Raw genomic sequence first — 284,249 nt, 5'->3', positions numbered from 1 at the left:
ATTATATACAAACATCCATGTGTAAATCTCTGAAACTGTATTTTTAACACCTCTCTGAATTTGGAACAGAGAAACAATTCTGCAAGTCAAAAATGGTAATAACGTGTGTCGATAAAGTATAACACCATGAACAACTTACAAATAAAACAAGTGCTGTGATTATGAACCAATCAAGTATGAGATGCATGTTCCAATTAAATACACAGCACAGCCGGCCGCCTTTAGAAACGATGTCTACCTTGAGGTTAAAATACATAACACAATTTCATAACAATAATGAACTCAGTATGGGCCAGCACAAATATTTCTTATTTTGTAATGTATCTACTATAGCCCTTCTTTTTATCGGACATATATGCCCTACAAACACAACCAAACAGGCAGATCTGACAGCTGAAGGCCAAGTACGTCTTCTTTTTGAGTCAAGGTCTTAGTATGATTGATGAGCTATTATGTGTACCCAATATTTCCTGCCAAAGATAGAACAGTATTGATTGCTTCCAATCAGTATATTCGTCTATGACACAGACTGTATAAAAAGGATGGCCACACTTGAAATATACTCTTTATGTGCTTTATTATTTATAATCCTCAAAGTGAGATAATAATTTTAAAAAAGGAACATCAAACTGTATAAAATAAGACTTGTGTTTAGAGAATGAGGCCACAAAGTCATCAGGTAAATGTTTCCTGAAGCAGCATTGTCATTTTCACAATCAAACATCTTTTGGAACCAAAGGAGTCGCCCCCTGTTGGCCATTAGAAAGGATGCTGAATTTTAGCTTCACAATTTAGAACAGGAAGCAACGCCCATGTCTGTTCTCTGCGTTTTTACTCACTTGATTAAAGTTTGAGTGTGATGTCAGCGTACAGAAATATCAAAATCAAACCCACACAGACCTGATAAGGCAGACGACGAGAATTTGGGAGGTTGACCGCGTAATAAAAATATTTAAATTAACCAGTACTGTTTGGATAAATTATGAATAGTTCCTGCTAAAAACACAAAGCACATACGTAGATTTGATGGTGATGCAGCGCTCCTGCTCGTCTTTGCGTGTGTCTGTGAAGCGAGTTTCTCCAGCACGGGACGACGCAATGATCCCCGCTTTGGACACCAGCGAGTCGGTCAGCGTGGACTTCCCATGATCCACGTGTGCGATCACGGACATGTTTCTGATGTTGGACTTTTTGTCCATGATGGCACGGATCTGATCCACCGTGAAGTTCACCTGGAGGGAGGGTTGGAGATTTAGAAGGGGAGGGGAGCAGGGGGTTACAGCCATCCATTTCCAACTAGCACAGGCTCATTTTATTCATCATATGCATCTATTTCTGTCCACTACCAGTTCTCCCCAGCCGCTCCGAGAAGAGTTATAAAAAGAAAGACATGTTTGAAACTGAACCCAGGAGGAAGGGGAGTGGACACCGCTTAAAGACTTTACCTCCTGATTTCCAGAATTACTGAGTCACCATTCACCATGTGGCAACTGAGTGAGGGTGAACGCAATGTACCACAATCGCAAGAAACACGGTCTCTTGATTTTAGACCTTAAACTTAATCTACAGAATGAGTGTTAACCACTAAGTTTGTTATTTAATATGTAATATATGAAGAGGGGCAGTCCTCTAAGATGACAAGATGACAGTTTGTCTAGCAGTGGGTTGTTAAGACTATATAAAACCACCACCATAATCCTCTGTTAATAAAAAATATGGAGAAAACAAGATCCAGTGTCCCTCAAAGCTTTCCTAGCAGAACAAATTTATTCATCAATTCAGAAATATCACACTGGATATATAAATTAACACAACCAAAGCCTCTTTTGGTGAAATAATTAATTTTTACATCACCCACTGCTGCAAAACACTCAGATGAAATGCGGTGCAGCTCTCTGAGTGTGACGTAGTGCAGCCTGCCTATATGTAATAACACATTTCCATCGCTTCTTAAATAAAAAGCAATGACGCAATCTCTTCTAATCAAATGAAAATCTACATTTTCCCCCCACACACAAACAGAGCTGATGACTTATACATTAGACATGCCATGGCCATGTGCTTTCCCTCTGCGGGCAGCTGTATTAACATGATATTTCTGCGGTCATGCCAGAGCAGCGTGATATTAAAGGCTTTGCAGTGGACGTCACAGTGAGAGCTGAGCGGCCCGTGCACTGGAGGCCACAGCCCTGCGTTATCGGCCGGCTGTTGCGCATGTTATAACGGCGCACAAACACAGCCCTTATCCGATCACATAACACCACCGGGCATCGGCATCCATTTCACGGACCTGACGGGAGCCGGTGCGGCTGCAGTCGGCGCCTACAGCTCATGACGGTTGTTGGGTGCAGCAGTTGACAGCGTGTTTTCCCTCGTTGCTAAAAATACATTAAAACCATCATCTATACATTTAAGGCTGTAGTTTCACTCACCATGTTGTCTGCAGGTCGTGGGTCTTTATGTGCGACGGGTTATTGCCGTAGTCGCTGCCTCTGAGGACAGGCAGTCCCGGTGGTGACTAAGAGGCGCTGCTGCTGCTGATGCGGCTGCCGTGTAGCGGTGTCCGGTCAGTGACTGCAGCGGCAGGGGGCGCTGCAGCTCAGCAGCCCGTCACATATCACATGTCCGTGGCGCTTTGCCATGTAATCCCAGTACATCCATGCTGTGTGCGTGTGCGCGTGTGAGTGCCCGGGTGTGTTTGTGAGTGCGTGAGAGAAAGAAAGAGCGCGCTTCTGTTGACTTGACCATGTTTGTTTGTGCCTCCAGCTGCAATGAAAGATCTAAAATTTAAGAACAAGTACTTTTGTACAGTTAACATTTACATTGTTAGAAAGTAACATAATCGAACCAAAATGCACCAAAGTCAAAACATAAAGTGGTTTGGCAACAGAGATGACCATTTTCTAAAGGAGTTAATACCAACTGAAGCTTTATTCAGTGATTAGTTTCTATGGCTAAAGCATTTGTAATAGCCTATAACATAAGTCCAGATTTGATAGAATTTATATTAATATTTGCTGTGTTTTGAGTAAATACTAATTATTTTGTGTATGGTTTTGGGATATTGTTGACACATCGATTGCATTTGAAACTTAGCGTACTTTTTTAAAATACACACTACCACACCTATGATATTGTTTTTGGACTTTAAAACTTTTATTTATTTGTTTATTTATGTATGTATTTATTAACAAAAATATATTTATTTCTTGGCACACACACACAAAAACAAAATTAAATTCAATTAAATTTGTTACAGTGTGTACTGGCCTAATTGTAAATGTAAACATATGAAAATTCCGCAGGATTTCACCGTCAGTGCATCTGTTTAACCACACCTTCTGGTTCATTTCTCTTCAGCCCACCTTGGGAGCCAAGGATGCATTTGAAAGCATGTATTACTGTTGGTTGTTTGCTTGTATTTATCCGTATCTTAGCATGCAGCTGCTTCTGGGCGTGTCAGTGAACGACGTTTAGCAGCACTTGGAGAATGCGATGCATGCTAGAGCCAATTTCACAGAAAATCCTGATCCGCAACAAAATTGAATGTTTCCTTCCCTTTTTAATGCTCCGCCTCTTTCCCATGTCCCCCCCCCCCCCTCAAATATTTTGATGTACACCTCCGTCCCAGAAATATTGATCCCCGTGGAATAAAGCAGGCCACTGCTGGACAGGGCGCCGTAGCAGTCCTCCACCAGCTGAGGGCAGAGCAGGACAAAACATGTTTGGGATGTGCCAAGACATGTGGAATGGGACACTGAAATGAAAACTGAGTAATGTAAGGAACACATTTAATCAATGTGTGTGTGTGTGTGTGGGGGGGTCTTCCTCAAAGGTGTAACGATGCTTTGAAGTTGATATGGCAATGGGAGGATTGAGCTGATGGTATTCATTCTTAAAACAATGCAGACTATTGATTGCGCTTATTCTGCTTTTAGACGGGTGTAATAATAAGTAGCTCTGCCACTGAAACAATCCCTCCCCCTGTGATAACAATTGGTGGGGAGGGGGTGTCTTTCTTATAAAACCAGCGGACTGTGCTCTACATGTCCAGAAAGGAAATAACTGAAAAAATACACTATTCGTGGCTTTCCCATAATAAGCACATAATGGGCTCTCACGAGAGCAGATGATTATTATCTCTGAAGAAAGCTTTACACATGAATTTAAGATGAAGATAACACGACAAAGCAAACGATGCTGCAAGACGATTTTGTTTTTCAATGTTTTAGTTTTTAGTTTTGAGCTTGCATTTATAATTTCTGCTCATAATTAGTCTCTAAATGTAGAAAATCTTTTGTTAAAACTCCCTAAAATACATATAATTAGAAAGTTCTACTTTTTTGTCTTCAGAGCACTAAGCAAAACAAATTTAAATTTAGTTAGCAACAATAAAGGATCTGAACAGCTCCAAAGATTATTCGTTGTATAATGCCCTTTTTAACACAAGGGAGTCCAGATATTAAAGTTTGTGGTGACAAACAAGAATCAGTGGTTTCCATGGTCAGTGCAGCTGATGAAGCTGATATTACTGCAATATCACTGCGCAGTGTGTCACGTTTCCTCCAGCAGGGCTGACCTACTAAGACAGCAACGCTTACAGCAGAAAGAGCGTGTTGTCTGCAGTCGCATAGGCAGTGGTGTGCAGATTACTTCATCTGAAAAACAGTGTCTTTTATAACGTGGGGGATCATCTAATCATCAGATTTATGCAAAAGCTACAGAGGTAGTTTTCATGAAACTCGGTGAAGCAGTCTTAAAATTGCAAAACAGTGGTGGACGATATCGTGATTGGCCTTTTAACTGAAGCTTTCGGTGTAGGACGCTGACTGCCACAGTGCAGCTTAAAGTGGAGCATGTCTGGCTTTTTTTTTTTTTGTCAAACTCCAAACGGTGGGAAATGTATTCCTTTTACTAATCACAGAAGGATTTTACATATTCAGGCAACTGATTCCCAAACTTGGCAGTAGAAAAAGGAATAGATAACATTAAATTTAAGAAATACCAAAAACTATCTATGTTATGATATCAGATTTTTAAATGTAATAATAAACTTATAAACTGATAAAATTCACATGATGTGCCCGCGGATACTGAATTTAGATTTAAAATGAACATTTGGGGTTGTTACCTGAAGCTCTTTAGGGAAATCAGAGAGCCAATGAAAAAAAAATCTTACATGATTGAAAACAATTCCCAGTTGTATGCTGGCATTCGCTGCAAGCGTAGTGCTGAAGAAGCCAATTACATGACACTTGTAGCTGTGAGAGTGAGGAGAAACCTGTGGATTATCTCATGCTAGTGGCACACATGATGGGAAATTTAAAAAAGCAGACGCTGAGCTGGTACTCTGTTGTAGCTGTAGCCAAAGGCTGTGTTTAATCTTTGTCTCCTAATTGCAGAGTTTAGGATTTTACCAATAATGGTCGGTCAGCTCCACTAGAGGCAGCGGAGAAGTGTGTTTCTCCTATTTGCACACACTGACAATTTCCCAGCTGCAGGTATAGAACGATTTTGCTCACATTAGAGCAATTACTGAGCTTCAGATAAGAGCTAATGAAAATGCACTTTGTGGGTGGTTAAATGACCATGATGTAAGCTTCAAACATGTTCTCAGCTTGAGACTTCACACCCATGGACCTGAAGAAGGTATTTCTTTGATCACTGCAGTAGCTGTGTGTGTTTTATATGATTCTTTTACTCTCCAAACATCTTATTGCACACTTTCTTGCCAGGGAATAGTGAACTGTGAGACCATTTCTGTGGAGCTGAAATGCAGTCATTAGTACCTGCATGTGCAGGTCATTTCACTGGAAGAGGACTGACCAGCACAAAAGTGATTTCAAGGTATATATTTTATTTTAAAACGTCCAAAGATGTCCAATAGATGTTCTTTTCCTTCACCCTAACCAACCTGGTCTCACATGGAGATATGTGAATATGCATTCACAGTATGCTCTCATAAGCAATAACAGTTATTATGTGTTCTGAGCAGCAACCTATTCCTGGTATCTAGAGATGTGCTCAAAATGCCCCGGTTAGATAATCCCTGCACGTAAAGTACTTTGATACTCTCTAATCTCCAGTTAGAACAACAATAAAGATAGCAGCGCTCTGCTGCCATTTAATTAGGCGTATTCATGGATATGTTGATTTTAAAGCAACTAATATACTTAAGAGGCAAGTCTTTGAAAAACTAAAGTATAGCGGTCATAATGGATTTGTACGGTGGCTTCACTGTGAGCGTTATTTTCTCAAGTAAGAAAGAGTCTAACACAGCAGAATATGCTAATACACCATCATTTCCATTAGTCCCACCAGAATGTATTTAAATAACCTTTTCTGGCCTTATACAACAGGGGCTTTTTGAAACATTTGAAATGTACTTTAGGTCTGGAAATCCAACCTAGCCTGTAAAACAAGCGTCTCCACCAAGCCTGGGAATCAGACACCTCGGAGAATTTGATTTATTCACATTATGTATGCCTGACAAACAAAAGATAAGAAAGATTTGCGTCCTTTCTGCCGTGCCACAGTTTCACTTTCGTTCTTCCCGTAAAATCCCTCTTCACTCTGAAACTTTTGAACGGCTTAGTAAAGGTAACAAAAAAACACAAATTCAGAACCCAAAGAAAATATCTCGCATCTCTGTCTCCTTCGAGCCGTCTGATGAAGGCGAAAATGTCAAATAAAATTATATGAAGAGAAAAGAAAATGGCTTTGAATTATTTGAGCTACCAGGCTGTGTTCCCTCAAAGGTGTAACAATGCTTTGAAGTTGATATGGCAATGGGAGGATTGAGCTGATGGTGTTCATTCTTAAAAGAATGCAGACTATTGATTGGGCTTATTCTGCTTTTAGACTGGTGTAATACTAAGTAGCTCTGCCACTGAAACAATCCCTTCCCCTGTGATAACAATGAGATAATCTCTCAGTGTGCATGTTCTCCTTGTGTAATTGCTGGAAGAACACATTATGTAATATCTTTTGCTTCATGGGGCGTGCTAGCATGAAACAGATGCTCTTAATTATGACAGCAATGATAAGAAACAGATAACGTTGTTTTGCATTAGGAAAGCAAAAAAAAGTCATTGATCAGCTTTCTAAAGAGCTGTAACTTGAGGAGCAAGTGTCTATTTGATAGACACAAAGAAAATAAATACTTCATTTAGAAGGATGCGTGGTTTTTTTCTCATGTCGATCCACCTTGATTGATCCATCCCTTCACAGTAGCTTCAGCTGAACGCTTTGTTCTTGTGAACAGTTTGCTGACAAAAAAAAAAAACATTAAGGTAATTATCAGTGTTTGTTTGCTGCCAGCGACTGAAAGAAACTGTCCAGAATCTGCAGACAATCGCGTTCTCTTTCTTGATGCTTTGACAACAAGCTTCACTGAAAAGTCTTTGCAGCTGTTTGCTGAAATTTTATTTTTCTCAAACCACTGAAAAACTGCAATTGTTGAGCCACTTTTTAAAAAAGAGTAGCTTTGACACATCTGCTGTTATAGACCAAAATAACCTTTGTAGATAAAGAAAATTGCCTACTAGCAATTATATTTAATCTCAGTTTGTTTTTTGTTTTTTTAACCGTCCTACTTAAAGTTCAGTTTGGCAAGATTTTAGCTATAGCCTTAGATCTCAGGGCTCCTTTTGACAGAGGTGAGTGTACAATACCAACAGATAAACTATAAAAGGCCTCATTCATACTGCTGAAGTCATTTGAACCATTCGGTTATGTGAAAGATGTTTTTCAGATGACTCTATCCATTCCTGAAAAACTCAGTAAACCTTTGCTGCTATGCTAATAAAATGCACTTTACTAATTGATTATCAGAAAGTTTGACCACTTCTATGAAAACAGATGATTTTGCAGTTTACGAGTCAGGTGTGTTAAACACAATCTTCCCAGGAGTAGATGTTCCAGCAATTTCAACCCAAGGTGAGATTGTGCAATGCTCCGAAAATTTCAAAAAGCCCAAGAGCTGCATCTTTGCAAGCCTCAGCATGTTAAATGTTAAAGATGATGACAGCATTATTAGAAAAAGACAGAACAACTATTCCTTGTTTGGATGGGATGCCAGGAGAAAGGCTCTTCTTTCTAAAAACATAGCAGCATGCTTATATTTGCAAAGCTGCATCTGTACAAACAATAAGACTTTTGAACCAATGTGCTTTGGATGGATGAGACAAAAAAGGGGGGAGGGTTGGTTATAATGGAGAAAACCAAGCACGGTGGTGGAGGGGTGATGATTTGGGCTTGTTTTAAAGCCACGGGATCTAGGCAGCTTGCAGTCATTGAGTCAACCGCAAACTCCTCTGTGTAATAAAATATTCTAGACTCAAATGTGAAGCCATCTGTCTCAGATAAATATTGGCAAGCACAGCAGCAAATCTACAACAATCTACAATGAAAACAATGAAGTATTGCTATGGCCCAGTCGAAGTCCAGACCTCAACCTGACTGAAACACTACACTCAAGATAGTTGTGCATAAACAAGTGCCCATAAAATCCTCCACAGTGATGTAAGAGACTGATAAAGTCATAAAAAAAAGTTATTGCTGCTACAAGTGGATCTACAAGCTACTGAATCATTGGATCATGTGAAAACTTTTTTTTCATGTCACTGTATCTTCTGGAAACTTGTTTCTATAATTTTGGATCTAAGTGGACCAACATGAATTTGGGGGTTCCCTGCAGCTCACTCATTGTTCTCCTCTATTTGCACATAGAGCCTTTCACTGGGCTTCATTATGTGAAATATTATAAAGACTATCATTAGTAACTCTTGGACTGTCTTAAAATCATTTTAGATGTGCCAGAACTGTCTCCAGCTAAACGGCGGCTAACTGAAAGATAGTTCTCATCTCAGTTTCTGGCTTTGATGACCAAAGATCGAGCCCGAAATCTCAGTGTAATCCTGACTTTTATTGACTTTTACCTTTTAATCAAATTAGTTTAAGTCTTCATTCAGCCTTAAAGCCATAAGAAGAATCAGGGAGAAGTCTCACAGAAGGTGAGCAATTCTTTCTTTTCCTTGGATTTCCATCCAGAAACCTCCCAGACAGTTTCAGCTCTGCTTCAAATCAGATCTCTGCGCTGTCTTTCAGTGTCAGTGAATAGAGTTTGAAGTACAGCTGCCCTTTTTATTAATCCCTCAGTGGCTTAGAAGCACATCCTGACTTTCTTTTACTAACTCTCTCCGCTTTTCAAATAATCAAATAGACAGTTTCTAACCCTTGAATTCAGGTTAAACCCTTTCGTGTGTGTTTCCACTGCCTTGTGGATTCCTTAGCGATGAGCAGAGAGAGGAGTATTGAACTTTTGTTGGGCTTAGTCCAAACTGGTGCAAATTAAATGTCAGTCTTTCCACCTTCTGTGTTTGAAAGCAATAAATTTGGCTTTAAATTTAGCTTGTCCAATTTTTTAATAAAAGCATTTGACAGCATACACCAATTGCTGATTTATGACCTCAAAGGTCACACTTATTTACAGTAATCTCCCTTCTTCTTGTCCTAATTGGCTCTCTCTGCTGTCTGACTAACAGTGGATTGGACAGCGATCAGCTGGGTTGGGGAATGCTGTTGTGTGATATGGCATTTCAACTTTGTCCCTGAAGGCTGACTCAGACGTTTCTCCTTCACGCTAAAGGCACAAGGAACGTACCAATCTGGCCGTGTGTTGCATTTGTATGCCTGAAGGAGACTTTTGCTGAAATTCCACCAGCTGCTTTAATGTCAGAATTATGACACTGACTACAGACAAGGTAAGATCACTGGGTGCAGTTGATGCTTTTTGTGTAAGAGAGTGATTCAGCATGAGTGCGTGTCAAGAAAGCGTCGCTTTAAAAAAGCCGAACATGAATGCAAGTTTGTCAAAGACAAGTGAAGTGTGAGATTGAGCGAGTTTTTGACACCCAGGTGAAATTGGGTAATACTGTGAAAAACATTTTATCGTTTGAAAAACTGAGGAACACTTCAATTTCAGACCCATCACTGTTTGTTTCAGGTGTACGATGGGATGGACATCATTGACCTTCTGCTCAAAAACACAGGTGAATCCACCAGTTGTCACAGCAACCAAACGTGGACTATCTCAACTAATGATGTAAGTGTGCTGCTCATTGTGCACAGTTTGCTCCTAAACCGAATCACTCAGGGGAAAACATAATCACGGCCATAAAAATTCATCTCATTATGAGAACCTGAGTGCTGAGTTTAAACTGTATTCTGGGGTGTGCCTGATTGTATAGCGGCGAGTGTTGCAAATAGCGATGAGGGAAACCAAAGGGAACAGAGAGACAGAGAATTGAAAGCCTGGTGTGTTTATGCTTCTGCGTGTCCTTGTTTGTGTGAATACTATTATCTATGATCTAAATTAATTCTGCCAATCAAGCCATAATGTAATTATGTATGCATACTCTCTTCAGACACTGAGCACTAAGCAAAGCGATCCTGATGATTTCTTGGAGTTCCTGCTGCATGGGAGCGACTCCTCCTCTGTGCCAGCATCACCCCTGTGGTCTCCCTGCACCAGTGACAGTGGCATCAACGAGGACCCCCTGACAGATCCCACAAACAGCCCTCACACAACCTCCTGCACAGCCTTCACTCCCTGTGACATTCAGGCTTTCACGCAGTCTTCATGTCTTGTGAATCAGACAGCGGCAAATGAAAAAAAGCCCGATGTTGTTATCGATCTCGGTAAGACAGCATTTAATTTACAAAGGGTTAACCGGCTTGCTTTTTTATACTGGCCAGAAACGTGTACTGAACTCGAACCTGTAAAGCAGTAGATTGTTTCAACAGTGAGTGCAAATGTGAGGTTGAGACGTGTAAAGAACAAAGTAACCAGGGCACAGGACTGCCAGATGAAAAAGAGGAAGCTTTTGACATTGTGAGATCTCTCATTTTGTGGTTTCTGTAGTGGGATAATGAGGGCTTTTGACTGAGCCTCCGACGGCGGACCTTTCAAAGAGCCACTTGTTTGTTTTTTCCCATTTTTGAACATCTTTAAAGATAAACGGTTGTGATTATCGCCATTCATAAACTGTTTTGTGAGGGCAGCTATTTTGAACATTGGTTCATTTCACTGTGCAGTTTTTTGACCCACCACTAGTGCCAGACATGTCTGAAAATGACTGAGTAAACCTAGACACATACATCTCATTTAAAAAAAATACATGCATCACCTTCTAATTACAACAAAAGGTTTTAAAACACAAGCAAATACATCCACAAGGTCATAATTATGAGGAAAGGAAAGAAATCTTTTCAGGCTGTAATTTCTTTAACTCTTTACATACCTGCTTAATTACACATCAGCCTCACAATTACAGTGGAAAACTGTTTTATTGGTCTGTACTGGACTTCATCAGTGAATGAGTGAATGAATTCATCATTTACTTTGAGATCCAGAGGATTTCTTCATGGAGTTTGTGGTATCATTGAGTAGCTGACTAATATACAGTATATATTGTCTGTTAGGTTAAAGATCAGTGAACAATTGTTGTAACATTGGTCCTGTGCATGTAAGACTATATTACAAAGTCACTTTCAGCAGCTCCTCAAAGCCGTGTAACAGCTATTACCGTGAAGGTTAAATCTATTGTGCACTTGAAAGGTAGCGACAACTACACAAACCACCATAAACTGCAGCCTTTAATTCGCCACAGAACCAGTGTGGGTGTATTTCAAATGTATGAATTTATATCCATGAGGGAAGCGTTACTGGTTTAAATGCTCCTGCCAGAAAAGATCAGCAGATAAGACCAGAGGGTTCCTAATGATTCGAAATGGCTGTTGAGTGTTGACATATCAATATTAATGCAACCCACGCAATTTAACATTGCTGTTTCCCAGTGTTTACAGTTTTCCACATTTGCTTTGACACATTTCTTGAAACTTTCCACACGTCTTTTTTCTAAGCTGTTAGCACAAAACCTAGACACAATACTCAAAGTCAAACTACTATTCATAAAACCTCTGTCTCTTGTAAACAATTGTATCGAAATAGTTTTGACTGTGCTTTCAGGTCACACTCAAATCCTGCAACAATAACAGCACTTATGAGCCTTCATTGAACAATACATCAAAAAAATGGAAAACACAACATCAGGGTGTGGACTTGTTTGAATAATTAGAATAAAATATAACAGAAAATCAAAATGCAGTTAATGTCAAGACAAGATCTGGTTAAAAAACAGAATGAAATAGAATACAGGAAAACAGATCATTACAAAAATAGTTACTGTTAATAAGAATCTTAATGGAAAACAGGCACAGTCAGTGATTTTTTGAGGCTATTTAATAGAAAAAACTTCTGTGCTGTACTCATAGTATCTACCTAATAATACACAGGAGCAGGTCTGCAGTTTATAATCCGCCAAAGGTGGAGAGGCGTAGGCTTTCGAGTGCCATGGAGGGACATTTAACTTTGTGCCTGCACCGTCAGTCTGAAGATATGAAAGATCATACCTATATTTTATCACTGGAGAAGGGGTCCACCTCAACAATAAGCAAAAACATCTGGATAAAATGTCATCCTTTCCTTCTTATCTCAAGCCTCACCTTCTGAACTGAAGTCACACGAAAACATACACACCAAATTATTTACTCCTGATATTGTCACAATTACATATTGTCAGCAGATTAGACATGTGACCCTCCAGTCTGGCACAGCTGACAGAAAACAACAAAAGCTGTTTCTAAATTAACATTACGGCACGTAATGTCTTAAAATTCACCAAAATTCAAATTTTTCCTCTGATAAACAGCTTGATTACATTCTCACATTGTATGTGAGTTTATTCACTAAGCATCAAAGCACAACAAAGTTACATCCGTTTTAAAGAAAGTTTCACTCATGCTGGCAAACAGCAGCTAACAGCAGCAAAAACAGCAGGGTAAGGCTTAAGCATACCCTCAACAAGTCACCTCATCTCATGTCATCCATCAGAACTGACCTTCGCTAACTCATCAACTCATATCGAACTCTCATTAAACACACTCTCTTAGGAGTGTGTTTAATGAGAAGCAGACATAAATTATCTAGAGCCTGTCCATTCAGTGCTCTATAAGTAACTTCAAGAATAAAAACAACACCATAGAATCTACTGAATTTACTATGTAAAACAAATATGTCTGTAAAGCATTTACTTTTAGAAAAAATGGAAAGTTCTGATGCTATTTTCTATTTTTGTTTTTCAAATTGACTTTCTGTGAACAAGAACATGGCCTATCGCAATCATCTGAAATTGCTGTTTTCCTCTTCTTGCAAACGCTTGTACACTTTCGTGCACTATGAACTGGCGTCTGTGTGTTAACAAGAGCAAGCAATTTCAAGTTGTATTTAGGAAACGAAACACAATGTGCTGTAGTTGTGCATTCCAAATGAGCACTAAGAGATATTTGTGTATAACTAGCTGAAAATTAAGAGAATGACTCTTTCAGTAAATGGAGTTGGGACAGTGTGTATTTGTTTTGTGGCATATCAGGTTGGATCAATCGTGAAAAGCTGACAATATAAAAATCACATGTTCTTTAGCCTAGGTTAACTGGCTACCTTAAAACTTTCTCACAATTTTTTAATATAATTATAAGACAATGTCCTGATGTCACTAATAGTAAAGTAAAGATACATACTCCAAATCAAACCAATATTTTGTGTGACCAAGTTTTTAAGGTACTTGGCTGGTTTGTTGTTTCAGGTGTCTTATGTAGATTTTGGCTATCTCAGCATCTTTAGTCTCTCCCACACTGACTCCATGAAACAAGAGCTTGATGGGGACTGTGCCATCTGATCCATAATTGGTGCAGGCATGATCAGTCTCCTCCCTGGTGGTACCACAGGATGGATAGGAATCCAAGTGTCTAAAATGCCTAAAAACTTGCACAGCATTGTGTGTTTGTAAAGTGTTTTTAAAGCACAGAAAGATGCTGCAATGACTGACGTTTTTTGGTGGGTTTTGTTTGAACTGCAAATACAAGCAATTTTGTAAACCATGACATGTGGTGTACTGTTTTTTCCGCTTTAATATGCAGGCTGTGAGTCTGGCAGCTTAGATGAGGATTTCGGAATTTCATACTACCTCACCACAAACCCAAATCCTCTGCTACCATCCAGCCATTCTCTCACCGTGAAGGACCTGCTGTTATCCAACCTGGGACACAAAGTAAGAAGGGTTTAATAATTGTGTTGAAAATTAAAGTTTTTGTGGTGTCCTGTCCTACTCTGACTGAAAGAGAATTTTATTATCTGCCTGTGTCTTCTTGGGGAAAGCTGGAAATAGAGTAACTTTAAGTGAAATGTATTCTGTCCATCTGGTTCACAGGCGCAACGAATCCCCCAGCATTCCTTGCGGGAGCTTGTACTTAATGAGGATGAGAAGAGGCTTCTGGCTAAAGAAGGGGTAAACTTGCCCAGCAGACTGCCTCTGTCCAAGGTACATGAGCGACATACACATGTATGTAGGGCAGACGTCTCTGCACAAGCATGCTCCAAACACATTCACAAACACACACTCATGATCTAAATCTGTATCCCCAGTTACACAAAGTCAGCCAGATATGATGCCCCCCCTACCCCACCCACCCTTCCCCACCACCAACCCACACACACACACACACACACACACACACACACCCCTCTCAACCTAGTTTCATCTCACATACCTTTTTCTTTATTCTCTCTTGTCCTGGTCTCCCATGTGTTTCATCTCCCTGACAAGTTTGAAGAGAGAGTTTTGAAAAAGATCCGCCGGAAAATCCGCAACAAGCGCTCAGCTCAGGAAAGTCGGAAGAAGAAAAGGGAATATGTTGATTGCCTGGAAGAAAGGTATGACATTATCTTTGCACCGACTTAGGAAACATTTTTTTTTAATCATCTGCTTTGGATTTTTAAGGTTTTTCAGTGATTCAGTGAGTGTTTTGTTGTTCATTAAGTAAAGCACAATTCATGATTCCTGGTATTTGTCAAATAGTTCCCTGAAAAAAAATCCTCACAGGAAGGTAAAAAAAAAAAAATTTATATAACAACCTCAAACAACACCAGTGAGTTGTTTTGAATTAAAAAAAAAAGAAGAAGAGCTGTGCAGCAGTAGTTGTCATGGCCTCCAGCAAGACCAATTAATTACAGGAACTTATTCAAGAGAAAAATTATATAGTGCCAAAATTGATAAAAGAAATACAACCCATTAAAATTCAGTTCCAGTGAAGCAGCCCAAAATGAAAGACATAAACCTTGTTATTTCTTTATTTATTCACTAATAAAGATCATTATCTGTATACAGAAAGAAATAACATTTTCAAGAGATTGATGAAAAAGAGAGATTTTTTTCATTTGAGGAATATTTAGATAAAAACAAAAACCAAACCTGTACATAAGCATTACTGTCTATAATGCCAACGGCACTTCAGTAAGAACAAACATACAAAACGATGATGTTTTAATAATGCAGAGAATAATATATATATTCATACTCCTGCTGTGGAAAAAAAGAAAGTGAGCCTTCGCTCAGTTCTAAGGTTTATCACGGTATAATAAAAAAAGATGATCTAGTCTTTATGTGGTTTTAAATTTAGGTAAATTTAATCTGAGAAGGACAACAACATGTGGCACATTAAACGGTGTTGTGACAAAAAACTAAACCAAAATCCAGAAACAGTCCTGTGAGAAACTAAGCACACCCTGTGATTCAGTAGCTTGTAGCAGCAATAATATTGTTTCCTGTATGACTTCATTAGTCTCTGCCATCATTGTGAAGAACTTTACTCCACTCTTCTTTACAGTGTTGCTTCTTAAATTCATCCGCAGATCTTTTAAGGTCTCACCACAACATTTCAACAACAAGGTCTGGACTTTGACTGGACCATTGCAGCACCTTGATTCTTTTCTTCCTTTCTTTTTGGGATCATAGTCCTGTTGTTGGACCCAGTTTCGCCCAAGCTTTAGCTGTCAGACAGATGGCTTCACATTTGGCTCAAGAATACTTTGGTATACAGAGAAGTTCGTGGTCACCTCAATGACTACAAGCTGCCCAGGGCCTGTGGCTGTAAAACAAGCCCAAATCATTACCCCTCCACCTCTGTGCTTGACAGCTGGTGGGGGGTGTTTGTGCTGATACGCTGTGTTTGGTTTTCTCCAAACATGGCACTGTCCATTATGACCAAAACACCTCAATTTTTGTCTCATCTGTTCAAAGGACATTGTTCCAGAAGTTTTGTTCTAGAAGTCTTGTGGTTTGTTTAGATGAAACCCTTCTAAACAAGCCACACTTGTTCAGCCTTTTTCTAATTGTACTGTCATGAGTTTTAACATTTAACACGCTCACTGAGGGCTGTAGAGTCTGAGATGTAGCTTGAAGTTTTTGTAAGGATTGGATGGTCTGACCGGGGTGAATTTTCTGGGATGTCCATTCGTGGGGAGATTGGCATCTGTTGCTTTCCACTTGTGAATAATCTTTTTCACTGTAGAATGAAAAACATTTCTGAATGGCCTGATAACCCACCTAATCTGATGGGCAGCAACAATTGCTTTTCTAAGATCATTGCTGACGTCTTTCCTGCTTGGATTTGGATTAACACATACGCGAATGCTCCAGACCTGCAAACTAGCAAAAAAACTTCTTGACGATCTGTTAATTAAGTGCATTTGATTAGCAGCAGCTAATTTTTCAAACTCTTTTTCTGCACTTTGACTTAGTTTTTATTGAGATGCTATAATATGTCATGGTTTGCAGTTTATCTCAGGTTGTATATACTCATTTTAAGACCTCTTAGGGTTCTGAAGTTTGTTTATGAGAAAAAAAAATCAGTGTTCAGTATAGTCAAAGACCTGAAAGTTTCTGCATTCATTGAACATTTTACAGAAACTCAGAAAACCCACCATACTGTGATAACTGCTCCACTGTGGGGCACCAAAACACTAACGGTCGATCTGGACCACTTTCTCATTGTGCATACATGCAAAGTCACAGACGTAGTCAGGAGAGAGGATGGATTATTCCTAAACATGATGCCACAACTCACAACAGCAAGCAGGTTTTCTCCTTCTCTACCTCGAGGCTGCTCAGAATCAGCCTCACCACACAGCCAGCAAGCCTTTGTCATCAAATTTATTAATCCCACCTGCCTCCCACATGCTGGCGCTTCAACCACATCACACCTCCACAAACAGCGCTGCGTGGTCGAGCATGTAATTTGACTCGCCTCAAAAAACGCAATGCAGCAATGTTCCCCAAATTCCTTTGTTTGTCAAATCCCTCCAGGTTTATCATTCATCAGCTTCTCTTGGGGTATTTTTAGAACTTGTTTCAATCTGATGTGGTTCTTGAGATTGTCTCCCTCGCACTGCTGGACTCTTTTAAAACCTGCCATTACTGATCTGTCTCACAATAAAAGAGTTGATTGAGAATGAACGGAGGTGTTTTGGACCACAGGTGTAGCATGTGGGATAAAGCCAATCCACAGTTTGGGTTTTAAAAATGGCCAAACACAAAATTACTTTCACTTTAGTAAATATTTGAAATGTGAAAACTGTCTGTGTGTTTTGCATACTAATGAAAATGTCTTACTCATGTAACACAGGAGGTTTATATATCTAATTACATGCTATCAACATCTCAATCAAGCTTGAGCTCTGCTGCCTCCCGATAACAAAAGTTTCATGGCAGAGCGAGATTGTCTCTCCCAGAGTCAGCATTCGTTGATAATTAAACCAGATTCAAGTGGAGCGTATCAACAGGGTGTCATTATCAGTCGAAGGCATAATGGACTCACAGTGACTGAACCAAACAAGAGAGACACCAGAAGAAGAAAGGGGGTGGAGTCCCTGGATGACAGAATGGGGTTTGCGATAACAGTCAGCAGGCTGATATTGGCAGAGAGAGAGAAGTGGAGGGCAGGCGAGGCAACATCATAAAACGATATTTTTTTAATACGATTCTGCCCTCATTCTCCTCCTCCTCTTTCTGTAGGATGTCTGCATGTGGTGCTCACAACCTCGAGTTGCAGAGAAAGATCCAGCAGCTGGAGGAGACCAACAAGTGAGTCCTTAACTGAGGCAACAAAAGTTTAACCTGATGATTATTGTCATTAGCTGCCTGGACGACTCAGTGTTTTGTATAATGATGGAGAGCTTAAAGTTCAAAGTCCAGAAAATACAGTAAAGAACATAACACACCTGATTAGCTTCACCTGTGACAACATCCAGGACTTGCTTTTGAACATTGCAATGAAAAGTTACCATGATTACAGCCCAGTGCACTACACTTCAGCATATGGTCTGGAAAAGTCCAAGGCTTGGAAGCTTTGGAAGCTATATCCTGGCCAAGGCACAGTCAGGGCACAGCTTCAGAGCTCTGGCATGATCGAATGGTCACTGTTAGATTTTAGAGAATGGCTATTTTAGCTCTGCAGCAATTGCTCCTGTAAAAATAGCACCACAGATGTCTCAGTTTTTCAGTTTATTTCCCTGTTTCAGCTATTTAGCTACTGTGTTTTCATTAGTAGGATTATGTCTGGTAGTATTTTGTGTTTTGTTGATGGCCTAAACCACTTCATCTCAAGGCTATGACATCATAAGGCCTCTTTCATGAAGCCTAACTCCAGAAATCTAGGATGACAGAAAAATTAAGATTGACCATATATAGTCAGAACATCCGGGTGTTGTACATTTAAGAATGGCCAGGCTGAGGAGGTGCAGCCAGATGAAAACACGGCATAATTGCAAACCCTCACATTTGTTTCCAATCAAAGTCCCTACTGGTTGAACAGATAAGGCAGCAGGATTAATCAAACCTGGACGCGGGGCTTGTACAGAGCTAGCTGCACAAAATAAATCTCCACGACATCTTTTGTGACACCGCTTTCATGAAACCGAGTCACGGCTGAAAATGGCCAAACCGTTCTGCCTGTTAAAGATTCGGGACTGAAGAGCCTGAGAGTAAAATTACCAGAATACAAAGCGCATACAATTCCAAATCTTCAGACAGCTTTTCCGACTTTTCTTTCTTTTCACTCTGCAATTTCACTGTCCTGATTTTTTTATTCTTTTTTCCCTGACGCTGGCAGACTGCTGCTTGTAAAAACAAAATGTGTGAAGGCTCCACACACGCACACACTCTTCCTTCAATTTGTCCTTCTCTCTCTCTCTTTTTTTTTGTGAGAGTGATCACAGATGCTGGAAATGATGAGACCCCTTATGTGAAACTTTTGCACAGCCTCTTTCATCTTTCTGTCTGGATTTGTGTTGCAGTGCTCTGCTGGAGCAGCTAAGCCAGCTACAGGCTCTCCTTCCTAATGGCCCCAGCAAAACAAGACAGAAAGCAACCTGCATCCTGGTGAGATGGAGCATTAGGTATTTTTTCAGGCAGTCATCATAATTGTCACAAAAAAAAAATACAGTAAACATTAAAAGTTCATAAGCACATCAAGGAGCGCGAGTGTTTGTACCGGCAGGACTGCGGCTGTGAATGCTTTGAATATTTAAATGAGTCAGAGAAGCACTCGTTGTGCAAAATGTTATGTAGGTGTGTGTGTAATAACCTACTCAGTTTCTTCATTCTGATCTGTGTTTTCTATGCTTGACCTCTTTTTGTCCATCTGTCTGTATTTACATCCAGGTCTTGCTCCTCTCCTTCTCTCTGCTGATTTCTTCAAATCTTCGACCAGACCCTTACAGCCGGCTCAGTCAGGCAGACTATGCAGAGACCAAAGGTCCGTAGCCATCATGCATGGCCAATCTTGCTTTCTTTTTTTTTTTCGTCCATGCACACTCAGTCATGCACACACACTCACTCCTCTCAACCGTGTCTCTGTCTCTCAGTGCCGTCCCGCTCCCTGCAGTCGATGGATGATCCCCAAGACATCCCTCCTCCTCCTCCTTCTCTTCCTCTTCCTCTCTGCGTTACCAGGGGCTTTGAAGCCCTGCGCAATCTGACAGAGAAGATCAGGCCCTGGACAGATCTCCCCAAAGCAGACGTCCCCTTCTCTCGCCACCAAGATCACAGACACAAGGACCTTCACTGATTTATTCTAACAAGAAAGACGTAGCACAGGGGTGCGAGTTTGGATGCAAGTGCAGCCCCCAACGGGGTAGTCTAAAAGCTTCTCTGCGTCTGCTTTTCACTACAGAGGCTGGGTGAGGTGCTGCTCCAGTACATAAACATCCAGTTGAAAGGTGTTTCAGGAATGCACTTTCTCAAAGGCCAGTAAAGAGGTCATTGATGTGGATGTAATCATTTTTTCATTTTGCTCTGAATAAAAAGCACCTGCTGGATCATGTATGCTGGATCATACCTGTGCTACCTGTTAAATGCCAACATATTAAATACACATGCGCGCTCACTACTGTGATTTATTATTTTCTTTGAATATATACCGTGATTTGTGGTGCATTCAGTAGGAGCTCTGCGCAGTAATTTAATGAGGCATTTGCATTTTTCACTGTGCTGGCAGCGTGTGTGTGTGTGTGTGTGTGTGTGTGTGTGTGTGTGTGTGTGTGTGTGTGTGTGCTGAGGCTTAGATGGTTAAATCTTTGAGACAGGTTGCTACTGGCAGGATCAGCCGGGTGTGAATTCACATTTTCTCCAGTGAATTTTGGACCCGTCTGAAAGTTTTGTTGTTGATTTTGTTTTCTTTCCTCCAGTGATACCATGTGTCCTGTGTCGAGGAAAACCGATTTGCAAAAATAATAAGACAATATTTTGAAAACAAAAATGATTCGGGGTCTTCAAATATGACTCAATGAGCAAATAAAAGCTTCACGTTCACAGCCAGCTGTCAAAACACCAGAGGGAAGTGGGTTTCAGTTTCATATCACAATTTTTGAGAAAGAAAAATATCGCTTACTGTTATTGTGGAAATGTAACTAAAGACTGTTTATAGATCAACGTGAAGTGCCTTTTTCTGGTGAGATGAAATAAGATAAGCAGCTTAAATGTTCTACAGCTGCAAACCTCGAACAATTTAATCTGAAAATACAATAGTAGCAGTAGAGTTTAAGTCAGGAGTAACAACTGGCTGTTGAAAGGAAAAAAGAAACGAATTGTACTGTGATTATTTTTAAATGATGAGTATGTTTGGATTATGTTCACATAAAGATGACACAAGGGATCTGTAAGTGTTGTTGATGTAAAAGTTTCTAACAGATGGATCTGAGAGCAACTTGAGGTGGGATACCTTGGCTACCTGATCTACCCCATTGTACTGTATAGTACTTACACAGTATTGTTCAGTACTGTGTGGGGGATGAGCTGTTTTATAGCCTGGTCCATAGTGCAGTACCTCTATCAGAAATTTTATGACACCGGTGTTCTCTTATTTTTTTTGTTCTTAACTATGAAATCTGTATCTGTAGGTGAGCGTGAAACATCTTGACAAATTTGTAATTAATTATACAATAATTGCAATTTTGAAGCAGAAAAACAACCCTCCAAAATGCATCAATGAAAAACTATAAAGGATTTTTCCATATTCATTTTTATGGATGCTTTTTCCCATATTTTTTAACCAGTCATTGAATTTTACCAATTACAGTTTACAGATATGTCCATAAACTTCCATTTAAAAAAAGAACATATACAAAAAATATATATAATATCACTATAACTTCTCCACAGTACTTTATACTTTCAATCAAATATCTGCAAAATTGATGCCCATCACACTCATCTGCAGTTTTCTGCCTCATATACTTACACAATACTTTTAAAAGAAACACTGTTGGCATTTCCGTCAAAGCACAGCTGTGCATTCAAACCTGTCATTTGAATACTTCTTTTTGGTTTATAGTTTTACACAGTTGATATTTTTTTTTGTCTTTGTCGGTGGGGCTGCGTTGTGGAAATGTGGTCTTATAACCTCGCTGTTTTTTTAATCTCCTGGCAGCTGTGCATCGAGCCTTTCTCTCTGAGAGCTCTCGCTGAGCAGAGAATGTAGAATAACCGAAATAAATAAATAAATATTTCTGCAAACCAAGCTCAAAACTGCGGGTTCGCTATACGCACACACCGGCTAGGAGTCGGAAATGAATTATTGATGAGGCAGGTTAGGCAGTGTGTTGTAATGATAAAGAGTTAAAGATGTAGGTGGAAATTCAATCAGGATCTCAGAGCTGAGCAGAGGTGCTGCTACCCGAGGGAGAAAAGAGGTCGCAGGAGGAGAAGATTGCTCAGATAATTTTAGAAGGTTAGGCTGTCCGCGTGGGGTTTCATGAACATCTGAGCATAGCTGCAGAATAATTAACCTGCACTCACAAACATGGGCACATAATTCTGACTTAATGATGACAAACATGAACGCAGAAGAGGCTGATTTTGCTCAGCAGCCTGAACTCCTTCACCCTTTTCAATGAGTTTGTTCGGTGTCTTTTCTTTCATTCTTATCCCTGTGCAACCTTGCATATATTTACTGTTTAAACTTTAACCGGCTAAATTCTCTGGGCATTTAATATATATTTGATTTTTCTCTCCTTTGAACTAAATTTCATTTAATCTAGAGGTTTATTAGCATTTGTTCAGCCTAGAACTCTTTCACTGCCATTATATTCTTTGCATTGCAGCAGCTCTGAAGAAGGCAGAAATCATCCTTCCACCAAAGAATGACATTGACGAAACGCCCTCGATCAGACCAAGAATTTGTATTTGAATAACCGTATGTATTACTAAAGAAGAGCTCATTCTTATAACCGACACAAATTTACATCGTAACACAGTCAGTGTAAAGTGTTTTCACCTTGATCAGACAGAAATATTCACATCCCTACACACACAAACCAAAGTTTGCCTCAGTTTTACTTGCACTTATTTGGACTATAGTCAAAAAGAGGTCAGAAAAGGCCAACAGTGTCAGAATCTCCCCATCCATTTATTTTTAAATGAAAGCTGAATTTTTAAGCATCTTCGAAAGCCTCAGCAGAATGACAACAAGCGGCTTCACGGGTGAGATTTGGTGGGTCAGACTTCAACCACATCTGCGTTTCTTTCCATGTCAGCACTGTGTACAAAAGAAGATTTATTATCATCTGAATTTGTGATTGACTGCTTGTGAAAACAGGAAAAGAAGAAAAAAGGAAAGCATACACTTTCTTCCAAACGTCCCAGCTGCTCTTATATTTGCCCCCTTTTACTAAGTTTTAGAGGCAAGGATCAATTATTTAATACCACTTGGAGCAAACTGGTTGAGGTTAAGATGTTGAGATCTCTTCTTTTTAAAGTTACAGACTGTTTTAATATGAAGGTGCTGGAGAAAATGTTTGCTGCACTGTCTTTTCTTTCAAACGGACTCAGTTTAGATCTCAGCGACACACTGTGCGAATACAAACAGTGACCTATAAGACATGCAAATCACAAGCGCACGCACGCACGCACGCGCACACAGCTCTTCCTCTAACAGCATCAAAAAGACTGAAAGCTTTCTGATTTTCTAATGTTGAAATGAACACTGAAAAACCCTTGAAGGCAAGAAAATCTATAAAAATATGATCAATTTATCTTTAAAAATTTAAGTTAAATCTGGATTACATCAAAAAGGGGTGGGTGCGGGGGGGGTATGAATGAAGCTCAGCCAAGAGTACTGACATCTGAAACTTGGTTAGTGGGGCATCTGCTTTAATAACGACAATAATATATCAACACTGGGGAGTCCGTGTGTGCACCGACAGAGCGCCATCATGCGGTGAAACGAGAAGCTGGGCGAGTATAAAAGCCTCCAGTGTGAGGATGCTGACAGGAGAGGCAACTGCATCATGTCAGACTTCGAGCTGAACGCGCCAAAGTAGGCGGATGCGGATTAATCAGCTCGTTCTTTTGTTTATTCAGTATCTCAGACATTTCCGACTGGGAAACACAAACAAACAAAAGATTCAAGCAAGAAAAAAAGAAGAAGAAAAGAAGAAGAAAAGCGCATTTTGGAGCTCTGGTCTCTTTTCATGCATCAGGAGAAAGAGATGGGGATTTTTGAAGCCGCACCTGCGCACCTGCGATCTCAAAGTTATCCCGGTGGAAGAAGTGGATAGTTTTGCGAAGTAGCTCGCCCTCTTTTCCCTTCCCCGCCTGCAGCCGAGCCATGCAGGTCAACAACAGCAGCTCCTCTGGAGCTCTGACAGGGCTGTGCGGAGGGGAAGAGGATGAGCGCAAAATCTCCGAACTGGTCAGCCCTACGGGAGCAGCCTCCTCTTTTAACCTCTCGTTAAACTGCTGGCTTCACATACTCTCTCAGGAGTCCTCGTTGGATCTGCACGGAGACAGCGCAAATCTGGCAGTAGGTTTGCTTACCTTCTTGTATTTTTTTTACAAGTCCAGTTGGATCAGATGAATAAAAAATGAAACGGTAATTGTGCATGAATCTTGGAAATAATATTGTTTCTTAATTAAAGGTTATACCATTTTTATATTTTTATACCATTTTTTTTTTAAAAACAAGTCACACATCTTCAGAATGTGTTTCAGCTCAAAATATCTTACCGTTTATTTTTGCAACACTCTATACGCATAAACTGTATATAAAAGATGACATTGCCACCATGCCACGCATTGGTTTGGTAAGCCCAATTTTTGAAGTCTGGAGCCGGATGTTTTCACAAAGTGCCATCTGAGCTTTTTGAAAGCAGGTGTCAGGACACCCACCCTAAAGAATAATCTGCTTTGTCATCCTTTTGGACTCCAGCGGGGAAAATAATTATAAAATAAATATTATTTGCATATTGTGATCTTAAAACTAGCATTTGAGACAAAAAATAGACTCAACAGAAAAGCTTTACTGAGGGTGTGACTTTCCCCCCATAGACCTGGCATTAGAACATTAGAAAGAATGCAGGTTGAATACACTTCCATGTTTTTTACACCCAGAAGCTATCTTTTATATACAGTCTTTGTTTATATTTCTCTTGGTTTTAGTTCTGCTCATATAGGCTCCAACTTTAAATGCAAATATGCTGCAGTGGGCCACACCATCCTTTAATTTATCCCCCCCGCCCCAACAAAATGAAGTTCAGATGTCTTAACAGGAGCGTGCTAAAAAGAATATTTTGGCTAGTGTGATATTTGGGAGCTTTAGCCGGTTCTGACGCCTCAAAAGGTTGCAAACAAAAACAGCTGCTTCTGAGTCACTCGTGTTGATCTATTGAGGAATGGAAGTATTGGAGGAATGGTCTTTTATTTTATGGTTCTGTAGTCATGTTGGAAAAGTCTCAGATTTTTTTTTCACTTATGTCTACTGAAAACACTCTTCAAGCACAAAACATGTTTGTGTGTGTGTGTGTGTGTGTGTCTGACAGGTACGAGTTGTCATTGCCCTGGTTTATCTGGTTGTATGTGTTCTGGGGCTCGTGGGTAACCTCCTGGCACTCTTCTTGCTTCACTCCCGTCGCCGTGGATACCACCACTCGTCCATTGACTGCTTCGTGATGAGCTTGGCTCTCACAGACCTCCAGTTCGTCCTCACCTTGCCCTTTTGGGCCGTGGACACACTGCTGGACTTCCGCTGGCCCTTCGGCAGGGTCATGTGCAAAATCGTGAGCTCGGTCACCACCATGAACATGTACGCCAGTGTCTTCTTTCTCACCGCCATGAGCGTGACACGCTACCGCTCCCTGGTTACCGCTCTGAGGATGGAGAGCCCAAGGAGCGCCACTGCTCGGGCCAAGTGGGCCAGCTCAGCCATTTGGGTGGTGTCTCTGGTGGCCACACTGCCTCATGCTTTCTACTCCACCACTGTCCAGGTTTGTTGAATCAGTACTCAACAACTAGTCTGCCTACACGCATGCTCTGTGTTTTGGATAAGGATCCTCTGATTTCCCCATTTGTGTTTCCAGGTTTCTGCAGATGATGAGCTCTGCTTGGTTCGCTTCTCTGACTCCGACTCTGGTCACTGGGACCCCCAAGTCCTGCTGGGACTCTATCAAACACAGAAGGTCCTTCTGGGTTTTGTGGTTCCCCTGATTATCATCTCTGTGTGCTACCTCCTCCTGCTGAGGTTTATCCTGAGCCGGCGCATTGTGTGCAGCATGGTAACCGGGAGTGGCACCGAGAAATCAGAGTGTGAGAGAGGCCGCCACCGCCGCCGATCCAAAGTGACCCGCTCCGTCACTATCGTAGTTCTGTCCTTTTTCATCTGCTGGCTGCCCAACCAGGCCCTCACCTTGTGGGGGGTGCTGATCAAATTTGACTTGGTGCCCTTCAGCAAAGCCTTCTACAACACCCAGGCCTATGCGTTCCCCCTGACTGTGTGCCTGGCTCATGCTAACAGCTGTCTGAACCCAGTGCTTTACTGCCTGATCAGAAAAGAGTACAGAACTGGCCTAAAGGAGCTTCTCCTGAGAATTTCTCGTGCAGTGCAGCATGTTTTCTCTCTGTCCCTGAGGGGAAGGAGAGTGGAGGAAGCACCACCCAGCATGGTTATGATACACAAAGACATTAATATGTGATTTATTCAGAGCAAGAGAATAGCCTGACATTTTTGGAAACACAGTTATATGTATTTTGATTGTGTGTGCTTCAGGGGTGCTGAAAGGCGAATTTGGTCACTTTCTGTACTAAACCAGGCTAGCTGTTTCCATCTCTCCCCAGTCTTTGTGCTAAGCTAGGCTATCCGCCGCTGATTGTAGTGTCATAAATAGAACGCACATCATCTAAATGTTAGCAAGAAAGCCACTAAGAATATTCTGCCAAATGTTGAATGTTTGCTTTGTAATTCAACTCTGTATGCCATATTTCTTTGGTGCCATGCGTGACATATTAAAACTTAGGCTTTCATAATTTTTCTTTGGATGTTAGCTGCTTCTTACTCATTTTCAGTAGAGTACTTGAACCTGACCATTTTCAGAGGAGTGTTTGTTTTCTTTAAGCCACTTAACACTGACCTGTGAATAACTCGAGCATAAAAACACATCTAACTCAAGGAATAAACCAATGTTGTGTCTATACCTAACAGACAATTAGCAAAGAACTAGTTTAAATTGTATCTTTAGCACTTTGTTACTAGCAGGCTGTTGCAAAAACACATCATGTGTTCCCATTTCTTCAGCTGAAGCAAATAAGACATTCTTAAGAAAGGAATACAGCAAGGGAAGGCTGAGGTATGCCAAATTACACAAGACTGTTAGAAGATAGTGCAACAGGTCTTATGGGGTGATGAATTAATTAATTTAGCCTGGGCTTTATAATAACTCCCCCAGAAGTGTGTCCAGAGGTGGTTCAAGGTTACAGAGTAGTTAGACTTGCTTCTCTGAGAGCTTTGGTTGAAATCTAGTGACTGGAAAATTCACAGTGCATGACTCACATCATTTTCATATTCATCTGCAATTTGGGTGGGGCCTTGTCAACCTTGAAGATAGCATAACCTTGTTTAACAAAAGAATAAAGGTGAATAATCCCTACTGGCTGCAAGTGGGAGCAGTGGTCCTAAAGCATGCCAGCAAATTGCCCCCCATAGCATCACAGAGCCACCAGTTCCTTTTACTGCAGGAGTCAAGGGCTCATGTTTTTCCTCTAATGCAGCACCCGTGTGTATGTTTTATCTTTGTTATGCACTTCTGTGAAAAAACTATTTGCAAAAATACTGTAAGAGACTTTGGGCGTTATGTCCATTGTTAAGCTGTTCAATCAGCCTGTGGCCTGTTTTTTTTTTTCACTGCTGTTTGATGTTTGAATAGATGATCTACAAAATGATTTGTTTGTACTTTGCATCTTAATTCCCCACAGAGACCATTATGAGGACTTGTTACAGTTTCATTAGGATTAACGTGTGAAATATTTCCTTGTGTTATTGCTGCTAATTAATCCACCGCGCAGGAATCTGCCGGAGAAACTCATCTCCAGGACATTTTGGCATTCACACTCAGTGTTTGATGCTCGCCTCTGTGTCCGCCGCCCTGTCCTGCTGTGAATTGTTTTGTGAATACACGTGTGTGCTGTGACATTAAATAAAACAGGAGAACAAGAGTTTGGTGACATCTCGGGAAAGTTAATCTCTCCTTCGGCCACAGCGGCATCATGAAGACAAGGTAAACGAATCAGCCACACAAAGGCTCTTGCACGTTTTTGCCCTTTAGCAACCTTTAAATTTTGAACGGATAACTATCTTCAGCCACTCACAGACAGTTCCTGACATACAAATACCACACACACACATACACACGAGCTCCACCACACCGTTTTCATTGTGCGCCACTCTGGTTGTAATTATTTCCCAGCCCTGCTTCTTACATCAATAATTACTTGCCTGATTCATTCAGCAGGCTCTCTGTGAGCTATGATGTTGCTGGCGGTTCACCAAGGGAACCTGCATCTTCCAGCTGAGAACGGAAACAATCACAAGTGCTATCCAAAAGTCTGGATGGATTTCATTGCTCAGACTATGCACTGTTATTAAGCACAAAGAAGTCTTCTGTTATTTGATGGGCTCCTTTAGAAGAACTCACTTCACAACTCATCGAGTGCAAAACAACGGACACAACAGCTACAGTTCATCCACTCAGACCCTGGTGGGCCTTTCTATTTCAGAGCCAGTTCACAGAAAAACATCTGAAACAAGAGGGTACAAAGCACGCGTGCTCGGCTATTCATCTTCAAGTGCTGTACGGAGAGGAATTTCGCAGTCCCGCTGATGAAAACCACTCGAGGAAGTGTCATCCGTAAGTGTCCACATATGGCCTTCTTGGATTACTGATTTATAACAAGTGACAAGTTTATTTCCCAGGTGGACACAAACATTAACACAGCTTGCGTGCTGCAGAAGAAAGCTACAAGGATCGTAACACCATCAGATATGAAGCGAGCAGCATGCTTAAAAAAATTAGGATTTAGATAATGTCAAAAGAATAATGTGCAAAGTACAAAATAATGGACTCCCTAGCTGGATTCAGTGGTTGTTTGAAATTACAGAGACACAGTTTGAGCTCAGCAGAACCATTATGCTTAAAAAATGCAAGCGTAAGGACAAATATTAATCATAGATTTATATGTGTTGCAGGGGAAACAGATTTCACCATGAATTTTTCAGAGAACTAAAGCTGATGTTAACCTGAAAATGTGCTCATCCACTTTTTATCGTCATCATGATGAAGAATCTGAGCTCCTGCTGAACGCTCCAGTTTCAAGGTCAAGTGCAGCACTATGTAAAAGTCTTGAGCCACCATTTCTTTATATTTTGCTTCCAGACTTAATTATTTAAAGTGGTCTTGAGTAATAATTCTCCAAATTTTCTGAAGGTCTTTCAAAGCTGTTCCCATTTCTTTGCCCTGATGGGCATAAAATAATATTTTTGCCCCAACAAGGTGACTCCCAAAGGACTATGCAGACCATGGCACCATGGTGTGGAGTGTATCCTTAAAACATTGGAGGAAATTGGACAAGAGGAGGACAAAAGAAGAATTGGCAGATAGACTTCATCTACAGCAGATGATCAGTATCTGAAAGTCACCTCCTTAACAAAAAGGGAAAGAAATCCAGCAAAGACCTGACATGGCACTGGAGATCTTGTCAAAATTAATGTAATTATGAATGCAGAAAAGCCTCATCAGATTTTCATCCATCTTGCAATACCATCTGGAAAGCTACTGACTTGCAACAGCTTCAAAAAACACACACAAAAGAGCACCATCAGTTATGGATTGGCTTCCCCAGATCCCGGAGTTCAACGTTAGAACTGTACAAACTCACCCCTGTTCTGTTAACCGTCAGGGCTGGGGGGCTGGGAGGAGGTGCTGGCCGTCGGATTGGGGTCTGGGATGCGGGGCCTCCCTGCTACTGCAGATAAAGAGGCGGTCTGCTTTCCTCCACCCCAGAGAGAAGGGTTACATCTCCTGAGTCTGGGCACGGTTTGCCCTTCTGGTGGCAGGGGTACCCGGACCTGGGATATAGAGTATGTTTGGGGAGTGTGAATGTGTGTACAGTGTCTATTTGTGTCTGTCTCCACGTCGGGTGAGGGCCGAGTATTTGTTTGTGTATATGGGGGTGGGAATGCACGTTTGTGTCTGCGTGCGCCTGTTCGTCTCTGTCTATATGTCAGGTCGGGTCTTAGACTCCACCTCTCTGGGAACATCTCAGGCTCTCCGAGGTATGGAGGCCTATCTCCCCTCACCACACTCCCTGCCAGTGGCAGATGCCCTCAGACGTTGGTGTGTTGGTTGTTCTTGGTGTCTGGGGCTGGGTGCTCAGGTATGTACTGGCTCACTCCTGGTGGCCGATTGGCGGCGCCTGGCACCTGTGGCCCGGCTGGGCCCCTTCCGGGGGTGGGGTGCCCTCAGGCCTCTGGCCTCTGGGCCTGAGGCCCGGTCCTCTCTGGCATAGCTGGCTGCCGGCAGAGCCCAAGGGCACGTCACTGCAACCCCCTCTGACCTCTGCTCCGTGGCTGCTGGGTGACCTCTCGTTTGGGCTCTCCTCAGCTCTTCCCAGGAGGGTGGCACGGTTGCCCCCCTGGTGGTCCTCCTTGGGTCCTCGTATTCTGGGGCCTCTGGATGTCTGGGGCCTGGATCTCGTCCATGCCTGCTTCATGCCCTGGGGGACTGGGCTATGGCTCCCCACACTCCTTAGCAGATTGTTACATGGAGAAACCTTTTAAATACAAGCATGCTGATCCACACAGGTGTGCACACAGGTGTACACACGGGTGTTCACAGACACAAGCTACACCTTTCTTGGCTGCTACCTCAAAGCACACTGCGCGCTGTCGATCTTGCGTACTGCACAATAACATGTAATATTTAGTATCTACCGTTATTTACTGTTAGCTAGTTTATTGTGATGGTGTTGTATTTATTATGTTGCTGTTTCTTGTTTTTTTTCTCTTCTGTTTTTTCTTATCTCCATACAGGTGATCCAATTGTTTTGTTTGTTTTTCTTTTTTTCTTTTTTTTCTTCCCCCCTTTCTCACCATCTCTTCTCCCCTCTATTTTTCTTTCTCTCCCTCTCTTTCTTTCATTTTTTCTCCCTGTCCTATCCCCCAGGCATGTCTGTCCCATCTGTAACAACCGAAAATCAAATCAAATAAATTCATAATTATAATAAAGGTCAATCAAATGGACCAATATGGCAAGACCATGATGATCCAAATGGTAAAGTAAAGCCGCTTGGCGTCTTTCTTGGCCTTCAGACAACAATTCTGATGGCTAAAGATCCAAACGCGACAGGCAAAAACCCCCAAAAAAACCAAAAACAAAACCCCCCAAAAGGACTGTACAAACTCTGTTTTTGCTTTATAAACTGCATTTCCATGCATGTTTGTGCATATTCAAATAAATTGCTGCACCTACTTCTCATGGGTGGCCCAAGACTTTTGCACAGTACCGTATATCTCACACAGTCAACCTCAGGGTGAACGCAGCGGCCTTCTAGAGCTTTCAACCTCATGACACAGCTATCACCATGTTTGTCCAGCCTCTAATCATGGTCCTCATCATGGAGAGATTTCATCACTGAAAGCTTTTGAAACACCACTAAGTGGAAACATTTCTTAAGTATCAGTTGTGGAGCTCATTTTACCCATAAAAATTATAAATTAATAAAGTTATCTGATAATACATTATATCTACATGACCTTCAAAATCCTTGAACTAGAACATTTTATTCTTATCCAGGAATGATTCTCAAAAGAAATGGTGACTAACAGGCCAACAGAAGGCCACAAGCATGGTTGGTTTAAATGTTTCTCTCTTTTTCATGTCAGTTCACCATCTGTTTATTTAGCTCGTGCATATTTTGTGAAACTGACTTCACAAAATTCTGATCAGTCTCACTGTAAAAAAAAAGTTAGTTTTTAAATTGTTACAGTTCGTTGGACAAAGACACATCTGTACATCACCGCAAGCACCTGATTTTAAATCCAGCATGAATATTTAACCTTTCAACTTTAACTCAAGGCGTTTTACAAAGAAAATTGCATTAACGGTTTAGAAATTACAGTTATTTTCATACAGAGCTCTCCATTTTCAGAGTCTTAAACAGTTGGAGAATTGGCTGATGAGCAGTTTCATGGCCAGGTGAAGCCATGACAAAGAATTTGTCCAAAACGCCTGAAGGACCACAGAAGGCAACTAAAGGGCACAATGGAAGAGTTATCGCCAAGGTTTAAAAAACTATTTCACAACATCTAAGCCTCCAATCATGAGACACCTTCATGAATGTAAATACAGAGGGTTTACGAGGATGCAAACTACTGGTTTCACTGTACAAGAATCATGGGAAGAAAAAAGTGTGTAGAACGAGAGAAGGAGAGCTCATGATCCAAAGCATACCATATGATCTGTCTAACATGGTGGGGGTGTTTATTGATGGTGAGACCGCTGATAGATGATAGAAGCAGCAGGATGAACTGTGTACAGGGCCGTTCTCTCTGCTCACATTCAGACAAATGCTAAACAATCAAAGAGTTTCTCAAAGCAAAGCAATGGGATATTTCTCAATGGCCAAGTCAGTCGCGTGATCTCAGTCCAACAGAGAGGTTTTCAGTTACTGAAGAGGCAGAAAGAGACTCACAAACAAGCAAACTGAAAGTCTGGCAGAGCATCTCAAGGGAGGAAACAGAGCATTTGGTGACTTCCATGGATTTTAAATTTCAGAAAGTCATTGACTGCAAAATATTTTTCATCTAAGTATTAAAAACAATCCTTACGTTTAAAATTGTCTTAGTTTATCTAGTTAATTCTGAGCCTCTGAAAATGGAGAACTGCAAATAAAAATGTCTGTAATTCCTGAACATTCAATTCAAAATTTGTGTTAAGCTCCTTGAATTAAAGATGAAAGTCTGCACTTCAATCACATCTTGATTGTTTGATGTAAAACCCACTGCAGTGGTGCAGTCTTCACAAACAGCGTGAGATTATGTTTGCACTGATTATTTAGCAATCTAATCTTCGGTTTTATTCTCTGTCTGCGAAAGCATCATCTGTAATAGCACTTTTAAGACCATAGTTATCCCCACCAATGTGCGGATTTATGGGCCATGAGGGTAAATTAAATTTGCAGTTATCTTTGATATTACGCGAGGAACACTGTGTTCCGGCGCAAGCAGGAAAAAACAAGAACAGCCTTCCTCTCAGGGGAATGTTCTCCTTCAGGAGCTGTAATAACGAATCTGGATGCAGTAGTGAGAGACGTGACTCAGTTATTTTATAATTAACAAGCGACTTCCTAAAATGGTTTGGACAAAGCCCTTTTTCTCTGTCTCCCACACAAGTGTCAGAAATTGTTTATGAAATAATGTCATCAAATAAATCCAATGTGAGGATAAAAGGGTCATCAAGCCTTTAATTGGTGCCAACTGCAACTTCAATCAAGGCATAGAACAAAAAACAAATCTCCACTGATGGACTGAAACATCAATTTAGTGCCTTATAAAACTCCCCATCCTTTTTCAGTTTGGCATAAGATAAATGTTTTTGGGAATTCATGGATAAATGCCTCCAACTATGAAAAAGTTGATTAATTTCTTCATCAGAGAGGATGTCATGATGCAGAAAGAGGGAAGCTGGGACTGAAAATGGATAAAAGGAAGCTTTATTTTCCCCGAAAACTGAGAACATCATAGTGAGAGAAAATATTCTCTCTAACATGACGCATGACGGTACGTTATCAGGCTTTGTCAACAGATAAAGCTTCTGATAAACTCGTGACTGTTGAGGCTCTGATGAAATAACATATTTGCAGTAGTGAAACCTGTCTAAGCACATCCTGCTCAAAGTCAGCGGTACTTCAGGCTTAAAAGAAGTTCCAGTATCTCAGTCACATTTGGTTTCTGTCTTTCTTGATGTCATTCTCAGTAACAATGGTTACAGCTTCTCCGTTCTTCCTCTGAGACTCACCTGAGCTCGGTTATACTGAACGTGGAGCTTCTCTAAAGCAGCTGCAGACTCTGGTTCCACGATTTGCTCGCCTGCTTTTGTGTGACAAGCACAAGAGAGCATGAACTCCCTGACTATATATATATTTTTGAAAGTCTGTAGCAGGGTTTTCTGACTTTTGCTGGCATTATTGGTTGCTCTCACTTTCCTTAAAAGCACTTTCCCAGTAACTACCAGTGAAATGCTTTCTCACAGCATGAAGCTGCCACCCCTGATGGTGTGCCTGCTCTCTTCTAGATGAAGCATTTTGAATTACAATGGAAAAGTGTTCTTCGGACTTCATTTTATCAACATTTTTAATGTGGTGTTCTGTTGCCTTTGCCCTGGGTACAGATATGGTTGCGGTCACTGACTGGCTACTTATTGTCACAACAGGGCTCCGATTGTCTGACCAGCATCCCTGCCGCTGAAATCAAGAGGATGAAAAGCTGCTGAAGCTGCTGCTGAAAAAAACTTTGCACTTCCTACCAAACACCAAGGAAACTCTTCACAAGTTTATTCCTGTTTTGAAGATAACTTCCTGTATCCCTTCTGTCAAGTCTAACACACCTTAGAGAAGTGGTATGATCACAAAGTGCTGGGATCCATAAATCAGCCTCCACCTAGCTGAGCTCATCTAAGCAAGATCTGTTATTCCTGGTTTAGAAACGCAGGTTTTTATTGAACGTTAGATCACTTCAACTTGGGTGAAACAAAATTGTCAAGCAAGGTGTGGCTACAAGGTGGATTTGGGTAAATTTAAGTTTTACTGGATTGTATTACTGCCTCTCAGAATATTCCTATGCAAACCAGTCAAGTTCCTGACAAATTAAAAACGTGTGATTAAATTCAGTCCCTTCAAGGTTTCAGCGTTTTGATTTTTAAGTGGAATCCTGGACCTTTTTGAATGCTTCTCGTTTGCTTTGGTTAAAAATCTTTTTTAAATGTATTTTTTGCTGTTTGAACTATAAAAAATACATTTCACTTTCACAGCAAAAAATCTAAAATATGGGCAGCCTACGTGACATTAAGTTAAAAAAAAAGAGTTAGGGCTCTCGCTCAAGAGTTAGGCCATGAAGTTGTTAGAACGTGGAAGAAAGGTGACTTAAGCGATTTTGAATGTGTTAGTGGCGGACAGGCTGGTCTGAGTATTTCAAAAACTGCTTATCTACTGGGATTTTCTCAGGCAACCATCTCTAAGGCTCACAGAGAATGAAAAAAAAGAAAATATCTCATCAGTTGCAATTCTTTGGGAAAAAACGTCTTCTTGATTTCACAGGTCAGAGGAGAATGGCTAGACCACTTTGAACTGGCAGGAAAGCAACAGAAACTCAAATAACTGCTTGTTATTTGCAGAGATGCTCTTCTGCTAGTCTGCAGAAGAGCATCTCTGAATGCACAACACATCGAACCTTGAAGCAGATGGGCTACAGCAGCAGAAAACCACACCTGGTGCCACTTCTGTCAGCTAAGAGCAAGAAATCGGGGATACAATTTACATGTGCTCACTAAATTGGACAATGGAAAATTGGAAAAATGTTGCCTGTCGCACCGGTCTCTTAAACATGACAGTGAGTTTACTATACTTTGTTGAATCTTAGCCACATGCAGTTCTGAAGGTAAAAGGAGGTCCAAGTCAGTACTAGCAAGATTTACCCTGAACCTAAATTGAAAGGTAATCTGACAGTGGACACATTATATCATGAAACCCCATATGACACACCTCATCACAAGTAAACTGAAAAAGTTCACTTCAAACATAGCGTGTGGACATCTCTCGAGTAGACATAATTAAAACACATTTAAATGGAGGTACAGACAGTAAAGGCATTAGAGGTTTGTCTAATGATCCGTTCACATTCAGGCAGTTTAAGTGTATGCCATTGTGTCTGCAGCTGTTGTGTTTTTTGGCTTTAACATTTGTTGCTTCTGTGTGTGTCAGATCAAAGTGCCTTAATGGGCTGAAACAGCCAAGCAGTCACACGTCTGCTGCAGTAATTATCTACCTTTGCAAACACCTGTGACCCATTACACAAAATGGATATTCTGGCTTCATTAAAAATAGAGAAGGTAAGTGCAATCCAGATGCAGCACCGATTTGACTTACGTGGGGGTAGAAAAAGAAAAACTGATGTTCTTCTCTCCTTTTGTCACTGAGGTCATTTCTGCCATAGACCTTATAACAGCATTCATTCATAAAGCAGCAATACATAATTAGAGAGAATCTGAACATGTTTAAATGTTGACCTCAGAGGTGTAAAATCACACACTAACCCAGCTCAACACAGCTTAGTCCAGGTTCTCTCAAATGCTGATTTGCATTTGCAGCCAGTAAGCAACAGAGTATACAGATTGTTCCACAGATTTTTTTGTGTTTATTGTCAAAACATATACAAACTGTATGAAACAAACAAACAAACTGAGAGTACAGTGCTTTTATCCTGCGTTATAAATATTCTCCTAAAAATATACAGCATGACTATGAATCAAAACTGAAATTTCCCTCAACTCAAAGTAGATACTTGTTATTCATATTTTCTAAATGCTTGCTTGCTTTCTCCTTTTCATTATCTACTGAACTAAAGAGTCTTTAGAGACAAGGTCTTCAGGGATGAGATCTGGAGCACATGGCTATGAATAAAGCTTTAATATGGTGCAGCTATCTTACAAACCTGATTAAAACTGTATTTGTCATGAAGTGCTCCAGATCTCATCTCATTATCCCACCTACAACAGCCCTGCTCTCCAACTAAAACCAAACACCGAGTTGCCCGAGATGCCCCATGCTATGGCAGGAGGAACTTTTACATTCTCTCTCTAACTCAAGAGTTCGTTCAGGCTCGAGCTGCATCAGTTTCACATCGCTGCTTAACATGACAGGAAGGGGAGTCTCAAAAATCTCTGATTAAAAAACCCACTACAGCGCTAGAAAAGTCTTTGTTCCAGATGAGAAGAAGCTCTGACCTCCGTGAACCAGCTCAAATCACCTTTGGCTGTGAGGTTGTGTTTGTGGACGGGTTTGTGGCGTGCTTTTCAGAAAGAGCACCTGAGGCTATTTCTCTTCATTTATCTCCAGCGGGAGGTCCGCTCTCTCCCTCTTTACTGAAACTGTCTCCTCCTTAACGCTTCCATCGTCTGTTAGCTGTGAAGCTCCTCTTTTCCTCTCCTCCTTAACGAAGTTCTTTTCCACCTTTTCCTTCGCAGTAACACCAGGCGGTGGTTTGACATCAGCGGTGGTCTCAGTGGTAGCTGTGGAGCTCTCGCAGACAGTTGGTCCATCCCACTTTGGGATTTCCAGTCCCAGCAGCTCCATCAGCTGTTTCATGACGTCGTCCACATAACCATGCATACGCAGGTGTGCATGCTTGTCCTGCACTCACAGAAAATTGCAGCCATTGAGATAACGGTTGATAATAATCAGTGTTTTTTTCAGCATTTACACACATCATTCAACACTTCAAAGGTAAATAATTACACGTGTATGCGTTTTTGTGTGGTGGTGTTGCATTCATGACACTCACATGTTTGGTCGACTGCAGGTTGACAATAACCAGTTTGCCACCCTTGCGCTTGGTGAGGAGTGGGAGGTCTCCACTGGGTTTGATCTGCAGGGACGTGCCCAGCGTCAGAGCCAGGTCCGCTCGTCTAAAGAGGATGACACCACACACAAACCAGTTCTTCATCATTCGTCTCATTTAGCTGTTATACCCTGACACTGTAATATGTGGTTCCCTGATGTGACATCATTTCTGTTTTACATAATCGATGCAATCTATATATCTAATAGATTATCTTAGAGTGTTAAATTACATTATTCATTTATTTAGGTGCCATTTCTTGCAGTGGCACCACCTGACTTTTGCAACCAATTTCAATTTAAACAGACTTTTACTTTATGCTCTCCTTGTGCCTGGGCCAATTCTCTCCAGCTACTCCAGATTCCTCCCACAGTCCACAGACATGTAGTTAGTGGGGTTAGGTTAATTGGTGATTCTAAACAGGCCATAAGTGTGAATATGAGTGTGAATAGTTGTCTGTATCCCCGTGTCAGCCTTGCAACCTGTCCAGGGTGTACCCCGGCTCGCAGCTGGGATAGGCTCCAGCTGTCCCGCAACCCCGAATTGGATAAGCAGAAGAAGATGGATGGCTGGAAACCGCTCCAGAGTTTTTTACTTTAAATTTATTATCATTTAAACAGCATTTTTAGTCATCCAAGTCTGTTCATTCAACAGGCAGCTAAGGCACCTGACATTCCCACGGTGTGGGACGGAGAGATTTCACAGGTCTTTCCTCCCCACTGCTGTCAGACTCCACAACAAAGACTTTAACTGATCAAACACACACATCCACACATGTGCAATAACACTAATGTGCAATAATCTTTTCTGGCATCGTTGTATTTTTACTCAGTTGTATATAGCATTTGTATTCTATTTTTATCTTATTGTATATTTTATTCTATTTTATCTTATTCTACTGTATATAGTATTTTATTTTATTCTATTCTGTACAGTTGTGTACTGTATTTATTCTTATTTTATTCTAATTTTTGCTTCATAACTTTTGCACTGTCCACTTCCTGCTGTGACAAAACAAATTTCCCACGTGTGGGACTAATAAAGGTTATCTTATCTTATCTTATTTTTGGACTTATATATATATATTTGAATATATATTTGAATGCAATGAAAATGTATTCAAATAAAAAAAGGTTTTATAGAATAAACTCCAGCATGTCATAAAATTAATGAACAGAAACTATGCACCTCGATAAAAACCTCAATGTCACGTCTTTGGCCCGTGTATATATACGTTTGTATCAGTCAGTAAAATGGCAGTTAAAGCTCATTTATCTTGACTGAAACTGAATAAATGGCAAGGTCAGCTTAAAGGCACTTTCTATGTCAGCTGGTCAAGGTACAGCACGTGAGTTACTCTTCAGACTACAGCTTTTGCAATTTGATTCTATGGCATACTTGTGCTGTTTGTTGTTATAAATAGCAAATTAGCTTCTGCGTTATGGTCCAAAAAATGTCTTTTTTTTTTTTAAAGCCACACTGAGGGTTTCCAGTGAGCATTCACTATGAATTCTAATCAGTTTGTTCTAACTTTGAAGAAATCCCCTCAAGGCTGTCAAGAGATATTGTGTTCATAAGTGAGAAGCAGTCCAAACACACAGTCCCTCCCTCTGGCCTCGGCTGTTACAGTCACAAAGGCAAAAATGGCAAACAAATAAATAAAACGGATACTAAAACAGATACTTAGTGTATGCAGCTCCAGTTCTAAACCACAAAGAAAATAAAACAAACACAACTAAAACCAGAAATCAAATTTCAGTATATACAGTCTGATCACACATAATGAACACATGCTGAACTCCTGCACTGTGCCGTCCCCTGCTCGCTTGGGATCAGACACATTTGGTCGTTTTCATCTTCAAAACGGTGCAACGGACGGATTCCCGGGTCTGCGCCCAGACAAATCCACTGCATGAACTGCTGCTAAACCTCGCATTGATTACAGCTCGGTAATTTTTCACCTTTTTCCGCTGCCACGAACACATAATTCACAGTTCAATGGTCGGAGCTCCAAATCTCCTCTTTGTACTTTAGTTAGTAATAATACATCCATTACAAACGGCGCATCAAGGTGACACATGTATACATCCCATTCATCTTCCTGAGTAGCAAACAGGGCAATAAGAGGGGTTTTTGTGGCGGAGGGAAAGAATGCAAATTTTCACACTCCAGAGGAAAATGGGGACATCAAAGCGAACTGCAATGCATATATAATCCCTAAAAAGGTTTTCAAATAAGGTCTTCTTTGCATGTCAGGAGCAATAGCAGGGCCACAGAAGGCTAAAGCAAATCATCAAACAGTTTCCACATTTTTCAGTTCACAGGATGCGTTTGAACTACTGCTTTCGCTTTTTATATTGAGATAAAAAAAACAGACATGTCAGAGGAACTCTGACAGAAAAGAGCATACGCTGTCTGTTTCCGCCTTATCAAAGCAGATGGTTAAACAAAGAACATCTACAATTTAATGTAAAAAAAAAAAAAGAGTTCAAACTACTGCACCTCTCACCTGCTTGCGTCATCTGCTTTGTTCAGGTCTCTGTCAGGAAGAGCATCCTCCCAGTCAAGTATAGTGCTGATCAGCTTCCCTCTTTAGTATGTAAGGAAACACAAAGGAAATAATAAATCAGCAATGACTCACTTTTTGAGTCTTTAAAATGCACAAGCCTACGCATGTGTCACCTGCACGCTCGGAGCCCCCTGGATCGTACCACCTCGCAGTAGCGTCCTGTCGGTTTCAGGCCCATCACACCGATCACCTTTTCTCGGACGTACTGCCTGGAAAACCAACAAGAATTCCTTTTAATTCTCAGTGCGTCCACAGCAGCTTTACATGAATTACAAGAAAGAAGACCAAGCTGCTCCCAAGGCATCAAAGCAAGGTCTAATTTTACACAAAGCCTGACACTCAGTGGCTACTTCAAACCGCACATCTTTTAGACCTAAACGATGGACTTTCTAAAAAGGTCCTCTAAAGATTTCAGGGATTTAACCACATCATGAAACTCTCGCAGACCTGTTTAAACATGCATTAATTCTCAAGCCCCTTTTTTTCCACCTAATCCTGGAGGTAATCCAACAACTTTGAAAGTCACTGGAACAAAGTAAAGTCACTGCAATGTTACTGAGAGCATTTGGAGATAATGAGCTGCTGCAGTCCTGCTCTTTCCAGATTTATTTCACATTAGGATCCTTTACGTGTGCAGGGGGAACCACTCCTTACATTTACGTCTTTGAGTGTTGCCAGTTTTTGGTTTTACCTGCTGGAAGTGGAAACCAGCATGCGTTTTCTACTGCTGCGGGGCATCTGCTTCAGGGCCCTTCTGAGCAACTATCTGTGTACTTATGGAACTCCTCTGAATACATAAAGAGCAATACTACCACGGTATGTTTTGATCAACACATTACTCATGTAGATTGTGTGCAAATTCCAGGAGGGAGATGGTAGAAAGTCCATTGTGACAGTAGGAAATGTAAGGTGCAGGACTCCTTGGATACGTGCATTCTTAAGCAGTAAACATAAACAGATCCTCTTATTTGCATGCTTTACGCACTATGTGGCAGCCTTGTGGTTTGCTGCTGGTACTGCCAAACAAGCGCCTAATGAAATGTGAATTCAATGTAAGACAAGCTGTTTTTATATAACAAAATGTAACTTTTTGTGTTTGTGTGCATGCACATACCTGCCACACTTCTCACACTCCTCCACAAACATGTTCCCATGAAGCTCTGATAACAAATCCCTGACAGAGAGAGGCAGATGATATTCGTGTTATTCACCGTCGCCAACGCAGATATAACTTTTTGGTGCCAGAACCGAAACAAAATAACCACCAATGTAATAAAATACTTTTTAAAGTAGGTTCGTTAACTGGGGTTTCACTGCCTCTACACCCATATGAACTTGAGCGACATCCTGGCTTCAACTCTTCTGGGAAGGCTTTCCATAGGAGTGTTTATGGAAATTTTTTTGGCGTTTTTACCAAAGTGCATTTGTGAGGTCGCACACTGATGTTGGAAGAGAAGGCCTGACTTGGAGCGTCCGCTCTAATTCATCCAACACTGGATGCTGGTTTTTATACACCTGTGGCCATGGAAGTGATTGGCACACCTGAATTAAGTGATTTGAATGGCTGAGTAAATGCTTCTGCCAATATAGTGTAATAAAAATTTGTGAATATTTCAGCCAAATACCATCGATTCATGGCCTGTTACCGTACATAACACCCAACAAAGGCTACTTCGACCCAGGAAAAACCTGTAATGTGAGGACACTACAGCTCAACTTTTTCTTTGTCCTTCTTTTCAACTTGGACTCTTATAAATATTCTGAGCACTCGTATTAATTTCTGAGCATCACCTGGCACCTGTGCCGATTAGGCCCAACTGGTTTCCTTCGCCAGCTTAATGATTTCCTCAGAGAACCACCGCTACGCTGCCTGGTCTCATTTAAAAAACCTGACCGAGGGTGGAGGAAGGCTGAGAAAAAAAAACGGCTTCCAGGGAAAGCAAGCCTTCCAATATGCATAAAGGCTGGATGTATGTGCTGAATTAAAAATTGGACTCCTGGCCTTGGGTTAGTCCAATATGGCTGTGTAACCCAGACTCAGACCAAACATTTTCCATTGCACTGAAAATTATTTCAAGCTATTCACCGCAGCTGTTATCACACAGCAGCAGCTTCAAAATTTACACAATGAGTCACATGTAGCAAGTGGGAATGAATTGATATGATTGGGAAAAACAACAGTAATGTGGTTGCTGCATGCATTTCATAAACAAGTGAGGCTGAAAGCTAAAGAGCTACTTTACACCTCCTCCATTCATTCTGCTTCAGCTCCAAAGCATTCATCATGAAAGTTAGTGATATTCTTAAGGTCTGACATATACTGTGTAGTTGCAGATAGAGAATAGCAATGTCTCTACGATTTAAATTACCTGGGGAAGCCTGATCGCACATGCAGGCCGTCCACATTCTGGCTGATGAGATATTTGAGGTACCCTGCCCTCTGTAGTCCCAGGAGAGCCATGTGAGTCAAGCTTGGGCGAGCATCTTCAAATGTGGTATCAAAATGAGGCGACTCACCCTTTTCTTCAAGAGTCCACACACCCTTGGGACCCCTGAAAGAAAATAAAGATTATAAATACATGGAGTGAGCATAAATGGGACTGGACAGGTTGTAATATAGTGGACTAGAGGCTTTACATCAGGTGTGTGTAACAATAAACCCATGGGAAAGGTTTCTGTAGAGAAGCTCAACAGAATATCTGTATGAAATTGACATTATTGTTAGTCCAAGACCAATAAAACCACTGCAAAATATATATAAAGTAAGAAAAAAAATCATAGCGATCATGTTAAACAACAACAAAAAAATCCTCACAGTCTAATGTGAGAGGAAAACTTTTGTTGACTATGTGGATGATGTTCAATGTGAAATTGCTCCGTTTCTGCTCCTGTGATTATCTGTCAGTTCTGGATGTCTGAATGGTCGGATGAACGCAGTGGTACACTCACTGCTGGAGCTGTCTAACACCGTGACAGTTGCCAAGTTACTGTGAGGGCATGCAACTTATCATTAAGCATCAGACGATGGAGCGCATCCTACAAATCCAAAAATACAACCGCACGTCTCATCTTTTGCTCTCAGCTTGGACTTTAAAAACCCCGTCTTTCAGCCGACCGGCTCAAAGCCTCATCGGCAGTGAGGGAGTGATGCGTGCATCGCATACAACACCCTAGTCACCCTGTGAACGATGCTGCGTGACATTAGAGCCACCGAGTCTGTGAAGCTGTTACATTTACATATTAAGGTGTCAGTAACGGTAACTTAATGAGCTGAATTTCTTCTCATCTGGAGTATGTGTGTTTATGTGTGTCTGAGCAGCAGAGGAAACACAGTTTGCATTAGTGAGCTTTATGTGTATGTTTTAATCTTGGCTCTAATGATAAACCCTCCAAGGTCAACTCCACCTGACTGACAGGTGAGGCAATGAAATATTAATTTGTCTTCACATCCGAGCATCTATGCATTTGTGTGAATTCACATAATCCATAGTACAACTGAATGTCTACAATGAAGACCTCTATCTGCTCCACATCTCTGCATTTGGGAGGCAAAGATTTGTCACAGTACCAAAGACAATCTAAGTAGACAATAGAAGTATTTTCCATTATATTTTCAGTGTGTTTTACACAGTGGTGATGTGAAGTAAGCAAGCACCACCCTCCTCTGCTCAAATCACGGTACTACAAGAGAAACAGCAGAATAAGCCAAGAGGCGCTTGTTACATCTCCCAAAATAATATTTTTTTTTAAATTTTTTTGTTATTTCACTGTGAGCTGAGCTGATAGAAATTATCAGCTCAGCTCACAGTGAATAGATTGATTCTTGTATAGCGCTTACTATTCTCCCATCATGCCTCATTTAAACAAGCACTTCCCCCCCCCCTATGCTTAAGCACCTACTTACATTGGAGACTAATTTGGGGTTAGGATCTTGCCCATGAATATTTGGCATGCAGACTGGAGCGGCCAGTGATCGAGCCACCAACCTTCTAATTGGTAGATGACTTTCTCTACCTCCTGACCTCTCCGACTTTCAAGAACAAGGTTCAAAGACGATCAGATATTGTCGTAGTCGCGGCTTAATTTGACTCAACACGGGAAACCTCACCCGGCCCAGACATGGAAGGGATTGACAGACTGATAGCTGTTTCTCGATCCTGTGGGTGGTGGTGCATGGCTGTTCTTAGCTGGTGGAGCTCATGACCGCACAACACAGCTTTTCTCCACACAGTAATAATTTCTTTAGCTATGATATTTGATGACGCTAATATGTGCAATTCATAAGAGAACAATAAAACAAATAGAAAAAAAACAATCAGAATCATTCATTTGTGCTGCCTATTAAATTTCATGACTTCACTCTTTAAGGTCAATGAAAGTATAAAATTTCCATCTGAAAAATATTCAGTGACAAAACCGTGAAGCAACACTGGCCAACTTCGGGCTCAAAGGATAAAACACACTTGGAAGATTTTATCATCAAGCAACAGTGAGGTTTTACTGCCAGTTTTAATCACTGCTGATCAAAACTCTAAATTAACAGCATTATAATAATCGGAATGAATCGGTAACATTGACTTTTTTTAAACTGATAAAATTTCTTAACTGCAACTCAGATTTCATAAAATCAAAACAATCAAACGCTATATCTATTGTAATTAACAACTAGGCGGCATCTTCTGTGGATACTGCATCTATTACATGCAGATTCACAGTAGAAGAGTCTTGGTGGAAAAACATCTGAAAAACATCAAAGCATCATGCAAACTACGACAAAGTAGAGCGAAGACTGCTGATCCGCTAAATCCTATCAGGCTACTGTTAAAACAGGCAGGGATGCTGCACAGTGGCGCTACATGTGACTCATCCAAATTTTTTGATTTGCGCTGCTGCCATCAAATTCAAAATTAGCTAATATTTTACATGAAGTAGTAAAATGTCTCAGTTTAAACACTTTAACTGTTTCCTGTTCTGTTGTGAAAAAAATGTGGGTTTATGAGATTTGTATATAATTACACTGTGTTTTTATTCACATTTTACTCAGTGTCCCAACTGTATCATCTGCCAAGGTGATGATGGTGATGATTTTGACCTGCTGTAAGAAAAGAACTTTCCAAATCTGAGATAAATTAAGTATATCTTGTGGTTTCTTTTCTTAAGATTTGAGCTCCAGAAAAACAAACATAATATTTGTTTTTGCAGGGATTGTATTTCCTTCTCTGTACTTCTAAAAGAAAATGTAACTTGGCCTAGAGGTGCACAAGCTATGCAAAAAAACTCCACGTCAACATAAATAAAAAAAACAATACACTTTTGTTCTTGTCTCACCTGAAGTCAGGGATACCTGCCGAGGTGCTGATCCCAGCTCCTGAGTGGACAACCAAGTACTGAGATTCTTTAATCAGCTGAGCTAGAGTCTCCACCTTGGCCTTCAGCTCCTCAGGACTATCAAAGTGCTGCAGCAGAAGAGAAAAGATGCGACTTCAAGAGCTGACCGAGATAGCCACATTCAAATCAAATTACAATGAATAAGTCTGTTTGACAAAAGGTACAAGCACACAGCTATAACACAGTTTATTACAGCTCAGCACAGATTTAAAAGAAACACTGACAGTTTTGAAGTGCTGGTACTTGTGACTCCTCTATTCGCCTTCCCCTTTAGCTTTCAGATCTATACGTGTGTGCTGAATATAGTATCAATGTACGATCTGTGGATTGTCTAATAAAATACGTATAACTAATGTGATATCACTCCTGGAGTACTCTCGGATGCTTGGAGACAAACACAAGCTCTTCGTGTTACTCTCGTTTTTAAAGACCAAGCTCTCCAAACAGACTATGCGACAAACGTCCGCGGCTAACCTGCTAGCTACCTGCTTCCAAAGCTTCAGTTACCTCAGGAAGTCCGCAGACACCTTTGTTTGCGTACGGCGTGAGTCCAGCTGCATAATTCACAGACATGGCTGCAGACGGTAGTGTGCTTTTGTTTTGTTTTTTCTTTAATTAAAATTAGTCGTGTTTTATCCGGGTGGCGAAAATTTACCAGGCGAGAGCTACGATGACGACATCAAAAAGCGACCGGGTGATGGACTTTGGGAAATTAACCTCTCTGTTCAGAAGACGTTCCACAATGAACCTCCAAGTAGTACCAACGAATACTAAAGGACTCTTAATAAATAGATAAATTAAAGTAAATAAACAAAATGCTGGATATCTTAAGAAATAAACAATTATTTGTTATAAATTATCTCAAGTTAACGTTATTATTTGAAATTCCTTTTAATAGCACTACATTGTGAATAAAGAATGTTTTATACATAAAATTCCCGGTCACTCTATTAGGCGCACATTACAGCTCCTTAATGGAAAGATCTAAGTAGCCGATCATATGGAAGTAGCTCAGTCCATTTATTTGCGTAGACATGGTCAAGACAACCTCCTGAAGTTCAAACTGAGGATCAGAGTGAGAAAGAAAAGGGATTTAGGGACTCTGAACGTAACATGGTTGTTGGTCCCAGATGAGCTGGTCTACTGGGATTTTCCCATACAATCATCTCCACAGTTTATAGAGTATAGTCAGAAGAAGAGAAAATGGCGAGTGAGGCAACAGTAACTAACTAGAAAAAGCAATGTGAATGCAGAAAATGTGAAGACTTTGCCTGAAATGCTTAAAAATATTTGAAATATTCAAAGCAGTTTGTGATTGGGGTCAGCTTGTGTGCCCGTTTGTTTCTATACCACTCAGTCTGCATCTGTCACTGTCTTTTACAGTCATGTCTAAATCTGCTGAATTTGATTCCCACCAATCAGGTGAATGGATGAAAGTTACAAAAAAAGAAAAGCATAAGCATACATTTCCAGAAAAAGTTGTGATACTAGAACTGTTTCTGTAGCACAAAGTACACAAAATAAGAACATAACAATCATCAAGAAATAAATCAAAATATATATTCACATTCAGAGCTGCTGCACACAGCTGTGAAGAAAAAAGGTGCAGTCTATTGTGAAATCAGTGGATTTCAACACGCAGTGGTAAATAACATGACAGTCAGACCCACATGCTCCAACATGAAACCTGTATTAAGGAATCAAGAAGAAAAAGCAGCCTTTACCTTATAATAACCTTTTTATAAATAACTATGCAGCTTTACTAATAATAAATGCAGACATACAAATCAAGTGAAAAAGAAGCACTGAGTTTTTTTTCTTCCAAATAAATCTTTATTTTTTCAGTTTTTAAATAGCTGAAAAATAAAAAAAAAAAATACACAGGTGAATAAAACAACATGGTGATCATTCATACAGCTATATGTGCATATCTGTCACGGTTCCTGTTAATGATGCAAACCAACACTGAAGACCACCGAAAGAGGAAAATAGTTACTTTTTCTCAATTGTTGTGTCACATGTAATTCATTATCCTGAGAAATTCAGTATGACTTCCCAATTTAATTAAAACAATCAATATTGCTGATGAAAAAGTTCACACAGAGCACACCCACGCACTCTTTAAAAAAAAAAAAAAAAGAAAAAAAAAAAGTCCACTCTCAACTAACACAGAATAGCGATGGAAGAATAAAATGTGATGGTCTTGTTCACTTCCGAGGACTGGTAGGAGAAAAAAAAAAAGAAAGAAAAGAAAGAGCCTTGTTGAGAAGTGTGGGATCATAGATTATGAGACAATACCTACAATTGTTTTTGTCAATCAAACCTAATAATCTCGTCATCACATAACTCATTCTCAAGCAAAAAACAAAACACAGGCATAACATCTATCTGAAGAAAACAGTAAAATAAAAACAAGCTTGCAAGAGAGAACACAAAGAGCAAACAGAGTGCGACAAACAGTTACCAAATGTTTTGGGCTTTCTTTAAAACACACTTCTTTTGGTCTTTGGGTCAAGTGGGGCCCATCAGAGAGTGACCTCCCCCGAGGAGAAATGCAATTGTGATCAATAATTAGCTCCGCCCCAACAACTCCCTCGTGATCATCCTACACAACTCTTAATCTGAACTACTTCAAATAACACAACCCTACACTTAAAATGACAGGAGAAATACATCCAACAGTAACCAGAAGAAAACACGGCAAAGATCAACTTCATGTTAGGAAAAAAAAAAAAAGAAAGAAAAAAAAGTTCACGTGAGGATTTGACCTTCCGATTGAGCCAGCCGGTCCTCCGGGCAGAGAGTCCTTGTTGTTGAAGTCTTTGTCATCACACGGATCATGACGTAGATAAACGGTCCACCAGTAAAAGAGACAAAAAGCTTTGAAAAGAAGTTCCGGCATGCACAGGAACTTTGAAAACATCGTCACGTGACAATTAGTGTCTTGTCCTATCAGAGCGGGACAGACTGTGACACTTGGGAGAGGGGAAAAAAAAAAACAAAACTAACAAACCAAAAAACTGAATATTTGCAGCACACCAAACGTGCTGTTTGAAGTCCTCAATCTTCTGTTCATCACTGTGACCAACTAGCAGTGAGCAATAGCCAGTTACAATTAGGGAAAGAAAGATATGCAAAAGACAGGCTGAGAAATGTTTGGAAGTGTTTGCACCAGTGCAAATGTTGCTATTGTTGACAGTTGGGTTTTTTTGTTTGTTTTTTTAACCCCACAACACCTTACACTATACACGGGACTGAGAAACTCGGCAGGGTATGTGAGAGTTATGGGGTTTTGTTGTGTGTGTTTTTTTCCCCTCAAAGTAAGGATTTAGGTGATGATAAAAACTGAAGAAACTGGTGACTTTTGTGCTGGTGCAAATCTTACCAGGTCAGAGCCTTCCACAGCAAGGCATCAATTTCAACCTCCAAGACGCATTCAGAGGCGAGAGGAAAAAAGCTCTGTGTTGGTTTAGAGGAGGGAAGCTTCCAATCTTTCTTGGTTGTAAACCTAGAATATCTGGCAACCCGGGCAGAGAGAGGAGGGGTAGCACACGTCAGCTAAGATCGGGGTGCCGCAAAAAAGCACGTCAGGACTCCTCATTGCCCGAGTCGTCTTCGTCATAGCAACAGTCGCCATCCTCGCCTTCCACGTCGTCTTCGTCGTAGCAATAGTCATAGAACAGGTCGGAACCTTCATCGGGGGCTGGGGCACGTGTGCGGACGCAGTACTCCGCCAGCGTAGTGGGCACTTTCACGCCATCGCGCTCAGCTTCAGCTTTGGTAGCCAACACTTGTTTTCTGAGGGGAGATCAGAGTGGCGTTATTACAAACAGCTGGAGATTTATTATTTTCTGTCTTTCCATAAAAGATCAACCAAATCTGAAGAAAAGTTCCCACCTTATCCGCCAACAGTCAGCTGATCTTTTGCTAAATGAATGAAGCTGTGCAAAATTTTACCTTCATGCTATGAATGTTTTACAAGTAACATTCAGAGTACAGAGTCCACACACCCACAACAGTCATCTGGTTAGGTCGCCTCCAAGGTACTTAAAAACACCTGCAGTGGATTTGCTAACACTCTTTCACAATTTGGGCAATTTGATTTTGCCAAATGTTTAAGTGAACTCCAGCTTTGATCATTCAGGATTTTTATTTTCTGAACATATTTATTCCCAGAAGAATGGCGGTTCACCAAGTTTTAATAATGCACTGGACAGTTTTAGCTGTTTCAACAATCAATACAGCTGTATTTCTCTGCTTGATGCAGGGCATTAGTTTGACCCTCTGAATCAGTAAAATCTTCTCTACAACTATGAGATACATCTTCTGACATGAAATTACTTTTGTTTTGCGAGTGAGTTTATACCATTTCTTTTAACTGTGAATCATGCAAACTGTTTACCTGATGATCTCCACGTATTCCCGGTCTTTGCCTTTGCTGTCTCTCCATTTGCGGTACATGACAGACGCGTCCACATTGGCAGGAGAAAAGGTGTTGGGTTCATTCAGCAGTGAGATCACACTCAGCAGAATGGTCCTGGAAGCAAACACAAAGGTGGCAGTCAGCGTGGCATCTACTGCAGGACACGAACACACAAGTTATGTGAATTTAAACAAAAAGGAAAAAAAAAGAAAAAAAAAAAAAAAGAAGGAATTTCTACTTTCTCCCTTATGTTAATTTTTTTAAAAATTACATTTTATTTTAGTATTGGGTGAATTTAGAAATATGGATAAAGAGTCTCTCAGTATGGATTTAAATGCTAATTATTCTGGTAGATAATAGATTATTTTAAATTGTTCAAAAATGCTGTAAACGACAGTCAGGTAATTTGCACTGGATAAAACAATGAGCAACTAGAACACTGGACTGTGTTTTGATTAAAACAGACCTCTCTACGCCTTTGTAAATGTTATTTAAACAAGGTTGAGGAGGATTGTTGTCCTAAGACTGTCACTGAATGTTCAGCATGTTCAGAAATGGTGACGTTTGTATTTTTGTGTAATAACTTGTGCTCTGAAAGCAATGCATAATAATGCACTTCTACTATAATAAAACAGTATAAAAGAGGGTATCTTCCTCTTCCTACTGACTGATAATGCCTCCATACTGCAAAAAAACAAGAGGCAACTCAAACTGCTTTAACTAACAAGGTGTATAATACATTGAATGCCCACATATGGATTCAGTTTCTAGATACAAGTAAAAAGAAGCCAATGAAGACGAATGTCATGCGATAAGACTCTGACTCAGGTAAATTATTGAAGTGGCTGAGAAAGGACAAAGAAGGGAGGTACCCAAGAAAGGAGAGACATGAGAGAGATAATGAGGGAGTGCTAACCGGACGTTCTGGGTGGGATTCCATCTCTCTGAAGGGAGCTCTCCGCTCTGTGGGTCGTCCACTGGAGGGTGCAGTATAGAAATACACACATCTCCATTCTAAAAGACACAGGGGAAAAGAAAGCTCCTTCAAATGTGATTCAGTCAAATTTAGTTATAGACTTTTTTAAAAACAAGAATCTGATAAAGTCCTGTATAAAAATACTAAATACACTACACAAAACATAAAAAAAATAAAAAAAATAAAAAAAAAAAGCCAACCTCTCCTAATGGAGAGATTATGAAGCTTGATCGCCTGTGGTTTTCAGCTGGGTTGAACACCTTAAGGTTGCTGGCAGTCAATCAATTAACTGCCAGGCTTCAATAACAAACAAACAAACATTTTTTTTTAAATGGGTCTAATGGGCCCCATGATGCAAGTGGTATTTGATCATATGAATCATGAGCCAAGCCTAGGACAGCTGCTCCCATCACAAACAGCAGTGGGAGGGCATACAAGTATGTCATGTTGTTACCTCATAGATGTTGGGGTGCCACATCTTGGTGAGGAAGCGGAAAGCCGGAGGGGAGTAAGGGTAGTCTAGAGGAAACTTGATCCGAGCCTAGGACAAAAAGAGACCTTTGGGGCTTGAATTGTGTGGCAACCTTTATTCATTCAGTAAAGCCTGTGTATTGTACTACATTGAGTGAAGTAATCACACAACTTTGGCTTTCTTACCTTGAAATATCCCCCTTCATAGTGAGTGTTTGGTGGTCCAAAAATGGCCACTTCCCAGTTGTATAAATCAGCCTCGTCCACCAGTGTTATTTTGAATCCCTCCACGGGCTCCTCCTGAAGGCTCTTCAGTTCCAGCATGAGTGCTTTCTGTGAACTGGCTACATGAGGGGCGTCGGGTTGCGCCATAATGTTGTTGTTGCTGGTGGTCTGGGTGGCTGTCAGGATATTCTGGAGTGAACAGTGGACTGCTTCCTTCTGTTCACGCGAACACGGCAAAGTTAGCCTAATGAGCCAAGCAGCCTACCCCGAAAACAACAACAACAGTACCGAGACAATAAAACAGGCCAAACGTGTCAGGCTGTGCTCGAGCCAAACAAAGGTGGCGTTGATCTGTCCCCGAAACAGAGGAATTATTTACCAATGTCAACACTCAGAGAAATCTGCAACTGACCGACCATTGTGTCAGACCCGCGCCTCCAGCTTTAGCTGATCTACCTGGCAGAACAGCCGCGGATATAAGCCGTAAATCTACTGATAGCTGTAGGCTAATAGGAGCTAGCTAACAAGCCCTACCTCACCGACCAGATCGAGCCGATCTTAGCGCGGCGCGAATACTTCCTAACCGCATACAAGAGCCAGGCTAGGACAGAAAACACACCTATATACCCAAACCCATGAATTCTTTACGGCAACAGCCGGAAAATATAGCTCATACAGCCATAAGAGAAGACAGGATAGAGAAGAATGTTGCTGAAAGGAGTCCCCTTTCCTCTACAAACAGGCAATGGCGCCCTGTGATTGCGGGATTTGTAGTCCAGTTTCCACCTGTCAACATTATTTTTCCCCTTTAGAAAAGCAAAGAAGGCGTACGGTGACGCAGTTAACTATCTTATTACATAAGTTTATATAAAATTAAATTTATCCAGGAAAAAAATAACAGCCTTTAGAGACTATTTCTTTAACATTTTATTTGAGAGGGAATTTAGGGAACTGCATTTGCCACTTTCTGACGTCACAAAAACGCCAAATATTGTTCGTGCTTCTGAGCTGTTTTCACCCTGAAATTATTTCAGTACACTGACGGTTCTCAGTTGTATTCAGATGGTACTCCGAGGAGGGGTGCGGATTTCATATAAACAACGGGGAATTTGTTTCTAGTTTATTTTTCTCAAGGTTCTCGTGACGTAAATAATACGCGCCATTTTACAGAAAGCCCCTTCGAGCGGGGCTTTTTGCTGCCCCGTTATCTAGTTAAAAATATAACGGTTTTATTTTATATTTTATTTTTTAGAATATGACCTGAAAATGTGAAATATTGACATTATTTGCTTTTTAAACGTTCCAATGCAGCTTAACCTGGCGCAAACATAATATGTTTTAGAAAGTCCCCTTTGTTACATCTTATTTATGCGACATACTGGTGTTGGGACCCCCTATTGAGAGAAACTTCGCAATGAGTTCCAAGTCTCGACGTCGGACTCGCTCCAGGTCCAGAAGTCGGAGCCGAGATCGGCCGAACAAGTCAAGAGGAAACAAGTCTAGATCTCCAGATGAGAGGAGAGACCGCAGTCGGTCTGCCGACAGGAAAAGGGCCGCTCGTGGTAGGGGAAGATCCGGCAGTCGGGACTCCAGCGATGGCTCTCCGGCCCGACGTCGGCCTCAGCACAGGGGCCGCTCTGGTTCTAGCAGCGGCTCGGAGAGCGACCGGAGGCGAGAGACTCACCGTCAGAGGAACAGGTCGAAGGGTCGGTCATCAAGGTAATCGCTTTACGAAGCGGAGTTGGCTGCTTACTTGGGATTTTATATATTATGATGGTAGTAGCAGGCCTCATTTGAACACATCGAGTGACTCCGTAAACGTAACGTTTTTCTGTCCGCTTTGCGACAGCGAAAGGACATCAACAAAAACTATTCTTTTTGGGGGGAATTCCAGGAATCAGCATGCATCTATGCTTTTGCATAGGCGCTAAATATAATTTAATGTTGACTTGCAGAACTGAGCAAAGCCTTACTTCAAAAAAGGAAGAAAAAAGATGTGTCTGTTGTTTTATTATTTGAAGAACCACCATTACCACCAGTACCACCAGTGCGTGTGGCGCAGTATTGCTTGCTAGAAGGCAACATGCCAATGAGACCTTCGTAGATATTCTGTCTATCCATCAATCAATCATCCAAAGGTTGTAATGGCAGCAGCCTAAGCAGGGTATTCCAGACATCCTTCTCCCAAGCAACACTTTCCAGTCCTTGCTGGGAGATACTGAGGCGTTTCCAGGCAAAGTGAGATGTATAATCTCTTCAGTGGGTTCTGGGTCTAGCTCGGGGTCTCCTCCCTGAGGAGAAGGCATCTTCTTTGATCACCAGGTTTTTCTATTCCTAGTATCAGCTTTTTAAAAATGTATTGCTGGAATCAAATTTAAATTACCCTTCTTTTTTGAAAAGCAAATTATATTTCTGAATTGAATCTTTTGTTGTTCTGTGTGATTGTTGATTGGATGTAGGGTTTAAATCATTGTACAACATGATGCTTGTTGTCACTTCAGTCATAAAATATTACAAAAGGGATGTGTGCACAGTATATTGCTGTAATGATGTTACAGCACTCAACCCATCCTTGGTTGAGTGCCAGGCTGCTGCACAGTAATCCAATCAACCGATAGCGATGCTGATGTTCAGTGACGTTAGTGTTAGGCTTTATGTGAATGAAAAGAGCTGCTGTAGATATAATCCCTATATCAACTTGTTATGGTAACTCCATTGCATATAAATAAATAAATCGGTTTTTAACTGTATTCAACAGGACTTCACTTTCAGAGATTCCTCTTATGTGGTTCTTCTGTAGTTAATATTGTATTCCTGCAGTCACTGTATTAAATCACACTTTCTGTCTCAGTCCTGATTCAGATAATACCAAAATGAGAAGGAGGAGAAAGGAACAGGAGAGTCGTAGAACAACATCCCAAGAGAGGAGAAAGGGAAGATCCCAGTCCAGTTCTGACTCCCGTGATGGGAGCGGCGACAGAGAAAGGAGAAGAAGAAGGAGTGCCGAGAGAGGGAGTCCACCAAGAGACAGACAGAGGAGGGAGTGGGACAGAGAGAAAGAGAGGCACAAGAACAGCAGCAGAGACAGAGACAAAAGTCGAGAGCGAAGGAAGAAAAGTGAAGACAGGGAGCGCGGGAGGAGTAAGAGAAGCCAAGAGAAGTCTGACTGGGGCAGAGGCAAGCAGCGCTTCAGTTCGAGTGAATCATCTGAGAGCTCAGAGTCTGATTGCGAGACAGGCGCAGTCAAGGAAAAGGAGGAGAGGAAAAAACAGAAGGAGATGATGAAAGCTCTTGAGACACCAGAGGAGAAGAGGGCCAGAAGGTTGGCAAAGAAGGAAGCAAAGGAGAAGAAAAGGAGAGAGAAAATGGGCTGGAGTGAGGAATACCTGGGATACACCAATGCAGACAATCCTTTTGGGGACAACAACTTATTGGGAACATTTAAATGGCAAAAGGTGAGTTCCTGACTGCAAAAGTTTGGATATTTGCCTGTCATAACCTGCCTTTGAGACCTTGTATCCCATCCATGGTTCTTTTTGCTTCCTCAGGCATTAGATAAGAAAGGTATTGGTCATCTCGGAGAGAAAGAGCTCAAAGAAAGGAACAAATGTATTCAGGAAGAGAACCGCAGAGAGCTGCAGAAGGTAAGAACTGTGGGATGAAAATCTTCCACATTAGTGCTCACACAGTACCTGACTTTTTATACAAATGCTTAAAAAAAGGATGGAATTTCAGTTCCCAGGCAAAACATAGAGGATCAGTTTTAAGATTAGAGATTGGGAGCGACATATTTATACACCAACTTTATGTTGATGTAGGTGAAGCAGCTGCGTCTGGAGCGGGAGCGAGAGAAGGCCATGAGAGAGCAGGAGCTGGAAATGCTGCAGAGAGAGAAAGAGGCAGAATATTTCAAGACCTGGGCTGAACAGGAAGACAACTTCCATCTGCATCAAGCCAAACTAAGGTTAGTGTGGCTCTTATATTAACAATCTCCCTTTTCATACCTCTGAGGATTCTTATGTACTCCACTATGATTGGATCAGTTTGTTTAAACTTCCACCTTCTACATCTATTTATCTAATTAACCCTGCTTCACACCCTTGTGCTTTGTCTCTGCAGGTCTAAGATTAGAATTCGTGACGGCCGTGCGAAGCCGATTGACCTCCTGGCGAAGTACATCAGTGCAGAAGATGATGATTTGGCAGTGGAAATGCACGAACCATACACGTTCCTCAATGGGCTCACGGTCACTGACATGGACGACTTGCTAGAGGACATAAAGGTTTGTAGATGTGCTTAAATAAAGTGTAAAAGTTCTGTTTACGAAAGGACCGATTTAAGAGTGTGAACCTGCACTTTTGTTTGTGTGTTTTACCCAGTAACTGTATCATCTTTAAATGTGATTTGTGATTATTAGGGTTAAATAAAAATATGTGAGTATACAGTGTTTCATAATATGCCCATACACAAATACAATATTAAAAACCCAGCTCAATTTGTAGTGTAAAGCTTAGACTTTATGTAAAACATAACATCACCCACTGCGTTATGAGCTACTGTTATGAAGCCTCACGTTATAGCACTGTGCAAAATTCTTAAACTATCCCCTGTTTCTGTATATTTTTCTTTATATTTTGCTTCCAGATGTCAAGTGCTCTTGACATTTTTTAAGTGCTCTTGAGCAATAGTTCTCCAGGTTTCCTGAAGGCCTTTCAGTGCTCTTCCTTGATCACTGGCATCTATTTTGCTTATTTTCAGTCCAGTTCTTGTACCTGACCTTTCTCAGAGGAATCTTTGTTAAGCCACCATGAATCATTCAAGCATAAAAAGAGACCTTGCGCAAGGGATGAATCTGTGCCATGTTTATCATCGGTAGACAACTTGGCAAATAACCAATTTGAAATTGAATCTTCAGGCACTTTGTTACTCCACAGCACATTTCTTTACTTCAGTCAAGAGCTGTCTCAGTGGAAGGGTGGCAGGAAGAAAGTGAAACAGGGAGGAGTGAGTTAGGTATACCAAATTACACAAGAACTGGACGGAATCTGTTCAAAAGGTCTTGTAAAGTAATGAATCCAAATTTGAAGTTTTTCGTTCAAATTGTCATTAACATGTACAGAGGTCGTCTAACACTGAGTGTCTACAACATTCTGCAAAACATGGTGGGCTCTCTGTCATAGTTTGGGGCTGCTTTTCAACCAGTGGTGTTGGACAGGAAGTCAGAATTAATTGAATTATCAACAGGAAAAAAAAAATGCTGGAAGGCATCTGATTGGCAACGGCTTCATGACAGTGATCCCAAACACACTATCGATCGGCCTTCCCAGCTTAACATTATTGAAGCAGTGTGGGATCATCTTGATAGAGAATTGAAATTGAACAAAAGGCAGCAAACATCCAAAGAAGGACTTTGAATTTCCTTCAGGAAGCCTCGAGAATTATTCTACTACTTATTACAAGTCTTATTATTATGTATTACAAGAAAGCTGTCTAAGAGAGTTGGTCATACAAAATACTGACTTTAAAGCTTGTTGGAATTGTACATTTTTGCCTTTTTATATACTGTATTTCTATGTATGTTTGCACTGATCTGTCATGTCTACTAATTTCTAATAATGATATAAAGATAAGGGGTGGCTCAAGACTTCTGCACAGCACTGTAGATAGTATTAGGTCCTAACATGAATATTGACTTTTACTTTGTAAAATACCTGAGCACAGACTAGTGTAAGTATCCACACAGCAGATGGTGTTAATTGGTAATTGCTTTAAATTCTCCAATTGTCAAGAACACCACAAACATGGTGGCAAAGTCCAATTCAGGGACTCAGATTAGCTGACCTCGTGCTTAGCAGGCTACCAGCAGGTATGGCCACCTAGGAAGCGACCATCTCTCACAGTTCAAGCCTTAATTATATAAATGTCACAGAATAAAGGTGCTATTAGGAGGCATTTAGTGTAAATCTATATTTAAATGTTTTAACACATATTTACCCTAAACATGTCAAAAGATGTGTGTTAGCATGTACTGATCTTAAAGTGCAGCATAATTAAAACATTACTGCATGCGAAATGTTCTGCTAGGTGTACATGGAGTTGGAACAGGGCAAGAACGTGGACTTTTGGAGAGACATGACCACCATCACTGAGGATGAGATCAGCAAACTGAGAAAACTGGAGGCCTCTGGAAAAGGGCCTGGTAGGACAACCGTCACATTGTCCCTCTCTAATGGCTTTTATCCTGATAGGATTCTTTTTTTTTTTTAAATTATTAATTTATCCATTTATTTCTCAGGTGATCGTCGTGAGGGCATCAATACAGCTGTGAGCACAGATGTTCAGTCTGTGTTCAAAGGAAAGACATACAGTCAGCTGCAAGCACTGCACCAAAACATTGAGGCAAAGATTCGGGCTGGAGGATCCAATCTTGATATCGGTTATTGGGAGAGTCTGTTGCAGCAGGTCAAAGTCTACATGGCCAGAGCAAGGTATGACAGTGATGTGGCAATGCCCACTGTTTTTGGCTGGCTTAATAAAGTTAAGTCCCATCTTTATGCAACTTAATATTGTACTGCTGTCTTTTCTGGCCAGGGCGCTCTTATAAAAGAGATTTGTAATCTCAAGAGTGTGATTGTTTAAAACTAAATCTAACTTTTTATGCTGTAGGCTGAGAGAACGACACCAGGAGGTGTTGCGTCAGAAGTTGTTCAAGCTGAAACAGGAACAGGGAGTAGAGAGTGAACCTTTGTTTCCCATCATCAAAGAGGAGCCTAGGAGTGAGGAAGATGAGTAAGTCATAATGTACAGACCTGAGATGCAAATTCCTCTTTGCACTATTGCAAGAGGTGCATTGTAAAATCTAAACCAACATTTCCTTATTCCAGTGAGAGAGGAGGGCAAACTAGAGAGAAAAGGAGAAACACTGAAACAGAGCCAGAGGAGGGTCCGTCTACATCTACAGCAGGAAGAGAAGATGAGGAAGCAGGAGAAAAGGGTGACAAGAAGGATGGAGAGGAAAAGGATGAGGTGGTGGAGGCTGTTCTGACAGAGGAGGACCTGATCCAGCAGAGCCAAGCGGAGTACGACTCGGGTCGCTACAGCCCCACGCTGCTCATGCAGTCTGAGCTGCCGCTGGACACCCACACGATCACCCCAGAGGAAGACGCACACCGGCTGCAGTTAGCACGCAGACAGCTCCAAGTCACAGGTATGAGATGACAGCAAAGCATCCTCACTGCAGAAATGTATAACCATGCATATTGGGAACTGTAGCCTCACTGTTTTACCACTTTCTGTGTCAGGTGACGCCAGCGAAAGTGCAGAGGACGCTTTTGTGCGACGGGCCAAGGAAGGCATGGGCAACGATGAGGCCCAGTTCAGCGTCGAGTTTCCGGTCACTGGGAAAATGTACCTGTGGGCAGACAAATACCGCCCCAGGAAACCACGCTTCTTCAACAGGGTCCACACAGGCTTCGAGTGGAACAAGTACAACCAGACACATTACGACTTCGACAACCCTCCCCCTAAGATAGTCCAAGGTTACAAGTTCAACATCTTCTACCCAGACTTGATCGACAAGCGATCCACGCCTCAGTACTTCCTCGAGCCCAGTCCCGACAACAAGGACTTTGGAATTTTAAGGTTCCACGCGGGCCCGCCGTATGAGGACATTGCTTTTAAGATCGTAAACAGGGAGTGGGAGTACTCGCACCGACACGGCTTTCGCTGTCAGTTCGCCAATGGGATCTTCCAGCTTTGGTTCCACTTCAAGAGGTATCGCTACAGGAGATAAATGCCACAGATCAGTACGGACCAAAGCCTCCAGTGACTGGCTTTTACACATGCTGTACAGTAAAGGTGCTTTGTTGTTTTTGTTTTAGCTGCTCTCTTAGAAAAGCAGTGTTAAAGCTTCAAGTCACTGTGTACTGATGTCTAAGAAAGCAAAACTGTAATTTAGTCAAAAAGTTACACATTAAAGATTTTTTTTCCTTCTCCTTTTTACTTTTTGCATTTGGCCACTGGTTAATGGGTTTCAAATTAACTTCACGTTAGAGATAAAACAGTAAGCATTTTAAACTTGCTGAAACAACTTAAAGAACATATAAAAATTGTTTAATTACAATAAGACAGTCTTAGTAGCTAGTGGTGACAAAATAAGTGGCTCAATTTCAATTACTGTACATTCCCTGTAAAAAAAAAAAAATAAATAAAAAAAAATAAAAAAAAATCAAACCAGTCATTGCAACATATTCCAATCTGTGGTACTTAAAACAATTAGTAGAAATTTAAGCACAAACCTGCATATAAAACAAAAAGGCAGGAATTCAAGTACATCATATTTGTACCAAAAATAATTTAGTTTAGTTTTATCAGTTTTGTTTATCAAAACAAGCATTTGGAATGTTTTTACATCCAAGTTTCTATGCAAATATTACCGCTGAACCCCTATTCTCATTAGTTCAGGGCAGAAACGAAGCCGTTTCGGTATCCCCCCATTCATTTGAGTCTAAAGTCTATCTTTGTTAATGTCATGCGCTTCCCGCTTTCTGTTTTTTAGCTCTCAGTGTTGGTTGTTGTTACTGTTGCTGCTGATGACCACGGGCTTTTCCTCTCTGGGTGCAGCTTGGTAACTCACACCGGAGTGTAAAGCCTCCTGGTTCTGGCTCTCCTGAGGTTGCTCTTCACTTTTACTCTTAAAGAAACTCCAAGGCAGACACAGATGGCCTTTGTAAAAGTTCCAGGCCAAAAGGGCAATAAAAGCAAGCCCCAAAAGAGCACATGCAACCTGCAGTCCAGTAACTGATCCACAATCAGTCTGAGCTTTGGGATTCACTGTCCTATCATCTTTGCCAGAGTCTGATAGGTCAATTGTTACCAGATGCTCAATTACAGTTATGCTGTGCATTTTAGTTCTGGAGTGCTCTACAGACAAGCAGCGGTAACGACCGGCATCGCTTAATGAAACATTCTGGATCAGAAGTCCGTCTTGTAGTTGAAGTGCAGCTGAAGGCGTCAGATCGATATTGTTCTTCTGCCATATGATTTTTCCCAAGCTGGAAAGGGGTAGACAACTGAGCTTCAGGTCCTCGCCTTCCCGGATGGACCAATTCAGAGGCTTGATAGGGTCTGACATTTCAAGAGACACCCATAAATTAATTTTCAATTTGACAACTTCAACAGATCACATGCAGAAACGTGCAAACTCCAGAAGATTCAGTTTCATGAATAAACTTACCAGCATCAGGGCAAAGGGAAGCATCTCCAACTTTCACACTTTGGATTATATCACTACAAAAAAAGAGGCAGTAAATGAAAAATTAGTTTGAATAAAGAACATCAATATCACTTGGTCCTTGTCTTTAAAGCGATGCCTACCGTTGTGATTTAGAAATGAAAACACATTTCCCCAGAGCATTGTTCCAGCCACAGTGTGGGTCTCTGGCTAGCACACAGTCCATACAGGATGAGGACCTCTCACAGGTGGCCAGTGGTATCTGGGCTACTCCAGTGTCTGAGCCTGCATAGAGCTGACCATGTACATCTTGGATCTATGACACAAACACAGAGCACCGATGATGCTGATGCACATTGACACCAAACATATTGACCCTGTTTATTCTTTCTGAGAAGACTGTTTATAAATAACTTAAATATGTGTTTTTTCACATTCTTGATAAATCCAGGCTTGCTGAAGGATAAAAATAAATAAATAAAAATGTACTGGACTTCCTGAAACAATATCACTACTGAGGCATCAGCTGTGATAGAAACTGTTTTAAATGAATGGTTATCTCAAATTACCGTGATATTTGAGAATTTAAGAATCCTGATTGGCTGAGGGGGGTGGAAGATTTGTACTTCCTCTATGATGAACATCTCTCCATCGTAGTTCACAGCTTTCAGCACTGTGCCTTTGTCTTTTGTATAAAAAAAGGAAACATATTTACATGCATAAAGTCCAGTATGCTTACCACTGTTAAGTCATCAAAAACGGCAAAATGGACAACAAACAAGAAGTGACAATGATGTACTGATGCAAACCTGTGCCTATAAACATCACGGGGTACTTGTTGCCATCTGCAGCTTTCATTTGGTTTACTATGATTTGTGTGAATGTAGCTCCTCTGCGCACCAGTAGAGGTTTATCTCCTATTGGCTGGATAATCTGGTCCATGAGGGGCTTGTCCTTGACAAACTGAAGGGTTCGGTCTGGTAGATCCAAAGTTTTCTGTATGCCCGCCTTACGAGCCTCATTATTTATACACTGGCAAAGGATCAATGGAAAGGAAAGAGAGAGCAGGGTGCAAAAAGGAATCAGCTTCCTGTTAGGGTTTTCTTTAAAAAAAAAATGCACAAGGGAATTTTGGGAAGACTTACAGCTCCAGGCCGAGGGACGGGCACTTCTCCGCTATACATCACCCACTTAACAAAGGAGGTTTCTACGGGGACTGGGGTCTTGTACTTCCCCTCTGCAAACACTCGGCTTATGTCTGACACGCGGTACGCACACACTGCAGACAAGTCTGATGTGTCTCTTAAATAAGCACACACACACACACATCAAACATGCAGCAGATCTTAGCCAACTGGTGTTCTAAAGACATAAAAGAGGAAGTTAGCCTTTTCCTTCTTACACAAACATCTATGCTGGTCCAAACTTACGACTGTGCTGTGAAGACGGTGTAAAAAATACAGCTCTTCCAATCCTTCTCGGGGTCACACCAGCGGTATGCGTCCCGGATAATGTACGGCAGCTGGGACTCCAGCACCGGACAGTCTATTCTAGCTTTCAAGAAGGTTGTCCACTTTTTCTGCAAAGTCCTTTGACCGCCAAGATCCCCCTGTGAACACAGAAATGCATAACAGGAGGAAAAATACACATAGCAATGAAACAACGGAAAGGGCTGCAGGAGCACAAGGAAGTGCCATTTATGTGCCATTGTCATTGGAAGCGCATGCAATGTAAAACCTTTTATCACCTTGCAGACGCGGGCCACGCGGGACACCACCAGTTTGTTGTAGCAGTCGCATTCCACAGCGGTCTCACTAAAGAACAGGTAAACTTTGTCGTCATCTCCGCTTTCACTTTCCTTGCTCTCTGGCATCTGAGCCATGGAAACAAAGGTGGGCTCTGGCACAAGAAGAAAAGAAAACTTTAACTTTGACTGAACTAATAGGTTTTAAAAAAAATTATTTTATATCTTACCATTAAGCCAGGAGCTTTTAAACTCAGTGCGTATGGTACCAGACGAGCTGCGCATTAGGACGGGTTTAGAGCCGAGGAAGTTCATTGACGTGGCTGAGTAAAGTTCATTACCTAACGAGACCAGAGAGCAAAAGAAAATATGTTTGCTCTGCTAATCTTTTCAACAGATTTCTTAGTGTAGTTGGCAAATTTCTGCCAACCTTCCATGATTGAAGCGTATCTCTGGAAAGGATCAAATGGACACTTCCCTTTACCATCCTCCATATTCTTCTCAAAAGTCAATGCATCATCTGAAAAGGACTGCACCGGCAAACACCGTTTTATCTTTAGGTATTATTCTGCACTTATTGTGAAGCTGATGAAAAACCATAAAAACCATCTATTCAATCAGTTCATGAATTTATCTCACCATGTAGTAGCACTCGGGATCAAAAGCATTGGTTCCACACACATACATTCTGTCATCTCCCACCTTATGCAGGATCCTGATATAGTTCAAGCACTCCGTCTGCAAAAGGAATTCAAGAACCAGTGAGTGCCTCTGCTTAATGTAAATTAACCTTTACAAAACTACAATCAACCAACCTCTGCATTTTTTCCTTTGTTTTTACAATCTGTCTTTTTTCCTGGAGTTGCTTCCCATGCAACCTAAAAGATAAAAAACACAATTTTGGTCACACTTCAAAAAAATAAATAAAAGTTCTGTTGAATAGGGTTAAGTTTGGGCCTGTCATAATAACCGATTGTTGACAAACGTTATGACAAGTCCACGACTCTGACATTGCTTTCATTACTGGTCACACTACTCTGTGTGGTAGGATAACGTGTTTCTCAGGGCTAACAGGTTTTCTGCTGTACAGAACAATACTTTCAACGTTGACATTTTTAAAGGAAGCACAGCTGCTGTTAAGATGGTTAAACTGTGAAGATGTGGCTAAAATTGTGACTGAAGAGGAAGTGTTGCAGCTCAAATTAGATGATCTGTTTTACTATGTCTGCTAGCTTTGTTTTCACTGTGTTATTATCACAAGAATCAATGGTCAAATACGCCATGGTATTTGCCATTTTTTGACTGTAGTTGATAATTAATAAGGTGCAATCTGAGGTGAAAACAGGATAAATTCATGTGAAGGAAGCGTAATTTAAGGACAAAGTTTTAAACAGGTTTTTTTCCATCTTTGAAATAATATGTGTCAGAAAGCTCTGTGGTTATGAGGCTTCCCGTTAAGCTGTACTGCAGTGGTTGTGTCTAAATGATCACATCACGCACAAAAGAATATACATCAAGAATTGGACTGTGCACATTAGAAGAGTTAGATCAGTTCAGACTGTTGTTGAGGAATTAAACAAATGAACCCGTGTCTTTTGTTTGCCTGAAGTTAGGCTCTCAGGAAGCACAGTTTCCGGATCACAGATGGATCAATTCCAGTCCGGCCCCTACTCCCTCCTACTCTGCGACAGAGTGGGACTTTCACAGCTGTGAGGAATAAGTTCTGTCTTGTTGCCTGATTTTTACTCAGGGTCCATGGTAGATAGAGTCTGCGAATTTCTCGCAGAACCACATGAAAACGGCCAATAACATCAGTGGTTCAAGCGATGGGCGAACATTTTTAGCTTTCTTTTCTTTGATAGATGTTGAAACGTTTCTATCAGAATCTGAATCAGAATCAGAAAGACTTCATTTATCCCCAAGGGGCAATTAAGATACAACAGAGCAGCATGACGTTGAAGATAAGGACAGGGCATATACAGGCAATAAGAGTGAGATAATAAATACACAGAATATACAGTATATACACAGTTTTAAAATTAAAGTGTCTGAATAGGTGAAAAAATAACTGTAAGTGACTAAAAGTGAGTAAAGTGTCGGCAGTATAAAAAGAGTGTAGAGTAGTTTATGTTTATGGGTGCGGGAAATGGTCTTATCGGCTATGTTGGGCACTTGCCCTGGATTGGTGAAAGAGATTGTTTTAAAAGGGATAAAGTGGGTGCAGCCTGTTAAAGAAAAACAAACAAACAAAAAAGGGTGTTCTTACTGAAGCACGTTTCTGGGAGATGTTATAGAGGTCAAGTGCGTACACTTTTTCCCTAGCACCAAGCATGAGCATGCCTTTATCTTCTATCAACAGCATGGTGGAGTAGTTATAGACATCATTCTCACTAAAAAAACGAGCATTGTCCCCTAAAGGAAAAAAAAAAGACAGCAGACAAATGATTAACTCAGCAACCACCAGTGATTCAACGGCATTTCCTTTTGAGTCAATCCAAATTATATGAGCCAACACAAGCTGACGCACTGTAAGTCAAGGTTACACAAGACAAAAGAGCAGCACTTACTGTGATAAGGCACAGATCTGCGGGGGATGCAGTTCAGTGGTAAGTTTTCCTTGGCCATCAAGGCCAGAGGCAGCAGGCAGAAGACAGTGAGGGACAGCAGCAGATTCATGGCTCCTTTTGCTCAAGCTCAGAGGACTTTAGGCTTTATTGTTTCCTCAACAGTCAGTCATAGAGCGGTAAAGGCGGCAGGGTGGCATCTATGACGTGATGTGCTCTGTGGTGTTTGAAGGGTAGCAGCCCCTTTACTGGCCCCGCTCTGCAGGCTGTCCATGGGGAGATGGATGGCACGGACCAAAACACAAAGGCGATGGGGGCTGAAAAATACAAGGGTGTACAAGATATTAAAAACTGTTCATGAGTAAAGAAGGAAAAGTATAGAACCTCAATGGATGTACAGCAAAACACCAGGAGAGGACAATAGCTGACAGGGGTAAACATCAAAGGGCATCAAAACAAAGTGTAAAAAACTTAGCCAAAAAATAAGAAAAAAAAGAAAGAAAAGAAAAAGTAAAGGAATCGCCAGAAAGGACAGAGTGAGCTAAAGTCAGCACCACAGTAATTCTGTCAGTGCCATAGTGATGTTAATGCAGGGCCATGAAAAGCATTCAGCGGGGTGCAGGGATGTCAACCTCAGCTCTCCTGCAGCACCAAGCACCGACACAATGAAAGATTCACACAGAGTGCCAAATTCTGGGCTCGATTAGAGACGAGCTCTTGCACAAAGTTGGCTGCAAGTAAGTTAGATGCAAGAGTGGTTTCATTGCACCGAGCAGGAAACTGAGGTAACCTTTAATTACGTCGTTGTTACAAAAGGAGCATCTGTTTTCATTACTCTCACAGTAATGAAATTAGAAGTAATGGAGGTGTGTGTGTGTTACCTGATGAGCCACAACATGTCAGAGAATGCACCCCGATAAGATTATTTAGCCTTGAGGGCCAATCCCAGCTTCACTCTACACCCACATCCACGCGCACGCGCACATGCGCACACACTCACACCACCGTGCCTCTCATATTTACGTTCAACTGAATCTGAACAGTAGAACAAACCTGATAAGCGTGTCAAAATCAGTATGGAAACAAAAACCCATAAAATAAATGAGAATTTACCAGTACGCTACTTGGTTAAATTAGTTATAATAATAGTAATAAAGTACGTTACCCCTTGTAGTGAAGCTTTAACGTGAAATTCACCCTGAAGCTGTTAATAAAGTAGCTCTGGTAGGTTAGCTAAGACTGAGCAAACACTCCAATCACAAGTTAATCTCTTACCTGCGCGCGGGCACGCCCCAATCTCCCGAGGTTTCCTCTAAGAAAAAAAAATAGTCCCAGCACCTGTTTACGACATATTTTACCACCGCTTCACGGACAGTTTGATAGTTTAAAAAACAAAAACAAACAATGCAAAATCAAAAACTCCCACATACCTTTAGTAAACACTCAATAAAAGTGTGAACAACTGAGACTAACGTCTAACGTACCCCAGAGGTGTCAGACGTTGGCCGTAGGCAGCAGCTTCCACTGAGGGTTATTATCTGCAAGCTCGCGTCTAAAAATCAGCGACCGCACAGAAAATTAAAAAGGAAAGGCGCTGGTGCAACGGCTCAGCAGCCCGTCAGCCTCCAGTGAGTGTTTCTAAAGACACAGCGGTGCTTCGTTTCTGTCCACAGCCTCTCTCACCGGTCATATACCGCGGTCGGTGAAAGGATCTGAATGGCCGGGGCTCCTGCTCCGGACAGCCGCGCAGGGTTTTTTTTTCCCTAGTCCCACATACCCCTTCGGAGTGTGGCGGAAGGCGCTGACCTCTGGTCTGATTAAGTGTTCGTTATTCTCTTAGTACTACTACTACTGTCGGTAGAGGGCACAGCTGACTCCTGCTAGGCGGATCAGGTAAACCGTGAAAACACCTGGCAGCGTGTCCAAACAGGAGTGATGAAGAAATGCAACATAGCAAGGCGGCGTGTTGTTATCTGCCCGCCACGTTACGGATGGAAACGATGTATTTACATTAATGCCATCATCATCTCCCTGCATGTGCAACATTCTGCCACTATAATAATCCTGCACATGCACAGACATATGAAAGCGCAGAGAACTGATGCATATTTGTTATGATCTTATAGTTACATTTTATTGAGACGCCACAAATCAAGAGAAAGGTTGTAGAGAAAGGGTTAGCCACTTTGTTATTAAACAAAGAAGCATGTTCGATGGATTTTTCTTCTAACTCAGCAAAACCTCAAACTTTAAAAATATTCTCCTTGCTTCCAATTGAAACCAAATGTCTAGCCGTATTTCTAGCTAGACATTTCTAACCGTTTAAATGTGTAGAAACTGTCGATTACATATTAACATTTCTGATAGTTGTCGAGATCATGGAAGGACTAAAATCGCAATAATCCCCATGTTAATAACTTAAAAAACTCTTTTAGGTTAAAAGTTAAAGGAAAAACAGGGCACTAATAGTCTTTCTAATCATCAACTGATAGTATTGATAAATTCCACTTATATCTCGATAACAAGAGGTCTTAACTCACAACGGATCCATGCAAAAACAAATTTAATTCTTCAGATATTCAACTACCTTTGATAGTAATAAAGTAGACGAGACAATCATGTACCAACATACAAGAAACTGTTCACTGCAAGACATTTAAGAGTCATTTGACACTGATCTGTAAACGTTTTTCACACGTAGAGTTACTGGTCGTTGTTTGAGCACCTTCAGACCTATAATCAGTTAACTGTAGTGCAGCTGGAAAAAACTATAACAAAAGCTTCAGGTTTACTCTGCAAAGTAAAGGGGTTGACCTATTGTAAGTGATTGTGCTCATTAGGGGCCAGTGGAGAGACGTACCACAAGAGGGCGCCCTCACTTATGACTACAGTAGACTGATTGTTTTTCTTTTTCCCTTTTTCTTACAGAGGAACAGAAATCATCTAGAGTTACAGTCTGTGGTTTCCAGGCAGGTCTGGTCAATCATAGCACCATACAATAACACGTACACAAGAGAAGAGAATAAGGAAACACTTCAAAAGTATGCACCCACAACACAGTAAAGTTGAGTTGTAAATGAGCTACATTGTATCAACAACAGTATTAATGGTTGCTTATCAGTCAGATGTAGCACTCGGAGCAGGCAGGTGGAGAGTGTGCAGGTTTTCAGGGGAGCTAAGTTGTATTGTTATGATTCCAGTCTTCTGCATGTAGTGATGAGAATGAGGAGACAAGGAGCTGAGCATGTCTGGATTTGTTGATGAAGTGTCTCAGGTCAGAGTTTGTTGCTTTGGAGTTGATCATGGCAGTCTACATGTTGTTTTTTAAGTGGTTTCCAGTGTTGTAGCAGCAGTTTAGCACCCAGTATTTTTTCATTTATTTGTTTGGTTTTTTTTGGCTCAAACAGGAAAACATGAGGCTCAACTGGAGGTCCGATATGTGTCAGTCCTTCTGTGAGTGATTCATAGTTCTTGTGGACTGTATTTTTGCTCAGAGGCAGCTTGTAAACAATTTTATGCAACTGGACAACGCTCAAATGGGTCATCAGCCAACCAGGGCGGGCAGCATTTTGAGAGATTGCATGAATGTAATCGGTAATAACCAGTCGGTCTTGCTCTTAAGGAGCTAACCAGAGTCAGTTAACTCATGTTAAGTCTAACAACATAAATACTGAAACAAACAAACACAGTTTTTAGGTTCCCCAAGAGAAAGTAGTGGTTCTGTAGTCCCTTGTCTTCCACACTGAAGGCACAGGATGAGCTGCACGTAGCTGCAGTGAGAGTAGGTTTGGCACCGAAGATTGAGCATGCTGTGACAGGAAGTCCCTCCTAATGAGTAAAAGTCACTCCTGACTCGCTCGTCTCTTCTCCAGCTTCATTTTGAGCTCCTCATTGAGCGCTGTGGACAACCAGGGATAAACAATTTGAGCTTAAAGGACTGCAGATAAACTGCCGCAAATGAAATCAGCACATCTTGTACTCACTCTGTGTGAGAGGTGAAGGGGAGAGGATGAGTCGTCTCATCGGGTTGCTGGGCGAGGCCGGGACTGGTGAGGTCAGAATACGACGGTCTGGGGCGGGGGACCTGGACAGGGGGCTGCTGGAGGACCAACGATCTGCACCAGAAGGGGAGCAGTGATCATGATATGCTGTCTGCCTCTCATTGCACATGGTTTATATGACCGGCACAAACCTTGTTTTGGAGGAAGGGCAGGGGCCTTAGGCAGGGGGCTTGAGGGCGCAGTGTGGAGGATCCTCTCTCCGTTCTCATCATTGGCAGAAACATATGCTGATGACATAAACTTAACAAAATTAGTATTAAGAATTTGTTTAAAAAGGCGGGTGAGAAATGTTTAGTAGTGCCTCACTTATATTCTCCTCATAAGGCTCCTCGAGTAGGAAAGGCTGAAGAGTTCCTGCTGTTTTCTCTACTAGGGCATCAATGACCTCATGAAGAGTGGCACAGGGGATCTGTAAGAAGAAACCTCTGTGTTATAATAATAATAATAATAACAATAAAAACAATAACATTAACTTAAAACACACAGCTACAATGTGTTTCATAGTTTGGAAAACAGCTTCACATTAAAAATAAGTATACATGATCTAGCATACAGACAAATAGTCAATCATATGTTATTGACATACAAACCTTCATATACTCATTAGATCTAAACTATGGCTAAAAAATAATGGGAGAAAGATGAAGGGAAAGCTAACCTATAAAAGTCTGTGAAGCTTCTCAGTCATCCAGGTCATCGTAGTCTAAGGAGCTTAGAAAGAAAAGCGTCCAGACTTCTTTAAGTTGCTTGAAGACGTTTCACCTATAATCCTTCAGTTCATGAACTGAAGAAGGTTCTCGGATGAGAGGTGAAACGTCTTCAAGCAACTTAAAGAAGTCCAGACACTTTTCTTTCTAAGCTCCTTAAGACTAACCTATAAAAAATTAGTTTTCAGCAGTTGTTAAAAACAAACCAGAGATTCACCCGACCTGATAGGCTGAGGGAAGCTGTTCCAAATCTCCAACCTCAAAAGCACCTCAATATCACCTCAGGATTAAAAGTAAAAACTTGGAACAGTTAAAAGAACCTGTTCAGATCATCTGACAGGCTGACAGCTGTTGTAAGGTCTCGGTATCGCTGCTAAATAAGCAGGAGCCTGGCATGTAGAGCTTTATATGTTAACAGTAGAATTTTAAAGTGGATTCTGAACATCACTGGAAGCTAGTGAAGAGCAGCAAGAATAGAGGTGACTCATCAGGGCCAGTGACTTTTTAATAGCAGTCTTAAAGTTGTAAATTATTAAATGACAGTGACCAATTTTTGCAGTGTTTTTTAAATGAAAGAAACAAGTCTGGATTCTTTTAGAGGTGTATTTCAAATTTCAGTTGCAGGTCAAAAATAATACCAAGGTTTTTAGCAGATGATCTGAAATCGTCTGCTAAAATCATCTGCTGTAATTGGCTGGCCTCCCTAGAGAAGTTGTCAGGGCTGAACACAAGAGCCTCAGTTTTACCCGTGTTGAGATGGAGAAAATGTAAATACATGCAATTATTAATGGCAGTGAAGCATTCGATGAGGTAGGAGAGGGTCCTGAGGTTGTTGGGCCTAACAGAAAAGTATAGCTGTGTATCATTGGCATAGCGAAGTAAGAAATGCCTTTGAAGCTGTTAAGCAGAAGACCGAGGGGTACTCCATATAAACAAACAAAAACTGTTCCAAAGATTGAGCCTTGGGGGACTCCACATGCAAGAAGCACAAATGAGGACAGATAATTGTTAATATGAAGTATAGCCCCTATTCTGCTGCTTTATTCAATCTCTCTACTCAAATTGATCATTTATGTCTTACAGTTCTATTTTCAAATAATGTTTTTAAGACCTTCTGTGTGCAAAATATCCACAAAAATCCTCAAAACTTGAAAACTCAAAAAGCTTTAAAAGATTAATGTGAGGACAGAGCTATGTTTGATTTTGACAAGCTGTCAGTACAGAGAAAATAACAGCTCTGAAGAGATCTGAAACATCAAGTTCGTATCTGACATCCTGCATAAAAAACTGTTAGATCTTTTTTTTTTTTTTTAAATTATCCAACACAGAGGATCAGTCTGGTTAAGTAGCTGTGATGGGACTGATTCACAATAAAAGAGGTGAACTGAGACCCATGTTTTTAATAATCTCATGCCTCAGTGTGATCAGTTGGATTTAAGCGGTTTGATGTTTCCAAAAATAAACACACACACACACACAACACACATTTCCTCAATAAAAACACAGCCATGGTGTTAGGTTAAAACTCTGAACCTATAACAGTAAGGTCTATGAGTTTTTAATCAGGGCACAATTTTCTGAATTTTGGCTCTGTACACCACCACGCTGGATTTGAAATGATGCAAATAAACTCTTTGACTCTCAGCTTTGATTCAAGAGATTTAACACAAATAAATAGCATTGCCCATATAGAAATTACATCCACTTTTTTATATAAAGGCTTAAACATTGTTTTCAGAGGGATTATTTCCAGTGCTTGGATGCAATCCTTTGCATACAAGGATTCTCTGTTGTCTGGAACTCATGGATATCACCAAACAATGCGGTTCCTTCTCTGTGATGCTCTGCCAGGCCCTTATGTGCAGCTGCTTTTGGTTGCTGCTTGTTAGTGGATTTTTCTGCTTTCATTTTTCCCTGCACAAGTGAAAAGCATGCTCATTTGAGTGGAGATCCTGAGACTCACTCAACCACTTAAGATCATTTCACTTCTCTGGCTTATCAAGCTCCTGGGTTACTTTTGCTATAACCTTTTTAACCTTTTCGAACTGTACCTTTTTTACTCAAAATGTATACATCTATTTCAAAGTTCACCCGCCTACTTCTATGAGCAGTCATATCATCAGTAAACACTGGTGGACTTTGTTCCACTGGCAGCCATACATGCCCATGCTATAATGCTACTTCCGGTGTATTTTACAGCCGATGTGATCTACTTTGGATGTGCTGTTATTTTCCTTCTGCCCACTCTTCCCATTCTTGAAATAAAATAATCTTGGTTTAATTTTAGCAAAGAATCTTATTCCATAATAATATATTGCTTTGTGTTTCCAAGCAAAGTCTAATCTGATCTTATTGTTCTTAAATGTAAACAGTGGTTTTTGTATCTTGCCGTAAACCGTCTGCACATTCATGAAGGCGTCTCTTGATTGCAGGCTTTGACCATGATACACTTACAGTGCCTCCTCGAGTGCTTTTGACTGGGCTAGATGTTGTGAAGGGGTTTTTAATTAGTTAATTCCACAATCATCCACTTTACTTGTCTGTTATGGTCTTGAACATCTTTTAGTGTTGCAGAGCTGGAGAGTAAAAGTATTTTTAGAAGCAGGTTTTGCCATTTGAAAGCCATAGTGATGACACTTGTGGCAGTTATTTTATGTGTCATCTGACCTAACTTTGATTCTAATGGTCACTGAGATATAAAAGAATCAGCAGTCAAATCTGATAAACATTTTAAAAAATGTGTTGACTTTACACCAAAATAAGATTTAAAATCACTGTTTTGTTACCACTTTTACTTGTGGTAGAAGTCTTGTATCTCCTAAATGAAAAAAGGCACCCATGTCCACAATGTGTTATTACTTCTGAGCCTGTGAAAATGCTGTAGTTTTTAAATGGCTGATGCAATAATTGTTAAAATCCTTCCTTTTCTTTGTGTTTACGTCAATCACACCATTCCTGATCCACTGTGGTGTACACTAGAAAAATTAAACCTCTTCTCCTTTTCCAAATACTCATGAATCTGAAAGTAGGTCAGTTATACTAACATGCTTTACATTCCTCTTATGAAATGTTGTAAAACTGTAACTGATAACACTTTTGCACTTACAGGATTTTCAACATCAATGACATAACCACCTTGGTCCCTCTGTGTGACTCTGTAATGTCTGAAAACTGACCTGGAGCCACAAAAAAGAAAAAGACAGCATGTAATGATATTCTAGATAACCTTTGGTGTTTGTGATTTTGTAACTGCGGTATTCAGATATTCAGAATGTGTTTACCCGTTGAGGTCCTGTCGAGTAGTAACGGCCAACGAGCATCCGTCTCTGCCTGGACGAAGCAACATGTTGCCACAATCTGGGTGTCTCTCTAAAAGGACTTCAGCCTCCGTCCGGGAGACGGGCCTAAAACATCTGCAGATGAAACACACAGTATTACAGGTAATGTGGTGATGCACCAAAGCCACTTTAGCTGCAGTGCATCTTCTCTATGCAGCACAGAGGAGCGCTCACGGTGGGATCTCTCCTACTAAAGGAACGGAGAGAGGCGAAGGAGGAGCTCGTGCTGGATTGCGACTTCTCCGCCTGGCTCTTTCCTTGTCCACCACCTCCTGTAGCATTTGTAGCTGCCCCGGCAGCAATGTGAGATAGGATGGTACATTCAGCTGTAATTGGACAGGAAAGAGATGTGAGAGGCACGCTGGTACAGGGATGCAGGGACAGCAGCTGTGTAAAAGATTAATACCTACATCTATTACAGAGTAGAGGAATCCTTTCCACAGCTCCCGTGATTCCAAATTTGGTGCCTGGAAAAGACAGCAGCATTTTCAGTCTCTGCAAAGATTTGTTCATTTTAGCATCTTTGCATCTGAGTGTGTGAGCCAAGTGGCTTACTGTGAGTTTGGTCTCCCCATCCTTCATTTGGAGGATGAGCCTAGCTGCCTCTAGGTTTCTGTCCCGGCTGCAGTCGTCCTTCAGGGACACAAAGCTGCTGAGGTCTAGCTTCTCTACATACTGTTGCACACATAATTATATTTTAGAGCCAGCACATTATTATATGCAAAAATACACACAGAATCTATATAATCTGGAACTTACATGAATGTCCTTGGCGTTGTTGAAGAAATACAAAGAATTCCCACACAGGCACGTCCACAGCCGCCTGGATGCCTGTCACATACAGATGGACACACAGACCTGAACTAAAAATGTTAAACAAAAAAAGGGCCAGTACTGTCTTCCCTGTCAGTGTAATGGATATTTTCCTTTTATCACCCCCACATTTCCTGTCCCTGGAGAGCTGTAGTGAGTGAGCCTCAGCTGTTGTCAATCTGTGGCCATGGATCACTGCGACACCCTGCACCTGAGCCATGCTCACATTACATGTCCACATTGCATTAAAAAGGAGCCTAATCAGAGAGGGGTAGGACACGTGGGAGTGTCTTCTTTATAGTCTTCCCTATAAATAAAGCTAATACGTGAAAGTATCCTTGGGCAAAACTGCCAATTTCTCTGTGTAACTTTATTTGAAATCTAGGATATGTATTTCAGAGATCAGGCTTGCGGATCAATAATTCAAAAGATTGAGTGTCTGTGAGTCAGCTAATGGATTCTGAGTGGAAATGCTTGGCGTGGGTACCGTTTGTGACAGTCAGATGCCCCGTTATCAACAAAATACAGCCCTGTTCGGTTCATGTGGCATAACCGAAATAACATGCAATGTTTGGCAGCAGTCATGATTTCTGTCATTCAGACGCTGTGATTAGATGATACATCGTTGCATGCTCTGCCTCCAATATGCTTCACCGCTGTGTGAATTAAATAAATCCCCCACCAACAGCAGCAGTGCAGTTTCGCCTCACCCATTCTCGCAAAATAAGGAAGTTGACAGCTCTCTGGGAATGGTGGCTCAGCCGGTGTGCGGTCCATACACACACCCACCCACCCCGACTTCCAGCATCTACAGGACGCGCCGAAACCAAAATACGGCAATTGATGTGCACCGGGTGACCCTACCTTTTCTTTCGGTCCTCGCTTCTCCAGGTATCCTTCGTAGTAACAGGGCGGGAGCTGTGCCCGCTGCCCCCCTGGTCCGGAGCGCTGCCTGACGGGTGCAGCCGCCATGAGTGTCGCTGGCTGGCCACCGAACGAGGACAAAGGGGCGCTGAGTAATTCGGGGACTGACACGCCTTCCCCGATGAGATAGTGCTGTGGCAATAATCCAACAGCTGGTTGATGCAGCCTGCTGTGTCTGGGGGTCATGCAGACGCGTGGTTTTAGAGATTAAAAATTGGATGACTGGGGGATGAAGTCCCAAGTATTGAGATGTTTAGTGAGCATGAAAAAAGAGCATTTGTCGAAACGTCAAAATATGTATTGTATGACAATCAACGAAAAAAAAAAAAATCATCACCATACCACTACACATTTTTTCCCTTTTCATTACAAAAAAAAAAAAAAAAAAAAAAATCAAAACAAAAACTGTAGCAGGGGTTTAGTTTTACACAGACACACGGGACAAATTACTTAACATTTATTTTAAGAAGCAAAATGGACAGCATTCATTCATATACCGCATTAATTATACAATACACAAGATTAGCATAGAGGTAATTCATACATCCTAAAGATAATCCAGGATAATCCCACTTTTAGTCTCAACATTTCCCCCCATTGTGTCACAGTTACAAAAACGAGGCATCGCATATGGTAAAAGCTAGAATGAAAAACATACAAAAAGTTAGGCTAATTTCACAGAAAATTCAAAAGAGTGCATGATGGGGGGAAAAAAATAAAAGCTTTAAGGCTTTAATACTTCATCAATATTGCAATGTTCAGATGGCCATTTCCACAGTAAGAGCAGCAGCTGACAAAAGCTGATCTTAGCCCTTTGTTCTTCATGAATATTATACAAGCTACAGAACAGCTCAACCTGAGCCCCTGACCCTCCTAAACTTGGGGAGGGGGGTTTTGATTATGTGTAATGAGGCATGTAAACCCACACCTGAACCACAGTTATTAGTCTGCCATGCCAAACCCCCGGTGCAATACATACCACTAATAACAGAGCACAGATGCAGGCAAAACATTAAGAGATATATACTGTGATAGCAATGATGGTATTATGGACCAGGAGACTGAGCCTCAGAGGCACCATGGGCTTGGGATGGGGTGGATAATGAGAAAGGGGGTAGGGGCACAGGGGCAGGTGGTGAATAAAGCATAGTGGGGGAGGGCATAATCCAGTGCTGTGTGCCCTTGCCTGCTGAAAAGACCTGTCTGTTCCACTCTCAGTTTAAATGGAGATGGGAGAGATGAGTGGGGCAGGGGGCGGTCTAACAAGGGGATCATGACAAGAGGAGAAAGTTGGCATTCTAGTGAACAGCACAGACCATGACAGTTCATAGTTTGCTTGTAATAGGCTTAATTGGAACTGAAACCAGCCATTGTGCAAAGGTCCTTTCTCATTATTTGTAAATTCAGTACACAGTCACTGGAAGATAGTAACCCCCATCAGGTCTGATGCAGTTTCGGCTTGAAAACTGAGGCAGGTACAAAAAACACCAAACACACATCAGATTAAATTCCACGCATCAAATTGGAGGTTAGAATAATAAGGCCAAGCTCACCCGAGCACTGACGTGGAAAATGCACCAGTGACAGAAAGTTCATGAAACAAACAGCTGAATTTAAAAAAACAAAATCCCACAGAAAATTATGAGTGACACTGCCAGCAGTATCAATAGAGCCTGAGAAAACAGAGGAACTAAAAGAACGTGGTTTTGGCTTTGGTGTAACGTTGCACAATATGAACGGTGGGATGCTGCATGTAATCATCTGAAGTATCAACAATATTGTGCACATGAACAGCCCTTTGCATTTTGGAAAATTTCAAAAAAAGAAATTCTTTGGCATCCATGTTGAGTAAAATGAGGGCAGAGAGATCTAGGTTGTAAGTAAATAAATTCACTGATAACTTGATAAGCTGCGTTACATAAATAATGTTAAATTGTGATTTTTAGAGTTTAACTACAATTCTTTTTGTTAATGCTAAAAATACCAATGTTTAGAAGAACTACGACTACATCTATTGACTCACTCACGCTGTTTCAACGTGGATTTCTACAAACTAAAACATAGGACAAACTACCCAACATAGATTTGGTAAGAAACATCCAACAAAAATCACATAATAGTGTTGCTGAATAAGGAGCAAAGAAGAATCCCTGTGACCACCAGAGGGCAGCAGAGACTAAACATTGATAAAGGGTAGCCAGTCCTCCATGTTGACGCACAGTACTAAGGCCTTAAGGTACAGAGGTTAAAAATGGGAGTGTATGAATAGTGTTTAGAGGAACGCATGCATGTGTGTACTACCAATATGAACAATGCACAGAACAAAACATGTAATATTCTGAGTATAAAACAGGATAAGAAAAATAAAGTAGTTGCACTTAGAGTTTGTAGACCATTTTTTCCCCAAACACCATTCTCTCTCAGCATTTCTTAATCAGTCCTGGTGATAGAGGTGTAGTGTAAAAAGTGCACAGGTGCATAGAGAATGGCTATAAAACTCAAGATATGACAGAAACACCCAAATATTACGACATAATTTTGCTCATCGAACATTCCTCTGCCCTTGATGTTTTTACAAATCTGTGTGTACTCTTTAACCTTAAGATATAAAAAATATTGGTCATTGTCTTGATGTTTACTCTTTATGTAATCTTTGTTATTAAGAGAGCTGGTAATCCTTTATCATCCACTTTTCATAAACTTAACCCCTGCTGTTTTCAGTGTGGCAGAGGGACCATCACTTCAACATAGTTGGTGGGGAAGTATCCTGATTTTCCACGGAGGCTTCCTTCATACCAGTTCTCATCGATTTGAGAGACCAATTTAATGATGTCACCCTCCTGGAAGCCCAGCTCTCCGTCGTTCTCTGGCTCAAAGTCATACATGGCCTTACAGCAAGGCTCAGCTGAAGAAAGAGACAGAGGCACAGAGATGGAGAAAGGGAGAAAAACAAAACAAAAGACAAATACAGTTATTCCATGGAAACAATTTCCCTTCAACAAGGTTAGTATATTCTCCTTTGAAAGGTTTTCATTATAGGGAATTTAACACCAATGTTTTCCAGTCCACTCTGTAGCCATGAAGTCCAAGTCATAAAACAGGAAACATAAAGACTTTTAAGTTAGTCACCAGTGTGCTTAAAGAGAATCCTTCTGAACCTCAAGAAATCAACGCAGGAGTATAAATCAGGCTACATATTTTCCCCATTATTTTCTTCTCTTTTGTCTGAGAACTGATTCAGACTTTAATTATATCTGCAAATTAAACCTTTGGGTATATCGTGATTGTTTTTTTTCTTGAGATTCAGAAGATTCAGTCATCAGTGCATAAAGCTGTCAGATACATATAACTTCATACATAATACCATACTCAGTGGTTATTTAAGATGTGTTTTTGTTTGCCAATGAATGAATGTATCTGCAGCCTTGGTTAGTAATTGACCCACCAATCACAGTGTAGCAAAGTTAGTGAGACACTTCACAGTTATGCATAAACTTTTCTGCTACAAAGGTGTGCAACAGGCTGAGTAGTGGTAGTAGTAACATTTTTAAGTTCAGTGCAAGTGACACATTTTCTTCCTCTGTCCACTCACGCCGTCTGTTCTTGATGGAAGGTCTTTGGAAGGATAGCCCTTGAGAGTGTGCTGTGTTTGCTTAATGTTGCAGAAGGAAAGACACATCAGTCATATGAATGAGACACTTCCACAGATGCCTGCTTTCTTAGGACTAGGCCTGCCACGCATACATGAACACACACAACTCTCACAAAATATGAAGGGGGAAAAAAAAAAAAAAAAAGAAGTGTACCAGAAGAGTAAGCTGGAGGGCTTGAAGCGGATGACGAGTATCCTCCGTTTGAGTGTTCTACTTCTCCAAAATCAAAGGCTGGTTTGGGTTTGGGTGTGTACTCTTGTCTTGGGCGAGACTGAGCATCATTTACCCTGCAAACAATCAGAATCACAAACCATTACCTCTTTGAGCTCACAAGTAGAGCATGCGCCAATACAAATACAGACATGCTAACAAAGAGTCGGCCGATCTTATTTTGGGCTTTAATCCAATCACGAAATCTAGACATATTTTATTAAAAGAAAACAAAATGATGTAGAGTTCTAAACTAAGCTGATATTTTGTTTCTCTAATGGAAAAAACCCCCATCTTTTGCAGCTTGGTATTCATTGGATGTAATCAGATGGACAAAAGATACGGCTGAATCATCCTGTCACGAGCCAGAGGACGAAGCCTCAACATACAAAAGGCATGCCACTTTCCAAAAATAGTCTGGTGCTGACCTTTCTCTCAGTTTGTCAGAAAGCTCCTCCATGATCTGTGTGGCCTGTCTGTGATACTGCAGCAGAGACTCCACAAAGGAGGACAGCTGACTCACCTGCTCCACCTACAAAGGCAGAAACATGAGGAGTATTTAAAAAACAGAAAAAAGAAACTGAACATGGTGAGTTCTTTAAGTGTGAGTTGTATTCTCCTCATTTGTTTATCATCGTGACAAAAAAATCACAAAGGCTCCAAGCTTTGAAATGCTTCACTGATGGCATGAAAAACAGCAAATACCACACCAAACAGGTTTGACGGGTTTGCACAGCACAGTGGAAAAAAAACAAGGCAAGTCAGCTGATACATACTGTCCTTAAATACGTGTGTTTTGATGTTGGAGAACCTGTGAGCTGCCAACTACATTTATTTCCAAAACATGTAACAGTGAAACAGTTGGGCAACCTAATTTCACATGTTTCTCATGTTCGCTATGTAGTTTCTTATGTAACTTGCCACGCTTTTCTCAGTTTAGCGCTACTGTATTAATGCACCATTACAGACCTTAACAAGTAATTCATCAGCATACCATTGCATTATAATACATTTCCTCCTAGACCTAGATCTCCAACCACTGATGCACAGATAGCTTGGCAGCCACAAAACTAGGTTAACTAGGTTAACAACTGGTCAAAATTGAAAGCTATTGCAGCTTTTAAACTCATTGTGGATCTCTTGCCACAATACATTTAGTCTCTATCACAGTATTGTTCATTATGCATGATAATGCTTGTGCTGTAGAATAACAAAGAGTGTCTCACTGGCACTCCTGCAAATGCATAATCTATGTTTATACAGTCTTCTTATAGGTTAATCCTTTTGGTCTTATAAAGAGCCACAAATGTGGCATTAATCACATCAATACCTTTGTTACATCAGACTCATTAAACAATGTCAGGTTTACCTACAACGATCTGTTGAAGGAAGTTGGCGCAGCAGTTCTAAAAGCCACATTGTACTACTTAATACTCACATCTGTCTCAAGGAGGTTGTACATTGAGCGCTCAGCCAGTTCTTTGGACTCGTGGAACTTTTCCAGGGCCTGCCTGATCTCTTCATCTTGGATTTTACCTTGACGTTTCTTTTTATAGTCATAGTCTAGACGGCGGCCCTCCAACTTCTTCAGGTGGAACTGCAAAGTGGGGGTGGGAGATTAGCATAACAATCAGGAGGATGAAATTTCACAGAATATATACTATCATACAAACATCAAAGGATTTTCACTTGTTCTTTGTCATTAGTGTAATTCAATATCAGCTTGGATTCTGAATACTTTTTTATAACATTGTAACTCACATGCAGACTGCAGAGCTCATTAGTGAATGCCTAGGCCTGTATGCGCAGATTCTTTTGAGTTTACCTGAATGTCTTTGATGTCCTTTTCAGCGATTCCCTGAAGTGGATCAATAAAGTTCTGCTTCACATCAATATCCAGCGCATCCTTGACCTCAGCCAACCTCTTCATTGACTCTCCTGCGTCTATAAGAGCCCCACCTGTGGAAAACACACACACAATTAGCATGAGCACGCCTGAGATACTAGGAGTCATGTAATTAGCAACAATCAAACACAACAAAGCCCCCAAATTAGCCATATCTGTCAGCACCCCCCCCTCACAAAAATGCACACAACTCCCCTATCATACTGTCCACATTCTTTTGTCTTTTTCTAATTTAAAGCATATGCCATCAAGTATAACATGCCTCTTCTACCTTATATCTTTTCCTGCTATTCTTACCAAAGTTGCTATTCTCGCCCATTTCATGTCCATATTTAGTCATACACTCCCCCAGAAGGCCCTCAGCCTGGGGATAGCCTGGACTGTTCACCTGCCCACGGATTTTGGAAACTGTGGAAAGCATGCTAAGCTTAGCTCTCGTTGCTGGATTAGGCTGGATGTACTCTGATGTTTTATTGAGGACTTCCACTACTGCTTTGCTAGTAATATCAGCTTTCTGGTGGCACACAAGAAATGACAAAAATTAAATGCAAGTTGCCATTAGGGTCATTTATGCAAATCAAAGGAAGCTGGAGGACATCATTTTCAAAAAGATAATACAACTTAAACACATGAGCTGTAAGTATTATGTGGAATGCATTAAGTACCCTTTCAAGGTCCTTGAAGTCTTCATCCAGTTTGGTTCCCTCTGCACCTCCAACCTTCTCACTCATCAACTGTGAACCCAGAGCAAACAGAGAAATGTAACTGACTGAAATTAACATTCTTACTGGCCTTCACGGAGGATAACCAAGACTGAAAAAGAAAAAAAAAATCATATAAAATGTTTCTAAAAGCTGTAGGTCACTTTTTTTTGTTTTGTATTACATAAAGTTGTAAACATTAGACCTTGACAAATTATGGCTAAATAATCTCCAGACAATCTAAAATGCTGGTTATCTGCACCAACACAAAATGCCAAGCCCTTTGCATACAACTCTATCCACTTCCAGATCCAAGGACACCTGTGCTGTTGTTGCTTTTAAAACTTTGTTGTTCATCTCTCATGATTTTGTTTTGATTAACACAGCTCCCAAGTTCCAATACTTGTCCATTTTCCATGGGGGAAGCATCCTCCTCAGCTCTGTGTGGGGGACTGAGTTCTTTCCTCTTTACTTAGAACCATAATTCCATAAGGAATTATGGTTCTTTCCTCTTTACTTAGAACCATAATTCCATAAGGAATTATACTAGAAGTTTTCCTTTTTTCCATCAGGCCAGCACAGACTTCTAGCAGAGTTTCCTACACTACAGCCACATCCATGGATAATTTTAATAATCACAGATGCAGGCTTCATCTTTCTCCCACTAGGTCTCCTGGCAAGCCAAACAGAGGCTCGTTGTGTGTGTGCGCTCTTATTTCAGTTCAGCCCAGTGCAGCTGTCAGCAACACACTACACATAAAACTGTATTAACAGATGGATCGATCAATCTCTCCAGTTTATTGTACACAGCCCTGGCAATGTTTTTTTTCTAACCTTCAATGACTTTGAAACCGCCCTAAGCACCTATCACCAAAGGGTTCATGGGAAATAGATTAGCCCTGGATGTTTCCCTATTTAGAATCTGAAATCAAAGAATCTCTTTGTACCAGATGAGAAGTTGTTATGCACAGTGGGAAGTGAAAACTTAGCTCATTGCAATTCTGTGGGTTTCTGCCCTAACTTATAACAAATCTGATCTGATCTGAAATTTGTGATCTGATACTAATCAAAGGCTTGAGTTAAACATACAACTATTTTTCTGCGCTTTATTGAACACAGAAAACACATTCCCATTGGAGGCGGGAAAAGTGAGTGAACATTCGGCTTTAAAAACTCACCGAACCTCCAGCAATGACCTCAAACAAGCAATTAGGTGCAGATCTGACCTTGCAATGTTAGCTTAGCCATCTTCTATTGAGCACCCCACGAGACAGTGGCAGGTTTAATTCAGCTCAGTCCAAGAAAATGTCTTTGGTCAACAAGAAAAGTAAAACCAATTCAGCTTCTGTGAAAGGGTTTGGCTTCAGTATACTAAGGAGCAGAAATTGCCACTTTAAAATCAAAATAATTTCTAAGTTCAAAATGGGCTAATTATAATGAGTATAATAATATAACGGTTTTAAAATGGCCTATAAACAGCTGAATATCTGGTGATATGAGACAAACATAAATATGTTCAGCTCAAACGGGGCCCAGCAGGGGACCAGGTTTCTGCAAAAATATGTTGGATGATGCATATGACACCATGAGCCTTATGGATGTACAGAAACAAAACACAGTCTGACAAGATGACTTACAGTCTCTGAAAACTGGCAAAAAAGGAATACTGTATGCCAAAACCCTACACACTCGCTCCCTTTCAGGGTCATTTCCCTCCATCTCATCCTATCCCTAACATTCTTGTTTTTCACACCAACACTGAGGATCTCTTCTACCACTAGCTCCATGAATCTCCTCTGTGGTCTTCCTTTGTTCCTCTGGCATGGCAGCTCCACATTATTGGTAAAAACGCAAAACTCTGACCTGGGGCTGCATGTCTGGGGTATTTGTTTGGGATATTTTAATTATATAAAGGGTAAAGCAACACACAGTCCTTCTAATAAGGAGCAAATTGAAAATGGCCTCTGAAGAATGGCAGAAATTTGTGCAACGCTGGTGCCCACATGCTGAGGAAAAATTAGTCTGTCAAACTATCCAGAGTTGGGACCAGGAAGCAGAGTTGCAGTCTTACACGCCTCTCTGCAGCTTCTCTCCTCCTGCTACCCCCCCAAAAACCCATCTCCATTGAGACTGTGTCAGCTCCCAAAAAGACAAAAAACAAACTAAAAACCAGCAATAAACAACTTAAACATAAAAAATCACAAAGAAAGAACAATACAGTATCCACATCTGAACCAAAGAGTAAAACAGTGAAATGTGGATTATTAAATATTAGGTCTCTCTCCTCCAAGTCTCTGTTAGTACATGACTTAATAATTGATCAACAAATCGATTTACTCTGCCTTACAGAAACCTGGTTGCAGCAGGATGATTATGTTAGTTTAAATGAATCAACACCCCTGTGTCATTCTAACTACCAGAAATCCCGAAGCACAGGCCGAGGGGGCGGTGTGGCAGCAATTTTTCACACCAGTCTATTAATTAACGAAAGACCAAGACAGACTTTTAATTCATTTGAAAGCCTGATGCTTAGCCTCGTCCACCCCAGCTGTAAAACTCAGAAACCAGTCTTACTTGTTATCATCTATCGTCCACCTGGGCCTTACACAGAGTTTCTCTCTGATTTCTCAGACTTTTTATCTGATTTAGTGCTCAGCTCAGATAAAATAATTATTGTGGGTGATTTTAACATCCATGTAGATGCTAAAAATGACAGCCTCAACATCGTATTTAATCTCTTATTAGACTCAATTGGCTTCTCTCAAAATGTAAAAGAACCCACCCACCACTTTAATCACACTCTAGATCTTGTTTTAACATATGGCATAGAAACTGGACATGTAACAGTGTTTCCTGAAAACCCTCTGCTGTCTGATCATTTCCTGATAACATTTACATTTACAATAATTGATTACACAGCAGTGGAGAGTAGACTTTATCAAAGTAGATGTCTTTCTGAAAGTGCTGTAACTAAGTTTAAGAATATAATCCACCCACTGTTATCATCTTCAATGCCCTGTACCAACATAGAGCAGAGCAGCTATCTGAACGCTACTCCAACAGAGGTCGATTATCTTGTTAATAATTTTACCTCCTCTCTACGTACGACTCTGGATACTGTAGCTCCTGTGAAAACTAAAGCCTCAAATCCGAAGTACCTGACTCCGTGGTATAATTCTCAAACACGTAGCCTAAAGCAGATAACTCGTAAGCTGGAGAGGAAATGGCGTGTCACAAATTTAGAGGATCATCATTTAGCCTGGAGAAATAGTTTGCTGCTTTATAAGAAAGCCCTCCGCAAAGCCAGAACATCTTACTATTCATCACTGATTGAAGAAAATAAGAACAACCCCAGGTTTCTCTTCAGCACTGTAGCCAGGCTGACAAAAAGTCAGAGCTCTACTGAGCCAACAATCCCTTTAACGTTAACTAGTAATGACTTCATGAACTTCTTCACAAATAAAATTTTTATCATTAGAGAAAAAATTACCAATAATCATCCCACAGATGTAATATTATCTACAGCTACTTTTAGTACCATCGGTGTTAAGTTAGACTCTTTTTCTCCAATTGATCTTTCTGAGTTAACTTCAATAATTAATTCCTCCAAACCATCAACGTGTCTTTTAGACCCCATTCCTACAAAACTGCTCAAAGAAGTCCTGCCATTAATTAATTCTTCGATCTTAAATATGATCAACCTCTCTCTAATAATCGGCTATGTACCACAGGCCTTCAAGGTGGCTGTAGTTAAACCTTTACTTAAAAAGCCATCTCTAGACCCAGCTGTCTTAGCTAATTATAGGCCAATCTCCAACCTTCCTTTCATATCAAAAATCCTTGAAAGAGTAGTTGTCAAACAGCTAACAGATCATCTGCAGAGGAATGGCTTATTTGAAGAGTTTCAGTCAGGTTTCAGAGCTCATCACAGCACAGAAACAGCTTTAGTGAAGGTTACAAATGATCTTCTTATGGCCTCTGACAGTGGACTCATCTCTGTGCTTGTCCTGCTAGACCTCAGTGCTGCGTTTGATACTGTTGACCATAATATCCTATTAGAGCGATTAGAACATGCTGTAGGTATTACAGGTACTGCACTGCAGTGGTTTGTATCATATCTATCTAATAGACTCCAATTTGTTCAAGTAAATGGAGAGTCCTCTTCACACACTAAGGTTAAATATGGTGTTCCACAGGGTTCAGTGCTAGGACCAATTCTATTTACATTATACATGCTTCCCTTAGGCAGCATCATTAGAAGACATAGCATAAATTTTCACTGCTATGCAGATGACACGCAGCTCTATCTGTCCATGAAGCCAGGTAACACACACCAATTAGTGAAACTGCAGGAATGTCTTAAAGACATAAAGACCTGGATGGCCGCTAACTTTCTGCTTCTTAATTCAGATAAAACTGAGGTTATTGTACTCGGCCCTGAAAATCTTAGAACTATGGTATCTAAGCAGATTCTTACTCTGGATGGCATTACCTCGGCCTCCAGTAACACTGTGAGGAACCTTGGAGTCATTTTTGACCAGGACATGTCCTTCAATGCACATATTAAACAAATATGTAAGACTGCTTTCTTCCATTTGCGCAACATCTCTAAAATTAGAAATATCCTGTCTCAGAGTGATGCTGAAAAACTAGTTCATGCATTTATTACTTCCAGGCTGGACTACTGTAATTCTTTATTATCAGGATGTCCTAAAAACTCACTGAAAAGCCTTCAGCTGATCCAAAATGCTGCAGCAAGGGTACTGACAGGGACTAGAAAGAGAGAGCATATTTCTCCTGTTTTGGCTTCCCTTCATTGGCTTCCTGTTAAATCCAGAATTGAATTCAAAATCCTGCTCCTCACATACAAAGTCTTAAATAATCAGGCCCCATCTTATCTTAATGACCTTGTAGTACCATATCACCCCATTAGAGCACTTCGCTCTCGCTCTGCAGGCTTACTTGTTGTTCCTAGAGTATTTAAAAGTAGAATGGGAGGCAGAGCCTTCAGTTTTCAGGCCCCTCTTCTGTGGAACCAGCTTCCAGTTTGGATTCGGGAGACAGACACTATCTCTACTTTCAAGATTAGGCTTAAAACTTTCCTTTTTGCTAAAGCATATAGTTAGGGCTGGACCAGGTGACCCTGAATCCTCCCTTAGTTATGCTGCAATAGACGTAGGCTGCCGGGGATTCCCATGATGCATTGAGTTTTTCCCTTCCACTCACCTTTCTCACTCACTATGTGTTAATAGACCTCTCTGCATCGAATCATATCTGTTATTAATCTCTGTCTCTCTTCCACAGCATGTCTTTATCCTGTTTTCCTTCTTCACCCCAACCGGTCGCAGCAGATGGCCGCCCCTCCCTGAGCCTGGTTCTGCCGGAGGTTTCTTCCTGTTAAAAGGGAGTTTTTCCTTCCCACTGTCGCCAAAGTGCTTGCTCATAGGGGGTCATATGATTGTTGGGCTTTTCTCTGTATTTATTATTGTGCTATCTACTGTACAATATAAAGCGCCTTGAGGCGACTTTTGTTGTGATTTGGCGCTATATAAATAAAATTGAATTGAATTGAATTGAATTGAAACATAAAGGAAATCTTAATAATCTGAGTAATTAAAGGTGCATCGATTTTTTGATACAGTTATGAACCATTCAGCATTTATGTGATATTGCACAGGGATTTGGTACTTCCCTTATAAACTGTAAAACATACTGATGGGCTTGTTTATTTAGTTGTTTCCTGTAACAGTGGCTATAGGAAATAAAAAACATGTTTTTTTGTGTGGGCAGAGTACCAAAAACAGTAATTTGAAAATGCTTTATAAACATCACTCAATTTATTTAAGAAATAACTTTAAAAATTCAAATGTAAAATCTTTATGTAATTAATTTCTAGCCCATATGACGTAAGTCTGTTAGGCAATTACCTTACACAACTAATAATCTCCCCCCCCCATTTTTTTCTTTTTAAAACCTGAATGACAAGATGCTGGGCCAGGTGTATGCAACTCAGATAAAAATACTCAGTATAAATCTTGTGTGTTTGCAGCCATAGCATATTAAGTAATTCTTGATTTTTCTATGACAGGAACTGGACACTGTTCTGTATAGTTAGCAAACCACTTGTGCAGCAAGTTTTGCAATAACTGGTTTATGTGGATTCACCTATCCGTTGTTACAATACTAACATAAAAAAAAATAGATCTGTGTTGTTACTTATGAGTTTGAAGCTGGTTTGGGCAGTATCCACATTACTAGGATTCCATTACTTACAATGGAGGACAGACACACCCACCTAGGTAAGAGCAATCACTTTCATGTCTCATGACGTTCAGCAAAGCTGGTACAGGGACAACGCAGGTCACGGGCAGGCTTTGCATTTGCGTCAAAGGGCAACTAGTTTCTCTGATAACAAGAAGCACTGTCACTGGTTTTCTAAGTTTTCAAATCCCTAAGCTGTCTATGTGTCCTGCTTCAGTTTTTACATGCTTGTTACGTGACATAGGAGATGCTCAGGAATGAGAAAAGCTAATGTTAAAAACACAGCACTGAACTCTGAAACTCAGAGTTTTATACTTCCTTATTGAAGATGTTAAAAAATAAATAAATACACCAGATGACTGATGAACAGAATATCTAAGAAATAATGACAGATCATTTTACACAGCTGGGAAACATATTAAGTTTAATTTTAACTGTGGTTATCATCTTAACAGGACAGCTCATTTGTCTCGAGGTTGTTGCGAAACACCAAGACAGAGATAAGAAACCTTAGTTTTGAACAAGATTGGCTAACTCCCCTGCTATGGAAAAACAACAACAACAACAACAAAACACCGAAGAACGAAACGTAAAAACAACCTAAAAGATATAAAGAAACTCCACCCAATGTACGAGGTCTCTGTTTGGGAGAAGGAAAAGAAACCTCCGATTGTTTGCTGCTCTTTTAACGTCAATTTAATAAGAGCACAAGCCAAGTAGTACAAATCTTTGGTAGAAACTCGGTACAAATACTGTTCCCAGGTCTCACTTTCTTAGGGGAAAAAGTCATTTATCAGAAAACAGTGGGTGCATAAATACAAATCGTTAGACTTGAGGAAAACAAAACTTTTATGGAAAGATTAACAGCTGGGTTAACCAGTGCTGTGTCAATGTTTCGCTAATTAGCATTAGCTAAGATAAAGTCAACTATTAACTTTTACGTTAGCCGTTACGTTACATTAGCAACACATTTGTCATATTCTGAAATGTTTAACAACAACATAGCCTGTGGTATGTGGAGCAAGCTGGAGGTGTTTAATTGTTTATTGTTTATCAAAGCTTTCCGTTCTGCTTAACCAGGTAGCCAGAATGCTACATGGCTAACTAAACGACAGGCTAATGTTTAGTCGTCGCGAGCTTACCTGAGTGGCTTTGTAAATCTGTTTTTTAAATCCTGCGACGGACATCTTTGCAGGTTTCAGCGTTGCCACCTGGACCTCAAAGAAGGGGGAAAACGTATGGAAAGCAGTTGCTGTGAGTTCACAGCACAAACAGCGACTGAGCAACACGTCTCCAAACTTTGGATCGTGGATGAGAAGTTTGCTAAGCAACCAGAGTTTCCTGGCTTCAGGTTCGTGTGGGAGGCTCCATCCGGCTGGATAAAGTAGGTCAAAGCACTTCGTGTAGACTAATAAATAAAAATACTAATAAACTGCCCACCTTCAGGTATCGTTACTCCATATTAAAATTGCAAGTACTGAAGCCTAAAGGTTGTTTCTCTATTCTAATAAGTAACTGGTCATTCGTTTTTCCACACTACTTCCACTACTGATTCACCTATTATATTTTCAAAAAATATTTTATAGCTAAATATAAAAAAATAAATTACATTTTAAAAAGTTACAAAAAAAATCTAAAACTTAATTTGAGGTGTTAAATTAATTTACTGAGGACAAAACGAGTTTGTAGGAAGAAAGTCACAGTCAGCTAAAGTGATTTCCTGAACTAAATAATTAATGCAGATCGATTTTTGTTGTAGATCTATGGTTAGTGGCATGTAGAAACTATAGAGTGTACAGTGTACAAGATCAAATTTGATTAACAATGCTCTTGGCTTTTCACGTTTGGTTTTAGCCCACACCGAACGGTAACCATATGCAAGAACTTTTTTCATGCAGCACTGTGAAATTTTTTTAGGTTCTAGTCAGAATGCATTTATCAATTATAGTGCATCAAATTTAAAAACAACAAAAAACACTTTTTTTATATTCGCAAATTAACCTTACACCAGCACATTCTTGCATCTTGGTGAGCTCACCATGACTCTTCTGTGGATTTAGGCTGTCTGGATTGCTTCTTTACATTCATGTAATCCCAGTCTGTCTCCATTATATGGTGATCAAGGGTCTGTGGGGATCAGACCATCTGCTGCAACACTCCTAACTCTTCCAGCGGCTGAAGATAGCTCTTTATAACTCCCACTGTCTGGTGTTGGGGTCACTGGGGTCAAAGAAGCATGAATTTGGGGCCAGTCTGAAGCCTCCCTGATAATGCTGTACAGTGGAGAACCGCCTATACATTTGCCTAAACGTTTTTGCATTGACCTGTATAAATCCACACAAAAGCAAATAAATTACACAAACACTTCAAAAGAAAAAGAAACCATTTATTACATTCTTAAAACCACATATAATGTATCCCATCGGACAACAATATACTGTATATCGAGCTGTGTGACTCTTGGACTAGTAATATACCTCTTGTACATTTTGTCATACAGGGAAAGAGAAGGGAGACAAACATTTTTTTGTTTGAAGTTTTCCTAATCTTTCTTCAATTAAAAAAAATAGATCACTGACTTTACAAGACGAAAGTGGAGACACATAAAGAAAAAAAAAATGTGGATAAAAGACAAATAAATGAAAATCACAGCAAAAGAAACATTAAACCCCAATAACGAAATTCATCCTGAACTCTAACTTATTTACTTTAATTTTTTTTTGTAATCCTATGCATCTTAAAGTTACAATATTAGGACAAACGGGAAGGGCTTTGACACTTTGTGAGTAACATTCACAAAAATAACTTACGTCCACAGTGATTATGGTTATGCGTTTCATCTTAGGTGCAAAGGTGTGAGGAGTACAAGGCTAAAAGACGACACTGGTAATAAAGGGACAGGAGATCACAGCTAGCTCCCTGAGCAGCAGGCAGCAGGTCCTCGGACTCTGCTCGACAACCATCGCCCATCGTAAGACATTTATCCCCATCTCTATGCTAAAAAAGAACCTTCAGATCGTGTGTTATTTATGTACATGAAAAATGTAAACAGTTATGGGTGACTTTTGTGTGACAGGCTTCTAACAAAAGATACAAATAGCTCAACAGATTAAATGAAGTCTTAACTGGCATTGAAGCCCAACTCAGGGGGGCAGCTGGTAGCTCTGTCTGGCCTTAGACTAGTGTCCAATGAGAACGAGGAAAAGTATAAGTGCTTCGTATTGAGACAAGTGTCGGGTTTGGGACTACAGGAGGAGAGAGGAACAGCAAATGTACAAAATAATACAGTTGCACCAACCAGCAAAGAAGGTTAATGATACATATTATGGACCATCGTTATCCCGGCCTTGAACCGCCTGAAACACTGTGAGTGAAGACAGTTTAGCTGTGTACTGACTGCTGGTTAGAAACAGGTGGGCAGTCCTGGTCTGTCCGCTTGCGTTATGCAGTTCCTGAAGTTGTCAGTTGCCTTTTTGCATTCTTGTTTCCTTACCGTTTATCCTCTTGTCTCTTTAGGCAGAGGGGAGGGCGGAGGGACGGGACGCCACAGTGCAAACCGAAAGCTGACAGTTCAAATTCAAAACAATGTTTGTTTCGCTAAGTTCGAGAACACCGCCTCCCCTGCTGTGTTGCATCTGCAGCAAATGTCCAACCCGTCGCTTGGGGTGACGGCCGGGGGTTGTTGGTTGCCGTGGAAACCTGAGAGTACTGTCAGGAGAGGAAAAATCATCCAGGCAAAAAAAAAAAAAAAAAAATTCCAGTCCAAATATCAGTTCTCCTCACATATCCATCCTTAAAAAAAAAAAAAAAAAAAAATCCTCCTCTCACGTCTTGCTATCCTCTTCTCTCTCCCTCTCGTGCCAAACGGAACTCACACATTCTAACTCTCTCCATACACTTATATACTATTATCTATTTACATTCTTATTTAAAATATTTCTTTTATAAATGTGTATATAAATTAAAGATAATTTCATTATGTCCTGTCACTAAGTGGCATTTACAAGGAAGGGGGTGCGTGGGACTGAGGTTTGTCATTGCATTACAAGAGCCTACAAAAAGGCAGCACCAAACACTGTCTAAATAAGTGAGTGAAACTGGTACTTAGCTTTTTGAGTTCAGCCGAAGTTGTGAGTCATGGAGAAAAAAAACTCACAAATTTTGACTCATGATCTTGGTCCCTAAGTGATGGTCAGTACAAGGATGCTGTCTGTATGAATACGCGGACGTACCATACTGAGATGCATGAATATCGACTAAGAGCTGCAAGAACAGGGAGACTTGTAACTTGACGCAACTTTATACAAACGCTATTTGTAAAACTCTGTCTCGAAAGTGGCAGGGTTGTACATTCTCTGTTGTTTGTTTCTCGCTTGTGCACTGGTGCTTATTGATGAGGTACATTCATAAATGGTTGGGTGATCCGCAGTGGATCACATGCTGAACATGTGTTAGAGCTTGCAGTTGTTACATGCTTAGTGGGCTGCTGTGGTATTATTATCATTATTATTATTATTATTATCATTACTACTACACCCATATGTGTGTTGTTAATGCTACAATATGCAGAGGACCATGAGCATGTGTGGTCTGTAGTGTAAGGTGCTTTTGTCTGCTGGAAAAGTGGAGGACTACTTTGGGATCATGGGAGACGGAGAATTTAAAGTCCTGGATTGTCTCTTAACTGCTGGTTGTGGATCTTTAAAATCCTTACCCTTCTCTGTCTCTTTTTTTTGCTTCCCTACATCTTAATACACTGTCTCTCTCTTTCTCTCTGTCTTTTGCCTAACTGCCTGTCTAGCTGTCGGTGGAGTCCGGCAGAGACATCTCGCTGCCAAACACTTCCCGGTACAGTGGTGGGAAACTGTAGGCAGTCTCTGGGTGGACCAAACGGAAAAACTCCAGTTTATCAATGTGGAGGTTACAGATGGACTTCATTACAGGCAGCCTGGACACCATCTGCGGGGATGAAAAAAAATACAAGGGTAAACATGTGAATACGTAACTGTGCGTGTTTGAAAAGGGCAACGTTTGCTTAACCTTACCTTGTCCAGTTTCTCATCAGATGTGCCACTCTTTTGTAGACTGTGCTGCAGAGCCAGATAGACTTTCTCCTGGAGTTTCTGAACCTTCTGGCCTTCTGTCAGCCAGGGTCGATCTACAGAGATGACATTTAGATATTAGCCACCTACAGTGTAGGTTCTAAAGATGAGATTTTAAACTAAAGCCTTCATAAAGATGTGAGGGCTAGCTGGCACCATCCAATCGAATAGAAACATCAAGTGTCAGGATTTCTACACCTTCTCTCCCAGCCTGATACTGTATATATCCCCATGAAACGATAAATAAGGTAAAGCTTCATTTATGCAATTATGTCATGAAACTGTTCTACGCTTTTGTCATCCGAGCAACCCACAAATGTGATGCTGAAGCTGATACACGGATGCATGAAACCAAATTAAGGTTTTTTTTACTGCAAGTCAGCTTAATAATGTGTATTGCATTTAGAATAAACATCTAAAGGAAAACTAATACATAAATGTAAGTGTAGCCTGTTTTTTTTATTTTTTATTATTATTTATTACATTGGACTGCACTATTATTTTGCAGTCCAATGTGTAGTTCTTTTCAAGCTTGTTTGCTTTCATAAGTGTCTGTGTTAGCAACAAGGAGATGTGCATGAAAGATAATCACCCGGCGTTAGAAGGACAGCGGCGCTAAAGAGAGCCATCTCCTCGTCAGACAGCTGTAGACGGCAGAGTCCTTTCCCCAGGTCAAACACTGCACTGACGAGATCATCACAGCCTGCACACATGCATTGTGTTTGATAAGTTCATTGTCAGAAATAATAATCATGAAGATAGCACTGCTTAGGGAAACAGGACATACATAGAGACTGAAGATCTCTATCTCTCCATGATTTGGAAATTTCATAACAGTTAAATGAGCTGCTTTCTTACTCAGATTACTGTGTATCTGATTTCGTAGTAGTGTTTAAAAAAAGGGAAAATCCTTCCCCACTGACCAATCTGTCTTTTAAAATGAGACCTGAGCAGCATTCCTTTAAATGAGTTTATCAAGCAGCTTATTGCTGTTTTAAAAGCTGATTTTTCTTCTGTTAGAGCGCATCGGTGATACCACAGAGGCAAAAATGAGGCAGAAATTGGAAAATCCATCTGTGGGGTTTCAATTACCCCTAATTAACATTAATATCTGTTCTCTTTGTGACGAACTGCTTCTGATAAGAATAAAAGAGAAATAACTATCTTAGAGAAAAAGCATTACTGTGACAGTTATGACTGTTATGTCATTTATAGTAATGATTTGTGTTGATCAATGTAGAGGTTTAGGTAACAGCTATAGAGGTGTTGGCTGTATTTCTTATAGTGGGATCACTGGCAGTTTTGAATGCAGTAATGGTAGATTTGCATATTGCATTTAGAACAGGTGTTTGATTATAATGCTTGCATAAAGGAAAAGAAATGTGATATTTCTGACATTTATTGTATTGTTTTTAATGCTCTGATACTCACCTAGTGCTTTGAAGAACTGAGCTGGAGCAAATTTTCCATTGAAGAAAATGCTGTTGTTGTTGCTGTTGAACGCTCGGCACATACGTATAAGGAGGACCTCCAGGCAGCCTAAAAACGGAGCCACAGATAGAGCAAAAAAGATGGAGACAGAAGAAAGAAGGAGGGGAGGATAGAAAAAGCCCAAGATACTCCAACACGTACAAAACAAACAACAAGATGTAAGCAATTTTGACCCAGATTGAAGGACGGCATATATAGGACATTTTTGAACAGTTTTAAAGTGTTTTAAAAAGTTCAAAACATTTACAGAAATGCATTGTCAGATATATGCGGGTATTCAGGTAACATAAAATTATGTTTTGGGTTTTTTTCCCCCAGGATTGCGCAATTTGATGTGTTCGGTACAGTGTTCAGATCAGGAGCGTATAGTTTATTCAAACAAACGAACGGGTAGTTAAAACAAAAGGCAAAGGTAGAGTTGGAGACAAAAAAACAAGAAGGAATCAAAGTTAGCAAGTTTCAAGCTTTGTTTACTTACGAAGAAGAGACTCAGTGAAAAGAGTATTTGCGCTTTCATAGACTGTGCACTAACCTGCTTTCAGCAAAATGATCTGATCGTTCTGACACAGATCCATGAAGCCTGCAATACGTTTGGCAAACTCCACAACGTATTGGATCGCGTTGGTAATGTGATGTGCACACTGCTGCCACATCCACTCAGCAGACTGAAAAGCAAAGTGTGCAAGAAAGAGGAGATTTAAGTTCTAGACGCCCATCAATGTTACAGTGTTGATGTGATACACTTCTTTTGGATAATCTGATGTCTAGCCTCCCATTCAGAAGAAATACGATGATTGATGCCCAAATATTAAACTAGATTTAAATAGTTTTGTTTTTCTGTTAAGTACAGAAAAATTACAAATTAAAAATACAGTACATGTTATGGAAAGATATGTCTTTCGAATTTTCTGACTGACTCATAAAACCACAATATGGATGTTCACGGTTAAGAACATGCCAAGCAACAGTGTGGCTTACTGTGAGTTTTAGATGAGGACTGGGGGTGTATGCCACTGAAGAATAAGCTCCATCAGGCTTTTACTATATAACCCATGCTCACTAATAGGATCAGTCTTCTTGGTTTAGGTTTTTTTTTCCTTTTTCTTATGATCTTCAGGAGGGCACGTGTGGATTATTTACCTTGTTCTGAAAAGTACGCGTTTCTTCAGGTGTATATTGTACATAGTTGAATCTCTTCATATCTTCGGCGCTGTACTGACACGTTTCCAAGTGCGACTTAACAATACTCTGAGTGATGTGCTCTGTAAGACAAAACAGGTATATACACACAAAATCAGTGCTGTTTATTTGTGGTAGCACCAATTTTGTGCTTTGGAAAGACAGCACTGAGCTCAGCGGAGTTACAGTGTAACACTGGTTTTGTTTACATATCTACAGACCATGTGTGACCTTGAATTACTAGATGCTTTGCACCACTCTGCTGTTACCGCTGAGTGACCCTGACAAGAGTGTTAATGGCTCATTTTCTCACCTTATTTCCACAGCCGTTTGTCATTTTGCCACCTCGTGCATGTATTATTCACAAGTGGTTTTTTTGGTTGATATAAAAGTTCCCCCAAAACCCCATTCAATTCCTTACAGTCTGTTGTTGCAACATCTGTAAAGTAAAATGTATTAACCCTCAAGGCCTCCAGAGACCCAAAACACACCCATCCTTTCATCTGTTGCTGCATTTGCAGAGATGATGTACTACATGTTTTGACTATTATTTTTTTTTACTGTTCTTTATAACACTTGCCACCATTTTTTGCTTTTAGATTTAGCGTGCATGACTCAGATTCCTTTTATTAGATCAACCTTTTGATGAACCGTGTCCTCGTCCTTGAATTGAATATGATTTTTTTTTTTGCTTTTAACTCTTTTTTCATGTAGGATATTACACTTATTGCTCAACCCTTTTGCTTGTTTTCAAGGAAATACTTTTAGCATTTCACTGTAAATTCTCAAAGCAAAGCCTGCATATTTTACTTGAAATAATGATCTAGACTGCTTCTGCTTTGCTTAAGCAGAATCAGTCATAAGCTTCACGAACCATTAGGAGTGACTGAATGTCAAACGGGTGAAAGAAATATTAACGTTGCATGAAAAGCATGCACTAGGCAAAATACGGACTTCTAAATCACTCTTCTCTTTTATTATATCCTGTCAAATAAAGTCCTGTTATACATCAGCCACCGCTATTTGACATTTAGAGGTACTCTTGTACACACAGGTTTACGGGTGAATAACAAGAACTTTTTTTTGTTGTTTATTATGTTCAGCACTCACCAAGGTCTGTTATTGAGCAGTCATCAGGCAGCTGGTCCAGCAGTGCACGTGTGTTTCCCAGAAGCGAATGTGTGTGAGAGTGCAGGAGCTGGATGTCCGCGCCATCTAGTATGGTCTGCTGTGGGGAATTCTGATTGGACAAAGACGAGGAAGTGGAAGAAGAAGACGATGAGTTGGAGGTGTTCCCGGCACTGGCTCCTCCGCCTCCGAGCAGCTCCAGGCTGCAGTACTCGCTGGCCTCCTCGGGTGTCAATGGCAGGTCAAACAGGTCAGGCAGCGCGGCGATGTCATCCAGGTCGCTGAGGGTGGAGCTGGAGCCGCCGCTGCTGTAGGACCTGCTCAAACCCTCTTCGCCATCTTCCCCACCGCTGCCACAGACTCCATCTTCCCTGGGTAAGGAAAGAGTGGCAGAGCCCCCGCTTCCAGACCCCACACACTCTTGGGACTTCTGGTGCTTCTGAACCTCAGCGTAGAGGCTGTCGCGCTGCTTCTTTGACATGCGGCCGAACTTCACCGCTGCAAAACAGAAATACTTTTATTATAGTAGACAAACAAATACATTTTACAGGTGACTGCTTGCTTTATTGCTTGGTTAACTGTACAGTATGTGATTGACTGTCACGTTTAAGCTAAGATACAGATAAAGATTATCTTTATTTTATGTTGCTGTACAGTGAAAATGGAGCTCAACTCATCATTCATTCCACGGAGTAAAACAAGAATATAATAAAATAGCAAATATAAAAGTTTAAATAAAATTCTGCTAAAAAGGATATTGCACTTTCAAAACAAATGAAAGTGTCAGTGTTATTGAATATTGTGCCATTTATCTTCAACTAAGCAAAATATTGTCCTCACTTCCATTTTTTTTTTTTTTTTAAAAAGATGCATACTGCAATTTTTTTTAGGTTAATTCAAGAGCTTGTGTAAATATTTCTTCCTCAGCCTAATTGTAGGATATCTTACCTCACTTTGAATCCCCTATTTCTATATATGAGCACTGTACTACCCAGCCCTGGGTAGAAGACACATAATATTTGTCTTCTTTCTGCAGCCCGCAGAACAGGCCTATATGTGACCAACCCCATTACAACAGCTGATCTCGATCTTTACTGGTGAGGTCTTCAAATTCCTCGGGCATCAGCTTTGAAACCGATGACACCCACACACGTTACGTGTCACTGAATACACACATATCTCTTTACTTCCCTTATGTAAGCAAGTCTCAGATTAACCAAATAGGTCGTGATGACTGTTAAAAGCTGAGGAAGTTGGTAAGGTGGATAAAGTGCATGGTTTTTGCGTGTATTTTTTTTACCATCTCGGCTCATGCCCAAAGCCAGACATTTCTGTAGGCGGCAGTGCTGGCAGCGGTTACGGTTGGTTCGGTCAATCAGGCAGTTCCTCTGGCGGGAACAAGAGTACATGGCATTGTTCTGCTGGCTGCGACGGAAGAAACCCTAAACACACACAAGAAGACAAAATACAGACACTGCGAATGAGATGCAAACGTTCGACAAAACAGCTCGGTTAAAGTGAGATCTGATACCAAGGCGTTACTCTCGGCTCACCTTGCAGCCTTCACAGGTGATGACTCCATAGTGGATTCCTGAGGACTTGTCCCCGCAGATCTTACAGGGGATGACCTCGATCTGAGCTGCATTGATGAAAAGAAACATGGACGAGAGGTCAGAAAACTGCTCCTTAACGTGTCTCAAACTTAAGAGGAAAGCCGTGCTTCACATTAGGCTTTCAGAGTACATATTCAGTCATACTTTGGCTTTAACATCCAAGCACACAACACAAAAACAGGAAGAAACATATTTAGTAAGACTTACAAAAATAGTTTCATACAAGTCCATATTTGGCAAAGAAATGCTGTTTTGCGCTGGCTTTCCTTTCTCCTCAATAATTTCCTTATTTTTAGGAAACTCGAGTCCGACATCTGTTGTCCACACAGCCCTACAACTGCTCAAAATCTGGAAAAGTTTTAGTTTCACTCTCAAATTCCATCAGCTTAATACAATTAAAGCTACTCCTACATCTCTGTACCCTAAGCCAAGCACAAATTTAGCCATTAGACCGTGCTATCATGATTTCTGTAGCTAATAACCTCGGCCCAAATTAGGTCTTTTGTATCTTCTGTAGACATTAAAAGGTCACCCATGCATGTCCTCTTCTTGCAGTGAAACTGCTACAAACCCCACTTTGTTAGACCATATCCTGGCTCTGGCTGATACAAAATGAAGGCCTTAAACATTTTCTCTTTGTTTAAGTTCTGTTATACTTGTCCTTGCCTTCCATCTCTAGCAGGAATTTAAGAGCTTGTAGGCAATGTTATAAGATTTGGAGCCTGACTGGAGTCTGGAGGGTAAATACTCCTTCTGGTCAAAACATGTCCCATTACCAGGGGTCTGTATGCATTTCTCTCTTAAAATTAAAAAAAAAGTGCACTTCTCATTGATCTGTAACAGTTTGTTGGATTATTTGTGTCCCAAACGCATCACTTTTATGCCTTCTGATCTCTGAACTTCTTTGTGTTGTAAACTGCTTGGTACACCATATGATTAACTGAAAACAATGCACCTCAGGCCTTTTTATTGGTATTGTTAAGAAATTATTACTGTATTTTGACGTTGACCCAGACCACTCAAAAACACATGTTGTAATTAGTCCACTGAGTGATCCCAACTATGTAACACTGGCATCGATTATTTGTTTAATGTCTGCAACAACCCCATAAACAAACCATCCCGCAATTAGCACACACTGTATAGGAGAACTTGCCATAAACTGTGTTTGTCTGCGCCCTATAAATGGCCCCCAGGAGGGAACAGAGTTCACAACCAGATATGAAATCACATGACACTTGCACATATCACACATACACAAAGACTCGTTCTCTTTGGTAAAGACGACAAGTGCTATATCATATGATAGTTACAGCAGAGGTTTTCTGCCTGTACTATCCTAGATTGATTTACAAAATCACCCTTTGTGCCACGAGGATCATGTATGGAAAAGCACTTAGGGATTGAGAAGGAATTGTTGCACTCTTAGGTACTGGAAAACACAACTTTCCACTTCTTTTTCTAACGACACAGTCGGCTGTCTCTTCTCTAAAACTGTTGACTGAAATACTCCAACTGATCAAGGCAGCTGCAGACATGCAATGGAAAAATATCACCCTCCCTCCCTCCCTTCCTTCTTCTCTTTCTCTCAGGTTCTCCTCCACCCCTCCCTCATCTCACGATTATATAACTCCTGTCTGTGAGCATTCCTAACAACACTCATTCAGCACGCTCACTCTAGCAACACTGACAACCCGCCCTGCTCAGACTCTCTTTCTCCCACTGGCTGAGCTGCATTAGCAGCTTCTTGGTATTGGCTGAGTCATACGTCACTCGGGCGATGTAGCCTGTCAGCCCATGTGGACGGTCTGTCCTACTGACACACTTTCCCACTGCGGGGGGAGAGGGAGGCGAGCGCGATCCCGGCGCTGCGGAGCAGTTTTAAGGTGGAGCTGAACAATGCTCAGACTTTACCATAAAACATTTCCCTGAAGGCTTGTGGCTTGCATTAGCAAACTGGCTTGGTTACATAACAGCCAAATTTAACGAGAAAGGCGATGATAGCAGGCCTAGACAAACTGCACATTTACTAATATCCAACACAGGCCTTCACAGTTTTCTCCTACTTCTGTATGGATTAATTAGGGATTCACCTTGCTGTTATATTAAAGATAAACTACATTTGCTAGATCTGTGATTGCCCTCTCTTCCTGTCCCTGGCTGCTGTCCATGCAAACCATACCATTTCTGAACTTGAATGTCAGTTATTCAGCCCCCACTCCTCTCCCAGGTCTTTGACATTGAGCTTCTGCTTCTATTCCTGTCCTGTGCTGAGAGCCAGAATAACACAGATGCCCAGCCATCCACCCCTGTTGCTACAACCACACATACATACTTTCACGGGCCTCTTTTCTGAATCTGTGCAGACATCCAAGAAAAACCAGAGACAGAAACAGATGCATCTACTTTATGTTCCTCTGTTTAAAGTCGCTGGTGAATGAAGAGTCGGTGGAAAAATAGGTTTTCCAAAAGCAGCTATTTTAATTACTGCTTACCTTTCTTCTGATTGGCTGATTAATGTTTGACGTAAAAATATCAGTAGTGATAGGATGGTGAAAAATGCCCCCTCAAATTGACGCATTTAGATTTTGGACCAACACTGTAAAGGTATTATTTTTAACCATGATTAAAGACTATGAAGCCCATGCATGTAGGAGAAGCTGTGCCCATTTTGTCCTAATTTTTGCAGACTTTGGTGCCTTTAGTGATTAAGGGATATTCAGAGTGGTTAATGTTTTGTCAGATATTTGGCTAATCTTTACAGAAATATTGCTGTTAGCTAACTACCTGATAAAAATTCAGCTGCTTGAAATGCTGATAGCGACACAGCAGCAGTAGCCAAACTAAACTGCAAAAAAAACCAAAAACATTTACCTTTAACTCTGAAAACTAGTCTAAAGTATGTAACCTTTAGCACTCTTCAGACAGCCAGCTCTCCAAAAGGATCAATAGTAGTTCTTCTTCTTGCTAACATAGCTCATATATCCTGTAGGTTTATTACTGGGTGACACATTAACTTAGTAACAACTGATGAGAAATGACGCAAATGGCAAACGCAGAGTATTGTTTGAGTACGGCAGGTGTTTCGTCTCTAGGACTTTGGCGCACCCAAACCTTTTGCACAAAATAAACAGGGAACTGACGGTTCAGGCAAACACATTGGCCTCACAGTGTTTATCGGGCAGCTAAATATGTAACCTTGTTATCTCTACAGAGGCTAATTCAGTAGGGGTGGGGTATGGAGAGGCAAAGAGAGAAACAGGAAAAAAAATCACCGATTTTGAGCTTCCAGCAGTTCACTTCTCTGCATCTAACGAGGAACAAACAGTCAGTAATTCACCCAGGAGCCGCCTGCCTTGTGGGTCAAATGGTCAGTATGTCAGTGTGTCAGTAGCTTAATAAAAGAGAAAGCTGAATTTTGACCTTCCACATGTTCCCTGAGACATACGTGCAAGAACACACGCACGTATGCCACTTCTCGATGATATAATCATAAAAAGTAAACTACAAGGAGGATAAACCGACACAATCTACTTGTCGGTTTTTTATAAGGGTTAAAATAACAAGTGATATACTGGAAGATTGACCCTAGTGTGTATAAAAGGCGGCGTGCCTTTAATTCTTTGCTACCTACTCATAATGACTGGCAGAAAATGCATTCAACAAAAGGTGGAGGCCTTGTGCTGGAGCTCTATACTGTACATACTGGAAAACCTGAAGTGCTTGTTGTATCATGCCTCCTAATTGGGTGTAGGCTTACAGTGTTTCACAGAGCTGTGTAACAACAGTCCACTGTGACTGTTCCTTGTTGCATTGGAGCTACATTACATTGGAACTGTCTTAAACATCCTGAGTCCTCAATTATATCTCTGATATATATGTGTGTGTATATATATATATATATATTTTAACTGTCTTAGAATAATACAACTTAAAAATACAAGAACTTGAGACTGCAGCATGCACTAAATTAACATATACAATCTGGCCGCCCGTGCATTTAGCTTACTTTATTTAAAAAGATGCAAAAACAAGCAGAGGCCCAAGTTGAGGCCCACTTGGGAGAGATTAGAACAGAGGTAAGAAAGTCACAGACCTCCTACACTGGCTGTCAGCTTATGACACGAGTCTTGTGATTGTTCACTGTCTGCTAGGTTATAAATAAGTGGAACACATTTTGTAGAAGTGCTGTCTAGTGCAGCAAACGAGAGGAAGTGTCAGAAGTCCAGACATCACAACAGGCCCGAGCCCATCTGCATGCCTAAACATTTAGAATGACTCAACACTCTGAAACCAAAACGATTCAAGATGGGATAAAAAAAGCAAAAAACGCTGATGTGCTTTTCCAGTGAGGACACGACAGGTCGTGTGACTAGACTACATTTTGAGTTCAGCCAACTAAGAAAGGGCTGTGGATTGTTTACATTTGAATATCCTGCCAGAAAGGGAACCTCCCTCCACCAGAGGCCCCCCTTCCCTACCTCCCCACCTCCCTATCTTTTAAGTACAAAAGAGGAAAAAAAACCAAACATCTTTCTTCTCCTGCCAAAAAACCCCCAAACTCCACATGGGCTGCAGGTAATCTCCTTTCCTGTACATGATAGATTGTAATCCTTGCTCTGGCCAAAACTCCCAACTTGCCAAACACAAACAGATCCAACCATCAGAACACTATCAGCCTGTTTAAAACCGCTGTAATTGAAGGGGGTTGTCTTGTATGCTGCCTCTTTCCAGCTAGTAAAAAAAATTCATATCAAAGTGATTTGCATTTTTGCAAATCTGAGGACTAGTTTGATTTCATGTGAAATCGCATCTAACCATCTTTTGTGTTTCACTATAAAAGCAACTTCCCTTTATCACTACGAGCTGCCAGCTTCCCAGGCCAAGTTCAAGTTCAGCCTGTGTCAGGGAGCGACACAGTGAACATCGAGCCTGTAACCGCACATGGTGCCGCAAGTCCGGGAGGCACGACGCTTCCCGGAGCCGCTTCCCCTCCTTCCGCTGTGAGTGCTGTATAACGCTGGGTGACATAACTAGGTCAGTGGAACAGCCAGGTCCGTCTCCCTCTGTACACTCACACAGTCGGCCATGCTGTCACAGCCACCACATCACAACAATAACACAACTACACTAACTGCTGCTCAGATCCGTGTAGTAACATCAGCTGTAAAAAACAAACCACGAAAACACTTTACGCACATTTTAAGGACGCTTTTATTTTTCAAATATATGGAAATATTAACAGAATATATGGTTCTAAATTTACAAATACAAGATTATGGCTTAATTTATTATTATTATAATGATCGATTGCATGATTATTGCTAAATGTGGCCTATTTAAGCTTTAAGTTTAGCCGATTAGACACCCGATAAGGTCAAATAACATCTCGATTACATAATTCTAGTTTTGGCTAACAACATCCTCCTTCCACGCCCCTCCCTCTCCTCATTGCATAACCCCAACATGGACGCCCTGGCAAAATTTACAGGAGTCTCAGGTGAGATCGCGCTCACACTTCTAAGTCGTCTTATTTATTTAGTTATTCATTTATTTATTTAGTTATTTTATTTAAAAAGGTAGGTTTGTAAGGTCTTTCACTGCACAAGTTACAAAGCACAAATGCGCATGTGTACATTTAGGACTTGGTCTGATGTTATCATAATAAGCAGATGCATAGGAAAAAAAGAAAGAAAGAAAAGTAAACATGTATAACATTTAGCATTTGTCACGAGTGAACGCCATGCCTCCAGCGCTGTGTCCTTTAGCGTTTGGCGTGCAGCTCTGTGCGCCTATAATCCAGTCATGAGGGATTAACGCGAATTGAGAGGAAAACAGGCGCACTCCTAACTCCCTGTGCGCACACATGTGGCTGTTCCAACCACAAAATACAAAGTTCACCCCCAAAACACGCACGCATTTATTGTGACATTTAAAAAAAAGTAAACTTACCTCTCATTTTGGTGTTTTCTTATTTCTGGAAAGAACGATGAAGACTGGACTACATGGGTTTACTGTAAGTGACAGTGGGGAGAGAGGGGAATACGGCGCTGGAGCCAGAGTCAACTGACTCTGTAAATATTAACTTCGTCCCAGCTGCAGGCAGCTTTCGCAAACCACGGCAGGGGAAAGGAAAAAAAGCTATCCGAAACTCTTCGTTTTATCGCTCGGTAAAATCCGGGGAAAATAAAAGAGTGTACGAAGTCGCTTTGGTTCGCATCGTAACTGTCTCCGCGCACTGGTGAATAGATTTGGATCAACTTTTTTTTCCCTTCTTCTTCTTGACAGAATAGTCCCACGGTGGAAGAGCGGTGCTTGGACCCCCCCTTTTTGCCTCTGTGACTTCTCCGCCTGCTTTCCTCTCAGTCTACCCTGCTAACCTACTTTCTCCAAGCGTGGACTCTCACATGATCTCACTGCCGACAGCTCCTCTCTCAGCTCTCGCGGGGACGCGCAGTCGGGAGCGCGTTTAAGGTGGCTTGGCGTTTGATTCACTAGTCCCCCCCCCTGTCTCCTCACAGCACAGAGTTATAGTGTGAGAAATAAATATTATTACCATCCAGCAGGGAAAAGGAAGGCAATTAAACCTGCAGTCAGTTCTGCTTTAACACACTGTTTCCCCTCATAATTTACTGTAACAGCACAGGTTGTGACCTATAAATTAATGTAAACTTAATACCCGGCTAATCAGGCTTTTGCTGGAGATGTAAATAAGCGTCATGATGCTATCAAAAGGCTGTTGTTTACCAGAGAGTACTCCCCCCCCCCTACACACACACACCATTCGCTGCATATTTTCCAGATTTGCATTAATGGTGTATGGAAATGTGGCCTCAATGAAATGCAAAAATGAAAGGCTCAAAGTGAATATTTCTCCTGGAAACGTAAGCTTGATGTTCAAGCTGATTAACTAATAATCAGTTGGGTGCTCATTGAAGAATAAAGGGACTCCAGCTCCTCAAATATTGGTTTCACGGTTTAAAGCATGAATAAAATCGCGCTATTTCTCCACTGACTCAACTTTTCCTAATTGTACAATGCCTCTTCTATTCAGCCTCTGTGCTTATGTCACCTTTTGCAGTTCTCGTCCCATTCCTGAACATTTATGAGCGACCTTTCTCCTCAAAGAGAGGGAGGGGGGAAACAGAGGGGTAAAGTGGATTTAGATTATTGTGGCAAGGACTGATAGACTTTGTGGGTCTGTAAAGTATTTATTTCAGCTTGTGCACTCAGATGAGCTTTGTTCCTCAGTGGTGTTCATCTGGATTTGGAAGAATAGATGGGAAAATATTCCTGGCTGTTTTCCCGGTGATTGCTCACCATCTCTCAGTGTATTCTCGGTGGAACTGAGCAAAGTTTAGACTCAGTAACCTCAGGTTTGCTTTGCAAAAGTCTGGTTCCTGTTTCGTGTTCATATTTCTGCGCAGCACATGCAAGGGCATGCAATAGAAACGCTGTTATCGCAATTGCATCTCATTTATTTAATCTCACTATCGGGTCTCAACATCGGATAGTATTTTGACTTTTTAAAATTTTTGTTGCAGATGCATGTGTTATTCTGTTGCTCCTGTGAATCGTTTGTTTTCATGGATTCTTTGTGTGGTTGTTATAGCAAATCTCCGTCTTTAACTGATTAATAACAATGAAAGGGATTTGCACTCTGATGAATATGCGTGCTTGGGAAAGTATGAGCCTGTGGGTGTTAATGAGGATCTGGGAGGGTGGAGGAGCAGGAGGAGTGTGTGTGCTGCCGTAGCGGGTGGCCTTATGATGCAATGCGCTGGCATCACTGTTATGAAACAGCATGAAGGCAGAGATTACTCAAACTAGGTTAGTGGAGCAGCTGAGCACAGAACACCTACAGCAACAGATTTAAAAAAAAAAAAAAAAATTGTTTCCTTCATTTCCTCCATACACAGACACACACACAAACACGCACATACAGACGTCCAGAGTCATTTGTTTTTTCCTCCGGAGATCCTTTTCCTCTTCCCCATCCTTTTTTTTCGTATGTTATCTTTTTTTATTTATACACTTCCTCGTCCTCATCGGTATCAGCCAGCGTGAAATAAATTCAAACTCCTCAGTATTTCTAATCATTCACTCATGATAAATATCCTCTTCTTTGTGGCACAGTTTTTCTTTTTTCGCGTCTTTCATCGTGCGTGCATCTCCTCCGAAGCCCCCCCGTTCTGTGTTTCCCTTGACAACTGCAGCGACACTTTGACCTTAGCTCTTACGTAACGGCTGTGCTGCTCGGTTAGACAGCAGAGGAAGCAGAAAGAGAGACAAAAACAAAAAGAGGGAGAGAGAGGGAGTTAGTGGGAGGCGAAGGGGGGCTTCGGCATTGGCTCTTATGTGGCAGACATTTTGTTGATAAAGTAAGAGGTGAAGAGGGAAGAGGCACGGAAGAAGAAGAGCTTAGAGCTGGAGAAGACTTTGGAAGGTTGCCAGGAGAAGCATAACAGGATGAGGGAGCAGATGGGGAGGCCGGCAGAAGTGATATATAAATGGATGGATATTTATATCAGAGAGGTATAGAAAGGAGGTATGCAGAAAAATTGGCTCTCTGAGATGAAACAGGCTGTGAAAGAGCCCTTTGAATAATATGTATAAGAACGTGTAGGATGGGGAACTATAGCTACGGAAGACACATGGGAAGCACAGTGTAGCTGCTTTTAGTTCAGAGTAATTGATTTTTCACATTTTTCCACCACCTACTGAATCTGCGCTTGCCGCTGAATCTTTGAATCTCAGGCAAGCAAGCCTTTTTGTTTTCATACACAAGGTCTTGTTGTGAGGAATGGAATAAGGTTTCTCCTGACTGCCATCAAAGCTGGTATAACCTCGTGACTGCCCAGGGTTGAATTTAAAGTCCTCTCACATCAAAGAGTCTTTGTAGGGACGTGGGACCAACTGTAACTGATTGGCTGCACATGGTTTCAATGGGGCCCCATGGGCGATCTCTCTCTGTTTCTCTCTCCCTGTCTTTGCAGCATCACCTCCCGTCATTCTAGCTCAGGGGTCAGTTTAACCAACATTTTTCATGCACCGCGTTCACCGCTTCGTGCCCTTTCATTTCCTAATTTGTACAGAAATGCTGTACAAATTCACCCTCAAGAAGGCTGAAATTTAAACACACACACACATGCACACACTCAGTATGTGCTGGGCTGTGCCAGTCAGTTGGCTGGGATTATTTCAGGTTCCACTGAGCTGTAATCCCTACTTCCCTCATTCAGTTAAGCTCCCTGTTTTCTTCTGTTTCGAGGCTCCATTAATCCCCCCTCCCCTCCGCTCTAAAAAGCCACGGCTCTGTAATCTGGACTGTGAGCTTTGCTGCGTCACTAGGTCAGTGTGTCAGAGAGAGTGCAAGCGCTGTTCTCTCCTGTCACAATCTACTTTTCCTCCTCCACTCGACTCCACTTTACATCTTCATTCTTTCTCCATATTTCATACATGTCATTCTCAGTTCTTCTTTTTCATCCTTTCAGCTCCTGTTACAGCTTTACACTTGTGCATCTGTTTCTTTTCGCTACCAGTTTCCCCTTATCGGCTTCATTTTTCATGTACTGCACAACTTCACAGTTTGATAAAGGCTGCAGGATGAATAGTGCGAGTTCAATCATGGGTCACAAGGTACAGATTATCTCACCAAGCACTTCCTTAGCACTCCCTGCACTTGCATGTATCGTAACAGGAGCTTAGGCGTGCTGTTTATAGTGGTGTTTTTGGCCTGTATAATAATCAGTTACAATATAAAAAAAAAATCAGTATCTGATTTGAAGGTTTAGCGTCAACGGTACAAGGCTTGTAGCATAAAAAGCCGCATTTGAAAACCAAAACGTGACAACAGATCCCCAGTGACATTTTGATGCGTATTAATGCAGCAGAATGTTCTGTTTTGATGATATTGTCACGTTACGCTTGATAGACCAAGTATGTTGGTGGTCTGCTTTGGCGTAGCGTTCTCTTCATATCTGTCTGAGCAATCTTTTTCTGTGGCTGGTTCTAGGTAGAGGCCCTCATCGCTGCACTTTCCTGTGGTGTGCTGCACGGTTTACTGTTTCTGTTATGTCTGTCCCCCCTTCAAAAAATTTTCAGCCCTTTCTTGCCATCTTATATGCAGATGACATTCAGTCATATCTCTCTCTCTCTCTCTCTGTATATATATATATGTATATATATATATATATATATATATGCAAACAACAGCATGTTTTCAGTCTCTTGCCACATCTGTAAAGACAGTAACAGTAAGTCCCAAGGTCAAAATGGGAGATGCCCCCAAGGGTGATGGAGAATGACCGAGCTAAGATCCTGTGGGACTTCCAGATGCAGACGGACAAAATGGTGGTGGCTAACCAACCGGACATAGTGGTGGTAGACAAACAGAAGAAGACGGCTGTAGTGATCGATGTAGCGGTTCCGAATGACAGCAATATCAGGAAGAAGGAACACGAGAAGCTGGAGAAATACCAAGGGCTCAGAGAAGAGCTCGAGAGGATGTGGAGGGTGAACGTAACGGTGGTCCCCGTGGTAATCGGAGCACTAGGTGCGGTGACTCCCAAGCTAGGCGAGTGGCTCCAGCAGATCCCGGGAACAACATCGGAGATCTCTGTCCAGAAGAGCGCAGTCCTGGGAACAGCTAAGATACTGCGCAGGACCCTCAAGCTCCCAGGCCTCTGGTAGAGGACCCGAGCTTGAAGGATAAACCGCCCGCAGGGGCGTGCTGGGTGTTTTTTTTTTTTTTTTTTATATATTTATCTCTCTCTCTCTCTCTCTCTCTCTCTCTCTCTCTCTCTATATATATATATATATATATATAAGTCTTGTAAGCATGAAGATGTTTCAGAGTTAAAGATCTTGCGTGTGTGTGAGACTCTAATAAAAGTTAATAATGAAAACACAGAAGTCTTTGTTCATGCCCTCGATAGATTTGTGGCTTGCGTAATGGAAACTCGAGCCTTTTGCTAAATCCGCCATCACCTCTGGGTAACTTTTGATTCAGCTTTCACTTTGGATGCTCGTGGTTAATCTCTGGTTTATTCTTGTTTTTAATCACTTAAGAAATATTGCCAAACTGAGTTTCACTGTGTCACATAGTGAAGTGGAAATTGCTGTTCATGGTTCAAGCTTCTTCTTGCTGGTATTTCAGTTGATACTTTTTTGTGTGGCTTCATAATTATTTATAAAATAAAGAAAAGACCAAGAAAAACCAAAATGTTTTACTTGAAACATTCATGTAACATATGTGGAGTAAGGGGGCACTGTGGTGCAGTGGTTAGCAGCACTGGTTTGAGTGCAGCAGCTGGCTGCGGCCTTTCTGTATGGTGTCTGTATCTATATCTGTGTTGGTTCTTTCCAGGTACTCCAGCTTATGTCAGAGTCCAAAGGCCTAAATGTTAGGTAAACTGGTGATTCGCTTGTGTAAATGGTTATCTGTCTATCTGTGTTAGACCTGTAATAAACTGGAGACATGACCAGGGTGAACCTAGCCTCTCACCAGATGACAGCTGTGATAGGCTCCAGCCTATCCAAGAAAGGCTCCAAGAAAATCGATGGATGGATGGATGAACAGACATTTGGATGAACAAATGATCTCATTTGTTGGAAAATTTGGTCACTTCCAATGAAACGTGCTGTCACCAAGAGGGGAAAAAAGCAGACTTAATATAGAAGAGATTAGATGAGTTTATGCTGAGTTTATCACATATATTTCCTCAAGAAAAACAAACAAACAACAACAACATAATAGCCTAGCTTATTTAGTTGTAAATATCTTATGTTCTAATATTAAATTGCATTTCCTGGTGACTCTAAACAAGCAAATCCAAACTTGTTTACTGTACTTTTACAAGCATTTGTTTTATTTTACACATATCTATTCAGTTACTGGATTTCTAGATATTGTCCCACCAGTTTTCATCTTTCTAAAAAAACATCCTCAGATTTCCTCAGTGGATCAGAATTTCATTATTGACCCACATAAACACTCACCAGCAAACGTGGCATGTGCAGCATACTAGTGTGTCTGCAAACAGGACGTGTCTTTCTTTCATGTTGCTAAATTCAGACATGTCTTCACGGAGAGGTTCTCTGTCGTTATTTGAGTTTGTAAACGATTTAACCACACACGCACACGCACTCACGCACAAGCCTATGTTTAAATTTCTACAGTATGTCTGAACTTGTCTTGACAAACACAATGAGCAGCAAAGCTCTCGTTCTGTCACTCACTGCCTTTTCCCCCACCCTTCCACGTTTCTCTCCTCTTTGTTCTTCACAAAAGCAGGTTCACATCCACACCCACGAATGCTTGAATAGAGGGAGGACTCTGTGGTGTTGACGCACTTGGACTACTCATGGAACCTCTGATTTAGAGAATACATCATCCAAACAGTCGACAGCCGTGATTGATTGCATTCGTTCAGATCCACATCTGATAACAGTGGGATTTGGTGGGATGTCGCACACTGTCCTGAATCTGTAGCTTGTGTATGTGTTAACAATACAACTGAGATCTGATGCAAATACAAATGTATAGCATGCAAAGTTGTGGGAAGAGGGAAGAGAGATTACTATGGCAACAAGGTTGTGTTTATCTCCAGCATGAAACAACGTGCTTTGCCATGTGAACTTGACCCAGTTACACCCAGCTCATTGTGACTGCGCACACACAGAGACACACACCAAATGCACATGGATTAGCACATGTAATAGCACATGGACGCTGACAACAGTGTGATATTTCCATCCATGCTAATTAAGGCCAGTGAGCTCAGTGAATAGAAAGAAGCTACTTCTTTTCTCTTCCACCTCACATTGATGTGTTTCCTCAATCACCGATGACCTAAATCTGCTGTGTGCCATCAGGCAGGGCACTACTGGACAACCGCGCTCTGCTGCTTTATCTCAGTGTTGTCTCATCCTCCCATTTTCTTTCATCATCCCATACTCCCCTCAGGTTCTTGCTTCCCTTTCTCTTAAACCCAGCTTCTCTAAGTGCCTCAAATGGTCTAATCAGGGGAGAGCGATGCTTTTGTCACTCCATATCATGGCTAAAAAAAAAAATCAGTGAATTAATCTTTTTTTATTTTGCAGCTCATTTATGGTTGTTGACTGGAGTTTCTGATATTTCCTTGCTTGTGAGATCAGCGCTACACCTACAGATAGCAAGATCTATTTCCTGGTTGTTGTTTACCAAGATGCATTTAGGAATCAGGCATGAGTGAGATTGATAATTCAGTTCATATATAACCTCCCAGATGACTCATCGCAGCAAAGCAAGCAGAAACGGAGACATCCAGTGTCGGGATTGTGCCACAACACGCTGGACTTATGTAACACATGGAGTTAGCACTTGTGCTTATTTTGTGATTTCCAGTCCAAACTGTTTGAAGAATGTGTCAGACACATCGCAAGTAACAGGCCGAGTATGTTATGGGTTTCACAAATTGCAGATAAATGCATTCATTTCTGTCTGCTATATCACTGGTGTGCACCAGCTGACTTTCTGTAAGAGGATGTTGTTCCCAAAGCAAACAACACTTTATGGTGGCCGCACTAGACTGTTCCTCCAAATGTGCAAAAGTCTGATCACAGATTGACAACCCCCACAAACATTATGCAATGCCGGACCATTATGTAATCTGTAATCACAACAAGAAGCCGGGCCAAATCATTGAAACTTTGGCCGATTAGCGGGTCCACATGGTGCAGCTGATTCATCTCGCCCGGGTTGGCATCTATGAAAGTTGTTTTTTATGCGGCTGTTTTGTTAGATGTGTCAGTCAGTTAATGAAATGGAAGACTGTGCTGTGTTTTTCAGCTTCGGGAGGTTTGCAGAAAGTCTGCATTGCGTCACAGCAGGGAGCAGAGGAAAAAGGAAAGGAGACAAGCAGGAGGGGGAGAGGAACAGGGGCACAGCCAGGGTAGAAAGGGGTGTGTCTTCACTGACCTAGTTAGAGCTGTGGAAACCCCCACCTCCCTGCACCACCCGCCTCAGTACTGACGTGTAAAGGGCACTTTCAAACAGTACCAGATAGACAGAAACGAATGCAGGGAGTCAGAGCGAGAGAGACAGGTAGGAGCGGATCAACAGACAGGCCCGTGTGAGTCAAGCAAAATGAGACTAGCGGAGCAAATACATCCACAAAATATATCAGGTCAAAGTAGATCTGGGAAATATCTTTGTGAAAACAGGATAGGCCTTAAAGGGATTTCAAACGAATTAATGTGAACAACAGACAGCATCTGAAATATCAAACCCCTTCATATCCTGTGCAATATTAGATTTCTCCCGTTGTTGTAGAGAATAATATCTTTAAGGCATAAAGTAGCTTTTAATAAAATCACAAGATTGCCCCCTCCCCCCCCAAAATGTAATAACTGCAAAATGCATACTGTAATTACTGATAAACTACATCTAATCTGACATTTCCTCCACTTTATAGAGTTCCTCATCTTGTTATGAATGTTAAAGGGTGTTATAATGGGAAATCGTCTGGATGCACTACATTGATTTGCAGGTATTTTACTTAATTAAGCCACTCTATTTAAGAAAGAAGGCCCACGGTCAATGCTCATTTAATTCTGACCTTCAGGCTTTCCCCTAGGATCTCAGTTTAGTTCACAGACAACCCAGACGGATGGAGCAGATTACTCTTTTTTTTAAAAGCGACTGCTAAACTTTCCTGAAACCAAGCTGCAGGGCCTAAAATAGCTTTAACTAGTAAAAGAACAAGCTCACACTTTGAGCCTCTTTGCTCTGTCATCTGTTTTTGTGTCCCGTATTCTCATTATTTCCATTTAGCCCATCAAAAAAAAACCCTTTCCAGATTACATTTTCAGTCACTCCATATAAATCAGTTGATCACTCTCAGTATTTTTCGTCAGTAATTCCCTTCCCTTGGATAAACTTTCGGTGCGCTCCAACTTTTTTTTGTGGAAGTCCAAGTCTAAAGAAAACTAACATTCTTCTAGTTCTAGTTTTCTAGTATTTCGTGCTTTGTCATCATAGTCCCTGAAAAATCATTGACAGGAAGTATAAGCTTAAAACCCACGTTATGAATCACTCACTCACGCCATGACGGTTTTGTGTACAATGTTGCCAGGAGCCAGAATGACTAACATCCTGGCTCTTGCGTGTGCTGCCTGCTGCTAACTAGCACTTCACTGTCCATCGCTGTCTGGACTTGTGCACTAAAACTTGAACTCACTGTGGGAGCACAGCTGTATAAAGAATTATGATGATTATTATTACATGCATTATTATGGTTACGGTGACAAAAACACAAACACAAGCACACATATTCTGTGACCAATCTGTGGCCCAACTATCTAGTTAAATTCCCATTGACTGTGCGGAGTCTGGCTTGCATGAGTGTCACCCTCAGAAACATGTCCTCATCATAGAAACACTTTGATGAGGACGTGTTAACAAAATAACTCATGAGCCTGAAGCTGTTTCATCAGGCACAATAAAGGTAGAAAAAGTCCTGCAGATGTCTTGGTGAGCTCTCAGTCTGTTTCAATTATCTGTGCATGCTCATAAACAGATGTTGAATCCTGGAGTCTTTGGCTGTTGTGCTGTGACTGTCTGCTTTGGACAGCATTTGGAGAAATCATAGGTGGTTTCTGGCTCATCTGCTGACAACAGAAAATGACTTAAACATTTTCCCAATCAGGTCTGACACACTGACACATATTTTCCAAGAAACATCGCTTTCCTGTTTGTGCTTGGTGAAATTTGCTGCCTCCTCTGGTGCATTTTATCTTTACAATCTGCTGTCAAGTGATAAAGAACGCTTACACCCCGTGATTCAATAGCTTGCAGAAAGACTACTAGCAGCAATAACTGGAAGTAACTGTTTTCTGTATGATTTCATCACTCTTCTTTAAAATGTTGCTACAGTTCATTGAGGTTTGTGGGAATTTGTTTATGCAGAGCTTTCTTAAGGTCTTGACACAGCATTTCGGCAGAGTTGAAGTCTTGTCTTTGACCAGGTCATTGCAACACTCCAAGTGTTTTCTTTTTCAGGCATTTTTTGTTAAATTTGCTGCTGTGCTTTGGATATTTTTTTGGGTTGCACAACCCAGTTTATCTGTCAGACAGATGGTCTCACTTTTGACTCTAGAATACTTCAGTATACAGAGGATTTCACTACCAGTTCAATTACTGCAAAACAAGCCCATATCATCACCCCTCCTGTCATGAACTTTTAACATGCTGACTGAGGCCTGGACAGTTCTCTTTGAGAAATGAGCGGTTTGGCCTTGGGGTGAAATTGTTTAGACGTCCACTTCTGGGAAGATTGGAAACTGTTTTAAATGTTTTCAAGTAGTGATTAATTTTTCACACTGCAGTCAAGAGAGTGGAATACAGAGTCGGGACTTTAAAGTAGGGAATATAACTGGTGAAGAGAGAGCTTGCTGAAATAATGCACAAAAGGAAGGTAGATTTATCGTTTTTGCAGGAGACAAGGTGGAAGGGGAGCAAGAGCTCAGCATTAGAGGGGGATTCAATGTGTTCTACCATAGAGTAGATGGGGAGAGAAATGGAGTAAAGGTAATCTTGAAGGAAAAGCATGTAAATAGTGTTATGGAGGTGCAGAAAGTCTCATACCGTATCATGAGTTTGAAACTGGAAATTGAAGGGGTGATTTTGAATGTTTGTAGGTCACATACCCCACAGCCTGGATGTCAGACAGAAGACAAAGAGGAATTTTGGAATAAACTGGAATAGAGTGTTCTCAGGGGAGAGCGACCAGTGATTGGAACAATTTGAGTTCAGTGGACACACTGGTGAAGCGAACAGAGGTGTCGAGGAGGTGTTGGTAGATGTGGTGTTAACAAGGGAAATGCAGAAGGACAGATGGTAGTGGATTTTGGAAAAAAGGATGGAAGTAGCCATGGCCATGAAGATATATTTCATGGGGTGACATAACATTGGGTGGACTACATCGTGTCCGGGAGTGCAACCTGAAAGAGAAAGGAGATGTCGGGGAAGAATGTAGTTAGGTAGCGCTGGATGGTAGCATGTATGATTTTCGAAATCAAGAAGAGAAAGCCAGTGAAGGAGAGGCTAGGACAAAATGGTGGAAGTTGAAGTAGGAAGAATGTTGCACAGAGTTCAGGGAGGGGTTGAGACAATCTCTGAAAGCTGAAGTGGAAAGGAAAACGGCCAAGAAGGTTTTTGGTGTATCCTCCAGACAGAGGAAAAAGGAGACTTGATGGCTAGGTGTACAGCTAGAAAGAGAGGTTACAAAAGCAAATGCAAGGGCTCATAGTGAGCTGTATGTGAGGCTAAACACTAAGGATGGAGAACAGGAGTTGTATTGATTAGCTAGTTAAACAGACAGACTGAGGTGGAGTAGACGTGCAGTAGTGTAGGGTGATTAAGGATAGATATGAAAATGTGCTAACATGTAAAGAGAGTGAGTTGAGAAGATGGAAGGAGCACTTTAAGGAGCTCATGATTAAAGAAAATGAGTGAGAGAGGAAGATGGGTGGAGGGCAGTTGAATCAGGAAGTGGAGAGGATTAGTAAGGAGGAAGTGAGAATAGCCAAGAAGAGAATAAAAGCATGCTGGTCCTTAGGCTGCTACCCCTGCAACCTGGCCCCAGATAAGCGGAAGAGGATGGATGGATGGATGGATTGATGAATAGTCCAAAGGTGAGGTAGAGAGTAGTGGGTAACAGGCTGAAGGGGACTGCAGAAACTTTAACTGTCAGGTTAAGTATTATTTCCCATATGTGCTATGTGCTAATAGACCTCTCTGCATCGAATCATATCTGTTATTAATCTCTGTCTCTCTTCCACAGCATGTCTTTATCCTGTTTTCCTTCTTTCACCCCAACCGGTCGCAGCAGATGGCCGCCCCTCCCTGAGCCTGGTTCTGCCGGAGGTTTCTTCCTGTTAAAAGGGAGTTTTTCCTTCCCACTGTCGCCAAAGTGCTTGCTCATAGGGGGTCATATGATTGTTGGGTTTTTCTCTGTATTTATTATTGTGCTATCTACTGTACAATATAAAGCGCCTTGAGGCGACTTTTGTTGTGATTTGGCGCTATATAAATAAAATTGAATTGAATTGAATTGAATGTTTAACACATCTTGGAGAGTGAGGGGATGCTTGAGGAATGATTAAGAAGCGTGTTGTTACCAGTGTTGGTCAAGTTACTTGAAAAAAGTAATCAGTTACTAATTACTGATTACTTCCCCCCAAAAGTAATCCCGTTACTTTACTGATTACTTATTTTCAAAAGTAATTAATTACTTAGTTACACGATTTACAACCGATTTACAACCTGAATAGGTGATAAAGCGATAGATCTTTCAGCCCAATTCTACTTTTTCTGCATAATCCATCATACAAAATGTAATCAAATGGAAACGTCACTTTTTAAAACTTTAAATCTTTTAACTTTATGCATCAAGCAAAAACTTAATTATATGCAACATTCTCTGACTGGAAGAAATTTGTTTAACATTTAAACCTATTTTCTGCATATTCCAGCTCATAAAATAAAATATTTTTGTGTGTTTACACTCACTCTTTCAAATAGATGCAAGTAAAACACAGCAGAAAATAAATAAAATCAAAGACTAGCGGTCCTGTTGCTCTATTTTCACCTGTAAAGCAGGACTAGGGTAGGCGGAGGTTTACCCTGGTGCAGGTGTGCCGCAGCGGTCAGTTTCTCTGTCAATTTCACATTACGTCGTAGTACACTCGCTGCTTGCTTGGAAGTTTAGGGGTTTTTTAGGGGTTTTTTTCGCTGTAAAAAGAAGTTTTCTTCCCAGGCACAACGGACACTATTGTTTTTGTCACTTTTTATGGAATCAAACTCAAAAATAAGGTCAGTACTTCCACGCTTTAAACGCTGCATGCTCATACTCTCTCCCGCACTGTCAATTGTTGATCTGCACACAGCTGTTGTCAGGAACGTCGCACTCGCTTACGTAACTGTCATGAGACGTTCTGCAAAAAATCACGGTTTTAGTAACGCAGCGTTCCCACGTGAAAGTAACGGTAATCTAATTACCGTTTTTGCAATAGTAATCCCTTACATTACTCGTTACTTGAAAAAAGTAATCAGATTACAGTAACGCGTTGCCCATCTCTGGTTGTTACAGAACAGAACTACGGAGGGATGAAGTTCATGAGCTATACCATGAACATTTGGAAAAGGGCTGTTAAAGCTAGGAGCTCTACAGATGCAATGTCTGTGTGAAGAGTGTTGATGGAGAAGGTCAGAAGAAGTTGACCTGTGGATGTAGAGAAAGCATATAAAGGTGGAACTCTGGTGCTGTATGACAGGAGTGGCAGAGATGTATGTGAGGGTGATGCAGAACATGCATGACAGGAAGACAGAGGTGAGATTTGCAGGAGGACTGACTGAGGATGAGGGTAGCATTACATCAGGGATCAGCTCTGAGCCTCTTCTTGTTTGCAATGATGATGGCAAATGAGGTCAGGCAAGTCTCCGTGAAGTTTGCAGATGACATTGCTATCTGCAGTGAGAATAGGCAGCAAATGGAAGAGTGCTTGGAAAGGTGGAGGTATGCTCTGGAGAGAAACCTGTAGAAACAAGAGAGAATATGTGTGTGGATGGATGGGAGGCAGGTGTAGCAGTGAAAAGTGCAAGGTGTAGTGGTAGTTAAGGTAGATGATTTTGAATTCCTGTGGTCAACCATTTAAAGTAACAGATGGCGCACAAGAAAGTTGAAGAAGAGAGTGAATCCAGGGTGGGACAGAAGGATAGCAGAAAGAGCCAGGCAGGAGGAGGACGAAAAACCACAATGGAGGAGGAGATGCAGACGGTTGGTGTGACAGAGGATTATAGCAGAGATAGGATGAGACGGAAGCAAATGATCTACTACGGTGATCCCTAAAGAGAGCAGGTGAAAGAAGAAGACTGTGTAATAATGGACTTATAATCTTTGCCCAGACTGATCAGCAGCAATAATTGCTTAAGTAAGATCAGTGTCGATGTCTTTTATCCACAGCGTTGTGTTAACACACACCAGCAAACTGGAAAAACTTCTACATAACTAGAACTCCTGCACAAGGACAATACTGCACATTTTTTAAATGTCTTTTAAATGTTACTATACTGCCCTGACTTGGTTCTTTGGTTCCAACCTGTTTTAGATCTTTGTTGGATTGCAATGTATTGATTAAAACATTTAAGAACTTTAAAAACATTTCCTACTATTCAATACTATTCAAGTACTACAGATTCAAAGTGTACTCATAAAAATCTGCACCAGTTTCATCTTCTTACCACACGTCTTTCTGTGCTGCAGGTGGTTTGAAAATAGAATAGAAAGTGTTAGCCTGTCATGAAAACTGGCATGCTGTGGTGAACCTCCATATAGCTCATGCTGCTGGACGTTTCTCATGCAATTTATAAACCGAAATGAACAAAAAAGGAAATGAAGCAAGCTAACAGCAGCTTTGAACTCCGGGTGTTTGTTACTGACACGGAAACATGCTGGTGCAGCAGTACGCTAAATCACTTCAGCAAGCTTTATGAAGAAGAGTACATCTCAGCCGGTGAGTTTTGGTTTCTGATGGTTGACTTTAATCAGGAACTCAAAGTTTATTAGATTTTTCTTCTAGTTTTGACAAATTTCAGTGCTATCAGGAAGTCAGACACGTTAATTTGTTACAGTTTCTGTTTCTCACAGTTTTTCTTATCTGATACTTTACTGGCTGATGTCACTTGGCTGTGAATTGAGTTTCCCTCTTGAGGATGAATAAGAAAAGCAGAAGGTCGTGTTGCATGTTTGGAAATGATTAGTTGAAAAGTTCTGTTGAACACAATATTGTGAGGCAGTCCTGTAGTTATTGGTTTGGAATAGTTGTCTTTGTTATGTATTGCCTGCTTGATAGTTTATACACTTGTTTCACTGTTTAAAGAGGGGAAGATTTTGAATAATCGTTACATCTGATTTTATTTATACACCATCATTTCACTGAAATTTATATTGCAAGGTATTTAGATTTAGTCCTACCAGACAGTTATTTTCAAATTATGATGTAACTTGTTAACTGCTGCCTTAATATTTTTGAGTACATATGCAGGCAAGCGAGTGCCTTCTATGTTTTCAATTCTTCTAATCACTTCACTGTGTTTCTCACACTTGCTGAACTCCAGGGTAGATACAGTAACATGTGAGGACATTTTGTGCTAAAAAAGACTAACTTTGATAGGCACCCTTTTAGTTTGGCTTAGCACAGAGGTAACAGTTACCCCAAGGAAGCACTGTACACTTTAATGTACGTATGTCATGAAAATATTCCCTGAAGAGTTGAAAATATATACAGTACACACGCTTTAATGAGTAACATGTGCATTATTATGACTGATTTGCTCACTTATCTAGACAAGTAATTAACATTTTGCTCTGTTTGATTCTAACGCAGGGCCGCAGATACTGAACAATATGTCTGCCAATGTGACCGTTTGCAACATTACCACCAACTGTTCCACGAATTGCATAGTGGATTATCTTCAGGGTCTGGGTTATGCAGCTTTGTTTCTTCTGGGTTTCCTGATAAATGCTGCTGCTCTGTATGCCTTCATTGCCATACGGCGCTCATGGACAGACATCCACATCTATATGTTGAACCTGAACATTGCAGATTTTTCCCTCATCCTTTTCCTGAGCTTCAGGATTTACGATGCCTTCTCCTGCCTGCCTATAACTTACTTTTGTACCTTTCTCATGTACGTACATTTTCTCAACATGTATGCCAGCATCTTCACAACAGCAGCCATCAGTGTCCAACGCTACCTGAGTATAAGATTCCCACTGCGTGCCAGATCGTGGAAATGGAAGAAACAGACAGCTTTTGCAGTGTGTTTGGTCATTTGGGTTTTCTTGATAACAGCATGCATTATGGTCCGCAAGGACAACTATCCTGAAAAACTCTGGACATGTTTTGAACGATGTAAAAATATTCCACATCGTACATGGAGTATCACATCAGTGATATTTATAGGTTTTCTCATCCCACTCCTGATCGTCGTGTTCTGCTCCACTCAGATCATCCGTATGTTTTTAAAGGAGGCCGACAAGTCAGAGGAGAAGAAAAACATTGTTGGCATAGTCACAGCCAACATGATTGTGTTTATCGTCTGTTACACGCCGATCCATATCGCCTTCGTTGCTGACCTCTTTGACGAGCCACAGGAAGACTGGATATGCGAAAGCACTACTGTGCACAAGTATTTACTCTGGTCTGAATGGATTGCTGGCACAAATTGCTGTTTCGACTCCATCAGCTATTTTTTTTTATTGAAAGGCTTTTTTTTCAAAAGCACGTAACTCTTAAGGCAGCATTTGAGTGTTGTATTTAAAGAGGCAAAATGCTGTTAAAGGTCATAACCTGTCCATTCTACATGGCAAGTTCAGTTATGTTTGAAGTCGAAAGTTAAAATAGAAGAAGATCCTACAGCTTGAGGTTTGGCTAAATATATAAACATATATGGGCAAAATATAGGTCAAATGACCACAGTGAGTCAGAACTGCTGCTTAACTTGGGTACATGTTTTTTCAGTGACGGATACCAGACAAAATGTATGCTACCTTAAATGTATTTCATTTAGGTGTTTTTAAAAAAAATCTTCACACACATTTTTTAAACAAATTTAGTAGACCACCTGTAAGTCTATCAAAGTAGTGTAGGGTGATTAAGGATAGATATGAAAATGTGCTAACCCGTAAAGAGAGTGAGTTGAGAAGATGGAAGGAGCACTTTAAGGAGCTCATGATTAAAGAAAATGAGTGAGAGAGGAAGATGGGTGGAGGGCAGTTGAATCAGGAAGTGGAGAGGATTAGTAAGGAGGAAGTGAGAATAGCCAAGAAGAGAATGAAGAGTGGAAAGCATGCTGGTCCTTAGGCTGGCCCCAGATAAGCGGAAGAGGATGGATGGATGGATGGATGGATGGATGGATGGATGGATGGATGGATGTTTAACACATCTTGGAGAGTGAGGGGATGCTTGAGGAATGATTAAGAAGCGTGTTGTTACAGAACAGAACTACGGAGGGATGAAGTTCATGAGCTATACCATGAACATTTGGAAAAGGGCTGTTAAAGCTAGGAGCTCTACAGATGCAATGTCTGTGTGAAGAGTGTTGATGGAGAAGGTCAGAAGAAGTTGACCTGTGGATGTAGAGAAAGCATATAAAGGTGGAACTTTGGTGCTGTATGACAGGAGTGGCAGAGATGTATGTGAGGGTGATGCAGAACATGCATGACAGGAAGACAGAGGTGAGATTTGCAGGAAGAGGGACTGAGGATGAGGGTAGCATTACATCAGGGATCAGCTCTGAGCCTCTTCTTGTTTGCAATGATGATGACAAATGAGGTCAGGCAAGTCTCCGTGAAGTTTGCAGATGACATTGCTATCTGTAGTGAGAATAGGCAGCAAATGGAAGAGTGCTTGGAAAGGTGGAGGTATGCTCTGGAGAGAAACCTGTAGAAACAAGACAGACTTTGTGTGTGGATGGATGGGAGGCAGGTGTAGCAGTGAAAAGTGCAAGGTGTAGTGGTAGTTAAGGTAGATGATTTTGAATTCCTGTGGTCAACCATTTAAAGTAACAGATGGCGCACAAGAAAGTTGAAGAAGAGAGTGAATCCAGGGTGGAACAGAAGGATAGCAGAAAGAGCCAGGCAGGAGGAGGACGAAAAGCCACAATGGAGGAGGAGATGCAGACGGTTGGTGTGACAGAGGATTATAGCAGAGATAGGATGAGACGGAAGCAAATGATCTACTACGGTGATCCCTAAAGAGAGCAGTTGAAAGAAGAAGACTGTGTAATAATGGACTTATAATCTTTGCCCAGACTGATCAGCAGCAATAATTGCTTAAGTAAGATCAGTGTCGATGTCTTTTATCCACAGCGTTGTGTTAACACACACCAGAAAACTGGAAAAACTTCTACATAACTAGAACTCCTGCACAAGGACAATACTGCACATTTTTTAAATGACTTTTAAATGTTACTATACTGCCCTGACTTGGTTCTTTGGTTCCAACCTGTTTTAGATCTTTGTTGGATTGCAATGTATTGATTAAAAAATGTAAGAACTTTAAAAACATTTTCTCGTATTTCATGCGAACAGCAAGTACTACAGATTCAAAATGTGTACTCATAAAAATCTGCACCAGTTTCATTTTCTCACCGCACATCTTTCTGTGTGGCAGGTGGTCTGAAAATAGAATAGAAACTGTTAGCCTGTGATGAAAACTGGCATGCTGTGGTGAACCCCCATATAGCTCATGCTGCTGGACATTTCTCACGCAATTTATAAACCAAAATGAACAAAAAAGGAAATGAAGCAAGCTAACAGCAGCTTTGAACTCCGGGTGTTTGTTACTGACACGGAAACATGCTGGTGCAGCAGTACGCTAAATCACTTCAGCAAGCTTTATGAAGAAGAGTACATCTCAGCCGGTGAGTTTTGGTTTCTGATGGTTGACTTTAATCAGGAACTCAAAGTTTATTAGATTTTTCTTCTAGTTTTGACAAATTTCAGTGCTATCAGGAAGTCAGACACGTTACTTTGTTACAGTTTCTGTTTCTCACAGTTTTTCTTATCTGATACTTTACTGGCTGATGTCACTTGGCTGTGAATTGAGTTTCCCTCTTGAGGATGAAGAAGAAAAGCAGAAGGTCGTGTTGCATGTTTGGAAATGATTAGTTGAAAAGTTCTGTTGAACACAATATTGTGAGGCAGTCCTGTAGTTATTGGTTTGGAATAGTTGTCTTTGTTATGTATTGCCTGCTTGATAGTTTATACACTTGTTTCACTGTTTAAAGAGGGGAAGATTTTGAATAATCGTTACATCTGATTTTATTTATACACCATCATTTCACTGAAATTTATATTGCAAGGTATTTAGATTTAGTCCTACCAGACAGTTATTTTCAAATTATGATGTAACTTGTTAACTGCTGCGTTAATATTTTTGAGTACATATGCAGGGCACATGACTGTAGCAACTCTAAGCAAAATCAAGCGAGTGCTTTCTACGTTTTCACTTCTTCTAATCACTTCACTATGTTTCCCACACTTGCTGAACTCCAGGGTAGATACAGTAACATGTGAGGACATTTTGTGCTAAAAAGACTAACTTTGATAGGCACCCTTTTAGTTTGGCTTAGCACAGAGGTAACAGTTACCCCAAGGAAGCACTGTACACTTTAATGTACGTATGTCATGAAAATATTCCCTGAAGAGTTGAAAATATATACAGTACACACGCTTTAATGAGTAACATGTGCATTATTATGACTGATTTGCTCACTTATCTAGACAAGTAATTAACATTTTGCTCTGTTTGATTCTAACGCAGGGCCACAGATACTGAACAATATGTCTGCCAATGTGACCGTTTGCAACATTACTACTATTCCACCCAACTGTTCCGTGAATTGCAAAGTGGATTATCTTCAGGGTCTGGGTTATTCAACTTTGTTTCTTCTGGGTTTCCTGATAAATGCTGCTGCTCTGTATGCCTTCATTGCCATACGGCGCTCATGGACAGACACCCACATCTATATGTTGAACCTGAACATTGCAGATTTTTCCCTCATCCTTTTCCTGAGCTTCAGGATTTACGATGCCTTCTCCTGCCTGCCTATAACTTACTTTTGTACCTTTCTCATGTACGTACATTATATCAACATGTATGCCAGCATCTTCACAACAGCAGCCATCAGTGTCCAACGCTACCTGAGTATAAGATTCCCACTGCGTGCCAGATCGTGGAGACGGAAGAAACAGACAGCTTTTGCAGTGTGTTTGGTCATTTGGGTTTTTGTGATAACAGCATGCATTATAGTCCGCAAGGACAACTATCCTGAAAAACTCTGGACATGTTTTGAACGATGTAAAAATATTCCACATCGTACATGGAGTATCACATCAGTGATATTTATAGGTTTTCTCATCCCACTCCTGATCGTCGTGTTCTGCTCCACTCAGATCATCCGTATGTTTTTAAAGGAGGCCGACAAGTCAGAGGAGAAGAAAAACATTGTTGGCATAGTCACAGCCAACATGATTGTGTTTATCGTCTGTTACACGCCGATCCATATCGCCTTCGTTGCTGACCTCTTTGACGAGCCACAGGAAGACTGGATATGCAAAGGGACTACTGTGCACAAGTATTTACTCTGGTCTGAATGGATTGCTGGCACAAATTGCTGTTTTGACTCCATCAGCTATTATTTTTTATTGAAAGGCTTTTATTCAAAAGCACGCAACTCTTAAGGCAGCATTTGAGTGTTGTATTTAAAGAGGCAAAATGCTGTTAAAGGTCAGTTATGTTTGAAGTCAAAAGTTAAACTACACGAAGATCCTACAGCTTGAGGTTTGGATAAATATATAAACACATATGGGCAAAAATATAGGTCAAATGACCACAGTGAGTCAGAACTGCTGTTTAACTTAGATAAATGTTTTTTTCAGAGACAGATATCAGACAACAAGATGTATGCTAGCTTAAAATGTATTTCATTTAGGTGTTGGTTTTTCATCTCCACACACATTTTTTTTTAACAAATCTTATAGACCACCTGTCATAAAAACAAGAAAACACAAATACCTTAGAAATCTGTCAAAAACATCCATCCCTCATGCATAATTTAAGTGAATAATCAATCTGTGACTCGTATGGATGATTTTTTCTGACAGCTTAGATATATCTGACTGTTCACATGCTTGCCATGAACTGTTTATAGTCTGCAACAGCAAAATGGCCTGGTAAATGGTCTGTATTTATATAGCGCCTTTCTGGTCCCTAAGGACCCCAAAGCGCTTTACATATCCAGTCATCCACCCATTCACACACACATTCACACACTGGTGATGGCAAGCTACGTTGTAGCCACAGCCACCCTGGGGCGCACTGACAGAGGCGAGGCTGCCGGACACTGGCGCCACCGGGCCCTCTGACCACCACCAGTAGGCAACGGGTGAAGTGTCTTGCCCAAGGACACAACGACCGAGACTGTCCGAGCCGGGGCTCGAACCGGCAACCTTCCGATTACAAGGCGAACTCCCAACTCTTGAGCCACGATCACGAAGCTGATTACGCTGCCTACCAACACTTAACAAAACCAATCGCCGGACTTAAAGAATACTAATGTAAAACTCACATTTGGGTATTACTGCACATGTAGGCAAGCTGGGAGTGGGCATCCCATTCACCACACCGATGGCACCACAATGTATGAAGGGGCTTTCTAGTAAATTTCACCTGCTCTGATTGACATTTGCTGAAGACAAGTACTTGAAATCTCTGAGAATTAAAGTGAAGAAGCTGCGGTACACTGTGAGAATCACAGGAGTCAACTTGATACATTTGGTTTTCACAAAATGTTGGAATACTGCTGCTACTTTTTGACCGTTTTAAAAATATCTCTCGGTGCTTCTCTCAAGACATTTCTTGACATTCTAAAACATTTGTTCTCTTTGAGTTACTTAGCAATGGAGCAGCTGATTATTTGAAATATTTGACTATTTTTTGTGAATTGTTCTTTTTTATGTATTATGACATATGATTTCTTTTTCGCAAAGGCAATTTTATAGTCTATGAAGTACTACTGACACAATTATTCCTGGTTAGCTATGGAAAATTGTATTAGTTGCACAGCAAGATTAGTAGTGTTGACGCAAAGCAAGAAGGTTTGAATCAGTTGTCTGTGTGGAGTTTGCATGTTGTCCGTGGGTACTCTGGCTTCCTTCCTTCTAGTCCATGGTGATTTAAATTGCCCATAAGTGTGAATGATTGTCTGTTTCTCTTTGTTGGCCATACAGAGGTTGTTGGCCTGTCCAGGTAGCTCATCCTATGGTAAATGGCATCAGCCCCTGTTAACCTGAATTGGATAATTGGAAGAGAATGGATGGATTTCTTTTTTTTATCTGTGTTTATTTCCCAGTGACTCATTGGTATATATCAGTTATCCTTAACACCTGGCTTGGACTGGCTCAATAAATCACTGTATTAAGTCTTAGTTAATGTGTATTATGTATGTTTTATATTTGTCTTAAGATATAAATATCTGTATTTTTTAAAACTCATTATGTCTTCCGTGCTCTCTGTGTGATGTTCAGAGCAAAACAGGAAAGGAGATAACAAAGGCTTTGCTTTGCCAGCTTTGCTACACACCTCTCATCAAAACATCAGTCTGTCTCAAGCTTATAGCAGCACATGTGCACTTAACAGAAGGGGGCCCATGGGAGCCTGTGTCCTTCACTCCTTCCTGTGTGAAACTCAGAAGCAGATGAATGCAGGCCAGTGTCCAGCTCCCTCTAGTGGCAAGAAAAGCACACGCTTGAAAGATTTTCCACTTCCTCTGCTCTGAATCTGCCTGCTCTGAAGCCTAAATCTGCCAGTCTCGAGACAAATATGTCTCATTTAAAGAAAATAAACTGCGATAATGATATACACATCACTCCAGACGGCTGTGAAGCAATCATGCTGCATTTGACTGTGCATTTGTGTGTGCACTGTGTGCGTGGGCACGTGCATAATGACATGCATTTATTTTAATGAGTGCATTCAAAACCACACGCGACAACATTAGCAGTCAATTATATAATGCCATTTAATAGCAGTACTCCAAAGATTGATGATTATTATATCAGCAGTGGCTTAGTGACTGCAAAACTTGGCAGGCATCAGTCAAATGAGACAGCTCAGCTCAGGCTGATGTCAGGCCTGCGGTTCTACTCTAATGACAGGAAGGAAACTGCTGAAGTCTGCGTTCAGCCAAAAGTCACGTAAATACTGTACATACGTCTTATTCACAGTATTGTCACCGAAAAAATAGCCTCGCACTTCAGCAACCGTGCTGCCTTAGAAGACCACGGACCCCCCCCATCCCTGAAACCACACAGGTACACAATACATTCAGGATGGTTATTTACATTATTCACAAATGTTATACAGAACAGCTCCCTTTCAAAAAGAAAAGAAAAGAAAACCCCACACAGTTTGTGCTTTTCCTTATTACTGCACATTGTAATGGTGCCAAACAAAAGAAGTGATTACATTCATTCACTCGGGATGCTGACGAGCGGTTTTCAAGATCCTCCAGTATGGCAGTTGGTTGACGATGACAGACAGACAATCACCAGACTACAGACTACACGACGAAACGTCCATAATCAGGAAATGAGCTACACAGTGTTCCCTCAATGCACTTCAGTCCATTTGAGGGTTTGCTTATGAACTACTTATAAAACATTATTATTATTGTTAGATATCTGCTATTCAGTTCATGTCATGGCATCAGCGAAAACATTAACAGTGTTGATCATAAAGGGCATGACAGAGTATGTAATGTATGCTTACATATTTACAGTATATGGCGTGATGTATTAAACCTAAGATCAGGGTTTTTTTCCGGTCTGCTGTGCTCTCTATAGATCCAAAACGCTTTGGAGATACATCAGCTGTAGAAACGTCAGCCTTCTCTTGAATATAATGGAAGCACATTGCAGTTGCCTTGTAGTGCACAAAGTGCTGAAACACTACATTTGAAAGATTCAGCTGCAATATTTCTACAAAAAGTGTTACTTGGATAAAAGAAACAGCCCACAAACCTTGATGTAGGCAGTTTCAAGGAGGAACCAAACTACATCAGCCACATATGTCACCATGCAGAAGGAAGCGTCAGGCTCTTTCTCACCAATGATTAAACGTTACGGAGAAAATAGTTCCAATGACAAACTGCTTACAGCAAGCTTTGTTGTTTTTCTGTTTTTTTTTTTGAGCAACTGCATCAGGATATGTGGAAAGTGACATAACTGCTGAGTTTTTATTTTTACTTTTGAAAAGCACCAGGAAATCGCCATCTCTTCCCATTATATTCAAGAGCGGACAAGTACTTCTACAGCTGATGTCTCTAAAGGAGCAACTCACACTAGATGGATAAAATAAAATAAAGCAAAGCAGACCAGAGGAAGAATACATACATTTCATTTGAGAGGTGAACCGTCCCTTTAAGTAGAAGTAATTTACAAACAGACCCTCAAATAGTGTTTTTAACATTCAGCATCAGGAGCGTCACATAAAGAGAGCTGAAAAAAGTGTATTTTAACAACAGTACAAGTCGGCATCTCAATGAAAAAAAGAAGAAACATTCATCGCGTTACGTCAAAGGCAGAATTATAAGAAGTATACTGCAATAAGTGAGTTCTTCAACACCACAGTACGTGAGGAAGGTGCACTGCTGACTTAAATTATGTTTTCATGGCACTTTTAAAGTTTCTCCCACTCTTTTTTTTTTTTTTGCTTCATTAATCAGGCATCAGTAAATCATTCTTCACTTGGGTTTTGGCACATTGAAGTAAAGAAAAGAAAAAAGTCTTGGACATTTCCATCTTGGAGCAGGTCACTGTGAGAATTTTCCACGTTACTCTTATAATGAGACAGTAAAATGCATATTTTTGTTTCCAAGCTGATGCCTGTCTATATTTTTTCTAAGTTACTGTTTGTCTAACATTATGGTCTCACCTAAATTAAAGTTTACTATGTACATATAAACCATATGTTGCAGGTCGCTTCGGATTCAGCGCAAACCAGCATTCATTTGTCGTCTAGTACAGTCAGCTGTAACAGATTCTCATTGTTTCCCACAGTAGTTGTAGTTCTTGCACCTTCATATGATCGTGTTTTTCCTGCCCTCTTTATCTGGTCTCTGTTTTACTGCTGCAACACGTTTAAACCGTGTTGTGTTGATCTAAAGGCCGACCATTTCGTGGCACCGCGGACACTTTGATGGGCTGAATATATAGTCCCATTTGCCAGCTGAGAACATTTCCCCTCACCCCTATTGGCTCTAAGATGAGCCAGAGGTTTCAATCATCCCCACTGTAACTGTCACTGTGCTCTGTATTACATCTGTGGGACCTTGACCCGCTGTGAGCCTAAGGGGAAATCTTGCCCCGTAAAACTGGACTGCGTTCTATAATGCAGACCTAATGAATGTGTCTGTCTGTGTGTGTGTGTGTGTGTGTGTGTGTACGCAGAAAAAACCCTAAGGTGGCAGTGAAGGACAAGGTGTTCTTACACTGCAGTCCTTGTACATTATATTCTCCAAAACACCTCCTGCCTTGCCGCCTTTCTGTCTATCTTTCTGTCATTTGTGATTTTTCTGTCAGTCCAGTGCTGTGGTGCAATCCCACCTGATGTCCTTGTGGAATTATTGGTCGTTATAGAGTACACAGAGTGGAAGGAAGAAACGAATTGAGCGATGGACAGCCGAGATGCCGTCATTACAGAGAGCATGCATTTGGCAGGAATAGTGCTGACGTTCCAGTCCTGCGCCCTGCACTCCAAAGACGTGAGTTATGGTCCCATATCCCCACGAGACAGGTTAGAGGCATTTGGCACACAAGTCATGCTCCTTCGTATACACAGAATACTAAATACCCACCTGTACAAATACATGTATGCAAGTCTTGTATGTGTGCAGCAAGGAGAAAGAGTGGGGAAAAAAACTGAAGGACTTATAGGTTCAATATCTGTCTTAAGAGAATGGCCAGTTTTTTCACCTGGAGCTTCAGATACTTTAAAGATGTTCAGGATTTCCAATTTCACTTCAAGTACCCAGTTGGCAATCACACCAACAGGTAATGCAGTGGGGAACAGATGGCTAGCAGTCTTGTTAATGCTATCCATGAAGGGAAAAGCATCCCACTATTGCAGGAGCATTCGACTGGCTCTGCAGTCAATCTGCACAGGGAACGCAGTATCTAAGTGCCATGTCCATTTTCATCCTCGTCCTCTCTGCTCCCCCCATTCGGCTCTCTTTCCATCTTCTTTGCTCCCCTCTATTCTCTCTCTCTCTCTCCTCCCTCTCCCCGCTGCCACTAAGATCAGGAGAGAGAGGCAACTCTGCAATGCAGACACAGCAACAACCTCAGTCCATCTGACCAATTAATGTGAGCCAGGATATGAGCGGCAGACCCAGCAGCCAGTCATAAGGAGAGGCTCATCACAGGGTGAAAGAGGGGTCGCCTGAGAGACTGACAGAGAAGATTATGGAGTGGGGTAGTGGGGCGAAATGACAATGAAATAAAGATGTGGGGAAAAGAGAAGGGAGAGAGTGACAGGCAGAATAAAGAGTAAGGACATTTCTGTAAACAAAACAAAGAGCTCTGGAAACAGAATTGGTTTCCTCCACAGTCACTGGCCAGCCTGAGTCCTGTCACTGCAGTTCTTCTTACTCATCAGCTGGCTGAGATCCACCAGCTCACCCAGCTCCCCTCGCTCCAGGGCCCCTCTCAGGAGAGCCCTGCTCAGCCCGGGGGTGTGTTGCTGGGACACATAAGCTTGGCTGCTGGGAGCGGGCATTGATGGGGGAGGCAGGGGGACGGGGACCATCCCGTGGCTGCTGAGGATGTATCCTTCCTGGGCTGGCCAACGCAAAGGCAGTGGCTCGCTGTACTCCATTGGTGCGCTGGGTGCTGAGACCACCCTCCGACGCTCAGGTGAGTCCTGGGGGGTCATGGGGTAAACATATTCTACTGCAGACTTCCTGAGCGGGGCTTTGGGTGTCCCCTTTGCTTTTTCTTGCTTGCTCAGACAGACATAGTGCTGGCGTGGCGTGTCATTCACTCGGCTGTCGCCGCTGTGTCTTCCACCTCCGCCTTGCTGGAAGAGTCTGGTGGTCAGGTAAACAGAGGGGGGCATGCGACAGGGTGAACCCAGACCTACAGAACCTCCCCCGAGGTAGGTCTGACTTGTGTCCCACCCTCCAGAGTTGGAGTCAGACAGCCGCAGGCCTCTGCGTTTCTGCTGGGGTGTGTGCTCCGGGGTGGGCAGGAAACCGGGGTCTAGCTCTCCTGACTTCACCCAGCCGTTGGGCATGACAAACAAGGTCTCCCCGCCCTGGGAGCAGGGGCGCTCCCCGCCTCCCTGCCGTGTCACGCTCAACACAGAGCCTTCCATCCCTCCGCCGCTACTCAGCAGGCCTCTTTCACGCCGCTGGATGGAGGCCTGGGAAGCGGTGCCATGGCGACGGTTTGCAGGCTTGTGGGCCATGATCCAACACACAGCAAGGCCCGAGAGCGCCGCCCCTATGGTGAATGCAGAGACTGCAGATGCCACGAGCAGGTTGAGCGAGACCAGGCTCTCCGGTTCAATGAGCAAACTCTGTTGGAGAATTCCTGAAGATTAAAAGACACAGTTACAAAGATGACATTTAGTAGAACACTCCAATGACCGTCCTGTCTCAATGTGTGACCGGAGGCTGTAGTTTAAAATGATTATTATTACATATAGTCCTATTCTGTTACTTAGCGCTTTCCCGTCTCTCGTATCATGATAAATCAAAAACTACAATAACACTCCTAAGTGGTGATCATCATCTGCGGCATTATAGGATTTCTTTCTGTGATGATTATGTTTCAGAGTAACTTCTCTCCAGTTTGGCCTTGAGGCTCCACGAGCTCTGGTTCAGAGAGGCCTGCACTTGTCATCAGCACAGCTAAGACCACAGCAGCTCCCTTTCTCCCTCTCCTCACACTTTCCATCCTGCTGCCTGGCCAGAGAGTTGCTCCTTTGCAGCAAAACCTTACCTCAGTGTTTCCACCCAGCTCTAATAGCTCCCGTCTGCAGACACAGCACCACATGCCTGTCTCTGGCTCAGCCTCTCCTGCGCTTTCACCGCTTGGATTACAGTCTGACAGATGTGCAGCTGGGTATCACTGACTTCCAGTGCTATCTGTTGTTATATGTTATTTCAAGATAAATGAGTATGGTGAGGGCTTGGAATGTGCTGCGTATCCCTTTTCTGTTGTTTTGTTGGAAATTCCGAACCAGCTAAATGGATTTTATGACGCTGAATCTGGGCTACAGCAAACGGAACACCTCGTAAAAAACAAAAAAAAAATGCTGTAGAGGAAATGCCTTTTTTTGGTGTTTTCCACTGACTCTGTGGATTTCAAAGCAAGGTTCAAAGAGGGCCTCTGTGGTACTGCTGCAGTGACATCTGAGCCTCTCAACAGAAGCGGGATGTAGTGACACTATGCTCAGCCATTTCCTGCTCGCGTACCAGCCAAACCCATTCCTCGCTATCAGATATATGACAAAACAAAACCTCATATGCTGAATGATGTGAATGCACTAAATGTGCATTTCCAGTATTGTCTACACACAGCTGCACAACTTTCACAACTTTCACATCCACATCCTAATTAAAATGTCACTCTTGGATATGTTTTGACCTGAAGGAAGTGAGACCGAAACCAGAATCTCACTTCTTCTTCCACCTGATTCAGCTCTCGCAAACATACAAGCATTCAGTTTACATGCTGAATGGATCTTGCTGAGCTTGCTGAGTAAATCATGTTACATCCTTGATAATTAAAATGAACTTAATTCCAGAAATGACTGTCTGTACTTCCTCACTTGGTACTATCAGAACATAATGTTCAGTGACAAATAGGCAGGTGTAATGAGCGATTGAGCCACTAGGTGGAGCCTGTCCTCACTCGACTGTACACAGCCAGCAGCATCCATGTCATAGTGCTGCAACCTACCATCACAGTCTCCGAGGTGGGAGGTGGTGTTTCCATACTCCACATCTTGCTGAAAAGGGAGTCTACGAGACACAGAGATCACAGGCAAAATAATCAGAGATGTATTTTTAATAAAGACAGCACACAGCAGGAAACACGTTTCCTTAATTGTTATATAGACACATGAATACTCATGGAAGAGCGCATTGAATGAATTTTGATGCCTGACTTCACAAATAAATAATTTACAGCTAATCAATGAAAATCCGACCCTTTTCATGCTCACTTTTGTGCAGAAAATTGTATGTGAATGATGATGTTTGTTAGTAGTGATCAATAAAAATTGATATAGCACATATGGACCTAAGATTCGGTGTTATGACATTTTTGATCCCATTATGGATTTTTTTTCTTTTTCTTTTCCACCCTTCAGAGGATCAAAGGGTGGGGAGCATGTGTTGTGACTTACAAGCTGGTGGAAAAAGAGGGGAGAGGGGGAGGGGCGTCATAAAGAGTCCTAATAGCAGTGTTGGACCTCCATATGCTGTCAGAACAGCTTTGATGTCTCTTGGTATTGATTCTACTGGCGAAGACCATCATTCTCCCAAAAGATGCTCCCTAACTTAGTGTTTTGATTACGGTGGTGGAGGCTGCTGCCTAACAGTATGTCCTATAGATACTCATTTAGGTCAGGCATACGATTTTCATCATCATCAAACTCTTCGGTGACCCCGGTTACCCTATGGATTGAGACATTGTTACGCTGGAAGTGGTCACTGCCATCAGGATAGAAATGTTTCACCATATAATCACTCAGAACAACTTCGTATTGATTTGCTGGGTCCCTACCCTCTAAGAGGAGGAGTGGACCCAGACTATGTTGGGAAAATGCCCCCCATAGTGTAATAAAACCACTGATTACGGGTTTCAAAGACTTCATCAGTCTGTAGGTTCAGTTTCTGCATTTGATTCAGACACCTGCATTTTTAGTAAGAAATAATAAAAAATAAGCACCGACTACTGGTCATGGCAACAGAAATTTTATATTGGTTGTAATTTGTTGGTAAAGGCTTTTTAATGTAATAAGCCACAAAATGTTCAAACCTTTCAATGTATGCACACTTATTTTACAGCATTAATAAGACATTACAAAGAACTAACAAAATTAAACATTTGGAAAGGAAAGCAAACTGTTCACTGGTTTTCCTTTATCAACATGTGTATTGGCACAAACTTGCTAAGACTTGGAGGTGGGGGCAGCGGTTAGCACTGCTGCCTCACAGGAAGAAGGTCTTGGGTTCAAATCTGGGCTGTGGGCCTCTTTCTGTGGAATTTGCATGTTTTCCCTTCAATTTGTGTTAATGGTTGTGTCTCTTAGTTTCAGCTGTGTGATTGACTGGTGGTTCATTCATGCTAGCCTCTATACATGTACATACATAGAGAGAGAGACCATTTAGGTCAATTCCCTGTGCAGCTCATACTGATTTTGCAATTAGATCATCTTCATTTGGAGGCAGTAAACATTCACAGTGTTGTGTGCATGTTTGTTGTCCTCACCGTGTACCGGGTCTTAGAAAGGAGCAAGTGCTGCCTCTGGTCCAGCCACAGTATGGATCCCTGGAGGCCAGACAGCTCCTACTCACACAACAAGCAAACAATCAAAACAACATCATTAAACATCATTAAAATCCTCAAATGTGAAACGTGTCTGTTTTGAAATATGCGGAGAACCACTGAGATAATAAATCCTTGCGAGGGATTCATTTTTATACGCCGCAGACACACATATTCTATCAAATTGTTGCTCGTTCACACTATCTAAGTGTGATTTATCTGCTGTGGGAATCAGGTCCATGGCACAGTGTTCAAAACACCTTCCTCATATAGACAGAAAAAAATACAGGTGCCTCCTTTGTTTTCACAGTCAGTCAACCTCTTGTGTCAATTTACATATCATTTGCTAGCAAAACAAATTTTCTCAAAATAAATATTAAACCAAAGTAGCCAGCTGTGACATGCATATCCAAAATACAAACACGCAAAAATGAAAATAGAACTGCAAATTTAATTGGATGATAGCAGTACCAGGAACTGAGAAAGCAGAGGAGAAATAAAAGGTGGCCCGGAAATAAAGTCTTGGTAAATGGCAGCTGCTAAAGCGGCCTAATTATCGGCCAAAGAAAGATTGAAGGAAAGGAAAATACTGTGAAAGACAAAAGTGCCACTCACTTCATGCAGCGTGAGTGAAGGTGGCAGCGAGATGTGGGGACTCGGACCAGGCACGAGGGAAAGGCCAGCAGCAGAGTGTGGCTCGTTCGGTCCAGCGACAGAGACAGGAGCTGACGGGCCTGAGGAGAGTCCTCACCACATCTAGACACAGGGACAGAAAGTCAAGTCACATGTAACACCTCTGCACTCCTCTTTTGGCCTCACATAAACACTTAAACATAAAGCTCCGTGCCCTAGCCATCATAAATGGGTCTCAGCTGAATTTTGCTGTCAACATGAAACAATAGTTAAGTTGATTCTTTTGGTGCTTCCAAAACAGAACTGGCACATGCACTCACCTGCCACTTTGAGATTCTCATCATAGACCTGCAGCCAACATAACTGCAGCAACTGTGTGATACCATCATGTCAGTATGGACTGAAATCTCTGAGGAATGTTTCAGGCACCTTGTTGAATCTATGCCATGAAGAATTACTGCAGTCGTGAAGGCAAAAGTAGGTCCAACCTGATACTAGCAAGGTGTTCCTAATAAAGTGGCCAGTGAGTGTACCTATAAATCACTGGTTCAGCAACGAAACATCATAACATCAAATATCCCTGAAACGTTTGGCTGAATGATTTGTTGCTGTCAACCATTTCCATTATTATTTTTTAATAATAATTTGAAGGTGCAGTGTGAGTAATTAATTGGCTCCAGCTTATTAAAAATGCAGATCCCATTTTATTGGCACTGTTAAATAATGAAGAAAATGTTTTGTTTTTTTTAATTAACATGTCATATTGGGCATTTTTTACCATGTACCAACAATTTTTGGCACAACTAAAACTTAACTGATTAATCGGTTGAATAACCTGCTGATCACCCAAAGTTTGTCCTAAATAAACAAATAAACAAACAGTTGAATATTAGATACGTAGGCAATAAAGGTTTTGGCAGCTGAAAACATTTTCTAGTCACCAACTCCCTGTTGCAGCTACATTTTCACACATAACTGCTGTGGGCTGAGTTGTTTTCAGTCACAGTAATCAGATTAACCAGGTGCTGAGTTGACATGCGTGGACAGTGAGATTATTGGTTTGTTGCATGAGTGATTGATAGGCTGTGTTCCAGTATCCTTCAGCCCAACCGAATTTAATGAGCAGGCTTAGTTTAAGTACCACGGCTAAGACTGCTGTCACTGCTGCTAAGAAGAAAAAAAAAATGTCACCGCACTGCTTTAATTATACAGTCTATATGACTATACCTGTGATAGATACGGTCAAAGGAATGAAAGAATAGGCTTTTACTGTGAGATGGAGTTCAAAAATGTAGAAAATCTGATATTTAATTAAGTATAAATGATGAAAGTTATTGGGTGAAAAGCACTGCTGCTCTGCAGTTATCAGCCAGAAGCCGTTACAGTGAGACTCGATATATGCCAAGGACAAAGATATCCTGCCTCATACTCACTTATCTGGGTTGAATCCCTCCACCTCCTCCAGAAAGACACTGCTATGAGAGACAGAATCTCCACTGGGAATCATTAGGAACTTGAGAATGGTCCCACGGGTTGAACCCAGGAACAAGACTGTACGGTTCTTATGGGGGCCAGCTTCTGTGTCCACCACCATAGCTGTCAACTGGTACCTAGAAACAGAGATCATTAAAAAGAAAAAAGGTGAATCGACTTCATTTCCTATCCTATCCTGGCTGTTGTTTTTCAGTTTATCCTTTCCTTTTTCTTTCTTAGTTCTATAGCGCTACATGGATGCTGCTAAACAACTGAGTCATTCTGTGTACCGTCCCATAGTCTTGACCACCCAGGGTCTATGTCCCAGCAGGGGAACTGTCTCATCCATGAGCGGGTGGGTCTTGACAAAATTCAGCACCTCATCTGGCAGTGTGGTCGAGGAGCTAAATCTGGATCCCTGCACTGCACATCCGCCTGGCCTGCAGACAGAGGGAGAAGTTGAAAAGCAGTCCGAGAGAAAAGCCAGAGGAGATTCTTTCTTTTTTTCATTTGCTGGAGGCAGTATTAGAATATTTGCTGAATAGTGGTGAAATAGAAGTGAGACTGACAGTCGGAGCTTATAGGAGGACTTTACTGAATGTGAGACAGATGCTAAAGACAGCAGCACTGCAGTACTCTGCTTACATACACTTTGCATAATAATACCTTGGTTTAGGCACGGCTTCATCTGGTACAGGTGTCCAAATAGACTCGGGGGATTTTTGCTCCTTAAAGCGTCCCTCAAAGACATGAGCGAGCTGCTGCATGTCAAACACACACACCGCAGATCCCGGGATGCTACCAAACACAGGGGGAGAAGGCGGCGATGAGAAAACAAGAGCAACATTACATTTATTTGGGTATTAAGTGTGCCGTGGTACCTGTTGGGTGGCGTGGAGAAGAGACCCAGGATGACATCTCGTCCCTGCATGTGGATGATGCCGCTCGTGGCGTGCAGGAGGTTGAAGTAAAAGTGCGAGTCTCCGGGGACGGAGCAGTTGAGCCGCGCCTTTAGAAACGTGGTCCACTGTTTCTCCAGGACGCGCTGGGAGCCACCCAGGTCGGATTTACACACACGGGCCACGCGGGACACCATCACCTAGAATAAGAAAAGGGAAAGTTTAACAAAAAACCCTTCAGACTAGGCAAGAAGAAGGAAGGAGAAAAAGGGAAGGAGCACCTTCTCCAGATGATGAAACTCCATGGCCATCTCTCTGAAGAAGAAGTAAATATGAGGCCCCCACTCCATGGCACTCACAAAGTAGGGCTCTGAGAAATTCAAATGAGAAAAACACCACAATCACAGTTACAGCACAGTCCCTGGAGTCAAACAAGGCTCCACAACCCCTGATAAGGGGCTGCAGTGAGAGTCGCATCAACATGAACCGCTGTTGTCCACCAGCCTCGCTCATCAAATATTCATGTCCTCTTTAATTTATCGTTGTGGGTTAAGATTATACACATTACTTATCATTTATTCATCCAGCACTGTGCCAGCTTTGACCTGCCCAGGCTTGTTTTCTGCTCCATGGAAAACAGGCGCCTCGCTGCTCGGTCCAAGGCTTGTTAAAACCTTGAATCTGTGGAGTCTGACTAACCTCAATACATCACTCTGCCCGGACATGTTCCACTTATGATAAAAATCGATAAAACGAGAGCCTAATCGTGTCTGGTTTTGCCAAATTTAGCTTGCTATTTAACTCGCCCAAATTGTCTTGTGCACCTGCGAGCCACTTACGAAAAGATAGCAATGACAGTTTTTCAATTCTCTCTTATTTGTTTTCTGATTGTCTCTTTGTCTGGCTCTGGAGGGACATTTTCAATATGTCTGTTTCTAAAAGTACCTCGGAACCATTTGGAGTCGTGCTTGACTGTGCGAAGGGCAGGGCTGTCGCCGAGGCTGCGATAGATCACTGCGTCGATGGCCAGGAAGTCTGTCACGGTGCCGGTAAAGAGACTTCCATCTGACGGAGAGACGCAGGGAGAGAGGAAAGGAGGAGATTAAGAAGGAGGAGCAGAAGAAAAGAAGGGGAAGATACAGATAGAGCGATAGCACAAGGTCAGGAAGATTAAAACCAAACAAGCAATGCAGTGAGAGGTTCGACTATAAATCATTTGCAAAGGTAAAGACAAGGGCACAGACGTTTCAATGTCTGGAGCTGGAATCTGAGTCTGATGTCGGCAACAAAAGCGACATTTTTCATCTTTACAGAGCAAAGCCGAGATGCTACCTGCAAATAAAGCCACATTGGCATGTCGTGGATCATATGGGCACCGTGCCATCCCACTGATAGGCTCTCCCACCATTTCTAGACTGTCTCTCTGCAAGAGGAATAAAAAAAAGATAAACCAACTGGCAGATACACAAAGAAAGGCTGGATGACAGATAGACGGATACTAACAGTGTAGTTGGCACACAGAGGGTTGAAGGCATTTGTTCCGCATACAAACAGTCCACCGTCCTGCTTGAGTAAAACCTTGATGAAATTACGACACTCTCCCTGTAGAAAAAACAAACAGACCAAACAAAAGGAAATTATTATTATAGAAGGAAAGGGGGGGGGTGAAGCTACAGGGCAGGCAAGGTGACAAAGATGGTTTTGAACAAAGCCGCTACAAGACTGTCAGCGTGAAGTATGAAGAATGCAGCTTAAAAACAGCCCTGAGAGGAAATAACACTCTCAACCCCACTCCATCTGGAAGAACAACAGGATGGGCACTTTATAGTAGTCTTCAAAGTGGAGGCTGCTGATTGAAGTTTAAAGATGCTACCAGAGAGTCGGAAACTTGATGATCCTTTCCTCCCTCTGTGATAGTATTTTACCACAATGTCTGATGGCGTGAACTTGAAAACACAGAAAATATACCTGTGCAGGTAGATGATTAACACTTGTGCTTTTCCGCAGCTCCGTATTTATTTGTCAGATTGGAAATAACTGACAGGATTGCTTCCCTTGAAATCACTTTCTTGTCAAGAGTCTCATGCCAGCTACATTGGATTGGCTTAAAGACTGAGAACAGGAGAGCACAGCTATTCCAGCACTGTCCAAGATCAGTTGCATCCACCTACCACCACCACCTCTATAACATCGTTCACATACCTCATTTGCTTAATCTCAAAACTCAGAACTGCCATAGATAGATAGATAGATAGATAGATAGATAGATAGATAGATAGATAGATAGATAGATAGATAGTGTATTTCCTTGTATATCTGCACGTTTCAATGAATTGTTGCAGCTTTTTCTCAATTTCCTAGAAAATACAAAGAAATGAAAGTTGGCACAAGAGTTTTACACAAGTCTGTAATAAGGAAATAAAAGAAACTTTATACAGAAAACGATTTAATTCCTTCTTTTGTAATTACAAAAATATTACCAGGAGCAAACTACATTAATTGCTGTTAAATTGTCTATAAAGATTATGTGTGTGTCAGGAGTTATAGCTAATCTGCAAGGATGCATTTGAGTGTAAGGTAGGAAAAGGATAGATGGAAATAAATTTTTTAAATTTAACTTCTAAAGGTAAAGGATAGAAGTTTAATGCTTATCACGAGCTACCCCTTTATATAAATAGAAACAAAAAATACAAACGAAACTTTATACAGGCTGTCTGCATTCGCTGTAGATATGTGCACAGAACAATGATAAAGGAAAATAGCGGCATCCAGACGACCCGAGTGAGTCAAGAAAACAGAAAAGCCTAAGCGACTTATTTACTGAGCCAATTTTTCCTCACATTCACATCGTTTCTTGTTTTTATACAGCCGTGTGAACTTCTGCAGTGACAAACAGGCTTTCATTGCCTCTGTGCAGTTATTCCACAGCGTTACTCCCTTGACTGTAATTCGGTGATATTTACTCTTGGTTCTTATTGCCGGTTTATTAAACATATAGTTTCCTCTCAGTGCATGATGTTTTTGTCTTCCTTCAAACAAATATTCCAAAGACTTGGGGATAATGTATGTTGTCTTGCTTGCTTTGTACATAATTTGGACTGTCTTAAGCTCAACTGGGCAATTACATTTCTGTGAAAACTGCTGGCATAATGCAAATGAATGTAAAGTCCAAAACGTCAGACTGATTCTTTTAATACAGCAACTTCATTAGTGCCTGCTTACTATTAAGGTTCAAAGAGCAGCATAGGTTCTATTAAATGTAATGAAAGTGGGGGAATGCTGCACACTCACCTACTGCTTCAGTGTTGCTGGGCTTTAAAATCCAATCTTATAAAATGAATTAGAGAATTTTAACTAACGCGGTTCACTTGTCTGTCCTCTGTCTCACATTCTCACCACTCTCCAGTGTTTATCCTCCAGACTTTCTTTGTTTCTCCTTTTATCACAGCGTTACTTCTTGTTTTTTTCCTCACTCCTACATCATCTCCTCTTTCATCTGTGGTGTTTGAAGCAACACCTTCTCCCTTTTCTCATCCCTCTACCTCATTCTTACTACCTGGTGGCTGCACTGTGCTCCTAATGTCTTTCCTCCTCAGTTCTCCTCCACCTACATGCGTCCCATTGCCATCTATACGTGCCTTCCTCAACTCATTTCAATTACCGTTTCCTCCCTGAGGCTGTGTCACTCTCCCTGCTCACTTTGCTCTATAATGTCTCCCCCTGCCTTTTTGGCTTAGGTTGTATTTTGCCGGTGGCATTGCTACATTTATACAGTAGACCCCCCATCAGATAGTTATCCTAAATTTGATCAGATTCCCTTCATACTACACAGCACGGTCACCTTTCACTTTATATACACACCTAGAATTGTCCCACCTTCTCTGTCTTACCCCACAGGCTGAAAATGATATATAAAGGGAAAACTGGCACAATGCAGATGCTGAAGAAAAAAACCCCCCAACAGCTTTCAAGCTCCATGAACATCTCTTGGCCCGGGTAATGTGTCACCGAGCTGGTGTGATTAAGCGATGTGCTGATTCTGTATCAACAAGATCAAATTTGTGTAAATACCGCATGCAGGTGCGCCCAAAGGGAATAAGGTTTCTGTAACAGCTGTTGTGTCTGTCCATGCGTGTGATGGTGTAGATAGCGTTGGTGCGTGCACAAGTGGATCTCAAAGTCAGTCAGCGTGCTGTGAACGATTATTTTACCTCGTGCTTGCCCTTCATCCGACACACTCGAATATCGTTCTTATTAGATTCCCAAGTCCTTTTCTGAAAGGGGATAAACCACAGTCAGACCTCCCTGCACGCTTGCTATGTGTGTATGCGCACATGCTTTTTTGTTTTAGTGCATGTGTGAGTCTTACCTTGCTGTAAAACATCTCATCGCCTGCCATGTTATCCAGCTCCACTCTGTACAAGTCATCTCTGGAAACACACAGCAAGACAATCGAAAGCATCAGTTAAGCAATATGATGCAAATTGACACAGTGAACCCACGTTTGGTTTTGTTTTTTCAGCAGATTTGAAATAATTCATGATTGTTAATCAATACGCCGATGGTGAGTCAAAGCACTGAGCCCGCAGGACGTTTTGTACAACATTCTGATGCGTTCAGAGTGAGAAGTGTTTGGACTGCCGCTGGAGTGAGGCGATTCATATTTTTCCATCTGTAAGTGTAATGTGAATGAGCAGCTTTTCACTTGACATTTAACGGCAACGCTGAATACATCGCCACTCGAACAAACTGCTGAAAACGTCCTCCACGGAGCGACAGCAGATGGAAGCCGTGGCATCAAAGCGAAAGCAGAAAAACATATCAGTGCGAACGCGTCAGTCGGAGGTGGTTGCTGTTGGTTACCTGGCTCCTATGTACAGCGTGCGGTTGACTTGGAGGACCGTCTGGATGTGCAGCTCCTGTCTTTGTGCTGAACGATGAGCTCGGCCCAGGAACACTGGATACCTCCTCACCACTGGCGTGAATGCACAGACAAAAAGACACAGACGAAAAAACTGAGAATTAAAATCCTTGCTCAAGTATTCTCTGACAGCTGAGGACAGCGTGACTACTTTCCCCATCTATATATACCCAAAGTATTCAGACAAGCCATCAAACAGCTTCTCTAACCTTCACTTTAATAGTGTCCTCACTCATTCTTGATGTTTTTGTTTCCAAAAACAAAGATAATGGGCAGAGACGAATGATGCAGCGGTTCAAGCGTGCTGAAACGCTGTTATCCTCTAAGTGGGTTTTTTTGTGCTTTTTTGCACTGTTGTTGATGCATGCAGCTCCACAATGAGAAAAACTGTGTTTAATCACTCTTGTTGTTATTTTATGATGATAAAAGGTGCTTCTTCCCTGTCTCTTCTTACCTTTGAGACAAATGAGGGAGTAAAAGATGAGGTTGAGAGAGAAGGTGGGAGTATCAGGCTACAAGAAAGTTTGGGAGAGGAGGTCTCCATAGGGAGCCCTCATCATCAGGAGACAGATTGGGAAAGCGCGTCTCTCGCTGTCCTTGACTGCAGGGGAGGGAGAGAGGACGTAGCGATCCATCTCCACCTGTCTCCTCCCTCTCTCTCCCATCTACATCACCTCATCCAATCCAACTATCCCCCACCTTTTCATCTTTCTCCACCTTTCAAGCTGTATTATGATCATTTCTCACACGCCACTGTGTTTATTTCTTGCCCTCTCTCATGCTTATTAATCTATTGCTGCCATGGAAAGATGAGGTGAGGCTTCTTTGTATCTGTATGCCTGGCTAGTTCGAAAGCAGCTTCACGCCAAGGCTTTGACCCTTGACCTCCAATTTCCACATCCACCGCAGAGCCATTCATCAGTGCTGCACATATACTGGTGCACAACACGTACACAAAGGCGAAGGACACATACCCTCCACAGGGACGTAGCTGAGTGGACTGGGTTCCTCTGGGAATGAGCCATCAGCCAGTTGAAGCAGCAGGAGAAGAAATGCGAGGGGTGGAGCCACAGTTGCCATGGCAGCAACACACATGCACTGTTAACAAAGAGAAAAGGAGAGAGAAAAATTTCATTGCGCACTGTCTGTGTGCGTGTGTGTTCATGGCTGGGAGTGCACACGGGTATGCGTATTGGCATTCTGACAATATTTCTCAGTGCAGAGGAACAGGTGTGTGTGTGTGTGTGTGTGTGTGTGTGCGTGTGTGTGTGTGTGTGTGTGTGCGTGTGTGTGTGTGTGTGTGGTGAGAGAGACAGGGTCAGAAGTGCAGCGGGGTGACTGCTGCTGCAAACCTGGATTCTGCAGGGAGCAAATGTGTTTCTATTGTCTGCCTTAGAGGTGTAACAGGGACCTATTGTCAGAAATGTCACTCCATTGTCAAAGAGTCTGAATCGAAGGGGATTCTCACAAAACGTTCACACAGAGACAAAACACTCTTGGGTGGCAATGCTTTTCTGACTAATTGTGTTTCTCTATGTACATATAAAGGCAATAAAATGGGCAATTAGCCACAAAACAGAAAAGACTAGATGGCCTTTAGAAGTAGAATAAAGAGAGCAGAAGGTAGGGACCGGGGTAAGCTGGACAATGTCTTTCTGGTTGAAAGGACGCCCTAAATCAAAGTGGAGGAAACAGATTTTGGCCTTTAAAAGGTTAAGAGGCCAAATAAGGATCACACTGGTGCTGGATGCATGAAATACAGATGCAAAAATAAGTGACCAGCTTACTGCTTTAGCATGTTAGCTTTCAAACATTTGTTGATTTGCTGAGAACAAAGTGCAGCTCTTCTGCAGGAATTTGGTCACCAGCCAAAGTAATGATCATATACAAATGATCATATATATGATCATATATAAACTCTGACCTGTTTATGTCTCTATAACATCTCGGGCTGTTCATCATCTGTGAATTAACCAGTTGGTTCATTAAATGTGAGCGTCTTTAGAACAGACCAGGACTTAATGTACAAAAGGGAAAGAGGAATATTAAGAATTAAATTGTTTATCGTGCTATGGTTTTACTGGTCTTGCCCACTTAAGACCCACTTCAGAGTAATGTGGATGTCTCTAATCAGATTTCAGGGCAATTCATTTATTATTATTGAGAGATTTCACATGCAACCATACCAGTAAATGCTAACCTCCCGGCACCCGAGGTAGCATCAGGAGATCACTAAAATCGTTAGCATTCGTCCCTTTGGGTCCAGAAATGACTGCTTAAAGTTTCATTTCCATTAAATACTTGGATATTTTAATTTGAATGGCAACAATGAACCAACAGACACACTGGAATTTATACAGCCTGAAGGGGGTTACAACAAAGGGTTCAAACTCTTGCAGAGACAGTGGAACAATACTGCTGCACATAAAATGTCAGGGATAAAATGTGGTAGCCAAACCATCCAGCACATGTTTGAATTCGAAAGCTTTATTAGTACGCCTTTACTCAAAATGTCTATGGCTCAGCTGTAGCCGCCTGCGAGGTAGCACAAACTGTCTTTGATGTGGAAAATACTTTGAAAGAGGAGAGGCGATATAACGAGGAGAGAAGAAAAACGACAAACTGGGGAGCGCATAAAGGGCGGAGTACTTGGGCTTTGTCTTGGGTTTCTAACAGAGCTGCTGTAATTCTGGGAAATGTGAAGAATGACACAACGTAAATGAAAAGAGAGGTTGGAAACGGAAGAAGAGATCTGAGCAATATCAATGCTGCTCCCATCAAATCAACCCGAATACCATGTTCCATGTTTCCCCAACCCCGAGCCGCTTATTTCCTTTCTTCCTCCATCTCTCTTCCTCCATCGCACACCACCTCCCTTCGTTCCTCTAACTCTCATCTAGTCTGTACCCTGTTATAAAAAAAACCTCTTACAGTTGTTTTCGGTGATAGAAAACCAGTTTGAGAGGTAAATGTGTTCGTTTCTAAGGAGATGGCAACTGCTATTTGAGGCGCACAGATGTAGGACACACATATTCGTACATACTTAAGTACACAGTCACCTGTGTTGCCAGTACTTCAGACTTTGTGTAAGATTGAGAGACATGCTGTTTGAAGACATCGGTGAGCTGATGTGGGCTGGAGGCTATACTCTGGGGCCACTTCAAATGTAATTCTAGCCCAGAGATTGCAGGTTTGACATCTCTAAGCCTGCTGCTCATCAGATGCATTGGATGAGGCCTGAGGGGGAGTGGAGGGTTTGTTTCATCTGATCCTCCTTTGGGATACCCTAGACTAAAACAGATGGAGTCAGGTTTAGGGTCAGCCTCGTTTCATTATGGCCATAACACGAGGAGGGTCCACACGTGATGCTTAAGTCTACGATGAAATTCTGTCGCCGTCTGTGGATTTGAAAGATGGATAGATGGAATTAAATGAAGTGTGTGTTCCAGTGAGATTAGCTATCATACGCCTGAACACACCGCCGCTAAACAATTGTGCTCCTTCTGTTTATCTTAAGTTTGGTGACTTACACTGCTTTTCTAAATAGACGTCCATAAATTGTAATATATATCACTGAAAGGACACGCATTGTTTCACTCTGAGCTTGCTTGACAATCATCATGTTTTTTTCTTTGCTGTGAATGAATCCACTTATTGCTTTTTGTATATTTATGAGCTCATTACAAACAGGAAGCAGTAACCACTCTGCAAGTGTTAGATGTTGCTAAATATCCAAAAATGAAAACAAATACAAACTCTAGTGGTGTTTGCTGTATGTGGTCATGATTCCTGTTTACATCAAAAGTTAGAAATACAAAGAAATACAAAATGAAACAACTAACTATGTCTGTCAAAATATCTTTGTATAAAGAATTGACAAACACATTTGAATATTTTTTAATAGTATTACAAATCTGAAAGCCCCATCGACAATGATCTTATATTTCTGAAACACATTCCCAGCTGGGCTAAAAATACCCCAGGGGCTACTTCTGCAATTGCCGGGGGGTGCCATGACAGATCCGCTCAGTGGCATCTAAGAACAGGTTTGTGCAGAAAAGTTAACAGTTCAGCAATAAACAGATAAGTAAATAAACTGATGATTCAAGCAGACAATTGATGATCGAGGGGTGAAAACAATAGTTACATCTATAATAAAAACTAAAAGTGCAGCCTGTGGCTAAATTAGAGTGCTGTGGAAATGTTTTCTTAAATGTTTGCATAAGTAGGTACTGGTATAGCTCACTGGACTGAGCAGGAGAGCCACATAATGTAAGCCTGATGCAGAGGTCTGTGTTTGAATTGTCTCCTCCTCCCAGCTTTGCTGTCGTGTGTCCTATCCCAATAAATGCTGAAAAGCCGCCCAATTTCTTTTAAAAAGGGATAAACAGTTAAGATTGTTGACAAATTGTTAACTGTGTTTATGAGCTTTTAAAATAGCTAGCTAAAATTGTGGAAACAAGGCCTAACAGCTGAAACTGTTCCTAAAGAATATATATATAGTAATCTAAAATTGATCATGGAACATGATGAGAAACTACTAGACAAACTGCGTTGTTAATTACACCTGTTTATCTGTTCATTAATGCAAAACTCAAATCAGCCAATCACATGACAGGAACTCCGTGCATTTAGGCATGTAGAAGTGCTAAAAATTAGCTCCTGAAGTTTAAACTGAGCATCATAAGAGGCAAGAACTGTGATTTATGTGCCTTTGAATGTTCAGATTACTGTATTTGTACCCGTAGGTAGATTGAGTCTGCAGTAGTAAGTGAGTCATCCGTGCTCACGTGCACATTTTAAATACAAACACAGACAACAGGCAACAGAAAAGCATGATACACACAGTCTAATAAATTAATTAATAATTATAACAACAAAGAATCCACAACGCAACATGCAGGATGATGAAACTATGATTTGTTCATCTGATGATCTTGTGATGGCTGCTGCAACAAAAGTGTTGTTTTTACACTTTTATAAACCTTCAGAAGGAAGAAACAGGAAGACAAAGGATGTGAGTCGCCAAATAAAATCAAACCAGCCAAACCCTGTATCTCTCTGGTGTAGAGCAATGTTGGTTCAGCTGTGGCGCCTTTAAAATATCAGCCTATAAGACCATTTAACAATTTGATTGGGTGAGTTTCTGTTCTTTACAGATATGTATCCAAACCATGGCACAGAGAAAAAGGATTAAAAAAAGGATTCAATCAAAGCATGACAAAATAAAATCATCCTGGTTTTATCACTATGGAAATGAGAGCATTTTAGACACCAGTGCCTTTTTTTTTGCCTCACAGTTGCTTCAAAGTTCAGCTTTTAATCAATAATTATTTCAAGACATTTATGAGACTAAAGATACTCCACTGTCTGATCCTTAATGGACATGACCTCTTGTGTATGAATACATTTTCTAAAATTGATGATCATATCTTTTGTCTTAGACATTATTAATGACAAATGTGGTTGTTGGTGCCAGACAGATAGCCTGGGTATTTCAGAAACTGCTGATCTACTGGGATTTTCCCACACAACCATCTCTAGTGTTTACAGAGAATAAGCCAAAACAGAGAAAACATCATGTGAGCTGCAGTTCAAATGGCTTGTTGATGTTAGAGGAGAATGGCCAGACTGCTTTGAACTGATGAGAAGGAAACAGTTACTCAAACAAATATTCATTTCAGCCAAGGTATGCAGAGCAGCCTCTCTGAACACACACATCAGACCTTGAAGCAGATGGGCCACAGCAGCAGCAGAAGACTTGGCTGCATCATTCTAACGGTACAACAACACGAATGCATGGATCCATCCTGCCTTATATTAACAGCTCAGGCTTCTGCTAGTTGTGTCCTGGTTTGAAGGATATTCCCTTGGCTCCATCTCTTTATGACCACTATGTATCCATCATCTTATGGCTGCTTCCAGCAGGATAACACAACCTGTCACAAAGCTCAGATCCTCTCAAACTGGTTTCTTGAACATGACAATGCACTCAAATGACAACCCCAGTCACCAGATCTCAATCCAATAGAGCAGCTTTGGGCTGTGGTGGAACGGTAGAGTCATATCATTTATGTGCAGTTAACAGATCTGCAGCCACTGTGTGTTAATATAATCATGTCAATATGGACTAAAATCTCAGAGGAATGTTTCCAGCACCTTGTTGAATCACTGCCATGAAGAATTAAAGCAGCTCTGAAGGCAAAAACCAAAATAATTTTAATTGGCACAAAAATCTTGTGTTGCATAAAAAGTCTTCTATATAATGATTGTTCTGAAAGCCTGTAAAGGCTAAAAACACACACTCCCAAACTGCTCGTGGAACATACTAAAACCCTGTGGTAAAAGATTAATTAAGCCTCCTCATTAGAGAGTGTATTGATTAAGGTTATTGATCCATAAGATAAGCAATACGATCTGGGCCAAGCCAACTTATTAAACCTTTGCTGCTATCCAGTGCAAAGACAAAGGTACTGTTTTTTTTTAATGATCTGAGTTATAAAAAAAAAAAGAGGTTTGGGGCAACTCTTTGATTATCAAGGGTTCTGAGTTTTCCCAGCTGAGCCAAAATCCTGAATAAAGAAGTGAAAAATGAAAGACGGTTTCAATAAAAGACAAAAAGGGAGGAAGAGCGATACCACTTGCGACTGCCTTCCAGCTCATCAAGCTATAAAATCCAGACTGGTGACAGAATGAGTATCAGGAAATCAGGAGAGGAGAGGCGAGCAAGTGGAGAAGAAGAAAGAGTGTTATGTTATTTGTGTCAGATCATGTTGGTGTGATAGGATTAAATGGTGTGACACTGACACTCTTATCATGGGACGCATGTAATGACGACGACAGCCGCACGGTGCAATCTAGCCTCATCAGGCAGCTCATTAGCAAATCACCTGCTAACACCCACATAATTAGCAAATCAGCAGGTCATCTAAAGGAGCGCACACACCGGCTTTCACCTCTTATCACTTTGGCCATATGTTTGGTACTCGTCACCTGCCACTGAGCGTCATTTGACAGTGAGTCTTCTTCTCTGAGCTCTCACCTGCCACAGCTGATCTGACAGGAACCAGAGGGGGTGAGCAGCATGCTGGGGACATCTATACAACCCCCAGCATGTCAACAAGCTACGTGAAGGATATCTAGTTCGAGGATCCACTATTCAATATTTACCAATGATCCTGTCCCTAAATGCCTCAGTGGCCTTGAATACATGTTGCACATGCTCATATTTGCATGACATCTCAGCTATTAAAGCTACCGAGTGAGATCAATACACTCTCATCCTGCTAAACAGGGAGTAAAGAGCACCATCCCTACTCACACTGACGAGCTTTGGCCATGAGCAAGGCCTGAGCAACACCCTCCAGCCCCCCCACCCAGGCACACGAGGCCGCCAACGCACACCCACACATCTACACATACAAGCAGACATCAACTCAATGCTATGACCTGTGCTGCACCCAGCTACACTACAGCCATTAATTAATCCTTTGACACACACACACACACACACACACACACACACACACACACACACACATACATAAATATATTATGGATGAATAAAATCCAGACCCATCTTTTCACGGTGTTGACATTTTACTCATGACTGTTACCAAGCTGTGTTTTGTGGTGCGATGCACCGAATCTGTTGTTGTGATTAGGTCTTACAGGCAGAATCTTTTTTTTTTCCCCTCAGTCTCTCGCTCACTGTTTGGCTGCGGCAGCCACTCCACTCTGTGCCTTTGTTACCGTAGCAACCAATAGCAAAGCTAGGGAGAGATGTTTTATTGCAGTAGATGTAAACGTGAGGAGGGCGGGTCCGCCCTCTAACTCATACTTTGCCCACATATGTGTGCGCAGGCAAACAAACAACACACACTGATGTAAGCAGGAACACAATTATACCCACGGTCATGTGTACATGGACGCAGATGTAAGGAGGTGTGGGTCCCCGCATGGAGGGGGATGGGAGACAAGCAATTTGGTCTGTAATTTTATATATACATATATATATATATATATATATATATGCGCCTGGTAAGGTGGTTTCATCAAGTTTATTGTGTAAAAACTTCATAATTACAGAGATCATCTCTGCTGGACATAGGGTAAGCTCTGAGTCCACAATTTTGGCCTTAAAGAACTATGTGTAATGCTTTCAATGCTTTTCCCCACTGAGCTTCTGAGACCTCCTATGCTGGATTATTATGACAGACTGTCTTTTAATAATATGCGATATACAATATACTTACAAGGATAACTGGACTGTAGAGTTTTCATGCTGGCTATGGCAGTATTAAAGACTCAGCTGAGAGAGAATCCTTTAGACCTTGTTCTCATTTGTAACACACTTGCTCCTTGAGGACAGTATGCAGGTTAAAGCCCGGAATAAAGCAAGATGGCCTAAGGGTAGAAACACAGACACGGGCTAAAATGGGAGAAGTGGGTCACCTTCAGACTTCAGTTTTCTGCGCTACAATCAGTATCGTTTCATTAATAGGATTCAATCAGACATGAGCTGAAAATGAAAAGGGTGCACTGGAAGGGAAAAAAATAGTGAGAGAATCCAGAATCCTTTGGTATGTGATGCTACTGTACAGTAGACTCACGTCAGGCAAAATGTGATGAGTTGTGTTTGTAACTGACCAGGGTGTTTGTCATGATAAATTTTAATTTTGGCCATTAATAGAGTGGTAGTTAATACCAGTTAAATAGTTAGATCAAACTGTGATTTGGCAGCCTTTATGCAGACATGCAGAAATCTGTTTCTACACTAAAAACAGAATCAACATGAGCTGTGTTTATATTTCAAAAGAGAAGCTGGGAATTCTTGGAGTTGTCGCTCCAAGATCATAAGACTCTGAAGGTGGGTTACAGCTTCTGTCTTTATCGTACATGTCGAGGATGACATCTCTGTTAATGGACAGTTCAACATTTTGTTTCCCCTTTTCTGCTCTGGAAATTCAATGTAAAGAGCGGAAGGTTAGCTCTTTGCAGAGACTGGAAAAAGCAAAAAAAAAGGTGTTTTATCACTGTTTTACATGGTGTTATGTACAAGACTCTCTCTATGGCTGGGAGCTTCATGAAGAAGTCTTTAAAAACTTCCTGTAAAAGTGTGAATGAATGTTTTTACACTTTGGATACAAGGTGTAATATGGGATTTTTCTTTCTTTTTTTGACAGAGCTAGGTTTCACCTGCTTTCAGGTTTGGTATTTAGCTAAATGAACTAGTCTTTTAATCTCAGCAGGAAAGTAAACGAGCATGGATCCCTAAAATGTTAATTTGACATGGCTCATTGGGTAAATTCCCACACACTGCTCTATAGATAACTCGGATTTTATGAATGGCATGTGTCTTTATTGTAAATCTAGGACTGGGTCTGTGAAGCAAGTTCAGAATGGTTAATGTGAAAATGTCTCAAAAGGAAGAAGGTTGGGAAGAAGCTAAATTAAAACACAGATATTTGATCTGTTTACATGCGCTCATATTCAGTGACAGGACGGAGCAAATGTCTATGGCGGACACAGTCACGCGCTCCTCAGAAGTGGAAGTGTCGCGGTCTTTATCTATATTGAGGTGGAGGCGATATTCCCTCAAGTGGCTGCTTGTCTCCTTAGAACAGGTCTAATCAGAGTTAAGGGAATCTGTCTCCTGCTGTTAAATATCCTAAAATACTATTCAATCTATAGGGTCATTTATATGCTAATGCAAAGGTTACCTCTGCGTATAGCTCTGACGCAGCTGTGTGCTGTTAGTTTATGGGTGAAAGCGGAAAAAGGTAAAAACTGCGAAAGAGATAATGAGGCTCAAGGAGATGAAAAGAGACGATGCTAGCAAAAAAAGAAAAAAGAGACAGAAGGGAGACGAGGAAAAGGGTGGAGAAGACACAGAGAGGAAGTGATGTTCCCCTGGGTGAGTGCCATAGGTAATTAAAATAGGATGGACAGAGCTGGAGTCTAGCCAGAGAGAGCTTCATCTCCCCTCAGACATCTTCTCCAATCAGGCCTTCTGCCTAAAGCTAAATTGCTGGTAGTGACAGACGCAGCATACAGGGAGCTATCAGTGTCTGGGTGATAGGCAGGTGCGTGTAGAAAAGTAGAGACGATGCATCTAAACATGCAAATAACAACAATTTGTGGGCTACAAAACAGCTAAATGTATGTACTTTTAGTGTTTCCGTGGGATAGAAATGCATATGAAAACATCTGAAACAGCACACGCACACACGCAGACAGACACGCACATAGACTTGCGCGCACAGAAAACATTTACCGTGCTGTACAAAGCTGCAGCAAGGGCAAACGTTGCTAACCAGAGTTTGACTGCAGTAAGCACATATACATTCACTGCACAGCTCCGAGCTGGAGGCAGGCACATGAGTATGCAGTGCACACACTCAGACACACACTATGAGCACAGAGTCAAGCGCACGCACACCCCTGTGCGTACGACGCCAGTGAAGATGCAGTCTAATTACACAACAGCGACAGGGGTTTTTCGCCTATGAGTTTGACCTGGTTTTATACAGTCATTATCCTGTTTAGTCACACAGTCTTAATGGTGTCCATGACATCTGTCTCCAGGGAGAATCTTTTCCCCCCCCCCCTTCTTATCAATTTCCGAAGCAAGGCCTCGTTATTTTTTAACATTCATTACAAGGAAAGAAATCATCTGACTGCTTGGTAACTGGTCCTCTTTTGACAAAAATAAACTGTGGATTTTGCAGCCAAAAATAATCGTTGCATTTGTTGTATTTTTTCTTTCTTTTTTTACCTTGTGTTTTTCACTGACCACCACTCGTCATCCACCTGCCTATTCATTTTTCTACCTCAACAAAGACTATGCTAAATAGACTGTGCTAATGTCCCTACGTGGCATCCATTACCATACATCTCACACTCTGTTAGTGGCTTCTCTTATGCCGGTGTAGAAGGGGGCTGAAAGGTAGCTCATTTTCATGACATGCTGTTCTTTGTGTGCTGTGATCACCGGCAGCAGTAAATATAGCTCTTTTGGCAGAGGCCTGCTAAGAGGATCATAGCCCACAATAGGTGGTCTTCTCACTGCAGATATCAAAAATGCCAAAGAATCTGCTTGTACACATGTACATGATGCATGCTTGCACAGACACACACTCCCACAGCAGCAGCAGCAGCAGCGTATAAACACCCATACACTGACACCTCCCCTGAGAGGGCTCTCTCTTCCTTGCAGGTATAATTGTGTTTCTGCTATGCTTTGCTCCTCTCCGTTCAGTTGTGACTGGGCCCCCAGAAGAAAAGCCATAATTAAAAGAGAAAAGTTGTGTTTGCTGTGAAGATGGGATGGGTGCAGGGGAGGACAGAGAGGGGAGAGAAAGATTAGCCACAACAAAGCTTCATCGGGCCACAAAACAGTCTCGCATAGCTGGAAAGACAAAGGACTCGAATGCTTTTATCTCCCAATAAAAAAAGAAAAAAAAGTCCTCCAAATCCCTCCGGCTAAGCTGCCATAACTGAAGCCTGCTTTTTGGCATAGGTGCTCGCTGAATGTGTTGGACAACAAAAGCAGCAAAATATGAGAAGATAGACCAAGCTCCTAAGAAATATATATATATATATAAAGGCCCATTCATTTTGTGCAGAGAAGTAAAAAGTCAAGTGCCTTAGTGGTGGCATTTGAGAAAAGGTTACTGGTTATTTGCTTATCTTGTTTGTGTGCGCGCGTAGATGTGTGCGCGTGCTTCAGTGAAAGCATGGAGTGGATGGTCATTTTCTCCCTTTTGCAATTTTGCGATGTAAATGAGATCACAGAATGAAGGAGATTAGGCGGTCTCTATCTGCCTGAGTTGAAACAGCTGTGATAACGCTCCAAACCCAATTTCTAGCCACTTAAATGGGAATACGAGTTACGTGCAAAGGAGAGGGTTGATTTGTGAGACAAACTTCCTTTTTTCAAGCTCATGTACGACACACGCACGTGTAGTACGCGCACATGAAATATGTGCGTACGCCTTCCCACGCCTCACCTCTGGGTGAGGGAGTAATGCGAGGTGCTGATGAGGTAAGACAGAGGATAGAACAATACAATAAGAACACACATATTTGAGTAATCAAACATGCTCACGTATCAAGTTATCCAAAACTACTCAGATTATGTTTCATGTCATTTACTATTTCAAAAGCTTGCAGGTAGCTTGTATTTGGCAGCTGATTACATTTCATAATAATATGATCCATCCCTGCATGCGAGGCCTTTATAGTGTGTGAGGAGGCCACACAATGTGCACAGGCATACATAAAAAGAGCAGCACCCTCGGGGAGGAATCACTGAAAGAAGAGTCATAAAACTGAAGATGTATGGCCACTCTGAAGGGATTTTAACATGGAAATAACTGCAGGGTATTATTACATGGTGCATGTGGCTGATGCAACAACTAAATCCACATGCTTCAGCCACCTTGGCCACCTGAACATCATTTATCATGCAGTGTACGCTTTATGGTGTTGTGGACAATTTACGGCAGTTTTCCACAGGTAACGCTCCTCTGTTTGCAGGGGTACTTGCTATCTTGCTTCTTTCCGTCTAAAACATCTGGAAGGGCTTGCTAGAGGGGAGGGGGGGCAGTAAAATCAACACAGAGAAGCTTTGCATAAAGGAGCATATTTTAAACACCTATCTCAGCATAGGGAACAAAGTTCTGCCAAGGAAAGAAAGCACGCCTGCATGACTCCTGACCCTCTGGCCCCCTTTAATCCTGCAGAATGACTCCCTGAGGTCCATGCTCCGGGGGCCCAGCAGGAATAGGTCACCCAGCAGATGCCTGCCTGCTTAAACTCTTCTGATTTCATTGCCCCGAGGTCTGAGAACTCCATCGCCCCTTTGAAGTGTCGATTTTGTTCTGAAGAATCCCACCAAACCCCGCCACCCGATAAATATGGCTCCCTGTGTGAAACTGGAGCCTCGTAATATGCTGTATCTGGCTCCTTTTGAGGAAAATAAGCATTTCTTCAAATCTCTTGATACTAGACGCAGCTTTGTTTTGTTTTACAATCAGATTAGTGGATAATCCTGTCTCCGCTTTGACACAGAAATTACTGTTAGGGCAGGTGGGAGTTCATTCATCAAGTCTGGAAAGTAAAGTTCATCCAAACACTGTAAGAGCGTATGTTACCATTACTTCAGTGGGTGGTAGGCATGTCCAGGCTGTGTGAGAACAAGGCAATCTACAGTGAGCAACTTACGGGTTAAATGTAGTGAGAAAATTACAAAATGACAAAAGAAAAAAAAAAACAGAAAGCATTAACTTATTTCACAAAAATCTGCTCACCCAACCGAGTTTATTGAGTATAAAACATCTTCAGGGCTGGCAATAAAGAAACAAGTAAATCTGATAAGAAAGCGACTGGTTTTGCAGCAGCTTGCAGCCTCCCAGTGTTAAACCAGGGGTGTCTGACTGTTCCTTTCTGTGTACCAGAGGTAAAGAGGAGCAATTTGTCGCCAATTGCTTGACGTATTCTCTTGGCAATAGGAACAGAGAAGCTGTTAGGTAACATCTCTTTCCTTCCAACATCTTCTGTCTGTTTCATCTCACTCTGCTTAACACACAGGATCTGAGACTGTCATTCTACACATTTTTAGAAATGTGGTACTTAGCAACCCCATCACAGTAATCTGCCTTTGATTTACTCTCTTTGTGTTGGGCTGTATCACTCTGGAATCCAATCTCTCTCGCTTTCTCTGTTTTTTTTCCCTCTAAGACTGAATTTCTCTGTTTGTGGCTTAGCATATGTGATTGAATAGAGTTCTATGTGATCAATAGAGTTCATTAAATGTCCCTATGGGAAGCTATCTCAACCTGAAGCTTTCTACATTGTGTTTACCTGCAGCTCGCTTTGCTTTATCAATTCAAGTAGTTCCACTTTTGCTTATGGCATAATTGATTTTATAATTGAATTCCTCATTCCTGGCCATTCTCTGCTATTTTCCTAAATGTACACTGAAGTATCCATTTGGTTCCCTTCAGTATGGGCTGTGGGCTTTGGGGTGGGGATGTTAGAAAGGTTTGGTGTAGCTGTATGTTTTTGATGGGTGGGTGTTAGATGGATTTCCAAAGGAAGGCTGAAGGAAAGAGTGGCTGCACCTGTTGTTCCCTGCGGTTGCTGTGTGGTGGGGTTAGCACCTGCTCGCACGGCTGCTGTGTGGATGTCTGTGTGGGCAGCAGGGATAACAGGGAAACCATTCACACCCGCTCCAAGTGCTGTCTGCAGCCCCTCTCCCTCAACACTTGTGCTTTCTGCTCCATCATTTCTTTTTCTGTGTTTTTTACCCCCCTGTAGTTTATGCCAGGACAGCTTCATCCTTTGCATTGTTAGCCTGTCTGTCTTTTTCTGTCTGTCACCAACCATCTCTTTTTGCCTTTCAGCTCGCACAGAAAAACAAACATAAATTACAGCAGCTGGGAGCTGTAATAGTCCTTCTGTGGAACTCGATAGCTTTTAGTATGAAGGGTAAAGTTGTAAACAGTGAATTACATGTAACTGTTAAATCACTTCAGTAGAAGCTGGGACAGCGGTGACTGAGCATTTAACTTTGGCTATAGAGGTTGTGAGTGCGCAGGCTGGTTATGGGCTATTCGGGTGTCAGTTCTTGTAACTGTACAAGACACATTTAGGAGAAAAGACATAAAGTGACTCCAGTTTGTGTCACTCTCTGACTGAACCTATGCGATGAAAATATTGAGGCACATGTGTCTATGTGTAAATTCACAACAATGTTCCATTTCTTCAATTTCATTTCATTTATCAACTGTTTTCTCTTCACAGTCACCCTGTAACTATACTGTGAGTGAGTAATGACATAATCAATCGACTTTATGGCTTCTAAATGATCACATCTGACCTTTTCTCTTGTTAAAGAAATAAAAAAAAAAAACACTTGCAAACACTAAAGAAAACCATCATAAATGTACACGGAGGGGCAGTAAAAGACGTCACCGGGGAGCAATGGGCACAAATCACGACCTATGATCCAATCCAAATAAAAATGTTAATTAAGCCGTATCCGTCGTTTTAATGTAACATGGTAATGTGCATTGTGAGTCTTTATTTATTTATATATTTATTTATTTTGCTGAGACATCACTCAAGCCTATAAAGAATAAGCATTTCAGAACCATATGCAACACGTGAAAGCAAAATGATGTGCAACGAAGATTTGCACGTCATACGCAAATAACACCAAACTTGCACAGCAGACACAAAGAGCAGCTCGTGCCCACAAAGGTCCAGACGGTACCACATCCAAGCCGGAGGACTGTAATAATGCAGCATGGCGTTTAGTTGCAGTAATAAAATTGCACACTTATACACTACCTGTTCACCCCAGCCACCCTCCGTTTCCCTCAAAGCATCCGTTCATCTATCCATCTCCAAACCCCACCATCATTTGGCATACTCACCGCGCCAGATGGCCAGGTATTGGAGGGTGAGGCAGGTGCCAATCGCCAACTCGCCCTCGCCGGTCGGTCTTCTTCCTTTCTGTGAGGAAACCGGGGTTGGGTAGCACAGCTCGGGGGTATTCAAAGCCTCTCTAAAATAGCGCTCCTCAGCCGCACCTCACCTGTCTCTTCCCTCTGTTGTGCGTCGCCGTAGCATCACTGCGCGTCCAAAACGCCCAGTCAACCAAACGTTTTGGGGTTTTTTCTCCTCCCTGGAGGAAAAGAGTCCGTAGTGTAACTGCGTAAAAGCTACAGAGGTTTCTGTGATCTCGAATGCGTTTTGCGTCCCGTTAGGTTTGTTCCGACCCTTGCAAAATCCCCAAATCCTGCAATTGCGGGGCAGTATGAAGTCTTCTTTCAGGAGGTACCGTGCAGTTTTCTGCACTTGGTCGAGCTGCGGCTTTGAAATCAGCTGTCAGCAAAATCTAATCCCGTTTTTAAATTTACAGTGGCGAGGTGAAACGTCCAACGCAGAGCAGGCACAGTGACAACAGGGGCCCATAATTCACACCCCCATGAAACACAGTCCTGCAGTGGATCAATGATGAATGGAGGACCTCTCTCTCTCTCTCTCTCTCTCTCCCTCTCTCTCATTCTCTGTCTCTCTCACACACACGCGCACAAACACATATAGGTCTATACGTACTGCATGTTGTGAGTTACAGAACATAAACATAAAGCTGCAGAGTGAACTAGCACATTAACAACATTTTGTCAAATATTAAAAATACCCGAATAAAGCGTTATGACTAAATACATAACTGGCAGAAGTCTTCATCTTAATGAATACAAAGAGGGTTTAAAGACAAAGACATGCACCAAAATATCACCAAATAACACCTGTTTTTAATGGTAAACTACAACAGCAAAAAGACATTGAATATATATCGAAATATATCGGTTATTTACTGCATAAAAGCAAACTAAAACAAACAAACAAGCAAAAAACTGTTAATCACATAAAATAAAATAATTTCGGCCTATAAAAACATGGATCCTTGCTCTCAAATTCATTATAAGGTAAGTTTAGCATACTTTATTTATATTATTTAATTTTCTTTTTTCTGCCATGTACTTTTACTCACCTTATTTGAGGTATTGTATTATTACATTTATCTCACTTTTATAGTCCTCTGTCTCATATTGTCTACAGACACATATGCATTTCATCACATGTAGGCATCAGGACATTGGTTGTCCACCCTGTTTCCCACCACATAGTTATACAAATAGTTTTACATATGCATACACACAGATATGTCTGGATCAATGCAAACTAAGTGAGTAAGGAATTTTGAAGGGCTGCTATGCCACATTGGTCTCTGTTTTTAAGTCCTTCATCACATAATTGGGCATAATGCGAAGAGTGGGTTGAGAGGGTTATTAGTGTGAGTGGTGAGTGCTAAGAATGCAGTGGATCTGAGAGCTTGGGATGGGGGTGCAGATAATTGTGGAGGCAGTAAACAAAGATAAGATTTTGCATTCAGAAAGCTAAGACTTCCTAAAAACTAAGAATAAATAGAATAAATGATATCTAGGTGGTCTCATTTTGTTTTGTTTTTACTCCATGTTATTGAAATAATAGAGCGTGCACACACACGCACATAAATCCATTCTGCTGCATAATAAGCACCTTCAAGCTCCACACAGCTGCATTTTGCTGTACTTCTGGGCTTATAATTAAGATTTTAAATGCAGCATATTTACTACTGATTGAGTATTTTCTGCACTGTGGCATTGGCTCATCCTCACTGCTGTTCTAACAAATAGCACATTTTCAAATACACTTTGTCTCCAGTGAATATGAAAAAAAACCCTTGCTTCTGTGACCTGCTGTTCACGCTATTTTAATTTAATCTCCCAGATTCACGCATTGGATTAAATATGCTGCATTATTGTTATTACTATTATTATTATTATCATTATTATTATTATTATTAGTAGTAGTAGTAGTATTAGCATTAGTATTAGTATTATTATTTGTTAAAATTTTGAAGAACTTTGTAAACCCGCCGCCTATTTTGTCCTCTGTAATAACACTGCTGTTACCCATATAACTGACACTATGTAGAAAAGATTGACAGTGTGCAATAATAAACAATGATAAATAAAATGATAACTGAATGTCACTGTTTAAATTTACTTACGGACAATATCCATTAAAAAATATTACTGTTATTTTCAAGATAATAAATTATTGCTGTCACGTTGTAAATTAGCTTTAAAAGGGATCACGTTCTTACGTCACTTCCGGTTGTCGTAAGACAGTAGTAGAAAAAAAAATCTGTTTGGCATGAATATCAGCTAGCTAGCCACCGACAGCTGTTAGTACACTTGAGTAAAATCATCCATGTCAAGGCAAAAGAGGGAATATCGAAGTCTTGTGCTGCTTCTGTGTACAAATAGGGGCACACCTTCCTGCCTCCAAGCCTACTGTGAATCGGTAAGCAGCTCGCATTTAGGATACCTTGCTAGCGAGCTAGCCGCCGCTAGCTGCTTGCCTCGCTAACGCGAAGTGATGATCTGTTCGACTCGGAGCTGATATTAACGTGTGCACCGGCTAGTGTGCAGCAGCAGCAGCGTGGCCCTTATCTAGCTCATCGGTCGCATGCATTGCTATGCCACCAGTCTGCTGCAGTTATACAGCCAACATCGATGGCTAACACCAGAGGTTGTTATCGTTAACCATGTAGCTACCGTTAGCATATCGCTCTGTGTGACTGTCTGCTGAGGGGGTGTTGTATTTAAGCACTCTTGTCCACCCGTTTCAAGGGTATCTAAATAACCTTAATCTCCCCCTGAGAGTTTAGGAGCCATAGTCCACACCTGAAGTTAAATATTTCATATTTACTTAAGATTATGGGACGTGTGCAATGATGTCAACAACAGCAGACAAATAATGGGTTGTCACATACTTTCCACAAAGCTGATCTCATCCTCATAGGATTCCAGGATGCTATTGACTTTTATAATTGTATATGACCTAAATGTAATCCAAAGCAGCGGCGACTGTTTTAGACTGAGACTCATAAAGCGGTCACGCCTTTGTAACTGTATATTGCCGTGTATAATTTTGTCGTGCTGCGCGACGCAAAACCATTTTAACCATTTCTTTCTTTCTTCATCTTCTTCTTCTTCTTTTTCTTCTTAAAAAAAAAGATCCAGCTGGCTCAGTGACTAGACCAGAGGACGTTGGCACCATTGTGTGCCAGTAGATTTCAAGATACTGGGATTTTTGAATCCAGGTACGTCCATAACAGGACATAGCAGGGTTTCCCCAAGGCAGCTGGTTAGCAGAGGTGGTTAAACAATTTGTGTGTACCATCCATCCAAAACCGAATTTTTTATTCACTTTGAAAAACACTCTTCACCAATCAGTCTGTTTAAATTAACTTGTAGTTCTTTTGGCATCACATCTCATCTTCAGTGTAGTTACCAGATGACAGTTTAAATCTTTGCCTCACTGATTAAATATTTTGCCTTTTCTGAATGATGTGATGACACTACTCTTCTCATAAGCTAAATCATCTAACCATCCATCTTTTGCTTATCCAAATTAAGGTTGGTGGGGTGTTGGTGGCTGGAGCTAGTCCAGATAAGAGGCAGGGTACACCCTGGACAGGTTACCAATTTTTGCAGGGTTATTGCATAGAGACAGAACAACCATTCGCTAATCGCTAATTAATCTAACCCCATTCATGACTTTGGCGTGTGGGAGGAGGCTGGACTACCTGGAGAACCCACAAAGACATAGAAAGAACATGTAAAGGAAGGACAGCAGTTCTAACAACTGCACCATCGTAGCGTTGTAAGCTTAATCAGCCAAACAGTAATAAATATGTAAAAAAGATTTTTTTTTAAAAAGAAAGAAACTTTGGGAAACCCTGTTGTGAACTAGTGGTTAAAGGCTTCGCTTGTAGCATGTTGTTTTTGTTCTGTTTTCCTGACTCCTAATTACTCTGTCTGCTGTTTCTGTATTTCCACCAGAAGATGAACGGTCTGTCCATACGAGAGCTATGCTGCCTCTTCTGCTGCCCCCCCTGCCCAAGCCGCATTGCAGCCAAACTGGCTTTCCTCCCCCCAGAGCCCACCTATGCTCTTCTCCCTGACCCAGATCCAGTTTCTGGGGCTGGAGCGGCATCTGGGTCCACCTCTGCGACTGGTCTCCCTTCTCTCGGAGCCCCTGGACTGCGCTCTCGGCTCAGCACTGCTAGCGGAGGTGACAGAGGCGGCGGCGGCGGTGGTGTTGGAGGTGGTGGTGGTGGAGGAGGAGGAGGAGGTGGTGGCAGCAGCAGTGGCAGTGGCGGTGGCAGCAGTGTTGGGAGTGAGGGCAGGTGGAAGCTGCATCTCACAGAGAGAGCAGAGTTCCAGTATTCACAGAGAGAGCTGGACGTGACGGATGTATTCCTGACCAGATCTAGCCGAGGAAACAGGGTTGGATGCATGTACATTCGCTGTGCCCCCAATGCCAGGTGAGAGGCACAGCAGCACCTGGAAACCTTGAGGCATTTTTTGGATAAGTGGATCACAACCTTGTGTGTCTGTATTTAGAATGCAGTTGTTTGTGGGATTTTACACCAACCCTGCCTAACCTTCTTTTTTCCCATTTTCCTGCTTTGTCCCTCAGGTTCACTGTTCTGTTTTCCCACGGTAATGCAGTAGACCTGGGCCAGATGAGCAGTTTCTACATCGGATTAGGGACCCGCATCAACTGCAACATCTTCTCTTATGATTACTCAGGCTACGGCGTTAGCACTGGCAAGCCTTCTGAGAAGAACTTGTATGCTGACATTGATGCTGCCTGGCACGCCCTGCGCTCAAGGTAAGAAGGCCCAAATTCAGTCATTGGTGGGTCCAAACCTAATGGGCAGCAAGCATGAAATGCCATTTAAGTTTTTAAGGGCCACTTACATCACTGACTGGTAACTTTTTGAAAAAAAACCCCCAAAACAAAACCCAAATAGACAAAAAACACATTTGGCCCGCTCATGAAAACTTTTTCCCTGCTGACCACAGTGGCTTCTCTCTGTCGTTCAGCCAGTGTAGTCACAGCTAAACAGTGGCTCGCAATCAAACAGTAGGATGACATACTGTGCTCTACGTGAAGTGGTGTATCTAATATTCTTCTCTCTTACTTGTCCCACTTGTTTATCTGCTGCCATCATGGTTAATGAGCCTAATGTTGGTAGAAAATTAACATTTCCAGATGGCACCGCAGAGGACGCTGAGCAAATAAAACAAGATTCTGGTTTATTTCAACATTTTATTTTTGTGTTTTTCATTGTGGCTTATGCCACGTATGTTTGTGCTTTTCAAGTTTTCTCCCAAACTTTTTTACATGCATGAATCCCTTTTGTTTTTATTTATTTTTTTCTTGTTCACACGAATCATTTTCTTTTCTTTCCCCATCCTGCCAGCTGGCCTAATCACCCTGCCAACTGTGCAAACTGTGAGTGTAACTAGCAATTACAGCAAACAGTAAACAGATTAACTACTGTAACTCAAGCTTATGTGTGCAAGCATTAAAAAAAACGCTTCAACTTTGCATGCTAGTTGCAGAGCAACTAGCCACAACGTGTTCTCTCTTTAATATTCAGGGGTGGAAGAAAACTGTTTGGAGCACGAGTCTGAAAATTAGTGAGAAGTTTCACACTTGTACACCGTGCTCAACATATTTCTGCGTTCAGTGTTTGCACTTGTATAGCATTTGTTAACCTGAGGTAATGTGGTTCTTCTTCACCTACTCTCACACACATTCTCACACCTGATGGCGACTGTGCTGCCATCAGGACAAACTTGTAGTCAGTGTTTTGTCTTGTAGAGGAGCTGGGAATAAAACCACCAACTCTCTGATTAGTGGACAGCCTGTGTCCCTTATTGCCAAGATTTATAGTGAAACGTGAATTTTTGTGTCTCAGGTACGGCATCAGCCCTGAGAATATCATCCTGTACGGGCAGAGCATCGGCACGGTGCCTACAGTCGATTTGGCATCGCGGTTTGAGTGTGCTGCTGTGGTCCTCCACTCTCCTCTCACCTCCGGCATGAGGGTTGCCTTCCCCGACACTAAGAAAACATATTGCTTTGATGCTTTTCCAAAGTAAGTTCACTTCCCAAGACTGCAAACCCGAAGTCTGTCGATTTGATTACTTGGAAGTCATTTAGAATTAAGTGAATTATTACAGTTTAATTAAGTGAAAAGGAAACATGACTAGCGTCTCAGTTCTTTTCTGAAGCACAATAAGTCCATCTGTATGTTCTAACTTCTTTACAGTGTTGATTGGTGCAATAGAGCGATAGTTTGAGACATAATTTTTACATTTAATTCATTTAAAAGTTACAGAGCATGTGTTAATGAACATATCAATGCAAATATGCCCAGATTAGCCTCAAAGATACTTTTATATATAGTCCCTTGCAGGATATTAACATTTTACTTCTAAATGGTGGTGTATAGCAGTGTGATGTGTTTGGGGAATTTGAGAATGTTACTGTGGTCTGTTGAAGATATTATCATTGACTTGATAGGACTGCTTCATGGAAAAAGCAGATGCACGGTGGGGGTTTATTTATTATTTTGTTAATGTTTATTTTAAATCCTCGTACTTGCTCATTGCTCTGTAAATGTTTTTTTTAATGAAAGATTGGAAAATTGTACTGTTTTACAACCAAATCGAATGATACAGAGCTTAACCATGTTTCGATTGTTGCTGAAATTATTAGCATTTAGATAGATTGCAGTGAAACCTTCAGAATGACCACATGCTGTTCTTTGTTACAGAAGAAATTAAAAATCTTATAGAACCACCGGTTTCAAATGCAGATCCTCAAAAGACAGAGATTAGATGTAAAATCAATCTGCGTACCATAAGACATGTTGAGACAAATGCATTACAATGGGACAGAGAAACTGATTCCGTTCTCTGCATTTCCTTAAATATTTTTCCAGCATCGAGAAGGTGTCAAAGATCCCATCTCCAGTGCTTATCATTCACGGTACAGAGGACGAGGTGATCGACTTCTCCCACGGCCTGGCTCTGTTCGAGCGCTGTCCCAAGGCCGTGGAGCCGCTCTGGGTGGAGGGAGCGGGCCACAACGACATTGAGCTTTACAGTCAGTACCTGGAGAGGCTACGACGCTTTATTAACCAGGACCTGGCTGCACAGCATGCCTGAGAAACACACAGCCTCTCTGTGTTTGTATGAATGAGACTGTGTGTGTGTGTGTGTGTGTATTTGTGAATACGTGTGTGCGTGGGGGGGTGGGTGGTTATAGGCATGTTTGCATAAAAATATAGGTGAAGGGAGGGGGTGGGCTCTAAAGGGGATGTGTGATTTTTGGTCACATCTGTGTGTCTTGAAGCAGCACACCTTCAGGTTAAACACAAACACAAACTATGTTCTGTTTCCTGTTTTAAAGGTTAGAACATTTTTAATAAGGATAGATGACACTCTATTCTTTGAAAAACACTAAAAACTACAGTAGATAAAGAAACAACCTCACAGATGCAGTTTTTAATGAGGGAAGAGTTTGATTTGCAGCTTTAAAATGTCTTCACCCGGTTCACAGTGTGCGTTGTCCCAAGAAAAAGGCATACAGATGTAATGGTGAAGTGTCTGGTGGTGAATGTGTGTGCTAACACTGTGAGTGTTGCTTGTATATTCGTACCTCCATGGACCTGTGACACCTGAATAATGTGTTCACACGTTTGTGTGTGGGTGAGCGCTGATAGAAATGAAGGACATCCTGATGACTTGGACATCTGAGAGTGGAGGAGGCTTATGGAGATTTATCAGATATTGGTGTTTTTTTGTTTTGTTTTCTGTGTCTGTATGTATGAAGAATACCTCCACAGCTTGACCAGTTCTCTCTCCAGTGGACAAACACTGGTCAAGCACGTGCACCCTTCCTCCTCCACTCCTTGTTTACTGTTAATGAACATCCATCTGACTGCCAGGGCATTTACCAAGTTGTTGTCCAGCAAACACTACCCTGCTCCTTTTGTGTGGTTTTGGGGGTCCATCTCCTGTCCTTTGGTTCAGTTATGGTGGAAATGCAAGGGACAAGCCTGGAGTACTGTCACAGTGTTATGGCTGTTAGGTGTCTCATAGATTTCTTTTTTTATTTTGTCTCCAAAAAGATCAAAGAATGGCCAGCCTCCCTGTTATTTCCCGGCTGTTACGTTTGACTGTCTGCAGAATTGCAGCTACATGCCACAGGGAATTATTTTAATTTCTTTTTTTTCATGTATAGTTTGACATTTTTCTTACCAGGAATTAATAAGTGGTTGAAATGGAAACAAGCCTGTCAGAAGGCACATTAACAGTACTGCTATTGAAAAGCAGCTCTACTCAGTATTTCTCACATCGCATTGATTTGATTGGCTCTTAACAGAAATCTGTTGCCCATCAGGTACTAATGACGTTAAGAAGTTGGAGGGCATGGGTTTGGCAAGATTTAAGGAAAGGTTTGGCAATTTGGGACAAACATACAATTGTTCCAGAAGGTGACTGCACCCAGAAAAGAAGTTGTCCAGCCTGTAACACCCCATAAAACAACTGCATGTCACATACAAAGGGTTATATAGTAAGGTTTATAGTGGCTGCTGAGTGGATTTTGTCACCTTTGCTTAGAGCCAGGCTGGCTTTCCCTCTGCTTTTCCAGTCTTACTTGTAAGCTGGAAATTGCTGGTTGTCGCTTCACATATATATACACAGGTGTGTCATTCATCTCATGTGACTTCCAGCAACAACAACGACAAAAAAAGAAGCAAATATGCACATTTAGCAGATGTCAGATTGTACATTTTAAGCCTGGAGTGCAGCTGTTGAGAAGGTTGTGAATAATTGTAGTTTCTTCTGGTGAATTGTGGAGATTGATGCTCTGGTTGGATTCAGAGGCTCTAAAGGAATAAGGAGACAAAATAGCTGCTCATTTCCCCCTAACCCATAAGATGTTATGTTCATTTTATTCTGAATTACCGTGCTTCATTAGAAGTGTACTGAGAATTTGTAGTCTTACAGCACAAGTTGATTTCGATGTCTTGTTACCGTAGCACTCATCACCAGGGTTAGTCAGCCTCCGCACATTTTTTTTTGTAGCGTGTTTTTGTTGTTGTTTTATTTCTCGTCATGATTGTAATGTGTTTGGTTTAGAATGGGCCATGGGTTGTTTCAGAACCACGCGTGGAGTGCGATTCGGATCAGGTTGCCGTGAAGGGAGATCATGTCTACTAGCTCTGGTTTAACCTCCGTGGCCCTAAATGTACAGGAGCTCTTTTATGGGTGGCAGCACGCTTCATGTGTGACAAAAGCCATATTTGAGCCTCTCACTGTTGGTGTGGTGCAGGTTCCACCACACACACAGACAGACACACACACACATACACACACCTTTGCACATCATCACACACATACACACACCCGCACACACACACATACTGTCTCATACAGTATATTTACACATTTATATATATCAGATCAAGCATGACGAAAGCAGGTCTTAAGTTCAGCACTATTGTACAAAGTATCCAAAGTGTAATAAGGGTATAAAATGTAAGTTTCTGTGTCTTCTTCATTACTATAGAGTGTGTTCTAAAGGCCAGCATCAAAGATACAAGAGTCCTGTTTGGACTAACAGGCCCTGAAAAAAAGCATGAGAAGGTGCCTACTGCACAGCAGACCCGCCGGTGTCAGCGATAGTAGCTGCGTTTTGTCAGAGGGAACATTTACTGAACTAGCACTGATCTGATTACTTCATTTTGGGAGTACCAGTGGGGCTTGGTAAGCAGCGGAGCAGAATTACTGAACACCACTCAACTTCCTGTTATCATTTTTAAACTGGGGAATATTCCCGGTTTCATCTTGTGTGTTTTTTTTTTTTCTGTCTGATTTTTGAATAACGGAAAACTGCTACCTTCTCGAACCAGGGATCTGAGCTGTCGGAAGAATTTGAGAGAGTTATTTATTTCCTCTCTCTCTAGAAGTAAACAGTGTCTTTGAGTTTTTCGTTGACAGGTCGGGTTATCAGGGAATCCTCTGTATCCACATCTCACTCATGGGGTCAAAGAAACTGTGTGGAAACCTACCGTTTTATTGATGCACCACTATAGTTGATGTACATTGTATCCTCTGGCCTTGAATGTTTATTGATGTGGTGGGGGTTCGCGGGTGGGGTGGGGCGGGGGTAACAGTGGGGAAAAAACGAAACTGTATGCATGTCTGTTGTGTTTTGCGGAGCAAATGAGGGGGTGGTTCATTATCTATCGTGTAGTCTGCGGGAGGGTAAAGCTGAACTCACGGCATTGAAACATTGAAGCGCTTTTTAAAAATGAAAAAAAAAATGGGACATTTGAATTTTTTTATCGCTGATACTAACTGATGTGTTGTTGAGTTTTGTGCTAGAGTGGGGCAGTGGCGGGTGGGTGGGGCTGTGGCGGGTGGGTGGGGCTAGATAATATTAGTGGACTGTTTATATGGTTACTGTACTTACCTATTCTATTCTTTGTATTATGATTTGTAATTTTATGTTGCTTTTTTTGAACTGAGAATATGATGTAATGAAATTAATTCATGGGACTGAATCTTGACCTTTTTATGGACAACAAAATAAAATCACTTATTTACAAAAAGATACAATTGGTAGGATTGATTTTAGACAGTCACTGCTTTTTTCCAAAGTCAATAAATTAATAGGGTTGGAGTACAAGACCTGAGAGGCAGCGTTTGAAAAATTACAGTTTTGACATAAAGATTTGAAAGACATGTAGAGCTTTAAATTAAAATAGCATGTAATTGTAAATTGCATTTACAATTTATCTAAAACTTATGTAGCTAAATATAGTTTGACACATATAAGGCACTGTGCAAGAGTCTCGAGCCGTCCCTCAGTTCTTTATATTTTGCTTCCAAGCAGCCAGACTCTCTTTTAACCTTTTCTTGAGAAATAATTCTCCAGGCTTTCTCAAAGTCTTTGGACGCTTTCAGTCCGACCCTTGTCCCTGACCATTTTCAATTTGTTCCCATTTCCTTATCTCTAAGAAAATGCCAACAATAACACAGTAAGCATAAAATTGTTTTTTGGGTTTGTTTTTTTTTTTGCACCAACAAGGTGATTCTCAAAGAACTATTAGCCAAAAATCTCAGCATATCTCTGGATGGTGTGCAGTGTGCTTTTAAAGATTTGTAGGAAACTGACAAGTGTCAGGCCTAAAAAAACTATGAATGAACAGTTTATGAAACTCTGTCCTTAATAAACAGCAGAGGGCTGACACAGGACCTGATCAGAAATGGTCTCAGTGGAAGGATGGCTGTCAGGCTGTTCTTAATGAAGGGAAATGGAGAAAAGGTTGAGTTATGGCAAATTACACATGTAGAAAAATGCATTTTAGAAAGTTTCTGATTGCTACAGCATCATTTTTCAGCCCGACAATGATCCCAAACACACTACCATTGCAGGAAAAGCAAACCTGTACAGAAAAACAAACAATGAAACACTATCAGTCATTGATTGGCCTCAACATTATTAAAGCACTGCAGGAACATCTTGACAGAGAACAAAACAAAAGGCAGCCAATATCCAGAGAAGAGCTTTGAATGTCCTTCAAGAAGCCTGGAGAACTATTCCTGAAGACTACTTAAATTAATTACAAGAAAGCTGCCTAAGAGAGTTCAGGCTGTGTTGAAGAATAAAGGTGATCATAACAAATATCGATTTTATTGAATTCTAACCCTTGTTAGAATTCTGTCGTTGCCTTTCCATTTATATTTGCAAATTTAAATAAATTGCATAAACTTTTCATTTTCCTACTAAAATAGAAAGAAACAAAAGGTGGTTGGAGACTTTTGCACAGTACTGTCTATTACATACAATTTATGAAGTGTTGGGCATGAGTCATGGAGCAGTCAAGGAAAACACTGGCTAAAATGTGCACGAGTCCTGCATGAAATAAGTTCAGCAAAATTTAATGATGGGACTAATGAGCCACTCACTGACTGTGTTTAAATATCAGAGCCTCAAGTCGGTGTGAAAGTGCAGTGAGTGCAACTGAAACAAATCTCGCCATCTTACGTCTGCGTTTAATGGAAGCGACTGCCCTCTGCTGGCTAATTGTTGTCATTACCAGCCTTCTTCTAAAGCATGCCTACGGATTCCAGCAGTTCATGAGCGCAGTATGAGGCCCTAAATTAATTCTTTAACATCAATTTAAATCACGTAACAAATTGCTTCATTTATACTCTTCTTCATCTTCAGTTTGTTGTCAGTGTTGCAGATTGTGTTGATTCCAGGAAAAAAAAAAAAGAAAGAAAAAACGAAAAAGGACAGCCAACTACTGCTAGCTGAGCTCAGCCCTTTATCAGCCAGCAAATAAACATGGCTTCAGCAGACTGCCTCCATATGGCTCCATGCAGGAGAGCCTCCCCTCACTTTCTGATCAGTCAGCAGAGAATTAATGTGGTCCTAACAGAAAATATTGTCCTCCATCAGTCATCCACGTAGTTCACCACATGTGGCCTCGATTCAGACACACCAACAGCATCTTTGCGCTGACCTCCGCCCTCTGTAGAACATCGTGCTACCACAGGAGCTCCATGTCTACTGAGGGGAGTTTAGTTTGTGTGCAATACTGAACATTTCTTTGGACAAACAACAGCAGAACAGTGGCACAGTATGTACAAAAAGGATCATAGCAGTCAAAGATCGCAGCCAACAGCTATGTTTCCTGGTACCTGGTTAAAATAAAACAAGGAGCAAGCATGAGACATGTACTAATCTTTTAATAAAGTAAAGTGGCAATCTTACTATATGAAAATGCAAATGAAACTCCCATGTGTTTGAAATGGTGTATAATAAAAAATACTGAAAATGTAAAAACAAAGTCTTTAACTGCTTCAGGTTGACTCTAATTATAGATGCAAGCCGGTTAAAGTGGAGATAATTTGAACATAAAATGCGAGGTAGCTCAGCATCTAATTATGCCTCGTACGGCGTAATGACATGTTTTCCATGCACAAATCTACATCTAAACACAGCCTCACAACATCAGAGCAAAAAAAAAAATCTAAAATCTTAAAACAGGTAAAACAGCATCAATACAGTTTGAGTATTTTGCCCATGTAACTTATTACATCCATTCCCATTACTAAAATGATTTAACTACACTGAGATTCAGGCGTATTTTCCAGCCTGTTGCAAAGCATCATTTCACTGCCTACAGTTTAAAATGCGTAATCCCGAGTGGGTGTGAGTCTCCTTGGAAGTCTATTCTTTTCCTTGTGTTATTGTTAAGAACCAGTAAAACTGCTCTGCTCGTGTCTGATCTGATCTCCCAGTAAAAGTCTCCAAAACCGGTTTGAGACATCTCACTTTTTTTTTCCCCGTTCCTCAACAGATTTCTTTTTGTGGCTTCCCCTTTGCGTGTGTGTGCATGTGTCTACTCACTCTCTGTGATGTGAAGACCAGTCAGTCAAAGCTCCCAAAGAGTTCAGCTGCTCCTGCAGCGCTAAAATCCTTAGCCCGATGTATCCGGACACCAACAGGAGCAACACCAGCCTACAAACACCCACAGTAAAGTCTTGAATGTGTGTTGTGCAGGAAGAGCTACAGCCTGAGAGTCTAAGATGAGTACATGTTGTACAGGACTAACAGCAGGATATCAGCGACTTGGATCTGTGTGCAGCCTTGATAACATTTCCACAACCAAAGTTTAGATATTTGTCTTTCCTGGAGAGTTTTCAGCCATTCCAGTAAATCAGCATGCCAAGATCCAGTAGATGTGTGAGTGCTTTTGCAGTTTTATACCTGAAAAATTTTGGTCTGCTGAAAAATTCTACATAAAGCAAAAGATCGTGGTCCTTTTTTCCTTCAGTGTTTTAAGATGCACAATCAGTTTCAGTGAAATTCACAGCTGTGACTAGAATCATGTTGTCATGGACCCTGGGTTTTGCGCTTTTATGTGCATCTTATGTGATTTCTTTTGATTTTGATAAGTGATTCATGTTTGATTATTTACAGTTTCCTGCTTTTATCCCCCAGAATTCTGTTCATGTGGACGTAGCATTTTCCAAGTGACGCCTTCAGTCTCCGCTGACTGCGGGTTTCCCAACCTGAACCCCTGATCAAAGACCTTGGCAAGTGGTTTCTGATCAGTGGTCATGACAATTTTCATATTAATGATCAAGAAATCTTTTCCCTTTAGTTCCTAGTTGACCTAGATGACCTCAGACTAATTAGTTCCTTTTTTGTGTTCCCATCCTGTTCCTTCAGTCTTGTCTGTATGTTTGTCTTTTTGTTTCACTTTAATCTGATCTCCCCGAACAGTTGTGTCTCTTGTTTCCTGTTGTATTTCGCTTATCTTATTTCTTTGTGTCATGTTTCACATTTTACTTCCTTTGTTTTGTTTTCTTGATTAGTTTCAGCTGTCCTCCCACCTGTTTCCGTTCCTTTCATTATTATAGTTAATGAAATATAGAGAAAATACCCTGAGTTTTATTATTTGTTAGTTTGGTAAAAACTTTGATTGATGCGTTTATTGAGGTAAGACTGTGAGGGAATTGCTTTTAAAAAGCTCTGTGTCTTTATTGTAACACCTGCATTGATTTTCCTAAATCTCGCCTCTGACACGTCACTCATACAAGATAAAGAGACTAAAACTGAGACTGAAATGGATAAAAACTATACTAAAGGTAAACATTTAAAAAGAATTAAAAAAAATAACTGAAAGGTGAAAATCTGCGCTGGAAACTAAACTGAAATAAAAACAAAGAAGTCAAAACTAAATAAAAATAAAAGCTAATTAGAAACCACATAGTTGGTCTACAACACAGAAGCTGTGTGAAGGCGCCGTGTTTAAATTTCTAATCTCCTTCCACATCGTTACTGTTCAGATGACTCTAACATCATCACTACATCACTTTTTCTTCCTTCTACAAAGAAACTGCTCACTACAGATTTCAAGCAGTATTTACCTATGAATCTGAAAACTATACTCACAGCACCATGTAGATGTGGAAGACAACACTGAGAGTCTTAATTTCTGGCAGTCGTGTAATGAACCTCCAAATCCACAGTCCAGCTGACAGAGACCAAAAAAATAATTAAAAAAATTAATACTTGTTCTATAATCACGCGACCCTGTATGGCAACATGTGTGTGTTTGTATTTGAATACACACCGCTGTCTTCTTCATCTATTATGCTGTTTTGACGAGTGGAGTTGGTTGTGCTGGGGCCTGAAAAGACATTAAGACAAGTAAGCTCAGCAATTAAACCCCTTAATGTAATTATTTCAAATAGAAAAGTGGACTTTAACAGCTAAAGTCAAAATCATTAAGCAGTGATGATCACCCATCCCTGCTCTTTAGTGTCTTTCCTCTACCTTCACTGGACGTCTGAAGAAAGCTGGTATCAAGAGAGTCACTGCTCAGAAAATCTACACGGTCGTCCAAACTGGAAAAACTGGAGAATTGCTGACAAAGACAGAGATGCCATAAGATAATTTATCACTACGCAGTACGGTGAGATAGTCGCTACAAGATTCCTGCAGCTGCTGAGCGTCAAACCTACCGGATTGTGATCAGCTTCGTTTTCCGCAACGGACAGATGAGGGCTGCTGTTTACAGCCTCCGCCTGTTCGAAACAAATGAAAAACAAGTTCAGAAAAAAAACAACAGCTCGTGTTAGTCTGAGAAATGATGCCTGTGTGTCCGGGGAGCAGCAGCAGTACCTGCACATGTGAGCACACACTTTGGAGGAGTTTGTAACACTTCTCACGGTTCCTCAAAGACACAAACGAGTACTGAGAGAGAAAAAACAAACAAGCAGAGGAAAGGCTTCAATCTGGAACTTCAGAAACTCCGTGTTTGCCCAGAAAGTTAATCTGCAATGTCAGCTCGACAAGCTGTCAGGCTCAATGCAGGAGACCCGATCACAGTTAACACAGTGTCCATCATTTCTTTTTACCAGCTGCTAAACCAAGTGGTACATTTGTGTCAAGTCAAGAATGAACACTTATTTTTGGAGATCTGTTCATTTGTAAATAAATGAATGCTACCAGATTATTTATAGTCGATGCTACATTCTGCTGCCGCTTTCTAAACGAAAATTGCGTGTACACAGTCGACAAAGTAAAACACATATTAAACAACACATAATAATCATAATAAAAGGTAAAAACTACACAACAAGCAGTCTGAGAAAACAAATGTCCACCAAGGCAGCTCACTCACTGAGCAGCATTTACTTTTAAGGGAATAATATAGTATTTTCTGTACATTCATCTTGTTTTCTTTGTTCTTTTTCATACTTTAAGAAATTTGTAGTGCAGAAAAAAAAAGTGCAGACTTTTGTTAATTGACCTGTTGCAACTTATTTTCATTTTTTTTTTAAATTTGGAAATACTACATGTGTAATATTTGTTTTATTGTTTAGTATTTACCCATTAATTAACAAATATAAAGTGAAAAAAGTTTTGTATTTAAACGGTTATAACCTGTTATTCTAATGTACGTAAGAAAGTCATAATAAAATTATGTCCTTGGTGGATGTAAGCCAAATTTTAAATGACTGTTAACATGACCTCACTCTACAGTTTGATCAGATTTAATTCAGAATTTTTGGAGCTATCGTGTTTACAGACAGAATGACATGCACGCATGCAAAATGCTAACACAACCATGACCTCTATGGTGGAGGTAACATGAAGCTCCTGATCATCCATGCTTACATGAATCAACTCAGCTGAACTGAAAAGTATCCAGTTAAAAATGAGGTTTTCAGTTTTTTTGAGGCCCTGGGATAAACTGGCGACCTGCTCAAGGTGCACCCGCCTCTCGCCCTGTGGTAGCTGGGATTAGCTCCTGCACCCCCCGCAACCCTGATAAGGATAAGCGGAAGAAAACGGGTGGATGGAGGTAAGAAGTCCAACAATAAAGAAAGATTTCTGGTTTCACAACTATAATTCCCTTTAGATGTAAACTTCGTCATTGAGGCCAGAAACCCTGAGAGGGTTCGCCGTGATACTGAGCACCATAGCAGCCAGCTTATTAGAGAGCAACTTAAGTTTCTGTTAGCTTTTGATCTAAATACTTAACCGCAGAACTACACTTTACATCTGTAATGCAAAGATTCAACCGCTTTAACCGAGTTTACGCTCTGTGCTTTAAAAAAAAAAAGAAAGAAAAAGATTTAATGTATTTTTAAATGTGTGTGCTGACCTTCTCTTCAGCAGTTTGTATAGAAAGGATAGACAGGGCTGAGCCATGTTTCTTCACATCCTTTATGCTGGAAACAGGAATCACCACCTGCAGTGAATGAATGGTAATAAGTGTGGTTTTCTTTAAAAACTTACAGAGCTCATTACAGTAGAATGACATGCCAAACATTCACAAAGTGAAACAAACAGAAACAAACCACAGAGCAAGTTGCTGTTTCATTCTGTTTTCAGGTCTCTGTATGATAAATGCTAAAAATCCAAGTGAAATACCAGGATTCAGACTAGTAATGCTGATTGATCCTCTATATCTTTATCTAGAAAATCCAAATGATCTCCCTTGATTTTAATTTTGCAGCTGGGAAAGTCCAAGTACTACAGCTCATGTCATCACATTTCAGTGTGTGGCGTAAGTTTGGGTTACCTTGGTGTCTTTGAGCAGCACAGATGAGTAGAAACACACATGGTTCTGAGAAACAAAGAGTTTTCCGTGATACAGCACTTCCTTCTGCAGGGAACACATGAAAGCTGCAACAGATACACACAGTGTGAAGGCATTAGGTCATTGTTTCTAAGTTGACACCCGCACAACAGCAGAGCCATAGCTGCTGAAACATTTACTGAAGTGTTTCGGCCGTGCAGTCACCCCAGACCGCTTGGAAAACAAAGCATTAAGCGGCACTTCATCTGGCAGCAAAGACATCGGGGACACAAGTGGAATAAGGACACTCTGCGATGCCATTTCCATAATCAATATTCACAAATGAGTTACAACCTCTGGACCTCAGCTCACCGTGTGCCAGGCTGTCCCACACAGGAATCTCTGGAAACAGCTTGTGGAAGCTTTTATTGTGCTTGAAGTACTGCAGGGAATAAAGAAACAAAGGTTTTCCATTCAGACTTGTTTCAGATACAAAGAAGAAGAAGAATCAGGTTTGTTAACTGACTTGAGACCTGCACTCAGCATCAGTATACTAACTTTTGAGCTGCCAAGCTTGTCATCAAACTTTTACTTATTTAAACCCTCCAGCAGTTAGAATTTGCTTAGTCTCTGGATACCTGGTAAATGTCAAATAATCAGCCTGCTTTGAACTCCAGTTTAGATCACTCGTGGCTCTAAATTGTCTACTTCCTCATTCATGTAGTTGATAACTGTGTGTATCTGATGTTACATTGTAAAGCTTTCCCACCTGGGATGTCCGAAAATGCTACGAGAAACTAGCTTGAAACCCAGCTAGGAAGCAAGAAGATAAATAACAACCTAAAGGTAACCACAAAGCCCCTTAAATCCAAGTAGAGCTTCATATTGAGGTAGGTTTCTTGGATTCACGTTGTCACATTGCTTTCATGTTGAAACATAATGCATTGCCACTGTGAAAACACGATTCATGGCTGGTTCAGTTCCTGTGCTGTGAATAAAAGGGAACAAGAAGGAGCAGGGTGAAGTGAAGCAGGCTTACCTGATCATCTGATCGCTGAAGATTCTCCTCTGCTATGGTCTGCTCTCTGATGACACAAAGGCACAAGAGTAACACAAATGAGATAAGGATGTTTTCAGGGAGATTTGTCACAGTCTGTGCAGCTTTAACATTTTAAACCATCCAATACTTAGTAAATGCCCCCCAACCCTGTGTAGTGATAAAGAAAGAGTCTACCTCAGGGCCATGTTGGAGTCAAGGCTCTGATTTAGTTGGCCCTCCAGTTGTACTGCGTCCAGACTCGTGCTCTGTTTATTTTTCTTTTTACTAGATCTAACACTGCTTCTTCTCGTGCCAAAAATTTCACCTCCTTCCACGGTACTGTCCCAAGACACCGGGATACAAATGTCAGACTGATGATCCAGCTTTTATATCACCCACAGACACACACACACATAAAGATGAAATCAATATAGAACACCAAAAAGGTAATGAAATCACAGCAAAATAGAAATTAATGCATTTCTCCCTGGTGGATGGATGCCAGCTCCTGCATGCCGATGTGGAAAATGTTACAATCTTCAGCTATTTTGTTTGCGTCAGTCGCAGAATGACTTCTCACCGAGATGAATGGAGCTCATCAACAGGTACAAGAAAGATGTGTTCACCATCAAAGCACTCTTGAACATTAACAAGGTACAAGAAAATAATATGCTGTTCGTACACTGTCTTCCAAGTCCTTGAGCAGGCTTTTGAGCACCAGCTGTGCCGACTTTCTGTCTGCCTCTCAGACCGGTGGTTAGCCCGCTGTCTCCGGGCAACTGACTTGGCTCTCCGGAGGATGGTTTCACTTTTGCAAAAGCAGCCGCCACAAAGCCCGAGCACGATGAAAAACTGTACTCTACAGCTGGTATTTAGAGCGGCTTTTTGTTTTTACACTGTATGCTTAAAAAGTCAATATCACTGTCAATAAATAAAACATGTACATTAGGCACAGAGGAGGAAATGTGACACATAAAAAAGAGAAAGGTAAATACTCACACAGAGCTGTCCAGTGAGAATTTCCTGTTTTTCAGAGTCATGATGGAACATAAACAATTCCGGCTCGCGCACACACAAAGTCATACACTCGAATACATAATGTAAGTGTATAACTTTATGTCTGTAATCCAGGTTTACCAGCTCTGTGCAGGGCTTTGCTTCTCTTGTATTTCCTGGAAATGACTCTAAATCACCAAGGGCCAGGTGAACACAGGTGAGAAAAAAAAGGACAAAGACAGCCTCCTGATGGCTGCCTTTTAATGTTAACCAATTAGCTGTGAGAGGTGGAGCCTTGCATAACAAAACCAATCAGTGAAGGAAGGAGGAAAATCTACACTGATGCAGTTTGCTCCTCATAGGAAGATCTTTCTATGGGCGGCATGTCTACGTTCACCCTTTGACTTAGAGACACACCTACCAGACCCACACACACCAGCACACACAATGAGAAGGTATGCAGAGACAACCGTCATGAGATTGGGATACGACAGTAACATTGTCGTCTGCCATGCAAACCCTTCAGCCTGCATAGATTAATATCACATAGAAAGAATGACTGACACACAGCAGAGGATAGCGTGACATGACATGTTTTTTATGTAAATATTGCATCACTGTACTGACAGTAACTTAAAAAAGATACTGGCAACCGCCAGTGCTTCCACTTTTGAAATCCTACGATGCTTACTTTTTGTGTTATTGCATTTACAGGATTTTCCCAAAAAATGGACTTCTGAACTTTAGGACACTGAGATTCAAACTTGTTTGAGATTTTAGTAGATACGCCTATGGCAGTGGTTCCCAAAGTGTGGGGCCCGCCCCCTAGGGGGGGCGCAGAGCCATTGCAGGGGGGGCGCGGCATGAAAAGGGAAAAAAAACAAAAACAAAAACAACGCTTGGACAATGCTAGCACGGGGCGCCCACACAAACGCAAAGCAGGAGATGAAGCATTGCTGAATATGTTTCCAAACCAACTTCATTCTAAGCCAAAGACTAGAAAATATGGTGAAGCATATCTTCCCTTTGGTTTCACCTGCACAAGTGCTGAGGTAGGTCTCCCTGCAGAATTAGTTTTCCCTGCATCGGGAGCAGCGCTGGGCTGTTCAAATCACGGACAAACAGTATCCCACAGTTGTTTATGTTTTTGAACCCATTTTGTAGAGGGTTTTTTTGAAAAATGTATTGACAGCAATGTTGAACATTATTACACAGGAAAAAAAACAACTACATGTAAAATAATTACACCGTGATGCCTCTGCCTTTCTAAATGCAGGGACAGTAATGGCCTGTATATGTAAGCGTGTAAAACCTGCAGATAGTCAGATTAACAGTAACAGTATTTTGTCTCTATCTGCCATTCTGCCATTCATCTCATGTAAACAATAACGTGGCGCACAGTGTGACGTGAAAAAGGCACATACCTTTGACATTGCGTGACAAACTCTGTATTCCTTGTCCACATGTAAACGCATAAAAAAAGGAGTTTTAAAAAATCTCCGTTCTCGGTGATTCGATACGCCGTTTACATGTGCCCTAAACAGCTGCGCGTTCAAAAATACCCGTGTAGGTGCGGACGGAGCGTAAAAGAGTTGGTTTTTTATTTTCTTACTACCTGTAATTTATTGCAGATTATTTGTATTTGCTTAATTGTTTAATAAATGTTTGAGGTGTGAAATAAACCGCAATGGAGCAAAATATGGGTGTGTGTGGTTGAAGGATGTGTTTGTGCATGTGCGTGCGCGCGTGCACGCCCGGGGGTCGGGGGGCGCGAACATTTTTCTTGTTAAACAAGGGGGGCCCAGCAAAAAAAGTTTGGGAACCACTGGCCTATGGTATCAATTTGAAAATCTTACACCGCCACGTTCTCCAGTTATTGCACTCAGAAGATTTTCTGAAAACCTGACCTTTAACCTTAAAGCCAAGGTCTCAGAGACTCGAAACTTGTCCAAGATTCGTGTAAGACCAAATGTTATTGGTCTTACTTTTTTGTTTTTCTTTCTCAAACATGGTTCAATCATAATCTTCAAAAAGTCATGTCTCCTTTCCTATAACATACCTGCAACTTAGGCAAAGTTAAGGAAAATCCATAATATGATCCAAAAAGGCCCAAAAAGCAAACTGTATTACAGTGTAACATGAAGAAATACTGTTTGATTTTCCACAAAATTACACAGTACTTAAAATTACTATCACACACTACTACACACCTTGGCTCGGGTGATTAGAGGATCATCGGGGGGTCCTTTTGTCCCTCTTTGGGGGGATACTCCCACTGGGTTTAAATCTGGGACTCTCGGCCATTTGACCTTAGAACTGAAGAAGCTTCTCGGATGAGAGGTGAAACGTCTTCAAGCAACTTAAAGAAGTCCAGACGCTTTTCTTTGCAAGCTCCTTTGACTACGATGACCTGGATGACTGAGAACCTTCACAGACTTAAAATTACTATATTACTTTGTATAATTAGTGTCTCCTTTCCTGTAAAATACCCAATTTAGACACTACTTAAAATTAGTTATGCACAACTTAAATTTACTTACTCTATAATTATTTCCTTGTTTCTTGTAAAAACCTGACTCGTTACCCCCTTGTTCCAGTGTACCCACCTTTTAAATATATAGGTACGTATAATTACCAGGGAGTTACACCAGGTAGTTAAATGGAAGACGTGATTATAAAGTGTTACCAAATCATTTGGTCTCAAAGTAATGAAAAAGTAGAATTGCTGATGCTTGCTAACTTCTCCTTAAGAGTCTAAAAGAAAAAGCTGAACACTTTAATTAGTAATTTACAGCACAGGACTGTGGGTGATTTATGAATGCTGTTGCTGAAGGTGATTTAAAGACTGCAAAAGCTGAAGCTAGTGCCTTTTTCCTGTTGTACATGATTAATTTGCTTTGTGTTTAATTTCTATTGTTGTGTTTAGTTCATTAGTTACTGCACACTGTTCTTCCAATGGCACAGTTGATTTCACTGCACATTATCTAATAGGATGACAAATATGTTTTTGTGAAAAGTCAGTTTATGCAGTTGTAAATAAAATTCCTCTCTACAACTGTAACAGGTGACATTACACGTCTCCATTCGTTTTCTTAATAGCATATATAAGTTAGGGTGCAGGGGGAGTCTATCCCAGCTGTCCTGGGGCCAGAGGCAGACATATTGTATTTAAGTTGAATTTTCAGGAAATTATCATTTATTTGAGTTTTATTTTTATAGTAAATTTGTACTTTTACTCCCTACATTTTATCAAAAATGCTGGGTTCGTTACTTCCACAATGAATAAATAAATAAATAAATAAATACGAATAAATTATATATATATATAAAAGAAGCAAGGTGGCAGGTAATTTTTTTAATAGCTCAGCAAATCTGGGCAAACACGCGACCTGTTTGTGTGCAAAGGTGAAGTTAAAAGTAAAGGTACTGCTCCTGTAGTTCCCAGACGGAGAAAAGAATGTGAGACAAAATCACTCTGAGATGGAGAAAGATATCAGAAAGACAAAAGAGGAAGATACCAGATTATTTTTAAACGTAAGCACTACTCATTTAGATTTGATAAACCAGAAAATTTAAAGCTTATGTGTAATTTCAGTTTTTTTTTTAACAGATATCGAAGCTACACAAGATTTGTTGCTTAAGTTATGTTGTTTATACGGTGAAACGTCCTGCAAAACAAATTGAAGTATAACAACTTATTAATTTTTAAAGACTGCATGAAAATTCCAGGCAGTTTAGCACAGGCGAAGGTATTGTGGCAAAGTTTACAGTTATGCATTGTGTTAGACTTGTGCAGAGTGTCTGTGGTGTTCATGGTCAGAGTTAGGTTACATTTAGATTGACTCATTGAATTGCACCTGTATGCTTTATACTGTATACTTATATTACTCATTTATACTGTATACTTTATACTGTCAATAATAAAATAGCATTAAAAAAAATCTACTTGTGCTCATGTTGGAAATTACTGTAGCTTTTTCTGACTGTTTTTCTCCGCCTGCCAAACCCCACTTTAACCTCTGGGTCTATTCATTTTTCTATTATAGGTTTGGAGGGAAGGTCACTCATCTACAATGCAGGCAACAGCAAAAATAGTTCCTTTTTTAAGTTTCTCTGCTTGTGTTCTACGCAACAGATGTTCAAGCTGGGTACATTCATTAGAATTGGATCTAAGTCTACATTAATATTAATATGACATGAGGTTCAGATGGCTTGGCGAATAAACAAAGATCAACTTTTTCTTGTATACTTTCACTACTTCTTCACTTTGACTTGAGTGAACAAGTTGAATCAGTTTGACCATTTTTTAGTATTTTTAAGTCCATCTCACATGGCTAATACCACACACACCTAAAGCCAATTTAAAATACCAAATTAAAGCAGCATGTCTCTGGAATATGGGACAAAAGTGGTGCAGACACAAAGAGAACTCACACAGAGAGGAGCCAAGCAGGAGGCTTCAGCTGCTGTTGGGAAATGGCACTAACCTCTGCACCCCTGTGCCATCTGCAGACCGCCTTGCAAATTAATGAAATATTAGATTGTCAAAACAACTGTGCTCTTCTGCATCGCGGCATATTTTGATATGCGAGAGGGGAAAAGCACAGGTGTAAATAATAAAGGAATGTTTTCTTACTGAGACGCTGTAATGAAACAGAGCCACAACCTCTGAGAACTGAAACAAAAGTGTCTGCTCTGACAGAGGATCATAGGAAATCTCATTGTTTTTGTATATGAGTTCAAAAATGAAAAGAAAGTTTATACAGTTGCTTTTTCTATTACTATGCAACACACTTTAGTATTTATTTCACACACTTATGTACTGCATGTACATGCAGAGTAATACTGCGTATTATGGAAGCAGTTAAGAAGTTCTTGCGGTAGCAGACTGTTTCTGTGATGAAGTATAAAATCAACTCAGGTTAAGGATCGTTGTTTAGTTTTCTTTTCCTTCCTTCTCCACTGAGCAGCCAGTTTGTTTTTTTAATGATCAGATTTTCCTTAGTGGTAACTGCTATAAAAAGAAAGGTAAGCAAAGAAATTGTGTAAACACTTCAGATAAGTTTTAATTTAACTGAGTGGTTTTTTTAAATGGGTTTTATAGGTTTTTAAAATGTGCCGACAGAGAAAGGCCATGTACAATTAACGTCAATCAGAGTGAAATTAAATTCAAGCATATGTGTTTAACTCCAAAAGTTGATTCTGTTCATCTGGACGTAACGTTTTGTGGGAGAAACGTTTCGTCACTCATCCAATCATCCAGATTTACTTATCTGGATGACTGAGCATGCATCAAGCCATATGTGTTTAAATAATCCACATAATAGGAATCTTTCAGCCCTAACGCCGACACCGTCACGGGGTGCTTCACACTGACTGCTGTGACTCGTCTGTAGGTGTGGAACGAACTGGGGCACAAAACCGTGTACAGGCAAATAATGTTGATTTTGTAACATTACCTGACCTGTTTTAACACATCTCATTAAGGACGTGCACCAGCTTGGAGTCATGCAAGCGCACGTGAACATGCCTTTCACAGACAGAACAATGCATTTCTTGACTTTCCCTTTCTGTTCCTTTGTGCAACATTTAACAGCAGTGAGGGGTTGGCTTTTAGGGAGATTTTAAGGAAACAGTAAGTTAACTTACATTCAGCCCCGTCTGATAAGAAACAGTGTAAGATGTAGCAGCTGTTCATATCAGACCGATAACAGTCAGGAACAATGAGGATGGCAGGCAGATTTTGCCTTTAGTCTAGACGTCAGACACTTGTAGAGCTCTGCCTAGGTCAGGCAAGTTCGTGAGCATTAGTGAACAGCAGTTGATAATCTCTTTGTGCATGGCATGTGCTTTGAAAACCGACCCTATCACTAATGCGAGGAGCAACATTCCTGATGAAAGGAAAGTAGTCTGTCCAGTCCTGGTTCCTGTCACTAACTGCCATAAATTCTGGTTTGTTCAATCCATATTTTTGACGGGTGGATTTAAATGGATGGGGTGAGGGATGGAAGAGGGTTTTTTTAATGTGAAAAATTGTATTTTTGACTATTTAGAAGAACTGGAGGTATCTTAAATATATTTTTTATGTTAAAAGTTTAATTTTAACTGAATAAAATTCCATTTAAAATACCTGAAATGCAATTCTGTTCATTATTAGGCTGGTTTAAATTCCCAGCAGACACATCAAAATCTCTATTTTTAACTATTTAACTGTTTGTCTTGTTACTGCACGTGACAGATTTGTGGCATCTATGTATTGTTTAAAATCATTAAGATCTGATTCTCAAACACTCCTGATCATCCTGAGGTCGAGGCTTATCTCAAAAGCTCGCACCTTTGCAGTCATTACACTGAAACTCAAAAAAACAAACATTTCTGTCAAACTTTTAGAAACTGCTGATTTCTGGAATGGTGACTGGAGGATTGGTTGTTGTTAAGTTATTCCATGTAAACATTGTGAATGTGTGTGGCATACATTTTTCAGGAACCTGAATATTCTTTGTTATGTTAGTATAAAGCACTTTGGTTTTAAATGTGCTATAGGAATAAAACTTACTTGCCTGCTTAATTTTATCAAGTAAGAAACCTGTGATGTGACAACACTTATAGATTTCTATAATGAACATCATCACTACTGAGCTATAGAGATGATATATTAGATATAATGTATTAGAACTGTATACAGTCAAAGCCTTATGGATATGTGAACTTGTGATTATAACATTTCAAACTTGTCACTGAGCTTAAATAGTCAAAAGTCAAAGTTAAAAAAAAAACATTAATTGTTAATATTTAGAGTTAATCCTTGTAAAAAAACACTCATCAATAAACCTTGATACTGAAGATGCAGAGGTGGCCGAGGCTCAGGGACGAGGTAGGTAGACTAAAATTAAGAATATTGGTCAACGTCAAATTGTGCCTCATGCATTCATTATTATAGGTAAGATAAAGAGCTATATGAATACGTATCTGAATGCATGCATATTCTTTGCTTTGCTGAAAACCCTCTGAGTGGTTGTAAGACTAGAAAGTGCATACACGTTCACCGGCCACTTTATTGGGTTTAGCTGCTCTTTAACACAAACGTCTAATCAGCCAATCACATGGCAGCAATTTGATGCATTTAGGTGTGCATACGGGATCATGAAGTTCAATCTGAGCAACAGAATGGGGAAGTGAGCAGATTTTAAAGTGCTGGACCAGCCCGTCTGGCACCAATGCAGAAAAACTGTTGATCTGCTGGGATTTTCCCACAAAAACACCGAGAGTACCGAGTAAGTGAGCTCCAGCTCTCTGAGCCAAAATCCCTTGTTGATGTCAGAAGTCAGAGAAGAATCAGTACGTTGTTTTGAGCTGATAGGAAGGCTTGAGCCCTTTGTACCAACTCATCATCGTTTAAACAACCACAAGCAAGGTGGAACTAATGAAGTGACCAATGAGTCGTCTCTTTCTCTCAGTTTGGATAGGGCAACATTTTCAGTCAACCATCTGCACTTTTTACATTCAGGCAGGGCTTTTTGCTTGATTAGCACAAAAAGTACCTCCAAGACCAAGAACTCACCTGCAATTTTTCAAGATTTTTTAAGACCTGAAGCAAAAGAATTTTGTACATTTTGAGTGAAAAAAGGAGGCAAAATCGAATCCAAACAGATTCTCCGTGTTTTTGAGTGCACTACTAAAGAGTAGGTGCAGCTACTTTGGCCCCATCTAGTGATCGAAGAGTGAATCACACCAAAGAGCTACCCCCCCCACCCCCACAAGAATCAAGCAGCTCATTGTGCTGTATATCCAATCATCCTGCTTTTAATACAAAGTCGAGATACAATATCTACATCTATGGTTCGAAAGGAAAGAACAGGTACATAAGTGAGGGGTATGGCATCACCAGAGCTTTTCCCTCAACACATTTCATATTATGTTTCGCGTGTGCCTTTTATATTTCTCTTGACACAATAATCATTAGAAATCGAAGGAATAACATATTTCATATATGTCAAACATTGTCAAGACTTATGGACCACACATAGAGTTCATATGAGAATAATTTCAGGTTCAAACAATAACTTTTCAGGGTGTGTAAAGTGTGTAGCTAGGCAATTCATATCCATTCTCTGTCAAAAATACACTTGCTACCATGTGCTTTCAAGCAAACTAAACACCAACAGCTTGCCAGGAGGTCTTCACCGATCTGCCCTGTAGTCTGCTCTATATATCTAATTTCTCTGATGCCCTTACACCTATCACCGTGGGGTGAAACATACCTCCAGCTATGGAGGTTGAACGAGGGAGAGCATCGAAAGGGCATCTCTGTAAACTGAAGCTAGTCCTGCCTCTATTGTACGTACATCTCTAGCTGACTAGTTGGACATCAGTAATCAGTATCAAATAGGACCCTACACAGAGGGCATACGTTGTAACAATAAAGCAATTTTTTTTTTAAAAAAGGAGAAAAAAAAGCACCAAAATGGACGGTTAAAGATAAAATTAAAAAAAGTGACAATATCATACTTTAACAATGGCTCGCCAAAGAAACAAATAAACATCGTCTTATTGGTTAGAAGTGCTAGAAATCCCAAATAAATAAAAACAAACTTAAAAAAGAACAAAATAGTCATAATAAATATCCTTTAAAAAAATCATACGAAATAAATATGACAAAGTGAACAATAACAATAAGGCTTTTTTCTTTTTTTTTTCTTTTTTTGCGACAATAAGTACTACATCACATCCAATCCCACGTTATATTTTGTGCTCAGACGTTATGCAACTGTACTGTATAGGACTCCAATGATAGACTGTATGTACAAAATTGGTGATTTCGGTCGAGATGCCTGCTATATTGGAACATCGCTGTGCTGTTTAATCACCACGTGGGACCAATCATGACTACATTTCAAATTCAGGAAAAGATAAACAACCATATCGAGGAGTTGAGTGCAGTCATACTTAATTGGAAGGGGCGGGGGGGACGGATCTATCAGTCGGTAAAGCTGAGCATGTTCTGTACAACAAGGGTTTAAGGAACAGAGAAACTTTTAATAGGGTTAACAGGGGGATGGGATAGAGGCAGAGGACTGTTGATAGTGAGCGGTTCACTACTAGCTTTGAATGTGTTTTGAATTTTTCCCGTAATCTTTCACTGACGGTAGCCTTAGCGAGCAAAAGCAATTAACACAAGGGTTTAACTGCAAAAGCGGCAAAATTCAAGTAGGAGAGCTTCAGTGGAGGAAGATGATCAGGACAAAACCAAACAAACAAAAATTTTCATCCTCGAGTGAAGACAATGCACGGCAATAAAAGCTTTAACACGGATTGCGCGAGCATGAAGCAGCATGTGAAGGACGCAAGAAAAAAATGAAGTCAACGTAAGGCAAAGACATACAGTGAAAACAGAAAAATCTACAGAAAGATGGCTCTCTAAACTCGAGAGAGAGAAAGACACTGACTGGAGCTCAGTTCTTTCTTTCATTTAGCCTCTCTTCAGTAAGCCACTGCTGAACTGAACCGATAGGACTGACATCAAGAGGAGCTGAGCTGGAAGATGAACAAGGACTACAGCAAACAGCGAGCAAGCTTTGTTGAGTGAAGAAAGCACCGGACTACAAAACGTCAGCCCAGTTAAGGAAGCGGTAGGTTTTAATCGCTGTTCCGAGGTCAGCTGTTTGGGGCTGCCAACTGATCCTTGTGATCGTGTTGTGTGTGTGTTTTTTTTAAAGAGCGGTCTCTAGTCTGATTATGTTATGCTGGATGAAAGAAGGAGTCACCTCTCCTTTTAGGCCACAGTTTATGTTCACGCTGCATGGTTTCTCTTGGCACTGTGCATCAGGTAAATGATCATCCACATGCTTCTCCAACAGTCCTCGGGGTGGTGAGTCCATACTGAAGGCTTCTGCTGAGCCACAACCTAGTCATATGCTTCAAACTACAGGCAGGACTACTGATGGTAGCAGTAGACACCTTAGAAATAGACTCACAGACACATAGAAACGTTCACCTTTGCACTTTGTAACCCCTTTAGTACATCAAACCAATAGATACAAAGTTGAGGATAAAAAGCCCATTTAGGGTGCAGCAAATATCCAGGCTCTTGTGTTTTTTTTGTTTAGTTTTTTTTTAAATCTTTTTTTTGTTTGTTTGTTTTATACACATAGAGTATCATAATTCCTGTTCAGAAGCCATTTGTATTTCACTGGTTCATATTGGAGATAGCTGACCACAACACACATGTATTATACGTCCTTCACACTGGAACACTGAGGTAAGTATATGGATTACACATGGATAGTCTCCACACCCAGCAGCTCCTCAGGGAAACTCCTGCTGAGACGCTGTTAGACAGAGATTTTCTTGTTGCTGTTTTTGTTGCTTTTTGTCCTCGTTGGTGCAGAATTTGAATCTCGCTCCCGGAAAAGGTTCAGTGTTCACGTTTATTTCACGCCGTCTTTCTGTTGTCTCACTCGGTTGGTTTTGTTTGTGGACCTCAAAGCAGAAAGATGGATGGATGGTTGTCTGTTCTCTTACGTTGCATAGTGGTCAAAGCTACCCAGGTACTCGAGAGCAGCCTGGTAGCAGAACTGGTACTCGTCCTGTGTGAAAAACACAAGTACAAATCCCATAAACAGAGTGTCATATATTTGGAAGAAATGCAGTTCCAAACCAAGCCTGCGGCTTTACAACAAGCTGCTAGTAACAAAGTGCTTACAGATACTTTAAAATTGGCTCTTAGCTAAGGTTTCTGTTATGTATAGACACAACAGTGGCTCCTCCCTTGAGGTATATGCTTTTTTTTTCCCTCAAATGATTCATAGGTCAGTGTTGATTGGCTTAGAAACAAATGAAAAACACTGCTCAGTTCAGGTAAAAAGACTGGCCTGAAAATGAGTGAAAAAGCAGCAAATGTGAAAGAAAAACTTTAAAAGATCAGCAGAAAGCCAGGAGAACTGTTGCTTAAGTTTTGCACAAAAGCAAAATATAGAGAAATCAGGTGGCTCAAGACTTTTGCACAATGCTGCATACTTACGAATATGCATAAATTTAGCACTCGAGCACACTTAGAAATATATTTTCATTAATTTCTTATAATTAACATGAAAAAGTCAGATTTTTACATATAGTGAACCAGTGCACTAGTGCATAGTGTAAAGCACAGCACTTTATCAAATATGCGTTCACGTTTATGCCAACGAACCTATGAATTAAACCATCTGCATACCTTGCTTCTGTATATAGAATATAACATGACACTGTTACAAAGTGCTCCACCAGCTTGTGTCTCTTGCTGTTACATTTTATAATGAAAAATTCACACTCTGGGGGCTATTTCCTCCTTTCAGTGTCCTGCTTATGCTAATGCAAATGTATATTGATGTGGGTGGGACTGCTCATCAATAGCTAGCGCTGCCTAAATGACATTAAGGCTTTGCCTGTGTTATTGTAGCATGGATTAAAAATATGCGATACAGTTCAGCATGCCAAGCTGCGAAGCATTTTAGCTTCTTGGGCAGATAATGAATATAATTCTAAACTCTTATGCTAGTCACATTTCTGTTCTTTTCCCAGATCTGACTGCATATACATACACAACCAGTGGAATTATGATCTCGTTTATGTGGTTAACATTTCCATCTCTGTTACTTTGGGAGAATTTTTAAGGCCCGGTGATAATATGAATCTAATGGTTTCTTAATCCACATTATTTTTTACCAAAAAGACTTTAATAGAGAGATTTTCCTTTAATAATCAAATAGTTAAAATCAACAATAGGCTAAATGTCAAATACCACCATTCTCATTAATGCAGTGCTCTACTTCACTGTCTCTGCCCTGGTTAATGAGTGTGTGTTTACCTCAGTCTGCACCATGGCTGGTCTCTGTGTCCGCAGCATTTTGACAGTTTGGAAGATGTCTACCGCCCCTTCGTAACGCATCCGCTCCAAGACAATGCTCAGAGTGATAAAGACACCTGTCCGCCCCACGCCGGCACTGCAGCCACAAAGGAAAACAATTTTACTAGCGTATGTAGTGTGTCAGATCAACAGTGTGCTGGATTCTCACACACACTACTGTTATTACAAAGGCGAGAGTCACATTAAACTGTGATTTAATTACCAACGACCGGTTGTGTTAGATAAAGCCCGCTGCTCACCTGCAGTGAACGCAGATTGGTCCATCCTGGCCAAACTGCTCCTTGGTTTTGTGCACTTGGCCAATGAAATCGATGAAGCCCTCCCCAGATTTGGGCACACCTTGCTCTGGCCAATCAGTGAACTGGAACTGACGCACTGTTCGTGATTGGCCGTCCTGGGGGAGCGAGGAATCAGTTAAAACAATAACCTGCACACTATATGGATGTGAAGATCTATCTGATGTCTTTCTGTCACATATTCAGACGCTTGTCCTTGAATGTGCAGTTGGTCTTCATGCAAGGTGATTATTTCGAAATGATTATTTACAAAGCTTCCTCTCGCTGTATTGACTGAGGAGTGAGACTGCCAGGCAATATCCTCTCTTCCTTCTAATGATTACTGTTATCTGATCCTGGATCAGTGGTTGTGGTTAACTTAAAGCTGTAACGTCAGTGCGTCTGCTTTTGTCAGCCTCTCAGAAGGCAATTACATCTTTTCTCTTCTGCTCAGCCTTTCTGACTCCCCTTTAATGGAGATCAATAGAGCATCTGTCAATGTGGCGTCAGGGCTGGACAGGCTTAACTGGATTTATGTATGACTGACACGTGTGTGTGTGTGTGAATATACACAAATACACAAATACACACACACACACACAATGTCAAGGTAATCTGGAGACAGCATGGTTGAATGAGTGATCCATAGGAGTCTGTCAATACCTTGAACCTGTTGTGTTACACACATTCACATAGAAAACACACACTAACCAGCACACACTACAGGTCGATAGTACATGCTGTGCGCCACTGCTTGCTAACAGCACTGACAAAATACTCCTGAAAAACCTCGTAGTGTGATGTGACACCGTTGTCTGAATGCAACATGCAAGAGGACACTTTAAGCAAAGCATGAACCAACCCTGGCATCTGTAACTTTGAACTCCCGGAGGATGTACTGAGGCATGTTGTACTCCGCCATGGGGTCCACCACAAAGTACTGATACCTGGCTGAGCGCTCAGCGGGCCAGTACTGGTGACACTTCTCCTGCCAGAGCAGAACACATAAGAAGTCTTCAGTAATCATACGCAAGAGGGCTGCAATGTTACAAGACCTGTTGTTTATTTAGCTTTGTGTATTTTGTCCATACCCGTCCCATTTCTCTCAGCTTAGTGAGCATAACTACTATAGTGGAGTTGTGTTCCCACAGCATTCTCCAGAAGTCCTCTGTAGTCTCAGCCAGTGGACCCTGGGTGGCAATGTAGCCTCTCTGCTGCCTACACACACAAACGCACACAAACACACATTATGTAGCCACTTCCTTTCCCCCGCCTTGTTTCTTCATCTGTCAAGAATCAGACTGAAAAGGGGGTCAGGCTGCAGGCAAGAAGAGCAACAGTCACAACATGTGTGTACAATGACTCTGAATGCCTGAATCATCAGAAAGTCTTCACTGGGCCAAAATGAGTGCCACGCAGCGAGACAAATAGTGGCAACATGTACACAGTAATGACAGATCTGACAGGAAGTGACAGGTGAGAGCAATGTGGTGAAAAGCTATCCAGTCCATTCACTCATCAAACCATCGTAAGAGGACCGCAGCAGAGAGAGGAGGTCAGGTCATATTAGCGTTTGCAGGACGAAAACATACCTGTAACCGTCTATGTAGCTGGCGTTGATGTAGTCGGACCCCTCCAGTCCTCTGATGGGCTGGAGGCACACGCGGGTGGTTTCATAGGGCATGATGTTAACTAGTCGGTTCTTGAATTTGTTGCAAGGCAGGTTGGCTGTGACGAACCTGGACGTGTGGGCTTTGGTGTTAGCCAGGCGCTGGGTGGAGAGAAAATGAAGGAAAGTGGGTTTTTTTCTTTTAAAGGTGCAGTCAGTAATTTTTTTAGGTTATTTAATGTAATAATTATTTTGAGAAAGTAATCATTGATTAGTGTGTAATTACGTCTTCCAACAAACTGATGTATTCTTATAAACTTAGAAAGAATCCTTTAAAAATACATAGCAGTCGGCACCCGTTCGTGGCCAAGATGGACATCGCTGTTTTGCCTAAGCTTGTTTTATGGACGTGGCTAAAGACCGGACATATACGTAATATGGCAAAGCCAGAGGATGTGTCTGCACCTTCAGACTGAACATATGGAGGATCATACCTGTGTCTGTCCTACTGTGGGCATCGTAGCTAGAATCATGCACTTGAATTAAGAGGGGTAAGAAATCTACCCTCTACTGACATCTGCTTGTGACATTTTCCACACTGTATCTTTAAGTATATGAATCAAGTAAATGTTTTTCAAAGCACTCTTAAATCATCTTCCTGATTATTTCATTGATTATTTAATCCAATAACTGTTGAACAACAGCCCAAACACACAAAAACAATTAGTTTGCTGCCAAAAAGTAAAACAACAGCATAAATTCATGTGGTCATAGCTGAGAAACTGGAACAAACCAAGAGTTATCTTAACTACTTAATAAACTGAAAATAGTACAGGCTGTAATTATGTCTTTTATTTTTTTTATTTTTTTCACAAAGACATGGGTGTTATATTATCATTGGGCCTCTAACAATATTTTCTATACTAAACCAACCTGTGAGGCAAAGATCACGTCTAGCTTAAAGGTTTACAACTCACAGACACACCATCGAACCAATTATTTCAAATGGGTACTTCTTTTTTAAAATCTGGAGACAATATTGCCAATATTTTCTACTTCTCAAACAAATATCAGATGTAAAATTTGCATGCCTTCCACTTCATTTAAATGTTTTCCAGCTCCACTGCCTCCACTCTCACCTTAAACTCCAGCTCCATGCCAATCACATGCTCTCCGCTCTCCACCTTGGACAGCTTCTGCATGTAGGAGTAGAGACTCCTGGCAGCCACTTCAGTGTTTCCGCATGCCACAGCCTCCAGAAGGGCCTCGTGGATGAAGCTGTACTGGTCCTCCGTTTGCACCATGTAGTTCCTCTGTGAGCGCATCAGGGTCACGTGACCGTAGATGTCCACAGTGCGCTCGTGTCGGATGCGCTCCAGCATGGCGTCGATGACAATGAAACAGCCAGTGCGACCAACACCGGCGCTGACATAGGGGGCAAAAAAGGCGTGTTATATACACGATATTTTCTTCAGTAAGATTTTTTTAAAGATTAAAATGTTTTTAAGGATCTTTTCAGAAGTTCAGGTCAAATGTAAAAATAGCTGATGCTTGGCCAAAAAACTAGGAATGAAAAATTAGCTGAAAATGATCAAATTGCATCTCATGCAATGATAGCGTGAAGTGTTCTCACGCTATTTCTGTTGACCACTGGAGAGTTAAGGAATTTTCTGTATTCAGCCAAGAAACAGTTCCCAGCGTAACCAACCAGTGAAAATGCAATTTTCAATCTCTTCAGTTTTGTGCAGATCAAACAACTGTGAAATTTAGTGAGCTCCACAAGGGTCGGATATTGTTACCTTAAGATGAAATTAGCGTAGCAAATCAGCCACTTTCCCAGCCATTTTTCTAAGTTAAACGCTCCCTCACTAAAGCTTCACAGTCATGATGAAAGCAGCATTGATCCTATTTACCTCCAAGATAAATTAAATGTGGGTGTGAGCATACCTGCAGTGAGCAATGATAGGTCCAGCATCAGGGGGGTTGCAGGCTTTGACTCTGCGTAGGAAGTTGAGGAAGGGGGTGGGATACTCTGGCACGCCGTGATCGGGCCAGGCTGTGAACTGGAACTGACGCACCTCTCGCCTCTCGCTGCTTCCACTCTGACGTGAGAAACACGTGAGAAAAACTGAGGTTAGTGTCACTGAAGCCAAAACCACTTGTACAACGAAATTTGTAAGCTTCATTAGCACAGACTCTTATAAAAAAAGCTGATTAAACAAAAGAGTTGGAAGTTGTTAAATTTAACCGTCTTTGAAAAGATTAATTATCTATTATTTCAAGTGTGTGTTCCAAAAACCATCTTGAGTTTAGGAATGAAATGGTTCAATAATTTCCTTTGGGAATAAAATGAATGTGTCAATAGCACAGTTAAAACCTGGAGGAGGATTTGTAGAGCAATGCAGAAAGAAAGTGGAATGATTTTATATGGGAGAAATCTCAGAGGATACAGAATTTAAACCAAATAGAAAAGATAATGTTTTTAAATTAGTGGCTATAACGGGATTAGTCAGACTTTTAGCAAATGTACCAAATAATCAGTTTTAAGACAGATAAAATATTTGATGTGACAAAAAAAGTAGAAACACATTGAGTAAGGTGTGTACACACATTAAACTATGACTATAATAAGATGTAATAGATGCAAAGCCGAATGCAAATGAAGCAAAGAAATCAGGTGCTTAATAAAATTCATAAACCTACCAGTTTCTTATTTTGGTAGGAATGTAATTTAAAAACAAACATGGATTAAATCTTGATCCCAGAAATTTCCTCTAAAATTAATGTAAATTTATACATGTTTTTATTCATGCAAATTATTTAATGCGTAATCATTCAAAGTTCACAGGGATCTGCATTTAAAAACACAAAACTGACCACTGGTCTTAAGACGAAAAGAATTTGCTCAGAATAATTTAATTGAAAGCAAGAAACACAAGGATATTTTGATATGCAGGAGTTAGCATGTTTGCTAACTTTTTTATGTATGGATAGCTACAAAACATCACAAAATGTTACTAGTTCACAGGGTAAAGAGGAAAGCACAACCCCAATATCAAAAAGAGGAGTGCTAGTGTACACACAATCTGATAACCCAGTATTGGCGTTATTCCTGCATCATCACAACAATATTGTATGAGTATTCAGTTAGCATTAGCCAAGACGTTAGCTAATGCTATTAAAAACTATCATTACCAAACCAACACGAGTAAGCTAAATCTGGCTAACAACAAACTGTTATCATACATGATAAATGTATGATTAAAACAAAGTTTAATCATACATTTATCATGTTGTATAGAAAACCATTGAAATACCGACTACTTGATCCAGAAGAGTTTTCTATAAACAGAAGTGGGTTTTTTCGACTCCACATTGCAAAGCTATGACATCGCAACAATGTGATTTGTCAGTTGCAATGCTGATGCTGGACCAACATTATTATGATGATGCAGGAAGAACAGGAGCACCGGGACATCAGATACACATCTATTGCTCCCACTGTTGGTCCCCAGCCCAACATAAGGGGGCTGGCTGGGTAAGGACGTCGGCTGTAAAAAAGGTGAGCAGCTGAAAGAAGCTATTCGTACATAAAAGTACTTCAGCCTACCTACTGTTATTATTCTCTTAGTCATTTGTTATTCTAACGCCACATTTCACAACACATAAACAAAAATTTCGAGAGGTTGAGTATCACTTGGAAACTACAGCTGGCCTAGTTTCTGTTTGTAAGTAGGCCAGAGAGAGACACGCCAGTCTGACGGTCCTAGATTAGCCCTGTGCCACAAGAAATTGCTCTGCCTCCAACAGAGATCAAATCACAGTCCCTGACACAGGGAGGCTGGCCTGGTTTGAACACTCCACGAAGCCCAGACTAATCTATTATCCTCTGTGTCCACACGCGCTGCTCGCTCATGATTACTTCAGTTGCTCCTGCTTCCAAATTGTAAGTTCAAGAGATCAAAGCTGTTCTCTGTGGATATGTCCGTAAACTTAAGGGAGGTGAGGGCAGAGAAGTGAATCGAGGGGCACACAGGTGGAACAGGAGGCGTGAAATAATTTACCTTATGCAGGGAGAAGGTGCGAACACAGAAAGTGGCCAGCTCCATTGTGTCCAGCAGCGTGGCCTGGATCATCCCGTATGTCTCTGTGCCACGACTCGGCCAGTACTGATCGCACTTGATCTGCGAGAATCGAAGAAAAGCATTAGCCTCATCGCTACTGCAGTTCTCAGAAGAAAAGCGACGTTCTTCTTCAGTTTCATGTATGCAACATGACTCTGGATAATTGAAATTGCAGATGTGGGTCAGTGGGTAAGGTCTTGCTTTCTTACCCGTGACTTCTCCTCCAGGCGTGTCATCATGACGACAGAAGCAGCCCGTTGCTCCCACACCATCCTCCAAAAGTCCCCGAACGTCTCTGGCAGCGGCCCCTGGGTCGCGATGTAGGCATTCTGTTTCCTGTAGCCATCAATGTAGTTGGCGTTGATGTAGTCGCTGCCCAGGATACCTACAAGTGAGACACTTCTGAGTCTCGTGCTAAACTGCAATCTGCGCAAGTGGCACAATAAATTAACCCCCGTGTATGACATCCAACAGCCTAACGAACTGTTTGTTTCTGACAGCCGTGGCTTCCAGCAGACAGGCTGCTGGATGACTAGTGGACGACAGCAAACAAACAAGAATCTGTCAGTGTAAATTCATGAGCTCCAGATCAAAACCATTCCCCTCCTCCTTGTTCTGGAGGAGAGCGGGCCGCACTTGGATGCACTCGCGCTGTTTGTCAGTCTCATGCCACTGCACACAGTTGGTCTCCAGCACTGTTCGCAAATTCAGATTTCATCTATCATGTAGCTCTCGCACCACTCTCCCCATACCAACTCTTTGTGTGCTATGCACCCACCTGTTGGCTCAAACATGCCCCGCCCCCTCCATTAGGAACTCTCAAAATCTTCTGTAATTGACATTCATTTCCAGCAAATCCTCACCTTCTATGGGAGACAGGATGACTCTGGTGTGGTCGTACGCTATGACGTTGGCGTAGCGGTTTTTGGGCTTGTTAACTTCCAGGTTGGAGTGTTCCCAGGTGAACTGCTGACTCGGGTCGATTGACTGCGAGAGAGCAACAAAATACGTGCATTAATAGCGTGTGCTGGCATATTTAGTGGTGCATTTGAGGATAATGGAAAGAGAGCACTCTGTAATGTAGACGAGTTACAGCAATAAATTGCGCTGCTGAATAAATCATGAACAAGCAGCCTGCACGCAGGTAAACAAATGTTAAGTAACACTTGCTTTATGAAGGCTTAACAGGCTTAACATCGCCAAATAACAGGATGGTATCTATTTATTATATGGAATGATAATATACAGTATTTCTCACCTCGTACTCCTGGGAGAGTCTCAGGTTGTCGTTGGCTTTCAGCAGCTCTATGTGCTCAGCCAGCTCGCTGATGGGGATGGGAGGATGGCTCATCATTCCTGCGTTACAATGAGGGTCAGAGGTGATGCAGACTTCAGCTCAGCGACCTAAATTGCTGCCGCACGACATCACTCATATGCAAAGATGCGACGATAATTATACAATCAGACAACATCACATATCATTAAGGAACACGCTGAGGCAGAAAATCAATTTTGATCCATGTGCGCGGACAAAGTGAGGCGAGGTTTGTTTGTTTGTAAATTGTTTTTCTTTGATAAATTGCTTTCTCTGTGATCAGAGGAGCAGCGACTCAGAGAAAACAAACACAGACAGAACACTAATTAGGAGGGCGGTGCACGCACGCACGCACACACACACACATGCACGGATGCACACAAAGGAAGCAACCTCTGCCTTGTACAGTCGTTTCTTTAGAGAAGCTATAGCAATCTATTCCCCATTCAAAAGGCAAACACTTTCAACAATAAATCAAACTAACACAAACTCTGTGTGCAATAAACAGATTTCACAATGCCAGATTCCAGAACGCATTCTCGATGTTTGGGTGATTTATAATGCACGCCGATGCACTATGAAAAGCATTTGAGGTGCTGTGCTGCTACAGCCGTCAAACGCGCGCTCACATCAGCACTGATTTTTCTCTAAAGGCAGGCACTGCAGCACCCCTAGGTAAGCACGACAAAACGCTCAAGTCGGCACCGGAATGACCTCAGATAGGATCGGCCGGTTTTGTTGGAAACAAATTTCAGCGTCTCAAAAGCACAAATCTCAGGGGAGAAGAAGTGGGCGAGGAGGGAGCGTCAAGGTTGCTGCCACGCGAGCATGAAAAATTCTCATGATGAAAGAGAAGCTCTGAAGTGCTTTCTTCTGTATGTGTGAGAGTGTGAGTGTGTGTGTGTGTGTGTGTGTGTGAGAGTGGTGGGGAGGGGGATTCTTTGCTTCCCAGGAACATGGGGGAAAAAAAAAAAACTTTAGACCTTTATCTATTGATTAAATAAAAATCTTTCTCATTTGCCCTTTTATATCCTGGCAGGTGACCTTTCTCTGTGGTGACACGTCTCGCCACCTTTTTCAACAAGGACCCCGAAACGCTTCTATAAATTGCAACCACAAAAAATACACCGAGAGCGGTGATTAAATTCCTTCAGGTCATGTGTTATTTGGATGGTGCTAACTGAACGGGAAGAAGTGAAAGCGAAGCCTCATTGGCCCGTTGCCTCGACCGAAGCAGCTGTGTTGTTAGATCTCGCTCGGTAGGGGGTGGGAAGCAGCAAAATCTGTGTATTTACTTCAAAGTGAGGCTTTGGTTGGTTATGCTGGCGAGAAGAGAGCCAATTGCTTTACAAATGATCACTGTTAACCCACAGCATAACTTCTGAGAATCCGCTCTGAGCTCTAAACATTCAAGATTGATAAGGCAGATTTCTGTCATTTCTGTTTGTTCTGATGCTACTTTCTGCAGCTTGGCATGTGGATTGTGGGCGAGCGGAGATAATCAGATTTTGTCACACCGTGATGACTCAGCCGTGACTAAGCAGTGACTGTACTACCTGGGCAGAAGCCATTTTGATCTCAGAAACGACTAGAAGCTGCCAGGTATGTGTTGGCTGTGATGAGGAGGAAAACTTTCTCAATCTCGTCTGCGGGTTTCTACCAGGAATAAAACTGCCGGCATGAATATTTCATTTTCAAACGATGAGCAATCAAAAGTAGATTTTATCGTTGAGAACAAAAAGTGTTTCTTCGGGTGCCCGTGGAGGCGCACGCTGCTTACCGGGAGTCTGGAAGTTGATGCGTCTCATCTCCACGGGATCGGTCGGGTGATGGGCCATCATCTCGGCGTTGCTCAAAAGGCTCTTGGTTCCAGGTTCAGAGTCTTTGCGCTTACTGCTGAAACACCAGTGAGTCAAAAGAGCAATTAGCACATGCAAACAAACCAGGGACAGGAAAGCAGGCTCGGTACTGACACGTCATTAGCGTGGCCGCTTGATTCGCGTAAACACAGCATTAACAGATACAGTGTTTAAGTCCTTGTACAAGTTCTTTGTACAGCATCTGGTATCTTGTAATTACTGTGGGTTAAAATGTACAAAGATCTTGACATTGGTTTAATCTTACCTGTCAGGTTTGCTGCTTCCAGTGAAACGGGAGCAAGGGCAGGAATAATTAGAGGAAGAAAGGGAAGGAAATGGACAGATTGTTAGAGAGGAAAATCAATATTTTGCATTAGCATTCAAATGCTTGAAGGCTTGCAGCAGATATCACAGGCTTACAGCAGGGTCAGACTGCTTGATGGCTGTCTGAGGAATGAACAAAATTTCCAAATTCATAGAGAATTTGGTGAATGTTGAGCTGTTGTGGAAGAGTATAACAGCAGGAGGTGCAAAAAGAATATAAGCGCAGTACCTGACTGTGTATGCTTAATGTTGCTGCACTGTATAAAACCCATCAGTGAGCCACACGGACGCAGCTGGAACATGATAAGTAATGGCACCGTCGTTTATTTTGACTCGAGTTTTGACGCATAATCCTGCTGCTGTAAATACTCACTAGCAACCACAAATGTATTTTAATCTAGTTGCTGTAAATAGTCGCTGACACATATTTGTTTGCCAAAAAACCACAGTCCCTAAATATATAATGTACTATATGTGTGGGACATCTTCAAAGATTGACATATTCAGTTAGAATGAATGTTCACAAACAGCGAGGCTGAAACGCATGAAAAGATTTCTGTGCATTTCATGGAGTTTGATGGCATTGTGAAAAGTTTAGACTAAAGCCAGTCTTATCCTTGAAGAGTCATAATCAAAGCTGCTGTGGCATTTACCCAGTGTGACCAAGAGTGTGAGTTAGCGTCACGGTTGGAAAATTTGACATTTTATTTTTATGAAGTCCATCCCACTCACTTTTTGTACAGGAGGATGGCGATAACGATGCAGATGATGAAGACTACAGCCAGGACTGGTCCGACCACCCAGATCAGACCGTCGCCTGCATCGAATGGCTGCGGGTCCGAGTCCGGGGCAATCACACGGTCTGTGTACGGGCTGGCCACGTACATCTTCTGTAAAAAAAAAAAAAAAAGCAAACAAAAAAACACCACAGAAGAAGATGATCACAAAATTGTGGACAGGCAGTCACAAAAAAGGGCATTTTATTTTTTTAGTGTTTAACTTTCGTCTACCGTGAACACCTGAGACTAAATTCCAATTCGATGCACTGCCTGCTCGCCTGTCTCCTTTATCTGTGTGCTCTATCTCTGTGGATTACTGCAGCAGGTGTGGATTAGGATCACCAGGAAAACTGGAGAGAACCTGAAAACCTGAGCCTGGTGTTTCCCCACAACAAATCCCCACATTTCCTCAGGCTGAGTGAGATCTTCACTCCAATGCATCTCTGTTTGATTTATGCCATTCAAAATACTGCTTCTCACCCATCCTGCTCCCGTACTGACAATACCAATGATAAGACTGGTTATTTTTTAATTTTCTTTAACATTCTTTTGATGCTTTTTGGCAAATATTTATTTATCGGCCTTCATTCTCTTGCTCTTACAGAGAAGTAAGTGTAGAGTCGAATCGTTTGTTCTCTCCCTCAGTTTTTTCTTTTTTTTTTTGCAAAAGTAAAACAGGGTCAGTGTTTGCATTATTGAGCTGTTGCACTGGATTGCATTAGACTGAAAACATGTCTGTATAATTGTGATCAGTCATATAATGTGCAGACATTTGTACCTTTATTTTTCCTCAGCATTTTAGACAGTAGCTCAAAAAAATGTACCTAACCTTAATGTTGTTCAAACTGTTGCTTTTTATTAGTTCTGCAGAAGTTTGGAAGAGCATCCCCTGAGCTAGAAGGGATCCTAATAATGAAAAAAATCTAATATAAAGACCCTAGTCTAATTTTAAGTTGTATATTTATGTCTATTCCAGTTTGAATGCACATACATAGCAGGGGTGCGCGAGGCAATATTTCTTCCACTGCCACAGTGGGTACACTCACTCTTTATTAGCAGTGGTGATGGAAGTATGTGAGGGTTATTGCCTTTTGCTTACAACACTTTGACTGACGGGCATTTTATTGTTTTAGCAGCTCGGCCGTATTGATTACAATGTATAGTGACAGGCTGCAGGAGACAAACGCGGACAGCCTGGAATGTGGGAGCGGTTTAAAAAAAACCAGAGGGAAAAGACATGTAAAGTAGTGTCTTTCATACCCCAGATGTGGAGTTCAGCTCAGCCAGAATGAAGAAGACGTACTCCTGCCCTGGCTCTAGAGCTCGGTTCTCAAAGCCTCCATAGTCCAGCTGGTCCCCCAGGGTGAAGAAAGCCGGCAGGATGGCAGGTGTGAAACGGGCTGTGATGTAAGCCCGGCGCAAGTCCACCTGCTTCTGCTGTCGAGAATCCCTCTGCCTTTGACTGATGTCTTTTAACAGCTAAAAGAAAGAAAGAGAAAGAGAGAAAAGACACAGACGAGCAAAATAAGCCGCTCCAATAACTGTGACTAATGTTTAAACACTGATATTGAATTAAAAAGGGTAAGCGTTGCCAGGAGTTCTCAGAGATAGGATTGTGTGTGTTTATAGGTCTTTTCCTCCTCGCAGGCTCAGACATCAGTGGGTGCTGTTATTGTTGTGGTTCTCACCTCCTCTAGGTCCATTTCGTCTGGACTCTTGAGGTGTCTGATGACGCCGCGGGGCCTTCGCAGCGGAACCACAACAACATAAACATTCCTGTGGGAGCACAAGAGGACAAACAACATAACAACAGCTGCAGTCGCACAATAGCAAACTGTCTGTAACTATTTTCACTTTAGAGCAGTCATGTACTGTTACCATCAGTGCCCCGTACTGTTACAGACTGTAATCACCGGACTTGAACACGGCAAGTCAGATGACTGTCACCCCTATATGACATGACAACGTTTTCAAGGTGTGTAAGTCTTTCAGCCTTACTTGATGGGACTGCGATTCTCCAGTGATGGCAAGATTAGCGTCACGGTGGTCTCGGAGTCACGAGTGCGGTCGATCTCAGGGCGGCGGATGGTGATCGGTGGGGATGTCTTAGCAGAGATGCGATGGCGAAGGCCTCCCGGGTTCCCCTCAGGAGCGGTGATTTTAAAGTCGTAGCTCGTGTTAGGCTGAAGGTTTGGGATGACTGCCTTTCTCAAGCGAGCGTCCACCTCCATTTTCTGACGGTTATATTCAACCTGAAGGGTGGGAAAGAGTCGGTGAAGCTAATCTTTAAGTTGTGTGCTGTTTAATTAGTAATTTAATGCTATAGAACTAAATTAAGGAACATTTTTAAAATGCCCCGAATAAAGTTTTTTGATGGGTTTGTTTGAGAGTTTGAACTAAAATTGCATTCAGCTGCTCCCTTATTCACAAGAGGTCATCACAGCGGGGGGCTCTGCACATTCACAGATTTATTTATTTATTTATTTTTATACCAGATGCCCTTTCTGATGCAACCCCAAACCCAAAGTACAATGGCAACCTTGTTGAGACTCTGAAAAGTCTGTTGTTGCCTGGTGACTGCACTGGGTTTGTTTTTTTGCTGTTGAACCTACTGTAAGTAATTATAATGACCACTTTCAATCGCAGATTGGTGAAGGTCTCCTAAAAACTGCAATCTAATGTATTAACTCAGACAGACTGCCAACATGTTGCAATCAATTCTAGTCTGTCTGCCCAGATGAATGCAACTTGTCTCTTTGCAATAGAGGACTTGACTGGTTGTACTCTGGCTATATTACAATGTAAAAGCAAGGTTGCTGATGTCAATTAAATTTTGTTTATGTACACAAAAACCAGGCAGCAGTAGATTTGAGATGTTTGGGAATTCATCACAGTTAATTCCTGTATTATCCCAAACAGATTCATCTGAAGCATGCAAATTAATTAGCCACAGCTTCTTTGTTCAATCCATAAAAAACAAAAGTAGAAAAATGAGAAACTGACGTTTTATTGGAGGAATGTGTGCTGAACTATTCTTAGCCAGGACTAGTGTAAAATAGGAGTTAGTAAACCCAGTCAGTTATTAGCGAGGGATATAATCCCAGTAAACCTCTGTTCTGGATTCAATAAATGAGATAATTAGTGAACTTTAAAGTGCTGGTAGATGGATTTTGCTTTATTCAGTAAATGCTCAGTTTAATTGAACTTCTCATAGTCCAGAGAAATTTCACATAAATGCCTGTGGGTAGATCTGTGGGTGTGTTATTTGTGTCAGGGTCATGCATGCTAAAAATATTTTAAAAATGAGTCACCAGTTCATAAGTGTTTTTAAATTTTATATTTTTTATTTTATCAATCTTGGCTTCTTTTTTTTTTTTAAATATTGCCTGTTTTGCCTTTTATTTTTGTTCTTTTTATATATTAATTTTATACATTTTTATTAGATCTGTGTTACTCAGTATTTCACGTTTCTATCCTCTTTTCTGTCCTACATTTTTTCTGCATGTCTGAGATGTTGTTTGTCCTACAATGTGCTGATCTTTAATTAACTCTTGCTACTTAAAATGCACTCTATAATTTCCAAAAACTTGACCCAAATAAAGCCGAGTATTATAATCTTAAGGACCCCACAGATGTTAAAACATTAGAGTTTTACGTAACACAATGAGGCACTGCGCGTGTCATTCAACATACAGTAAAGCGATAGGGGTTGCTAGTCTCTGGAAACTCCCAGGTAAGAAGAACGCTGGTCTCAGTGGCCAGATTGACCGAAAAATTCCTCGGCACATCTGGGAAGTGAAGAAACAAACAGGCAGAGAGTCACTCGTGATGAAGCGTTTTATTAAAATCGCGGCGTCCTCTGCTTTTCCAGACCTGTAAAAATGGAGAACAGCCCGGTCAGTTACTGAGGAGGGGGAAAGACATGATGGTTAGGAGGATAGGCAGGTGATGAGGAAAGTGGATGGCAAGAGTAATAAGTACAAGTAAGAGACAGACTGGCTGCAGGAATGTGACATGCCACGTTGTTAGAGTGTAAGGTTGTGTTTGTTAGACTCAGACTTCAGCAAAGCCTTTGGAAAAGGTGGTAGTGAAGGTCTATCAGATAAAAAAAGCTTACCTGCAGATACAGCGCCAGACGCCGGTTTTCGCTTCAAATCAGACCGAACACTTACCTTCGCTATTAGATACTGTATATCCGAGCCCTGTATTGACTTTTACCTGAGGGTTTGTGATAAGCAGTGCTCTTGAAGCAAACATCCATTAACATTCAGCCTGCTTCCACTGGTGGTGAAGGGTAGGTGATGAAGGTATAAGTGAGTGAGTGGAGGAGATTGGGGAGAGTAGTTGTGTCCCGCACTTTGCAGTTCTCATCCTCTCTGAGGTGCACTGGTGAGAGGCAGACCTGTAAGAACTGGCCCAGACTTCATTAAGTTTAGTGTTTTTGGAGTGAAATCCACAGTAAGGGGAGATGTGAAGTTGAACCAGTGCTTAGAAAGGTGTTCCTGAGGCCGGAGGCCAGCCCTACCTGTTTCCAAGGACAGGGTGAGGCGCACCAGTAGCGGGCTGAAGGGGCCCGGCCCTGCCTTGTTGTGGGCTCTGAGCTGCACCTCGTAGGCTTTGCTGTGATTGAGGCCCAGGATGGTGTAGCTCGACTCACTTGCTGGTAGCGTTATCAGCCGTGGAGGAGCAAAGGGGGTTGGAAAAGCGGAGGGGCCTGGGTCAGCAGAGGGTTGGGTGTGTGCAGCCTCTTTGTAGGCTAGAGTGTACTCTGTAATCACACCGTTGCTCTCCTCTGGGGTTGGGGGCAGCCAGGACAACTGCAGGGAGCAGCAAGTGACATTAACAAAGTCAGATATTTTGGGGTATCCCACGGGAGGAAACATAGGGACTGTTATTTCCTGCTGGACTACATCTCCATAGCCTGCTCGGCTCTTTGCGGCGAGCACAAAGATGTAGGAGGAGCCTGGGGAGAGGTCTCTCGCAGTGAAGTTTCTCTCACGATTTGTGAAATCCACCGTGGTGTCTAAAGAGCTATTCTTCAGGCCAAACTGTAGGCGGTAGCCCTGGATTTCCACCGGGGCCCCCCGGCTGTCAGAGCATTCCAGCGGAGGAGCCCACCGCACCACAACTGACGGGCTCGATCCCGAACGCACCCAAAGGGAGGGGGGACCAGGCACTGCAGACAACAGCGTAGGCAGCAGAAAAAAAAGAAAATGAATAGAGATAAACATATATCACACAAATACTGAAGAATTAGAATTGATTGTAGGCTTATTTATCGCCATCTCCTGGTGCAGCTTACTGTACGATCAATTCTTGAGTATGCTACTAAATCTGGGGCACTGAAATGTATACTTGACATATGCTTACCAATCCCCGGGGTCTGCACCAGCTTGGCTTTGCTGTGTGCTCCATCCCCTTTGGTGGTGTATGCTGCCACAGAGACAGAGTACAAAGTCTCTGCTTTCAGATCTCCTAAAATCAGCTCCTGCGGGAGAAAACACAAAATACCACCATCAAATACTGCAAACTCACTCCTTTCAATCTTAGAAAAAAAGACACTATTTATTTATTTATTCCCCTTTTTTGGGGAAGAACTGTGCATCAGCAAAAAAAAAGAAAAGAAGAAAACTTACATAAGAGTTGATAATTAAATCTGTGGTCTATTAGCAGCATAGCGCTGTATGCATTAATAATTGGTTCATTTATAATGAGAAGAGGATGGGTAGTCTGCACTCACATATTGAGTCGCGTCATCCTCCTCCATCTTCTCCCACAGACGAGACACACCCCACAGGCAGCCGAGACGGATGAGAGAAGGAGTGAGTCAAAGGAGCGGAGGAGAAAGGGAGGATGAACATAACCAATGAACACCATTTAATCATTTATATATTTAGCTATGCTGTCACCTGAGACTCGTCCAATAAGAGGTCTTTGATCCGGGGAAGGTTGCGTGATTCACCGCTCTCTGCCTGGCTGAAATGCACCTGGTAGCCACGGATCTGGCCTTGCCGTAACCGTGGCAACACTGGGCGCCACGTGACTCGGAGAGCCGAGGAGTTCAGCGGCTGGACATCCACCTGACGAGGGGCTGCGCCGGGAACTGAGCACACGTGTGGAATTAATTAAGTGACCAAAGGTCTAGCCGGTAAATAATCAACTTAGCAGTCAATAACGTTTAGGTCTGATCTGCGGCTCTCACGCTCACCGTCCTCGTCTGTTCTGCAGAGCACAGCAGGGCTGCTGGGTCCAGTCCCCTCTGCGGTGGAGGCTGCAATAGTGATGTTGTACCAACTCCATTTCACCAGCCCCTCTATTACTGTCTGCCCCTGCTGGGCCGGGATAGGAAGGTCTTTCACCTCCAGACCCTGACCTCCACCTCCTGCCCCAGAAACTCTCTGGTATCTCAGCTCATAACTTGCCAACTCGCCATTCTGGCCCTCCATTGGAGGAGGCCTCCAACTTACTCTCAGCGAGGTGGAGCTGGCACTCTTGCAGGACACACCCTCTGGTGCGGCTGAGGGCTCTGATTGGACAAAGGGCAAGCAGGGCAATTGGCAAAAAGTTTAGGAGAGACCCGAGAGAAGGGGGAAATACAAGCAAAAGGACAGGAGATAAGGATAAAAAAGGAAACAATGAGAAACTAAGGTAAACTGAACTGAAAGAGATAACACTGGGACAAACCTGAATGGGGCAAAAAAAGGGGGAGCAGCCACATAATGTAAAAGCATAATGTTAGCCTAAGAGCCTAATGAAATAAACCAGAGACAAGAGTATCGACCTTAAGTGGACAACTTAATTATACCCAAGGAGAATGTGCATCCAGCAGTCAATGATTATATCTTATCCCCTGGCTATAGGTAGTGCCACAAAAGGCTCGAGATTTATGAATGAAAAACAGATAAATGTCTGTTCTCTTTCAAAAAATGGGGATGCACAGCTGGCTGCACGAGAGCACAGACACATGTATACATTTCACATGACCAGCCGGCTAATCCTCGAGTCCTCAAGACGGTAGGGTGGTGTGAGATTTTTCACTGTGGCTGACTAGAGAAAGGTCTTATACATCGCAGCAGGAGATAAAAAAAACCCCACTAAACCAGATCTCATACGGTGCTGAAAGGATTTAGGAGGCAGGTAAAGGAGAAAAAAAACAAAAGAAAAAAACCCACAAAACACAATCTGAGATCCCGGAGGGAAAAAAAGGCGCTAAGACAGGATATTGAAAGTCAAGCTAGAATGATGAATTGCAGACACTGAATCAGAAAGAGGCTTGGATATTTACTGTTACAGACATGAGTGCAGAAACAGAAATCACAAAAAGACACCACAGATTTACGAACCACAGATGTAGCTCAACCAATATAATGTCATTTAAGTAAGACACACACGCAAACAAAGGCGGGCATGTCCGAGGTCCAGGCTTGTGTGTGCGTTCGGGGAGTATATAGCTTGTGCGTGTGTGTGTGGGAGTGTAATAGTCATAGCTGACAGGTTCAAGTATCTATCCACTCAGCCATACAGCCACTGTTCTGTTGGCCTCGGGGGACAATCTAGATGTGCACCAAAGCTTGGCGATAACAAAGCGCACATAACCTCCCTGGGAAATGAATTCTGCTGCATGAAATAGTCTGCTTATCTAGCACCTTCCCTTTTTCCGAATACCCCCCCCACACACACACACACACACCAACATCCGCTGATACACAACCTTGGTTACTCTTTCCGTTTGGGGGTAAAGAGAGAAGAGAACCCCACTAAACACAGTCTGATGGGTGACTGCAAATACTTACCACTTAAAGGAACACGGCGCCGTGAACTGCGGGGCTTTTCGTATCGACTTTATAAATTCTTTTCCTTGTACCATTTTCTCTGTTATCCTTTCTTGAGAGCAGATATGAAATAACTTGGTGTCAGAACAAAATGGTGGAACTCATTTAACTCTTATTGGCTAAGAGTGATTGCACAAAAATAGAAAAAACACCCAAAGAAATCAGAGAAAAGGAGACAAGGGAGAGAATCTAAGCTCAGCATGGGTAAAATACAGACTGGCCAGCACTTACCTGTCAACATAGCAGGCTACCCGCCATCCTTTAATGCTCCTGACCACTGGCTGCTAGCCAATAAGTGGCAGACAGTTGCACCCTTTCAAAGACATTAGACACTGATAGAGTGGAAAGAGTGAAAAGAGGGCAAAGGAAAGGAAGAGTGAAACATTAATCGGTGCTCCATCTCCATCTGTCATGATGTTTTGGCTGTGCGAGAAAGAGAGAGGCTGAGCGGAGGAAGAAAGGCACGGTCAAACAGAGATGGATGGGTTGGAGGAGGGGGTGGGGCTGGACGTATGGGTTGATAAACGAGACACATGGAGAGATGCAGAGACGGCTTCCAGGTTTTACCAGGCCGGGAGCTGAGGGAAATGTACCGCTATGAGCTGTGTGTGAGAGCGTTTGGAGGACAAAATGTTTCCAAGATATTCTCGGCACAATACATTAAAGAAAGAAAGAAAGAAACACAATAGAATTTGAATTTGTGGGATATGCGTTGGTGTGTGCAGGAACACTGTGTGAATCCGGCTCAGTCGAGACGTACTGGCTTGTGATGTCCTCTGCACCAGTTCATTAGTGAAAGCTCCGATGCCTTTGCTTGAGATGGCAGCCAGAGAGAAGGAGTACTCGGTGTTCGCTTTGAGACCCTCCACAGTGTAAGAATTCCTGGGCCCGAAGGTCAGCTTCTCCTGTGAGAGCGAAGAGAGGGGAACAGAGGGCAGAGAGGTGCGACGATGAGGGAGGGGGGGAGATGAGAAGAGTAAAAAGAGAGACATTAGAGAAGAGCTGGAGAAGAGAAGTCGACCGAGAGTGACCACTAGACACAGGGGTGCAGGACTTTGGGGTTAATCTTTTAAAAATCTTCCTTTATCTCCCTTTCATGCCTTTGTCTTGATAAGAAATCCACTCAGCAGATGGATTTATTAAAAAAAAGACTAAGAGGTCTTACCAAGCTGCCAAACTTGACAGGTTTGTAGAGGAGCTCATAGTTGACGATTTTCTCTTTGTTGTAGGAAGGCTCCCAGGTCAGCTCAATGCTCGTGTCTGTCACTTTACCCACTTTAAACTTGCCTGGCTGGCCAGGGACTGCAGGGAACAGGACAAAACACACTCAAATAAGACCTTGGCTTACAGCAGTACTAATACTTGGCTTTGCACTATTCATAAAGATTATTTATTATATGTTTAACTCTGTTTCATTAAGATAAGAACAGGAAATAGTAAATCCCATTCAAATCCAATGAATGTTTTTTTTTTTGATAATGCATTCATCATTAGAAATACTTCAATTTAGACAATAGTTTTAAAAACTGTACTTAAGCCCAACCTAATTACTAATCATTGAAGTACTAACCCTTAAACATCTCGTTATAAATCACATTCTTACATATACTTTCATTTCTTAATGTGTCAGAAACTGTTAGAGACTAATAGTGGAGCAGAAGTAAAAGCACCGCAGAATTTTAAACCAGTAATACCATCGCAGTTTTTTTTATTTTGTCATCTCTTTTCACCTCCCATCATATAAACCTAGCAGCTTCTCAGGAGCTGTCACGGTGACACAATCAGCACCGGGGCATGAGGGATATTTCTCGCTGTTAATCCCTGTTTCCTTCACGTAAATCTCCGCACTTCGGTCCCGGCTGGTAGAATTTATTCACTTTGAAGAAGTCATATGTTCTGACAGGTCAAACTTTCACAGTGGCTTGCTACTCAAACTTTACATAAGCTCCTCGAATAAGCTCCTGAGCGGTTTGTATACTTGCACATAATCACGAGTACTTACTCATTTGTGCTCTGCTGCACATGCTCGTCTGAAAAAATAACCATTACTCATCCACACATAAGTAAATGCAAATGGCTACTTAGCCGTTATCTATGCACTAGCATGCGAGCTAAATTTATTCTCTTTCACGAACATCTACCGATGATTATGTCGATGCACGCTCGCGCACTGACCTCCACGCAAGACTTTAACGTGGACGGGGTCTGAGAAGGGTCCGTCCCCAACGGAGGTGAAGGCGAGGACCTGGATGGTGTAGGTCTCTGAGGTTACCAGGTTCTGAATGGTAGTGAGCACGCTATCCTGGACGTTATGAATCTGCCACTCGTTTATAGGCCGGGACGGATCCATGGTGTAGTACACACGATAGCCTTTCACCTACAAAACATAGCAAAAGGAAAGCCACCCAGTGAATAGTGTGGCCGAGTTTGTTTTGATTGGGACTGGATTTTAAGGTCATCGGGGACTGGGATGCATTACGTGACTTTCACCTAATCCCAGTGTCCTACAACCGGGGTAATCTATAATGCCATCTTTTAACACAACAAGAATTTATGGCAGCCAAGGTCATCGTGTCTGAATTATTGTTTGACTTCAGGCCAGATGGTCCGACAGATTACTGTTTCCTAGAGGTCACTGTCATAAGGTGCAGTTTTACATTTGGTCCTGATAAAGCTTCAGTAAAATAAATAAATAATACTGTGGACGCCATCAGATTGTAGCATTTAAAATGTGATCACGATATTCCTCGTCTGTGGGATTAGTTTATGGGTAGTACAAAGTATAGCTCTCCTGTTATTACTCTTTAATATCCATAATCCTCATATGCACTCAGTTTCAGTCTTGTACTTTTATGGACCTGCGGTGCAGGTTGGTAGGCTTGAAAAAGAAAACAGGCCTCTGGAGGGAGCGCTCTCTACTTAGAGAGGACTGTCCAATTGCCCTTTCCTTCTTTAGAGAGAAGAGCATAGCCAGGGAGACAAGAAATAAGATACAAATCTATCTATGTATCTATCTGTCTATCTGTCTGTCTGTCTGTTACAGTACACAAAGCACAAAAATGAAGGACTTTTTCTGTTGAGTATCTGAGGTCTCGGTGCAGGCATTCACCGCCCCTTTGAGAACATTTTTCAGGTTGACAGCTGGAGAAGCATGCCAGCAGATAAAAGAAAATGTAAAAATGTGTGTTTTCCTCTACTGATAACAGATCAAACAGAGCTGTTCCAATCCTCATCTCACCTGTCCATTGGGCTCTTCCGGTTCTTCCCAGCGGACCATCACAGTGTTCTCAGAGATAATGTGAGCTTGGACGTTTCGCGGCGGGCTGGCGGGGGCTTGCTCTCCCGTACGAGCCTCCACGCGAGCGGACGGGGGCCCCTGGCCGATGGTATTATAGGCTGAAACTCTGATTTCGTACTCTGTGTTGGGGTAGAGGCCCCCGATGCTGTAGCGGGTGGTGGTGATGCTGTCCACTGTCTCATACTTGCTGTCGGGCCCTTTGGCTCGGTACTGAATGATGTAGTAGGAGACGGGGTCGGGGTTGCCAGAGTCCCATGTGATGGTCACACTGGTGGCTGTGGTCTCGGTGACGATGGGCGTGCCGGGAGGCTTTGGTAAAGCTGGGGATTAGAGTGGCAGCAGGTGATTTACACGTTTAAAAAAGAAAAATACTCTCTTGGTCTCAGCGTTGAAATTACATTTTATATTTAGTGGAAATACTTGATTCTTTTACAGTATAAATGTTGCTTTATTTAACATATATTAAATTTAGATCCAACCTGCTAAACTGCTTTTCTTTAGTGGCACTTGCAGTGTCCAGTGACAGTAACATTTAACCTGAAATACTCTACTTAATAAACTTGTACTATTTAAATTGCTGCACTTTCACTGACAAAGGATGCCAGAACCCTGCTGAGTACATATGAGAAGACAGCTGAACTTTTCTACTTTCTCAGGCTAAAATTAAAAACACTCTTAGGCGTCTAAAGGTTGCCGGGGCCCTTACTCTTCACTAAGACCTGAGCGCTGGCCTCAATGATACCCAGGCTACTCATTGCCACACAGGTGTAGTTTGCAGACTCGCGGACACCATTGAGCTCCAGCACGTTCCGTCCAATCGGCATTTCATCCTCGGGAGTCAGGTCCTCATTACCCAGCATCCACTTGACATAAGGCATGGGTGAACCCACGGCCACGCAGGTGATGTTGATGCTCCCTCCTGGCATGATCTCGTGGTTGGAAGGGAGGATGGAGAAACGAGGGGGCACGCGGCGCACTGGGAAAGGAGGAGAGTCGGGAGGGGAGAAAGGAAGTGGGACGGGGGCGGGGGAGAGGGGTTAAGGAAAGGGAAGGAGAAAAGTGGGGAAGGGAGTGAGAAGGAGAAAGGTGGAGAGAAAGAAGGAGGACGGGGCAAGGGAGTAAAGGGGGGAGAGAATGAGAAGAAAAAGAGCGAGGCAGAGAGCGAGATAGAGATTGAGAGAGAGAAAGAGAGAGAGGGCGAGAAAGATAAAAAAGAAAGAGAGAGAGAGAGAAGGAGAGGAGAGGTAACAGGAAGGGGGAGAATGAACTTCAGGGTTTTTACAGAAAATTACATAGGGATATTTCAAGTTTAGTCCCAATTACTTTATGGCACTGATGAATCCAACAAAAAGACACGAATCTTGTGCTGAGCTCAACCACTCAGAGTGAGCTGCCTTCTCAAAATAATAAAGTGACAAACTCTTGAGTATCATTTCATCCAGGACATGACACCTATAGTCAGTTTCTCTTTCGTAAAAAAACAAAAACCAAAAAACGACAACAGCAGGGTTTTTTTTTACGGGTTATCAATTTGTGCAGGAAGCTAAGACTTTGAGGTTACGCTGCAGATTTATTAATAAAACACCACCTCGAAGCAGTGACTAAGCAGGCTAATCTTTAGCAGTAACTTAGGAGGGAAAAAACTTTTCTTCATTCAGATTGCCGTGCCTTGAGGTGCCTGTGCGGTAGATGGGCTCCTTTTAGAGAGAGTATATGCATCATGGGGGCCAATCAATAGGCCCTGCCTGCTATTTGTGTCCCCATGAGAAGAACAAGCAAAGTGGCAAGTTATATCCAATACTGCATCTGTCAGAGCTCGGTTGACTACACATTAGGGGAGAGATGCATCGAGAGACTGAACTCATAGGTCACTTGCATGCCTGGGCGACTCAAGAGGGATAAAATGGTGGAGAAACACAAAGAAGAGAACGAAGAACTGTGAGGGGGGACAGAGAGAAGCAAGATAAGAGCAGAGACACGGGAGGGACAGATCGAAGGATAGAAAAGTTAAAGACAGAGAGACAAAGAAAAAGAGCGAGAGGGAGAGAGAGAGAGAGAGAGAGGCAGCTCTGCTTCTCTTCCAGACAATGAAACGCAATGTAGCAAAGGACAGCCACATTGTACAACAACATACTGTACAATACATAGGATTCAAAACTGATACAGTGTGTAGTCAAATGAATAGGAAATGTGGACAGGAGTGGATCAAGGGTTCTAAAAAGGTGTTGTGGCATTTACAAAGTGATCATCGGACACATTTAAGTAAAGAACACCAAGACAGCATGAGAGAACGAGGCAGAACGGGAGAGAACGAGTGCGAGCAAAAAGAGAGATATGTGAGGTAGTATGTGCATGTTTATAAGTTAATAAACTTATGTACATGTGTCTGTCGCTCCTACACATCAGGGTGCAGACAGAATGCAGAAGAAGAAGAAGAAGGAGAAGAGAAAAAAGGAGGGGGTGGGAAAGGAGGGGAAAAGACAGGGGAGAGAGGATTAGAAGAGGGTTCGTGGGGAAGGAGGGAAAAGGGGGAAGAAAAGAGGAGCGAGGAAGAAGAAAACACATGGATCTATTTTAAAACACGGCTGTATACCAGAGTCAGGCCCATTCAGAAAGTAGGTGCTTCAAAAGTAAGAGAAGAGGGAGAGAGAGAGAAAAGGGCTAGAAGAGAACGGATGTTGAAAGAACAGAGAAGAAGAGGATACCCGTGGGTCAAAAACACAGGAAACAGAAAGAGACAAAAAGAGTAACGGACAAACATCTCTGGATGAAAGGAGAGAATGAAAGGGAAGGCAGACAAAGAGCAGAAACATTGTTGAAACTAAACTCAAAACTAGAAAGCTTATATGTGCGATAAACAACATAAGCCCTAAAAATAGACAGTTTAAAAAAGATTACTAATAAAAGAAGATAACCCTACAGTAGCAAAACAATAAGTCTAGTCTTTTTTTTCTCAATTACTTGCAAATCCAGCAATAAATCTAATGCTATATGAAAGAAAATGTCAAATTAAATACTTGAATGAATACATAAATATTGATAAATTTGCTGCATAACCTCCACTCCTTAATGAGTAACATCATTACTGGGAATCTTCGTGGGCCACATCCCCCCTACTCAAAGCATCTAGAGACAATTGGATAGAAGTTAACATTTTTGCATGATTTCAAGAAATTAAAAAAAAAGTAAATAGTCGTGGTCATTTCACGAATAACAAAGTTCAAAGCAACTTGGAAAAACAAACCAAAGCAATAAAAAAAAAAAAATCAATCAAACTTAAAAATATACCCAGAATTGGATACAGAAGTTAAGGACAAGAAAGAGACAAAGAGACAAAAACAGGTAGATCTGTTAGAAAACAGACATGATTGGGCAGGCATCTCCTCATCTGAGCATGCTGGAGAGACACGCACACAGACTGCATCCATGACAGCTCCATGCACAAGACAGAGCAGGTGCAATGCAGCAGGACCAAAACGTCAGTTTAAGCTACACGGGCATGTATCTGTCAACACAGCAAGAATAAATAAAAGATGTCAATGTAAGCATGTGGGCTAATTTGATAATGCTTTAAGTTTAAGGATGAAAGTAAAGACTCAAGATGACTGTTCGGTAATCTCCTACATCAAGCGGTGGAGTAGTTCTAAAAATACCGGTCGTGAACACAGACAACGACTGAAGAATCCACCGGGGAGGCAAAGGTGAGTACTTTACAATAAAGCGAGCTCATAACAAGGGATAATCCTTTTCATGCTCACAGAGCCTCTAGCTTAAAGTTAATCGAGCCACGACGCATGATTCCCCACCATTTTCTATACAGTTTGTACGAGCCAGGAGCTTCGCTCTTTATTAGTGGAGCTATCATTAGTCCTGTTCTCTGCAGGGAGTCTGGAGGCTACGGGCAGGGGAGACCTGGGCACAGCCATAAGGATTACCGCTGAATCTCAGCATCGCTATATAGCTGACATTTACTCAGCACCATCTTGTCTGTCTCAAGGACACAGCTTTCATTAACCACTGTAATAAGAGAGAATCATTAATACCCCTCTCAATATCTAAGATTGAGAATGGATATAATTAATTTCAAATGTCAGTCAATAGAGACGTATCACAGTGTTTGGTGGGGATGGAAACAGTCAAGCAAGGTAAGACATGGCCTAGACTGTATAACAGTCCATTAAAGATAGCTTATTTTACATATTGCTGTATAATAAACCTTCAGAGGCTACCTGTAGAAAATGTGCAGCATTAGTATGAATATTTATAAAGCACACAGGTGGAAAAGGGAAAAAAATAAACAAATAAATAAATAAATAAAACCTGCTAAAAAAAAGTAAAGCAAAAAGGTACTACTAGAACTTTACTGAAGAGTACTACTACTTATTTTATACAGTTTTGTAAACTTTATTTCTTTTGTCTCATAGCTGTGGAAAATACAAATCAATTGAACTTGGTTGAGGTGTAGTTAATTTAAGTATTCTATAATGTCTAAAGAAAGGCATCATATTTTTCATATTATGCTTGAGTATGTAACACAAGCAGCAATGCTGGGTGTTAAAAACCCCCCCACAGAAGCTCAGCTCTTCAAATGGCTACTTGAGGACGACTCCAAAAGAGAGTCAGCCACTGTATCCTACACCAAGTAAAAATGCTCAGCTTCAGAGTGGAAATAAAAATTAAATTTCTGCTCTACAGCCCGTGTATTATTAGGAGTGCAGACAGACATGCGTGCCAGCACAGGAGGCTCTGTGGCTAGCTGTCTTAAAGTGTCTCTAATGTTATGACTTATGGACATGATATTAATGCAATTGTCTGACAAATAAAATGGCTTTCTGAATGGTTAACACAGTATCCTAAAGAGATGCATCTCTTTGAATGCACATCCACCTTTTCATCTAAACATGCTAACTTCTCGATCCAAAGGAAAAAAAAAATAAAGCAAACAAACAATTGTTGCTCACAGTCCATCTTTTATGTACAGTCTATGATGCTCCATCGTAACACATGTATTCTGAACTGTAGTGCAGTGGTTCCGGATAATTAAGCCAACGTTAATGTTAGTTTCAACACTAGTGTCCATCAACAGTCACGTGACCGTCCTCTTGCCATCTTGAGTTTGCGTCATGAATTTATACCAGTGAGTGATTCTCGTCCAAACCGAACGTAAAACTGCAGAACAAAGGGGCATACACAAGCAAGTGCAAGACTTCCACTCAACAAGTGCAGCACTGGAGCAGATGTGATGACATGGGAACAAGGACAAACCGCTAAACAAGATGGTACAAAAGGAAAAAAAAAATCAAAACAAACAAAAACAATAGCAAGACATGACAAGACAGCAAGTTCAATCAGATCACAATCTGAGCATATCAATAAGCGTGATAACACACTGTGCCATGCTCTGGTGTCAGTCCGTCAGTCAACACACATGCAAGCGGTGCTCCTTTCTCTTTCTCTCTCACTCCTTCCATGCAAACATTGCCTCCTTTTAATCTTCCAATTCTTGGGTCTCCATGACAACAAGATCATACCATGCAGAAAACATTGATCGGGGAGTGAAGGCAATACCAAGGGTTCTGCACACAAGGCCTCACAATGCAGTCAATGCACTCTGCTGCGTAGGCAGACCACTTCATCATCGCAGCAGCTTTACTCTCATCATTTTGGATACAGGTTTGAATCATTTCACTTCAAATCTACTCCGCTGTCCTTTAACTCTTACTGTGGGTTTTTTTTTTTGTCGTCTTTTTTTGTTTCCCTCTGTTTCAATAAGTGAAGCTTTCTGAAACAAAGGAGTAACAAAAGAAAAGAAAGAGCGCACCAACCTTCTCGAAGCTCTGAGGGATGGAAGGGGGTTGATGCAGAACACAATGACGTGAGAGGGGAGAGAGAGAACGGGGAAACACAGAGAGAATAAAAACGGCCAGCGCAAAGCCACTCGCTTCACTGCACACACACGCACACACACACACACACACACACACACACACACGCACGCACGCACGCACGCTCCATTCAAACTGCATTCACGCTTCTCTGTTATCCCACGTAAAATAGAAACTAGAACTTGCAATTCTGGACATTGGTTGTGGCCTTTGAGCCATAAGCCAGTGTTACAACAGCACCCACAGATTTATTTAAGCATGTGGGGTCCACAGTGATCCCATTAATGTAAAACACTGTAAAGCCAAAATTACATCTTGACTCTCACTCCCAATTTTGTTCAAATCTCTCAACCAATTAATCTGCCTCTAGTACAGAAACCACTTTAGCAGACAGATCAGTGATGTTTCCATGCAGTTAAACCAAGGTGTGGTCCCCACTTTATCCTCGCTTTGATTCAACTGTCGGAGCTCGCACCAAGGTTTAAGGTGGACTTGTTAAAGGTGGTTGTGAGAAATACCAAACAACAGAGTCAACATATATTGTAGACAATGGATGGGTTAGTAATACTTGTTAAAGAGCACAGTAATACAGAAGAGGTAGTTTTACTAGTAATACCTAAGGCACCTTCGTCACAGTGATTTTTCGGTGTCTGTGTCTTGTTCGTGCGTGTACGTGCATGTGTGTTCTGCGTTTCAGGTCCTACCTCGCACGTATAAGTTGGCGGGAGACGAGTAGCGCACGCCTTGGGAGTTGGTGGCCACACACTCGTACTTCCCTTGGTCTGTTTCCTCGCTGTTCTCAATCTGTAATGCTCCTGCAAGAGAAAAAACCCCAGATAAACATTTGCAGAAAACGCTTCTGCCACTGTCCGCCATCCTTTTGCATCCTCTCCTTTTCATCCTGCGATATCTGCTATAGTTTGACCCTGGGGTATCTCTTTGTCTGTTGCTTCGACATCCAATAAAGTCAGCTCAGTTGTTATTTCTGCAAGGCAGAAATGAATGGTCCACACAACACTCTCTGTGTATCAGGAGTTGGATTTTCCACAAAGAACTGTGTCTCCTCTAACCATCCCCGTCTCCCATCCTACTACCGAAAGGGTGAAAGGAAGCGGCAACATATTCAAAAATTCAGAATTCCCTTTCGAAAAGTTTGGAAGTCAAAAACAAGTCTCAAACTCACTTTTTATAAACTTAGATGACACTTAAAGCGCCTTTAGTTTATACCTCTGTACTAGCTGGTGATTCCTCTCCAGCAGCAGGCACACTGCTGAATGAAGAAAGCCTGTTTCTATCTTTGCAGTTAACTGGCAGCAGCTACACAGCTTTACCCCAGGGCAACGACCCAGCGATGCTCTTTGGCTCTTTCGCTTCCTCAGTTTTTATCCTAGTACTCTGATCCCCCCCCCCCCGTCATAAACAGTGTCTCCCTAAACGTGCTATAATTACACACGGCACTCGTCAGGTGTTCTTTTGCTTCACGTGGTACTATTCTTATTGCTGTGTTTTTTAGCTAACGGCCTTTTGAATTACCAGCAGAGATGTTCTTTCTCTGGTTTTGTTTTTTTCCCCCCCTCTTTCAGTCTGCTCTGTCACATCCGTCTCATCTGAAACTGACTTTGACACGGAGCCCGAGGAGGAGGCACAAAACCATGCATCACTCTCTGCTGCACTGCACAGAGTGGAAAGTGACACAAATCTAAATGCACACGGCACACACACACACACACACATTTTAAGGAAAGGATGGAAACACACATACGGGAGTGTGTAGATAAACAGCCACACAAAAAGAGCAAGTTTTAGTCTCATACAAAGCACTGTGTTTTATATCAGATCTTCTGTGAGACTGATAAAAGGCATCTGGCTTTTAAGAGATGCACAGGGATATTTAGAGAAAAGCAAGATATACTGTGCTTCGCTCTGCAAGGATTTTTATTTTCCATACACAATACACAAGATAAAATACAAAAATAAAACTCAAAATACTCAAAAACAATCCCTCCGTTTATATTGATATTAAAAGGAAGTAATAGTGAAATAACATCAATATGCACAACCATTCAATCTAAATATTATTTAATTTTAAAAGATAACCAGACATGGGAAGTAACAGAGTACAATTACTTTATTACCGTAACCCTGTAAAAGTGATGTAAACCTAAAGGAGGAAACCATATAACACAAAAGATAATCCTGTTGGTCTCACCAGTGCTTATCACACAAAGATAAGAAAGAGGCAAAGAAAACCATATAACTAATGCATCAGCTCTACAGTCAGAGGTTAAAGTGAGCTGAATCAGTATTTCTTAACACAAGCATCTGCACTTCTTCTTAAGGAACAAATGTGTGTACTTTTGCCATCTCTGAAGATAACTGCACATTTATGTCATTGCTGTATGTTGTAACTCTTGAGCTGCTAAATTTAGTGGGTTTATTAATTCATGTGCACCAGAAACAAATTATTTATAGATATTTTCTTTTCACTTTAAGTAAGCTGACCTTAAGGAAAGACTCTGTAAAAGATCTTTAATGGGAAAACCGAGGTCACCTCGGGAAGAGCAGCAGATGTGGAATACCTCTTCCACGAGAGATAGACATTGTCATTGATATAATAGGCAGAGGTGCATGGTGGTGACAGACAATATGAGCCAAAAGATGGTAGATGTTAAATACCTCAAGCATCTGCTCCAGTGCTGGATGGTTGACTGATGCCTTTTACTGTATTCATCATTATGTACAAATGTTCTTTTGAATATTATCTGTTGTATAAAAACGGTAAAGATAAAATGCACAGTAATAATATTTAGAAAGAATACACTAAATGGATGCTTCATTAGGTACATTGGTTAATTGGACCCCTATTTGGCATAAACTGCTTTAATTCAATATTTAAAAAACATAAAATTCAACATTTAATTCAAAAGAAAAGAGATTTTGGTCCATATTGACATGATAGCATCACACAATTGCTGCAGGTTTGTTGGCTGCACATCCCAAAGGTGCTCTGCTGGTTTTAGATATATTGGCTGTGGAGGCCACTTGAGTACAGTGAACTCATTGTCACATTCAAGAAACCAGTTTCAGGTGATTTGAGTTTTGTGACATGGTACGTTTTCCTCCTGGAAACAGCCATCAGAAGACGGATACACTGAACTCATACTAAAGTCATGTCCCATTACACCATTATTACTGATACTAGGCAGGATGGATCCATGTTTTTCATGATCCTTACACTAAATTCCAACCATAACGTTGTCACAGCAGGCAGAATCTTCTGTTGTCCGTGAAGATTGGAAAAAAATTGCAGAAGAGCATTCAGAGATGCTCTTCTGCATGGCTTGGTAAGAATGAGTGGTTATTTGAGTTACTGTTGCTTTCCTCTCAGCTCAAAGCAGTCTTGCCATTCTCCTTTCACCTCTGACATCGACAAGGCATTTGAACCACTGCTCACTGGATATTTTCTCTTGTTTGTACCATTCTCTGTAAACACTAGAGACGACTGTGTGGGAAAATCCCAGTAGATCAGCACCAACAACCATACCATGTTCAAAGTGACTTACTTCCCCATTGTGATGCTCAGTTTAAACTTCAGCATAGTCATCTTGACCACGTCTACCTGCTTAAATTCACTGAGTTGCTGCCATGTGATTGGCTGATTAGATATTTGCATTAACTGTCAGTTGGACAGGTATACTTAATGAAGTGGTTGTTACACCAAAAAAACCCCTAATATTTAAGGTTATGTACACACATACAGACAGATTTTGTGTCTCTTAGTATACGTAGATTTTGCACACTCACACATACACAGACACACTTGCAGGTCAGCTTATGAAGAAGTTTGAATGCTGTGATTTCAGAGGGTTAAAGGAGGGAACGTGTTAGGTGAGCTGAGACGCTGCTCGCTGAAGCTGTCATCCATTTGTTTCTGTCTTCTGCAGTTACATGACAGCAGAACAGCTCGTGCCCTCCTCTTTCTCCCTATTTTCCATCTCTCATTTCCCTGTGGTTCAGGGCAGAGTTGGGAAACAAACAGGAATAAATTATCCGCTCTACAAGAAGAGCCTTCTTCTCTACCAGAAAGCAGAGGAAGAAAGGAGCAGTGGGAGGAAAGATGGCAAGGAGGTGGAGAGGTAGAAATGGACAGGTTTAGATCTGCAAAAGAGAACTTGTGCGACAGCTGGTAGCAGCCCGTGTGGCTAACAAGCAGCAAAAATTTGAAATTGCCAATTGAAATCTACTTTGCTGTAAAACATGACATTACATTACACTGGGGTGGACAGGTGCTCTGAATATATATATAGACAGGTCAGCAGGTCAAAACGTATGTACACAAGCGGAGACAGAAAACGGGCATCAAAACGACGTGATGATGGTTTGTGGGACAGCAAAGCAAAAGGTCGAAAAAGTAAAGAAGAGAGACGAGGAGAGAAAGCAGTTTTGTTAGTCTGCCTGGAAGCTGCTGACAGGCCCAGAATGAGATGTGACTTAAGTAAATTGAGCTACTGTGAAATCGTGGATGGTGTATTCTGTCTGTGGGCTGAGACTCAGCTGATCAGATGACAGCGGATGCTGTTAATCTGATAGCTCTGATGGGACGCTGAGGTAAAACAGATCACTTGGGCTCCGGTCTCCCACAAGTTGAGACATTAAATTAACCGGAGGCACATGTGAACAAGCGTCGACGCAAAGAACAGTTATTACGAACGCAACACGTTAACACAGTTACGAATAAACTGCTGGTAACTTTTAAAGCCGAAACTTTTGTATTGTTTCCAAACCATTACTAACCTGCTATTTAATTTAAATTTTTCCTAAAACATGAACAGAAAAGCCTCAAAGCAACGTTTTATGCACCAATTTAGGTATAGTTTAACCCAGCAGTTACTTAATAAATCGATTACTTGACAGGCAGATAATGAATCGTTCATAGACGCAAAAACGCTCAAAATTTCCAGGTTCTGATTTAGTTCTGGTTTTTATTCTCGCACACAGAGACAGAAACGATTCCTAATTGTCACTTTGCAGATTTATCTGTGTCACAAGTTGCACATTTTCTATCAGCCTGAAAGCACGTTCTATCAAAGGATTTGTACTGCTCACCATTTTTAGATTTTTGCATTTCTTAGAAATAGATTGTTACCAAAAATGAATGATTTACTTTAGCTAAAGTCGCAATTTCAAATTCCCTTGAAATCTGGTTTTGAAATATCCTGCTGAGTAACAGCCAACCAAATATAAACTCCATGAAAATAGCATTTCACGATGATGCACGATTTTGGGTCAGTCTCTTTGACGCAACCCTATTAAGGTGTTAAAAATTAATAACCAATTTTGTTTGGTGCATGCGAAAATTTACTTTAAAAAGGTGTTCTGTATTTTTGTCAACAGATAAACTGACATACACCATTAACTTTTGATCACGTCTTAGTCCTTACCAAAGAGGGGTCTGCATATATAATCCTGGAGTCAACCTCAGGGTCCATACTGAATGCCATCTGTTAAGAGTGTGGGTCTACATAAGCTGTTAAGTGCTTAGGTTAACTTTCCAGCTCTAAGTCCCAAATGTCATGGGCAGACAGATAGCTTGTCATGGTTCTCCTCATGCACATATAAACTGGTGCAGCAGATGGCATGGAAAAAAGATAGATACCTGGTCGAGGCATACAGATGTCAGCAAAAGTTCATCTCTATACCACACCATATGTTTCTGTCACCGAGGACTGATGGGGTGAGTGTGCGTGCATTTGAGGTGGGTAAACACAGAGTTCACGGCTGTCAAAGGCCACCGTGGACAGTTATCTGCAGTGATAAGCCCCCACACATGATGGATACTTATGAGCTATGAAATGGCTAAGATGAGACATCCTTTGTGGGATTTGACTGCAGTCATTCTCTATCTCATTTTTCTTCCTGACCCATATGGGTCATAAAAGTATTTCCAAGAGCCAACAGAAAAAGAAAAGAGACAGAGAGAACAGAATGACTGTGGCCCAAAACACACTCCTGGCTGCAGTCCAATAAGAGCTGGCAGCTATCCACTAAATCAGAAGCATTGCTCGGAAAGTGCCTCCATTAAACAAATCTTAAAGGAGTGTTTTATCCATAACGCATTTCTTGCCCAGCTCAGGTGTAATTGATTTCCTCCAAGTCATTTCGCTGCACTGTTCGGTTCATTATACAGCACATTTTGTTGTTTGGCTTTGTGATGGTTTTGGTGATTTCAAATCCTATTAAAGCCTGGGGTGAAGCTCAGTAGGCCATTCGTCTTGCTACTGTTTCATTGATGTGATATGCAGCCTAACATACTGTACCACTGAATCATTGTCATGTCTGTATGACACACAAGCAGGGAGCAAACGTCTCAGAGCAGATCAAGTAAAACTAAATATACAATTTTAGGTGTCTAAAATTTAGCAATTGTTGTATTTTTGTTCTGGGGAGGTTTGGGTACCAGACTGCCTTACTGTTCTTAAATTTGAATTATCTGTTTGTGTTAAGCCTCAGGTCCTATTTTGAGTTTGTTATTTTTTGACTGTGTTCGGTTGCTTCAGCGTTTCATTATCTATTCCTTCCTCGGCTTGGTCTTTTTGTGTTTATGCCTTTGCCCCTCAGTACTCCCCGTCTCTGTTTTCATGTTTAATGCGAGTCTTCTTGCCTCCATGTTTAGCATTGGTACTTTAGTTACTTCCTGTTTTACTTTGAAGGTGTCTAAGTCTTTTTACTTGGTTGACTCATTCTATCTATCTATCTATCTATCTATCTATCTATCTATCTTGGCACACACACATCTGCCATGTAGAAGTACACCATGTGAAAAGGAAACAGTAAATAACAACATTTGTTGTGTTTTTTTATTGTTCATGAAGGTCATAAGATAATTGCAAAATCTCTGACTGTGCTGTCAAAATGTGTCAGTGTCGGAGCGACAGCAGAAAAATAGCTACAGGATGTACCTGCAGTTCTAGTATGTGTGCAGCTCCCCTAATGGGCTTCCCCACTGGCTGTATGTGCCAGACTAGTCAGTAGTGGTCGTGGCTGTCCTTTGCCATCCCTTTGCTCTGAGTGCGTGACCAGGGGAGGCTCTTTACTTGGTGTTGCACCATGGGGACAGAAATGAATAAAAAGAAATGAATATAATTTATTGTGAATAATAAAATACTGTTCTGCTGAATATGCAGGTTTAAAAGTCCTATTTTTCTTTAGAGAACTCAATTTAGGGTTTCTCCACGTAATTATGGCTACTTGTAACAGCCGGTGTAATTCTGCAGGTGCTGGAGCAGCGTGCACTGGACGATAAGCTGTGTTTGAAGAATACGAATGAGCGAGGAAAAAAGAAGAAACGAGACTGTAAGGAACAGATTAAACACTGCATTTATTTGTCCTTCAATAAGCTGCAATCATTAGCTTTCCTGCTAGCTGGTTCACTGCCTATAGGAAACTAAACTCATCTTTAGTTAATATTCATCTATTTTCCAGGATTCAAGGTATATCAAAGTGTTGCACTAACACATCTTAGCTGGTTGTGCATGCCATCTAAGATTAGGCAGACATTATGGCTTTGTCCAGTTTATTACCGTTCCACTCCAGTCCAGTCTTAGCCAAACATGGTATCCAAACGAGGAGTACAACTGCCAGACCTACTAATTAGTCTTCAAGTAAAAAGCCTTGTCTTAAAATTTGAAATACAAAGAAATTATATAATTCTGCAGTTTAACTACAGTTGTCTGTGTAAAGTATCCACACTGTCATGGGTTTTGGATGCAGAGTTCTGAGTTATATACAATTCTTTTGTTTCTGAGAATCATGTCTGTTTTAAGTTTTGTTCCCTGTTTCATAGGTAAATGGGGTTGTCAGCACTGCTTATATTCTTTGCTGTAGCAGATATTCAGCTCTTGAAGAGCTGAATCAGGAACCACGCTTCCACCCTAGAAGAGAAAGCGTGGTTCCTGATGCCGGAATTGGCAGTCCCAGCCCTCTGACGCTGTGTGCCCTGCAGAGCCACAGTTTGAGCTTGCATTTCCGCCCACACCTGCCGATGCCCGGTCCCTGCCAGAGCCTGTTTCTCCGGCCACATCTACTGAAGCTGTGAGTAAAGCTAATCTATTTCCTTGTGTGTTCTTCAAATGTCCAAATATAGTAAGAGCACACAAAAGAATAAAGAGACTGTAACCCCAGAATTTTTCCCATGCCCTAAAGCATGGTTTGTTTTCTTGTTGTTAACCAGTCCTAAAAAGTGATATAAAACACTGTATAGGAGCTCTCATTAGAATTTCTTTGACATGGATCACCAGCCATTAAGAAAGGTAACTTGTTGCTTGGGACAACATGGTAAATGTATTTAAACATTATAAATTCGGCAAATGGAAATGCAAACACACAGCTAACAGAGGGCACTGGTGATCGGTAAAGGATATTGGCTGACAGGAGGGATATATCAGAGCTGGCAGGCTGGAGCAGCACAGAGAATATGGATGAAACAACAACAAAATGGTTTCGCCTCACCATCACTTTCATTCCCCCTGAGGACAGCTGAGTGGGAAAGGCTGAGAAAAAAATGTTTCTGCCTCCTCCTGGAGACACTGTACTCATCTATACAGAAGAGCATAAACAAAGCTGAATAAACTGTCTTAAGCGCACAATGTGATTCTTTGGTATTCATCCCTCAATCCGTCTCTGCAGACACATCGTCTTTGCTCTCTTTTTGTGTCTCTGGTAAAGTGAGCTTACCTTCACATTTTGGGACACTGAGCCATGTCGCGTACATTTAGGCAGTGGGTCAAAACAAAAGCTTCACCAGTTAAATGCCTCATTTTAAGAAGCGTCAAACACATTTGACATCAGAAAATAGGGTATTGTAGTTGCTTTGGGATAAATTGAGGAAGACAGATTCATTCTATGTGAATTTTTTGGAATGACTATACAATTATATCCTGCTATTTTTTTCTTATAATTATGATACTTAATGGAAAGCAAATTTTGCCTTTTAAGTGATATATATTTTTTATAATCCGTTCTCCCAAATGCAAATAAACAGCATGTTTTTTTTTCTTGGCTTAAGGATGGCACAATTATCCTTTTTTATGAAATTGGCTTTAAAAAGGTTTTATACCCCCAAAGGAGAGAGATAAACTCAGAGAACAGCATGTAATCCCTCAATCATAATTAAAATAATCACCAAATTTAGAGCAACAGGGATTTACCTGATCGCAAAAAAGTGCAAAGCTGTAAATGCACTGTTGGTTCTGTTAGTGGAAAACACAAACAGTCTGACTAAAAGTCACCTGTCTCACCTGATCTGAGCTGTTTGATGCGACCCTGGCTGGTGCTGGGGTCGACAGGCAGGAAGTCTTTGAACCAGGAGATCTCGGGGTCCGGGATGCCGCTGGCAGCGCACAGCATGGTGGCCGTCCTCGTCCGCTCCACCACTTTCAACTGAGGGCCCATGTCTATACTAGGGAAGCCAAATGGCAGCAGGTCCTCTGAAAGGATCAAGAGAAAGAAAAGAGTATGAAATGTGCAGCATTTAAAACATGAAATATAAATGTCTAATTGCACTACTTGCGCATGTCTGCTGGTAACGTATGATAACAGGAGCTAACATGTATATTTAGCACATATAATGACTTGTGTTTTCACCATTAGTTTAGCATGTAAGCATGCTATGATCTGCTAATTAGTGCTAAAGGCAAACAGGAAGACGTCACACACCGAACAGTGATCATCCCATTATAGTGCAGCGCAGTGCTAGGAAACATGACAACACATGTGCATGCTGTTTTCACACATACAACCCTTCAACACTGTTGCTAACCAATCACATCAACTCATAGCAACAGGAGCACCAGCCTCCCCTAGCAAGACGCCCCACCATGTTGCAAAAAAATGTTCCTAAACAACCCAAGGCACAAGACAAAGAGCCTGTGGTGCTAACCACGTCTCCAAATTCCTCAGAAATCCTTAAGTATGCCTGAAAAACACGATTCTACTGAAGCCCCAGCAGCAACCACCACAGCACCCAAAGAATTCGCTGCCAAAGTCCCAAAGTCCCTGTGCCAGACACCATAGGACATCCTCTGAGGTCCATGCCCAATCTGTGTAAATCAAAGTACAGGGTTGGAGTGGGGCGAAGTGCAGTATGTGTACTTATTTCATTAGGACAGTGAAGGCTCAGTTTTTCTAAAAACAAATAACTGGTGTGTCAGCTTCTACAGCCGTGCATTCAGTCCTTACTTTCCCACACATGCAGTGATGTGAAAGCCCCCCCCCCATAGCTGCTTAAACATTAGTAGGCTTATGGAAGTAAAGATATCAGCAAAGACAGCAGAGCCACTATAGCCTTGGTGATCAAAGTCTTGTGTTCATTCCTACAGCTAGCTAGTCATTAGGTGATATAGCAGGCGGGCAGAAACACAGCTAGGATTTTTCTGTGTTTGACAGGCCATTTCTGGAAGAGTATAAACATACCGCCCAGTCAGCAGGAGTTACTTAAGTGCCTACACACACACATTCACACACACACACGAATACACACACTCAGGCTTTGCAGTACATTACTAACCTAGAATTACAGGTGTTTGGTGGTAGTGGCGATGAACTACGAGTTTTCAAAGGTGCGGTTCTGTGTTATGTGGTGCTAACGATTCCTGTCTAATAACTATGCAGAAAGCTGCTCAGAAACAGCAGCGGCAATTAGAAGCTGGGATCAGAGGAGGGGCAGGGCACTGGGGGTAATAAGGACTTGTTAGCAGTAATTGTTAAAATGTACCAACGATTAGAGAGGCCGATCTGGGATGTGTCTGAATGCGTCTGGATATGTCTTATTACGTTGTAGGAGCTGAGGACAAGTGTGTGTGTGTGTTTGTGTGTTGGCTGTGTGTACATATTTGCTTCTATGGCTATGTTCTCATTAGCATCTTCACAGATTTCTGCAAAGTGTCGAATAATGTTGAGCGGCACGCTCGCACATATCCAGGCAAATGAGTGTGTGCACGCAAAAAAGCAGTTGCTTTCTATTTCGCACACACACACACAAACACGTTCACATACACTTTCTCTGGTGAATGGGATTAAGAGTCTCAGTGACAACAGTCCAGATGGCCAGACACGTAATCAAGCATCCATCAGCCCTCCTGCTTCCTTTCCTCCTTACCCTTTAAACCACTCTCTCTTTCTCACACATGCACACAGACACCTCCTCCATACCTGGAACTATAATTATATATTCCGCATTCCCGCAGCAGCGAAGCAGCGAAGCAACTATCGAGATGGCAATTTCCTTGGCTAATAAATCAAACCCATCGGAACATCTTGATTGTCAGGCAAAACAAAACCTGCTAAAGTTTGCTTTGCTTGAGCCCAGAATCACAGACATATCTGGAGCTGAACGCAGTCCAAGATGCAGACCGTGGCCACGTCAACTGTCTGTGTGTTTTTCCTCTCCTCCACTCCTCCTCCGGGCCCCCTGCTACCTAACCACATGACAGACATATACCATCTGTTCCCACACACTCTGTGATGGGGATGAGAGGCTGAGTTGAGATAGGATCTATCGCTCTCTTTCTCTCTTTCCACAGTCATCAGCGCTAGAGAGACCTCGTCAGATAGGAATGTCAAGCTGTTGCTGATGCTGCGCCTGAGAGAAGAAAGTGGAGAAATGCCACAAAAAAGCAAGAGAGGAATCAAAACTTGATGATCAAGATGTTTAGTGCAGCAATTAGGCCTCGTGAAGACAGGAGCCATCAGACAGCAGAGACTGGGGTGGACAGAGTGGACTACGCTAACACTTCTGAGCCCCCCCCTCCAATCCCCATCCTCGCTCCACCCCAACCCTTCCGCATCCCTGACAGATCAATACTAATGATCTACTTGAATGGAGGCTAGTGGTATGGCCATTGATGAAATAGACAGGAAGAGAAAGGAAAGAGAAGAGGGAGATCGATGGGCAGGTCAGAAGGTGAGCTCCCCAAAGGCGAGGAATATGCTAGGCCTACATTTGCTCCCCTCTACCCTCCCCGAATCCTACCCCTCTCTTGAGAGGGTTCAGATGGTCTTTTTATCACTCTGCCAGCTACCACAACATGGACTCCCTGGCTGTTAATTAGAGCACACCACTGCACTGGGCTTAAGGCATGTGCATATACAATGCATGCGTGTGTGTGTGTGTGTGTGTGTGTGTGTCTGTAGGGCGTGTGGCTCTATATTCCACTCAGGTCTTTATTAATGCTGCAAATACATGGTGTGGGTGGACCTTGGACTGAACACCTGGAGAGAATTAGAAGAAATGGAGAGAGTCGGACAGATAAACAGAGAGAGTGATAGAGAGAAGGATTAAAGACACTTACTGCTGTGCTGTAAAATACCATAAAAAGAGGAAAAATAGTAGTGAATCATTGCAAGCATCCAGAACCCAACGATGCTTTTCAGCTAGCTAAGGATATTCAGCAGTGTAGAAAACAAACAAGGGTTAAGTTAGTCATTTTAACTTTAACATTCTGCTCATTTCAAGCTCGAGTAAAATTGTTTTGCATCATTAACTGTTTAAAATAATCCCAGTTTATCTTCTACTTCAGCACCCAGTTCACCCAATTCATCCTCTGTATAAAATGAACATTTTTATCTCCATTCCCTTTAAAACTAGCTCTCCATTTAAGGTAATTCCATACTGATTTGTTGTCCTTCATAAAAAGAACATCATACCAACAGTCAAACATAGTGGTGGTAGTGTGATGGTCTGGGGCTGCTTTGCTGCTTCAGGGCGACTCACTGTGATTGATGAAACCATGAATTCTGCTCTGTACCAGAAAATCCTGGAGGAGTATGTGTGGGCAACAGTTTGTGTCCTGAAGCTCAAGTAGCAGGACAATGATCCGAAACACACCAGCAAGTCCACCTCTGAATAGCTCAAAAAAACAGAAAAAGAAGCTTTGGAGACGCCTAATCAAAACCTGGCCTTCAATCAGATTGAGATGTTTTGGCGTGACCCGTCACGCTCAGAAACCCTCCACTGTGGCTGCATTAAAATACTTCTGAGGAGTGGGCCAGATCTCCTCCACAGCAAAATGAAAGACTCGTTGCACAAATGCTTGATTGCAGTTCCTTGGGCTAAGGGTAGCACTATCAGGTATTAGGTTCAGGGACAATTACTTTTTTTTTTTTTTGATGTTTGATGATCTAAAACATCAAAAGGATAGCGCAATCCTTATGATGTTATAATATATACAAAGCTGTGTTAAAAAACAGCTTTATTATCTAAAATATCTTGCTTGCCCTTACCTGGGCTCTCATATTTCTTAGATACAGAAGAAAAGCGAGTGCCTGTTAAAGAATGCCCTTTCTAACCCTCATCTGTTGCTTTATTTGATTAACATTTCATGATAGTTAATGTTTCATGGTTGTTTTAAACATCTATGAATTATCTTATATTAAATCCTTGTGTTTAATACCCTAACACTAATGCCAAGATGGTAGCTGCATTAATGAGGTAAGTTAAAAAAATGCCCGCCTAATTTCTTTAATTCATTCAGTTTGTTAACACTGACATTTTCATTTGTAATTGTAATTAATTTAACTTTTTTATATATTCATAAATAAGAAAATTATCCATCTATGGACCTGATCATCATCAAATGTATAATATAATAATATAATATAATATAATATAATAGTAATTAGAAGGCATCAGTTTGCAAGGTCTCTAATGCCTTTTCGACTGAACTGTAGAACAACATAAAATAACAAAACCATTCTTTAAAGGGCAAAATGTAGGAAACAGCTTTGTTAAAACCACACTGAGCTGTTTTAATAGACTGGCTCAATTAAAAGGACAAACACAGCAGCAAACTCACACTCTGCCCCGCAGATGCAGATAAACCATTCCACAGTACTGGACACTAAAGTACAGTTCACCAGAGAGGAGAATAGGGAGCTACAGGTATTCAGCCAGGCTCCTGGATGAGTCAGCGACCGCTTGAAATAGATACTGCGGGCATGGCCTTGATCACACTTTCCTCTAAAATGAATCATTTATCAAGAGCAAACACTGCTGCACAAAAGTGCCGCTTATTTTTCATCTCCTGGTTAAATTGATAAGATAGCCTATGGAAAAATGTGGCATGTGTATACAAACACTCTGTGTGTCAACAGCGTTTGGGGGAACATTGGCAAGGGTCGAGCAGCATTGTTCCCCGGAGCTTTGTGTTTGTGTGTATTTGTGTGTATCAAGAGGTTGAGCGCGTACATTTTGGCCTGGTTATGTTTGCAGAAGGGCAATCAGGCCTAGTGCCCAAAACCAGTCGGTAGAGCCAACCAGTTCTGGGCAAATATGCAATTTGTGTGTCCGTGCATGCACACACGCATGCGGCAGTAGAACGGAAAGACACAAACACCCAAAGGGTCAAACACATAATGCATATGATGCAAACAAACAAACATGAATCCAGGTTTTCTTTCCCCGTGCCTCTTTGTATTTCCGTCTCATGCGCACAGTAACCCAAACAGATACTCTCTCTCTCTCCCACATTCACACACAAACACGTCCGCTTCCCCGCGGAAAAAAAATCATTATTTCTCCCAGTTAAGAAACAGGTTGCCTATTCATCTCTCAGTTCATTTCAGTGGGAAATGGCCATGTGCATGAAAGAAGTCTGAATAAAAGCCGATCTCGGGGAGCCTGATTCAGGATTAATCTGCTCGCACTCAGCAGTCTTCAGAGGCTCTAATGCTTTGACTCCTATTGACTGCAGGAGGGCTGAAGGGGAGCACTTTAAATGCTAATAGACCTTTATGATAATAGATCACAATGCAATGCAAATGCAGACTTTGTAGACCAATCACATGAAAAACCCATGTGTCTTCGCCATTGTGAGCCCTACTTTAGGGGGCCAGGACTAAACAGGATCCCACATGTAAGGCTAATGCCCGAACCACATATAAACATTCAAGAAGAATTAAAAAAAATGAAAGAAGGACCGAATATAAACAGCGAAGACGAGGGGTTAAAAATGATGAAACAGCCAGTTCTCCACTCGAGGAGTGTAATCCTCCTGCAGGCTGAGTAGATACTCTTAGTTGTTTCCAGACCGAAATGCTGCTTGAGCCGCCGGCCTGCCAATGCAGCAGACGCCTGGGGGAATCACTGATCTGACTCTGTTGTTCATATGAAGGGTGTTTGCCGTGGTGGCAGAACATCTCTCCTCCCTCGTCTCTCTCTCTCTCTCTCTCACCCTGTTTCTCCCCCATCCCTCGCCTGCCTTTCTCCTAAAATGGGACACTGGGAGGTGAGTATAATCAGGATTACTTTGCACAAAACCAGACATACACACACACACAAATGTATGCACTCGCGCACACACAACGGTGAAGGTCGTGCACACAAACACATACATACAGCGCTGCGGTGATGAGAATCTCTCGCCCACCAGAGGCTTTCAAACATGCAGAGCTGCAGATATTCATGTCTCCTGAAGGGAGAGCAACACAACTGCAGTGTCCATAGAAAAGAGCAGCTGGGATGGAAAGGGGAAGGGGTGGAGCAGCGGAGGGCATGTAGAAATGCAAGGGGAGGAGTTAAAAACAGAGTCATGCAGACAGAATAGATGGCTAAGAAAATGAAAGCATGAATAAAACAGAAGAGAAGAAATTAGAAACGGATATTGCTGTAGGGCCAAAGTACGGCTCCTGGAGTTAAAGAAAGAAAGATATAAGGAGGAAAAAAGGTCATTTTACAGGTGATGTGTGAGGATGATAAAGATGATGATGATGTTGGTGAAGGCCCTTAACCTACCACATCTCAACCCATTAGGCAGCCAACAGTGCAGCAGTAAATATCCTGTGGCCAACCGCAAGCCCCTCACTCTGTATGAAACTGCTATTAGTCTTAGTCCACCGTTATACAGAATGATGAGATAAAGCACATCAGTGGATGAAAAAGACTTTTCAGTGGAAGTGGAAGGGTTTTGGCCAGTAATGGAAAGCCTTTTTTCTACTTTAGTGGTGGACCTTTTCTACGATGGACTTTTTTTTTTTTTAAAGACTGACCCAAGCACAATTTCTGCAGACATTTGTGCACTTAACAGCATTCTTGGATGACATGATCTATTCTGCAGCATATCACTCAGCCTACAGTAGGCTGCATGGGTGCAAGACACTGGGAGTATTCTGTCAAAGAGAAGGATGAAGTTTTAGATTTTTCAGGAATACACGTTTAAAGTAGGAAGAGGTGCTGTCACTGTATTAAGTTTAAGTAAAACTTGCAGGTAATTTAAATCCCTCTCCTTGTGTTTATGTACATATGGAGCAAAGAAGCTTTAGATTTACTTTTGAATTTAAAAGTTAAAAACACTTAGAAACATCTTGGCAACAAACTTGTACCTGAAATTTTATATCTTTACTTTAAAAATTTCTGAAAAGTTTGATTTAAAATACACAGGTATTAATCATCTAAAAATAAATTGTTCATCATGTTAAAATTTTTACCTCAGCTCATGCAAATCAAGGTTTTCAACAGGAATCATTAACAACTGTGGGTTTAGTGTATTGTCCAAGGGTAATGACCAGGGATTAAAACACCAATCCTGGGATTAGTGGACAACCTTGACAACCAGCCTACACTGTTGTTTGATGTGCAGCACTTTCCAGAATGACTTCATGCACCCTGATACGTTAAAGGGACAGCTTACAAAAAATGGCAAAAGCTGATGTGCGACAAATTTCTAAGCAGCATAAAACTCTTAAAAATATATATATATACACCAAATTATTGCCTTTATTGCCAACTGAATGCAAGAGACCTGTCTGTGCATGATCATTCAAGCCAGATCTAACTATTACAGCTACAGTCAGCTCTGATTCTGATTGGTACTCTGTGTGAAATATTATCTTATTCATTGCTCCCCTTCACTCTGGTCTCAAAGACTGAAGATTGTATTGTCACTGAAGGGATGGGGACATCACCGTACACAGAACAGTGTGAGAGAATAGGTTACGGCACCAGGAACACACTACCACCCACACACACACACTGGGAGGCTCGCCCTCGAGGTGTAGTTTATGTGGTAATGTGCTTTAGATTGGGGCTGTGTGTGCAGAGAGGATGGGCCGGGTAACAGATGGACAGGAGTCTATTCCCTGGGCTACCAGCCTTCTGCTTACCACACTGCCCTGCCAGCTCCACAATCCTCATCCATCTCCTTCACTCCTACACCCCCACCTCCCACCAAACCTCATCTCCTATGACATCCCATTCCATCTCTTTTGTTTCACAGCATCCTGCTGCGTTACTCGACTTACTGCCATCTTTTCATCTTCCATCATCTCCATTTGACCTCTTCCACCCCCCCTTTCCCTTTTTCCTCCTTATTTACTCCTAGTGAGCAAAGGTTCTTTGCCAAACCAGGGCGTAATCCCTTGATTTTCCTTCATGTAGTAACAGCCTGAGCAGTCATGCCGCTGTTTCTTCTTTCATTCCTGCTGTGCTGGGCAGATGCCCAGTGCTCAGATCCCAAGCTATCAGCCACATGCTGCAATTTTAGTCCATAACATGTTGGAGCTCCACATTAGATAAGTTTTCCTCCAAGGGGCCAGTGTACATTAGATTAACACCCTCGCTCTGGATGGGAAGTGCAGCGTTTAGAGCAAGCCGGTACAGTATGCTAAAATACCCCTTAGCTAGCATGCTAGCTGGCCCTCTCTGTGGCCAGATCACGCTCTCTGCACTCAGAGGGACTATAAAAAGAGCAGCTCCCTGCAGCCTCCTGTGCTGGCAGGGTGTGGCCCTGCTTCGCTGTTACATCTACGACTGACAGCTCAGTGAAGCAGGGACGCCGGTTGAAGGCGAGCGTGCAAAAGAAAGCACCTCTTGAGTGGACACAGTCTGTGTGTGCGTGTGAGTACAGTATATGTGAGTTTTTTTGTCTTACCTCTGATAATGGACAGCTTTGCAGTGACAGACTTCTCGTCTACGCTGTTACGTGCCACACACTCGTAGGTGTTCTCATCTCGGGGACCTCTAAGTGGTTGGATCCTCAGCACAGCACCTGCACCATCATCAAACTCTATGGTCTGGACAGCCACAGAACAAGACATATTAGTCACAGCAGAGGAGGCACATAAACCCTACTATTAGAGCAGCTGACTATAACGTTGCGTGTCAGCACCTCGGCCCAGTGTGTGTTGTGTTAATATCACAACAATTACACCTAAGCACTTCATCATGGCCCACCAGAAAAAAAGAAATACAAATAATAATAATAAATACAAATAATAAATGTGTTTGCTCTTCTCCACAGAAATGCTAGAGGTCAGGCACAGATACAAAACATTTACCTGTGCTCACACATTTACCTGAAGAGGGTAGGGAGGTAGTTTCTTGCACAAATACACTTCATCTGGGTTGATACTTACTGATATGGGGGGGTTGAATGAGGTCCTCTGGTAGAAACTGAGTATTTCTAAGCATTAGGTCACAGGATCAATACACAGTCAGGCCTCTACTGAGCCACAAGAATTTACTCAACGGACTAGGCTGCTGTATAGCTCCTGACAGCAATATGTGAATTCAATAGGAAGTAAAGTCAGTAATACTTAAGGGTCCATTGATTAGTTTTATTTTAGGTTGTAAAATGATCTTAAGTTTAATGGAACCTTGTGATCTACTGTATATTGGAAACATGTATTTTTAAATAATTATTTTTCACTAATAGTTTAAATTTTGGGCCTCTTTAAATTCTTGATAATACTGATGCTGCCTGTTTAACTTTGGAGCTGGAGCCAAGAAGCCAGTTAACTTGGATCAGCATAAAAGAAGGTGGGCACTACACTTAGCTTCAGCATAGACAAGCTAGCTGGCTAATTGCATGTGTAGAGTACTGATTTAGCATGTAAAATGTAAACAACAACAATAATAATAAACCCTTTAATACGTTTGGCACATTATACTTATTGTACAGATTAAACAAACAATGAATTACCTTTATATTTTTATTTTCAGAGACTTAAAAAACAAAAAGAATAGCTGCTTTACCCAGCTACTATTCTGTATGCTAAGCTAAGCTAATCAGCGCACTGGTGTAGCCTCTTATTTAATCAGACACATCAAAGATACCGGTCTGTGTATTTCAAAAATTTGTAAACATACCTTGATTCCAAAACATAATTTTAGTATTTTATATTAAAATTTTAAAAAATAACTGGAAAAAAACAATTTCTCACATACAGAACAAAGTTTTATCTTAGCAGTTTATCCACTCTCTGTATAAATTTATTTACAGTGTAACGTCAAGGTTGTAATTAATGTATACATTCAAATAATATGCATGTCTTTTAAATGGATTTGCATATTGATATCTGTCATGCAGTTACAGTAGGAGTTGAACATTGAGCACTGTGACAACCACCTCGATACGCTGGGAGTTGACCTTCTTGCCCTTCTTGTTCCAGTAGACAGAGGGCTTGGGATTGCCTGTGGCTTGGCACACAAATGATGCTACACCTCCTGATACTCCGATCTGGTCTGTGGGAGTCTTGGTGAATTTTGGGGGAGCTAAGAGAGAGAGAAAAAGAGGGAGGAAAAATGAGTGAGGGATGGGGGAAAATGAAAACAGAGGCAAGACACCAGAGGGCTTCAAATGAACTCCACAACCAGCAACAACCGTCCCCCGCTGACCACGCCCCATTTCACTGTCAGTGACTGGTCAGGCCGACTTGTGTTCTGATGGCTATGTGTTGTGCTTACTTCCTGGGTATCATCTAGAGGACAAACTGAAGGACTTCCTGTGGGCCATAAATAAAAGATGGGGCTGGGCTTCACAGGAACATCTCTTTCTCTCTCCCTCTCTCTGCTTTCTCGAGGGCAGGCTGCCATTGTATTTCATGCAGCACAGGCTGTCATGACACATGAGTGTTTCACAGGTAGGTGAAGTGTTGGCTGCAAATTCACAGCATATAATTGGTTTAAATGTATTAATATCAGAGGTGTCATTTTGTGCCTGCGCATGCCAAAGAACTGCACAGAGATCCTGATGATGTTAACAAACACAATGAACACAGCAGCGCAGGGTTTTGTTAATTTTCAGAGTCGACTCGAGGAGGACAATTTCATCTTGGAGGCTGAAAGCATCTTAGGTGGGACGTATGAGCGCTGCGGTTGCCCTCTAAGAAGAAAACAGCAATTTCCAAGTGTGATATTGAGTCAGGCGTAGCGAACCTACACTTCTCACAGCGGCTGAGTCAGATCAGTCAAACAACCTCATGCATCCACCCTTTGCTATCTGTCTGTGGCCTGTTTCCATGGCGCCCAGCTTAACTCCTCCTCAGCTACAGAAACACCGCCATCCATCAGGGTGAAATCAGGATGACCCTTACCATGGCAACCTGGATGCCTCCTCCCCTACATCTGGGTGGGTGAGGTCTGCCTGTGTTGATTCACTTCTGCTCTGAAGACCGCACAGGAGCGAAAAAAAAGAAGAAGCCCTGCCTATCAAGAAATCACCAGCAGATTCTAAAGCTTTTTTGCACGTCTTCCCACTCCTACTCACTTCGTTGGTTAACAGCCACGCAGAACACTTCCCAGTGCCTTGACAGTAACTGGAATAACATCATATCAAAAGAGTCCTCCTGTCCCGGCTGCCCCGTGTTGTCTCTTAAAGACCCACTCTGAATGTCAGAAATAAAGTGGTTTCATTTTAGGCTTGCCATAATCCTCACAGGAAGAAGCAAAAAGCTGGTACAGTAGAGTCAATCAGAACAAATTTATGCCCACCATTTTGGGACTCAAGAGCAGGGTAGTTTTTTCTGAGGACTCTTAGAAAAGCACAGAGTATTGAGCAGGCTGCTGTTTTTTTTTCTGCCAACAATATAAAAACTATCAAAAGTAAAAAAGAAAAAATGTCATGGCTGAAACTGCTTTCTCCATCCTATAGGGTTATGAATGAATTTCATGTTCTTCTTAGGGCTTGAACATGGTTTTCGGTGGCTTTACGTTGAGTCCAAAACGTTTTCTATGTTCTTTTTAATGTACTTCAACACCAATCCGCGTGCAAAACCGACCCCACTGGCAGTATTACCACTTAAGCCTCTTCTGAAAGCCAGAGAAAAGCCCTGCAAGCTACTGGCTCTGGATGGATTTGGACTGAACAGCAACTAGTTATGAGAGGAAGATTCCAGAAAGCTGCCCCGAAAAATGAGGCACTAATGAGGACCCGTGGCTCTTTAATACCAAGTTCCACTCTGTTTCCACAGAACAGGATGGTCTACCACTGAAATACCTATTGTCTGTTTTTAATGGAGCACCTTTGTAACCGGTAATCATTTGACTGAAAGACTGACTGCTGCTGAGCTGAGATACAGCTGGGACCTGCAGGCGTAGTGCCATAAATGAGTTCGGAGCTTGTTTCAAGTAACGCTGTGGGCTAAAGAGGAGCAAGTTTGGGTTGGAAAATTTCTTTTGGGGGAATTAGAGTAACCTCTTGTGAAATGTACAGCTCTAAAAGACGCTACTTATGGCAAAGGTATTAGTGCAACCAGCTGTGGTCTGACAAGCCCTTAAGCCACTTTTAATAATGCATCGCTTCCTGATTGTGTGGTTTTTTTTGTTGTCAACTTTGTTTGCATTTCATGGCTAAATCCATGACAAAAATAAAAGGAAATTAAAAAATAAAACCTCCTGTGATACAAAGATGATGAATGCAGAGTACGATGTGTTGCTGGGCACATAAGAGACAAAAATAAAAGGAGCACTGTCTCGGAAGAGGATCGCTGTCAGGGAAACGCTAACCATGTTTTGCATAAAATTCGACAAAGTGATGGCGAGGCATAATATCTGAAATTAATTTTCAATAATTTGGAAAAGAGCTGAGTTGAACCAGTAAATACTCAGAGGCACTGAGGGCCTACAAGCAAGTCTCTCCCTGTTAGAAGTACTTATTGTCCATTATATGGTGTAGTCTGTTTTCTCCACCACTGTTTTATATATATATATATATAACAATGAACAAATTACCTAGGCTAATTTGTTCATTGTTCTGCCATACATATTGTTAATGGAAGAATTCCAGTTATGATTTTATCTCCTTCGTTACTCAGAAAGCTCGAGAGATATGGAGCTACAGGGAAAGAGAGATTTTTTTCCTCTCCACAATACTATCTGCTCTGCTGAGCAACACTGTAGGTGGTCAAAACGCAGCAATATTCAGTCCCACAACATTTCAGCTGAAAGTTGGCTGTTGTGTAATTTTTTTTCTCTTCACTGAATATAAAAATATTTCAGATATGATGTCAGTCTTATAAAAGAACCGTGGACGCAAATTGGTTACGCAAATGGGAGATGAAAAAAACGCACGAGGCAACTGCCGTATCTAATGGTGAGAGGTGCCATCTCCGTCTTTAACCTAGCTTACCTTCTTATCCAAAAAAATCAAAATATGTCAGTTTAGTAACATTTTCAGAGCTCTGACAGCTGTGTGTGTGTATTTGTGTATCCTATGTGTGTGGCCAACTGAGGCAGGAAATTTGTGGAAATGTTGTAATCAAGGAGATGATGAGGAACATGCTGATGGGACCTCCTGGCTTATCAAAACACATTAACAACGCCACAGCCCTGAGATGATGTGCTGACAGGCCTGGATCCACTCCTCTCATACACACACACATACACAACACACACCGCACACATAGACTCACATACACACACAGACAGATATATATACACGTCTGTGCCTCGCATTCATTGCTGACAATATACCCGCTGCCATTCAACCGAGAAACAGACAAAAAGACAAAAAAGACTGCCGACACATAAATAGACACAGATAGATAGACAGATAGACAGATAGATAGATAGATAGATAGACAGACAGACAGACAGACAGACAGACAGACAGACAGACAGACAGACAGACAGACAGATAGATAGATAGATAGATAGATAGATAGATAGATAGATAGATAGATAGATAGATAGACAGACAGACAGACAGACAGACAGATAGATAGATAGATAGATAGATAGATAGATAGATAGATAGACAGATAGATAGATAGATAGATAGACAGATAGATAGACAGATAGATAGATAGATAGACAGATAGATAGATAGATAGACAGATAGACAGATAGATAGATAGATAGACAGATAGATAGATAGATAGACAGATAGACAGATAGATGTACCTAGTGCTTCACCCATGCTGCTCAAAGGTCTGGTTAGCAGGATAATCAAAGGCAGCAGCAGACACAGGGGAGATAGGCTAATCCAGAGCCCCAGGATTGGCCTTCTGGCCCGGGCCAGGACTCCACCAGTCTTGGGCCGAGGCATGGCACCACCGTGGATTGGTTAGAGATGACGGAGATTTGAGTAGGGCTTCACTCAACAGGGATAGGCACTCTGCAGACACAAGAGAAAAAAAAGAAAGAAGGAAGGTCAGGCATATTTCCGTCACCTCTGATTCATCATTCTGCTTTTAGAGCAGCATCTGGAACGTCAACACACAATAAAGGAAGATGGAAAACATACAATACTTGATACTAATGTAGAAAAAATAATAAAAACATGAAGAAAATTAAAGACATATTCATGCTAATGCAGGATTAAGTCTTTTGATTTAGTCAGAGCACTTCTGACTTGGGATTAACAGCTCAAGCAGGCCAGCTCTGGCTGAACTAATACCAGAACAATAGAGCCACTGCTCAATAACTATGACAAGAAACAGACCGAAATAGTTTCCAGCATACTGCTTCTGTATTAATAAGTCTTCTTTTCTAGTGAGCCGTGAAATGAGCTGCAATGATACAGTTTTAAGAGTTCTTTTTTTTTTCCTAAGACGTCCTAATAATTTCATTTTAGCTCTGGCCTAATTCCTTCTTAGCGTTCAGTATTTTAGTTTTCTGGTGCCACATAAAAGTGTTAATGCAATAATACATCCAGAGTGTGCCACCGTAATGGAAAACACTTAAACAAAGAGGATTGGAGGGGGGGGGTCAGTAGGAATGCGGCAAAATTCAATAACAGCAAACGTATCAGAAGCTGCTGCTTTAATAGATGTACCCCCTTCTTGTTAATCCCTAGCCTTGGGGGGGGATCTCCATCAGCATTTCTTTTTTTTCTCCACTCTCTTTCTTCACACAAACACAAGCGCACATGGGCACACAAATCTGGAAGACTGAACATAATTCAGCTCTGTCTGCTTACAGAGATTTAGACAAGCTGTGCAGAAGCTCCCCGTCTGGGAGTCAATAACTTCTCAGTCCTATCGAGCTCTTCCGACCCCCACCCATCTCACCCGATGTGTCAGAACGCAGGTGGGGAGGCCAAATGAGAAAGGAGCCTTTGTTAACCTGTCATAAATCACGCACATACATGTTCTCCTTTCAAGCAGCAGTACGGGATAACATATACGCTCCCGAGGAGACATAATAAGCATTAACAGGTGACAGGGCAGGCTGTGATTGGCACATAAATATGCGCAAACACCCATAAGCACACTTTCACCCTGACATCCGCCGATACGCTGCCAGAAATGGAGTAGCAGCGATCAGGCCGACCCTTAGTCGCCTTTCCTAAGCGAAAGCGGCATTTCTGGTGAGTTACATATTCAAAGTCTCCTCCAACCACTTATTGAGCTAATGACCTGCTCATACACATTACTGTCTGCCAGTTCCTACACTAAAAATAGCTCGACTGAAAACATGGCTGTCTATCTGATAGAGACTCTTCTCGCCGCTCTCCCCTCGCCTTATCTAACGCCGTGTAATAGCCGCTGAATAGAAAAGCTTTCAGCGTCCCCTTTTCAATTGAACAATGTGATAAGAAAAATCAGATCAGAGCTCATTCGAGCACCATTGGCAGCATGTTAAGTAAATTCCCCTCTTACGGAAACTCAATTTGCCAGCGTTAATCTAACCAGGGTTACCGTTCTGCGTGGAGCCACATGGCCATTGAAACATTAGGCACTCCTTGCATGATGCAGCGTCTGCTTCCACTGTCCTGTGTGCTGGATTTGCCGGGGCACTAATATCCCTCAGTGACCTCAGTCCAACCCTTTCTATCATTTCGTTTATCCTCTCCTCCCTGTTGTCTTTTCACCTGCTGACAAAAAAACCTCTCTACCTCTACCTTCACTATAGGCGCACAGCCTCTAATCCTTAATCTTACTCTCGTCTCACTCCTGCATTAGTCTCAGTATTCCAGAAATCTCCTCTTCTCCCATTTCCTTTCATCCGCTTCCTCCCCTCTCCTCCCCGTTTTTCTCTTTTCCTTCCTCGTTAACCTCTCCTCCCTTGATGCCATCTCCTCTGTGATACCCGATCATTCATCTCCTTTTATTCGTTTTTTTTTTTTTTAATGCGCACTCTAACCCCTGCTTGTATACAAATCCTCTTCCTCCGCCCCAGCTGCCCTGCACCGGCTGCTCCAGCTGTTGTTGGTCCATTGACACAGTTCAAACAAAAGAGCTTAGAGCATCCTACAGCTGTGAAAGTTGAGGGAAGAAGCCAAAACAGATACACAGAAGCCCCAGCAGGAGCAGACCCAGCAGACCAGGCCCATCTAAGCATATCTGAGCTCGTGCTTATGGTAACTAACAATCGTCTTCACCTCTCAGGATACAAACAGTCAACAACCAGGCACGTTGCTCATTGCTGAAGCAGAATTAAAAGGTGTGAGCACAAAAATTCTCATGACTCAGGCCAATAACCCCTCGGAGATACCGCAACCTGCACCCCCCTCCACCCCGATCATCCGAGCTCAGCATCCGGAAAGAGAGAGGACAGCAGGGGTTGTGCTTATTACCTTTTCAGTGTGACAACACAGATGGTCAGCCAGACAGAGAGATTGATGGGGATGCGTGTGCTATTTATTGCGGGGAAGCCGATAATGACACCAAAGCTCAGGTGGTGAAACGTACACCGGTTATTGTGCCCCATCAGGCTGATGAAATAACATTGTTTAGGTGGCATCCAACCTGGCCCTGCTCCGCTGGGGCCCCTCGGAAAGATGACATGTTTTGTTTTCCTCACCTCGTCCTCCCACCCCGCACCTTCCTTCCCTCCACCCTCCTCACTCCCTCCCTTCCCACCGTACCCGCGATGCCTTGCACCACAAGTGGGTTGAGATGGTCTCCCAAGGCCCGTCTCCATGACAACGAGCCACGAGCACTCACGGAAGGACCAGATCTGTTTCCTGCTGCACCACGTTAGCTGTGAGTGAGCACACCTGATAAGGAGGCTCGTGTTGATTCCTTTTACCTTTAATTTGGATCCAGTTCTGGGAGTAAGCATCAAAGGAGTCTTGGAGAGGAGGAATCAGTCCAACTATATATATATATATATATATATATCTATATATATATATATCTATATATATATATATACATATATATATATATATGTATATATATATATATATATATATATATATATATATATACGTAGTCTGGCATTTATAATTACAGGGAACACAACTGAAATAAACAGAAATAAACACATGGCTGTGCACCACTGAGTTATTTTTGGATTTTAATGAGAATGCATGCACTGCAGTTAGCCTTCTCTCACATTTTTATCAGTGATTCTGAAATCATGTACACAGATATGTACACTTAAACTTTTTCGGCACAAATATAACCACGTCTTGAATTATGCATGTCTTAGTGTGCCAGCTTGGAGTGGAGGCATTTGGAGTGGAAATCATGTATCAGTAACATACATGGCCGGACTAGGAGCGATATTACTTCATGTTTCTACGACCCCGGACCCTGTAGGCAAACGACACTCGCAAATGCTTGCACACCCACAGGGACGTGCACACACAACACGAACGCACACGCATAAACATGGCAGATGGCAAAGCATCATGGGGGAGATTGGCACTCGCTCGCTCACACTTCCCTTCACTTTCTCTCTTAAACACACAGCCCACAGACACACACACACATTTATGAACACACACACGCTCACACGCTGAGGATCAGAAGCACAGGATGAAGTACGGCTTACTGCAGGCATGAGCTACACCGCCCTGGTTACATTTTTAGCAGTGGAAATAAAATATCTGAGGCTCCTCTCTAACAAGAAAAAAAACACCTGTCACTCAAACACGGAGATGCCCCCCCCCCGGAATTTAAATGAATATGTAGACCTGCTTACTCCAACTAAACCTCCATCGGTCTTGCTTAATGCTGCAGGATGCTGAAGCAAGGGCTGCCTCATACAACGCGCATCCAAACAGCGTTATCAGGGGACATTTTGACAAACACCAATAAAATTCCCAACCCGCAGCTACCATTTTCATCACGGGTCTGAGCCTATAAACAAGGCTGCTGCTGGAGTTTCAAATCACACCTCTGAGAGCAAACACAACTCACAGAAATAGCCTAAGAAACATGTAGGCATGGAAGGAAAACCCATATATGTCGCGTGCGCTGCCTTCTTTTCTAATCGTCACGTAGCACATAACCGAGGGGAAATGCGGATCATCAATTCATTGATGAGATTGTGACTTTTCTGTCATCCATTCATTTAAGCCTTAGCCCAATTACTGTTATTCTCTATCTTCACTAAGTGACTATTTTGCTTTAAATCATGTCACACTGAGCTGAGTAATTAGGGAGCTTGATGATTGGTCAGGGGGAAAAAAAAGCCAATTTAAAGGCACCACTCTGGTCTCAGATAAATTGTGACTTGCATTTTTCATCGACTTAGTTAATAATTACTAAAGTGAACTATGAATGAAAGCACTAATTGCACACAAAATGATTACTTGTCCAAGAGAGAATAACAGCTTTGTTCATAATGAATATAAGATTGGAGGATTAGAGTGGTTCCGCAGTACGGTTTACACATTTGCTTAGCGAGTGAAAGCTCCCAGGTTCGATCCCGGGAGAAGACACAAACCTGTTTGGGTTACGTCAGGAAGGGCATCTGGTATTTTTAAAAAAACATCTGCCAAATTAAGCACGGAGCGCTACCTGCTGTGGCGAGCCCGTGTGAATAAGGGAGCAGCTCAAAGTATCTTGTTGTAAAATTATAAATAACTATGCTTAACTCTGCCAGATCTGACTTACAACAAAGCATCTCAACAATTTTAAAAAGTACATTTAAAAACAAACTAGAAATTATCTGTCATCTTATTTTATTTGAAAATTATGCATTTCCATTTTCCTATTTGGATTAGTAGACGGAGAACAGCATACATTATTAATACATGTGTCTTTGTTCATCAGCTCTTCTGCTTGTGTTTTTTGTTTCTGGGTCTCACTGTGTGACAGGTGAGCGCTGACATTAATTCCTCATTTGTTTCGACACCTTGATGTAGTTGACGCTTTGCTTTACTTGCATGTTTGAGAGAGATTTCTGTTTGCACAGTTTTGATGTGAGCATACACAGGTATTCAGTGGTGGGTTTGGTGTGAGTGCTACTGTGAGTGTTTTCAAATCTTTCTGTCTCCAGCAGGAAGTTTCCTTTTATACCTTATTATGAGCTCTTCAGAAAAAAAAGCAGCACGGCTTTCTCATTACGATGAAATAAGCTTTTACAGATTAAATACACTTTCTCAGGATGATAACAAAACAAAATTCAAAACTGTATCTACCCACATACTCTCTCAGGCTTTCTCCGGCGGAGAGCGTGAATTTAGCTTTAGGTCACAGTTTAATTAACTGATCACCCACAGCTAACAGAGAAGAGCTTTCCTGGACTCTACGCTTTGACTTTCCTCATTTCAGCCACATTTGCAGCAACGTCCTGGGTGTCTGACCCCTCTGTCTAATCCCAGCATTAAGCGAATATGCCAGTACAGCCTTTCTCCCTACACATCAGCACATCAATAAAATTACAGAGCGGCATGAGCATCACGTGACTATTTAAGCATTAAAATCACTGTTCCCCATTATAAAGAAAAATCTGGATGCGCTTCAGTTTTTGCCCATCACAACTACGTTTCCGAGCCAAGACGACACACTGATTCGTGATGATGAACAAAGGGAGGGGTGGAGAGGAGAGACAGAAGCGTGACTAACCAAACTAACTTTCCCTTTGACCTCAATCGCTGCATGCCCGGGACGGACTAAAGCTGCCGTATCCCAACAATGGTGAGGCAAATGCACACCCACGCGTCTTAAAAGGGGCTCCAAGGTCAGACTGACCAACACAACTAGAAAGAGGCATCTCTTTCTGATGGATAAAACAGCCTCAGATAAGCCTAGCAACAGATGGACTAGATCCTGCTAAGCAGGAAATGCCTGTAAAATGCTATAAAAGTGTCCACAGTGCCTGATTATCTTACGGGAGGTCAGAGGGTTGACACGCATTTACTGGCTAAGGAAGTCCTTGTCGCCTCCTTGCAGGAAGTTAGATTTGATCCTTCTGGTGTCCCTAACATTTCAATGAGAAAAAGATCCTTTCCTAATGTCACACATCTGTTAAACACATTCATTGCACTGGTATTAGATTACATTTAATTAAAAAAATTAAATTACTCTCTGACCTTTATTTTAACAGCTAAGGGTTCTTTAATACCCTGCCACCTGTTTTCTGAGGTGGTAGTTTTACCCATTAGCGGCTTACACCGATTTTAAGTATGTTACTGTCTGACAAGGCTCCAAGTCGAATGAGTGATTTTGAAAAAATATGATAGTAATATAATTATGAAGCCAGTACACACAAGGGCCAGATGGATCTGATTCTCAGCTGAATGTTGTGTGTAATCGTTATACTTGTCAAGATTGGTAGGAAAGCCAGGATATTTAAGAGTCAGCCCAGAATCCATAGGCCCTGACAACATGTCCCATATTCATGATCTATGCATCACGGAACTGTGTGAAAACCTTGCAGCTTCAATTTGACAATTTTTCACGCTTTCAAATAAGTTCAAGGATTATTTGCTCCTCCGTGAGCTCAGTCAATTTTTCAACCCCTTAGGCTCATAAACCTCTTTCAAATCCCTTAGGGTAATGCCAAAATGCATTGTCATCCAGCTAAAACATGGCTCTTTCCTCCCTAAAAAAAAAAAAAAGAAAAGAAAAGAAAAAGAAAGAAAAAAAAACAATTGACATTTTAGCAGATGCGGCTTCACCTGACAGGTGAAGGTTTTTATCTGACAAAAGCAGAGGAACAGGATGCGCGCGTGTCCACATGCAGACACCTACGCAATGTTCACTCAGCTGAAACGGCAACACTGAGCTCGCAAACACCCAAACATAATTCGTAATTTTCTTTCAGCGACCCAATCCCCTCCCCGCACCCCCCCTGGTTTTTTTTCCCTCCTCTGTTGCCGCTTCTTCAGAGGCAGCCGATCTTGTGTGCAGCGGCTCATTACGCAGGCTGATGGTTGAGCCCTTGTCAACTCACTGTCCAATTAGCATATCCAAGGCTGGCACAGACTCTTATCCCAGCGGGAAAAAGAACTGTATATACATACTGATGTCCACATAGTTATGCACTTGCATGTACGTCCCTAATTGTTAAACAGCTCTGACATATGAGAAAAGATGCAGAGTGTAAAGTGTCCGCTCCTGATTCAGATGTAAGCAGGGCCATTGCTTCTTTACATAAATCCAAAGCACTGGTAATAAATGTGTTTTAGATGAATTATCAAGCCCATCAAGCAAAACACACACACGCACACACAAAACAAGCACTGCCAACCAATTAGTGAGCTTCTCCTGCAGCAGGACTGAGGCTCCCTGACAACACAGAGCACCTTCATCCTCCTGGACGTCATTGTCACCGTCCTGACCATCATCATATTTCACTTGTGCTTCATTAATGAGACATGCCACACATTTTTACCTCCACTTTTCAGCTCTTTCTCGAAACCTACACATCAGCTAGGAGACAAAGCCACGCTGTGTGAAGCGGATTTCAGAGCCCGTTAAAAGCCTCGAGAGTAATAACAACAGCCTTGAGAAAGACAGTGCCTTTCTGATTTACCATTCATACCCAACCATCCAACGAGGATGTCATTAATGTAAGCTTCGCGGAGAGTCTTCAAACCGATTCATCTTCTTATTGATTTATAAAAATGAAAATCACTGTCTGCAAACACACAGCAGATGGTTTAAAGTCCAACACGCCCCGGGCATAACCTTACATGTGTTTAAAGGCAGCTTTTGTGCTGCGATTTTGAAGCGACCCTCCTTTTATTATTTGCTCAGGTAAACGATGTGCAGCCGCTTCGGCAGGTCCTTATTCATTTCCTGCCGACACATTGTTTGTTTGCCCAAGAAGCCACTCTCTCAAGAGTATTTCCGCTGCCATGGTATCACCTGTCTGCTGTGGTCACATGACATGCCGTCCACCGAGATCTCATTAACTCACAACTGCAGCACTTTTCTCCACTGAGATCATCTGTAGAACATCAGCATTCATTTCACACGCCACACTGTTTGGTATGCAGTTAAGGTCAATGTAAAACATATAAAATAAGGCTAAACACTGAAAACTTGCAACGTTTTTGCCGCATACGCCGGTGAACGAATCCTATTTACGTGCTACACAGGCGCTACTCTTAAAAGGTCTGTCACTAACCAGCCATTGCATGACTTCCTGATGGAGATGAGATTTGTGACACCAAATGAAATTCTCCTTGAGGGACAATAAAGTTGTGAATAGAATTGAAAACCGAAGTAATGGGGTAGAAAAACTGCATTTGTCCTCTGTCTCAGAACTGAAATCAGTCGGGGAGTCTGTCTCGGTAAGTGAAGAGATGAAATGCTTGTCAAGGGTAACAGACTTGTGCTCGGATGCCTCCCACCAATGACTAGTCATTACTCTCACCTCTGTCAAGCAAACACTTCATCCAAACTGGCATCCTTCAGTGCTGCGGAGACAGAGTAATCATGAAATGCCACAGACAAATGTGGAGGTGCATTCAAGAGCCATGTCAACCAGGCAGGCCCGGCACCTGCACACACATATTAAAGACTGCAGAATGCTCCTGCTGAATCAGGAGGCAGCCTAATCTTCCGGCTTTTAAGTTTTCCCTCTGTGATTTGTGACGATGGAATAGAGCCACAAGTTTCCTGGACATCGTCCCTTTACCATCCTGCATGGTAAAGGTCTTCATAGCAAAGCTGTTTCACTAAAGCAATAAAGATGTTCTTTCAAAGGCAACTGGCATATGGAGGCACGCCAAAACCTTTTCTTTTATTGGATGACTAGCGCTGACAGCAGGGTTTAAATAGGTGGCACAAGCACCGGGCCTATTTGCAGGGAAATTTAAAATCATTAAGTCTGCTGTAATGCGGAATTACTCACATAAAGACTATTTTAAGTTTACTAGCTGCCGGTGAGGTTGTAATTAACAGCAGTGCTTGGAGTTGAACACACGAGAACGCAGGGGTAATGTTTGCATTGTGAACCATCCTAGTTTGGTGTTTAGTTTTAAACACAGTGTATCCAAATAAAGCCTTGGGGGGTTGGGACTGCTATTAGTGTTGTGGGTATTTGATCAGCAATGATGCTGCTGAACAGTAGGATTCATCCTCTATGCAACATGAACTAAAGTGTATGAGTTTACATCTAATAGCTATAGACTGACAGTGCTATCCTTACAGCCACAATGCTATGAATCGGCTAAGAAACCTGAGCTAACTTTATCAAATCCAGTCTTTTGCCACACAGCGTGTACCATAATGACATAATGGTACTAAAAAAGGGATTGCAGTATATGACAGCTATACAGATGCAATTTTTCTGCCTCCATGAGCATTCGCATGGCTTTATTACACCAATTAAACCAAAGCCATATGATTTTATGCTTTACAAGACCTCCAATCAGAATGACTTTGGCATCACTTCATCCAAAATTAACTGACGGAAACGCTATACTGCACTTTCCTCAAAGAGGAGGGTTTTTTTGTTTGCTTGTTTTACTTCACGAGTTGAAAATACCTTGGAGAACTTGCCAAGTGCTGCTGTGGAGGTGCATGGATTATTCTGTCAAACATTTAATGACGGCTAACTGGACGCTTCAAAACAAATGGTATCCCCTCTTTCACCAAGTCCTGATTAGTCAGTTTGTCTCCTGCTTTATCAGCCCTCTTGTCAGTCAACCTTATCCTCCTAATGACTCCTGTCAGTCAGGGATGTAACTGTCAACCCGTGTCAATGGCTGCACGTCGTCCTCCCGTGACTTGATAACGAGCTGTGCACATCAAACCATTTGGCCATTTTCAGCGCAAATGTTTGCACAAGGAAAAGCTTACAAACCCCCCCGTGCCTCATCTTGAAATGCGCCGAAATTTCGACAAGAGAAACTTCTGCAACACCCGATGATAAGAACGAGTTAGCTGTTCGGAAAGAGAACAGGGCTGACCCAGAGGAGAGCGAGGTGGCGGCGCGGCGGCGGCAGCAAAACCTCGTTTGCATAGGGGAGGAGGACGGGAGGGGGGAGGGCTGAAAATGAAGGTGAAGATGTCTTCAGATGTGGCAGTTGTGATGAAAAGAGAGGCAAATGACTGAAGACAAGAGGTGGAGAAGAGAGGTAGTGGAGCAGCGTGCATTATTCATCCCTGCTGACACATCAGAATCTCTGATTCATCTGGAGAAGGGCATCAGTCAAGTCAAAACCTATCTCTGAGCCTTCACTCATGTGTACGCACGGAAACACAGACCCATGAAGAAAACACACACACACACACATAACCGCAAGTGACCCTTGTGGTCGATGAAAGGATCATTATGGGTCTGGTTTAAGAGACGCATCTTTACATAACTAGATTACAGTGCAGGTGCAACTGTTATAGCAGCTACCTAATACTTTTTTGTGTACTTTAATTATTTGTACACATCATCAATTTTAAACTAGGGCAGCTGTGGCTCAGGAAGTACAGCAGGTCATGTACGGACTGGAAGGTTGGTGGTTTAATCCCTGGGTGCTCCAGTCTGCAAGATGCTGTTTGAAGTGTGAATGCTACCTCAAAAAAAGGTACTGATGTATAAAGAGCTCTGAATGTTTAACTTGAGTAGAAAAGCACTATATAAGAACCAATCCATTACACACTAAGCATGTCTCGATGCACTCTTGGAGCCAGTTTTGAACTTTTATCATTAGATGTGGTGATGAAGCCATAAAGTGGTCATTTAGTATGTGATTGCTGATAATTGTGTGTGTGCTTCTTTGCAACTAATGTCCTCATATGAATAATCTGATGGCTGGTCTATTAACCAAATGAACATATAAAATGCCACAGAATATACTTCCTACATGCTATAGAAGGGCTCAGCCACCTCATTTAACCATTTATGAATTAGATTAGCTCAGAATTACTAATTCGACCACCAGAATTTGGTCACCGAGTGCAGAATTTACATATGCTACGATCATATGATAATAAGGAAAGCTGGTTTAATGCCCAGCCATACTAAAGATAAGGGTTAGATTTGGATATAAAACAATATAGTTTTAGTGTGCATCCTGATAGTCCCCAATTCAAGTTTGATTCCAGTTATTGGTCAAAAAATAGATATTTTGATTTTTAAAGGGTATTGTTTTGAGTAATGCGGTCCCTCCAGCCACATTACACAGGCGTATCGGCTTCATTCTGCATGCTGTATATGAATTGCTTTCGGGAGCATATAAATAAACAGAGGCAGAGCAGACAAAAGCTCACTGTTTGGAAGGCTTTGAAAAGGTCAATTAATATCTATTCCTAGACAACAACAAGTTGTTTTTTTTCCCCTTCTTGTAATACAGGTGGCTACGCTCCCAGCATCAAAGTCGCACGCCTTTATGTTCTCCTTCCTTCCTTCCTTCCTTCCTGGTAATGGAGGGTAGGCACAGAGCCTGGCAAAATCCAAAGATGGGCATAGCATGTAACACAGGGGAAGAACGTAAGAGAGCAGAGCAGTTAGGGTAACGCTGCAGCGAGAATCTGGGAATGAGACTTCAATGAAGCCTTTGACTTGGAAACCAAAGCTGCTCCAGTGGGAGCACACGTCACCCAGCATATTAAAGTCTGGATGGATCTTACAGTGGTATCTGTTCAGAGGGAGCAGAAAACCATTGAGGCCCATGGTTGAACCCTGTGAAATGCTATTTAAAGAGTACATGCCATCACTGATTTCATAAGCTACCGCTCCTAACAGCGCGTAGATGAATACCTATGGGGCCAAGAATCTCTTGACTCTTGGAAGAGAATATCTGATCTATTTCCAGCACAGAGAGGTATTTTGCCAGTTCAGTTATTCTGCTTCCACCATAATGACTTCCTTGTCATAACGATGCAAATATACACATTGCTTGCCATCTTATGAAGGTGCATAGTGTAGCCTTCTGTTAAACACAGAGTGGAGCTGAAAAGATGAGGGGGAAAAAATCGGGAGGGGATCTGCTAAAGAGAGGAATCCATGCATAAAAACGACTGATTAAAATAATTAGGGATGTGGAAATGGTCTGGAACAATAACCAGCAAACACAAGGTGCCCCAGGGAACATTTCCCATCTGTGTGTGAGGAGGAAGACCTCCCTCAAATTCACCACGACAGCGTGATTTTCTAGTTTACAGAGGCCACACAGTGGAAACCCAGAGAAACTAAACAGGCCCTTGAAGTTTACATGATTAAATCCCAAACGGGCAATAGCCCTCGGAAAATGTGTCAGGACGAATCGACGTATCATTAAATTACATTGTGCCTGCACGCGTGACTGGCTGTGTTAACAGTCAAAACCTTGTGTTTATAATTATAGACAACTGAGAGGTCTATGGACTAGAAACACTGCCTATATGTGCAGATGGGCTTGTTTTAAGTAATGCTGGAGAGTAGCAGATGCAGCAGCAGCACCACCACTCTATTGTCTAGGAACCAGTCCTGCTAAATAAGTCCATCCGCTTTGCCACCTGGTGCCTTCCATACCATAAATGATTCACAAATATTGGTATAATAGCCTGTATGGATTCATAATGTGTCTGCGAGGGCCCCTTTGAGTATGCTGACATAGTGACATTATCATGGTGTTATATTTACTTTGGCGTGGCAACAGTGAAATTTAGACACAATAGAAACAGAACTAAGAGTTTCCTCCTTTTTTTTCTTTCTTTTTAAAAATATCCTTGGCGGATATACAAGATGCCTGTGTTACATAGATTTGATCATAAAGATTAGCTTTTTCTTGTCTGAGTCTACTGTTTATATTTTTCTTTCTTTCTTTCTTTTTTTTAAATAAAAAAATAGTCTTTAAAAAAAACTGACTCAACATAGACTCGTCGCGCCTGGAGAGTGCTTTAAAGGGCCATCAAAATAAAAGCCACTTTTAATGACAGTTGATGAGGAACAAAGGCTTTGCCAGCCTGCCCAGGTCCCTCATGCTGCCCAGCCAACAATAAGGAGGAGGGGGGGATGAAGAGGGACGCGCACTCACAGCGTTGTTGCCAACCAGCCTGATCTGCACAACCTCGTTTTTTGTTTTTTTTTTTGTTTTTTTTTACCCAAACGCTTGAAACAAAATCTGAAGTGATGCTGCAGCTGCTGAGTAAAAGAGAAACACCACAAAGAAACACCCCGGGAAAGACTGAGCGGTGAAATTCCATCCGGGCTGGCATCTACTCTTACCGCTTTAGTTTCCAAAAGGCTATTCGACAAGTAAAAATGTAACCAGCCTGGGTGGGGTGCACGACTGCAAACATTAACTGTTAAAATAAATATACATATTTATAAATGGATGGTGCGGGTTACCTCGGTAGGAAGTGCTCCGTCTTCCTTACTGTCTGGTAGATTCATGTGGGTGGATTTGCAGCTGGAAGCTTCCTTAGAAACAGCAAGGATAAATGTAATCCAGTGGCAGCTCCACTCAGATGAAGGTCTTCCTTTGTGGAGGGTGCATGCACACATCGCCGGCGTTTCCCCCCCCACACACCGTCCTGGCTGTCCACCGACCTCTCGGAGCGCAGCGGGTCACGGCTGCTCCTCAGCCCTTTTGTCGGGAGAGCATTGCTGATCGGCGGCCTCAGATACTGCTGGTTGATGTCATTGATACTCCCTGCCTTCTTCCTTAATGCCCTCCTCCTTCCCTCTCCTCGCCTACCCCTCCCAGCTCTCTCTCTCTCTCTCTCTCTTTCTCTTTCATGCACACACCGGAGCACTCCCCCCACCCCTCCCTCTTACACATGACGTGATGCAGGCAAGATCTCCAATAGCAACCGTATCCCCCATCACCTCTATTACCCCCATTACTTCCCCACTTCAACCCCCACCTCCTCCAGCTCTCGCTGGTATCGCTGACTGGTGCAAAAGAGGCAGCAGCTGTGGCAGGTTGGTCTTGTGTATTGGTGACTGATTTATTTATTTATTTTTTTGCCCCCACTTTGCTCCCCAAGGAGCTAAAATGAAGAGAAGCACCCTAGACCTCTTAGATTCCCATAACATAGCATCTAATTATAGCTGCTGGCAGGAATAAAGAGTCAGAGGCTCATAACGGCTCCCACTGAGCAGAACTCCCACACTAAATTACAGCTGGACTCTAAAATATTGTAGGGAAATACAAGTCCTGGTGAGATGTTATGGGAATGCATTAATAATTCCACAGGAGGTAGATCACGCAGTAGCATCTGAGGACAATAGATGGAAGGAGTTCAAAAGTATTATTTATTGTTCTGGAGACAGACTCAGTAGCAAATTTAAAGGTTCACTTGCCTAAAATGAATGACTATTAAAGCCAACAACAGTGCAACCAATCCACTTTCATCAAGGTTATGGTCAGCTTTCATTTAAGCTGCTGATTTAGTTTTACCTTTACTTTTAGGGTTACATCACTGGCTGAGCATCAGTATCAACCGATATTGATGAGAAGGAGTTTTCTGGTAGCAGCGGCTGATGTTTATCTCTTGATGCATACGTATACATCATATATACCAGTACTGGTATTCTTGGCTATTTTAGGCTGGAGTTAGCAGTAGTCTATTATAAATGAGCTGTTCCTTATAATTTATTCAGTCCTGTTATATTAACAAAGGTGGATTCATTGATCATTTATATCAGTGGGGTCAAATGTGTGCACTTTTATCATTGGTTTCCTTCATCCACAGTACATATATATCAAAAATGGTTTTCGGGGGATTTAATCAATATCACAGTAGCAAAGGGTCGGTAAAAATATATGGAAGTGACTGCCGAACAGGTTAATGTGAGAAATGAATCAAATGAAATATAATTATCAGGATAAATGCCTGCAGTTAAACAATGTGTGTAACCAATTTGGTGTATTAGCTTATCTTTGTTTCTGGCGTTGCCCACAATTGCCCATAAATTTGATTTAAAATATCAATAAAAAAATGAAAAGCAGGGCAACAAAGCACTATTCTTTAACCTGAAGCAAATTCAAATAGTTCAACATAGGCCTTTGTTATATCTAGTTTAATGATCTGGTGCTATTTGGGTCACACAGCATGACAAAAGCAACAGCCACGAGGGCAGATTGTGAGGTGTTGGAGTGTGGTGCTGGACGTTGGCATGACACCTGAGGATGTCACGGAGGAGGTTTTATATTAACCTTTCTGCTGACCCCCATAGAAAACCCTGCAAAAAGACTCAGCGCCTCCCATCTACCAAGATTTCTTTTCCTCTTTACATAAAAATGCACATTTAGTGCTTACATTTTTTGTTTTTCAAATAAATGCCATCCTCAACAGCTCATTCTCTGTTTCTCTATCGGTACAAAGACTTCTTTGTCAGAGTCAGACTCTCTGCTGAAAGAGACACAAAGAAAAAGAAAAAATCAACCCACCACCACCATTTCTGCCTGAGAGCTACATTTCTGAGCATTTCACATGATCTTAAAGGAACAAAAGACTTCTTGTCTGATTGATTTTCTTTGTTGCTACTGACATCTAGTGGGAAGTTACTATTATATGATGTTACATTTACTTGAGGATGGAAATATGAACAAAGAAAATTCATGACTCCAGGTTTAGGTATGTCAGTATTTCTATGCCAAGTCTCTTCAGTTTGCAGAAGATAAGTTCCTAAAAAAAAGCCGAGCTTCGGGATTTCCTTTTTTTTTGCCTTTAAGTACCAAAAATACACTTTTCCTCTTCTATTTATCCCAATATTACCACTTGTAAATATCTTATGTGAAGAAGGGCTACTTTAATGAGGTTAATGACCATTTTTACCTTTAATAGAGGGGTCAGATCAGCCATGGGAGACCATGTGGATTATGTCAGTGTTCAGTTTCTTATTTCATGACTGTTATGCAGGGTGGACGCTACATTTACCACCTGGTGTTTCTCGACTAGCTGCCCGATTTAATGTAGTTAGGTTAAGCTTTTATCAATGGATAGCTAATATTGTGTCTGTTACTATAAGAATAATGCCGTCTCTGTCGTCTGTGCGCCGTCTCTGCCAGTCACCCTGTGACCTGCCTGCCTGACTGTATAGCATTACAGGATTCCCATTTTCAGAGTGGAAGCTAGGGCAAAAGATCCCTAAAATTAGCAGGGTAAGTGGCCTGTCTCTAGCACTACCCTGCAGCAGTGACGTTAATTGCAGTCTATTTATATTTTAAGAGTGCAGGACTCTGAAAGATCAAGTTTCTGTTATGCTTTATTTCAGGGTGCTGGAGTTTATGTGAGCAGTGGAAAGCCTGCGTAATGAATGCTCGCAGATTTTTTTTTTTTATACATGTGCACTCCAAGATAATGTCACTTCCAGTGTCCAAATGAGATCATTTCATGGACCTGGCTGTCACAATGGCATGGTAAGGCTGTTATGTCCTGCTGCTATCACAATGCAAACGCTGCCGCCGTGTGAGCAACAGTGCTCAAGCTGAATAATTTAAATCAAGACACCAAAAACTGGGATTCATTTCCAGCTTTCCAGCCTAAGTCAAGAACACTCTCATTCACATTTTTGCACACAGACAAGAGCCACAGGAACGCTGACCCGACATACAGGGATTCTGTTGTGATACTGAATTTTATTCAGGCATCTCCAACACACTTTTGATCTCGAGTTATCGCAAATCTGCTGAGAAAGACAAAGGCAGCGACAGTTTAGAGCCTGAATGTAAGGTGTTTAGGATCTTCCAGAGCCTCTTCAGTGTGTATTTCAACTTTTTAGTGGTGCTTAACACAGACTGACAAATAAAATATTGCTGAAAACACAAGAAAAACAACTAAATATAAGACTGAGATGCAGGAATGGCCAAAGAGCCATCTGTTCCTTTTTGTTTTCTGTGAACTGCATCTGATGTTAAAGGGAAAATTCACTCCGAGGCAAAAACCAACACATGATCCTCGACAGTTGATTTGTGCCTTTTTTTATAGCGACAAACAGCACGTTCAAAGGTCCGTCGTTGTCCACACAAACGTCATGAGGCTGCTTCTTTTGCTATAACTTGGATGTCTTTGTTGTGGATTTCATTATCCTGGGAAGAGGCACGCGTCAGGCTCTGTTAGAAACTGCTCATTCAGACATAGGCAGAAATTAAGAAGACATTCTTAGATTTAAATATTCAGAAGATACCAAATTATTGTTAAAGAAGCAGCCCCAATCATTTAAGTCATCATGTTAGGATGAACATGTACAACAGAAGGGAAAAAAAACCAAAAACAACATGTAAATCCTGTTCATGCAGCGAATTTTAGCTTCACAATTTTTGGAATAATATTAACAACTGCATAGGTTATCTTGTTTGGAGACTGGGGAGTGTTAAATAATGGCACCTGTCTCTTTTTTTTACTAAGTCAGAGTGACGCCCTCGTCCCTAGTCTCATAAAAGCCTGACGGAAACGGTGCAGCAGGCTGACAAAATACTGTCACAGTCCAGTCAATGTTCTCCTCAAGCTCTGAGGTTCATGTCTGTAACTTCATATTATTACTTTTGCTTGTAATCAGGAAGAAAACATTCATTGCTTTTTCCATTTTGCCACCAGTTTACAGTTTGTAACGGAACATTTGGCACAGTACTTTCAACACCTTCCCAGCGTCAGAGAAACATAACAGATGGTACACCGAATGCGAACAAGTAGAACCAGGCACAAAAAAAAAGAAAAAAAAAAAATGCCAGCGACTCGTTGAGTTTGTTCAAATATTTCCTTTCTGAATGAATCTGCTAAACAACAAGTGAGCTACCACAGTCACACTTCATTTTCATGCATGTTATCTGGCTACTTTGATCAGATGCTTTGTGTCAGTAAGCGCGAGCCCATTTCTCATACAGTTCAGCCACTAGCAAACCCACACAAACCCCCATCAGCTCGTACCGCTCCCTTTTTGCTTGTTTGTTTTAGAGGGAGACACTGAGAGGAGATGCATTAGAGTCTATATGATGTTAACGTTTCACCCAGCATTAAGTAGCAGGGGAAACCAACAATCACTTTAAAAGTCTGTGTTAGAATAAAGCAACAACTGACCAGACCTCTGCCAGACACTTAAGCCCAGAGGGTGGATGTTTATTGCTATTGGTTTGGTCTGATAAAAACGTTGGTTACAGTCAGCAGTGGAGCAGAAGTCAAGAGGAGACTTGTGTCGAGCAAAAACCCCCCAAAAGAATAGTTTATGTCAGGTCACAGTAAAGAATAGGAGAGAACGGGAAGAGTAGTTGCTGGGATGCCTCTTCAGAGGAAGGGGACGGGCGATGCAGAAGTGGAAGTCAGTGCAGCTCAATGAAAGCCTCCATCTCTTCAGAGATGAGTCCCCTGTAGGGCAGTCTGTGCTTTTCGATTGCACGTGCTGCCAGGCACTGAAGGGTGACGTAGTTTAGCGGGTAGAGCGCCGGGTGCCCGCTGCTGTGCTCATCCAACAGCTCGTAGGCCGTCTTCCTCTGTGCGTTTGTGGCATCGAAGTGAGCTCCAGCCTTCATGAGGAGCGCCATAATCTCCGGACAACCGTTGTTAGCAGCAATGTGCAGCGGTGTGTTGTTCTCACAGTCCCGCGAATCAACGTCCGCGCCGCACTCTAGGAGCAGCGCAGCCACCGCCTGGGAGGGGAAGCGGCCTACCGGGTAGCGGCCGACAGATGTCGTTTCCTTGTCTACGGCCATGTGCAGGGGGGTGAAGCCGCTCCGCCCTCGGGGGTTCAGCTTTAGAAGTCGGTACACCGTGTGCTTCTTCTGGTGCTCCTGCTCCGGGCTGCACTCAAGCTTCTCCAGTAGAAAGATGAGGTGGAGGATGATGGAGAGGGCTTTGGTGAACTGAGGAGCTTCTGGGGGATTATCCCTTTGTGCCACAGCTCTCTCTACCTCCCTCACGCTTTTGCCCAACACAGTCATGAGATCATGGAAGGTGATGCGTGTTGACAGCGAGCCTTTTGCCCGGTCTTGAAGAACAAATGAGAAGAGTTCTGCAAAAGACAGGAAACTTGAGGCTGTCATGGGACTGAGAGGGTCCAGGTTGCTTTGCTGCATGTCTAAAGCGTACTTCCACAGACTTATGCAGCGCTCGAAGTTGCCTGAGTCAGCGTACACAGCTCCCCTATAGCGGATGTAATAAGACGTGTCTGGATGGGATGGGCCCAGGATGCGCTCGCGAATCAACAGGGCCTGCATCCTCATTTCGTCCGGGTCGGTGATCAAAGCCTCCAGTTCCTCTGCAGTGCACACCTCCTGTGCGCATCCATAGGCGGGGATCGGGGGGCCGGGTGGAGGCTTGGCAAGAGAACCGGTCTTTTCCCCCGGCTGCCTCAGCTCCATCGCCCTCCTCCAGTACCTCATGGCGCCCAACAGATCACGCTTTTTGTCCACAAAAGTAGCCCCTAGGAGTTCAAGTGCATCGATGCGCTCCTCTCTGGAGGTACGAGGCTGGTGGGCGAGATACTCCACAATGTTGGTGTGACCCGTCACGCTTGCAGCCAGGAGCGGGGTCATCCCGTATCCGTCTCTCTCCATGCGGGCATTGCACTTCAGCAACATCTTCATGATGTCCAGACTACCTGACTCGGCACAGTCGTGTAGGGCAGTGTTTCCTTTCACACTCTTGCGGTTAACATCCGCACCGCGATCCAGGAGGAACTTGGCTATCTCCTTGTGGCCCTTGTAGCAGGAGATCATGAGGCAGGTGTGGCCGTGGCGGTTGGCGACCTCCATGTCGGCTCTGTGCTCCACCAGGTAGCGGACGATCTCCAGGTGACCGTCGAAGCAGGCAGCTCGGAGCGGCGTTGAGTTAGTTAGTGTTGCATTGTTTACCGAGGCACCGTGTTTCAGTAGCGTCTTCACTACAGGGAGGTGACCGGCTGCCGAAGCCGCCCAGAGCGGCGGAGCCCCCTCGATGGTCTCGCCGTCAAAGTTCACCGAACCCCCGAGTTCAACATTCGCTTTACAATGTTCAAGGAGGTAGTCCACCACCTCTAAATGTCCGTATCGAGAGGCTATCAGCAAAGGGGTTCCCCCCTGTGTTTTCTCCTCAGCCAAAGCCTCCAGCTCCTCTGGACTTTTGTTGCTCAGCAACTTCTGGATAAGTTTCAGCTTACCATCTCTGGCCGCGTTGAAAACCGCCGTCGATATATCCATGTTACAGGCTCTGTGCTGCCTCGCTGGGCTCCAACTCCATAACCGCCCGTGGTTGGGAAAAAACGGCTCCGACTGGTTTTAAATAGCAGAGCGCTGAGATCTTAGTTTGGACTCGGTTTCTAGCTCACATCTTTCTGCCATTTTGAGGGTGCTGTCAAGATGGCGTCTATGTTGTTTGACAGGTCTATGTTTACGATGACGGTGAGGCATTGTGGGTGATGTAGTGTTGGGGGAATTTCCAGTTCTCAAGAGCAGGAGGCGTTTCCTGGAAGATCAACTACATTTCCCGTGATGTGTGTCAGTTAAAGAGCTGCCAGCTGATGGGTTCGTTTGTTGTAGTGATCGCACCAACAAAGCGCAGTGTTTCCAGCTGATTCCCCGCTTACAAAGCAAGTATACCCGAAAAGAGTTGTAATTAAAACGGTAGAAGGTACTTATAATAAAAGTCTGTGTAATCCACCCGCTGGTAAAACATATGCTGTGTTTGATATATAGTTTAGTCTCACAAAATTGTACACCGTTATTATACAGTACTATGCAAAAGTATATTTATATTTTGCGAGGAAAATCGAATAATTTTAATTTTTCTGAAAAAGTATATATACAACAAAAAACCAAACAAAACTTCGAACAACCTTCAAAATCAATATTTGGTATGGCCTCTTTTATTTTTCAACTCAGCCTTAATTATAATCTTTCTTTCGAGTCATTTAGTATTCAGGAATAGGACAATCAAAGCTCTTATCCGGATGTTCTGGTTCATTATCACTCTAAAAAATGAAATTGGCAGCAATCAGTTTCTTTCCATGTGGTATTACATGGTGGACGAAAATCTTCCTCCATGTTTTATAGATGTCTTCTTCATGTATATTAATGATGATCTGAACAAAAAAAAATTAAAGAAGGAAAATTTGGGTGCAAATATGCATTCATCACTCCATCAGACCTGTTGCCACTGATTTTCAGTCCAGGTGCAATCTGGCATACGTCAGCCTTTTCTCCCTGTTTCCCTTCCTTAAGTATGGCTTCTTGACAGCCAGCCACTGAGTCCTTGTGATGATGTGTCATTGAACAGCAGATAGATGAACCAAAGGGTCAGATGCATCTCTCAGGTTCTGTGTCAGGTCATTGCTGGATTTTTTTCTGCTTCTTAAGGATATGACTTTCAGATACTGTTCATTTGCTGTAAATTGTTCTTCTGTCCTCCATTTGTCTGGTTTCCTCAAACATTTTAAGGACACCTTGCCCAGATATGTCACATTTTTGCCTGAAAGTTCTGTGGGGATCACCTTGTTACCTCTTTGGCATTTCTTATGCATTTTTCATAGAGTCAGTCAAAGAAATGTGCTGTTTTTGTGACAGGCTGAGAGTAACAAAGCGTCAAAAGAGGCAATTTAAAATTTGTTCTCTGGTTAATCCCTTAAGTCAGGTATCTTTTTAAGCTTGCATGATTCTTAGGTCAGTTTTGACAAAAAATGATGAAAATGAATAAGTAACAATAAAAACAAACAAACAAGCAAAAAAACTTCTGTTGCAGGCAGCTGAAATGTTGGATTCTCCTCCTTTAGAGAGCTGGGTTGTGTTGAGCTGTGACTGTCTGTATGCACATTTTATGAATGAATCCTACCAGCTCTTAATTCAAATCAGGAGTTTCAGTCAGTCTAAAGTAAATAGCATAATATTCTAAATCTAATGATTATCACCAAATAATCAACTACAGAATCCTATCTCACAGGCAGCGAGGCCTCCTGCACTGTGAGCAAACAGTCACCATCATCCCCTACTTGCCATTAAATATGACTACATATTATTTTGGAAGATTATTACTTAGGTTAATGTTATGGGGATAACACAGATTCATTTTTGCTTTTTAAAAAAAATCAAAAATCAAAATGAAAACAGTAAGGAGCTGGAAACCTACACCACTGATCCGAACAGTTGTTAGGTCACATCACTCTGTCCTCCTACTCAACGCCAGGGGCCAGAATATTGACTTGAATGTTCAATGCCAAAAGCTGTAGCCTACGTGCTTCATATGACTTTATCTTATTTGTAAAGTGGAAACTGGAAACACATAACATATGTATAAATACACTGTGGCATGGAGAGTTGCTACAGCTGATGGTTGAGCAGTGACTGGATTAAAACATTAAATGAATTCAGAGGATAAATGCTGCTACAATGACTCAACACCTTTGATCAGCACGGCAGTCATTTTCAGTCCTTGCATACAGTAAAACATGAAGAGGAAACACAGTTTGAATGCAAATAAAAGCTTCCACTGTGCTTCTCTTTTAAAGCCTCTTAAAAATATCGTTTCCAGTCTGTCTCATGAAATCATAAAAGTAAAATTTGGGGAAAAAAAGACATTATTTGGTCACATTAATTAAAGCTTTTATGCTTACATAAGTGCTTATTTTTAATTCGTCAGAGCTGAATATTTTTTAAAAACCATCTGACTGTGCTGCAAACAGTCTGTTAATGAATAAGGAGATTTTTGGTGGACCCTGGTTGCCGTGTGGAAATGTCTTTATGCATGTGTGAGAACATTTTCCAGCGAGACCCGCAAACCTCAAACCAACAAGACCACAGGCGATAAAACTGCACACAGAAACAATCAGGACCTTTAATTCCTGCTCCATCATTAAGATGCTGATCAATAATAGGGATTGCCTCAAGTTAAAAACAAAAAAACCCCTTTATCTTCATTTGATTGTGTAGGCTGTTGTTGAGCTCAGGATTTTTTATTTTTGTTTTCAGTTAGGAGGTTATTAAATGTTTCAAGTTTCATAATTTCCCTTCTTGAGTATTACCACTACGGCGGCTAACATACTTCATTTTCTTTCAGTTTTATCTCTCTGCTCTTGAGTTTGTAGGAAATTCATCTCCTTTTAGCTTACAGATGAATGTTTCCCACAGGCTTATACCAGTGAATAAATAGAGGTCATCACTCTTGTTTTGATGATTTTTACCTTTCGGGACTCACTTGCATGTCATTCTGCTGTTGCACCAGCAGAGGAGGCAAACGTCCACGTTTGATATTGTTGCTTTTTTTTTTGTCTTTCTTTTTTTTTGTAGTGGGACTTCTTCCAATGTATGTCTGCCAAATGTACAAGTGTGGATTGCAGTGTGTCTTCTACATTTTTTTTTATGATCCTATAGTAGCACAAATACATTTCCACTTGTCAACCCAAATATTGAACTTGTAAAGAGACCTAACCTCCCTGTGCAGACGGGTTATTTATTTCCAGAGAAAGACAGTGTGTGCCAGTAACTGTTCCGGGAGAGCGACTGAGCCATGATTACCACCAGCCTTCTTAATAACTATTTGAAACTCACTGGAGGACTGAATAGGAAACATGCTTTTAAAATTAAACAGGGAATTTGAATGCACACAGAAACAATATCGGGGGTGGGGGGTGGGGGGCAGCTATTTGGAATCAAAAGACTCACAAATGACACCCAGCTTGTGCCTGGCTCAGAGGACCCAACCTGAGGGCTGTTTGCAATAATTGAAAACTTGTGTGAGAAAATGACAGGTTTATTATCATTTCTGGGGATTTCTGGGGGCTTTCATGTGATCCTGGGGATTAATTCAAAGACAAAAACCACAGAGGAAAAAGTGCAAGGCGAGACAAAAGCCCTAGCATGGTTTTTATTCGTGAGTTCAAAAGCATATCACAAAACAACAGTCATATCAACATTACATTTACTAGCAATTAAAATCTAATTCCCCATATATAAATACTCTCAAGCACACAGAGCCATTAGTAATTTCCACAGTGACGTGCAAATGCTTACAGATAATATCCAGCATTCATTACAAAACAATAAGCAGCTCCAACTTAAACAAGATTGCATAACAACTGATATGACAGTGAGCCACATTACAATGCTCATCAGTGAGAGTAAAACTGTTTGTAACTCAATACTCAAAGAGAAATACGCACAAACGAGGACCACAGCCCCACTGTTCGCATAGTCACTTCACTGATAAGCCTATAGGTTATTGTGGGCTGCCCCTAATTTTGAATTTGAAGAATTGGCAAAGCGAGACTTTAACAGAGACCTTCATTTTTTTTTCTGTGCGCATACATAACTCAGTGTGGAAGAAACATCTTCCTTGTCATCTGTGTGCTTGCTCCTGTCCGGTATTTGTCAGAAGGGCGAGGTGGGATAAAAAGATTGGGGGCCCTCAAGGTGTGGAGCAGCTCGTGTCCGCCAGAGTCTTGACAGGGGCTCCCTAGAGGCCTGCGAGCAGCTCACTGAGCAGCACCTCTCTTTCTCCAAGAAGCACATCTCTCTTCAGGCTGGTTCCTTTGTTCACTACCTTTACTTTCATGGCCAGAGTCTTTACCTGTGCCTGAGGCAGAGCATCGAAAAAAAAGTCTTCATTGAACACCGGATTCCTGCTGTTCTTAATGATGGTGCTCCTTTGTTTCTGCTGCTTACCAGGATTCAGGTAGAGTGCTACGCAGCAGTTGATGCTTTTAAGGTCTGTCTGCCTGTCGTAAAGGGCCTCGGCTGCGAGCACGCGCACCCTCAGCCGGGCTGCCTCCGGGTCGTAGTGTGTGCTCAGCCTCAGTTTCCCCCCCTTGTTAAGGTTTATAGTGTGCTCGCGCTGACAGAGGTCTGATGCCGCTGCTCCCCTCAAGCCACCGCTTTTACATCCACGGAAGGCGGGAGAGGGAGGGCAGCGCATTCGGCGGCGCTGCATGTTGGGGCTGTTGTCTGCTGAGCTGCATTCATCAGTGGAGAGGGAACTGTGGCGTGCCAGGGAGCGTTTGGCACGAGACACCTTGGGGGAGAGAGGAAAAGCAACTGTAAACATACAGAAATAAGCCAATAGCTGAATGAAAAAAAAAAACTGTTACACACTCACTGATGATTTTGAATTATAAATTGTGGCCATACATGAGCATATAGAGCACAAGTCCTCACCTTGGCTTGTGTCTCCTGTGTAATAGAGCGCAGGAGAGAGGCGGATCGGGAAAGGAGAGGAGAGTTAAAGGGGGATGACTCGGCCGAGGAGCAGGTGTCACTCTCACCACCGCTGAAATAGCGGTAGGGGTTGGGGTCAGCCGGGGCCAGTAGGGTTCCCCCTTGGGAGCGCCTCTGGGAGTTTGGGGAGGTAAGAGGGCTGCTGGGGTCGCTGTGGAAAAGGCTCTCCTTGCGTCGGGTATGAGGAGACTCCATCAGGGTGGAAAAGCCATAGGAGGTCTGAGCTTTTGGGACATACGGCAGCGACATTGCAGTCTGTGACTGTGGGTCAGCGTTAGTGTTTACATCAATACCGACCCTGTCCATAGATCCAGCACCAGGCTCATCAGCACTCTCTATCTGGATGATGTGCCGGTTGGCTGATTTCTGGAGATTGCGGGAAAAGAGGCGAGGACTGCAGGGGTTCTTGCTGCTCCTAGCTCTGGGGCTCTGGCTGCAGATGGCATGGTCAGAGGCTGAGGGTCTGATGTTGGAGCAGTGCTGAGTTTCTGGGGTAACAGATTCTTCTGGAGGGCAGCAGATAAGTTTGGGTGGGATGAAGAAATCAGGAATCTTCTCTGGAGTGAGTACATTGGCATACACAGAAACAGGAATGGCCTCTGTTGTCTGCGGAGGCTGGGATTGAGTCCCACTGCGGAGCTTCTCCAGTAGCCACATGCCTACTCAGACGCCCCAGCTAACAGTTTTTCTATTAAGAGAAGAGTGATGTACAAAAAGGCAGATAGAATCAAAAGAAACGCATCCATTGATCGGAGTTCAAATGTGGGTTCCCAGGAGACATTAACCCTAGATCAAATCTGTTTTGCCCTTTACACCTCAGTAGTAAAGAATAGGCTTCAGATTCAGCGGGTGAGTGAAATGATGACTAAACCTTTAAACCAGAAGTAGCATTAAAACAAAACAACAAAAAACAAAAAATCCCCGCTTATCTAAGCATCTACAAAGAAGACTTTAATTGAATGTGGAATTAGTGAGAACACGAGCTAAAATTAAATTTCATCTAGATGTTTTAAGCGAACAGTGCGAACAAAAAAAATGCGTTTTCATCAAGTTTAACTATTTTTTCATCACTTCATTTAAATCACCGAAAATGCAAATATTAAAAATGCACGCGCAAAGACTAGTCTAAATAACTTTTCCCCACCAGATAAAGCCAAGTTAAGTCCCGCTGCGCTGCACAGCTGCAGCCCAATAAACCCACCTGTTGGCTGTATGACTCTTTCGCTTCAAAATGAGTGATCGCTGGCGCGCGGACTCGCTCAACCTTTCCAGGCACTCTGTGCGTAAAAGGTATTTTCCCGACAGTTGGAGCCCAAGTGTGATCCACTACCCTCGCCAGTGGGAAAGGGCTGCTAGACCAGTCGCTCTCGCTTTATATGATGGGGTCTCTGACTTCTGAGCCAATGAGATGATCGTGAAACCTTCCCATGATATTTACCATGAAACTGTTCCCGGCGCAGGCATGGAAGGGGGAGGGCGGCGGTGGGGGTACTCATTTTGAAAGCTGTTGCTTCATCACCCACAAAGTGTTGCAAATTATGTGGGTTTTATATCTCACTGCCTCGTTGGATTTTAGAGAGAACACTGTGATTGCATTTGGCACTCACGTGAGAGCTATCTCTAATGGACTGTGAGATAGTGCACCGTGTATTACGTGGGTCTAATGCATGCAAACAGGGAACCTTAATTGGACTTCCTGGTGGGAAACTGAGCGTTATGTGGTCTGACAATATGCTGCGTTTTTACCAACCATCTGAAACTCGTTTACCAGTGATGCAGGGGAAAGCTCGCGTCTTTATGCTCAGAGAAACTGAAATATAAACGGGAAAACAGAAAAACACGTCATAATATATATTTAAAAAAAGAGAGAAAGAAAACATAATGAAAAAACAATTTTAATGACCATCAGAAGGTAAGTTAAACTGAGGCAAATTACCACTTTGCACCTCATTTCTATGCATCACATTCAACTAATGAAAAAGACCTCACAGTTTTACATTTTGAAGCTTAGGCATTGAATATTTCTCTAAAATCCCACTGTTTAACCATGGACTGAGTCTGATATACTGCCAGAGAACAAGCCCTCGGATCCACTGACTCTGCTCTCTGTACCAAAAACTCTGACAAAGACCTGTGGCAAAGCTGCCTTCTGTTTCTCTTGAGATGGAACTCCTGTTGATCTGAGGAAGGCAAATCAAAGGAGAACATCAGATGAACGAAGCGCAGGATACTTAGAGCTGAAACAACATGTTGAAAATATTGGCTGACAAACCCCCCCAAAAGAAAATAAGAAAACAAACAAACCATATTAATAATAATAATAATAATAATGAATGTACAGGTACAAATATTCACTGCTTTACTTTCTAACCTGCCAAGATTTTTGGCTTCTCTTCATCTCCTCTAATAGCATCATCTTCACTTAGTTGGACTTAAGTTGTACACTGTAAAATATAACTTGTTGTTTCAACTTAAAAATATGAGGTAAAGGGCTGCCTTAAAATTTTAAGTTAAGTCAAGAAATAGAGTTTGTTCTTATAACACAACCAATTGTTATCTTAATGAAAAATCACATGTTGTCTAAACTTTCATCTTAGTTTAGTTGACTGAGATTTGTTAGTCAGTTCAACTCCTTTAATTGTCATTTTTACTTGGGAAAACCCTTTCAGCTAAATTAAAATAATCTATTGTTTAAACTCTTGTCCTAGTTCAGTTGACTTGGGTTTTTTAGTTAATTCAAATACTTTAGTAGTTCTTTTAACTTAGGAATCTATTTTAGCTTAACTAACATAACCTGTTAGCTAAGTTGATTTAAGTTTATTAATTACCTGAGCTCCTTAAGGTAGCTGAGTGAACTTGTAAATCAGTTTCATTTTAATTATCAGAGTTGATTGACTGGATGTAAAGAAAAATGTGTATTAAACATCTTAAGTTTTGTTTTGTTTTTTTAGCTTTCTAACATCCATTTCAGCAAAACTACCTGTTAGGTTTATCTTAGATCTCAGGTTTAAATATCTACATTCCTTTAAATTAATTTTCTGTTGTTTACAGAAAAAAAAATAAACCCCCCACAGATTCCATTAAAGTCTATCTGATCATTTCATACAGAAAGTTTGTTTTAAGAACATGACAAGACAATTACTCATGAGCACCCAACATTCACCATTTATTGTGCCATCTTAGTCATCTGAGAAACAGAAAAATCAGTGACGTAGCTCATCAGGCTCACAATCCATCAAAACTCAAAGGCTGCTCCCTGTGAAACAATAAATTTGAACTTGGTCTTGAGCCCAGTTTGGGTGAAGATTAAATTCTGACCAATACTCTAGGAGCAGTAGTGATTCTTGTGAAGTAACAACATAAAGTCTGCATTAATGTAATGTATCAACGGGACACTTGCTATTTTAGAAAAGTTATTCTTTACATTTACAAAATTTTTAAACTTCATTGTGCTCAGTCACACCTGTTAGCATAAAACTTGAAATATTAAAATAGTACAAAACCTTTGATAAGTGACAGTAAAGATCAGTTTATAACAAGTAAGACATCAAACTCTTGTATTTGTCTTCGTTTACAATTGCAACAAATTCCACAGAACCAATATCTCTGAAAATGAGTGCATGCTTCTGAAACATTTGATAATATGGATATTTCAGAAACATCAGTTTGAGTCTGCTCAATTGCAAAACAAAGGAAAAACTACTGACTTGCATGAGATAAGCATCTGCAGAGTCCACCATTATATTGTTGTTCACATAAGTTTCTTAAACCATGAACAAATGAGTAATTGTCTAATCTGGAATGTAAAGTGTAGTCATTTAGTGACATACAAAAGTGAGAATGAGAACTTGCAAGAATAAAAAAACAAACAGTAAAATAAAAACTGTCCTTAACACTAAGGAACATACAATTACAGTTCTGCATGGCTTTCTGCAAGAGTCTGTTTCTTAGACCATGCACTAGTGAGATGCACTGCCTTCCACCAATGTTCATTAGGATGTTCTGAATGACTTCAAAGATGTCCTTAAGTTCCTTTGGATAGTCTATGTTGAGGGCAAAAAGAAGGCCCATCAGCATGGAAATGGCACTTGAGACATCCCTCAGATTAGACAGGATTACTGCCGCCTCAAGGACAACCAACACATCGATGATGTCTTCTTCTTTCACCATCGCAATGCCAACTTTCATCCTCTTAGAAAACGTGTCTTCAATACCTGTCGGCTATAAAAGGGTTCAAAGACAAAAAAAAAAAAAAACAATTACACAATTACAATTACACAATATCCCTTGTGCTTAAGAATTCATGTCTTTCCAAAGAAGAGCCATACTGATGCCTTGGATGATGGTGATTGGCTTTGGGTAACACTTATTAGTTGTTAAAGTTTTTTCAGAATGAGATATGCACCCCCATGTTACAAATCCATTTCTTGCTTTAAACAAAGACCATGTTCATAAATAACTGAGCATGTCTTCAATTGCAGAATTCAAACAAAATTTTCAATTTAAATGGTAAATGGCCTGTATTTGTATAGCGCTTTACTAGTCCCCTAAGGACTCCAAAGTGCTTTACACATTCAGTCATTCACACACATGGGTGGATGACTGAATCGTGACTCAAGAGTTGACAGTTCGTCTTATAATTGGAAGGTTGCCGGTTCGAGCCCCGGCTCCGACAGTTTCAGTCGTTGTGTCCTTGGGCAAGACACTTCACCTGTTGCCTACTGGTGGTGGTCAGAGGGCCCGGTGGTGCCAGTGTCCGGCAGCCTCGCCTCTGTCAGTGCGCCCCAGGGCGGCTGTGGCTACAATGTAGCTTGCCATCACCAGTGTGTGAATTTAAATCTACTTATGCTAAATATTGGCTGTGCTCTAAACCAAATCTGGCTGAGAATACATGAAATGTGCAAACTGCAGCTACACTACAGGATCAGATTGTGGCTCCATAGACAATGCTTCTTTAATCAGTTTATTGATTAAAGTTTATTTTTCCCCCTATATTAACAGCATGAAAAAAGAGCATATAGACATGGCTGAACAGGTTGCATAATTGGCACTGAATATCAACATCCACCTTTACCCGGCTGCCCAATGAGTCTCGGCCAGTAACCTTTAATTGCTTACCCAGTCTACACAGTCTCTTTTCCAGGGTCCAGGACATTTCACCAAAGTATTGCCCCCCACAGCTGTAGCAGCCACTGCAGCCCCTTAAATATCCTAATATCTCTGCCATTACAATATACAATGTGAGAAATCAAACGTAAAGCTGAAGTGAACAGTACAGCAGCGAAATGTCAAAGACCCTGGTGAAGACATGAATAAACACAAGACACTAATAATATCAATGCTAGCTTGCCAGTTAGTTTCTCTGAAACCCAGAACTACTCCAGTGTCAAAGATCTTGTAATAATACATTTGGTGAGGAAAAAGTACACATGTTATCATGTGGCATCTATTGTTTCATAGATGCCACATGTTTCATTTAAAATCCACTGTGGTGCTGTCATTATTAAATTTACTAAAAGAAACAATGCTAACCTTCACAGTCTTGAAAGTGTGTGAGGGATCTTCCTTTAGAAAATGAGGTCCTCTGTCCTCTTCCTTTGTGTAGGGCTCTGGTCAAAGAAGTCAAAAAGAAAACAAAAACACTTTTTAAACAGTGTTTATGAAGCATGTAGACAGCTCCAAATTCACAGCTTTTTGATACATAATTCCATCAATATATGATTATCATTGGAGATTTTGAATCAGGCTTATCAGGACATTCAAGTAGAATATGATATCCAACCTACCACCAATATACATAGATTCTGTAAAAGTTACCACACTAAATGTCCAGTTGTGAAATATGATGACAGACTTTACTTATCAGCTTTCTTTCAATGAGTTCATCAGTTGAACTGGATAACCTAAAACTTAAACAAAGGATTAGATTTCGCAGTTGAACACTTACATCATCTCCGAAGCATCTTATGAGCCTAGTTAGCCCTCCTATGCTGCTCTTGATTTTGTACAGCTCCACGAACCTCTCCATAATGGTCAAGCACAGCAAAAAGGAACCCTTTCAGGTCAACAGATGTAAGACGGGCAAATTCTGCTTCAACCTGAGCAATAGAAGAAGAGGGGTGGAGAGTACAAGCAGAATAAAAAAAAAGATTCTTTGAGACCCAAATTTAAGCAAACAGTCATCTGAGGCCCATTAGAGAAAACACAAACACACAAAAGCAAACAAACAAAAAGATGCACTTTACCTGCCGTTCAGCAAACAAGGAAGTTCAGAGAACAATAAGCTCTGTCTCGAAATCTTTTAAAGTAGAATGATTGTGAAAATGACTTATGTGATGTAAAACTTTAGTAAACGTGCAATTAAAAGAACACTGAGTAAAAGGACAAGTAACAGTTTCCTTATTCCTCAGATGTTTACCTTGATGAGCAATACTGTTTTAGTCCAACTGCCTCATTAAAGTTACACAACAGGCTTTTTACATTAAAGCCAGCAAGTCCATTACATACTCCCTTTTTAGATCTGAAATACTGTGCACATTCTGTGTATATGTAGTGGACAGCAATTTACCCAAAAGAGCGCAAAGTTTGCAAGTCCACCTCATTTAAATGACAAAGACAGATGAGATCATCTAGACCTGTGAAAATAAATTAATGACAAACCTGCAGTTATGGATGTTATTACAACCACAAGAACCTAAACAGTCTGCTCCATTGCTTTTGTTAATGAATCATTTGTTGGTAACACGTCTGAATATTTAGTTTATGCCACCTGCATGTGATCATCAATAGTGCCATATTACTTCTTAAGAAGTACCCTGACACTACAATCTTTATATCATTTGTTCTACAGAGCTATTAAGTTACAATATAATCTGTGGTGTTTCCTGTATGACAAAATGCACAAATTGTAACTTACCATTTGACTCCACTGACAAAAATAAATCCCCAGCATCAAGTTTGGCTTCACAGACCTAAAATGAGTAAAATAAAAATATATGTTATAATTATATTGTTTTCGCCATTTATTCATGTTTGCTAATTTTCTGACATATAAACAATGTTAGTTTTGTTACAATACAGAGAATGCAGTTTAATTAAAAGGTAAATTATGCAAAAAAAAAAAACTTCTGCAGTATACCATGCCAAAAATCAGTGTCTCTGATGCCAGTTATTTTATCACTACAGCTCTTTTAGTATGGAAACTCACACAAACTAGTCATACTGATCACAAGAGTTCAAAAATAAGTCAAAATAGTGAGCTGTTGTTAAGCATAAAGCATTTCAGGGTAACAAATAACTGCACAATAGAATTAAAGCAAAAAATAAACACACTGGAGGACTATCTGATAAAAACTAATATAATGCTGGTTTGTAGACCATATTTTGTCTCAGTCCTCAGTGCACTCTTGCAGCTTAGCATGCAGCAGTTAATAACAACTTAAGTGATTACATAGGGGTAAACAGATGACAACAAGCATCGGAGTCCTGCCAAAAAGTTCTTTTTGAACCCAGTCAGTTATTGGAAATATTGCCAAAATGAACTTCCACCAAAATACAACAGCCTGTGAACTTGAAAGAAATTTACAAGCACAGAGACAATATGAAATAAGCTTTATTAATTAGCTGAGTTAGCTTGCTAATATCGCAACAGTGGTTGAGTGCACAACCTTAAAGCTAGCGGCACAATACTTGTGATTTGGTCAGCGCCACATTAAACCCATAAAAAAGGCCATATGTCAGTTTATTAGGTCAAGTTTGGTCATGACACACAAGCTGGACCTTGTCGGCTAAAGTTACATTAGCTAAAGCAAACATTTCGGTAAAAGAGAAAAACACACATCATGCCATAGATTCAAAACATGTTCCAACTTTTGTATCTCTCTTTCCTTATAGTTATAACCAATGTTACTCACCTTGAAAGCATATTCCAAAGAAGACGATTAGAAAACGTCCAAGTAAAGTGAGCATGTCGTTAACCGCCAATTCCCATGATGCACCTCGGTAGCAGTCACGTGAGGCAGTTTTGAATCCTGCTGTGCTCAACTTACCCACATTGTCAAGTTCACATAAGTTTTTGATTTAGCTGGACATGAGTTTTCAAGTTAGCTTTTTTTGGTGTAATTGGGACATTTTTAACTTGTAATTCTATGTTATAACAACAACTTCAGTCATCTATCGTCAAACTGATATAGAATAATATGTTGAAATAACAAACATCTAGAATTACATTTTACAGTGTAGAAATTTTCAAACCAATTAACCAATCACCAAATCAAGAACGAATCAGGAATCAAGGACGGTCATCAAATTACTTTAGTTATAAGTAAAGTAAAATTTTATTTCTATAGCACTTTTAAAGACAAATATCACAAAATGCTTCACAACAAAATACTTTTTTTTTTTTGACTGTGTCAGTTCATGATTTTCTCTTTTTTTCTCACCGTTTTGGATTTATCCATTTTTTTCAAATTGCCACAGTTTATAAAGCTTTCAAATAATTCACAGTCTCTTCTTTTCTTAATGTAGTTGATTTAAATTTGCATTATTGAATGACAAAAATATCTCCTCTGCTATGTGTGAGCTGGGGTATGAATGCAAATGAATGGAGTATAGTAAAACAACAACCGAATTATAAATTTATTTCATGCTCCTGAAAGCTAAAAATAAAGGCATCTCCTGTGTGAAACAGAGCCAGTCACTAGCTGAGTTTTCCAAACAACATAAGGCATCTGAAATATGCCAAGCCTGGATAGTAGATCTGATCACAAAACTACAAAATTACGTAATTTGAAATGAGGGAAGTCTAAGAAAACAAAACAAAAAAGAAACAAAAAAGAAAGACAACTCTGAAAACCTGAATGTGGTCAAGATACTTATCCTGAAAACATTGCATTTGTTCAACTGTAACCATGTACTGCTCAAAAGATCTACAATATCTAATGGTAAAACAAATAATAAATAAAAAACCTTAACAATGCAAAAGTAACATTAATTGACAATTTGCCTTTGTCTTCTATCTGGGCCTGTTTTTGTTCGGAGACAGCCAAAAAAAAAAATAAAAAAAATAATAACTCAACCCACAGTGTCTTTTGCCAGGTGTTAAACATGGAGGTGGATCTGTCATGGTATGAGCAGCCATCTCGTAGGAGTCATTTGGACCAGTCGCTGTTCTGCAGGGTTTTAAAAATGGCCAATAAATACGAAGCCACTTTAGAGAATCAGCTGAATACCTTGGAGATATAAATATTAAAGCAAAAATCCACAATCTAGCTAGACCTTGCCAAACATTTCTAATGTGCGTATGACTTGTTGTTTTCACTATTTGGAAGGTCTGCCCATCATTATACATTAAGTCTATCAGCAAAAGCAGATATAACACTATATGTGTGTTTGTGTACGTGGCCTTACGTGACTGGATCATTAAACTACTGTTGCAGTTAAAGGCACTGTAGGGTCTGATACATGCATCCTTAAATCTCCTTGTGGTCAGAATCGGATCCGCTTGGCTTGATTCACAGTGAAAGTGGGCAATCCCGTCTCCAACAGCAAACCTTTGTCTTTACGTTATTAAACCACTGAATTTATTTCCATGTCATTTGCCTTTAAAATCCTTTTTTTTTTACCCTCCACAGTCTTGAGAGTTATTTCTTTTCATCACAGTTTAGTCTTAGTTTATATTCAGAACCTCAATCTGCACAATTGTGAACAACAGGTCTTACCAGTTGGACACCTGAGCGCTGTACCTGGGAGATAAAAGCCAATTATTTTTTAATATTTACTTCAGTGTATATACTTTCAAGTCATTTGATTATTATAGTTATTAACAATTTTTCTCATAAAAAACTGCATTCAGAAAAGATGAATTAGCAGAGTAGAGAGTAGGAGAAGACATTCGAGCCTTGGTATAAGTTTTGACCTGATCTAATTATAATATAACTCAATTTTCAGACATATATTAAGAGATGACATTTGATATTTTTACTGCCTGACAGCCGACAGAGGGGATTCACACGGAAAGCAGAGGAAGAAGGCGTTTGAGAATGATCTGCATTCACCACTTTTCTGGATGTGCAGCAAGGACATTTATACTTTAATGCTTAAAAAAAAGGAAATATAAAGTCTCACATGACCCACCAATGCAGGTGTGTGAATTTGGAAGAAAAATACTCAAGACTCTCAGCTGTAATTTGTGCCAATGGGACCTTTACAAAGAACTAAATATAGGTCTGAAATAATTAACTAAATGAGAGCCATTCATGCTATTTTTTTCTGAAAGTAGACTGTTGTCAATTATAGATAAGTGATGAGCCATTAGATTTGTATGAATTATCCACTGGTCTAGCTGTGAACGTAGACATTAAGCCAGGCAACTATTTACTGATCCCATTTGGAAATGCATGTTTTATCCCTGCACGGAGTACGGACATGTACTGCAATCAAGCAGTCCAGTGAGGTTTTCAATTTATTCCATTAAAAACACAAAATAATAATAAAAACCAAAAAATATGATGATAGTGGATAAAAAGCATTGCAATTGTTTAACCATACATTCAATTCAATTCAATTTTATTTATATAGCACCAAATTACAAGGATCTTTATATTGTATGGCAAAGACAGTACTATAATATAGGGAAAACCCCAACAAACGGACGATCCCTTATGAGCAATCACTTGGCAACAGTGGGAAGGAAAAACTCCCTTTTAACAGGAAGAAACCTCCAGCACAGTCAGCTTCACAGAGGAGCAGCCGTCTGCCGTGACTGGTTAGGGATGAAGGGACAAAAGAAACACTGTGGAAGAGTGTATCTCAGAGAATAGTGGAGGGAAGAGCTACACCTCTAAATGAACTACTACTATTATTTTGAAAATATTAAACTTGTACAGTATCACAGTGCAGTCATGATATTCTCAAAGTATGTCAAAGTGAACGTGATTTAACTGGGTCGTTTGATATTATATGATTTTATTTCTAAAAGGTTTATACATAATAAAACAATAGAAACCATTAAAACTAGCACAAACGTTAAAAAATAAAGATACTTCAGAAGCAGTCAGGCAAACACATTGAATCCAGCTCTGAACTATGTGTAATGCAGAGGAATAAAGATTCAATCTGCACTCTTTTGTTGTTTAAAAGGAAAACATGTGTGTTACCTCACATTATTTATATAAATACATATTGAATAAAACATTAGATTAGCTGCAGTTTAATATTATTCAGAACTGTCAAAATACAGAATTTGATATAGGTTGATAAATACTGGCAATGTTGACACACACACACACACACACACACACACACACACACACACACCACACACACACACACACACACACATTTAGAATAAAGTGAGAAAAGTTAAATGCTGGGCTCTTTTGATTTCTAATATTGGCAGTTAAAAGATACGAAACTCAACCTACTCTATAATCCTCTCTCTCTCTCTCTCCATATATACATATTATTCTCTAAAGCTCTTCTCTCACAAATCATACCAACACAGCGAACAGACATTCGTGTACGCAGACACAAACAAGCGAGCAGGATCGTGTACCTCTGTCAGTTTTAATTGGACCGATGCTTTTGTGCTTCTGTTTATAACGAAGCCTTCCTCAGTTAACCGATTCTTCCTTGCCTCTGCAACCAACCTACAGGATCGAACTCAGCATTGTTTTTCTGCTCCAATTAAGCGTCAGCTGTTGACTGTCTTCAGCTACTCATGTCACTTCAGCTAAGCATCAGCTCATCCAGATAATCACCAATCATGTTTCAGAGTGGAATCAATGTGGGCTTTTTCTTTACTGTCAATGTATTGTTATTGTGAGCTGTTCTTATGAGCAGTGGGATTTTGTTCATCTGTTTTTGGCTTTTAGTTCTACCTATTGCGACATTTGTTTGATGTGTCATCCGTCATTTCGGCTTTTTTCTTTTATTAGTTTTTGTTCTGTTATTATTTTTCTTTCACATGAGCACTTATGGATGTCAGTGCTTGTATAACAATCCACCAATTAGGTCCAGACCGGACTATCTCTACAACCATCGTATGATCAAGACATTTAGTATGCGTACCTGCAGCAGGAATCCTGCTGATTTCAGTGACCTTTCACTAAAAGCAGCTTTCTTTTTTTGGGTCAGACTCTTCATTTATCCTGTTGTAGAGGCTATTTTAAAAACTATTGAATAAACTTGTTTAAAATTTGCTGCAAAAACCCTCTAGAGCAGGGTTTGTCAAACCTTATTGGACCTGATGTAAAACTGTGTTTTATACTATATTACATCAGACTCTCTTTGAGCAAACCTTTGGCCATGGTGTGAAGGAAGAAGTGATTTTTAACTGGAAGAGAGATCCATCAGAACCATCCATCCATCAGGGAGGGTGTAACCAAGTGGGGGGTAAAAGGAATGAGGAGACTGAAAAGAGGAGCATGGAGAGAGTACGAAACACAAACTATGGGAGCGAGAAGACAAAAGTTAACAACATGCAGTAGAACAACACGCGGCATATAAACACATGGGAAATGAAAGTAGGGGAGTGAAAAAGAGCTCTGCATCACTGGAAACCCCCCAGCAGCCAGAAGGCTTTTTCACGCTTTTACATTGGTCTTACGCAGCGCTGACAGATAGCTTTGTAGACTGATATCTACATGTCACTAACAAGAGTCTGTGGGCCACACTTTCTAGTTTATTTCTTGGCCTTCCAGCAAATGTAAACAGAGCTGAAATGAAGTCTTAAAAGCAAACAAAGAAAACTGTCGACTTCAGCCTGTCTGTGCTTCTCAAGCAGTTTTTGATGATTTTCTTTGATGCGTTTTGTCATGTTTCTCCCATTCATGCTGAACTCCACTGTCACCCCCTTTCCTGCTCCAGCACAATTTAAACCAGTCAGCATTTGACTTACACATAGTGTTACTAATGCTGAGGTACCTGCTATTCATTTTTTGGAGGGCTGAATGTTAGCACATATCCGGTTTTACAATAAAAACAGACTTGAGCCTTAAGCAGCACAACTAATAGATGGTTTAGGGTGATCTGATCCAGCCCTGACTATAAAACCTTTCACCAAAACATGAAACTTTTAAGCTCTTAGAGCCTTTAGGTAGAGCAGATTCTGTCTCCTGAATCCAAACTTCCACCGGAGAGCAGCCTGACAGCTAAAAGCCCTGCCTCTCTTTCTATTTTTGGAACCACAAGTAAGGCTGCACTCTGAGAGCAAAGTACTCCAATAGGTTAATATGGTACTGTGAGGACTTTACCATATGATGGGGCCTGCTCATTCAAGGCTGTGTGTTAAAGGATTTTGAAATAAATTCTTCATTTAAGAGGAAATCATTAAAAAAGCAAAATATGACCTCTCTTTCCAGTCTTAGTACTCACCTTGGTAGTTTGTTGCATCCTTAGAGATCAAATGATTTCTACTGGTTTCTACTGGTCCAAAGATGAGGATGGAAGACACAGTAACAGAGTCATTATGCTGTTTTATTTGCATAATGGTCCCCATGTGTACAAGTTCACTTTTAATTGATATTGAATTATTTTGTGATTTTATTGCACATTATTTTCAGAAGACTTTGGCTTTGGGTCACTAACTCCTTGAGGTCCCAAGACCCCAATTAGGGAATCTTTAGAGGATGATGCTGTACAGAAATGTGATCCTGACTTGGTGATCATGTATATGTATGATCAATTATAATCCCTTTTAGTAGACTCTTTTATTTTGCATCATAATCAGATAATATTTAATGTCAGTTCAGTCTACCAGGATTCTAACACACTAAAGTGACCTTGTGAACATGGTAAACATGCCTGCTAATTACTACCATGGTTGCAAGTAAGATGTCAGTGTTAGCATTTATCTCAAAGAACTATTTGCTCAGTATTAAAATGCTTTATAGTATTTTTATGCATAACTTTTTTTAAACTATTGAGTTTGGATGTTTTACACAGGCTGAACGCAGTCACGATGATCTCTGATGTGTTATACATCTAAAAAAATCGCCCCAATAACCTTATATAGCTGTCAGTGGATTTTCATAAGGCGATTCTCTTACAATACAGGTTGATGAATGAAATCCAATGATTTAAAAAAAAGAAAAAGAAAGCACCTATCTCAGAACAAATGTGGTCTAAAAACAGGAGACCGGAGACAATAGCTGAAATGCAAAAGTCCACCCACACGTTTTGGCAGCATTACCTGGGTGTATTCACCACTGGATGTTATTTGGCTGTCATTATTATTGGCCTGATAGGCAAAAATTGGTCCTCCATCAGAGTGAAAATAGCATCTCCATCTTTTCCTTTTCACTCATCTTTGCACAAGATGTGCCAGAAGTATAACAGGAACAGAAGATTGATTTTGGTACTCATTACTGGCGTAGTCAATGTTGAGGGTTGAATTTTTCTCTGAGAAACAGTACTGAAAACTTAAAGTAAATGTCAAATGAAATGTCACAGGGATTATTGCTGCATGCATTACTATGTTTCTGTAAGTCATTTTAAAACATTTCTATTTCAGAATTTCATGAGATGAATAAATACTTTTGCTACATTTTCCACTCTTTCTTGTCCCAGAACAACTTATAATGACACTATTCATTCAGAGCAATGATTCCATGCATTTTCCTCCACACTAAATTTGTCCCAAATCAAACTCTAGCTTGTTTAGTCTATTTTCTATAGTCTTTTTTGATAATTATAGTTTAATTAAATGAACATTTCTATGTTTCTGGCAGGTGGATGCACGTACACATACAGTATAAGGACAAAATAAAATAATCTGGTCCTTTAAAGATTAGAAAATTGCAGTTGCCACTGGGTGATTGACAGCTGATGTGAATGTTTTCTACTTAAGATTGAATTTGTCTTTGGGAATGGCTTGATGACCCTTCTTTAAGGTCACTGCAGATGACCCCTAAAAGGAACAGCCGAAACAAGAAGAAGATTTAAGATTTAATTTTCGCTCGAGTTATGTTTGCAAGTTAAAAACTTTTGTCAGATACTTTTACTGTACTTTCTGCTTTATTCCTATATTTGTGCATCATTGTTCCAAGTATCTTTGTAGTGACTCAGTATTACAAAAGTTAACAAAAACCTGTCACCTCTTCCATCTTGATTTTGCTTCACTGGATGGAAGCTACAGATGGCTCAGTGCTAGACTATAGTAATTATGGCCTATAATATAGAATATTGAATTATATATAATGTGAGCACATAAGATAATAGCCCTTAATAAAGTCAGAAGCTTTCAGTGTGAGTCATGGCCCCACTGAGGCTGAGATGAGAGGATGGTAGTGAGCTGAGTCATGTTCATATAGTAGGATTTTACTTAGTTTGGAAAGAATCCAAACATTTATTATTGTTGCACAACGATATTCAACATATTTATTAAAATCAAGGATGCAGTGATTGATCTTACTTTGTATCAAAACTATCCAAACATAAAAAATAATCATTTTCACAGTGATTCGCAGTGCAGACAAAATATGATAACTGACAGGAGATCTTGAGAATCTAGCATTTCTTTAACAATATTATTCGCAATATCTCTGTCATCACATGTAAAAGATCCCAGTGTAAACTACTACTACGTCGTAAGTTACTGTGTCACTGAGCAGAAAATACACACTATTAGATAACAGCATGTTGGCTGGTGCAAGACTCGTTCCGTTGCTGTACTGATATTTTCTTTATGGCTCGGAGACAAACAGCCCATCTGGTTAGGGGCTGCACGGAGGTAAACAAACACCGAGCGCAGGCAGCTAAAGACAGAGTGGATCTGGAGCTGCTTAGTGTTGGTATTCGAAGTTATGATGATAAATTTGTTAGAGGATTATCACATATACAGACCAACCGACCAGAAGCCATGAGTGTGCACAACAAGTAAACAAGAAGAAAAAAAAGAAAAGGAAGAAGACGGAAAAAAAAGAGGAGACAGATGGAGAGGGGGTGAAGACAGTACAAGATGAAGCATGTAAAAAGTGAAAAGTGGACCAGCACCATCTGTAAAACATTTGGGAGAAATAGAGTGCAGGAGAAAAGGAATAAGAAAACCAGAATGCATCAATGTTTCACAAGTAGCACACGAGCATGAAAGCACACGAGAAACAAGATGTCCTTAGTTCTTAAAGCAGCGATAGACACAAATTATTCTCAGTTTAAAATCATTTGAACAGCAAAGGTTTATTTACTGTTCATAAAACAGAACAGAAAGAAAAAATTGGACAAAACCTGCCGGAAGTGCAAATTCCCACCCTTTTAATGAGGCTTCACACAAATAAGGAGCATGGCCACAATCTGCACACACAGACACACACACACATTCTGACACACAATTAATACACCCAAACACAAACAGCTCATCCATAAACACAACTTTTCACACAATTTGGTAGTTAATGAATTACATCATCATTCATTTTTTTAGTGAGATGCTTGGTTATCTACTAAAGTTTTAAATGGAAAGATACATTTCCAACTTTTCTTCTGTAGATGTTTTGAGTCCATCCATCCATCCATCCATCCATCCACCCATCCATCCATCCATCCATCCATCCATCCATCCACCCATCCATCCATCCATCCATCCATCCACCCACCCACCCATCCATCCATCCATCCATCCATCCATCCACCCATCCATCCATCCATCCATCCATCCATCCACCCATCCATCCATCCATCCATCCATCCATCCATCCATCCACCCACCCATCCATCCATCCATCCATCCATCCATCCATCCATCCATCCATCCATCCTCTTCTGCTTGTGGAGCTCTTTCCTCACTTCCCTCATCCTTAACCACAGTCTGTAATATGGATGCATCGTGGTTATAATGACCACAAAATATGAACAGTCCAACTCCTGAGAGCACTCTTGATAAAAAGTACCGTGACCACTGTTTAGTCACATCAAATTCTCTGCCACTGCACAGGAAATAGGAACCAACAGCTATAACATACCTCCTGTTTCTATTTTTACAGCATACAATTTCTCTGCTACATAAAAAACCCACACCTACATATAACCTACACAAGTAAGCTCCCATGTTAATGCATCGGTGCATGTTCCACCTTTAAATGTGATAACACAGACAGTTACATGCTTATGTGTACTTACTCATTGCTCAATAAATGTATCATTAATGCGGCATGTGTGTAAAATTCTTCAGATGTCTTCATATTGTTTCTTCTGCATTCTCCAGCTGCTTTAAAGGCACTAAAGAAAGGCCAAAAGAGCGATGGGGACATGCAGCACGTCAACCTCTGAGTGTGAAGCAAAGATATTATCAGCGCCATATATATCTGAGTCTCCTGAGCACTCTAGCTCGTGAAATAAACAAAGACGGTACTTTTTCTTACAATATCTGTCCTTTTCAAGTCACATCTGAATTCTTGTGCGGCTCTGACATTTACCAACATGTATCAGTACAGGTATTGACAATTCATCATCAGCCAAAAGAAGATCAAATACATTCATATAACGCTATCAAATTACCCCTGAAGGCAGCATGACTTCAACTGTTTGTGCAGTTTGTGCATCGAATTTCTGCTGCCTTTAAGTCAAGACTTGTCGACAATTTTACATGTGGTTTGACTTTTCAAATAAAGTACAATGTATCTTACAGGTCTGGCCCAATAATACCATTTAAGTGTACTATGATGTACTTTTAAATGTCAAAAAGTATTTTTGTCTATTTGAGCTCCCCCCCCCCCCCAACTCCTCTTTGAAAGACAACATGAACTCCTTCAGTTACTTGGCTACTTTTGGATCTCCTCCCCCTTGCATTTATACTTTTGTGTGTATGTGTGTTTATGTGTGAGCTCTCTCCATCCCTTGCGACTGCTTGGCATTTTGACAAGTGTGTGACAGTTTAATCTGTTGACAACGACAGCATGATGAATCCTTACACAATATGCTGGCAACGAACAGTGTCTCTCAAACAGACAGAGAGAAAAGAAGATCGACCAAATGGTACACTGCATATTTTTGACAAGAAGATAAACACAACAGCCTGGGTTCATCACCAGTATAAATAAATCGATGAATGAATCATGGCAGACGCCGATTGGCTGAGGGACAAGAGAAGCTTGATTTTGTTCCACGATCAACAGTTGTCAATACTTCTCGAAACTACTGATCGATGTCCTCGACGCTCTTTTCTTCCAGGAGTTAATCGTCTAATTCGAGTCAAAGGAGATAAGCAGGATTTGTTTTCTTGCTCAGTTGTTTTAGAAGACTGCATAAGTGTAAGACATGTTAGCAATCACCCAGAGCATCGTTAGGACTTTGGCAAAGTGAAAAATAAAAATAGTGGCACTTTAACATGATTCTCACACTTCCAGCACACTGCCATTGAACACGAGGTGATCACAGGTCTGCTGTGTCTCTGCACACTTTATTTGCTGTTGCTTTTCACAGGAAAAAAAAGGTTTCCATTTATAATGCCTATTTTTAATTAATTCACAGTCTGCAGAAGCAAAAAAAAAAAACCAGTAAAAACTTCCCGCTGTCTTTGTATTAACTACTCAGCATCAACTCAGAGCTTGAGGGGAACAAAAGGAAATGGCAGGACTGAAGTACTTTGCTAATAGGAAGAATTCAATGAATCGTGGACCCTTAAGGCTCCTTTAGTATATAACTCAATACATCCTGAACAATGCTTTTGCCGACCTTTCATAAGGGCAGCATGTGGATGACTCATTGCCTTACTTCACAGAGTAAATGTGAATGATTGCTGGTATTTATTGTATAGGGCGAAGCAGCAGCAGGAAAAGGGGAAAGGTAACAGCGGGGCAGTGAGACTGGAGATGTACAGTGTGACTCTCAGGAGCACTTCGCAATCCATAATTGGGGATCGCAGTAAAGAGTCATAGCTGTTTCACAGTTTCAGTCTGTCTTTTTAGTACACCTTGCAAGTACTAGATTAGACCTCCTTTTTTGCCTTCAGAGTTACTTTAATTCTTCGTGGCACAGATTCAACAAAATGCCAGCATCACCGAGCTGCTGCAGATTTCTCAGCTGCTCTATTAGAGGAATTTGCATACGGTGAACTCGTTCTCATGTTAAAAAAAACAAGTTGAAGTGATCTGAGCACTGTGACATGGTGCGTTATCCTCCTGGAAGAAGTCATCTGATGACTGGTACTCTGTGGTCAAAAAGCGAGGGACATGGTGAGCAACAATAGTCAGGTAGGCTGTGGCATTTAAACAATGATCAATTGTAACTAAGGGACCCAAAGTGTGCCAAGAAAATATCTCCCACACCATTACCGAAGAACCTGATCTGGTGATACAAGGC

General features: G+C 41.4%; 18 protein-coding genes across 48 annotated transcripts in view; 5 read left to right on the top strand and 13 right to left on the bottom strand.

Annotated features, from left to right (window-relative positions):
- Positions 1-2,589, bottom strand: part of eef2b (eukaryotic translation elongation factor 2b) — an 8,587-nt gene extending 5,998 nt beyond the window's left edge. The window contains exons 1-2 of the mRNA XM_005476153.4: positions 2,433-2,589; positions 1,018-1,232 (exon numbers count right to left, since the gene is read on the bottom strand). Of these exons, the coding sequence (XP_005476210.1) occupies positions 1,018-1,232; positions 2,433-2,435 (218 nt within the window). The 5' untranslated portion in view covers positions 2,436-2,589. The remainder of the gene's footprint in view (positions 1-1,017; positions 1,233-2,432) is intronic.
- LOC100708760 (cyclic AMP-responsive element-binding protein 3-like protein 3-B) overlaps positions 1-21,471 on the top strand; it is a 22,027-nt gene extending 556 nt beyond the window's left edge. Inside the window, exons 2-13 of one of the 4 annotated variants that reach the window (XM_005476154.3) lie at positions 3,632-3,778; positions 5,736-5,847; positions 9,650-9,764; positions 10,007-10,105; positions 10,428-10,701; positions 14,041-14,171; positions 14,331-14,441; positions 14,727-14,833; positions 17,973-18,041; positions 19,253-19,337; positions 19,620-19,713; positions 19,823-21,471. In XM_005476154.3, coding sequence (XP_005476211.1) covers positions 9,744-9,764; positions 10,007-10,105; positions 10,428-10,701; positions 14,041-14,171; positions 14,331-14,441; positions 14,727-14,833; positions 17,973-18,041; positions 19,253-19,337; positions 19,620-19,713; positions 19,823-20,025 — 1,194 coding nt within the window. In that variant the 5' untranslated portion in view covers positions 3,632-3,778; positions 5,736-5,847; positions 9,650-9,743 and the 3' untranslated portion in view covers positions 20,026-21,471. Of the gene's footprint in view, positions 1-3,631; positions 3,779-5,735; positions 5,848-9,557; positions 9,765-10,006; positions 10,106-10,427; positions 10,702-14,040; positions 14,172-14,330; positions 14,442-14,726; positions 14,834-17,972; positions 18,042-19,252; positions 19,338-19,619; positions 19,714-19,822 lie in introns of all 4 variants that reach the window. The other 3 variants (XM_025900012.1, XM_025900013.1, XM_003437976.4) reach the window with 3 other exon arrangements.
- A 2,211-nt stretch (positions 21,472-23,682) lies between these two features.
- Positions 23,683-27,940, top strand: LOC100709029 (relaxin-3 receptor 1). The gene is made up of 3 exons (XM_003437977.5): positions 23,683-24,258; positions 25,274-25,717; positions 25,811-27,940. Exons 1-3 carry the CDS (start codon positions 24,064-24,066, stop codon positions 26,420-26,422), a joined length of 1,251 nt encoding a protein of 416 aa, XP_003438025.1. The 5' UTR covers positions 23,683-24,063; the 3' UTR covers positions 26,423-27,940.
- Positions 27,941-36,386: 8,446 nt separating this feature from the next.
- sirt6 (sirtuin 6) lies at positions 36,387-46,054 on the bottom strand. Its single transcript, XM_003437978.5, has 8 exons — positions 45,857-46,054; positions 45,290-45,417; positions 42,331-42,513; positions 41,076-41,135; positions 40,075-40,170; positions 39,902-39,982; positions 37,336-37,459; positions 36,387-37,184 (listed from the first exon to the last, which is right to left on the bottom strand). Exons 1-8 carry the CDS (start codon positions 45,920-45,922, stop codon positions 36,867-36,869), a joined length of 1,056 nt encoding a protein of 351 aa, XP_003438026.1. The 5' UTR covers positions 45,923-46,054; the 3' UTR covers positions 36,387-36,866.
- Positions 46,055-47,338: 1,284 nt separating this feature from the next.
- cdc34b (cell division cycle 34 homolog (S. cerevisiae) b) lies at positions 47,339-52,213 on the bottom strand. Its single transcript, XM_003438196.5, has 5 exons — positions 51,406-52,213; positions 51,203-51,289; positions 50,689-50,786; positions 49,752-49,886; positions 47,339-49,147 (listed from the first exon to the last, which is right to left on the bottom strand). The coding sequence occupies exons 1-5, from the start codon at positions 51,589-51,591 to the stop codon at positions 48,937-48,939; spliced, it is 717 nt and encodes a 238-aa protein (XP_003438244.1). The 5' UTR covers positions 51,592-52,213; the 3' UTR covers positions 47,339-48,936.
- A 408-nt stretch (positions 52,214-52,621) lies between these two features.
- Positions 52,622-59,445, top strand: cactin. Its single transcript, XM_005476147.4, has 10 exons — positions 52,622-53,163; positions 54,296-54,899; positions 54,993-55,088; positions 55,263-55,408; positions 55,564-55,726; positions 57,529-57,643; positions 57,740-57,932; positions 58,111-58,233; positions 58,329-58,651; positions 58,746-59,445. The coding sequence occupies exons 1-10, from the start codon at positions 52,859-52,861 to the stop codon at positions 59,234-59,236; spliced, it is 2,559 nt and encodes an 852-aa protein (XP_005476204.1). The 5' UTR covers positions 52,622-52,858; the 3' UTR covers positions 59,237-59,445.
- Positions 59,397-66,914, bottom strand: LOC100709840 (semaphorin-4E). 5 transcript variants are annotated; one of them, XM_005476148.4, is made up of 16 exons: positions 66,415-66,914; positions 66,260-66,296; positions 64,988-65,301; positions 64,687-64,832; positions 63,236-63,298; positions 63,060-63,158; positions 62,851-62,950; positions 62,651-62,761; positions 62,424-62,575; positions 62,107-62,285; positions 61,822-61,978; positions 61,486-61,708; positions 61,246-61,361; positions 60,820-60,992; positions 60,680-60,732; positions 59,397-60,570 (listed from the first exon to the last, which is right to left on the bottom strand). In XM_005476148.4, exons 3-16 carry the CDS (start codon positions 65,094-65,096, stop codon positions 60,005-60,007), a joined length of 2,247 nt encoding a protein of 748 aa, XP_005476205.1. In that variant the 5' UTR covers positions 65,097-65,301; positions 66,260-66,296; positions 66,415-66,914; the 3' UTR covers positions 59,397-60,004. The 5 variants fall into 5 exon arrangements, with proteins under 5 accessions (XP_005476205.1, XP_005476206.1, XP_019203188.1 ...); XM_005476149.4 differs by having other exon boundaries at positions 66,469-66,914; XM_019347643.2 differs by lacking the exon at positions 66,260-66,296.
- Positions 66,915-67,530: 616 nt separating this feature from the next.
- Positions 67,531-75,158, bottom strand: stap2a (signal transducing adaptor family member 2a). 2 transcript variants are annotated; one of them, XM_005476145.4, is made up of 11 exons: positions 74,768-75,140; positions 73,850-73,921; positions 73,646-73,765; positions 73,501-73,557; positions 73,265-73,416; positions 73,034-73,165; positions 72,859-72,928; positions 69,352-69,454; positions 69,177-69,272; positions 68,968-69,099; positions 67,531-68,882 (listed from the first exon to the last, which is right to left on the bottom strand). In XM_005476145.4, exons 1-11 carry the CDS (start codon positions 75,011-75,013, stop codon positions 68,827-68,829), a joined length of 1,236 nt encoding a protein of 411 aa, XP_005476202.1. In that variant the 5' UTR covers positions 75,014-75,140; the 3' UTR covers positions 67,531-68,826. The 2 variants fall into 2 exon arrangements, with proteins under 2 accessions (XP_005476202.1, XP_005476203.1); XM_005476146.4 differs by lacking the exons at positions 67,531-68,882; positions 68,968-69,099; positions 69,177-69,272; positions 69,352-69,454 and adding an exon at positions 70,525-71,666 and having other exon boundaries at positions 74,768-75,158.
- A 111-nt stretch (positions 75,159-75,269) lies between these two features.
- On the bottom strand, positions 75,270-89,007 carry LOC100698909 (endophilin-A2). 2 transcript variants are annotated; one of them, XM_005476144.4, is made up of 9 exons: positions 88,701-89,007; positions 81,262-81,330; positions 80,894-81,110; positions 80,516-80,649; positions 80,129-80,287; positions 79,119-79,222; positions 78,634-78,767; positions 78,420-78,479; positions 75,270-77,732 (listed from the first exon to the last, which is right to left on the bottom strand). In XM_005476144.4, exons 1-9 carry the CDS (start codon positions 88,743-88,745, stop codon positions 77,545-77,547), a joined length of 1,110 nt encoding a protein of 369 aa, XP_005476201.1. In that variant the 5' UTR covers positions 88,746-89,007; the 3' UTR covers positions 75,270-77,544. The 2 variants fall into 2 exon arrangements, with proteins under 2 accessions (XP_005476201.1, XP_003438246.1); XM_003438198.5 differs by lacking the exon at positions 78,420-78,479 and having other exon boundaries at positions 88,701-89,003.
- Positions 89,008-89,923: 916 nt separating this feature from the next.
- Positions 89,924-104,476, bottom strand: LOC100699176 (nuclear receptor ROR-beta). Of its 2 annotated transcripts, XM_005476142.4 has the most exons (10): positions 104,024-104,476; positions 98,012-98,097; positions 97,759-97,900; positions 96,441-96,956; positions 95,292-95,413; positions 94,684-94,816; positions 94,092-94,199; positions 93,253-93,363; positions 92,604-92,716; positions 89,924-92,517 (listed from the first exon to the last, which is right to left on the bottom strand). In XM_005476142.4, the coding sequence occupies exons 1-10, from the start codon at positions 104,028-104,030 to the stop codon at positions 92,356-92,358; spliced, it is 1,500 nt and encodes a 499-aa protein (XP_005476199.1). In that variant the 5' UTR covers positions 104,031-104,476; the 3' UTR covers positions 89,924-92,355. The 2 variants fall into 2 exon arrangements, with proteins under 2 accessions (XP_005476199.1, XP_005476198.1); XM_005476141.3 differs by lacking the exon at positions 104,024-104,476 and having other exon boundaries at positions 98,012-98,134.
- A 12,719-nt stretch (positions 104,477-117,195) lies between these two features.
- gpr35b (G-protein coupled receptor 35 b) lies at positions 117,196-124,448 on the top strand. Of its 4 annotated transcripts, none has more exons than XM_019348428.2 (3): positions 118,497-118,627; positions 119,501-122,540; positions 123,443-124,448. In XM_019348428.2, exons 2-3 carry the CDS (start codon positions 122,420-122,422, stop codon positions 124,360-124,362), a joined length of 1,041 nt encoding a protein of 346 aa, XP_019203973.1. In that variant the 5' UTR covers positions 118,497-118,627; positions 119,501-122,419; the 3' UTR covers positions 124,363-124,448. The 4 variants fall into 4 exon arrangements, with proteins under 4 accessions (XP_019203974.1, XP_019203975.1, XP_019203973.1 ...); XM_025900011.1 differs by lacking the exon at positions 118,497-118,627 and adding an exon at positions 118,652-118,846; XM_019348429.2 differs by lacking the exon at positions 119,501-122,540 and having other exon boundaries at positions 117,196-118,627.
- A 2,228-nt stretch (positions 124,449-126,676) lies between these two features.
- On the bottom strand, positions 126,677-158,208 carry LOC100710107 (semaphorin-6B). Its single transcript, XM_003437981.5, has 17 exons — positions 157,608-158,208; positions 143,139-143,262; positions 142,107-142,218; positions 141,613-141,673; positions 141,455-141,517; positions 138,747-138,845; positions 138,576-138,666; positions 138,189-138,308; positions 137,525-137,613; positions 137,226-137,443; positions 137,011-137,142; positions 136,635-136,784; positions 136,305-136,481; positions 134,854-134,994; positions 134,182-134,259; positions 132,646-132,707; positions 126,677-131,271 (listed from the first exon to the last, which is right to left on the bottom strand). Exons 2-17 carry the CDS (start codon positions 143,257-143,259, stop codon positions 130,289-130,291), a joined length of 2,697 nt encoding a protein of 898 aa, XP_003438029.2. The 5' UTR covers positions 143,260-143,262; positions 157,608-158,208; the 3' UTR covers positions 126,677-130,288.
- Positions 158,209-159,904: 1,696 nt separating this feature from the next.
- On the top strand, positions 159,905-167,986 carry LOC100710369 (alpha/beta hydrolase domain-containing protein 17A). The gene is made up of 6 exons (XM_003437982.5): positions 159,905-160,089; positions 160,806-160,891; positions 161,634-162,118; positions 162,274-162,468; positions 163,565-163,744; positions 164,594-167,986. The coding sequence occupies exons 3-6, from the start codon at positions 161,637-161,639 to the stop codon at positions 164,817-164,819; spliced, it is 1,083 nt and encodes a 360-aa protein (XP_003438030.1). The 5' UTR covers positions 159,905-160,089; positions 160,806-160,891; positions 161,634-161,636; the 3' UTR covers positions 164,820-167,986.
- A 236-nt stretch (positions 167,987-168,222) lies between these two features.
- LOC102077765 (GRAM domain-containing protein 2B-like) lies at positions 168,223-177,535 on the bottom strand. Of its 5 annotated transcripts, none has more exons than XM_019348143.2 (14): positions 177,312-177,535; positions 176,995-177,233; positions 176,508-176,695; positions 176,313-176,358; positions 175,646-175,715; positions 175,277-175,380; positions 174,857-174,943; positions 173,368-173,439; positions 173,208-173,270; positions 173,020-173,110; positions 172,817-172,873; positions 172,636-172,717; positions 171,085-171,195; positions 168,223-170,372 (listed from the first exon to the last, which is right to left on the bottom strand). In XM_019348143.2, exons 3-14 carry the CDS (start codon positions 176,516-176,518, stop codon positions 170,357-170,359), a joined length of 810 nt encoding a protein of 269 aa, XP_019203688.1. In that variant the 5' UTR covers positions 176,519-176,695; positions 176,995-177,233; positions 177,312-177,535; the 3' UTR covers positions 168,223-170,356. The 5 variants fall into 5 exon arrangements, with proteins under 5 accessions (XP_019203688.1, XP_025755863.1, XP_005476197.1 ...); XM_025900078.1 differs by having other exon boundaries at positions 176,508-176,651; positions 176,995-177,177; XM_005476140.4 differs by lacking the exon at positions 176,995-177,233.
- Positions 177,536-185,089: 7,554 nt separating this feature from the next.
- Positions 185,090-253,525, bottom strand: ptprsb (protein tyrosine phosphatase receptor type Sb). Of its 13 annotated transcripts, none has more exons than XM_019348201.2 (32): positions 253,184-253,525; positions 239,684-239,897; positions 235,908-236,056; positions 234,435-234,576; positions 225,810-225,998; positions 217,218-217,328; positions 216,454-216,465; positions 213,009-213,023; positions 211,335-211,604; positions 210,569-210,948; positions 209,506-209,707; positions 208,496-208,632; positions 208,091-208,235; positions 203,192-203,286; positions 201,497-201,750; positions 201,187-201,274; positions 200,759-200,977; positions 199,452-199,609; positions 198,661-198,675; positions 198,317-198,432; positions 196,480-196,577; positions 196,085-196,208; positions 195,431-195,606; positions 195,162-195,281; positions 193,045-193,199; positions 192,237-192,522; positions 191,081-191,259; positions 190,580-190,706; positions 190,351-190,476; positions 189,453-189,607; positions 189,154-189,289; positions 185,090-187,894 (listed from the first exon to the last, which is right to left on the bottom strand). In XM_019348201.2, the coding sequence occupies exons 2-32, from the start codon at positions 239,826-239,828 to the stop codon at positions 187,826-187,828; spliced, it is 4,593 nt and encodes a 1,530-aa protein (XP_019203746.1). In that variant the 5' UTR covers positions 239,829-239,897; positions 253,184-253,525; the 3' UTR covers positions 185,090-187,825. The 13 variants fall into 13 exon arrangements, with proteins under 13 accessions (XP_019203746.1, XP_025755886.1, XP_025755884.1 ...); XM_025900101.1 differs by having other exon boundaries at positions 198,317-198,429; positions 253,184-253,524; XM_025900099.1 differs by having other exon boundaries at positions 198,661-198,672; positions 253,184-253,524.
- Positions 203,293-205,839, bottom strand: LOC112842785 (receptor-type tyrosine-protein phosphatase delta). Of its 2 annotated transcripts, XM_025900111.1 has the most exons (5): positions 205,408-205,839; positions 205,239-205,265; positions 204,869-204,986; positions 204,024-204,674; positions 203,321-203,371 (listed from the first exon to the last, which is right to left on the bottom strand). In XM_025900111.1, exons 2-5 carry the CDS (start codon positions 205,263-205,265, stop codon positions 203,340-203,342), a joined length of 828 nt encoding a protein of 275 aa, XP_025755896.1. In that variant the 5' UTR covers positions 205,408-205,839; the 3' UTR covers positions 203,321-203,339. The 2 variants fall into 2 exon arrangements, with proteins under 2 accessions (XP_025755895.1, XP_025755896.1); XM_025900110.1 differs by having other exon boundaries at positions 203,293-204,674.
- A 2,876-nt stretch (positions 253,526-256,401) lies between the features above and the next one.
- fem1a (fem-1 homolog a) lies at positions 256,402-260,179 on the bottom strand. Its single transcript, XM_005476129.4, has one exon. The coding sequence runs from the start codon at positions 259,950-259,952 to the stop codon at positions 258,099-258,101; it is 1,854 nt and encodes a 617-aa protein (XP_005476186.1). The 5' UTR covers positions 259,953-260,179; the 3' UTR covers positions 256,402-258,098.
- A 3,414-nt stretch (positions 260,180-263,593) lies between these two features.
- On the bottom strand, positions 263,594-266,529 carry LOC100710900 (C2 calcium-dependent domain-containing protein 4C). The gene is made up of 3 exons (XM_003437984.4): positions 266,155-266,529; positions 264,894-265,641; positions 263,594-264,750 (listed from the first exon to the last, which is right to left on the bottom strand). The coding sequence occupies exons 2-3, from the start codon at positions 265,608-265,610 to the stop codon at positions 264,196-264,198; spliced, it is 1,272 nt and encodes a 423-aa protein (XP_003438032.1). The 5' UTR covers positions 265,611-265,641; positions 266,155-266,529; the 3' UTR covers positions 263,594-264,195.
- Between the last annotated feature and the right edge of the window lie 17,720 nt (positions 266,530-284,249).

This window comes from Oreochromis niloticus, linkage group LG18, assembly GCF_001858045.2.
Source record: "Oreochromis niloticus isolate F11D_XX linkage group LG18, O_niloticus_UMD_NMBU, whole genome shotgun sequence".
Classification (NCBI taxonomy): domain Eukaryota; kingdom Metazoa; phylum Chordata; class Actinopteri; order Cichliformes; family Cichlidae; genus Oreochromis; species Oreochromis niloticus.
Note: the sequence above shows the minus strand (reverse complement) of the source record. Positions and strands in the feature narration are given on the sequence as shown.

Excerpts from the sequence above, each read along its gene's own strand:
- sirt6 (XM_003437978.5), bottom strand. The coding sequence starts at position 45,922 with ATGTCTGTGAATTATGCAGCTGGACTCACGCCGTACGCAAACAAAGGT. Across the intron at positions 42,514-45,289 it reads GCAGGTATCCCTGACTTCAG|GGGTCCCAAGGGTGTGTGGA; the intron begins GTGAGACAAGAA and ends ATTTTCTTTCAG. Across the intron at positions 37,185-37,335 it reads ACCTGCAGTCGACCAAACAT|GACAAGCATGCACACCTGCG; the intron begins GTGAGTGTCATG and ends CTGTGAGTGCAG.
- stap2a (XM_005476145.4), bottom strand. The coding sequence starts at position 75,013 with ATGACCCCCAGACACAGCAGGCTGCATCAACCAGCTGTTGGATTATTG. Across the intron at positions 69,273-69,351 it reads GCCTTATGAGGAGAATATAA|CATATGTTTCTGCCAATGAT; the intron begins GTGAGGCACTAC and ends TTATGTCATCAG. Across the intron at positions 68,883-68,967 it reads CCCTTCACCTCTCACACAGA|CGCTCAATGAGGAGCTCAAA; the intron begins GTGAGTACAAGA and ends GGTTGTCCACAG.
- cactin (XM_005476147.4), top strand. The coding sequence starts at position 52,859 with ATGAGTTCCAAGTCTCGACGTCGGACTCGCTCCAGGTCCAGAAGTCGG. Across the intron at positions 55,089-55,262 it reads ACCGCAGAGAGCTGCAGAAG|GTGAAGCAGCTGCGTCTGGA; the intron begins GTAAGAACTGTG and ends ATGTTGATGTAG. Across the intron at positions 57,933-58,110 it reads GTCTACATGGCCAGAGCAAG|GCTGAGAGAACGACACCAGG; the intron begins GTATGACAGTGA and ends TTTATGCTGTAG.
- LOC102077765 (XM_025900078.1), bottom strand. The coding sequence starts at position 177,352 with ATGACTCTGAAAAACAGGAAATTCTCACTGGACAGCTCTGT. Across the intron at positions 173,111-173,207 it reads ACGAAGCTGATCACAATCCG|CAATTCTCCAGTTTTTCCAG; the intron begins GTAGGTTTGACG and ends TGTCTTTGTCAG. Across the intron at positions 172,874-173,019 it reads TCTTCAGACGTCCAGTGAAG|GCCCCAGCACAACCAACTCC; the intron begins GTAGAGGAAAGA and ends ATGTCTTTTCAG.
- LOC100710900 (XM_003437984.4), bottom strand. The coding sequence starts at position 265,610 with ATGTGGCTACTGGAGAAGCTCCGCAGTGGGACTCAATCCCAGCCTCCG. Across the intron at positions 264,751-264,893 it reads CACAGGAGACACAAGCCAAG|GTGTCTCGTGCCAAACGCTC; the intron begins GTGAGGACTTGT and ends CTCTCCCCCAAG.
- gpr35b (XM_019348429.2), top strand. The coding sequence starts at position 118,507 with ATGAAGCAAGCTAACAGCAGCTTTGAACTCCGGGTGTTTGTTACTGAC. Across the intron at positions 118,628-123,442 it reads AGAAGAGTACATCTCAGCCG|GGCCACAGATACTGAACAAT; the intron begins GTGAGTTTTGGT and ends ATTCTAACGCAG.
- LOC100709029 (XM_003437977.5), top strand. The coding sequence starts at position 24,064 with ATGCAGGTCAACAACAGCAGCTCCTCTGGAGCTCTGACAGGGCTGTGC. Across the intron at positions 24,259-25,273 it reads GAGACAGCGCAAATCTGGCA|GTACGAGTTGTCATTGCCCT; the intron begins GTAGGTTTGCTT and ends TGTGTCTGACAG. Across the intron at positions 25,718-25,810 it reads TCTACTCCACCACTGTCCAG|GTTTCTGCAGATGATGAGCT; the intron begins GTTTGTTGAATC and ends TTGTGTTTCCAG.
- LOC100699176 (XM_005476141.3), bottom strand. The coding sequence starts at position 98,119 with ATGTTTCTTTTCATCAATGCAGCTCAGATCGAGGTCATCCCCTGTAAG. Across the intron at positions 97,901-98,011 it reads TCACCTGTGAAGGCTGCAAG|GGTTTCTTCCGTCGCAGCCA; the intron begins GTGAGCCGAGAG and ends GTGTGTGTTTAG. Across the intron at positions 94,200-94,683 it reads GATCATTTTGCTGAAAGCAG|GCTGCCTGGAGGTCCTCCTT; the intron begins GTTAGTGCACAG and ends CTCCGTTTTTAG.
- LOC100709840 (XM_005476148.4), bottom strand. The coding sequence starts at position 65,096 with ATGAATCTGCTGCTGTCCCTCACTGTCTTCTGCCTGCTGCCTCTGGCC. Across the intron at positions 64,833-64,987 it reads CAGATCTGTGCCTTATCACA|GGGACAATGCTCGTTTTTTT; the intron begins GTAAGTGCTGCT and ends TTTTTCCTTTAG. Across the intron at positions 61,979-62,106 it reads ACCGTCTTCACAGCACAGTC|AGACACATCAGACTTGTCTG; the intron begins GTAAGTTTGGAC and ends TGCTTATTTAAG.
- LOC100710107 (XM_003437981.5), bottom strand. The coding sequence starts at position 143,259 with ATGTGTGTTGCTGCCATGGCAACTGTGGCTCCACCCCTCGCATTTCTT. Across the intron at positions 138,667-138,746 it reads CTCTGTGTGCCAACTACACT|AGAGACAGTCTAGAAATGGT; the intron begins GTTAGTATCCGT and ends TTCCTCTTGCAG. Across the intron at positions 132,708-134,181 it reads TTTCTAAGACCCGGTACACG|ACTCCCTTTTCAGCAAGATG; the intron begins GTGAGGACAACA and ends TGTGTCTCGTAG.
- LOC100710369 (XM_003437982.5), top strand. The coding sequence starts at position 161,637 with ATGAACGGTCTGTCCATACGAGAGCTATGCTGCCTCTTCTGCTGCCCC. Across the intron at positions 162,119-162,273 it reads CGCTGTGCCCCCAATGCCAG|GTTCACTGTTCTGTTTTCCC; the intron begins GTGAGAGGCACA and ends TTTGTCCCTCAG. Across the intron at positions 163,745-164,593 it reads TGCTTTGATGCTTTTCCAAA|CATCGAGAAGGTGTCAAAGA; the intron begins GTAAGTTCACTT and ends ATATTTTTCCAG.
- fem1a (XM_005476129.4), bottom strand. The coding sequence starts at position 259,952 with ATGGATATATCGACGGCGGTTTTCAACGCGGCCAGAGATGGTAAGCTG.
- cdc34b (XM_003438196.5), bottom strand. The coding sequence starts at position 51,591 with ATGGCGCAACCCGACGCCCCTCATGTAGCCAGTTCACAGAAAGCACTC. Across the intron at positions 49,887-50,688 it reads AATCCCACCCAGAACGTCCG|GACCATTCTGCTGAGTGTGA; the intron begins GTTAGCACTCCC and ends GTTTGCTTCCAG. Across the intron at positions 49,148-49,751 it reads GAATACGTGGAGATCATCAG|AAAACAAGTGTTGGCTACCA; the intron begins GTAAACAGTTTG and ends ATCTCCCCTCAG.
- ptprsb (XM_019348201.2), bottom strand. The coding sequence starts at position 239,828 with ATGCCTCGGCCCAAGACTGGTGGAGTCCTGGCCCGGGCCAGAAGGCCA. Across the intron at positions 236,057-239,683 it reads CAGCATGGGTGAAGCACTAG|CTCCCCCAAAATTCACCAAG; the intron begins GTACATCTATCT and ends TCTCTCTCTTAG. Across the intron at positions 201,751-203,191 it reads GCAACCCCTATCGCTTTACT|GTTGAATATAACCGTCAGAA; the intron begins GTATGTTGAATG and ends CCCACCCTTCAG.
- LOC112842785 (XM_025900110.1), bottom strand. The coding sequence starts at position 205,265 with ATGGAGGAGGATGACGCGACTCAATAT. Across the intron at positions 204,987-205,238 it reads AGGATGACGCGACTCAATAT|GAGCTGATTTTAGGAGATCT; the intron begins GTGAGTGCAGAC and ends TTTCTCCCGCAG. Across the intron at positions 204,675-204,868 it reads GGTGCAGACCCCGGGGATTG|TGCCTGGTCCCCCCTCCCTT; the intron begins GTAAGCATATGT and ends TGTTGTCTGCAG.
- LOC100698909 (XM_005476144.4), bottom strand. The coding sequence starts at position 88,745 with ATGTCCGTCGCAGGATTTAAAAAACAGATTTACAAAGCCACTCAG. Across the intron at positions 81,331-88,700 it reads AGATTTACAAAGCCACTCAG|TTGATGAGTGAGAAGGTTGG; the intron begins GTAAGCTCGCGA and ends CTGGGTTCACAG. Across the intron at positions 80,650-80,893 it reads GGGCGAGAATAGCAACTTTG|GTGGGGCTCTTATAGACGCA; the intron begins GTAAGAATAGCA and ends TGTTTTCCACAG.